Source organism: Curcuma longa, chromosome 2, assembly GCF_044706935.1.
Source record: "Curcuma longa cultivar G26 ecotype Majalengka, Jawa Barat chromosome 2, ITB_CL_G26_1.1, whole genome shotgun sequence".
NCBI lineage: Eukaryota > Viridiplantae > Streptophyta > Magnoliopsida > Zingiberales > Zingiberaceae > Curcuma > Curcuma longa.
This window is the reverse complement of record NC_133862.1, coordinates 10,939,496-11,214,779: the sequence shown is the minus strand read 5'-3', so window position 1 is coordinate 11,214,779 and position 275,284 is coordinate 10,939,496. Positions and strand designations below refer to the sequence as shown.

The 275,284-nt window shown below is 39.6% G+C and overlaps 40 protein-coding genes, 1 non-coding gene and 5 pseudogenes across 57 annotated transcripts in view; 24 read left to right on the top strand and 22 right to left on the bottom strand.

Annotated features, from left to right (window-relative positions):
• LOC141822332 (lachrymatory-factor synthase-like) overlaps positions 1 to 571 on the top strand; it is a 597-nt gene extending 26 nt beyond the window's left edge. The window contains exon 1 of the mRNA XM_074709774.1: positions 1 to 571. This exon is cut by the window's left edge and continues 26 nt beyond it. Coding sequence (XP_074565875.1) covers positions 1 to 517 — 517 coding nt within the window. The 3' untranslated portion in view covers positions 518 to 571.
• Positions 572 to 1,325: 754 nt separating this feature from the next.
• Positions 1,326 to 5,451, bottom strand: LOC141821758 (protein phosphatase 1 regulatory inhibitor subunit PPP1R7 homolog). 3 transcript variants are annotated; one of them, XR_012601217.1, is made up of 8 exons: positions 5,097 to 5,451; positions 4,173 to 4,403; positions 3,851 to 3,997; positions 3,640 to 3,782; positions 3,456 to 3,570; positions 1,751 to 1,871; positions 1,597 to 1,638; positions 1,326 to 1,523 (listed from the first exon to the last, which is right to left on the bottom strand). XR_012601217.1 is itself a non-coding variant. In XM_074709115.1 (7 exons), exons 1-6 carry the CDS (start codon positions 5,415 to 5,417, stop codon positions 1,791 to 1,793), a joined length of 1,038 nt encoding a protein of 345 aa, XP_074565216.1. In that variant the 5' UTR covers positions 5,418 to 5,451; the 3' UTR covers positions 1,326 to 1,638; positions 1,751 to 1,790. The 3 variants fall into 3 exon arrangements, 1 of the variants encoding a protein (XP_074565216.1); XR_012601218.1 differs by having other exon boundaries at positions 1,611 to 1,638; XM_074709115.1 differs by having other exon boundaries at positions 1,326 to 1,638.
• A 1,158-nt stretch (positions 5,452 to 6,609) lies between these two features.
• Positions 6,610 to 7,960, bottom strand: LOC141821331 (ethylene-responsive transcription factor ERF039-like). 3 transcript variants are annotated; one of them, XM_074708743.1, is made up of 2 exons: positions 7,611 to 7,960; positions 6,610 to 7,507 (listed from the first exon to the last, which is right to left on the bottom strand). In XM_074708743.1, exon 2 carries the CDS (start codon positions 7,450 to 7,452, stop codon positions 6,772 to 6,774), a length of 681 nt encoding a protein of 226 aa, XP_074564844.1. In that variant the 5' UTR covers positions 7,453 to 7,507; positions 7,611 to 7,960; the 3' UTR covers positions 6,610 to 6,771. The 3 variants fall into 3 exon arrangements, with proteins under 3 accessions (XP_074564844.1, XP_074564845.1, XP_074564846.1); XM_074708744.1 differs by having other exon boundaries at positions 7,625 to 7,960; XM_074708745.1 differs by having other exon boundaries at positions 7,650 to 7,960.
• A 2,856-nt stretch (positions 7,961 to 10,816) lies between these two features.
• LOC141821923 (mannan endo-1,4-beta-mannosidase 2-like) lies at positions 10,817 to 17,816 on the bottom strand. Its single transcript, XM_074709308.1, has 5 exons — positions 17,379 to 17,816; positions 16,995 to 17,192; positions 12,744 to 12,866; positions 11,644 to 11,858; positions 10,817 to 11,465 (listed from the first exon to the last, which is right to left on the bottom strand). Exons 1-5 carry the CDS (start codon positions 17,793 to 17,795, stop codon positions 11,072 to 11,074), a joined length of 1,347 nt encoding a protein of 448 aa, XP_074565409.1. The 5' UTR covers positions 17,796 to 17,816; the 3' UTR covers positions 10,817 to 11,071.
• A 2,575-nt stretch (positions 17,817 to 20,391) lies between these two features.
• Positions 20,392 to 22,963, top strand: LOC141820838 (trifunctional UDP-glucose 4,6-dehydratase/UDP-4-keto-6-deoxy-D-glucose 3,5-epimerase/UDP-4-keto-L-rhamnose-reductase RHM1-like). The gene is made up of 3 exons (XM_074708196.1): positions 20,392 to 20,457; positions 20,634 to 22,192; positions 22,273 to 22,963. The coding sequence occupies exons 2-3, from the start codon at positions 20,645 to 20,647 to the stop codon at positions 22,735 to 22,737; spliced, it is 2,013 nt and encodes a 670-aa protein (XP_074564297.1). The 5' UTR covers positions 20,392 to 20,457; positions 20,634 to 20,644; the 3' UTR covers positions 22,738 to 22,963.
• A 2,494-nt stretch (positions 22,964 to 25,457) lies between these two features.
• Positions 25,458 to 28,345, top strand: LOC141821184 (B-box zinc finger protein 22-like). The gene is made up of 3 exons (XM_074708570.1): positions 25,458 to 25,826; positions 27,030 to 27,485; positions 27,565 to 28,345. The coding sequence occupies exons 1-3, from the start codon at positions 25,617 to 25,619 to the stop codon at positions 27,847 to 27,849; spliced, it is 951 nt and encodes a 316-aa protein (XP_074564671.1). The 5' UTR covers positions 25,458 to 25,616; the 3' UTR covers positions 27,850 to 28,345.
• Positions 28,346 to 28,473: 128 nt separating this feature from the next.
• Positions 28,474 to 29,724, bottom strand: LOC141821607 (aquaporin NIP1-1-like). The gene is made up of 5 exons (XM_074708981.1): positions 29,557 to 29,724; positions 29,240 to 29,461; positions 28,960 to 29,157; positions 28,817 to 28,878; positions 28,474 to 28,690 (listed from the first exon to the last, which is right to left on the bottom strand). Exons 1-5 carry the CDS (start codon positions 29,722 to 29,724, stop codon positions 28,474 to 28,476), a joined length of 867 nt encoding a protein of 288 aa, XP_074565082.1.
• Positions 29,725 to 38,671: 8,947 nt separating this feature from the next.
• On the bottom strand, positions 38,672 to 45,504 carry LOC141821764 (uncharacterized). 3 transcript variants are annotated; one of them, XR_012601219.1, is made up of 10 exons: positions 45,267 to 45,504; positions 44,933 to 44,988; positions 44,733 to 44,857; positions 43,047 to 43,206; positions 42,456 to 42,895; positions 41,824 to 42,336; positions 41,098 to 41,179; positions 40,311 to 40,471; positions 38,977 to 39,124; positions 38,672 to 38,750 (listed from the first exon to the last, which is right to left on the bottom strand). XR_012601219.1 is itself a non-coding variant. In XM_074709122.1 (9 exons), the coding sequence occupies exons 1-8, from the start codon at positions 45,333 to 45,335 to the stop codon at positions 40,327 to 40,329; spliced, it is 1,590 nt and encodes a 529-aa protein (XP_074565223.1). In that variant the 5' UTR covers positions 45,336 to 45,504; the 3' UTR covers positions 38,887 to 39,124; positions 40,311 to 40,326. The 3 variants fall into 3 exon arrangements, 2 of the variants coding, with proteins under 2 accessions (XP_074565223.1, XP_074565224.1); XM_074709122.1 differs by lacking the exon at positions 38,672 to 38,750 and having other exon boundaries at positions 38,887 to 39,124; XM_074709123.1 differs by lacking the exons at positions 38,672 to 38,750; positions 38,977 to 39,124 and having other exon boundaries at positions 40,059 to 40,471.
• Positions 45,505 to 45,875: 371 nt separating this feature from the next.
• On the top strand, positions 45,876 to 60,539 carry LOC141820829 (putative sugar phosphate/phosphate translocator At1g06470). The gene is made up of 12 exons (XM_074708186.1): positions 45,876 to 46,578; positions 46,691 to 46,860; positions 50,960 to 51,045; positions 51,141 to 51,190; positions 54,486 to 54,553; positions 56,485 to 56,585; positions 56,744 to 56,756; positions 57,045 to 57,229; positions 57,380 to 57,466; positions 58,456 to 58,550; positions 59,332 to 59,483; positions 60,081 to 60,539. Exons 1-11 carry the CDS (start codon positions 46,133 to 46,135, stop codon positions 59,447 to 59,449), a joined length of 1,419 nt encoding a protein of 472 aa, XP_074564287.1. The 5' UTR covers positions 45,876 to 46,132; the 3' UTR covers positions 59,450 to 59,483; positions 60,081 to 60,539.
• A 1,196-nt stretch (positions 60,540 to 61,735) lies between these two features.
• On the top strand, positions 61,736 to 66,480 carry LOC141822041 (aspartate aminotransferase, mitochondrial). 2 transcript variants are annotated; one of them, XM_074709452.1, is made up of 11 exons: positions 61,736 to 62,022; positions 62,130 to 62,215; positions 62,934 to 63,140; positions 63,267 to 63,372; positions 63,797 to 63,901; positions 63,992 to 64,164; positions 64,875 to 65,034; positions 65,107 to 65,202; positions 65,994 to 66,088; positions 66,198 to 66,315; positions 66,411 to 66,480. In XM_074709452.1, the coding sequence occupies exons 1-10, from the start codon at positions 61,834 to 61,836 to the stop codon at positions 66,268 to 66,270; spliced, it is 1,290 nt and encodes a 429-aa protein (XP_074565553.1). In that variant the 5' UTR covers positions 61,736 to 61,833; the 3' UTR covers positions 66,271 to 66,315; positions 66,411 to 66,480. The 2 variants fall into 2 exon arrangements, with proteins under 2 accessions (XP_074565553.1, XP_074565552.1); XM_074709451.1 differs by having other exon boundaries at positions 66,198 to 66,480.
• A 3,122-nt stretch (positions 66,481 to 69,602) lies between these two features.
• On the top strand, positions 69,603 to 84,147 carry LOC141822044 (mitochondrial dicarboxylate/tricarboxylate transporter DTC-like). 2 transcript variants are annotated; one of them, XM_074709457.1, is made up of 7 exons: positions 69,603 to 69,838; positions 79,567 to 79,659; positions 79,946 to 80,029; positions 81,720 to 81,781; positions 82,560 to 82,921; positions 83,400 to 83,614; positions 83,717 to 84,147. In XM_074709457.1, exons 1-7 carry the CDS (start codon positions 69,779 to 69,781, stop codon positions 83,771 to 83,773), a joined length of 933 nt encoding a protein of 310 aa, XP_074565558.1. In that variant the 5' UTR covers positions 69,603 to 69,778; the 3' UTR covers positions 83,774 to 84,147. The 2 variants fall into 2 exon arrangements, with proteins under 2 accessions (XP_074565558.1, XP_074565557.1); XM_074709456.1 differs by lacking the exon at positions 69,603 to 69,838 and having other exon boundaries at positions 79,447 to 79,659.
• LOC141822045 (peroxidase 52-like) lies at positions 73,662 to 74,573 on the top strand. Its single transcript, XM_074709458.1, has one exon. It carries the CDS (start codon positions 73,667 to 73,669, stop codon positions 74,369 to 74,371), a length of 705 nt encoding a protein of 234 aa, XP_074565559.1. The 5' UTR covers positions 73,662 to 73,666; the 3' UTR covers positions 74,372 to 74,573.
• Positions 76,206 to 77,651, top strand: LOC141822043 (peroxidase P7-like). The gene is made up of 3 exons (XM_074709455.1): positions 76,206 to 76,449; positions 76,550 to 76,741; positions 76,822 to 77,651. The coding sequence occupies exons 1-3, from the start codon at positions 76,246 to 76,248 to the stop codon at positions 77,374 to 77,376; spliced, it is 951 nt and encodes a 316-aa protein (XP_074565556.1). The 5' UTR covers positions 76,206 to 76,245; the 3' UTR covers positions 77,377 to 77,651.
• A 1,318-nt stretch (positions 84,148 to 85,465) lies between the features above and the next one.
• LOC141822040 (CBL-interacting serine/threonine-protein kinase 12-like) lies at positions 85,466 to 87,246 on the top strand. Its single transcript, XM_074709450.1, has one exon. The coding sequence runs from the start codon at positions 85,553 to 85,555 to the stop codon at positions 87,032 to 87,034; it is 1,482 nt and encodes a 493-aa protein (XP_074565551.1). The 5' UTR covers positions 85,466 to 85,552; the 3' UTR covers positions 87,035 to 87,246.
• A 4,736-nt stretch (positions 87,247 to 91,982) lies between these two features.
• On the top strand, positions 91,983 to 93,360 carry LOC141822042 (uncharacterized). The gene is made up of 5 exons (XM_074709454.1): positions 91,983 to 92,316; positions 92,396 to 92,472; positions 92,554 to 92,614; positions 92,680 to 92,872; positions 92,949 to 93,360. Exons 1-5 carry the CDS (start codon positions 91,983 to 91,985, stop codon positions 93,298 to 93,300), a joined length of 1,017 nt encoding a protein of 338 aa, XP_074565555.1. The 3' UTR covers positions 93,301 to 93,360.
• Positions 93,361 to 93,626: 266 nt separating this feature from the next.
• On the top strand, positions 93,627 to 95,423 carry LOC141821606 (peptide-N4-(N-acetyl-beta-glucosaminyl)asparagine amidase A-like). The gene has a single exon (XM_074708980.1). It carries the CDS (start codon positions 93,627 to 93,629, stop codon positions 95,421 to 95,423), a length of 1,797 nt encoding a protein of 598 aa, XP_074565081.1.
• A 2,111-nt stretch (positions 95,424 to 97,534) lies between these two features.
• Positions 97,535 to 98,900, bottom strand: LOC141821867 (uncharacterized). Its single transcript, XM_074709242.1, has one exon. It carries the CDS (start codon positions 98,773 to 98,775, stop codon positions 97,804 to 97,806), a length of 972 nt encoding a protein of 323 aa, XP_074565343.1. The 5' UTR covers positions 98,776 to 98,900; the 3' UTR covers positions 97,535 to 97,803.
• A 230-nt stretch (positions 98,901 to 99,130) lies between these two features.
• On the top strand, positions 99,131 to 104,380 carry LOC141817443 (phosphoenolpyruvate carboxylase 2-like). The gene is made up of 10 exons (XM_074705089.1): positions 99,131 to 99,423; positions 99,571 to 99,962; positions 100,033 to 100,117; positions 100,226 to 100,448; positions 100,540 to 100,643; positions 101,356 to 101,443; positions 101,952 to 102,106; positions 102,210 to 103,208; positions 103,468 to 103,854; positions 103,950 to 104,380. Exons 1-10 carry the CDS (start codon positions 99,253 to 99,255, stop codon positions 104,241 to 104,243), a joined length of 2,898 nt encoding a protein of 965 aa, XP_074561190.1. The 5' UTR covers positions 99,131 to 99,252; the 3' UTR covers positions 104,244 to 104,380.
• Positions 104,381 to 105,478: 1,098 nt separating this feature from the next.
• LOC141821053 (protein SEEDLING PLASTID DEVELOPMENT 1) lies at positions 105,479 to 113,030 on the top strand. Its single transcript, XM_074708415.1, has 9 exons — positions 105,479 to 105,895; positions 105,964 to 106,178; positions 106,750 to 106,900; positions 107,665 to 107,856; positions 108,737 to 108,899; positions 109,099 to 109,343; positions 111,223 to 111,399; positions 112,355 to 112,468; positions 112,580 to 113,030. Exons 1-9 carry the CDS (start codon positions 105,479 to 105,481, stop codon positions 112,877 to 112,879), a joined length of 1,974 nt encoding a protein of 657 aa, XP_074564516.1. The 3' UTR covers positions 112,880 to 113,030.
• A 348-nt stretch (positions 113,031 to 113,378) lies between these two features.
• On the bottom strand, positions 113,379 to 116,941 carry LOC141821842 (protein ABCI7, chloroplastic). Of its 2 annotated transcripts, none has more exons than XM_074709213.1 (3): positions 116,005 to 116,941; positions 114,005 to 114,264; positions 113,379 to 113,909 (listed from the first exon to the last, which is right to left on the bottom strand). In XM_074709213.1, the coding sequence occupies exons 1-3, from the start codon at positions 116,917 to 116,919 to the stop codon at positions 113,606 to 113,608; spliced, it is 1,479 nt and encodes a 492-aa protein (XP_074565314.1). In that variant the 5' UTR covers positions 116,920 to 116,941; the 3' UTR covers positions 113,379 to 113,605. The 2 variants fall into 2 exon arrangements, with proteins under 2 accessions (XP_074565314.1, XP_074565315.1); XM_074709214.1 differs by having other exon boundaries at positions 113,727 to 113,899.
• Positions 116,942 to 117,891: 950 nt separating this feature from the next.
• LOC141815789 (pentatricopeptide repeat-containing protein At3g49170, chloroplastic) lies at positions 117,892 to 120,465 on the top strand. The gene has a single exon (XM_074703675.1). The coding sequence runs from the start codon at positions 117,892 to 117,894 to the stop codon at positions 120,463 to 120,465; it is 2,574 nt and encodes an 857-aa protein (XP_074559776.1).
• A 2,091-nt stretch (positions 120,466 to 122,556) lies between these two features.
• On the bottom strand, positions 122,557 to 130,382 carry LOC141820557 (cyclic nucleotide-gated ion channel 1-like). Its single transcript, XM_074707890.1, has 7 exons — positions 130,281 to 130,382; positions 128,163 to 128,691; positions 127,415 to 127,627; positions 126,285 to 126,565; positions 125,139 to 125,250; positions 123,415 to 123,651; positions 122,557 to 123,250 (listed from the first exon to the last, which is right to left on the bottom strand). Exons 1-7 carry the CDS (start codon positions 130,307 to 130,309, stop codon positions 122,564 to 122,566), a joined length of 2,088 nt encoding a protein of 695 aa, XP_074563991.1. The 5' UTR covers positions 130,310 to 130,382; the 3' UTR covers positions 122,557 to 122,563.
• Positions 130,383 to 132,295: 1,913 nt separating this feature from the next.
• Positions 132,296 to 134,832, bottom strand: LOC141822231 (high mobility group B protein 13-like). 3 transcript variants are annotated; one of them, XM_074709669.1, is made up of 11 exons: positions 134,434 to 134,832; positions 134,211 to 134,348; positions 133,897 to 134,139; positions 133,781 to 133,809; positions 133,590 to 133,695; positions 133,438 to 133,503; positions 133,291 to 133,356; positions 133,119 to 133,223; positions 132,932 to 133,032; positions 132,780 to 132,864; positions 132,296 to 132,690 (listed from the first exon to the last, which is right to left on the bottom strand). In XM_074709669.1, the coding sequence occupies exons 1-11, from the start codon at positions 134,830 to 134,832 to the stop codon at positions 132,565 to 132,567; spliced, it is 1,464 nt and encodes a 487-aa protein (XP_074565770.1). In that variant the 3' UTR covers positions 132,296 to 132,564. The 3 variants fall into 3 exon arrangements, with proteins under 3 accessions (XP_074565770.1, XP_074565771.1, XP_074565772.1); XM_074709670.1 differs by having other exon boundaries at positions 132,932 to 133,023; XM_074709671.1 differs by having other exon boundaries at positions 132,932 to 133,002.
• Positions 134,833 to 135,239: 407 nt separating this feature from the next.
• LOC141821605 (uncharacterized) lies at positions 135,240 to 137,841 on the bottom strand (annotated as a pseudogene).
• A 1,059-nt stretch (positions 137,842 to 138,900) lies between these two features.
• LOC141821997 (uncharacterized protein At5g41620-like) lies at positions 138,901 to 142,556 on the bottom strand. 2 transcript variants are annotated; one of them, XM_074709406.1, is made up of 3 exons: positions 141,937 to 142,556; positions 140,648 to 140,767; positions 138,901 to 140,371 (listed from the first exon to the last, which is right to left on the bottom strand). In XM_074709406.1, exons 1-3 carry the CDS (start codon positions 142,300 to 142,302, stop codon positions 138,905 to 138,907), a joined length of 1,953 nt encoding a protein of 650 aa, XP_074565507.1. In that variant the 5' UTR covers positions 142,303 to 142,556; the 3' UTR covers positions 138,901 to 138,904. The 2 variants fall into 2 exon arrangements, with proteins under 2 accessions (XP_074565507.1, XP_074565508.1); XM_074709407.1 differs by having other exon boundaries at positions 138,901 to 140,368.
• Positions 142,557 to 144,600: 2,044 nt separating this feature from the next.
• Positions 144,601 to 147,639, bottom strand: LOC141822228 (F-box/kelch-repeat protein At3g61590-like; annotated as a pseudogene).
• A 3,105-nt stretch (positions 147,640 to 150,744) lies between these two features.
• On the bottom strand, positions 150,745 to 153,192 carry LOC141822305 (protein BUNDLE SHEATH DEFECTIVE 2, chloroplastic-like). 2 transcript variants are annotated; one of them, XR_012601247.1, is made up of 5 exons: positions 152,999 to 153,192; positions 152,828 to 152,906; positions 151,381 to 151,477; positions 151,111 to 151,185; positions 150,745 to 151,026 (listed from the first exon to the last, which is right to left on the bottom strand). XR_012601247.1 is itself a non-coding variant. In XM_074709748.1 (4 exons), the coding sequence occupies exons 1-4, from the start codon at positions 153,146 to 153,148 to the stop codon at positions 150,957 to 150,959; spliced, it is 396 nt and encodes a 131-aa protein (XP_074565849.1). In that variant the 5' UTR covers positions 153,149 to 153,192; the 3' UTR covers positions 150,745 to 150,956. The 2 variants fall into 2 exon arrangements, 1 of the variants encoding a protein (XP_074565849.1); XM_074709748.1 differs by lacking the exon at positions 151,111 to 151,185.
• Positions 153,193 to 153,371: 179 nt separating this feature from the next.
• On the bottom strand, positions 153,372 to 155,775 carry LOC141822485 (uncharacterized; annotated as a pseudogene).
• A 1,019-nt stretch (positions 155,776 to 156,794) lies between these two features.
• On the bottom strand, positions 156,795 to 160,118 carry LOC141822313 (uncharacterized). Its single transcript, XM_074709757.1, has 2 exons — positions 157,520 to 160,118; positions 156,795 to 157,445 (listed from the first exon to the last, which is right to left on the bottom strand). The coding sequence occupies exons 1-2, from the start codon at positions 160,116 to 160,118 to the stop codon at positions 157,057 to 157,059; spliced, it is 2,988 nt and encodes a 995-aa protein (XP_074565858.1). The 3' UTR covers positions 156,795 to 157,056.
• A 5,435-nt stretch (positions 160,119 to 165,553) lies between these two features.
• Positions 165,554 to 168,025, bottom strand: LOC141821604 (uncharacterized). The gene is made up of 3 exons (XM_074708979.1): positions 167,861 to 168,025; positions 167,433 to 167,758; positions 165,554 to 165,998 (listed from the first exon to the last, which is right to left on the bottom strand). Exons 1-3 carry the CDS (start codon positions 168,023 to 168,025, stop codon positions 165,554 to 165,556), a joined length of 936 nt encoding a protein of 311 aa, XP_074565080.1.
• Positions 168,026 to 168,418: 393 nt separating this feature from the next.
• LOC141815406 (CASP-like protein 1C1) lies at positions 168,419 to 169,200 on the bottom strand (annotated as a pseudogene).
• A 2,070-nt stretch (positions 169,201 to 171,270) lies between these two features.
• Positions 171,271 to 175,089, bottom strand: LOC141822450 (auxin response factor 9-like). The gene is given in 15 exon segments (XM_074709899.1): positions 171,271 to 171,616; positions 171,753 to 171,937; positions 172,052 to 172,644; positions 172,751 to 172,888; positions 172,891 to 172,915; positions 172,999 to 173,071; positions 173,164 to 173,277; positions 173,416 to 173,580; positions 173,663 to 173,753; positions 173,869 to 173,953; positions 174,040 to 174,189; positions 174,322 to 174,378; positions 174,483 to 174,578; positions 174,724 to 174,830; positions 174,912 to 175,089. Coding segments are annotated over 15 exon segments (2,052 nt in total). The 5' UTR covers positions 174,949 to 175,089; the 3' UTR covers positions 171,271 to 171,480.
• Positions 175,090 to 180,644: 5,555 nt separating this feature from the next.
• On the bottom strand, positions 180,645 to 203,250 carry LOC141817245 (protein REDUCED CHLOROPLAST COVERAGE 1-like). The gene is given in 25 exon segments (XM_074704927.1): positions 180,645 to 180,904; positions 182,367 to 184,902; positions 185,790 to 185,880; positions 186,605 to 186,717; positions 186,830 to 186,961; positions 188,911 to 189,094; positions 193,155 to 193,288; positions 195,403 to 195,509; positions 195,612 to 195,711; positions 195,792 to 195,884; positions 195,958 to 196,023; positions 196,025 to 196,276; positions 196,376 to 196,477; positions 196,581 to 196,643; positions 198,261 to 198,801; positions 198,903 to 199,060; positions 199,172 to 199,696; positions 200,223 to 200,264; positions 200,485 to 200,616; positions 200,698 to 200,765; positions 200,853 to 201,206; positions 201,903 to 201,975; positions 202,331 to 202,423; positions 202,722 to 202,786; positions 202,875 to 203,250. Coding segments are annotated over 24 exon segments (5,865 nt in total). The 5' UTR covers positions 202,936 to 203,250; the 3' UTR covers positions 180,645 to 180,904; positions 182,367 to 182,586.
• A 10,918-nt stretch (positions 203,251 to 214,168) lies between these two features.
• Positions 214,169 to 217,251, top strand: LOC141822133 (uncharacterized; annotated as a pseudogene).
• A 533-nt stretch (positions 217,252 to 217,784) lies between these two features.
• On the top strand, positions 217,785 to 226,014 carry LOC141821927 (double-stranded RNA-binding protein 8-like). 2 transcript variants are annotated; one of them, XM_074709313.1, is made up of 5 exons: positions 217,785 to 218,078; positions 221,227 to 221,322; positions 222,761 to 223,020; positions 224,989 to 225,202; positions 225,376 to 226,014. In XM_074709313.1, the coding sequence occupies exons 1-5, from the start codon at positions 218,021 to 218,023 to the stop codon at positions 225,675 to 225,677; spliced, it is 930 nt and encodes a 309-aa protein (XP_074565414.1). In that variant the 5' UTR covers positions 217,785 to 218,020; the 3' UTR covers positions 225,678 to 226,014. The 2 variants fall into 2 exon arrangements, with proteins under 2 accessions (XP_074565414.1, XP_074565415.1); XM_074709314.1 differs by having other exon boundaries at positions 218,006 to 218,082.
• A 34-nt stretch (positions 226,015 to 226,048) lies between these two features.
• LOC141821603 (uncharacterized) lies at positions 226,049 to 227,236 on the bottom strand. Its single transcript, XM_074708977.1, has one exon. It carries the CDS (start codon positions 227,234 to 227,236, stop codon positions 226,049 to 226,051), a length of 1,188 nt encoding a protein of 395 aa, XP_074565078.1.
• A 2,649-nt stretch (positions 227,237 to 229,885) lies between these two features.
• Positions 229,886 to 230,672, bottom strand: LOC141822184 (uncharacterized). The gene has a single exon (XM_074709611.1). The coding sequence runs from the start codon at positions 230,639 to 230,641 to the stop codon at positions 230,087 to 230,089; it is 555 nt and encodes a 184-aa protein (XP_074565712.1). The 5' UTR covers positions 230,642 to 230,672; the 3' UTR covers positions 229,886 to 230,086.
• A 507-nt stretch (positions 230,673 to 231,179) lies between these two features.
• LOC141821332 (uncharacterized) lies at positions 231,180 to 235,057 on the top strand. Its single transcript, XM_074708746.1, has 6 exons — positions 231,180 to 231,500; positions 231,606 to 231,694; positions 231,777 to 232,055; positions 232,157 to 232,318; positions 234,395 to 234,484; positions 234,581 to 235,057. The coding sequence occupies exons 1-6, from the start codon at positions 231,211 to 231,213 to the stop codon at positions 234,772 to 234,774; spliced, it is 1,104 nt and encodes a 367-aa protein (XP_074564847.1). The 5' UTR covers positions 231,180 to 231,210; the 3' UTR covers positions 234,775 to 235,057.
• A 399-nt stretch (positions 235,058 to 235,456) lies between these two features.
• Positions 235,457 to 235,556, top strand: LOC141822545 (U6 spliceosomal RNA). The gene has a single exon (XR_012601280.1). It is a non-coding gene; the product is annotated as a U6 spliceosomal RNA (small nuclear RNA).
• Positions 235,557 to 236,070: 514 nt separating this feature from the next.
• On the top strand, positions 236,071 to 236,805 carry LOC141822169 (protein MKS1-like). The gene has a single exon (XM_074709600.1). The coding sequence runs from the start codon at positions 236,193 to 236,195 to the stop codon at positions 236,799 to 236,801; it is 609 nt and encodes a 202-aa protein (XP_074565701.1). The 5' UTR covers positions 236,071 to 236,192; the 3' UTR covers positions 236,802 to 236,805.
• Positions 236,806 to 238,133: 1,328 nt separating this feature from the next.
• Positions 238,134 to 249,145, bottom strand: LOC141821040 (PH, RCC1 and FYVE domains-containing protein 1-like). Of its 2 annotated transcripts, XM_074708394.1 has the most exons (9): positions 248,916 to 249,145; positions 244,559 to 244,645; positions 244,312 to 244,401; positions 244,087 to 244,173; positions 243,876 to 243,995; positions 240,952 to 243,051; positions 240,735 to 240,881; positions 238,705 to 239,228; positions 238,134 to 238,526 (listed from the first exon to the last, which is right to left on the bottom strand). In XM_074708394.1, exons 1-9 carry the CDS (start codon positions 248,940 to 248,942, stop codon positions 238,391 to 238,393), a joined length of 3,318 nt encoding a protein of 1,105 aa, XP_074564495.1. In that variant the 5' UTR covers positions 248,943 to 249,145; the 3' UTR covers positions 238,134 to 238,390. The 2 variants fall into 2 exon arrangements, with proteins under 2 accessions (XP_074564495.1, XP_074564496.1); XM_074708395.1 differs by lacking the exons at positions 244,087 to 244,173; positions 244,312 to 244,401; positions 244,559 to 244,645; positions 248,916 to 249,145 and having other exon boundaries at positions 243,782 to 243,923.
• A 4,612-nt stretch (positions 249,146 to 253,757) lies between these two features.
• LOC141822139 (WAT1-related protein At1g09380-like) lies at positions 253,758 to 256,943 on the top strand. Its single transcript, XM_074709571.1, has 7 exons — positions 253,758 to 253,975; positions 254,279 to 254,341; positions 255,365 to 255,481; positions 255,831 to 256,083; positions 256,162 to 256,320; positions 256,482 to 256,633; positions 256,696 to 256,943. The coding sequence occupies exons 1-7, from the start codon at positions 253,758 to 253,760 to the stop codon at positions 256,871 to 256,873; spliced, it is 1,140 nt and encodes a 379-aa protein (XP_074565672.1). The 3' UTR covers positions 256,874 to 256,943.
• A 1,932-nt stretch (positions 256,944 to 258,875) lies between these two features.
• LOC141822138 (putative mediator of RNA polymerase II transcription subunit 26c) lies at positions 258,876 to 261,521 on the top strand. Of its 2 annotated transcripts, none has more exons than XM_074709570.1 (9): positions 258,876 to 259,587; positions 259,672 to 259,740; positions 259,838 to 259,920; positions 260,017 to 260,090; positions 260,209 to 260,264; positions 260,359 to 260,392; positions 260,488 to 260,615; positions 260,704 to 260,797; positions 260,891 to 261,521. In XM_074709570.1, exons 1-9 carry the CDS (start codon positions 259,129 to 259,131, stop codon positions 260,986 to 260,988), a joined length of 1,095 nt encoding a protein of 364 aa, XP_074565671.1. In that variant the 5' UTR covers positions 258,876 to 259,128; the 3' UTR covers positions 260,989 to 261,521. The 2 variants fall into 2 exon arrangements, with proteins under 2 accessions (XP_074565671.1, XP_074565670.1); XM_074709569.1 differs by having other exon boundaries at positions 260,485 to 260,615.
• Positions 261,522 to 263,155: 1,634 nt separating this feature from the next.
• Positions 263,156 to 265,689, top strand: LOC141821396 (uncharacterized). Its single transcript, XM_074708823.1, has 2 exons — positions 263,156 to 264,546; positions 265,374 to 265,689. The coding sequence occupies exon 1, from the start codon at positions 263,232 to 263,234 to the stop codon at positions 264,537 to 264,539; it is 1,308 nt and encodes a 435-aa protein (XP_074564924.1). The 5' UTR covers positions 263,156 to 263,231; the 3' UTR covers positions 264,540 to 264,546; positions 265,374 to 265,689.
• Positions 265,690 to 266,847: 1,158 nt separating this feature from the next.
• On the top strand, positions 266,848 to 267,392 carry LOC141821602 (subtilisin-like protease SBT3.14). The gene is made up of 3 exons (XM_074708976.1): positions 266,848 to 267,050; positions 267,159 to 267,256; positions 267,331 to 267,392. The coding sequence occupies exons 1-3, from the start codon at positions 266,848 to 266,850 to the stop codon at positions 267,390 to 267,392; spliced, it is 363 nt and encodes a 120-aa protein (XP_074565077.1).
• Positions 267,393 to 272,530: 5,138 nt separating this feature from the next.
• LOC141816363 (mannose-specific lectin 1-like) lies at positions 272,531 to 274,670 on the top strand. The gene is made up of 2 exons (XM_074704155.1): positions 272,531 to 273,124; positions 274,230 to 274,670. Exons 1-2 carry the CDS (start codon positions 272,589 to 272,591, stop codon positions 274,492 to 274,494), a joined length of 801 nt encoding a protein of 266 aa, XP_074560256.1. The 5' UTR covers positions 272,531 to 272,588; the 3' UTR covers positions 274,495 to 274,670.
• The last annotated feature ends 614 nt before the right edge of the window (positions 274,671 to 275,284 follow it).

Genomic DNA, 275,284 nt, shown 5'->3' with positions numbered 1-275,284 from the left:
GAAGGCGTGGCAGGGTAAAGCCACAGCCACACTCCCCCACACCACCGCCGACGCCGCCTGGTCCCTCCTCTCCACCTTCTCCACCTTCCACCGGTGGCTTCCCTCCGTCCACACCTGCCGCCTCATCGCCGGCACCGACGGCCAGCCCGGCTGCGTCCGCTACTGCGCCAGCGCCCCCGCGGACGACGGCAAGCAGCTCCTCTGGGCCAACGAGGAGCTGCTCCACGTCGACGCCGGCGGCCGGAGCTACCGCTACAGGGTGGCCGACAACAACATGGGGTTGGAGAGGTACGAGGCGACGCTGAGCGCGGTGCCGCTGCCGGACGGCGAAGGCGGCGCGGGATCATGCCAGCTCGAGTGGCGGTACGAGTCCGACCCGGTCCAGGGTTGGACCGAGGAGGGCTTCGCCGCCTACTTGCAGGCCGGCGTCGCCGCCATGGCGGAGCGAGTGGAGGAAGCCTTGCGCGCTCCGCCGCCGTCCATGGAAAAGTGCGACGCCGTCGATGTAGCAAATTGACTTAATTAATTTTGCGTGTCGTGAATTTAGTGGAAGCGAATAAATTCCATGGAATTAATTGGGCGTTGCTGTCTGATTCTTCTGGTATCACTTTCATGCACGCAATGCAACGCATCAGATTCTTAGTTTTCAAAGACTATTCAATTCATTTTAAAATTAAGTCGAAATATTAGCAAAGGGAGACATTCGTCTATATTCGTAGGGAGATGAAATGATGTTTAGGATTCATATAGGTGAATCATTTATTTTATTTTGCTCTTAATTTTTGTTTTTAAAAAAAAAAATAAACTAGAAATTCCCAAGCAGTAAGCGAAGCCATCGTTAGATCCACTGTAGCTCTTGTAGCAGAAGATGCTCTTCAGGAACACCTCCCGCCATGTGTGGCGTTGTTCTACGTTCTTGAGAATTTATTTTTGTTTTGTTTAATCAGTACGCTCGTTGGGATTCGGGACATCTGACCAGAGCAATCTAGATAAGATCGAGTCGAGTCAATCTGTCCATTTTTAAATAGGGATAAGATCTGAGAGCTTACTTAAAACTTAAGGATACAAACTCACATTTAGTGGATCAGTTCGAAATTTCTAGATTAAGGCACACGAGAAGAACACAAAAGCGACTAATGGATGAAGAACACATGAGAAGATCAAGGCACACGATCGACAAGTTGAGAACGATAGCAATGAGCCAGGAAATGACAAGCAGACAAAGGTGGAACATGTCTCTTACGACAGACAGACAGACAGACATCGCGTGCCTAAGTACCACTGTATCCATTCTCAAACATCCCCACAAGTGAGTGTAATATCTGTTTGTTTTTAAAATTGTGGAGCTAATTGTAATTATGGGAAAATTATAGTTACAGCTAACAATAAACGTAAATTATTGTTCTTACCTCTTCTTATTCACAAGCCAAATAATTAACATAAAACAGTCTGGAGAGAACAAAATTCTAAACCTTAAAGATACAGTCACAGCGAATGGAGGAGAAGCCTGACTTCTTATGTTCCTGTGGTGCCATGATGATAAGATACAAGAACATAAATATGCGATGGCATATATATATATATAAAGAAACTCACAGGGAAAGGTGTACCAAAAGGCATAGAACACTTGAGTCCGACCTGTACGAGGAGTGTAGAAAGGTTAATTGTTGACTGTAAGAACATGATACGTCGCCAATTCAGCACGAGTTAGCAAAAAAAGAATTAAGAAAACTTCAAGCAGAATTCTCACATGGTAATTAATCATTCAGCAAGGAGTGAGACTCGATCTCTCACATCAGAATGTCGGAATCGATCTGCTGGACATTTGGAAAAATCTGCCTCAAAGTACTAGTGTAATTTGGCAAGCTTGCCTGAAAAATATCATAAAATATATATTTGTCAATCAATTCAACTAGATTTATTCGGCTAAAGAATCTAAGTTGATCATCCACAAAACTGAGCAGATTTGCCAACCAGTTCCAGTCACCTAATGCACAGTTAGAAGATGTTTATATCAAGATGATGCGTGTAAGTCATTCCTATAGTGAAGTTGCGACGAAAGTCCAGTCTTGTTCCACTGTTGAAGTGGTCCTTCATAATTTTTCAATTAATTTAATACCAAATCTAACCTTAATGTCACTTTAAATCTAGCTGTTTTTTCTTTTCTTTTCTTGATTTGATAGTGGAAAGGCTTTCACAAGTGAGCCCACCCAAAGTTAAAAGTGTTGTTCTTCTTTCTCACATAGAGAAGGGTCTCTCTCATATAGAGAAGGAATTTCACACAAAAATTGAAAGTGGACGCCACTTTTAGAAACTCGATTCTAAAACAAAGGAAATAGACAAGCAATTAGGAAAATGCATTGATTCTCATTAATTGACTACTCAAAAGAAATTTAACTGCCAAATAATTCAAATTAGTCTTATTCTACATTTATAAAGCTTAATAGAGGAACAACATCCACATAGACAACCCTGAATATTTGGGCAACACTTCAACGTAGCTGCTTTCTGCAGCTACTCACGAGTTTTTCCTCGTAATATCAATCTTTGATGTTACGTGAATACAGAAAAGAGATTCCGAGAACATTGAAACATCAAATTGTGATTTTATCAATTAAGTTGATACAGAAATAAAACAGAAGCACACATGAAAAATGCTACAATTTAAAACTACACAAATCCACCAAAATCAACTAACTTGACAGAGTAATGACAGGTTAATATAGGAGAAATCAAGGACATGTGAAATACTTGAGGCATTAAATTTAACAAAGGTTCTGTGGGAGCTATGCTAGCACACTGTGTGCTTAAGCAACAAAATTTACCTTGAAAGAAAAATACTAATAACTGGCAAACAGTGTTGCAATTCAAGCAAGTGCAAACGCTAAGCACATCTATGATATTTCCAAGAACTAAAATTGAAGAAGGATCCTGAATAAGTTATATAGCAAATTTTTATTAAATTTCCTAGAGGCTTCCATGTTTAATGCTGATACCAAAACAATAGTTCCACAAGAAAAAAAAATCATCTTGAAACTTTAACTAATGAAATCACTGGAGTTGAGATTACTTCGGCAGAAAAAGAAGGGAGATGAAAAGACAAAAAAAAAAATTGTACATGGAGTCTGAATCACTAAGGTATTGAGTCATCTCCCCTTCCCTCCCCCTATCCCAACCCTCTTTCTCTCAAGCAAACCCAGCCTACAATTATGTTATCGAGCCAAGTCAGATCTCATGAGGTCAGTCATGAAACCACAGTGCTTAATCACATTTGATTATGCAACAATCTGAAGCAAACACTGTATATTAAGTAATTAAATCTAATATGAAACCTGAAATGGCACAAAATTTAAGACATCAAGAGATGGATGTATAACTACACTTGTAGAAATGAATAAGTTCAATGAACATCTAAAGTAAAAAAACAAGTGAAATTGTAAAAGGAAGAAACATACACATGGATTGCGCTCAAGGTAAATGGTTGTAAGCTTCTCCCTTGAACCTGAGACAGCAAGATCTATGCCTTCTAGAGAAGTTATTTGGTTATCATTCAGCCACAGGTCTTCTAACCTGCAAGGTACATGGAGAATGAATTAGACAAAAGATAATGAACCAAAGGGATAATAAGTACCTTTATACCTTGTCAACTTTTCAATGTCACCAATTGCAGTAAGTTTATTAGATGAAATGTCAAGTACATGAAGGTTTTCTAAGGTGGATAGACCTTCCATCTTCTGTATACCATTATGACTCAAATACAGTTCTTCAAGAGCGATGCATTCCTGAAAATATGTAGAATTGATTAGCCATCTCCAAAACATAATGGAATGTAAACTAGAACATACTTCACCTGGAACCCTATCGTGGATGTCAAACGGTTGCTCTGTAAACTTAATTTTCTGATAGATTTCAGCCCGCACAAGTTGACTGTCTTAATACGATTTCGTCCCAGCCATAACTCTTGTAAGTTTGTCAATGTCTGCAAGTTCTCCATTTCCTTCACAAAGGCAGAAAAGTCATGAACTAAAACTCAATAGGATTACTAATGTCTTGGATTAACAAAAATATTAGTTTATTGCTAACAAATTGATGACTAATTCTAACACAGTTTATGAGATTGCCGGATTCTTGATTAGGAAATTGTGTTTAAATTACTAAGGTATGATACTCACCCTTAATCTATTTGAACCAAGTTCAAGGATCTGCAATAAATGGAAGTGTTCAAGTTCCTCCATCTTGTTAATTTCATTCTTTGAAACATAAAGCTCCTTCAACGTACTTGAAATCTTTGATAAGCCATTTAAGGAAGTTATCTCATTGAAAGAGACATCAAAAACCAGAAGGTTCTTGAAAATGCTAGCGTCAGGTATTTTTCTCAGCCTGTTGTCCCGGAATACCAATTCCTGCAAAATAAAACAAATACCAGAAATGATTTCCTTCAGTTTTATAAAAGAGCATAGTGAAATAGGTCGTCCTCTATTCACAAAATTTAAAAAAAAAAGCATTTAGAGAATGAACAATAATACTTGAGCATAGTATTTGACTTTCTAACAAAATACATATTAATAATTAAAGTTACCCATTTTATCAGAGTATGTTGCGTTCCCAATGAAAGCCTATATGTTTCATGTCCAATCAAATTCAGAAAAAATCCGCCTTCCCTAGTTGAAGCTCCTAGTTTTTAATTGATTGATATATTGATTGTACAAATGCAAATATAAGAAAATAATGTTAAGGTGCTCTGCATATGGACCATTGGAGATCCGCAAGCTTCTTTAATGAAGGCATTATTATAACTATGAGGTTCCTTCCTCACAACCTGATTTTCCTATCACCAAAATCAAATTTTATTTTCCTTGTCCTCATTTTATTTGTTATGGTAAAAAAAAACTTCTTTTGACGTCTCTTTCAGCTCAAATAGAAATAAAAGAAACCATTTCTATCGACCGCAGTTTAAATTTGGAACGACTAGGAACTTATCACTATATTTTAAAATCAGATTGCTTTTATTAAGAATGAGGTAGAGGTACAAAGCACAGGCATTTTGGTTTAGGAGCTGCTATTATTAAGAACAAGAAGGTGGAAGGAGCTTTTACAATCAAGCCAGCTATGGCGTTCCAGCGTGAGATTGGCTCGACGCCCTCATCGTCGAAGAGATTCTGCCGAAGCGAGAGCTTCTGCAGCCGCGAGAGGCGGCCGATCCTCTCATCCAGCTTGGAGAGCCTGTTCGCAGTAAGATCCAACTCGACGAGGTCCTCGGGAATCTCGATTTCGCTCAGGTCGTGGAGCTGGAAGCTCGTGAGATCGAGACAGCGCGCCTGCGAATCCAACTCCTCCTCTTCCCCCTCCGCCGCCCGCCCTCCTTCCCCTCGGATCCCGAGGGCTCCGTCGTGCTCTCCCAGGCGTTGCTCCTCCATCACTTCGTCGAGAGGGCAGAGAGCCACAGATCAAAAGCCCTAGAATTTGAAAAGAAAAAGAGGGCAAAATTAACAGAGAATATATATAGTCTGGAGGTTTCCAAAAGTGGGTGAAATCTACGACGACGAATCAGCAGTCACATGAGCGCCGAGTTCCGCACCCAAAGCTCCGGTTCAAACCACATCAACATCTAGTCAAACCCAACTAAATTTCATGATATTCAAACTTCTTTAATAAAATAATTTAAAATAAATCAAATTATTAAAATAATTATTTAAATTTGACTTAAACTTGAGTCTAATTTCAACTTGACTTGAAATTCATCTCTTAATTCAAATTTATTTTATTATTTAAACTTTTTATATTTTAAATTTTTTTATTGATGAATATTAACAAGTTGATTATAAATATATTTAAATTTATTAATTTAATTGATTTTATATGTATTACCAAGTCAATATCAATCTTATTCACGAGCATTGGATTCATCTATTAATTAGTGCAATTAATGCTAACTTTAGTCAGAAAGGACATTAAATTCATTTATTAAGATGATAATATAACAATTAATATAATTGACACGAGTTAGATACCAAACAATTGTAATCTTTTTATTATAATTATTCTCAAATAAATAAAAAATAAATAAAGCTGTGGTTGAGTCATGAGTGCTAACAATATCAAACAACTCGATGAAAGTGGCAAAACAAGAAAAGGACACAACAACCTCTCGTAAACCATGCAAAATCCTTAATCCTAATTAAATCCATTTTATTATTTTCCTATTAGAAGTTAGAACAACAAACGTGCAACTCTACACTTCACTAAACAAATAAACAATTGTGAAATAAAATGAAAAGATTGGCCTTTTCCATTAGCTTTATGTTTGCATATATTTCATTTTATAAATCTTTTCTAGGTTAAAAACTAAAAATATATAATTTTTTAATTCAGATATTCAATTCTTCCTGTCTATTACTTTTGAAGGTGCTCAATTTAATTTTATAAAAAAATTTTATCAGTCATCAAAGTAAATCAGTAAATCAAAAGACACGAATAACACATTAGTTTGCAATCAATATTTTAGAATTATCTTTTTTATTAGAGAAAATTAGTCTATGATGTATCTTGATAATTGAGAATAGACCAACACAATTGATTTCATTGTTTTGCACAAATCAAATACAACATTTCATTATTTTTGATGATTTTCTAAAGCAATGTACAAAATGCATTTTCCACGAGAAAAATACATGAAAACACGCACAAAAAAAAAAAAAAAAAGAGAATGTAAATTAAAATGAGGGTTTTGAGCCCCTTTGCAAAATTAGGGTTGTGAGAGGGATTTAAGGTTTAGCAGTCCCATAAAAGAGTTCCGAACCCGGTCGAGTCGCTAGCGTTCGAAGGCGCCCAGATCTCGTCCGGTCCGAAACCGAACCCGGTCTCCGCCCACGGCAACCACCACTCCGCCGGCGCCGTGTCGTGGTACAGGAACTCGCTCTCTGAGTCGGCCGAGTCGAGGAGGCACTCGCTCAGCCGCGGCAATTCCACGATCTCGCCGAGCTCTTCGGAGGCGTTCGGGTCCTCGGGTGACTCGGGAAGAGGAGCAGGGATCATGGCCGCGGCCTTGGCGGCCGCCACCTGGACGTCGCGCGGGGAGAGGGTGGCCGGGCGGGGGAGCGAGGCGGCGAGGTCGGGGAAGTTAAGCACCGCGGCAGCGCCCTTGATGCTCAGAGCCGCCACGTCGTGCGCCCTCGCAGCCATCTCCGCCGTCTGGAACGTCCCCAGCCAGATGCGTGACTTCTTCCTTGGCTCACGGATCTCCGACACCCACTTCCCCCACGCCCGCATCCGGACGCCGCGATACGAAGGGTGCTTGCTCCCGTCACGCCCCCGCTTCCTGCCTCCGCCGCCACTACTCATCGCCGCCCCGGCGGAGCTGGCGGCCGTCTGGTTCGAAGGCGAGGAGAGGGAAGAGGAGGAAATCGAGTTGGCGCTGCTCTCCGGCTCAGAGGACACTAGAGCGTCTGCCATTACTGTCAAAATCTGGCCTTTAGGGTCGGAACCCGTGCGATGTCCTTCTCGGGCACTGTTGGTGCAAAAAAGCAAGCTTTTTTATGGCGTTTTCTAGTTGTCCCCGTGAGACAGGAAGCAGAGAACAGTAAAAATAGCGCAGCGGAGAGAGAGCGAACTTCTGGTTACAAACCCAGAAACTTGTGTGATTCAGTTACTTGCTTCGGAAGAAGAGGATTCGCCATTGACACTGGAGGCTTGAGTGCACCGTCGAGCAAGCAAGTAGCTTGAACGAGAAGAAGATGATTCAACCATCAATTTACAATTAGCATCGCCATGGGAGCAAACTCTTGGGGCATGGGAATAGGAGGAGGAGAGGTGCGAGGAGATCAGGGAAGGGAGGGGTTTAGTAGACAGATGATAGGGAAACGTGATTTCTTAAAGCGACCTTCCACCATTCTCTCTTTCTTTTCTCATCATTTGGCAATCCCACACTCACTTTCTCCTCCATGCTCACATTAATTACCACCCAAATTATTTGCTTCCCCAATCATGCAGCTAGGCAGCTAGCAAGCAAGCTAGCTAGATCATTCCCCCCTCTCCGTGTCTGAAGCTTACGATCGAGAGCTCCCAACAGAGATCTAGGCGACAGGCTAGCTGATGATTTTTTTTATTTTCAGCAAGGAATGTACGATAATTGTCCTTCTCACAATCATCTTCACGAAGGTTTGGTGGGCATGCATGGCGTGTAAGGGATCGAGAAAGGAAGGAAAAAGAGGCAACTACTGAGGTCACTGTATTCTGTAAATTTTACACCGCATTAAAGTAATCCGTGCCACCTAAAAGAAGTTTTTTTTTAAAGAACACAAAAAAACGAGGATCGAGAAACGTGTTAGATTTGTTTCCTTTCCTCTCGACAGACTTGCAATGGTGTTGCTGTAATGGTTGTACAACAATAAAGGTGTTGTCCTTGGTCAGAAATATTCTTTGTCCTGTATCGTAGAGGTGTTAGATGGGCCGCCCGTCCGGCCCGACATGGCATAATTTGGGCCAATTGTGTGCAGTGTGGATAGTAAGCTCTCTCACCCCTTTCAATGTTGGACTACATCTTGAGCACCAAACTTTTCTTCGAATCTAATTCCTTAGCTTCTTTCCTCGAAGAGTAGTGCTTAAGGTCTCATGCTTCTTTCCTTGAAGAATTTTGCAAACTCTTAATTCCCATGGTAAGGTTGAGTATATCTCTTTGGATGTTTAAAAATCAAACTCGTGCCTACCCTCTAATGTTGAAAATAGTGCTTCACACTTGAATAATGCCATTCAGCTTTGTTGCACATCATTCATGGAGTGAATGAAAGTCAGAAGTTTGTACGATGGCAGATCAACATTTATCATCAACAGTAAACTCATTAAGTTCTTTTGAGGGGATTCATCATGCATGTGGCACAGGCATAGTTCTATAATCAATTATATAAGCTTGCTTATTAAAGGTACAAGAAGTTGACTTGTAAGATGACTCTCTACGATAATTTTTGAAACTTTATCCTGCACATTGTCATGCCCTGAAAGTGTCATTTTCTACATACACTTGGTGACGATATGATAAAAGAACCAATACAATAAAAGAGACATAATATCAAGAATCATTCATATTTTATTAGACAGAATAATAAAAAAGAAGTTCATACATCCATTTATTAGAGCATCTGCAACGCTCCGTTAATGGAGTGTTAATAACACCCAAGGGGTGTTAATGAACAATGTGGAGGGGTGTTATAACACCCCTCCACATGAACACGTTCAAGACATTGAATGCATTCATGTGGCAGTGGGGTGGGCCAGCCACATGCTTTTTTTTATTTTTTTTATTTTTTAATTATTAACATTACGTGTTATAATGAGTGAGCATTGCGGATGCTCTTATATCTCATGGACAATCATCTATACATATAAAAACGATATATAAATACCATCACGCTAAAGTAAACAAACAAAAATTTGCACGTCAAGGTCTCTGAACAATTCTAAGGAAAACTGAACCAAGGTAGTATCAAACCTGTGCCCGCAAAATTGAAAGTCAAAGAATGTAGACAGTTAACCAATAGCTAAGTGGATAATCAAAAAATATATGCATAAATTTAATATATATATATATATATATATATATATATATTATATATCATTATTTTCCGTTATTATTATCTGAAATCAGATAACATTTTTAAGTATGAATTTTATATCTCAATTCATTTATATCATTAATTATAATAACTTTTCAATCATGATTATTTAATCAATTTCCTCTACGTTCAATTCCCTCTACAGAAGTTATTGCCTCCCACTAGTCTTAGATACGATTGTCCATGGGCGGCCACTTGAGGGAGGATTCATGTGCATGCACTTGACGTCGTCAAGATTTTGGTAGGTGGCATGGATGCCGACCGAGTCATTAATTGGCAGGTGAGACGTCGAAATATGAGAGTAACTATCCTCATGTCCCTACTTCCTAGCCTGTACGGCACTTGTCTTCTTCTGCATTTATACCCATCGATATTTCTTTCTTTCTACAATAACTTTTTTTTTTTCTTTTTTGATGTAAATGGGTACAGCCTAGCCAGTACAGAGTAGCCCTTGACACTTGGCACGACAGTAACGTGCAGGCAGTACTGCTTTGTCGTAGCTAGATGAATGAATATACAGGTGAAGCATACCTTGATGTTTCCTTCCTTCCTCAAGATCCAACTAACCTGGGGCCTTGTTTTCAATGAAAACGAGACCCACCCGGAAGAACAGAGGTAGAAGACTCCATGGGGAACTTAAACAATTGGAAAAGTAGTGAATGGCTCTGTTTCTTACACTATTCGCGAGGGAGAGTGTTCCATTCTCCTTCCTTTTCTTTTGTCCAACAAAATAAACGAGGACAAGATTGATGGTCTTGGGATTGAAGATTCAGAGGAAATGCAAAAAATAACTCTAGCTTAATCATTGCTGCGACAAGAGCTTCTGTTTGCGACATCGACATTGTACTGTGAGATTGAAGGGATTCTTGTGGAGATAATGTAATTTGAGAATTGGATACCATTCTTGTGGGATAAATGGGCAAATTGCTGCACTTGTGTTTAGGAACATACATCTTCTTCCCTATAATGAGAACAGTCTTAACACAAGTCCCTTTGTGAAATTGTTTCTCATTGTTTTCATGCCAATGGAGTTTCTAATGCTCTTTAGGGAATCATGACTGTGATCTTGTCTATCATGACTGCAAATTGTCTTAAGTTTACTGCAAATTTTCTAATCACTGATCGTCCAAAATCATCCAGTAAGACATGCTCACTGTCTTCTACGAAGGATAGTGTAGAATGACAAAATAGTAGCCAATGTCTGAGTTTACAACAGATCTCTCTACATCATATGCTAAGCACAAAGAGAAGTCGATACAAAATACAACAGCTATCTTATTTATTTCCGTCTTTGTAATCCAGCAGCACTATCACCAACAAAACATCCAGTATCAAGAATCCTATCCTTAAAATTAACAGTGATTGAGTTTGCTTTTATTTAGTTTGAAATATCCAAATAATGGTAGCAGAAAGAGTTGTTCTGGCTTGTAATAAGACGAGATGGAAAAAAAAATCCATTGGCTTTAGCATATCGTGGGACTTCTGTCAGATGAATCCTTTCTGAGTCTCAATGACATTAACCTACAGGACTGCTCCTTCAACAAACTATCAACCGAAGGTGTCAGCCCTGGAATGATCCCATAATCATCACTATATTCTTCCATTCCCGGAACCAATAATTGCCATATCATGGCCCCTGCTCCAGCTCCATTTTTCTTTGCAGACTCGTAGATTTTGTCAAAGATGGATCTGTAAAAGGTAACCCTTTGAGAGTTTTCAAAATCCTTTGATTTTTTGGAGAGGCCAAACTCAGTGAACATGACTGGTCTATGCAGTTCCCGATCACCATCTTCAATGTGTGATGTCACCCATTTAGAAATATAATTGGTTTTCTCAGTAAAATTTGCTTTCAACAACCTACAAAGAGCAAAAAACTTCCTTCTAAGGCTCTATCAAATTAGATACAAAAGATATGTCCGTTATGCAAGCTCTTCATGCTTGATAATTAGCTATGGGAAATCTTTTCATTTTCCGTTCATGAACAATTTAGTTTAGTTTTCTAGAAGAACTACAAACAAGAGCATGCACTAAGTACCATTGATCAGGATATACATGCACAGAAGCAAAGTCGACATGGGAGATTTTGGAGTTGCTTAGGAAGTCAGATCCCAGAGTGCCATACCACTTCCCTGGATTGATACTTTGCTTCTCTTGTGAACTTACCGGTCCATAGAACCCCTCAAGTCCAATAGTCAAGAGGTGATTATGGTCAATTGATTTCACAAATTCAGACATGTCTTCAAACCACTCCTGCATTCATTTCCGTTAAAGTTACCAACTCAGAGCTTAAATGCTTGAATTAAGCAAAACTAACACTTGCAAAATTATGACAGGAAATATGTTGAGAATTGCTTAGTGGTGAAAATTTTGTTTGGCCGGTCACAGACAATAGTGGCATTTGTCATCTGCATAGTAATTAGTTTAACCTGATTACGGAACATTTATCTAAGTATGCAAAAAAAATGCAAACACCAAGACTACACATTTAATATGCAGATAAGGGTTGACATGACATGACATGATCTCCTGACTTTGTCATGTATGTGACTACCTGACCATATAGATGTGATTGCCGTATAGAAGCTGAAAGTCAACCCATCTAAAATTAAATAATTCATCTGAAATTCTACCCTTCAAAAACTCAATAATTCATCTGAAATCCTATAGAAATGAATCGACTACTTGTGGTCAGAAACAAAATCATACTTACAGATATTTCCAACTTATATGTATACACAGTGCCAACTGCAATAATAACCGTACCACGTTTGAGAAACTTTCTCATTTATCATAATTTTTTTGTCTGGCATTGCTGATCCTTCATTTCTTTCAAGGCAGATTAAATTGATGGCTAACTTGCCTTTAATTTTTGAGCTTAGGAATGACGAATAGATACAAATCTATATGAAAATATTAGGCATTAACTGAAGACAGCCCCAAGATTCAATAGCAAACTTTTATGAATATTATAAGTTCTTTTAGCATTGAATAACTGAGCATTACAAATCCATATTTATAAACATTTTCTTTATAGGGTGTATATTTTTTTTTCTTTCAGAAAATAAACCTTTTCACTATTCCTTTGTTATATATTGCATAAGACTGAATAAAATTCATATATATCACAGGACATACTTGGAGAGTGTCACCAGAAGAATCAGATGCACATTGTGGTTCATTCATCAATTCCCAAGCAAAGATTGTGGGATCATCTCTGTACTCTATTCCTGTTAAATGGTTCTTCCTTCTCAATATGGTCTGTAGATAAGGCATATCAGATCATAGAATCAGAAACATCACTCTGAACAACACATTTCATAGGAAAACTTTAGAACAAAATAATAAAATATATCCTTTCTCCATATATTCTTGCCCATTTAGCACTTAAGCCTAGCTCAACCAAGCTTTTGATTAAAACTTTGTAGGTGAAAGTAATCACATTAAACTTTGGTGATGCAAATTCAAGGTCAATATGAGGGATCAAAGACAAGGAACAAGGAACGAAGAAGAAAAAAAATAGAATTCATTGTTATCGTTCTAGCTGAATTGGCTTGCATATATAAATTATTTACTTGGATTTATGGTATAAAATCTCATAATTATAGTAACAACAATTATGGTATACAAACTAATTATGCTAACAGCTATGGTAGCACTGAATATGAAAGATATGGTATACCCTTATTGATTGGAATCAATTGTGAATTTGATTCCTAACTGCTACTTTGCATATTGCTAACGTTATACCTTACAAATCCAACAAAAGATGAGAAAAGTGGAGATTGGTTGTCAATAGGCTAAACATATGGTTTGGTAAAGATATCATCATGTGTGAAATATAGGGAACAAATAGTTGCTGATTCATCACATGTCCCTGAACAAAGTGAAATCAATTTCCACATGTTTTATGCTGGCATGAAAGACTAAATTTGCAGCAAGGTATGCCACTAACATTGTCACACCAAATTTAGGTGCAATAATGGAGGGCAAATGTAGCTCAAAGAGAAGAGATTGAAGCCGAATGACTTCAAATGTTGTCTTGGCAATAATTTTATGTTCATCTTCAATATTGGATCAAGACATGGTAGGTTGTTTTTTAGAGTGTCATGATAGATTTTGTTCAAGAAATATAGCAAACACATACTGGAATGTTAGTCATCAAAAGAACCACCCTAATTCTCCATCACTATAAGCACATATATCACTTACTAGTGACAATATGATAGGAGACCATGAAAAATAGTGTCTTTAAGGTGATGAATAATTCTTTTAACATTGACCAATGGGTGCATGCATAAACCAACAAGCACAGTTGATGACGAAAGCAAGATTAGGTTGTGTAATTATGATATATTGTAGGGCTCCAACAATACTTTGATAGGCTTGAGGATTAGTCACAGTAGTAGAAAATGTAGAGAAATGATACTTACACTAGTTTGTGTGAGACATAATGTGCGCCATCCATTTTTTTAAAACTCTTTTAAGAAGCCCAGAAATATGTTTACTTTAAGAGAGAAATATCCTTTTTAAATGCAAAGGGAGCTCAATGCCAAAAAGAAATCAAGACCTGCCGAAGTCCTGAATAAGAAATTTCATGGTTAAGAGACATAGTAGAGTGTTGATGCCTTCATTATCATTGTCACTTATTAGAATGCCATTTATATACATAAGAACATATATTGTAGAGCTAGTGCTACTCCTATAGAAGAGAGAAGAATCAGTCTTAAAAATAAAAGCATGCTCGAGTAGCTTGTTGAAGGGCATATATGGATTTCTTAAGTTGGCATACACGTGTTGATGATGAAGGGGGTAACATTTCCCTCCTCAATTAGAGTGAAGAGATCCCCAATCAGAGTGAAGAGAGTATTTTGCAACCAAAATAGCATCCAACATGTGTTTGGGAACATGATGAGTTGCTCCATAATCTAGGTACCATCATGTAGTCGAGAACACTGGTGGTGTCATATAATGAGTAATCATAGTAGAGAGTACTCCAAAGTACATTGTAGAGTGTAGTCTATTGCCTCGAGGAGGAGGTTAAAGTTTGAGGTAGTGATGCAAAACCACCAATAAATTTGAGTTAAATCTCTTATAACATTCATTAGGCAAAGTGTCCAGTGGTGAAATAGGACTAATGTCTTGGACCTCGTCGTCACCCTTGACCTCTTCCACCTTTATTGCTTTGATCGCCTTTTATTGGGATTGCTTCAGAAGTCTTGCTACTCACATGTACTGAAGGAAGAAGAGAGTTTGGAGTCCACTAAAATTTAAGTTGTAAAAGGTGTTCATGAGAGGACAACATACCATAAAGTGATCCATTGATGTGAATGCATAATAGCCAACAGTCCTGCCTGATTGTATATTCATTAATGAAACTATTGCCACATTCCACGGAATGTAGTTGCATTTGGAGGTGTTGGATGCAGGCTTGAAAATGAGATGTAAAGGATTGAGCAAGGGTCCCCCAGACTCAACCATAACCATCAAGCCTAACAACCAAGTATAGGTTTGGTGAGTGTCAAGATTAGGCACGTTGAAACTAGTTGATCTTTTTTAGCCCAATCGTTATAGGATGAATCATCAGCTTGCAAAGTTTGATGGAACATGTAGTTCTGATAGCGCAAAGGATGGTGGTCGAGGCTTCCATCATGCAAAGGAGGCCGGTTGGGACTTCAATTGTGTGGAGGAGGACATTAGAACTTCGGTCACGTAGAGGAGGCGGTCGTCGATTGTAATTGCTAGAAGAGGGCAATCAACAGTTGGTTGTGGTGAGTGTCAAGATTAGTTGATCCTTCTTTACTGAAACATCATAGGTTGAATCATCTGCTTGTAAGATAAGATGGAAGATGCAGCTTTAATCATGTGGAGGACAATGGTCACGGCTGCCATCGCACAAAGGAGGCCAACTAGGGCTTAAGTTGCATGGAAGACAGTCATAACTTTGGTTAAGCAAAGAATGCAGCCATCAATTGTGCCTTCCAGAGAGGGTGACCAACAATTAGTTGCAGTCAAATGAAGAAGGTTGGTCATGGCTTCATTCACACACAGGAGTGTCAACTGTTGTTGGCTATAACTGATCTCAATGGCTCAATCTCTCTAATACCATGAGTGAACAAAGACAAAGAATGAAGAAGAGAATGAGAATAATATTCTTTGTTATTGTTGTAGCCAAATAGGCCTATATATACAAATTGTTTAAGCATATTTATTTATGATATACAATCTCATAATTACGGTAATAACAACTAAGTATACAATCTCATAATTATGGTAACAGTAAGGTGGCACTAAATTCAAATTAATTGGAATCAATTGTGAATTTGATTCCTAAATACTACTAATGCTACTAATGTTTGCCCCCGGGGCATAGTTGAGTTGGTTACGATGGAGCAGACTTGCTGAAGTAGGCAAGGGTCGAATCTCGACGAAGCCGAGGCAATGCCCTCCCCCGTCGTGGCCAACTGCAGCTTCTCGATTTACCTCCTCATAGATGATTGTGGAGCCGACCGTGTGGTGCCGCTGGAGTAGCGAATTCCACCTTTTACTGAAGAGGATCCACGTGACAAGTCCTTACCCAGTCAACAGGGAGTCCGAGTGGCATGCTCTAGGACTTGGTCAATGTAGGGATTATGTGGCAGCATCCGACCCCCCGAACCCGTTCAACTTCGAAGCCGATCCGGCTTGTTGACTTGTCAAGCAACCGACCTCTAGACCTGCTGACCTCCTGGCTTGGTGATTTCCGAAATCGCCGAGATGTCGACCTTCCGAGTTCCCGGCATGTGGCGGTTACTAACATTAAAGGACATAGTGGTTACTGTAATTTAAGGACATGACAGTTACAACGACACCCTTTAATGACCCTTTAACAAACCTTTAATGCCCCTTTAATAAGGAGAGTCTCTTGGGCATCTCTCTATAAAGGTAAGGGGAACAAAGGAAGAGGGGGAGCATTGATACTATCCTATATGCTCTACTATTTCATTTACTTTACTACATTTCTTATCCTTTTCTCCACTATGTTTTACTCTCGACAGGAATCACCATGCTACAGGAAGAAATCTAGGAGAAGGCCTCAACGTCATCATTATTGGATGCCGGAAGACCACATCATCGTGGTGGGATTTCCAGACCGGAACAACTACTTTGCATATTGTTGTCATTACAATCTCCACCCCACCAAAAATTTGTTAATTTAGTACCAAGATTTGTAGTATGAGACAAGATAAAATTGTATCACTGAACCTATATTTTCAAATAAATAATAAAAAAGATTGCTCCGAGTGAGGAAAATCCATTTATTTCGAAGGGAAAAATATACAAACATCATGTTTCTGCTGATATACAAACTTGCTACTCTTATGGACTAATCGAGGGAAAAGTTATTACCTTCAAGTAAATCTTGAAGTACTTTCGGATTGTGGGATCAAAGAAGAAAGAGTCATTTGAAGAACTCAGCCCGATTCCTTCGTCCCATGCCCATTTTACATATTGTGTTTTTCCACCGTAATGCTGCAAATTGTTCACCAAGCTAAGAAGCAACCTGATTCCATGTCTTCTTGCTTCCACAATTACCCAATCCAATGCCTGCCACAAACAAAATTTTAACAAAATAAAAATGCTATCTTCCTATCAATCAGAACTGTGAGAAAAAAGAAAGACCTGATTCCTTATTCTTGGAACATGGTGATAGTACACAACAAAAGACACTTCCTAGCTCCAAACCCCTAACAACAGAAAGCAAGGAGCATAAAGCAATATATGATTTGATACCCTGAAGACGCGCTCATCGAAGATGCCAAGGGAAACCTGCAGTGCGTGGTAGGTTCCGTCATTGAACGCCCATGTCCTGCAGACCGTCATCCCCATCTTTGCGCCGATCTGGAACATCTCCGTAACCCTCGACTTGCTGAACTCCTCCGCCGCTTGGTCCAGCATCCAATACGAATTCCAGCCATTGACGTAGAACGCCCTCCCATCCACCACGAACTGGGTTCCATTCCTCTCCACAAAGCTCATCTCCGCAAGTCCCGGAGAAGGCTTGAAGTCCCCAAAGGAGAGGTAGACGAAGGCCACAAAGAAGGCGACTCCAACAAGGGGATAAGTTAGGACACTCCCTGATCTCATCCTGGTGAGGCCCGGGAAATTCTTAAGCCAGCCGCCGACGCCGCCCTGCCTCCTGGGGCTCATCGTCGCAGCTGGTGGAGCAACCGTCGCAGGGATCGAGCTCTGCGAGTGCAGGATGAAGAAAAAGACATACTACTAAAAAATTATATATATATATATATATATATTTATTTATTTTAAAAAATTGTCCGCGATTTTTCTTGTCTATATTATATAATAAAATCTAAATTTTTTAGAGAAAATGCTCGGAAATATGGAAAATTAAAGAAGAAAATTAAAAATTAAGAAAAAAAACAAACTGTTTCCGTTGTCGAGTTGCAAAGATCCGTCACTCTAATAGTTTCATAATTCATCTCATGATTATATATATATAAAAATAAATTAAAAAATTATAATTGATCATAATAAAAAAATTATAAATTATTTATGTGCCAACGAATATTGTTGGTGGTTGTTCTTTCTTACCAAATAAAACCGAAATATTAATAATAGTTGATATACTGAATAAAGTGGTTGGTGAAAGGTAGTAGGAATCTTTAATTCACCCAATCATTTATAGTGCGATTTGGTTTGGCAAGTGAGCTGACGCAGTCTTTGCTCATCCAAATTTAATGGGCGAAGTTGGGAGTTTTTAGTGCGTTTGGTGTTACGGCATCAAATTCCATCTAACTATACAAACTTTGAATACAATCAAACTCAAGGAACCATCCTTGTCCATCGAAAAATAAGACTTGCAACAATCTACTTCCACAAAAAAAGTAGAATTCGCCATCTCAACATCCCCACACGGTTGGTCCCACGATCATCTTTGAGGAGGTAAATTGAGAAACTATAATTGACCACGACGGAGAAGGGTATCATCTTGACTTCACCGAGATTCGAACTCTTGCCCACTTTTGTAACTTTCTCCGTCATAACCAATTCAGTTATGCCTCGGGGACAGACTTACAACAATCTAGCATCATGCCTAGGTAGTCTAGTGAAGCGAATTGTGATAACCAATGTGGGCGTAAGTTGTTGACAAACTAGGTTCGTGCATGATAATTGATATGAGGGAGAGGAGAATCTACCCATGATTAAATTAAGTCAAAGTCAAGCTGAGTTGGAGGTCAAAATGATGAGAGGACTTAAGCTTCTCAACACTTACAACCAACCAAGTGGATTCAATACTTGCTCTAGCCTCTTTGAAGGTCCCAATAAGGAAATCATGGCTTTTTATTTCACCCGCACAAAGCCGATCTCTCAATGTCGAACGGAGATGCTACTGTTTGCTTTTGCGACGTGACTGAGTGGGGAGACCGAGCTATAAATTGGGCTACGCTCGTTTGGATCCGATTGTTTGTTTGGCACAGCCCACAATAAAAATAAGGTTGTGTCGTATCAAACTCAACTGGCCCATGGGCGAGGTCTAAATTAGATCTGCTCACGGGTCGGATTCGATTATTGTTTATAGATATAATATTTGTTAAAAAGAATTTCGTTGTCAGAATTCGAATCGAAGATAATGCACTCACACGAAGTGAACTCCAATCCCTCGACGAACTCAGCCAACTCGAGATCAGCCTAGCCCGCCTCTCATTCTTGAATCGATTTTGAATCGTGACGGATTAGACCTTGTACTGGAGTCGTTGGGCCTGACCCTCAATCATGCGAAATTGGAAAGTGTCCATCACACGCTATTTGTCTGCATTAATTGTTCGACGGCCTGGCGAACCATCCTCGTGCGACGAAGCCAACTACCAAGTATACCACCTACCAAAGCATGGGCACGTAGGACGCCACGTCGTCCTCGCAACGAAACCTACCCCCATCCCACTCCCACGTCGGCCCTAATTATCAGAAGTACATTCCATCATTATCAGAATAAAAAATTAAAACAGAATTTTTTACTATATTTTTTATTTTTAAAATAATCTTATTTGATTTTTTTATCAATTTTATTAAAATTACTTATTACAATATTATAAAAGCCATCTAATTTCATCTGCCGTATTATAATAAATTTAAAATTAATGTTTTTTAATAAATAAAGTAGAAATATATTAGTGCGCCTATATGTACCTACTTAGACAAACTGATTTTGGAAGGAAAAATATAAAGAAATTAAATAGAATTAAGTTATTTCTCATCTCAATTTGGTTTTTACAAATAGATTATTTTATTTTATTTTCCCATTTTACTTCTAGCCATAAATTTGAATGTACACATATTAACTTAAATTTTAATCTTTTCCATATGGCATTACTAAGTTTATCCTTCCTCAAAGTAGTAATATAATAATTTTAATTTATAATATTACCATTTCAATTTTGCGCAAATCTAATTACGATTTATTAATATGAGAAAAAACAAATAAAATGTTATCAAATAATGAATTTGATTAATTTTAATAATATTTTATTATGCAGATATTTTTGGAATAAAAAAAAGTTCATGTATTGTTAAAAAAGGGAATCGCCTCTTATACGATTTCACATCGCGGCATAAAATATATGGACTCGTGAATCAATATAAAAATTTGGTTTAATTGTTACGGTATTTAAATTATGATTTTATATGGATAAATAAGTCAAGTTTTTGGCGATGAGCTGTCAGTGTGGTCCTGCGGATCTGATCCCCTATTTAATCCCCGACGCATCGACGGAACCTCAACGACGCCGTCGCCGCCATCTAACGCTCCGCCCTCTCCGTCCGCCGCACCGCCCTTTCAAGCCCTAGGCTCCAGGCAAGCTCTCTCTTCTCGTCTCCCCTTCTTCGGTTTCCTTTTCTTCCCCCCCCTCACCTGCATTGGCCACAGATCTGACGGATCGCTGGCGATCGGCTTCGCGACGTTTTTGTGAATTTCCTCTTGTACTGCAAGCTTCGGATTACGTTGTTGAACGGATTTGTCGCTGTTTACAGGATAGACGAGCATGGCGAGCTACACGCCAAGGAACATCCTCATCACTGGGGCCGCCGGCTTCATCGCCTCCCATGTCGCCAACCGCCTGGTCCGGAACTATCCGCACTACAAGGTGGTGGTCCTTGACAAGCTCGACTACTGCTCCAACCTCAACAACCTCAACCCCTCCCGTGCCTCCCCCAACTTCAAGTTCGTTAAGGGCGACATCGCCAGCGCCGACCTCGTCCAGTTCCTCCTCGTCACCGAGTCCATCGACACCATCATGCACTTCGCCGCGCAGACGCACGTCGACAACTCCTTCGGAAACTCCTTCGAGTTCACCAAGAACAACATCTACGGCACCCACGTCCTGCTCGAAGCCTGCAAGGTTACTGGCCAGGTCCGCCGCTTCATCCACGTCAGCACGGACGAGGTCTACGGCGAGACCGACGAGGACGCGGTGGTCGGAAACCACGAAGCGTCGCAGCTGCTGCCCACGAACCCCTACTCCGCCACCAAGGCCGGCGCGGAGATGCTCGTGATGGCCTACGGCCGCTCTTACGGCCTCCCCGTCATCACCACGCGCGGCAACAACGTCTACGGGCCCAACCAGTTCCCGGAGAAGCTGATCCCCAAATTCATTCTCCTCGCGATGAGGGGTCAACCACTCCCCATCCACGGTGACGGGTCCAATGTGAGAAGCTATCTCTACTGCGAGGACGTCGCTGAGGCCTTCGAAGTAGTCCTCCACCGCGGCGAGATCGGCCATATCTACAACATCGGCACCAAGAAGGAGCGCAGGGTAGTCGATGTGGCCAGGGACATCTGCGGGCTCTTCAATTTGAACCCCGATTCCCACATTAAGTTCGTGGACAACCGGCCCTTCAACGACCAGAGGTACTTCCTCGACGACCAGAAGCTGAAGAACTTGGGCTGGTGCGAACGGACGACATGGGAGGATGGGCTGCGGAAGACGATGGAGTGGTACACCAGCAACCCCCAGTGGTGGGGTGATGTCTCCGGCGCATTGGTGCCGCATCCCCGGATGCTGATGATCCCCGGAATCATCGGGCACGAAGCCTCCAAGGACAAGAATTCGCAAACTAGCATCAATTTTAATCAAACAGGAATGCTGGTCCCTGCTCCCAAGAACACTAAACCTTCTCTCAAGTTTCTGATATATGGTAGAACAGGGTGGATCGGTGGCTTGCTCGGGAAGATTTGTGAGAAGAAGGGCATACCTTTCGAGTACGGAAAGGGCCGTCTTCAAGAGCGCTCGCAGATTGAATTCGACATCCAGGCGGTGAAGCCAACACACGTTCTTAATGCTGCAGGCGTGACTGGCAGGCCCAATGTTGACTGGTGTGAGTCTCACAAGACGGAGACGATCCGCACCAATGTGGTGGGCACTCTTACTCTTGCAGATGTCTGCAGGGAGCATGGCTTGTTGTTGCTGAATTATGCTACTGGATGTATCTTTGAGTATGATGGTGCACATCCAGAAGGGTCAGGCATTGGTTTCAAGGAGGAAGACAAGCCAAATTTTACTGGCTCATTCTACTCGAAGACTAAAGCTATGGTAATAAAGATATTAGGGGGGGTGCTCAAACAAAATCATTTCCTAGTTGATTTTTGATCTTTTCATTTCTTGCAATGCAGGTCGAAGAACTTCTCAAGGAGTATGACAATGTGTGCACGCTAAGGGTTCGAATGCCGATCTCATCAGACCTCAAGAACCCTCGGAACTTCATCACCAAGATTGCCCGTTACAACAAAGTGGTGAACATTCCCAACAGCATGACCATCTTGGATGAGCTTTTGCCAATTTCTATTGAGATGGCCAAAAGGAACTGTCGAGGAATTTGGAACTTCACAAACCCTGGTGTGGTCAGTCACAATGAAATTCTGGAGATGTACAAGGAGTACATTGACCCCAGCTTTGAGTGGGTTAACTTTACCTTGGAAGAGCAGGCCAAGGTGATTGTGGCACCCCGGAGCAACAACGAGATGGATGCTTCAAAGCTGAAGAAAGAGTTTCCCGAGCTACTCTCTGTTAAGGAATCACTCATCAAGTATGTCTTTGAGCCAAATAGCAAGGCCCCTGTTGGTGGAGAAGCCAAGTGAAACTTATTTTCCAGTGGCACCATCGAATTCAAATGTCGATCCTTGTTCTTGGTATACACGCTGTCAGGCAATCTCTTGTGATCGTAATAAGTATTGTAATTTTCATATGTTGGCCGGTTGAATTACAAACATGTTTGTCATTTACCTAGCCACAACAGACAGTCTCTATGATTAGGACATTGATATTCTCTAATATTTTAATGCTGTTATGCTTGTCCTGTTTGTTTCTTTTTATCCAGAAATCATTGTGCGTTCTTGAACAACGCAGTTCTATACCTTCATATTTTATGACCTCGTGGGGAAAAAACACATTATATCAGTCTTCAAGTCTATCCTTTTCTGAGGGAGGAGAAAAGGTAATTAAAAAATGCATTTCAATGATTCATGTGTAATTTTATAATTATTGTTTATACTGTGTATGTTGCATTTGTTGATATAAAAAACAAGGACACTAATAGTTATTGAATATTTTATCTGAGTGTGATTGCTTCTAGCATCCTTTTAATCTTTTCTTTTATGCAGATCAGTGGAGGTTCAGCGCATCCATATTAGAATATTGATTTGGAGAAGGAAGATCAACAAGATACTCTTATGAAAAGCTTTTGTGAGGTGAGGCAGACTCTTCATGTGATACACATTTAAAATAATATGTGTTTGAGTTGCAAGAGTGTAAATATAGTTCCACATTTAAAGTACATAAAAAAGATTATGGGGTTAAAAGGATAGAAAATATCTCCATTAGAATGAAGCCTTTTGGGGGAGCCAAAGAACAAAGTCATGAGGGTTTAGGCTCAAAGTGGACAATATCATGTCATTGTGAAGATATTTTGATTCTATCGGTTTTAACAAGTGGTATCAGAGCGAGACCGCTCTTCACCGGACTAACCGCCGGATGAGTCATGATCCAGATCTAACCATGTGGTTTGAACCTTAAATAAAGAAGGTGGGTGCTCTCGTGTCCGAATCAAGAGGACCAGACACAAGATGAGCCATGATCCAGATCTAACCATGTGGTTTGAACCTTAAACAAAGAAAGTGGGTGCTCTCGTGTCCGAATCAAGAGGACCAGACACAAGATGAAAAATCCTAGTAGGTCGGATGGACCAAGGGGCAAAAGTCCCAGACACCAGGTGAAAAGTTCTAGTAGGTCGGATGGACCAAGGGACAAAAAGTCCTAGTTGCGACTAGGTGGGAAGCCCTAGTAGGTCGGATGGACCAAGGGACAAAAAGTCCTAGTTGCGATTAGGTGGGAAGTCCTAGTAGGTCGGGTGGACCAAGGGACAAAAAGTCCTAATTGCAACTAAGTGGGAAGTCCTAATAGGTTTTAGGGGGTCTGTGGTCCTTTGTTTTAGGGGGGATTGTTGGGTTGCAAGGATAGGTTTTCCTTTTACATCCTTAGTTGCAGGTGGACCAAGGGACAAAAAATCCTAGTTGCGACTAGGTGGGAAGTCCTAGTAGGTTTTAGGGGGTCTGTGGTCCTTTGTTTTAGGGGGGATTGTTGGGTTGCAAGGATGCAAACATAGTCTCACATCTAAAGTACATGAAAAAAGATCATGAGATTAAAAGGATGGAAAGTATCTCCATTGGAATAAGGTCTTTTGGGGATGTGGTCCTTTGTTTTAGGGGGATTGTTGGGTTGCAAGGATGCAAACATAGTCTCACATCTAAAGTACATGAAAAAAGATCATGAAATTAAAAGGATGGAAAGTATCTCCATTGGAATAAGGTCTTTTGGGAGAAGCCTAAGAATAAAGCTATGATGATTTAGATTCAAAGTGGACAATATCATGTCATTGTGAAGATATTTTGATTTCATCGGTTCTAACAATATGCTTGTCATGCAACTGCTGTGATTAACATTTTAAGATTAGTAAGTTTTATATTTATATTCATATTATCAGGAAACAAAATATGATTGTGAATCAATGCTGAATGTAAGCTGTTACTTGAGCCCAAGTTGAGTCATCATCGCAATCCAATATTGTACTTGATACAGTGCTTATGAGTGGTAGAAACAAAAAAGAAAAATAAAACATATATCTTTGATCGTGACACACATGAAATGTGCCATTGCAGACTACAGTGACAATTCAAGACCAACTTGATCTTGTTGAAATCCATAAAGTCGTTCTCATTCTAACTCAAGTCACGAACCTTAACTGATTTGATCCCTACATAAGCTATCAAGATACCAATGCAATCAAATGTACTCGAAACAAATTCTAAAAATTAAAAAAATAAATTTTATAGATTACAATATTATTAACATGCGGACAGAGACCATTCCACGCTTCAGATCATCTCAGACACACGATCACGGACGGTGGGTCCGCCGTCGTCCCCACAGACCTTACTCGTGTGGCCGCCTTACGGATCCGCTCCAAACGCGCTTGCAATGAGAGCTCGATGAGGCGCGTTTAGAGCCTTCAGACACGGGAGATCTTGCACGCGAATTCTTCACATGCCACAGCACGAGATCCTTTCTATACATTGCTGTCGGATCCAGGTCCCTCACCGGCGACCTGCTACCCGGCGGGAAGCCACGTCATCCGTGACGTGGTCCCTGCTTCGGCTCCTCCGCAAGCACACGTCGAAGTCGGTGGTGGTCCCGCTTTTACCGTCTTCTCCGCCAATGGGAGCCTGCGGAGGAGGATAGCTATTGCAGTCGCGCGGTGTAACGCAACGGCTCCGAGGGGCGATTTTTGTGGCCGCCGAAGTGGGAGTGCGAGCGCGACCGTCTTCGTCGTTGCTCCACAAATCCCTAAAAGCAAATTTGAGAGCATCGAATTCTTGATGCGCTTTTCTTTGTTATCCTCGATCTTGGTCCATCTTTTTTCTTGTTCGAAAGCTCTCGTTGATTGATTGGCGGGAGGGGAGAGATGAAGATCCAGTGTAATGCGTGCGGGGCGGCGGAGGCGGTGGTGCTCTGCTGCGCGGACGAGGCAGCGCTTTGCTGGGCCTGCGATGAGAGGGTGCACGCGGCCAACAAGCTCGCAGGGAAGCACCAGAGGGTGCCGCTGCTCTCCGATGGGGCTGGTGGAGGCGGCAGTTCTTCCTCTCGCGGTGTTCCCAAGTGCGACATCTGCCAGGTACGAGTGTCGATCTACTTTACCTAATCGTTCTTTTTTGAGCTTTTCTGGGGAGTTATAGTCGAGTTTCGATATCTCTGTTTTTATTCTCTTCCTGCTCTGTGGTTGATCAATGAAATATCTCTTTTATTTGCTTCAGTATGTAGTTCAAGCCTCTAATTAGCTACCGGAGTTGAATCTCTACTTTTCTAGTGGAACTTTTGCAAATATATGACGCATGAAAAGTATTGCTGAGATGATAAGTGATTCAGACTAGATAAGGTTGAAGGTAAGAACAGTAACATCACTTAGTAGAATTCACCATCTTAATCCACACACTTACAAAACCAAATCCCATGTCTCCAAAATGCAGAATAACCTCCACTATAAGCACGTTATGAAGTTTTCATCTTCCTTAACAGAACAACACGCTTAAAGAAAAAAGGCAAGACTAGTCTAATATACAGAAGCCTACATTCTCAAAAAGAATCGAAGTCTAATATATATGTATAATATGGGAGAAAAGGTAAAATTGATGCAACCCTAATTGCTACGTGTAAAACAAAATTAACACGGGTTTTATTAGACACTTGGGCAATTGCGTGCCTATTGTGCCCAACATGTAGTCATATCCAACAATTTTCACTCTCCATCTGAAACTCCAAGGCAAATACTTTAGAATGGTTTTGCTTCTCATAGCATGCTCCACCACTGCACTTGGTAAAGTCAGTCTGATCCACATACTTGAATCCACCTTGGTCGAGCTTGCATGCAACTAATTCAATCAATGCCTCTATTCTATTATGGAGGGAGGTCCTCTAGATCTATCCACCCACAAATAAATGAGAAATTTGTTATTGCCAATCTAATGGGATGTGCTGTGCCATATGATTACTCTGCATGTGCTCATTATTTCATGTTGTCGTGGGGATGTCTCTAGATGATACAGACTCTTTTGTAACCTTGTCATGTTGAGTTGCATGTCACTCTCAAAACATTAGAAACCGATCTGTAATGTTGTTGTTACATGGACTTGTCATGTTGATATTTAACAGGCTTGTAATTTTGCAAGATAATCTAGTTAGCATGCTTTTTTTTCAACTAAAAAAAATTTCTGGTTTTTTTTGTTTTGCTATAACTTTCTTTCTGCTGTTTGTGTCTCTATTCATTCTTCCTTTTCTCTTTGAAGTCCAAACACTTCGAACTAAGCTTATTTCTTTGCAGGAAGCTTCTGGTTACTTCTTTTGCTTGGAAGATCGTGCTTTGCTTTGTAGGAAATGTGATGTCGCTATACACAGGACAAACCCATATGTGTCTGCTCACCAGAGATTTTTACTAACAGGGGTGCGAGTGGGCCTTGACCCTGCTGAACCAGCTGCTCCTCTCGCTGACCCACAATTTCATGTTTCAGGAAGGCCTGTCAGATCACAATCCAAACAATTGCCCAGTGTAGGATCACAATCCAAACAATTGCCCAGCAATAGTAATCCTGTGGTCTCCCATGACACTAATGGGGTATTATCTAGCCAAATGCCCAAGGATGGAGGTGTAGTGGCAAATAAGGCCCCAGTCACAGGATTCAATATGCCTGGCAGTATATTGGATTGGCCTTTAGATGAGTTCTTTAGCTTCCCAGAGTTTAACCAAGCTTTTGGTTTCACTGAGCATAATTCTTCGAAGGTAGGCCTTGTAAAAGGGCATATAGAATTTTTTTCAGAGTTTACTTGTGTGATGATTAATAATATCATTTGTTTGACAGGCTGACAGTGGAAAGATTGGAAGCTCTGAAGGATCATCACTTCATCTCACCACTGACGATGATGTAGATGCTAGCGAATGCTTGGGGCAGCTGGTTCCTGAGTATCCATGGAGAGTTCCAGAAATTCCTTCTCCACCAACTGCATCCGGACTCAGCTGGCAAAGAACCCGCCATTATCCTGCTGCATCTGATACTGTTTTTGTACCCGACATATGCTCTTCCCATAATCCTACCTATCTCACTCCATCAATAACTCAAAAGCGCAGTCAACGTCGGCAGGGATAATGAGTCTGAGAGGTGACTCAAAAAAGTATGGAACCAGCTTAGTAATGTAAGAATGCATATTGCGAAGATATATAACTTAATCTGGCAGTTATGTTATTTCATGTTGTATCTAAGTCATCAACTGCATTGGTCATGTTTGCTCCGCATTCGCATTTCCTCATGTCAGTTCAATAGGCTGAAGGAGTTCCAGCAATTACCGATCTATGATTCTGGTATTTCCAGAAGCCTAATATATGTTTTGGATAATGAACTTGCAGCAGAGAATTAGCCCACCCTACCTCTAGTTCTGGTTTCATGGTCTGTCATCATTTGTTCAAAGGTAGTTTATTACACATGAGACATTAGAGTTGCCAAATAGATCGATCAGCAATTTGTTGCTCTTATGTATATCTTCCAGTGTTTCATGTGAAGATAGCTAAAGGCATGTTTGACCTTATATTGTATATAGTATGCAAATGACACAGCTCATTTATAACATAGATCATTTTTGACATCATTGACACGATACGAACGCATATCAAAAGCCAGTTTTAATTAACTGTGATGTTATTAGTCATGCCTTAGAAATTGCACCATTCAGCTATCAAACCACATAGAAATTGCACTTGTTCTTGTAGCATGGAGTCAAGGGGAGTTGTTCCTTGAGCTCTTGAGGAAAGATCCACTCTTGGTGATCTCTCGAAGTGGCTTGTTGGTGAACCGGATGAGGTTGTATGCCCATGCCCCTGCTATAGTTCCACAAACTGGTCCGACGATGTAGATCCAGATCCCCGGCCAGTGGTTCGCCACCAGTGCTGGCCCCAAGGTCCTCGCCGGATTCATGGATGCCCCTGATATAGGCCTGTGAAGTGCAAAGGTTTGTCTGAGGTTAGTAAATTGAATAGATTGTTTCATGTATTTTGACAACTTGAGATACAAGTTATATTTGAATATTCCATGAGTTGGTTAATTAATTAGCATTCCATACCCGGAAATGAAAACGTTCAGTAAGATAGTGGCACCAACAGCAAGCCCTGCTAATTCTCCAATCTGAACACAAGAAATGACAAATATCATTTTGGAACGAGAAGTAGTTGACGAATTCATCAACATGATAATATGATTCATTACTGCTCTGTTGTCAGTAGCCACACTGGAGATGACAAACATCAGATAGAATGAGGTGATGAACTCGATGACGAGAGACTGCACGGCGGAGCCTGTGGGTGTCGTTCCCGGGAAGTGTTCGAGTCTGCCCCCAAACATCAAACGCAGTGTTCCACTGGCAAGGGTTGCAGCGAGAAGCTGAGCAAACACGTAAGACGGCACCTGCGACGATAGAAGAAGTGAGATAGTCGACCTTGATATATATCTATGCGTGTGGTGTGTGCATGCTCAAAGTAGGAGAGACCTGCTTCCATGGGAACCTCCGGCATGAAGCAAAGGCAATGGTGACGGCAGGATTCAGATGGGCGCCGGAGATGTGGCCGACGGAGTAGATCATGACCGTGACGGCGAGTCCCCACACGACGCATACGCCAGGGAATGTGATCATTCCCTTGCTCAAGTTGACGGTGACCGAAGCACAGCCGGCGAAAATGAGGAAGTAGGTGCCGAAAATTTCAGCAAGAACCTGTAAGAATTGATGACATGCAGAAAGATCAAAAAGAACACGATTTTTACAAACCGCAATATGGTCAAACAGAAGCATGGAGAAAGCATCATCACCTTCTGCACGAAGGGAACAGATAAGTTAATGCCACAGCCTCTGTCAGAGGAGCTCCCATATCCCTGCTCAGGAGTAATGACGACACTCTCCTCTCTCCCATTGATAACACCACCTCCCTCTTCCATGAATCTCTCTTGCCTTCCACCGTCCTCCCCTTGCTTTGCCATCTCTCTCTCTGTCTCTCTCTCAGGTGTTGCAGAAGACTGATCTGTGAAACTCTCCTTAATAATTTCATTGATGCATCATGAGTTGACTCCTTTCTAATTCTAGTTTTGAGAAATTCTTTTAATGCATTTCAAAAGACTCTCCTTGCACTCATCAAACACAAGCAAAAGTGTTCGACTGATAGTCAATTAAATAATTTCGGTTACAAATATTTAATTATAATTTCAAAAAATAATTATGGATAAATTTAGAAAATATTAAGATCCGTGCAATAGTGTCTTTTAGCAAGAACATAAAGTCTTCATGATTATTAAATATTTTTGATTAAAAGTATTTGACAACCTGACTTAAAATAACTTAAAATTTGAAAAAAAAAATAGAAATAGACTCAACAAATAATAAAATTATAGGGTACAACAATCAATTAAATATTATTTTAATCAAATGCTAATTAAAAACTAAATTAATTATATAAGTAGAGTACTTATGCAATTGCTAATTAAGTAATTTCCGAGACTACTAATTATTTTAAAATAAATTTAATTTCTAATTATCTAAGAGTTTATAATCAAATTATTAATTAATTAATTATCAATTAAATAGGAGATAAATTAATCATTTAATTAATTTTAAATTTAAAATGTACCTATCTTTTCAAAATATTATTAAAGGTAAAACTGATAATTAAATAGTAATGAAATATTGCATGGATTAATTTATTTTAGTGCTTTAATTATTCAAGTTAATTAATTAATTAATAATTAATGAGGGTTTAATTTATTAATTTAATGGATTAAGTGAAGTTATGTATAGAAGTTGATTAAATTATATAAATTTAATTATTTGAAATAATTAGTAATTAAATAATCAATCTATTTCTAATTAATAATCAAGTAGCTAGAATAACATCCAATTGATTATTAAGGTTACCAAAAGTGTTGTTGCAAGCCTTTTCTTTTATTGTTTTCTTTTTAATGTTTATTTTTAAAATTTATTTTAATTAAATAATTTTGAATTCGACAAATCTAATCTATATCAACTTGAGATTATTGGCTAATTGCACTTCTAATTAATTTTTTTTCAATTTTTTTTGTCTATCCTATTAATTAATTTTTTCATAGGAGGTGAACATTGCTCTTGTTTAACTCAATTAATGTTTTGCTTGGATGGGATGAGAGAAGGTCCATTAACGAAGAGGAAGGGAGGAGAAGGAAGGAAAAAAGAAGAGAACTAAAATATTTATATTGTTTCTTTTATTTGAAAGAGGTGGAAGGTTTATTAATGTAACATGTATTACTTTTTTTTAAGAGGAAAGGAATGAAAATGAAGATTAAATATATAAAGTTAAAAAAATACTTTTACTTTTTGAAAAAGACAATTTCAGGTAGAGGACGAATATGAAATGTCTTAAAATAAATAACACATGTTCTTTGGATAAGTCTCTATTTTTGGAGGAGAAGAAAAAGAAGATTAGAGTTATCTGTCTTTGTTCTCTAAAATCTTATCCTTGAAGAGATGTACGACAAGGGGTGGCATCGACATCGTAGAGTACGAGCGGTTAGACATTGGACAGTGACAACGCACATTGTGTGAGAAACGACGACGCAAAAATAAGATATCTAAATAGATAAATTAATTTTAGAATTAATATTTTAAAATAAAGATAAAATTAAATAAAATATTTTTGATTTTTTTTCCTTTCTTATATCTTAAATTGGAGTGTAAAAAATTCTAATAATTCATGAACATGCAAGAATAAAACTTACCCTTCTCTTTCATTCCCTTTTCTAACTTACTCTATCCTAAATAAGTGTCAAATTCTCCTTCTCCTTCTTTATCCTTCTCTCCCCTTCTCTTACCTCCTCTGAAACAATTAAAGCGTAAAAGGGAGGAATATAAATTGCAGATGAATTCTATTGTCATGGGAGAGCCATATCAGTTCGTAGGAAAACTCTGATTGAGCTGCTCTTCCACCATTAACAAAAGGAAAGGCCCGATAGACAAATCCAAAGGAAAAACGTCTACCTTTAGAATTAATTAATAAGATTAGCATATGAACACGAATTAACATATGCATCGATCCCAGAAGTGGTAGCAACAGAACTGAACTGAAAGTGAAGTTAACTCATGCATGCATTCTACCTCTTCTTTTGACTGCCAGCTCTACTCCTCAGTCAGCAAATTAAAAACAGTAGATTTGATTCTGCCAATATTTCTTATGTCTACACCTGCCATCTCCCCTTGCCTGGGAACACAAAAAAAAAGCTAATGGATGACTGTCCTTCAGTTTCCAAGTGATCAGTAGTAGCTCATTGGGTCAAACAGATCATATATATAATATTCAGTTGGTAGGTGAACTGATCCGAAAGCTAAATTTATACAGACAGACAGACAGACATCTTCAGCATGCGGAAAGGCTTCATAGACACAGTGGGAGACAATCTCCTGTGCCCTGTTCTAGAATGTTAAAACGTCAAAATACTTTATGATTTCCAGCCATACGTACGTGTTTCGTAGATATATGAATATTTTATGTTTCATGGAAAATTCAGTAGCTTCGTTGTTATTTACTCCTCGATTTGGGCTTGTATCTGCATGAAAATGGGCTAGCCCACTTTGGTCGTCATGCCCCTTGTATTCATATTTTCATTTTTTTCTTATGTGTGTTAAATAATTAATTTTTGAAAAATCTTGTGTTTGCAAGATTTAAATATGTAAAATGATATTATTCCGGTCAAATATCGTGGATGATTAAATCATCGATCAAACGTACACACTTTTTGAAAATAAAACAAAAACACTTAAAATGTATTCAAAAAGAAAGTTAGACTAACGCAGAATGAATCCTGACAAGCCTCTAAATCTAAGCGAGGCAGAACCTTAATAAACTTTATCATTTTCACTCACAATAAAAAAAATCTCATTTTCAATTTGGTATATATACAAGAGGATATATAATTCAATGTGAATTTAAAAAATCAAAGATCCCAAAAAAACTCACTTTGTTTACATATATATATAAACTCTAAAAATACCTAAATATATGAAAATATTCCTTATCAATAATAATTTCCAATTTTACATGTAGATATAATATTGTTTTAAGTAACTAATTTTCTCACGTATTCAGAAAGTACAAAAATAACTTTTGCTGTTCTTTTTTGACTTGCATTTTCCATGTGTGTGTTTGCTATACCTTGTTAATGATTTTTCTGGCCAAATTGTTACATATTTTAGCACTAACAAAATGCAAAACCATGCATGTTCCAAATTGTTACACACCTGATCTATACTTCAATATTACTTAATTTTTAGCACTAGAACACTAAGAACTATACGTCATGGGAGCGAGTTTATTAAAACATATATATATATATATTTGCCTAAATTTTGCCTAAATTTGCCTAAATTTGTTCAGTTCCATTATTCAATGTATCCCATCGGAAGCAAATTAACGCACGATCGATCGATCGATCGATCAGCAATCTGATGGGTTCGAAAGCACTGGGAGGAAGTGAAGGAAGGCGAGCGACAGATTCGGTTCATGAAGATGCCAGGAAACAAGATCCATGCCGACGGAGATCTCCCTTTGACTTTTTGTCAGAACTTTTTGAAAGAAATGAACATGTGTTGCAATATCCATTAAGTGTACACGCCGATCGGCCTCGCTGCCACGCTTCCTTGTCTCGCTTGTCCACTCAGGAAGGACAAGCAAAGCCTCCACCTTCCACTATAAGAACGCCCACTCCCCCTTCCTTTGCTTCCTCACAATTCACAAACCCAATCGATCGATCGGTTTCTTCCGCGCGCCATGGACTCCCTCAGCAACGCACCCATCGCTCGCACTCTGCTCGTCGTCCTTCTGCTCTCCTCTGCGCCATTTCTGCACGCGAGAAAGCTCCTCGATGAGCCGCAGGGGAGTGGTGCTGGAACCGTGGGAGCTGCTTCGGTCTTGAGCATGCTCCCCAGGGCCAGTTTCGCTCCATCTGCTCCGGGAGACGGCGGCAATGGAGTGGGCAGATCCAGCTTGCACCGCGGAGACAGCGAGAGGTTGCTGGAATCTGTGCCCAGCCCGGGGATCGGCCATTAACTTGCTTATACGAAGCTTTTTTTGTTCGCATTACAGGCACAGATGGTGGTTCCTGCACCAGTTAAATAAATATATTAGCATTATATATATTTCTTATTGCCTTCGATCGTTATGTGTATGTACTTTGATATATATATATGATCAATCAGATGCAAGCACATGAAAGACTAACAAACTTGCCTTCGTCCTCTCTCTCTCTCTCTCTCGCTATATATATATATATATATATTAATCCTACACACGTAGGGCTTGAAGCCTGGGCGTTGGATGGATGAGCAAATCCAACCTTTGACTCCTCCACTAAGGTTCCTATAGTGCACAGTGTGCACTCGTACACTCATGGATAAGCATTTCAAGAATATATCACAACGTACGTTGTCATCTGCTCATCACCTCCGATCCTTCAACTAATGTCAACCTTTTAATTATCTTCTAGTTTATTTATATATGTCCACTCACTGGAACTTAGTCATGTGGCTCGTGCTCCTGAAAGGATCGGATCACCTAGGCATGCAGGAAGGCAGGCGAGAACCTGGACACCTCAGCTACATATATATATATGCATCCCTTTTTCTTCCAACGGCAACCTTTTAATATATTAATCCTCCAACTAATTAAGGTCCATAACACACTGAACTCACAACTTTCTTCATTGAATATATTATATATATCCTAAAGAGTACTTGGCCATTAGCTTTTCTTTACGTGTGGATAGCAGGGGATCGAATATTCGAATAGAGCCTCCTTGTCGTTCTTTCTTGATCAGATTAGAATAAGGAGGAGGACTTTAGTGGATATATCTAATTATTTTCAACATTAAGTCCTTTTTTACTTTCTCAAACTTAAATTCGCAGTTATCGTGATGCACCATAAGTTTCTTTGAAAAGGAAGGATCGCGAAGCCGGACAATACCTTTCTTCATCATGGTCAATTGTAATTTCTCGCTTTACCTCCTCACAGATGGTCATGAGACCGACTGTGTGGAGCCGCTGGGCTGACGAATTTCACTTTTTTTACAGAAGAAAAGGAAGGTTCTCAATATAAATAAGTTGTGATCAGTAGAAGTAGAAGTGCATAAATGTTAAACCCCTAGCTAACTTGAAAGTTTGGCTGGGCATAAGGATTGAGGTGTTGCTCATTAATTTGTTCCGGTCTATTGGGTATGTGCACAAGGTATGTTAAGCAACGAGACTTGCGGCAGTGCACGAAGGCTGCCCAAACACAAGTCATGCAGGAGGTAGACTTAGCAATCATACAAGTAGGGCATGTCAAGCAATGACAAGGGTTGTGGTAGCGCACGAGGTTTGTCCAGCACGTTGAACATACTAGATTCGAGCATTCAATCAAGCAAGCTTATAGGAAATGCGAGCGATGGCAAGTGGACTACCATGTAACCATCAAAGGTAGTTGGCAAAACTACCATCTAACTATCAAAGGTCGTTGGCAAAATTACAATGTAACTATCATGTAACCACTAATGTAACCGCTATCTATGTATTATAAACAGGTAAGGTTAAGCATTGGCAAGAAAAAAAACATATCATAAGAAATTTGTGAACGACTATGTAATGTAATGTTCCACTTGTAATCCTTTATTAATTATTATTATGAATAATAGAGGTTAGGAAAGTATCCTATATTCAAGAAAGACATTAACTTGTGCCTTAGTGTTGCATTTGTGGACTGAATCAAGTGCGAAATTTCAACATTCACATGACGATCAATTTTCTACTTCACTTCAAAGCTTCCCTTTTAATTTATAGAAGGTGGGGAAGATAAAAGAAGAAGGTGTCGTTTGATTCTGGCTGGAGAACAGACAAGTACTGCAGTCTTTCAGAGATCATATATACAATTCCACTGTTGGAAATATACTTGTTTTTTTCAGAAAACAAAAACAAAAACATTGTGCTCGAGTTGGCGTCATCATTCTTGTTGCCAAACCAAATCGTCATCATCCCCATCGATTAAGTCTGCCGTCGCTTTCCGTGGCACTCCGTGCTCATCGACGCGACGCGCGACTCCACCATGTTGGCTTCCATCAAGCTGATCATCTCCGCGTCGCCCACCACCTGCTCGCCCAAATGTCTCACCAAACATCGCATTAAATCCAAGCCGCACCACCGCCCCTCGATGACTCGACCGCCACTGCCCCGGCGAAGTACCCAAACACGCCACCCCTGCAGCCAAAAGAACCGACCACACCTCTCGCCATTTCAAACCCCTCCTCAATAATCCTCATCCCCATTGATATCTTTTATGTTGCACCTCGATGTCCCATAATTCCTACTCCTTGTTGATAAGGAATTTTCAGACCGAGCCCTGATATTTAGTTACTTTTTGAAGACACTTCAACAATTCAAGTTTGTAATGAAACTTGAGGTGTTTTTAAAATGGTTAAACTTCGAGATGTCTTTTAGAAAGTTTAAATCTACGGCCATTTAATGGCGTCCGACAATGATGATTGGAGGCCACAACCGGGGGACAAAAGCGGCGCCATGTCGGACGACAGATAATTATTTAGATTTGACAAACTACAAACAAACACACACACACACAAAAGAAGAAGATAAATGAATCGAGAAAGAAAGTTTGTGCAGGAATTGGGTGTTGGCTCAAGGCTCTGACTCTGCAACAAGAACAGTTCGCGAGTTTCTTTACACGACTGCGGTTTGATCTGAGTTCTGTGCAAGGGACAAGCGTGTCTGCCCAAAGGATCGAGTGTGGTGAAAAGGGTTATTAACGAATCTTTAGTAAAATGAGATTGTTGGTCATGTAGCAGATCTTAAGTGACTGAATTGTAGCTCAGCATAATCGATCTTACATAGTTGAGAAATGTAGTTCTTCATTTCACTGATACTATTCAGAGTTTTAAATTTTCTTGTTTTACTCATCACACAGTAAGATCTTAAACATTTCTCAGCACAACGGTTTCTAGTTTACGAGGATTTGAACCCTCACATCACATATCAGCAGAGAGATTTCTGGATTTAATTAATTCTCGTTGGCATTTAAGAAAATCACGATCGACGAACTGATCGAAGCAATGGCGGCTGAAGAATGCATTGGTTGTTCAAAACTCAATGTATACACCGATCGAACGACAAAACTCTGCCCCAAGCAGAGACGACGACACAGGAAGGCATGCACATTCTTGTTTTTTATTTTATTGGAGGCGGCCGATCGATGATATTGATTAGCCAGCTGCTTCCGGTGGCTTGGCCTTCACAGGTACAGCAGATGGCGGCGCGGCGCGCTGTGGCCTCTGTTGCTGGGGCCCGACGGCGGGACGCGCTTATTCCTGACGAACACATGGAAGGCGTCGGCCGCCGCCTCGGCCACGATTAGCGGCTGAGCGTGCAGCTGCGGAGTAGCTTCTTGGGGCGAGAGGGAGGCAGCCGAGCGCGGGCGGGTGGAGGACACGTCCGAGGTGCCTAGGAGGAGGAAGAGGAGGAGGAACGCCTCCAGCTTAAGGCGGAGGTCCGGGGAGTGACGAAGGAAGATGGCGGCCATGTCATGACCGTGTCTGTGATATCATGGACGTAGCCGGTGCTGTGAAAGAGGTTTAAATACAAGGAAGGGAGGGAGTCGAGAGTGGTGAATATCAAAGACGATCCTTTGCTTTTGCCATTGCCAACAGAAAACAGTGTTTTAATTTGTTAACTATTTATATATATTATATTAGCATCAGCATGGCATCACGTATGATTCCAGCGTTTCTTCTAATGGAATGGCACAAATCTTTCTCAAGATTCATGTATAAATTTTAATGTGTATATATAAATTGATTTATGTACGATTTAAGGAATTTTTAATGTAGTATAATCTTTTTAAAGCAAAATTAAAATTTAATCACTTTATGAGGTTTATCGACTTCTATTGGAAATGCGGCATCGCTTTTGACATTTTATCATGTCATGTCAGTGAAGTACATGCGCGGAAGCGACAAAGAGTCGTCGTGTTTTTATCAAAATAAAATTAATATGTAAATTTATTTGCTTTTGTATCTTTATTTCTCGAGAAATAAAGTATTCCACAAATGATATCAAAGTATTCTTCTTATTTCTTAACATATAGTGGTCAATTATAATTTCTTAATTTACTTTTACATAAATAATTGTAAGATCAATCGTGTAAGATCATTAAAATAATGAATTCTACCTTTTTACTAAAGAAGAGATAAATATTGAACTAATCATTCTTGCCAAATAAGAGTGACGACTCTAATGCTCATCAGTCAGCAAAAGCATGTCTTGTCGACTGAATTAGTTGAGGTGTTTGTTGCCCGAAGACCTGCTTGACATCCCGTGCTTAAAAATATAATTAAAAGTTAAAAGTGCTAATCTGATGCACCAAACCACTCAAGTTTAGCCAAACTTCCCCTCACAATTCTCTTATGCTTCTTCTTGTTCATGCATGTGTTGCGATCACTTGCATTCTATTCTATTCAACTTGATAAGTTCTGCCCTTGCAAAGGTAGATGAAGAGGTAAACAGATAGGCTAAAGTCACTATCATACTGATGCTAAAGTAAAACTAAATGGCCAGGAGCAAGAAAGTATGATTAATCTACAGTTGATTAAGATAAGTCTATTTGACTTTGTGATCTGGTTGGAAATGGCAAGAAGAAACCACCATCATCATCATTTTCCATCCGAAACTCCCCTCCTACCTTTCCATGCCTCACTTGTCAATCGCATGAACTGATAAGAGCTGTGGAATTAGAGGGTTAGTGAGGCAGGCAACGTGGACAGGTAAAAGTTTTTCACGTTTGTAACCAAGCGTGTGGGAATTTCTTTGCTCTTCCTTCTCGATTGTGCCACCTTTGCTTCATTGTAAATGTTGCGTCAAAAGGAAATTCTGAATACCTTATCATGACTCAGCTATTGATGGAACAGCAAGTCGCCTTTCTTTCTGCACCAAAATTGATGTCGACTTCCTCCTTTCGACAGGCAAAACAAGTGAGATGGATGTTAAGCAATAGCCAGTATTTCAGGCCAAGCGTGCTACAACAGGACTTAAATTCCAATTTCTTGAAACAGAATCAATTTCCAAAATCAGTACTGCTAGGTAATAAAAGAAGCTGTGCTTTAACTAAATCACAACTGCTAGGTAATGAAAGAAGCTGCTGTATAAGCTATTCCAAAATCTAGATTTGCGTATCATACCATCGTTTTACAAGTGAACCGCAATTGGGGATCCAACTCTCTACACAATCAAGTGCTACAAAGTTTTTGGTAACATGATGAAACTTGCCTTCCCAAATTCATCAAAGATGAAGATGAACTTTTCATACTGCTTTTGTTGGAACAATTCCTGTAATATAAGAAACTGCAATCTTCAATCTGCATTTCTAGCACTTGAGTACCAAAATATGCAAGAGATTAATCGTCAGTGTAAAGATAATCTAGGACATGGGTATAAGCTTTCCTGGATCCTTCAATTTCCTTCTTTGTGTTTTGATAATATAATTCAAAAGCAAAAATGCAATTGAAATCACCTAACATGATATCCTATCAGCAGCAAGGATAAAAAGCTGCATGGTAAAAAATAAATGAACTTTCCCACTTCATTCACATCACAGCGTCGTGTTGATGCTGGATACCAAAAATTCAATGATGTGAAAACATTACTTTGACTTAGAGCATACCAACTATTTACTGAAAATAAGATTGTCAGAACAAAAATATTCATGTTTATAAATGGTTATGTTTACCAGAGTTGGGACTATTAAGTACCTTACAGATGGTTAAGTTCCATGTGGATTATTAGTGTTTCAACAAACTTATAGAGGACATTATTAAGAATTTCAGACCAGCACACTATTTAAATAAATTATAGTATAGATCATTAGTTGATTTAAGTTGCATTTTCTATATAACAATAGCATATTCATTCATGAAAAAGATAACTGTGTGCATGTCACTCATTTGTATTTTATATCGGATAAAATTTCATATTGACTCCTTTTTATACAAAACTTCCCTCAAGATTTGCAATCATTTTGGGGTTGCTCTCTCATCTAGGTGAAGTGGTCAACTAAAATAAATATCATATTGAAAATGGAAAATCTGTCAAAATTTTAAGCAGATAAAACTCTAAACACAAACAGTAGTTGTGTGAATCGACATTACCAAAAAAATTGGATCGTCCACTCTGATGAAGAGCAACATTAATAGAACTACAAATACAAGTTATGCTATTCTGACATTAGGAAAAAATGGATCATGCACTCTTATGAAGAGCATACTGAAAGCAAGATTTAGACAATGAGTATTATTTTTTAAAAGGGTTAGGCTAAGTGACTCTTTGCCAAAAATGCATAGGCAACAGCCTAAGCCACTTTTTAAAACAATGGTTATGCCTACAATAACAGAAATTTTTCACTTGAACTACAATAGGCACGTAGCTTTCTATCCACCAATGCTGCCACCATACTAGGATACGTGAGCAAATACCAATCACATCCACAAAGGACATCAGAGTTTGCTGAAATACTCACCTAAAAAAGGATGGACCTAAACCCTCTTGAAGAATGACAGAATATTTCCTTGCTTAGCATCTTTCGGACCGCCTTTCCCAGATTTCTTGCTGGCATTTTTGCCCCCAGGATGAGTTGGACCAACCTTTCCTGGTGCCTGTGCTTTGTTAACCACAGGTGGTCTGCATAAAAAAACCATTATTTTATTATTAAGCCAACTCCAGATGAAGAGGAACTAATATACCAAAAGTAAAATATTAAGAATAACAGCTAAATCAGCACAATGAAAATTAAATAGGCCTTATTACTTCCCCATGCTCGCCTATAATGAACAGATGAGGAAGAACATTACTAACAGTGTCCAACCTCAAAGAAAATATTAGAGAAGTTTCAACAAAAAAATGTTGTAAGATAATGCATAGGTTGCTCAAACTCTTTTTCCATACTCGTACCTCTTTAGTTTGTGTCAACATGGGAGTGGCTTGTGTATATGCCAAGTCCAAGTAACAAAGGTTATAACCAACATAAACAAAATAAGATAATAAACAATTCAGTTATATCTAACAAATCTTAAAACAATCATCCAAATCCAAACCAATGAGATTATTCATGCCGGGAAAGAAGACCAGCATCACCAGCTTAAGTGCTCTTTAAGACATACAATCTTACATCAACGTTTTCTTCTTATAGGTCATGCATGATAAAATAATCAAGGTTGCTTGATCCTAATTTGATAGGAAACACTTTCCTTCTGAATGAAGCTAAAAACACAGATGTAGGAACCAAAAATAAAGGGTTAATGAGCTACCTGTTTGCAGCATCACCTGTGGATATATCCTTGTCTGATTTTTTATTATCTAGAGTTTCTCCCTCCCAAACAACCTCAGTGACTGTATCATTGTTGACAAGCATCAGAATTAGAAAACGACCACGTTGCAGAAATGCAGAAGTAGAAGAAATAATCAGAAAACTAATGAAAAATTATAATCACATCTTCATGACATTTTATAGAATGAACGAAGACTGAACCATATAAACAATTGTTTTACAAAACAAGTGATTGGTAAGTAATGCACAATTTAACGAAAAATTGTAATATTGATAAGGAACAGAACTGGAAAATAAGAAAACCTCATCTCCCAGCTGTTCACTAGAAAAAGCCTTCATTCCAAAAATTAGATCAGCACTGCAGTCTGTAGTACGTTTTACTTGAAATCATTGCCGAAACTAATGGCTAATATAACCTAAGTGAACAACTTTGTAATCATCGTCCAGTTTAATGATAAAGTTCAAATGTCTTTCTGTAGCATGTGGCTTATCAGTCTGTCTTAGTATCTTTCTGGATGAATGAACCTTTAATCACATTGTTGCATTTTCCAGAACCAAAATAGGATCCAGCGCCTATGACTTTCCAAGGAACATTAATTTTGCATTCTATGTTTAAATACTAGCACAACTAAACTATTCTACCTCTGCCATCTAGCAAACATTTTACAAACAAGTCAAAATAAAGAAGCAAAAATTGGTAGGATACCTTCTCTCCCTCGATCATCAATTCGAGTTTTAAGCACTTTTCTTCTTTTGGGCGAACTGGAAGGGGACTGAAGGGGCTCATCCTTCTTATTACAGTCAGCTTCTTCTTGAATATGGCAATTGATCTTTGGTTTTAAGGAAATTCCTCCTGCAGTTATGCTTCCACTTTTATCATCATTTGATAATGGCAAAGGTTCTTTCTTTTCCATGATGTCTTGTGTGTCCTTCAATACCTCCCCCTTCAGCTCTTCAGTGTTTGATTTTCTTGCCTCCAAAACGCTCCTGTTTGTAGGAAAGGAACCTGCAACATGCTTGCTTTTAGGTAGATCTGGAGGTGCAAGACTAACAACATTTTCATCTTCATCATCATCATCATCTGAGGTATCTAAAACAACCCTTCTCTTTCGTCCACTTGATCCATTTGTGTCTCGCCTGAAAATTGTTGTATTGGCCTCATCTTCACTGCTAGCAGCATCCAGGGCTTCTTGTGCACAAATTTGAGCTTCAGCAGTAGCTAATTGCATTGAAGAAATGGAAAAACGAGATTGAAACATGAACATGCAATTATAAACTAGATTGGAAGTCTAAATAGAAATAGACTAACAAAAAACATAAAAGGAATTCAACACATACCAGCGGCATTAGGGGCATTAATGGTGATTTCAGTAGCAGCAGCAGCAGCAGCAGCAGCAGTCTTTGATTTTGTTGAAGCATTGGTCCACAGACTAGCAAGTGATCCAGTAGTCCCTGATGAACCCTTCTCATTTTGACATTTATTTTTGCTAGACTTACCACCATGAATAGCCTCTTTAACAATATCAGGCTCAGTAGCCTTGGTGGATGCATCTAGCGTAGTTATCTCATTTTGACCACTTGACACTGTAGCAGCCTGCATTACATTTCTAATACTGGACTTCTCAGACATACCATGTTGGGGAGGTTGAACAGACTGGACTTTCATAAAACTGGTAGTTTTCGACTCTCCCATACCATTCTTGGGCCGTGGTGCAGCAGCAGCAACATAATTTCTGTCAATGGTGCGTTTGACAGCCTGGTTTGAAATGGCACTGAACCTACAAAGAAGAAATTGCACCAAGGATGTGGATGACAAAGTGCAATATTACATACATATATAGATGGGTAAGCCTATAGAAAATACATGAAATCACAAAGCAAGCATAACAAATACACATCTACAAAAGCAGACAAAAAAGATTGCCCTACCTGTTGTCTCTCAAGCAGTTCTCTTCAGTTGAGGGCTGACTAAAGAGTTCTTCTGACTGCACAAATTCAGCATTCCATATAACTGCGAGATCATTAGGAATGCATGCTTGGACACTGTACATCTGAACTGAGTAATTATCTTCAAATATATGTTTCATGTCTGCATCAAATGAAAAACTTCCTCTTAGAATGACTTGACATCATCAATCAGATAAAAAATACTAGCAATAGACACTATAAAAGCAGAAAATCAGTATTAATGTAATGATTGTTTGATTTTTTTCATCATATGCTTAGAAAATTATTTATCTTCTTACTAAAAATAATGCTATCAAGTTGTTGAAGAGAGCTTGCTCATTGTTTTCCTAGGTAAATATCATTTAAATTAAGATAATACCAATATCTTTTTCAACAATTCTATTCTTTGGATACTATAAATGTGATATTTATGATGTGAAAAGAATTTATCTTAGACATCAGAAAGTAAAAGAGATTTGTCTTCTAAGGAAAGAGAAAACATTTTTTAGAGCTCCAAAGTTAAAATTAGCTGCCAACAAAAAATGTACAAGAAACATAATAAGCAAATATCATACATAAGATGCCTAAATGATTTATTCCTTTCTTATTGGTCCCATTTGTTATTATCGACAATCACTTTCTTCAAATAACCTTATATTGATAAAATTGATGAACAGCCACACTTAGAGAACATTAGATATTTATGAAGAATATAGGTAAAAGAAATGACTCAAAAAAGGCTAACCTAGATATCACTTATTTGTCTTGACATAGAAAAGGCAACCTATCCAATTGTATCCAACTGTATAGGATACAAGGTTCATCTCCAGACTGACTGAGTCTAAGGATAGTGCACATCAAAATTTCAGAAATAGAACAAAAGTGACAAAAACACATGAGTTGAAAATTCATGGTATCACTGGAAAAACTGAATACAAATAAATAAATATAAGACAATTTGTTTTATGCAGCCTTATCAATTTAGACATTCTATTTGAAAGTTCAATAATGCTAAAGCAATGCTAATTGTTTAGTCTCAGATGACCAATGAAATAACCTGACAATGATGATCAGTTATGATAAGATGTTAATAAGAATACACTTATAAATTACTCAAACTAAAGAACAAAGTAATGTAGCATACCACATACAGATATTTTATCAAAGAGATAAACCTTAAATGGATATCCCTATTTTATCATTGATATTTGTTATTTGACCCTTTAAGTTTCATTTCATATACATAAGAAATTTGCAAATGTTCTACTACAATCAATATTCACTTGTTAATCATTTGCACAAACATGAAATGTATACTTGTAAGTAGATAATCAATTTTCATGTTCATGGAAAATATAGATATTTTAAGTATTTAATAATTTGTTATATATTCTAAAACATATTATTAGCAAAAGACTTTCAAGGGGTAAACAAATAAGCCCTTACAAATGTTATACATCTCAACGAATGGAATAATTTTATCCAAAGAGAAATTTCTCATGAAGTGGCTGCATATTTGAAAAGAAGACAAAAAATAATTAAATAATGTAAAAGAAACAAGGCTATGCATTAAGTTTTCATATAAAAAACTATCATAAACAGGCATGCAAGAAACCGTTATAGATGCAACAAAGAAGAATAAAACATACAACATATATAATAAGTAACCTTGCAGTTTATTCTTTGAAGCTAGTTTTACACAATAGGTTTGAGGGTCATTCTTCGACCATCCAGACACTGTGTATATCACCTCCAACTCATCACAATGCTTTTCCACAAACTCTTGAAGCAACCTAAACGAATCTAACACGGTCAGTTAACTATATCATAACAAGGCCCTACCAATATTACATTAGTGAATCAAATACCTCTTTGCATCATTTGATGACACCGAGAAGTTGCGACTAAGCCACTTGTAGGAAACCTGAGAAACCATGATGAATCAAAAGTTACAACGAAGTCGTCAGATTTTTCATCCATCAAAGGACCAGTATTTCCATTTTATTTGTAAAATGCAAGTGAGGTGACAAGCCAGGAAAAAGAGAATAATTAACACAAAACACTGGAAAAAAAAATCGTGCTCCATTTATTAACGATTCAGAGAGATGCAACGGGCCTCTTCGTATCGCGTGTGCATTAAATCAAGACACCGCCACGATAAGAAGAAAAACAGAAAGTGCTGCAGTTTGCTCATCGAATTACCACTTGAAGCTTGTCGAGGACGAGCGCCTGGACCTGTGGGAAGAGATCTAGGGTTCCGGCAGCCGTCATCGCGTTCGGGCAACGAAAGCCCTAAACTGAGACCTAGGATGTAGGACGCGGTCACCAAAGGGAGACGAAGACGAAATTCCCGCGCCGAGGGCTCCGTTTCCCGCCTTTCCTACGCCAAATGGATACGGGAGAGATGCTTAATGGAATTGTACCTGTTTTGGTAGGGACGAACAATCTCGGAAACCGTTCCTTTTTTTAGTAATCGGTGATATAGTTTTAGCATATTACTCGGTCATACGGTTTAATCGAAGTTAGTATGTCTTTGAAGACAATCATAAAACAAAACATTTATTTTCAAAAAAAAAGAATTAATTATTACGAAGCCAATTTAAAAGGATGTATTAATCAATTTTAAAATTAGTGAACTGATTTATTTTTCACGAATGAAATTTAATTTACCTATTTATATTTTTTATCATATTTTTATATTATTATATATATTTTATACATTTTGACCAGACAATTCTAAACGACACTTCAACAAACGCGTCAAGGAAACGAGCATCTCCCCGTCGACGCTGCCTTCTTATTTCCCTCTCCTCGTCGCGATCGCGACGCCCAAACGGAACCAACGTTGTCGTCACGCCTCCTCTTCTTCTTCCGATCCGAGTCTTCCTCGCCCCTCGAAGATTGCTGGATCCAGATCCAGCCTCGCCTCCCCTCGAACAATTCTTCCTCTTCGACTCCTCATGACCGATCTCATCGGCGCCGTTTCATGCCCGCCCCCGATTTCCTGGATCCGAGGAGTTTCGAAGGGGAGCGGAATGCTGGTCTGATCCGAGATCGAGCGATCCAGGATGGGCGGTAGCGGTCATGTGATGGAGAGGGTGGCCGAAGCAGGCGGTGCGAAGGTGGATGGGGGGCAGAGCGGGAACGAGGAGCGGGCCCCCAGCTCTTCGGTAGAGGGATCGTGTGATGACGGCGCATCGGAAGAGGCAGAGGATGTTGCTGTGCCGTTGATAATATCTGGGGAGGGGTTGGACAGAGACTCCGTGGGCCAGCCGTTGAGGCAGGTATCTCCTTACGTTCGCCAGAGGAGCGCTGTTATTGATGTGGTGGAGGGGTTCGCCAATGGCAAAAGGTACGTTCCTTTCGACGTGCAGAATGGACTCCATGCCAGCCAGTCGATGCTGAAGCTCGAAGAATTAGAAAGGGCGGCAGAGAGCTCTGTTTCCACGCTCGTTGTGTTAAAGACATTGTTTTATATCTCGGTCTGGTATACGTTCAGTACTTGCCTGACATTGTAAGTTTCTAGGCGCTTCAATTTATTCTCTCTCTTAATTCTTGACATAACTTATTTCGACCGCTAATTATCGTTTGTTCTTTTCTCTCTCTCTCTTTTCCTGATGGTATAGATACAATAAGACACTTTTAGGGGATAAATTAGGGAAATTTCCAGCGCCGTTATTGATGAATACCTTTCATTTCACACTGCAAGCTGTTTTATCGAAGATCGTTGTGTGCATACAGTCCAGGGGAGGTGATGTCGGAGCTACAATGACATGGAAGGATTACTTCAGCAAAGGTAACTGTTTTTACAGTAGTCTCTTATTCGTATTTTAATTTGCAACTGAAGCAGTATTTATGCCCACTGCCGTCATATATGCAAGCAACCATCTTAAGAACTTCAATCTAGAATATGACGTGTCAATGATTTTGTGGGTTAACATGGAATTTAAGGGTGCAATCTGACTTAGAATATGCATCCAGATATGTATACTTCAAAAGGCCAGTTCCTTGATAACATTTTTAGTGTTCTAAGGGTGTTGCCAGGTTCTTTTTTATTGAGGAGCAAAGTATAATTAATGTTATGTTACTCAATGATTTGGATCTATATTGAAAATCTCTCATGTGAGACGTCTTTTATTTGGCCAAAAAAACCCGTGCAGAATTTCAAAACATGGGGAAAATTTGACATACGTAATTTGTGGTTCCTTCTATGTGAACGAACATAGAAAAATCATAAAAATTGTTGGTAATAGTTCTATTCCAGCAGCTTAAATTTAAAATGAGTAAACTTGCCAGTAAATATAGGATTTTGATGAAGACCGGAAAGTTGTTGGTTGCCACTACCTGATTTCCTCCCTACGACAGATCATTTTGACTACCTGAGTAGCCTGGATTTCTTGTAATGATGGTTGTTATTGGTTTTACATCTTAATCTCATCCTTCATACTGAGGGAAAAAATGGTCTTAGGAGAAAGTGATATTTGTCAATGTCCTAGATACCCCCCAAATTTGGAGTCAGACATCATTCTGTGCCAGGATATTCAGCAAATTGGTCAGCATAACAAGAATGGTGCAAGACCACTGCTTCTTGATAAATACCCTACTCTTAAATCATCATGAACAAAATCTGTTTTAGTACTAAACGCCCCTTGTTGTGGAACTGGTAATTGAAATGTTTACAGGAGGCAAGTGAATCAAGGTTGGATCACTAGTTTCCTAGAAATAAACAAACTCACAATGGATTATAAAGGTTAATCTCATAATTTGTTTCTTATCACTCACAGGATTTTGAGGCTGATAATGATAATGTAGGGATGGCATCTAGAGCAGAAATATGGATTGAATATCTTCACCATTTAATTAATTTTTCATCAGATCATGCCAATTGACAATGTGGAAATGAAGGCTTGAGAAATGTAAACCATGGTACTAATCAATCCATTGTTGTGAACAATTTATTAAAGCAAGATTATAAGGTATAGTTGAAATAACAACAATTTCCTCTTTAATAAGTTATATTTGTTGGGTCTTTTTCAAACAAAAAAGGAAGTTGAACTTTGATGTCTCGTGGAAGAAAATAATTGATATGGAGGCAAAATTATTGATGTTGAGCTCATTCTAATACTGCCTTTTAGTATCTGTACTACCAAAATACCATTGATAGGGAAATTTTTGAATCCACTGCCTTAAACCACCCTTTGTAAATCAAACTAGTGAGCCTACAATGTAAAAAATTACCCTCACCTTGAAATCAAGTGGTAGAGTCTTCGTCTTCCATAATAGAATCAATGCACCTATTGTTTTACGTGCATATGAAAACAATCTCCTCAAAACAAGCTGACAAATACAAGCACATAACAAATAATCTCTCATATCCTTTGTGGTCTACATGTAACCCAAAGTATCGTCAAGATTCTAGCACAGTTCCCATGGTGAAACCTTGTAGTCTCTCTCTTGAATAGCCCTCACCCATAGAATTTTGAGAAAATCCTCAAACAAGTTTTTTGTAATGCGGACCTACCGTGCTGGGCAGCGTGATACCCAATCATGTTACTAACCAACAAAATGAGTTACTATATGGAATATAATGTGGCCATCAACTACTTATATGGAAATGAAATTTATTAACCATTTGCGCTGATTGGAATGACGGAAAGCTCTAACTAGTGCATTTAAAGGGCAGTTATGAACAAGCTTTCAAATATTTAGGTGGATGCGAAGATGGAATGTTATGGTTCTAGTGACATTCTCAGTTAACACTTAGAATTGACTAAAGTTCGTGCCCCTAAAAAAGAACAACTCGATATTCATTTACAAAATAAATTTGACCGGATTCATGTATTTTTGGATTTGTAGTTAAAAAAAAGTTGGAACAAGGCACCAAAAGTTGATTAGTCTAGTGGTAAGCGAGCTAAAAGAGAGCTTTCCGACTGAGGTCAAGGTTTGAATCCATATAACGACACTATTGGAGAGGTTTAACCATGTTGCTCTCACCCCAAATGGAGATTATTTCAAATCCAATGTGGTTGACACTTTGGGGTAAAAGACCAAAAAAATATTGGAAAAAAGCCACATAAAGTTGATTGTAAAATTCTAGGTGTGCTTAGGTTTATTGCTATTGTTAGTGAACAAGGTAAATAGGAGAAATATTTAAAGTAGGCAAAGTGAGATATAAAAGTGACAATTTAAAATACTTGACAGACAACCACATGATGCTTATAACAACAACAATAACAACCAAGCCTTATCTCACTAGATGAGGTCAACTATATGGATCCTTTTATGCCATTAGATTTTATCCCTTACTATATCATCATCTATATTTAAATAAATTTCATCATATTTTGTTATTGCTAACCAAGTCTTTCTTGGTCTTTCTCTTCCTCATTTAATGTGTATATTTGTCATAGTTTCACATCGCTTAACTGGAATATTTTTTAGCTGTCTAAGTACATGTCTGTACCATCTTAAACATATTTTTTTGAGTTTTCCATGCAACTCCGACTTTCTCTCTAATATTCTCAATTCTTATCCTGTCCATCCTTGTATGTCTGCACATCCACGTTAATATTCTCATCTCTACGACTCTTATCTTCTGCTCATATGCTCGAGTCATAGCCCAACATTCACCTTAACCACAGGATGCTTATAACAACAAACATATTTTCCTTTTATGTCTATAAGGAATATATAATTCTTCTCTTGTAGTAACTGCCACCATGACATTTGGGAAAGGTTAATCAATTAAATACTGTTATGCTCCAAATTAACTGAGTCAAGACTACTATTAACATGGTGTGAGATCAAGTATGCATAATGTGTATGCACATAATTGGTTAAAAGTTACAACCATGTTTTGTTGTCAAATTATACAGTATACTATGATATTATAAATTGTTAAAATGTAGTTGTTCAAATAAAATTTGATGTTTCTCTTGACCCATGTCAGTGACTTACAAGGCCTTTGATGTTTGAAGTGAAGCTTAAGATTTTTAACCTCCTTTTTTGTTTGTTTGATTCAATTGAACGCCATTCTTTCCTTTCTCTGTTATATATTTGATTGGGACAGCTGATGTGTTTAAAGTGAGATTCAAGTCAAAGGAGATTAAGATCAAGCTGAGAATTCTAGGCTTAGAGGTAGGTGAGGTTTCTGGATGTGGCCACTGAGCTTGGCCTGGGTGCTCTTCTTCTTGCTGAACTGCTATGCTAAGGAATAATGTAGAAGTGTTGGTTCTCTAGTCCAAAACTTTAAACCCTTTGGCAGTTCATGGGATAGGTATTAATAGTATTTGAAGCAGTGTACATTACCTGATTAGGCAGGCTAGCTGGCAGATGTGAAGCTGCATGCACCTTGGCATATGTTAGTAGTTTATTATTAGCCTCAATTCACATGTCAAGCTCATAGTCATTTTCTGACTCTTGAGTAGGACCCTTTATCATTTTTGATTTCCCTACCTGGTCATCTTATGTCCACATCAGCTAATGCAACTTAAATTCCTGTTATATCATTGATAATAGTACTTTATATATGCATCCAGGAGAAGACATGTCTATATATTTTCATCCAACTTTGCATTTATGTAAATTATTATTATTATTATTATTATTTTGAAATTTTATGATTTAACTTTCGCTTCCTTGCAATATTGATATTCACTATCAGTGTAACCCAGTTACTACAGTTTTAATAGTTGTGTATGATATTCGTAACTTCACATTACAAGAATATTATAACCTAAGCTACAACTAGATCTTTTATTTGGCCCATCAGACACTTGGCTTTATAGAATATGTTATGTATTACCTTGTATGTTTGAAGGGGCACAATTCATACATGTTTTCCCAGTAATTCCATGCACTAAACCACACAGGCACTAACTCCTTTTTTTTTGCAGTTGTGCCAACAGCTCTTGGAACTGCTCTGGACATAAACTTGAGCAATGTTTCTCTTGTTTTCATATCAGTGACATTTGCTACAATGGTTTGTAGCTTTTAGTAGAAACTAGTTACTTCTTGGTTTTTCATACAGGCAACATGACCATCTGACTTTTTGCCTTTATTTGTCATTTCATGCAGTGTAAATCTGCCTCTCCAATATTTCTTCTCCTTTTTGCTTTTGCATTTAGGTAATTTTTTGTATTGTCACAATAGTTTGATTTTTTATGTCCCTTTCTCCTATTCTTTTATTAACAATGGTGCATATGAAATGCATTTTCTTGAAAAAGAATCTTAATATTAGTTTCTAACAATCTATGACTTCCTAGTTAAGAAACCAAAGTTTTTTGTCAAGTTAAATAATGAACCATTAATTTAGTCCAAAAAGCAAAATGGAAGTGAATTTACAGGGTACACGCATATGAGGTATTAGTTCTCAAATTACTCCAAAGGTTAATTACTCTCCTGGTAACCAACAACGCTCCCGAATGAGTAAGAAATAATATATGTAAAAAAAGGAAAGAACATCTAGATAACAAATCTTAGGCTTTTTCTCTGGGTGACTTTGTTTCCAATGATCAAATTTTGAGTCTTTTGGCAGATTCAGCAAATCATTATGCAACTTTCTATTCCAGTCCTAAAAGTTCAACTCAATATCTTGTATAGGACTCTAAGCTCCAAATATTTCTTGTTAGAAATTATTTTTAAACTAGAGAGCATGGACAGCCAAAATTAAGTATTAAATGTTGTTAGCAAGCATGGTAAGCCAGTTTCTGATTTAAACCTTATGGATCTTAGAATCCTGCTCTCCAAATTTATAAACACCATGTATTCAGCAACATTGAGGTACAATTCACTTTAGCCAACATCTCATATTATATTCGATGGTGAATCTGACTCCAAAGCGAGGAGCTTTTTGAGAGGTCGCATATCTTGGATTGATCACCTCCCACCCTTATCGAGTTAGCCCCTTATTGGTCCACCAACTTTAGTTAGTTTATGCTTGAACCATACATACATTGCGGTGACCCCAACACTTATCATGACCAACCCCTAACTTAAAGTACTTATGGCCAAGTTACTAATGTACCACTCAGGGATGGAGCCAAGATTTTCATATTGAAGGGGCGAAAAATGTGTGTTTACCCCCCCCCCCCCCCCCCCTCCGTTCACCCCCTATTTTTGATATTGAGAGGGTGAAAATGTGTGTTTATGTTAAGGGAGGGGGCGGCCGTGTCGTCGTCCCTCATTTGCCCCTATTTCTATATTCCTACACCTCTTGCACTACAAAATTAAGAAGAGGAGGGGGGGGGGGGGGGGGGGGGGGGGGGGGGGGGGGGGCTCCGTCCCTAATACCACTCATTTAAGTTTATAAAACTTCTTTATGAACCTGCAATTCACCGGGTGGGACTAAATTAGGGTGTTCACAATGGTTGTTAGTTAAGGCTTCACATCTCTATCAAGGTCCAAGTTCCAACTTATCACAAAATCATCCTAATCAGTTTCATATAAGGCCTAATGGTGGTTGCAACATGACACATTTCAATTGTCTCATAGGGGTTATGATAGTTTGTATTAGTGGCTAATCCTAGACATAGTGAAGTGTCAGAGAAGGTTGCTTACAAGATGGTGTAACAACCATTTGGCTTCGCATACCTATTGATTATCATTGACTATGTGTTAGATTTGAGCCTTAACAAGATCCATTCCTTGAGTAGGGAAGATTTTTGACATCCTAGGTTTGTCTTAATGGTTAGTCGTGGGCTAATAAAGAAACCATATATGCTTAGATGAGTGAGTTGCTATTAACCTAGGCTCAAACATTTTGGCTAGTGATTGGTTTGATAGGCCAATGGGTTAATTTTCTCATCTAAATGGGGCATGACAAAAATAGCCAAAACAATTTATATATTAAGAAAGATAAGAATTGGGTTGTGATCTTATAGGCCTATGATTTGGGTCCATGTTCTCTCATTATTACTAAGTTGGACCTTGATCCTGACAACCTTCACTTGATGGAAAATGCTTTCACTGTAAAAGTTTCAAAACTTATCATTCATTGCTTTAATCATATGAAAGTCCATTTTAACTCTTTAAGTAAAAGAATCCCTTTTTTGCTCCACCTTGTAGAAATTGCTACTTGCATTTTGACTATCATTTGAAATTAGTACTAATATTTCAGATATATATGTATAAATGTCAATACAATTTTTAAAAAATATATTAACTGTAACATCTTGCAATCCTATCATTGTATGATTCAAAATCATGAACACCTCGTTGTTCCCTATGTACAATCTCAATCTTCACAACCTTGCTAGTAGGTTTAGATAGACAAACACTTTTTGATAATTATATTAATCTCCATTTTACATAGATTTTTTCAATCTTATTGTACTTTGTCTCTTGTCAGTAGCGTATATGTCAAACAATATCTAATATATGTTGGCAATATGTACTACGAAGGGTTTTGTGTATATGTAGTCATCAAGTGGTTACATTATATTTTGGGTGCTGCTAATTTTCTCTCATTTTAATCTGCTGAGTCTACACATAACCAATTTCATTGTTTCAATCTCCACTTTATTGGATAACATAAACAATTTAGCATGTATATAGTGATTTCTTACCAACAATGATTTCGTCTGCCATGATAATTTATTTCTCTGGTTAAATTGCATATAAATTGTTGCTTACCAATTATCTCTCTTTTAGATTGTTGCTTATAAATTGCTTTGAGCCATTATTATATTATATGAATTAGTCTACTGTTTCTTTCATTTCACTCTCTTATCTCCTTGTACATACTTTATAGGTTATGGTGTGTAATCTTCCTCCTTTCTTTCTTTAATAAAATAGAAAAAATTTACTTGCTCATAGAATCAAATTGCCTCTGGCAACATTGCTCAGAAAATTACATTTCAAATATTTATTCATGCATAAGATCCTGCCATTCCTTTTCAATAATTGACTGCAATCAGTAGACAAGTGGTCTGCAATGCCACCATTTTTAGTGAGTGCATTAACTATGGTGATGTTTTCAAGGTATTAGGTACACAAGCACCATCAGCAGATAAGAAGAAAAACATTATGATTAGCATTGAAAAAAAGATAGAAGTTGTATCAGCTGCCTTTTTTTTATTGTTTCCTCATTAATTATTTGTTTCGTAGTGAAACCTAACATTAAACTAAGTATTAACTTTTATGCTACTATGTCTCACTATATTATTGTTTCTGTGAACTGATACTAATACTCTGTAATCTACTACTTAATGTTATACTCCTTAATGTTTTACATTGACGGGTTATTAGGATTTTATTTGCTTAATGCCATGGCTCAGTGTTTTCGTCTAGTCTAGTCGAGCAGCAAGGCTTCCTGGTTTTCATTAACCTATAAAAAGAAAGCATTTATGCCCCTTTATCACTTTCTTCTCCACATGCTCGATATGCTTCTAAATATTAATTATTATTATTTTTTTACTTTAGGTTGGAGACTCCTAGTATAAAGCTTCTGTTAATCATAATAATCATATCCTTTGGAATTCTGTTAACAGGTATGATTAAAATTAATTTATATAACTATCATTTTTTCAAAAGTTTCTTTTAACTGCATCAATGGGAAGACATTATGTAACCATGAGGTCTATGCCAAAACATGATAATTACAAAGCATTCTTCTACCTCGGAAGAACATTTCTTAAATTGTTATGTTAATAGCCCTGTGAAATTGCCTAGTTTGGTCAGAATTTGCCTAATGGATCACCTTATTGAAGTAAAGAGTGCAAACTATCCAAATAATTATGTAAAACACAAGAAGATATTTTCAAACTAACCAATGATTAATTTCTTAGGTCAAAACTGTTAATTCATAAGCTCCGATGAACATCTACAGTTAAGCATCTGAGAATTAGCAGCTAGGACTAATGCTGACATGTTATTAGCAGCTGCTTTTTAGTTTGGAAAGTTCTCCATCTGCAGAATGCAACACCATGTTATGCTGAATATACTTCATAAACATTTAAAAGTAATCTAATTAGAAAAAATTTTAGTCAATTTCAACTCATTTATTCCTTCCCTCTGTTGTTGCGATCAAAAGGATAACTTCTGGAAAGGTTTTTAATTTCTGTAATGCAACAGCATTCATGTTTCAGCTGCAGTTTTTTTATTGAAATTAAATCATTGGTCATGTTATTGGAAGTGACTCTAGGGATTGTATTTTTGGAATGTTGATTTGGATAATTTTAAGATCTTACAGTTATATAGTTTCAGCTTCAAGACCAGATACAGGAATATAGCACAGAATTATATTCTTTTTCTTTGACGTACAATTGATTGACTACTTTAAAATGTTTGCTTTCTTTAAATGCTGATTTCAAAAGACATTGCCATTGTTTTTCTTTTTCTCCAAGTTCACCAAAGGTAGCAATGACAATTTGCTAAGTCAACGTTAATCATTTTGACATTTTTCTTGCAAAAATCACAATTATATGAATATTCCAAAAATGGTAATTAAGTGGTTTGCTATTCTTCGGTTTTATTTGCTGAAGGATTGCCTGAAAATTTATGCTGCATAATAGAAATTTCATACTGTCAGTCTACATGGATGGTTGATGTTTTCTCTGAAACTCTTGATACTAAATATATTCACATCAAATCTTGTCATATCAAAGTTTGATATGTTGGATAGAAGGAATGTTCAGGAACGGGACATTTAATTGTTGTTGAACTAATAATATTCTCTAGATTTGAAACAGGTTACACACTAGGTTACTGCCCCAAAATGTCTAGAAATTAAATCTACATAAAAAGAATGAGTGTTAGGTCATGGAAGTTTGTTAACCTTGTTTCTCAATATGAGGCTAGGGCTAAGGTTAAGTATTTTTCTGTCAGTTTATCTAGCATGAACACCTAACCAGTATTTCAAGGAAGCTAAGTGGCCCTGGATTGTTGATGTCCACTACATTCTTCCTAAGATAACTCCAAACAACGCATGCCAACTTCATATGATGAGTCCCAAATACATGCTTCATGAAATCTTCATCCCTGCTTTTATCACTAATTGTAAATCCATTGTTCCATTGATCCTAAATGCTCCAACTGATTCAAGAACTCCATTGCAGAACTATCTATCTTGTCCTGTGTCTCTCAAGCAACCTTCCATCCAAGGTTGAAAATATTTTTCATTTTGCAGATTTAACCTTGTTTGGCTGGATACTTGGATTATTTTTTGGGCTTGCAAAACCTGAGAATTTTCTATGATGGAGTTACTTAAGCCAATCATCCGACAAGCTTCAGATCTATTTTTTCATGCCATAGCATTTCCTTTATTTTTATATTTATAAGGATGGTAGGTTGTCCCTTCCATCCCTGTTTGCTCGTTGGGTGGTTGCTAATCTAGTTGCTACACAATATAATGTAAAAAATTATATTTTCAGTTAATATCCTTGAGCTCTATGATGTGATTAACTAGTATAATTGCCATCAGTTGCCAAGGAGACTGAGTTTCAGTTCTGGGGATTTATATTTGTTATGTTTGCTGCTGTTATGAGTGGCTTTCGCTGGTCCATGACTCAAATTCTTTTGCAGGTTAGTACATATTTGACTCTGAAGTATCTCAGTTTTTTCATTTATATTGTTTTGTAGTTGTTAATAATTTTAATTCCACAAGTTAGATGCAATTTCTTTTTCATTGTTCTAATATGTATCACTTTTTTTTTCATGTCAATTCTCAACTAATCATGAAGAAAGAATCCTACGGTAAGTTGTCTGTCCCACCTCTTTTACTGGCCTTCCAAGAATTAACTACTAGAACAATGCAAAATGCAACTACCATAACATAGTAACTTGCTATCTGTCCTGGTTTATTGAGACACAAACACCACTGTTTGGCTCCTTGTTCATCACATCAGAGTATCAGACTGTTGATTGTGATGATTGTCTTTTTAGACATGTTAGTGGCAATGCTATGTGGTGATAGAGTTGTTATATTGGAAAAAGTTTGCTTAGACTAACAAAGTTTCATATTGTTGTTTTGATTTGACTTAGGCTTAAAGAATCCAATTACTTTGATGAGTTATGTTACTCCTGCTATGGCAGTAGTAACTTTAATACTCTCCCTCATGATGGATCCCTGGCATGATTTTGACACAAATGTTTACTTTGATAACTCATGGCATGTTTTCTGGAGCTGTGTCTTGATGCTTACTGGAGGAGCATTGGCATTTTTTATGGTATGTGATGGCAGATGAGTTAATATTTCTTGCTTAACCAGAATATCTCTTATTGTTGTTACGTCTTTTCTCAGCTATGATTCATGTATCTGCTCTCACATATACATTTTACAAACTAAGTTAAGGACATTTAAACTTTGTAAATTTCAGGTATTGACTGAATATATTCTCATTTCAGCAACCAGTGCTGTAACTGTATCCATAGCTGGCGTTGTGAAGGAAGCTGTTACTATTGTGGTGAGGACTTTATATTCTTTTTTGTTAAATTGATCAAGTTTGTGATTCACTTTGGTATATTACCATATTCTTTTCTTTATTTTTTTTCTAATTACAATTTGGAATTTATTAATTTTTCTTCTTATCTCCCCTTTGGTGTAGACTCAAAGATTAATAAATATTGTCAAATTGTCCATTATGCTAATCTTCATAAAATAACTTGTGAGAAGTATGAATAACAGTAGCAAATATTATTTGACTGGGTTCTCATTTGAAATATCTTTTAGAATGTGAACTCATAGAATACAAATGTTGAATGAGCCCAAGTTATTGTCCTGTATATAATGTTCGTACCATTTTTTTGTCTTTTTTCTCTGAGTCAAAGTGACATAATGATCAGCAATTTCTGAAACCCAGCTACTAATCCAGCCTGTGTACAACTTATTTCTACAAGAAAGTTGGATAAAGAAATGAATCATGCTTTTCCCAGATTAAAAAAGATGTAGTTAATGCAACCAATGATTGAAAGTTGCTATGTGCTGATCATGTGTCAAATAGAAGAATTGTATCTCATTTTTTATGCTTATTACAGTCTCTGTTCATGTATCTGGCTATTTTAAAGTAATCATCGAGAATAGTCCTGGAAGTCATCCTGCTTGCAAAAACTCATTCCAAAGTTTCAGTCAACAAAGACATATTTCTTCAATACCTTGAAATTTAATCCAAAAATTCATGTCGTTAAGAAGTTTGTTAATTTCTATATTTAGTTACTCAAGTGCCTATATCTCTCAGGCATTTATCCTTGGTTTTGAGGCTTTCTTTGCTAGTTAATGTTTTCATGATTTCATCTGTTCCTTTAACTCACTAAAACTTTTTTATTGTAGTACTTTTGAAGCAGATTCTCATTTGAGTTTTTTACATAATGTTTTAGCTTTTCTGACTTTATACTAGTAATGTGAGTGTTTGCAAAAGAATTTAGATTTATTTATTTGATTGTGTTGACCATCCAGGTTGCAGTGTTTTACTTTCATGACCAGTTTACTTTGTTAAAGGGAGTTGGACTTCTTATAATCATTGTCGGTGTCAGTTTATTCAACTGGTACAAGTAAGTCATCTTGTTTATAGTCGATGGAAACTTTGATCTCTGTTTATCTCTTGCTTATTTTAGTCCATGAAGCTTACTGCAAATCTAAAAGTCATTATGATCATTAGCTGGAAGCTTAGTTTCTTTAGCATCATTCTTGTCCACCAAAACTCAACTTCATCAAGTAATTTGACTACAATCATACCCTGGTCTTTCAATGGCGAGTGGCAATTCAAAATGGTTGATTCAGGAAAGTTCTTATGGAAGCTCATTTTAACACTTGCCGCGGACTTTAGAAATTAGTCGTAATGCCAATGTGTGATGGTTGCCATCTGTAATCTGGGTATATCTAGGAGTAAATTGAAGGATATAACCCTAGGGAAAAACAATGGATAGATAGAGACAGATGTTCCTGCTTAAGGTAGAAAATCTCATGTTAAAAAATATTAATGTTAAATTTGGTTGTCAAATCAAGAAAATAAACATTATAATCAAATTTTGATTGTAATGTCAACTTAGTTACAGGTCAGCAGAAAGCTAATTCTGTTATGTTTGCTGAAGTGATTTGAAACATCTACTACATGTAATTCCTTTACCGAAAGGGTTTAACAAATACTAAATGAACCATATGGTTCCTCCCATTTCATGTTTCCTAAAAGAACCTACCAAAGTCACGTAATGTACTCATCCAGTGACTGCAGTCTTATTAAGACATCATTGCAGTCTTAGGTTGGCATCCTGGCTCGTCACATTTTAATTTATGATGATCAAGAATTAATCTATGACTACTGTCGTTTCTCAGATATGAAAAAATGAATGGTCAGCTGAGAGAAAATGAAGATGTTGTTTCTTCAAGTCCTAATGGAGCAGCAAAATATGTCATCCTTGATGACATGGAACTTCCATACGATGAAACTTGATTCGCAACACCTGATGCACCCATATTTTAAGCAGGTGAGATACTACTACACAAACCGAACTCAGCAACCTTTAATGCTGCATATCTTTATTTCCTTGCTAATTCTATAGCCAAAGTTATTATTTCTTATTTATGCCTTTTGTTCCTTGGTTTCAAATGTAACAAGTTTTCTCTGCCATTCCTTACAAAATGTTCTACCTATTCAAAGGTAGAACCTTGTCCCTTTTTTTTCTTGAGAAAGAAATGTACCAAGGCAATAACTATATTGGAAAGTAGTAAATCCAGATCATGAGTTCATCACCTATATTAAACATGAACGTGGTTAGGTTAAATTGTCTGAATTATCTACTTTACCAGAGTTAATTTTGTGCTCGGTAATTGTAATATGAGATTGCCATCCATCTTACAAGTGATACATATCTAGGACTTGGAACTCTAGTGCATTTGTTGACAAACTGTTGGCCGTGATCCACATATCCATTTAAACTAAATACACATTCATAATTGTAACTTATCACTTGACTTCCAGCCAAGGTTCATTTTTCACTTGACGATTTAAGCGATGGTTAACTGTTTTAATCTACTTTTGGGCTGTTAATTGTGATACTTATACATTAAGTTGGTGTATGCAGAGGAAGCATCAGTGCTTTTCCAAATTCTTTCAGAAATACTCGTCTGCAATTTTGTTGGTTGCTATTTTGATTCTTTTACACCACGGCTGAAGTTTTCCTAGAAAATGAATGGGAAATTCATGCTATTGTTTGGCTTGCATTGTTCATTTTGATCCTACATACAAATCATGGACTTTGTTCGTCAAACTGTGAAGATTCATAGATTTCAATCAGGCGGAAAGGAAGTTCATGAAACATCATCTGACAATTCAAAATGAAAGATGCCTTTGCCGGTTTTTCCATCATAGTGTGTGGTTAATGTTGTAAATGATCCAGTTTCTCATGGTAGATTCATTTGCTCAATTTTGTATTTATGGAATCCATCAATTCATCCTACAAGATCAGCCTTTTCTTCCTTTTCTAATGGACAAAAACACGAGCATTTATACCAGTTTGGTCTGTAATTTTCTTTCAACGGAAGCAAGGATGTGCAGAAGATGATTCTTTTTAGCTTGATTTATACTCTTTTTCCAAATGGCTTGTATTTTATTGATGCGAATATTTTATATGTATCCTGCCATTACCATCTTGGTCCACGTATATATATTGTCTGAAATGTTTATCTTTTGTCCCGGGTATAACTGAGTTGATTACGATGGAATAGATTTACAGAAGAGGACAAGGGTTCGAAGTCGAGCAATATTTTCCTCCGTCGTGATTAATTGTAGTTTCTCGATTTACCTTTTCATAAATAATCGTGGAGTTGATCGTAGCCGATCATGTGGGGTCGTTGGAAATGATGAATTTCACCTTTTGTAGAAAAATATTTACCTTTCCAATTAAAACATTCATATTTTAATATTAATAATTTGTATTACCTTTGATTCTATTAATTGCATTTATCCTATTTGATGTCCATTTAATCTTAACTAGTTATCCATAATGACACTGTTAACTAAATTTATTTAGGATTTTAGACTGGTGATTGTTTTTATCACAGGACGCATGCTTATAAATAATGTTAGAAAGTTTAATTCAAAACATTTTAAGATAATTTATTTTAGTTTTGAAATTTATTTATTTTTAAATATCAGCTAGAGTTTTAAAACTTAAAAGCATCAAAATACCTCTCAAAAGTTTAAAATTATTACCAAATTTACAGTTTGAATTTTTTTTTTTTAAAAATATTGGGAAATTACCTTTCCAAAGAAAGCACTAAAGATCGAAATGGAAACTTTCCCAATTTTCTAATATGACTGGATTATTTTATTAGGATCAAATCATTTTTTAATTAAAAGAACGGTTGATTGCATAGGAAGTCTTTCGAGTAGCTTACAGAACCGTTAATCAGGTTCTCTCTTTTGATCTCACCCGTTCAAACCCACCGAAGGAACTTCCCCTTGCAGTTATATCTTCCCAGAACTCACCTTCCAATCGGAACCGCATCCCGTAAATTTCTCCCACCTGTTTCCGTCGCTCGTCTTTACCGTGACTGGAATGTTGTGGGACCCGACTTGTCCGTTCCTTTTAAACCAACGAAAGAGCGGGTACGGCTCGGAGGAAGCGAAAACTGTCTCTTTTGTAACGAAGGACAATTCGGTAATAATGGAAAAGCAGAGACTGTGGACGCTTTAATTGAAGAAGCGAGAGGAAATAGGGAGATCCCGACACGCTTTTCTCTCCGCCGCAGTCGCGCCGTGATTCTTCTTCGTTCCGCCTTCTTCGCCGATTTCCGCCGCCTCCGTAGTGAGAAGCGAGTGAGATATCTTTTCCCATGGCCGCGATCGGGCGTGGGATTTTGAGTAGGGGGATCGTCAGCTTGCCGGCGGTTGGATCGGGGTCAGCCGCTCGATCCATGGCCTCCTGGTTTGGCCACGTCGAGCCTGCGGCCAAGGACCCGATCCTTGGTGTCACCGAGGCCTTCCTCGCCGATCCTAGTCCCGACAAAGTTAATGTTGGAGTGGTATGTTTCTTCTCCTTGCTTACGCAACTTCGATCCTTTTTATGCAAGGCGAGGATTTCCGGTCTGATGGATTAAGAAGTCGAATACTTTTGCTGTTTGGTTATTAGGGAGCTTATCGTGACGACAACGGGAAGCCGGTGGTTCTTGAATGCGTCAGAGAAGCAGAACGTAGGATCGCAGGATACCTTAACATGTAATGTTCTTTTCCTTATCGTGCTTTGCTTTCTTACCTTGTGTTATCTCTAATAGCCATATTCTAACCTTTCGCATTTCTCAACTTGGATCGTTTCGTGCGTACCTTACCGTTTCTAAAAGTTTACCTTTTTTTCCTTTTTGGCTTCGTTTTCCATCTATTCTTCTTTTGTAACGATAGATTTGATTTCAGCAGCAAACTTATCAAAATGTTTCTCTCAGCAACTTGATGCGGTCCAAGGGAATCCGCTCCTTACTTTTCTTTTTCTGTCTCCTAACTTTAGTTGGTTTAGTTGCATGCCACTATCTCATGGAAATTGAGCTAGTGGAGGCTCTGGTATTTGCTTTTTGGCGGCCCGTATCCACTTAACGACGGTATACAGTTGCATTTTCCTTGGCTACAAGTCTGTGGTAATCACAACTTTGTTCAATGATCATTGTTTGTCTCACGAAATGGCTGTTTCATGCAAATCTTTTGAGTGAAACAAAGCTCTACTTGAAATGCAAATCATCTAACTGGAGTTAGATTAGTTGGATATCTTTTTTATAGCACGAAACTGCACATATATTCATACATTCTGATACTCTAAAAGATAGTATGCATATTTAATTGTAGGGTTGATGAAACATTTTAAGTTGCTTCCTCAAGAAATCATCATGGCCCAAGGTCATTCTTTTATTTTTTAATCTAGGCGGTAATGATGTTTAGTTAATTGTAGGGAGTATCTTCCCATGGGAGGAAGCATTAAGATGATTGAGGAATCACTGAAGCTTGCTTATGGGGATGATTCTGAGTTCATAAAAGACAAAAGAATTGCGGCTGTTCAGGCTCTTTCTGGAACAGGTGCATGTAGGCTTTTTGCTGACTTCCAGAAGCGTTTCCTACCAGACTCACAGATTTATATACCGATACCAACTTGGGCTAAGTGAGTTTTCCCTTTTTTTCAATTTTTTGATGTTCTGTATTTTTTTCATTTGAATTTTTAATGTGGTTGCAAAGATGTGTCATTTGTTTGCACTATCTTCTCAGAATCATGTTCATTATTTTGCAGCCACCATAATATATGGAGAGATGCTAATGTTCCACAAAGGACTTTCCGTTATTACCACCCAGATACAAGAGGACTTGACTTTGCATCTATGATGGATGATATCAAGGTGGCTAGTTAATTCTGAATGGCTTGGAAAATGGCATGATAAATCATAGTTCTAAATACTACAAGAGATTACACTTTTATAGATTTAGGTTTGGAAAAAAAATTGGTGACATTATATTAAGAGTTCTACAAGAAGTTGATTACTGAAGATGTAATTGAATTTACAATCAATTCTTTAAACCCCATCTCATGTTCTTCTCTTTATTATTTTTTGTTCCATATTTGTTAAAATTGTTTTTATTGTGCTTCATGAATTTTTTATAGCAATCTGTATCAAGATACTATGTATCTTCTGTCTGTCGATCATCTGATAATGCTAAATGAGCTGCCAATCTGTCTGAACACCATTATGTGGGTAACTTGAATGATGTGAATACATTTAATGTTAGATTATATTCTGACATTTTATTGGTTAATTGTGTCAGAATGCTCCAAATGGTTCATTCTTCTTGCTTCATGCATGCGCTCATAATCCAACAGGAGTGGACCCTTCTGAGGAGCAGTGGAGAGAGATATCTTATCAGTTTAAGGTATTTGCTACTGTTTTTCTTTGGTGGTCGGTAACAACATTATACAATTTGTTTAATGTCTTGATTAAATTTTTATCTATATTTTTATAGGTTAAGAAGCACTTCCCATTTTTCGACATGGCATATCAAGGTTTTGCTAGTGGTGATCCAGAGAGAGATGCCAAACCAATTCGAATTTTCCTTGAAGATGGACACCAGATTGGTTGTGCTCAATCATATGCAAAAAATATGGGACTCTATGGACAAAGGGCTGGATGCCTTAGGTATTGAGTTTTTTTTCTAAAAAAAAATATTAGATAAATACGTTATCATGAAAATAGGAACAGAAAGTTGCTTCTAGCCCATGCAAATCCAAAGACAATTCTGTGCCAGTTTTTTTTTTTTGTACAGTAGAGGAGAATATATTATTTTGAATTTCAATAGGTTCTAATCAGCTTACTTGGTACCTATACTGTTCAAAATGAATTTTCCTGTGTAACTTGAACATAAAACATACAGTATAAATGAGCATGCAATGTACAAACATACGGTATAACTGGGCATGCAATGTACCACTCTTTTGCAAATAAGTTGGTTGTTTGATCTTATGGACTGGATGCTGCACTTTATCATGATCTTCTAGCTCTATATGCTACATGGATAAGTTGTTCTTCTGATAATGAATAAATCCCACCTCTCCATCAATTGGGAAAACAAATGCAATGAAACAATAACTATTTCTATTACAAATATGTTGATTCATTTTTCACTGTGTTGTTTACTTGAGTTAGAGGTCTACTCGGCACTCCTTCCTTTATGTGCCTGTTTTTATGGATCTATGCCTCTCCAAGAGTTTGTTTTTTTATGTGTGTGCGCGTGCAAAACCTTCATCAGAGAGGAAGGAAACCTATTCAAAATGGGATCAAAATTCACTATTCTTTTCCCTTGATCAATTTTGGTTTAATTTATTAAGTTGATTTCATGTTTTCAATAGTATCCTTTGTGAAGATGAGTTGCAAGCAGTAGCTGTGAAGAGCCAGTTGCAACAGATAGCTAGGCCCATGTATAGCAACCCTCCAGTTCACGGTGCGCTAATTGTTTCAACAATACTAGGTGATCCAGAGCTAAAATCTCTATGGCTGAAGGAGGTTAAGGTGATTGGACAACCAACCTTAGCTTCTTCTTCATTTTGCAATTCCTTGATATTAATGTTCTGGCTCTTGCAGGGTATGGCTGACCGCATCATTGGAATGCGAAGTGCACTTCGAGAAAGTCTTGAGAAGTTGGGTTCACCTTTGTCTTGGGAGCACATAACAAATCAGGTAAATCACAACTTTCATTGGTTTGCACCAAGCTTACTATGATAGTAATGCATTTTCGAGTCTATGCTATTGGATTAGGCTGGGAGAGGAAGAAAATCCTACAGTTTTCCATCGTTAGGTCAAAAATTTCTTGTATAAAGGTATTTTACAATCCATAGGTTGAGAATGAAAGGGAAAATGACCACAAAACCCTTGTGATTGAAAACACCCATTCTAGAAGTTTCCTATGAATGTCTAAAAAGGAAATCCAAAGTTTATCTTTAAACTTTTAGAATAAACCAAGGTTCTTGTTCTGAGTCATGGTTTCGGTCCTAGCTAGAACAAGATATATCGTTAGTGCAGATGGCATGCTGAGGTGGCATTGATTAGCACTGATATGACAATATAGGAAGAGAAGGAAGAAATCACTATCGCGGTGAAGTGATTTCGAATCTTGGATGATTGATTTCGTCTTAACACCATGAGCTAGGGTTCCATTAATGCCTCATTTCTCATTAAACATCTTGAAGATGTCTCAAGTCGTGCCAGGCTGGTTAAGGCTATATCTTTATGATTCATTTGTTGCTCGATGATCACACTTTAACATTTAAGGTACATTAATAGGTAATGGAAGATCCTGCTTCAGCTAACCAAAACATTTTAATTCATTGATAAAATGTATGGATGTGACACACATACTGTCTCTGCCAATTCTTCCCTTTTCTGGTCACATGCTAATTCCTTCTTCGAAAACTCCATCAGTTGTCCAATTTCTAATAAATTTTATTCGGTACATGTTGTTCTGGAATTAGATCGGGATGTTCTGCTACAGTGGTATGACACCTGAACAAGTGGATCGCTTGACCAATGAATTCCACATATATATGACACGCAATGGTCGAATCAGGTATAACTTGCTTTCTATCTGATCTCCCTTGAGGAAATGTTTTCATTCGTATAGCATTCTGAACGTTTTTTTTTTGGGTATGATTGGTTGATCTCGCTGGAATCTACAGTTTGGCTGGCGTCACGTCGGGCAACGTTGGCTACTTGGCAAATGCCATCCATGAGGTCACAAAATCCTCGTAAACTCAATTTTGCCGCATTTGAAACAAAGCTTCACCAAATAAAGAGGTTTCAGAAAGAAACTCTCTTTTTTGACATTCCAGTTTGTCGAATATTTAACTGGAGAGTAATTTGATTTCTCCTGTTTTTCAAACATGTACCAGTTCATGCCTTTTTGACTTCAGATGAATCGCAAATCGACTGACTGTGGTACTAAGTTTCACCTCACAATCATTGTCAAACCCGTGAGTTTCATTTATTGTGGTAAAGGTTTCGCCCCTTCTCAGGAGTTGGATTGTGGAAACTAATTTGACAACTAATTGGTGCATCGATGCTTCTTGTGTGAAACTTATTTTTATATTAATTGCACCATAAATATTCTTGGGGTTGAGCTTTTTTGTATGTTTTTTTTGGTCCTTCTAAAATTTTCTTTTGGAGAATTATGTTAGCAGTCAAATTTTATTTTGCTAAAATATGAGAAAGGAATGTAAAAATGAGAGAGAAATTTTGGAAGATGCTTAACAAATTAAATGAGATATGCATGCAATGAGATATGCATGCTTAATGTCAAATTTAAATCTAATTGAATATATCATCATTTATATTCAAATATTTTTAAAAATTTTATTATTATTAAATAATTTTTTTATCTTATTTTTTTCGCACAAATAGAATGGTGGTGTGAGAAGATCAAATTATACTATTTGAAAACAGTGTTTAAATAAAGAGAAACAATTAAGGAAAAAGAAGAAGAGAGAACATTGTGCACGTTATTGTGTGTATGTGATAATGTGAATATAGATCGAAGTGGCACCATGTGCAATGTTGGCTTTGATGGAACGTTTGTAGTTGACGGCGGAAACAAAGTAGGTGCGCGGCCTCTCAATTCTCAATTCCTTTTAAGTACTCTTTTAACTCTTTAATCTCTTAAAAGAGAGGGAGAAAAGTAAACAGAAATAAAATTAGTTTGAAAAAAAAGAAAGAAAGAATAATTAGACAATTTATAATGTCACAAGTATTCTCTCTAGAACTAGAATTTTATTTCATATGCAACCAAGATACATAAGAGTATTGTTTTACTTTGTCCATGCATGCACAATGGTGCGATCCCAGAGCCAAAGTTATGAAATCAATTAGCAAGTCTGTCTGGCTAAAGAGCCATAGAGGAAATGGTTAGTGACCAAGGAAGACAAGCTGCATGAGCATCACAATTCAATTCTCAAGTATATTATTATATATAGTTTCATGCATGTGTTTGAATAAGACGCGATTAATGAGTGTGCATTGTTCTCATGTGGACAGGCCAGATGGGATTATAATTCTTCATGACTAATCCGAGTATTAATTGCTAGTTCGATCCAATTCTGAAAAATAATATATATATATATATATATATATATATACTTATCTTTTGTGAAAGTACTTAATTTTATTGGCGAATAGAAAATTAAGCATCGATCCCTTCACAGGGAAATTAAGTCATGGAAATAAACAGGGCATGCAGCAAGCAAATTAAGCAGCAGCTGGCACAATTAAGCTTGCTGCTTAATCAATCGCAACTTTTGTCACATCTGCCTGCACATGCAAACGATGAGAAATTAAGAGAATCGATCGATCGAAATGGATGGCAGCTGTTTGTCGCCGCAGTCAATCAGCTGGACGACGTATTCTGTGCTAAGATATGATTGTGAATGTTATATTAAAGAATTAATGCATTAGACTACTTAATAGGGTAGAGATTCAATTCATTGATAGGGTTGGTTATTTCAATGAAAGTTAGGCATCTTCAATAGTTGGAGTTCTAAATGAGTTTTATTTTTTAATTTTTAATGTCACATGAAATATATAAAAATTTATTATTCTATCCGTAATTAAAAATTTTCATTGTTAAATAATTATTGCAAAGGAAGAGAGAGGATTACAACTTTTACTTCTTTAGAAGCTTTTTATTTTCCCAAAGATTCTAATTAATGCTTCGTCGAACAAGTTAGGATATAGAGACTGAGCAATTCAATTTCAGGTATTTTATATACGGAGAGAAAGGTAAAATAAATACTTCTAGCTATCGCATTACTTTAGTTCCAGTCCCTCCGGCTAGTTACTCAACCAATTTTAAAATTTAAAAAAACAATTAAATCGAATAACATCAATTTGATGTTGCTAGATCGATGTTTATTTTTTTTTAAAAAAAAACATAGTCGACTGTGAACATCAATTGAATTCTGTTTATTCAATTTTCATGATATATAAATTTAATTGATTTATTTGATTTTTGATTAACCGACACACATGTACGCAGCACAGCACACAGCTTGCATCAGCCGCAGAGCCTTTACTAAAAAAAATAATAAATCTCATTTAATCTCACTATCTCTTAGGATGATCGATCCGACCTCATAAAAGTTTTCTATTGGCCACCAGGCTAAATTGGAAAGTACACGCAGCGGTCAATCCAGACGCCCAACATCCTTTGATTGCGCTCTCCATTTAGAGGAAAATTTTTATAAATACGTTGTAGTTGAGAATCGAACCGTGAGTATTTGAGTAACAACTTGAATATCCTACCGTGGTACCATGCGTCCATGCCCCGGGGACGCGGAGCCTCTACTAAAGGTAAAGGTAAAGGTGTCCATCCGCTCCACGCAAGTGTAGATTCTCGGACTCTACAACTCATGCCCTATCTCTTTTCACGGGCCATGCGGCTAACAAATCAATTATATACACACACAAACACACACTCCATGCGTGCCCATGCTCAATGCGCCCTCCCCTCAAAACAGAGACATGCATCTATCTATATTAAGTGAAAATTTAATTAGTTCACTGTGAATTAATAATCAAGCTCATCACGTTCCTAGCTTTCCCCACTCACTCACTCGCTGCATTCATCATGTTTCACTTATTATCGATCGGTCGAACATAGTGACAGCTCCCTGGCACCTACCGATCGATTGGCGGATGGCGACAACGATCCAATCTCAAGCTGCCCGGCTGTGATAATTAAGCATAAAGCAGCACACACTCTTCTTTTGTAAAATGTGGAATCTGTCACTTTAACGGTCGTACATGGTCGACCTCACGATTATCTATAAAGAGATAAATCAAGAAATTACAATTAATCACACCTAACTTCGTTAGGATTCGAACACGTACTGTTACGGTTGCTAAACTCCATTGATCAAGAAACAAGCTAAGTGCCCATCCATCGAGCTAGGTGGTGGTCCTGCTTAATTAATTAGCTAGTTTGGTTGCGTCAAAACGTCGAACACGTTGCGAATCAAACAAAGCCGACGCCGAATGAGCATAAACTTTCACGCACTGCTCATTAACTGGAGCGAGCGACGACACGGGCAACAGTCGTCATTTCCCTACCAGTCCTCTCTGCTAGCTGTATTATAACATGCCCCGGCCTTTATTTTTTTTCTTTATTTAAAAAAGAATTGAATATATATAGGGAGAGGACCAGAGCATGCTAATTAACGATCGAGCGAGCTCTGATTGCTTCGCTACTGTTAATTGACGATCGATCGATATGGCGGCGTCGTCCTCGGAGCTGCGACAACGGCGGGCAGCGATCGCCGCCTCCGTGGCGGTGGCTCTAATTTGCCTGGCGGCTGGCGCCGCCCGAGCGCAGCTGTCGCCGGGGTTCTACTCGACGACGTGCCCCACCGCGGAGAGCATCGTGCGGTCGGCGATGGCGCAGGCGGTGAGCCAGGACCCGCGCATGGGCGCCTCCATGATCCGCCTCTTCTTCCACGACTGCTTTGTCAACGTAAGTTAATTATATATCTGATTAATTAATTCATTTCATCATTTTCTTCAACTTCTTCTTCAATTCACCATCGAGTTCCAGTTTATAATTGAATTAATTGCTCGATATTTCCTAGTTCGATAGAACGCTATAGCTCCCCTTTACACGATGGATGAACCATTTCCAGCTGCCAATGAGTTCGGCACGCTGTTTCAAGCTCTTGGAACTGTTTTCCTTTAATGATTTGACATTGACATATATCACGGGATCTAGCTGACGAACAGCCACGATTAATTAATTATCCTCTTTTAATTAATTATTTCCAGCTTGTTCCTTGCTAATTAAGGGATCGAATGTTAATGATGACAGGCAGGCCTACAAATAAAATATGTAGTTGGGACACTCTGTTTTTTCTGGAGTGGGGATAAAAGCAGGGCACTGGCCGTAGTGATGGACGACTCTACGTTAAAGTGGATTGATTAACGTCTTAATTATTTGTTTGCATGATGGAGACTGCCACCCATCTGCCTTCCGCTTTAGTTTAAAAACCCATTTGCAACCAACAAGATTTTGATGAGCATTACGAGGAACCAAAGACCATGTACCATTACTAATGAGAGCATTGTACTCTGAAGTCATGGCATCTCGCCAAGCAGGATCTTTACTGGCACCAGAATAGTTGGTCGGCTCAGAATAATCAGCAGTGACAAGAAGAGCACGAGGACGAAGAGACCCTGTCTTGGCACGAGTGACCATGGGATGTAAAGAGCAAGCAGGGGCCCTAAGCAGACTCGTGTCAGGCTGTGCCGGCGGAGACTCCGAGGAGGATGGAACATCAATAGGAGGTGTTGTATCCCTGATGATAGTGGGCGGGTTATTGGGCAGCGGCGATGAGCAATCATCGGCAGGAGACCCGAAGCCAACAGAGGTACCCAATATGGCTAGGGGAGGGGATGTAGATGATGATGGAGCATGGAGAGAAGCGGAGTCCCTGTGATTAAGAAAAGGAAAAGAAGTCTCATCAAAAACCACATGGCGAGAGATAAATATCCTCCTCGTAGGGATATGTAAACAACGATAGCCCTTGTGAGATAAACTATATCCTAGGAAAACACACTTGATGGATCGGAAAGATAGTTTATGACGATTATATGGGCGGGTAAGAGGAAAGCAACTGCACCCAAAAATTTTAAGAGATCCATAATCTGGAGATCGCTGAAAGAACAACTCAAAAGGAGAACAATAATTCAGTGTCGCAGAGGGAAGCCGATTGATCAAATAAACCGCAGTAAGAAAGGCTTCATCCCAGTAGAGTAAGGGCATAGAAGCGTGGGCTAGCATAGCAAGGCCTGTCTCAGTGATATGACGGATTTTGCGTTCGGCAATACCATTTTGTTCACTTGTGTAAGGGCACGACAAGCGATGTTGAATACCTTGTAGTTCAGGAAGATTGTAAATCGAGCGAAATTCTCCTCCCCAATCAGTCTGTATAGCTTTAATTGACTTATTAAATTGATTCTCAACAAGAGCACGGAATCGGAGAAAGGTTGAGAGAACCTCAGATTTGCTTTTAAGAGGATAAATCCAAGTATAGCGGCTAAAATCATCCACAAAATGCACAAAATAGCGATATCCATGTATAGAGAATTCCGGAGATGGCCCCCAAACATCAGAATGTAATAGATCAAGAGGTTCTTTTGAACGAGACTGAGACAACGAAAATGGTAGTTTATGAGCCTTACCAAATTGACATGCATCACAAAAGGAAACAGTCTTATTGCCTAAAATAGGTAAACCATAATGAGAGATAAGTCGAGCAACTGTAGCAGATGCCGGATGCCCCAGACGATGATGCCATGTGCTAGCAGAAGAGCGCTCGGTAAGATAAGCAGACCGCTCGGTAGATGGTGCACCGGTCTGGGCTAGACGATAGAGACCATCTTTAAGGGTACCGCGAAGTAGTTCCACCTTCGAAGCCTGATCCTTTATAACACAATAAGTCGGATGGAATTCAAAAAAGACGTTATTGTCAGCCGTAAAACGAGCAACACTGAGTAGATTTTTAGTAATGGCAGGCACATGTAATATATTTCGAAGTTGCAATAATTTGGCAGGACTAAGAATAGATGAGTCACCAATATTCGATACGGGAAGAGTCGTACCATTGCCAACAATAATTTGCATAGTACCTTGATAAGGAGAGTGTACTTGGAGATTCTCTAAATCCGCTGTAAGATGATCGGTGGCGCCTGAATCGGGATACCACGCAGGATCAGAAACTGTTGCAGGTTCGGCTATCAAGGCTGATGGTGGTGGAGGAGAATTAAAGTTTTGGTCGAAACGACGTCGACATGATGATGCAGAATGACCTCCACCGTTGCAGATCTGACACTTTTGTGAAGTACGACAGTTAGCAGCGATATGACCAAATCTATCACATAATTGACACCTGGGTCGTTTATTTCCGTTTCGGCCACCGCGGTAAGCACGACCCCCGCGTTGCTGATTATGGGTCGGAAGCTCGTGGGTGGTTATAAGAGAAGCTGGATTCGGGTTCTCCGAATATGAGGTTTGATACTGACCCAGCGAAGAAGTATAGTATGGTCTGTGAGGGTTGTGAGCCCCCACAGTGTTCGTAGGAGAGAGTCTACCAGCAGAGGAACCCCTGAAGTAGCGTTTGTCTGGAACGACGCCTCTGGGTGATCCGAGAGATAGATACGCCATGGGAGATGGCTCGGTGCCGTGCAACTGCTCCAGTCGTTGCTCATGAGTAAGTAGCATGCCGGTTAACTCTTCTATACTTACGCCTTCTCTCTTGGTTGTTATAGCAACCACCATAGATTCATACTCGGGTCCGAGTCCCCCGAGAATATAGAGCACCAGATCAGTCTCTGGAACTCGATGTCCAGCACCTATGAGATCGTCCGAAATTGACTTCATCTTTTGCAGATATTCGGTCATGGATAGTCCACTTTTCTTCATCGTCTGTAGTTGGAGTCGGAGTTGCATGAGACGTGCACCAGATTGTGAGGCCACCATTTTCTCCAATGATGCCCACAAGCGTCTTGAGGTGGTGCAGGAGGGGCCGACAACTTGAGCCAAGACTTCCTCCGACAGTGTTGAAAGAAGCCAACTGAGGAGACGTTGGTCTTGCTGCTCCCAAATTTCATATTCGGGATTAGTTTTGGTCTCTTCTACAGTACCGTCTTCCTTCCGAGTTACTATCGTCTCGGCTGGAATTGTAGACTCGCCAGAAACAAATTGGATTAGACAATGACCTTTTAGCACAGGTAGTACCTGGGATTTCCAGAGGGTGTAGTTCCTCTGGTTTAGTTTTGTTGATATTTGGGTAGCGAACGACGTCATAGTAGGTGTTGACAGAATTCCGGCCATAGGATCGTTGGAGTTTTCCTTGCGCTCTGATACCAAGTTGAAGAAAAATAAGTAGAGATGAATGAATAATATTCTCGCACACCATTTCTTTATTCAATATGAAAATATATACATTGTACAACAATTGTATATAGAAATAAAAAATAATAAATGAAATTATTACATTCCTTGCTAAGAGGTTTTCTTCGTGATCAAGTTTTATCAGAATAGGATATTCTTTATATCAAGAATCTCTAAGATCTTGAGGAATAATTATTTCCTTAACACACGCCGACGATGGTCGGCGAGAAGAATTGTGCCGGGAACGCAAATTCTCTTCGCGGATACGAAGTCGTCGATGCCATCAAATCCAGCGTGGAGGCGGCGTGCCGCGGCACCGTCTCCTGCGCCGACATCGTGGCGCTGGCCGCTCGCGACGCAGTTAGTCTGCTGGGTGGGCCGTGGTGGCAGGTGCTGCTGGGTCGGCTCGACGGCCGGACGGCGAGCATGGAGGCGGCGAACGCTAACCTCCCGCCCGCGTCCGACAACATCGACGCCCTCGTGGCGAAGTTCGCGGCGAAGGGGCTGGACCTGCGCGACCTGACGGCGCTCTCCGGAGCGCACACTGTGGGGCTGGCCAAGTGCAGCAGCTTCCGGCAGCACGTGCACAACGACGCCAACGTGGACCCGGCGTTCGCCATGTTCCGGAGGCGCATCTGCCCGGCCTCCGGCGGCGACTCCAACCTCGCGGCCCTGGACACCACCAGCCCCAACCGGTTCGACGTCAGCTTCTACCGCGACCTCATGGCCCGCCGCGTGCTTCTGCACTCCGACCAGGAGCTGTTCAACGGAGGGCCGGCCGACGACCTCGTGCGCCTCTACAGCACCAACGGCGGGGCGTTCGACCGGGACTTCTCGGCGGCCATGGTCAAGCTCGGAAACATCCCGCCATTAGCGGGGAGCGCAGGGGAGGTCAGATTGAATTGCCGGAGAGCGAATTGAGGCCGTCCATCGGTCGACGGACGTACAGAATTGTTCCATTTCTTTATATATTATAACTCTCTGTCAACTGAAGTGCAACCATTGTTGTTAATTATTTATTTACCTGTAGTAAATCAATTTACAGATCTAAGATTTGGTCGATGAGAAATTGTTAATTATTCACCTGTAGCAACAATAAACGGGTCTTAAATAGAAAATAAAATACTCTTTGTTTCAGTTGGATGTCGTGGACAGTTAAGTCATCAGTCAAGGGCATGCCACCTCAACCATCGTCGACTCCGTTAGTGCAAGGACTTGCAAAAAGAAAATGAGCGGATTAACTGAGTGCCGAGGATTTCCGACAGACCACTTTGATGTTCAAGTCAACAAAGGGATCGAAGAAGAAGAATAATAAGAAGTGAAGTAGCAAGAGTTCACATAGAGTTTCTTATACCTAAGGGGGAGCTTATATACTCACTCAAAAGAACATTCTGGCTGACCCGAGGCAGATTGGTGTTGTATCTGAGAAGACAGATCCTGTGAGCTACTGATAAATGAGCTGATAGGATAGCATTTGGGGAATCAAATATCTCTCTTAACCACCCTATCACTTGACTGTATGGATTATTCTTGCCTTTTAGTCATAGATAAACAAAAAGGGGATCTAGGGAACCAGGTCTGACAACTTAGTAACCGCCCTGATCCTTTAGCAGTGTTCATGCGTTTGGTTGTCTTCTAGTGCTGGAGGTGGCCGAGTGGGGTTAGACTCGAGCCAGAATCGAGTAGGGAATCCGAGTTTGCTAGGGTTGAGAGATCAAGACTGAGGGCCCAAGCTGACGACCGAGTGGGCGAGCAAGATGAAGCAAGTGGCTGAGCTGACTAAGTGGATGAGGATGAAGCAGAGTGGGTGAGCTAACCGAACTGACTGAATGACCGAGGAGATGAAACAAAGTAGATGAGCTAACTAAGATCAGGGATGAGTGACCAAGGGGATGAAGGCGGAGAATGTCATGACCCAGTCAAAGGTGATTTAATTATTGATTTTTTAACATAATGTCAGATTGATTCTAAGTGATCGAGGATGATTCTTCAACAGTGTTCAAGTATTGGAGGTGGCCGAGTGGGGTTAGACTGACCAGAATGAATGATCGGGTTGAATTAACTGAAGGCGGACCGAATGTCATGACAATTGGACCAGTCAAAAAGTGATTTAATTATTGATTGGCCGAGCTGACTTAACATGCCATGTCAGATTGATTCTTGATTTTTTTTTACCACGTAGGACCATTCAAACCCGCCACATCACTCTTCATTAATAATTCCTTCCATTTTAATCCACCGCCTTACGATTTGCATTCGTCAACGGAAGCATGGGCGAAGCTGCTTCCTGAGCACCACCAATTATGATGTTGCCAGAGAAGGTGCAGGAGTCCCCCACGTTTTGCATTCCATGCTGGTATCCTTCTGTAGGGCACTCGACAACACAAACAACAATTAACTAGCTCACAATCACGCATACAAAAATACCATTTGGATCTTGGAGGAGTTCAATAATTGGATACGAGTTCAGTCAAAGAAGATAAGAGAATTATGGCCAGTATCAATCTTCCTCCGCATGCCCGCCCTCTGATTTAGACCGACTGGAAACATGAAATCCAAGGTGCAAGTTCGAATGAGATATCCAGCTTTCTGCAACATTGATTTCGACAGCCAAGCAATGTGTGAGTTTACGCGTATGCGAGAGCACAAGTCAATGAAGGCGACGCGCCATCGCTCTACGACTTTGATCGCAGTACTGGAGATTATATATACATCTGGAGCAAGTGAGATTGATGCATTCATCGATCCACTCCTCATCGCCGCTCCTACGTACTCGTACTGAGATTGCTTGATCCATGGACTCCTTCATGCTCGCTCTTCTCTCAGCTGCGCTTCTGCTCTGCAGCGCAGCGCAGGCGCAGCTCTCGTCGTCGTTCTACTCCCGCACTTGCCCGTCCTTGCAGCGCATCGTCCAGTCGACCATGGCGCAAGCAGTCAACATGGAGCCTCGCATGGCCGCATCCATCCTCCGGCTCTTCTTCCACGACTGCTTTGTCAATGTACGCCAATTGGTCGATGTGCATTCCTCCCTCTGTTACTTCTCTGTTTTTTCTTCTTCTTCTTCTTCCATGAATGTAGTTAATGGTGACGGATTTGCAGGGCTGCGACGCATCGATATTGTTGGACGACACGGCGACGTTCACCGGCGAGAAGAATGCTTTCCCTAATATCAACTCTGCCCGTGGCTACGAGGTCATCGACGCCATCAAATCCAACGTCGAAGCCGCTTGCCCCCAAACTGTTTCCTGCGCCGACATCCTCGCGCTCGCCGCTCGCGACGGCGTTTCCTTGGTAAATAGATTGCCAGTCGCCCTTTCAATTCAACCGAGTTGATTCCCGGAGCCAAGGAACTAATTTGGATAGAAATGCAGGTCGGTGGACCAAATTGGAAAGTTTCACTCGGCCGCCGGGATGCCACAACGGCGAGCCAGAGCGACGCCAACAGCAACCTCCCGGGACCCTCCTCCAGCCTCTCTCAGCTCGTCGCTTCGTTCGCGGCGAAAGGCCTCAGCGCCCGCGACATGACCGCGCTCTCCGGCGCCCACACCATCGGCCGAGCGCAGTGCGCCAACTTCCGCTCCCACATCTACGACGACGCCAACATCGACCCCGGCTTCGCCGCCGCTCGCCGCCGGGAATGCCCCTCAGCCGGCGGCGACGGTAACTTGGCCCCGTTCGACTTGCAGACGCCGGACCGGTTCGATAATAGCTACTACCAGAACCTAGTGGCGAAGCGGGGGCTGCTGCACTCCGACCAGCAGCTGTTCAACAACGGGACGCAGGACAAGTTGGTGCGGCGGTACAGCGTCAACGGCAAGGCATTTGCTAAGGACTTCGCGTCGGCCATGATGAGGATGGGAGCCATCAGCCCTCTCACCGGAGCCAGCGGGGAGATCAGACTGAACTGCAGAGTGGTGAACAAGTAGCGTTCCTTCTTGCGGAGTTGCGGTAGATTTCATCAGTGATAGGCTGTTTGTTCATTCTTTTACACTGTGAAGAAAATATTGTTCTTTATTCTTTCAATAAAAAAGAAGAAGAAGAAGAATGTTTGAAATGTTTATTTAAAAGAAGAAAAAAACTGATCAGAAAGTTTCATTACCGTGATATACAGCTCAGTTCCTTTAGTATTTTTTAAAGCTCTGTCTTCTGTTCGGCATGTGAACTTTTCGTCAAGTCAATACTGGATGGCATGGTTGCTAGATATCAAGATCTCTCTTATTGATAATAAAGCTCTCCTCACAATCTTCATGTGCATCCCAAAGTTTTTTCTTCAAGGCTTTGCAGTAATTCACCATGGGAAAATTCTCATAATCCCCCAAAAATTGGGGGGAAAAGAATTTTCTAACTTTTTAAGCCAAAAATCGAGTTAAATATTGGAATATTAATTGGCGTCAAGTTGAACCAAAACCTCTTTCCCTCAACATTTACTTCTTCAAGGTAGCATTCGTGATCCTCTCCGGCATCATGTGATCTACATCCCAACTTCATATAGATTGAACCCTCGTGCAAATGATATAATCTAATGGGCTATTCGATCGTAGAAAGATATCCTCTAAATTACTAATAGATAACAAGCACATCTAAGTTTTTGCCATGATCTTATCAATGATCCCTCCGATATTTAAGTGACATTTTAAAAAAGGAATGATAAATCCTAGACTTAATCTCTGAAAATGAGATGCAGTAGAATGAATCAGTATGTTGAGAGGAAAGAACTTACCCTTTCTTCTGGTTACCTATATGAATAAGATTTTATTTAATTTTTATTTTAATATTATTGTTCCGGTTGAGATCACTTCGTGGATCCGTCACCAGCCACATAGTACCAAGGTAGAAGAAGATGAGCTCCGGGACCTATGAGTACCAACGCAATGAGAAGGAAGATCAGGAGCGTCCCTGACTAGACCACTCCGATTTTTAAATCAATCACTCAAGAGAAAAAGGAGAAACCACTAGAAAGAAATGGATTGTAAATTATAGAATTGCGTACATGTGTATGCAATATTATGAGATTATATAGACGGAGAGGGAAGATAATTATACCAGCTTGTTAATTAAGTTAATTAATGAGGATATCTATGCAGTGAGATTTTATCAGAGAGAACGTCTTTTGTTAATTAAGGAGAATATTGCGCAGTAGATTTTGTCAGAGGAGCCGTCTTGCTAGGGTATAGAAAATATCTTGTTGCGATCATCTGCGATCATTACGGATGGAATGCCCCCTCATTGTCATAGCTCCGCATCATTAGATTGTCATGTCTTATAACTTTTTGGCGATGGTGATGTGATTGTCTGACAGATTTGATTTGATTGTAGTCGTCTAAGAGATTTGGCAGATTAAAAGAGAAGGATCAGATACGGCTTGAGTGTAGAAGTAACGGGCTTAGGCAGATTGTGGCCGTCAAATAAGATGGGTTAGGGCAAGTGGCCGAGTAGATGAGTGAGTGATCGAATAGGGATTTTGAGTGAATCGAACGTGTCCGATTAAGTCCAGTCAACCAGTCAAGCCAATCGTGACGATTGTGTCCGGACAAATTACCTTCCTTCTGTCCTACGTGTCCCGACTTTATGGGCTAGATCATAGTACCCATAACAATCATCATCTCTTACAAAAGCAGATGTAAACTGAAACAATAAACATGTTTCAGCTGAGTGGAATCGAGGATGAATACATAATGGCAGAGGAGATGAACAGGGCAGATGAAGTAGAGCTCCCTGACTTCGATGCCTCCTTCAAATTGCTTCATCCATCACAAGTTCACAACCTTCCGTTGGAATCTCATGGTTCCTCTTCCGTCCACGTGGCCGGATTCCTAATCCGGAGCACACAAGTTCGAATGGTCTTCTGGTTTGATTTCTAGCCACGTAGCTGGATTCCGGGACCAGCCTAGTTGCCGTCGATTCGACCAGTGGCCCACGCCAACATTATGCGACGCAAGGTGGCCATCCGATAAAAATTGTGCGAGCGAATGCGAACCAAAACTTTCGAGATTTATTAAAAAAATAAAATCTGAATTTCGGCCTCGCGCTTCCTGCTCTCTCGTCTATACCTCGTCGCCCCATCTCTCGCGACGATCTCTCGAGCGGTGATGGCGGAGGGGAAGCCCACTAGTCAGACCGGAGCCTGGAGCACCGTCAAGCCCTTCGCCAATGGCGGTCTCTCCGGCATGCTTGCCACCTGCGTCATCCAGCCCATCGATATGGTCAAGGTAAGTCGCGTATCTCCGTTCTCGTTTTCGCGTCGCTTTGCATTTTGTCAATTTTGTGTCCACCATTTCGAGCTAACGCATCTCGATGGGGGAGTTCTAAATCATAGAGGTTCCTCATAAGGTTCAGTTGATTGGGATCCTAACGTTGATGTTTCTCATGCAAATTCTAGTGATAGAAAGTTGACCTAATTGATAGATTTAGGCGTGAAACATTAGTGTATCTGAGATGTATGCGGCGTTAGTCTCGAAGATCCGGATTATTCATTCAACTTTGTATGGGTTGCAGGTGAGGATCCAGCTTGGCCAGGGGTCGGCTGCTCAAGTGACGAAGAATATGCTCGCCAACGAAGGCTTCGGTTCGTTTTACAAGGTTGGCCTCGCGGGATCCGTTTTCTGTTTCTTCGCTCCTTGTCCTTTATTCTAGCAAGTTGCTATGCATGGTTGCATAGTAATAATTGTGGCTAATTTTTCTGAAATTTCGCGTTTATTTTAGTACCTAACGTAAGTGCAGTTAGGGAAGTGATAGACACTACCTTGGAAAGGAAATCCTCCAGATCTTGCTCGCTCACTACTAGACCAAACAACTGTTGATAAACACAATACCATATTGAAATCTAGTGTCTGTTCCGTATTGAAATTATAGTCTCTAGTCAGAAAAGTTCAGTTTTGCTACTGTATGTCCATACTCAACAATAAGGATACTTCAAAGTGATCCAAAATCAATTCAACTGAGTTTTAATCATATACACCTCTTTTACTTAACTTGTTTACCTCCAATATAAGTCTATAGTAATTGAATTAAAATTTTAAAGCTACAAATTACAAGAGCATAACTGGCATCTTTATTAATAAATATACCTTACTAATAGCACAGTGAGTGTGATAAAAGTATTAGTCCCTATGACATTCCAGTGAAATGAACCCTATAATTTCCCAAACATAAATTAGATAATATAAAAAAAATATTTTTTCCACGTCATAAATATATCTCGGTTAACGACTTGAATTGGAACAAACAATAGTATATGATATGGGTATGTTTTTCAACTAAATTTTCACTCTCTTTATTGTTGTTAGTGCTCTGAACTTCTTCTTGTGTAGGAGTATAATTGATGTGATGTTCATGTTCGTGAAATGACACGCCAAGTAATGGATTTGATTTGGACACTTTGATGTGGTTGACAAAATATTTAAGTTAGGTTTATCCTGCTTCTTGTATGCGCATCGAGTGTGCAAGGGCTTGGCAAGCTACACATGGAGCTTTGGAAGCTTGTGATTCAATGAGATCGAGTTGTCTTGATGGGCCCCATTTCAACAAGAGAACCTTTTGACAGTCAGGTTTTAGGCTACCCATCCAACCAATTTGCAGTAAACCTGGTGAGAAATGCAAGGCCAAGAGGGTTGGTTGAACTGGGAGGGTATTCTAGGGATAAGTGAGCAGATACATTATTTATCCTCTTTAAGGGTATAATTTGGGACATTTCCCATAAAAGATTTGACTAATGGAAAGAAACAATATTAAGCGCCTGACAGACCTAGCAAATAATATCTTCTGTGCTATTTAACCCCTTCAATTGTAGATAAAAAGTGCCATTCAAAAAAATATACAAAATTTCTTGACAAACTGAGAATTTGAGTATATCACTACCATAATATCTCAGAATTGTTGATTTGTTATAACTGAGATTCAAGTTTGATTTTTTTTATGGCTTAATTTATACATCAGATGATTCAATTGTTTACTTACTATGCTGATTACCATATTCCTCTGATTCATTAGCAAAATCCTGCTTTCTCTGAAAAAGAAGTTCTGTGTTTGGCAGTAAGCATGTCCAACATAATGTAGTTCTTCAACCTACCATAGCTCTTCAACTTCCCATCTATCTTTTTTCCCTACAAATCCTCCAGCAGGGTTATTTTAATATGCCATAGATATCTTGTTTGTAGTTTAAGAAACTTACCTAATATCTTCCTCCCTGCACTATGACTTTACTTTTTGGATCCACATTTTCATGGTTTGGATATCTGTGTTATATCGCCGATGTATTGTTCTGAAACAGGGACTATCAGCTGGTTTACTTAGGCAGGCTACTTATACAACTGCGAGATTGGGTTCTTTTAGGTACTTATTTTTCCTTTTCTGAATTTTTAATTGAGAATATGATCCGCATACATTCTAGAACTTTGTCTGAGATTTTGGCATTTTATCAAAGTTTGGAGGATTATCCTTGTTGACACTTTGTATTCTTGAATAGATGCTTCTTCTTAGGATGCTATAATTAAGTTGAATTTATTCCTCCCAATTTGTTTGTACTTGTCTTTCTTAGATGATTAAGCAGAATTATCTAGGTTGAGTTTCGAATAAGTGACCCTGCAACACTAGTCTGCATTTTCTGATTACAATGCTGGTGTTTATTTTGTATGAGTTAAAAGCTTAGTTGTTTGTGTAGGCTTTGTAAGGAAAAAAAAGAGAAATAATTTAACGTCACTATTCAGATTTGACTTTCACAATGGCTATCTGAAAAAAAGTGAGACCCTGGAATATTATGATGGGAAGATTCTGATTGCAAGTTGGCATTGCAAATGGGTATTATTTACAATGCTTGATAAGTTTTGCTTGAGTAATCTTTTATGCCTTTTTATGGATTCAGAGAGAAGTTTGTGTTGCATCGTACTAAATCTTTATTGAGTTGAATTTCTTGGTTCTATCAATTTTGCCTCAAATATGTTTGTAATCAGTGGCACAATAATCTTGCGGCTGTGCTTGTTTGAGAATTTGTTGCCATTGCTTTTTTCAAACTTGAATATATAGAAGTGTTCACTAACGTGATGAAGTTTGGTAAAGAACGCTTTAGTTGTTCATTTTATTGACAACTAGTGATCCTTGACGTTTTGCTTAGAGTGTTGACAAACAAAGCTGTTGAGGCTAATGATGGCAAACCACTGCCTTTGCTTCAGAAAGCTGCTATTGGTCTTACAGCTGGAGCAATTGGAGCATGTGTTGGAAGCCCAGCAGATTTGGCACTCATCAGGATGCAAGCCGATGCGACTTTGCCTGCAGCTCAGAGAAGAAACTACAAAAATGCTTTCCATGCTCTCTACCGTATCATTGCTGATGAGGGGGTTCTGGCTTTGTGGAAAGGTGCAGGTCCTACAGTAGTAAGAGCAATGTCACTCAATATGGGTATGCTTGCATCGTATGATCAGAGTGTTGAGCTGTTCAGGGATTCCCTTGGATTTGGTGAAGTTAGCACTGTGCTTGGTAAGGTGCTAGATGGTATTGATGTCTATGCAATTGTTTGATTATTTCTTTCTGTGACTTTAAAATTGGACTGGGAAGGGAACCGAAGGTCCTGCTGGTTGCTGATTCTGATTTCATGGCCGAAACAGTCCAAAAATCTGGTTCAATTAGGTGGCCTCTACTAATAGAATTGGACTGATCTGACCTCCGTTCCCGTTTTAGCATTTGAACTGGCCACTCCACTTCATTTTAGCTATTCCATTATAGTATCTTGTTCTGGTGAATATATGGGTAACCGTACTGTTTTTGAATAAAAAAAAAGATTTTAGTTCTCCAACGAGTCATTGTGAGCTTGACTTTGACTTTAGGTTGGTGCTCCGGCCCTATGTATTTCAGCTTCCTAGTATACCGCACCAGACATGCTTTTTCATAATGCTTGCAGAAAAGTGTTTTAATATTTTTAATGATGATTAGTTTGTTATTTTTTGTGCATATTCAGGAGCAAGTGCTGTTTCAGGGTTCTTTGCATCTGCTTGTAGTTTACCTTTTGACTACGTGAAAACACAAATACAGAAGATGCAGCCCGATGCCAATGGGAAGTACCCCTACACAGGATCTTTGGACTGTGCGATGAAGACCTTAAAATCTGGCGGCCCTTCAAAATTTTACACTGGATTTCCCGTCTACTGTGTCAGAATTGCTCCACATGTCATGGTAAATAAAGCTTTGACGCTCCAGTAAAAGTCAATTGCAGTTGTTTTGTAACTCCATTTGGCTTATCTGTGTTTAACTCTTCAACAATGGGATGCTTTGCAGATGACGTGGATATTCCTGAATCAAATTCAGAAGGTTGAAAAGTCGCTGGGCTTATAGAATATAGTTAGTGGATTCGTGCAACTTAATTTACCTGTTTTCCTATAATATGATATCTATTGAAGTCAATTGTCTAGTTTTGGAACTAGGACAACCTTCCATTTGCATTCTCAATTTGCAAAGATGTGATAATCCAGTCCTATTGTTTTCCAGGAGTATCCATATGATTTTTACTCGATGCTTGAGTGATAGCCAGTACACGTCAATCTGGCCTTTTCGCATTTGGTTTAGTTGGATCTTAGCATACTTTTACAGTCATCAATGTTATGACTTTGTTTCGCTTTGAATCTCTAAAGATCATAATGATGGAACGCATATTTGCAGCATGGACAAGTAGCTTTCTAGTGTAGCTTGGCTTCGGGGGATTGTTTTATGGGTTGGGTTATCTGAATCAAGTAGAAGTGGGTTGTCTGAAACAAATTCAGATTATTTGATTTTGGACGGTAAGAAATACATATTTGGATTTGCAATTATATTCTATGAAATAGGTTGGTTGATATCTCAAGTAATATTGCATTAATCATATTTTGTGTTGCCATTAATCTATCATGTTCGGTTTCTACAAGTTCAATTTTATGATCTGGAACATTTTGATCGAAAGTTAATGGAGAATCGACTCGACTTGATCCTACATACATAATACATTTTGCCTATGCTTTGAAATGTATTGTGCGCTTTGGCGGTGGGTGGTGTTTGTAGTTATAGTGCTCTTGAAACTTTATCAGAAAGTGAAATCGTTTTATTATTTATACTATTAATTTTTACAATTATGCTTATTTAATTAGTTGCAGTATTGATTCAAGGTGACTGCAACACTTCAACTCAAGGAATAAGGTCGTGACATTTGTTCTATAATGATACACTATATCGCCCACCAAACAATAATGGGGTCATCTCACCTGAAGGAGCGATCATGCCATGGCTTTTTGTCTCAGCGTGATGTCTAAGGTATGGAAATTTTAACGTTGCATTTTTTGGTGTGTGTCCAATTCAACAATATCATAGTCACAGACCTTGTGAATACCTCATCGAATCTTCAAAGTTGTGGACCCTCTTGCAACCATAAAAACTCCACTAACAATCACCAGTTTGCGTCTTTCCTACATTTATTTGACCAAGCGTATGGCCAGTGATAACTTATAGCTGCTTCTTCACTTCATCAACACTCCTTCCTTTCCCTCCCCATGTTTAGGCCTTATCTCATAGAAAATACACAGCTTATGTTCTTCCTGCAGCCCTTCATATGAATTCGGTATCGTTTTCCTTTTTGACCATTCTTTAGATTGACTTGCATTCCATCAAGCGATACTTCTTGCTGCATGAAAGGGAATGCTGGATGAGCCATGCTTCTCCTGGAACCTTGGAGAACCTCACCGACACCCTGCCTGTTGACTGAGGGTAAGTTTTTTTTAAACATCAAATATTCAATTTGAATTGATTAATTTATGAAATATTCATTTAATTTTATAAATTTTTTTATCGATTATTAAAATAATTTATTATAAATAATTTTACACAGACGTCGTGCTGCTACACCCGAGATTAAACACGCGTTTGTTCGAATTTATTATAAGTAATTTTATATCAAAAATAATACGTGAATGATATCACGCATATGAATTTTCTGGGTGACGATGGTAAATTGCATATTCATCCCTTGAAATGCAAGAAATTTGAGATCAGGACGCCACGCGCACCGATGGGTGGACGAGACGAAATAGCCACCACCCGTTCGTCTCCTCTAAATGCCTGACACTCGACGACAACGGAACAGAAAGAATGGCCGGTGAAAGTAGTAGTAGCGGAAGCAGAAGCGGCGGCAGCAACGGAGGAAACCATGGAGGCGGCGGCAGGGGGCGGGCGCTGCTGCTGGGGCGGTATGAGGTGGGGCGGCTGCTGGGCCACGGCGCGTTCGCGAAGGTGTACCACGCGCGGCACGCGGAAACGGGCGAGAGCGTGGCGATCAAGGTGCTCGACAAGGAGAAGATCCTGCAGAGCGGGCTGGCGGCGCACACCAAGCGGGAGATCGCCATCCTCCGCCGCGTGCGCCACCCCAACATCGTCCACCTCCACGAGGTGATGGCCACCAAGTCGAAGATATACTTCGTCATGGAGCTGGTCCGCGGCGGCGAGCTCTTCGCCCGGGTCGCCAAGGGCCGCCTACCGGAGCCCGCGGCCCGCCGATACTTCCAGCAACTCGTCTCGGCTGTGGCCTTCTGCCACGCCCGCGGCGTCTACCACCGCGACCTCAAACCTGAGAATCTCCTCCTCGACGACCGCGGCGATCTCAAGGTCTCCGACTTCGGGCTTTCCGCTGTCTCCGATCAGATGCGGCAGGACGGCCTCTTTCACACCTTCTGCGGCACGCCGGCGTACGTGGCGCCGGAGGTACTCGCCCGCAAGGGCTACGACGGCGCCAAGGCCGACATCTGGTCCTGCGGCGTCATCCTCTTCGTGCTCATGGCCGGCTACCTCCCCTTCCACGACCACAATCTGATGCTCATGTACCGCAAGATCCAAAAGGGCGAGTTCCGCTCCCCCCGCTGGTTCTCCGCCGACCTCCTTCGCCTCCTCTCCCGCCTCCTCGACACCAATCCCGCCACCCGCATCACCATCCCCGAGATCATGGACAATCGATGGTTCAAAAAGGGCTTCCGCCAGGTCAGATTCTACCTCGAGGACGACAAGTTCCACAGCCTCGACGACGTCGCCCCAACCCAATCCCCTCCGCCGCCGCCGTCCTCGGACGACTCCGAGTCCGATTCCGACTCCAATTTCTCCCCCTCCGCTTCCTCCTCCTCCTCCAATTGGAGCCGTCGGCAGGGCCTGGGGCGGCTCCCTCGGCCCGCGAGCCTAAACGCCTTCGACATCATCTCCTTCTCGCCGGGGTTCGACATCTCGGGGCTGTTCGAGGAGCAGGGCGAGGAGGCCCGTTTCGTGTCCGGTCAACCCGTCGACAGGATCATATCCAAACTGGAAGAGATCGCAAAAGTGGTCAGCTTCACAGTGCGGAAAAAGGACTGCCAGGTGAGCCTGGAAGGTACCAAGGAGGGAGAGAAGGGGCCGCTCACGATCGCCGCCGAAATCTTCGAGCTCACGCCGTCGCTGGTGATGGTGGAGGTGAAGAAGAAAGCCGGCGACAAGGGGGAGTACGAGGAGTTCTGCAACAGGGAGCTCAAGCCCGGTCTACAGAATCTGGTGTACGACGAGTTGGCGACGGCGGCGGCGGCCGCCACCAATCTGCCATCGGACACCGAGTAGGTGCAGGCCTCGAGTCGATCAGATGCCGCCTCGTTTACTCCTCGATCACGACGATCATCTTGTTGTGTGCTCTGTAACAAACGCCCGTGCTAATTGAACACGGAGATTGCACTCTCCATCATCATCATTTCCCTTTCCCATCAAACATTTCAACATGAAGAAATTACTGCAATTTGGAACGATCGAGTTCCGAACTTTTAGAACAGGCAAAATTCTTTCATTCAATCCATCGCTCTGTATGCATAATCATGCAGTTAATCGAAGACTATACAATACATGGTCACTGTGTGCAGGTCTACGGCTGCTGTAAAAGGAAAAGGAGAACTTTCTTTTGAGGATGACAGTGACTGGCAGGGTTGTGATTAGTTCACATAGTATTTTGGAAAAGATAAAGAGACACTCAACCTTTGGACAATAATTTAAATAAAAGATGAAATCTATTATCATAATCATCACTTCTTTTGTTAAAAGTGGAATCTATCACCTTAGCGGTCTCATACGGTCAGTTCTATGATCATCTGTGAAGAGGTAAATCGAGAAACTACAGTTGATCACAATGCAGGAGGATATTGTCTGACTTTGTCAGGATTCGAACTTTTGTCTTCTTCTGTAAGTCTGTGAAGAGGTAAATTAAAAAATTACAATTGACAATGATAAAGGAGGATATTATTTCAATTTTGTCAAGATTTAATTTTTATCTACTTTAATAATTTTATTTTATCATAATCAACTTAATTATATCTCCAAAGCAATCTTGGACAATAGCATCACACTGCTTGCTTGCTTGCTTAATAATGCTTCTCTTCTTCCAAGTAAAAAGCCACCGAAAGTTCAGTAACCATCAAAGTGCAATAATTGGCCGTCAGTCAGTGAAGAGTGAAGATGATGCTTGGAAAAAGGTACTAGAAATTCTCAACACCATTAATTAATGATCAACAAAGTGATTTATTAGTTCTCTTTTGATCGTCCCTCCACATTCGACAATGTCTGGTGCATTTGCTTTGTTGGAATTAATACAATAAGGAGGACAAGTTAATTTGGTTGCTCCTACTAATTTTGGATTCAAACTCTTAATTTTTAGTTAAAGGTCTTTCAAGCGACTGTTAATCTGATGCTCCTCATGTATGAAAACACTTTGTTCCTGTGGAATAAACTAAAACAGATAGTTTAATTCTATCAGAAACATCTTGAGTTGCTCGAATAGATTCAAATGTTGAAGGTTCTTATTATATGCTCATTATTCAACTCAAGGAATTATGTGAGTCTGGTGACCTACTTGCCTAACTCGCATCATCCAATCAAACCGACTCGAAACTGCTCCAGTTGACTTATCACTTATAAGTTCTTAATTATCTCTATTAATTATGCTTGAAATTGAGTTGGATGATCAGTAATGTGGATGTGATTATTTCTTGGCCTACAATTTGCCTTCTCCTTTTCATTTTGTGCTACACGTGATCATGCATGCTATTAGTGACATGGTCAACCTTTCTTAATAGGAAACTTTATCTCCTTCAAATAAAACAAAGAAAAAAAAGAAAAAAAATGTTAAATTTCAACTAAACAGCAAGTGAAAGCATATTCATTTTGGCCTGTTCCACTGGTGCAAGAAACATAAGGAAGAAAACAAACTAAGCTCCTTGACTAAGTTGCCTACTGCCAATTGCTATGCATATTATCCAAGCTCCCAGTAGTTGGAGTTGGTGAGTGACAATAATAATAATAATAATAATAATAATAACGTGAAGAGATAACAGGGACCGCGTGACAGGTTTAGAGTTCGATCAATGTGGATCTCGATTAGTTTAAGATGAACTCAAGTTCAATCGGATCAGCTCTTTCGAGTTCAATTCCAGTCAATCAGGCTTAGAACATGGTCAATACTCGAGTTAAATCAACCAACTCATGACCAAATGCAGGTTAAGCTAGGCAACTCATGGCCGAGTTCAACCCGTCAGTTCAAGTCACATCCAAGTCAAGTCCAATCAACCAAAGCTCGGGCATGACACGGTAGTTATAATAGTGCAAAGGGGCATGATCGTTACAATAGCGCCAGTTATAGAAAGGTCACGATCTTTGATGAAGAAGATAAAGATGTATGCCTTTTGGGAATTCTAGCCACCTCTTCACTTCCTATATAATATAATGGTAGCAGCATTGAGAGGTACATTATGATATTGGTAGTTATAATTTTTACTTTGTTATTATCATCTATCTCCTCCAGATTTAACTTGAACTCCAAGATTACAGACCTTGACTTCCCTTCTAATTTTTATTTCAGTCCTATAAGTCGATGTTGCTAGGGCCTTCACCGAAGTCCTTACATAGCTCGGCTTGACAATTGCCTACCTGACAAAAACCAACTCGACAAGAGCCAACTCCGACAGAAGCCAACTTGACACACATCCCAACCTATCAAAAATGGACTGCAAATACATAAGAAGTCAATCCAAATCTCAGGGATTAATAATAATCGAGGATTAACAAAGTTATGCTTCTTTTGCTAATGAAAACAATATGGACAAGTAAGAAAACGAGAATAGATAATTAAACGACTGATTTGATCTTTTATGACTCTATGAATAAACAAATAGACAACGCCTTGTTTTTTTTTGGTTAAATAATTAAGTCGAAGAACATTCGTCCTTTCTTAGCTTGTTAGTTTATTTTTCTCGTGTGCAATTATCTTTCTTTGTTTTTAAGATAAATAATTGTCCTTTTCTGTGAGTGTATGTATATATTTATGATTCTTTTAATTCACTTTATTATTGTCAATAAGGCTTAGCTTCTACCAAACCACAAGTATCCATTGAAGAATCTAATGGACATGCATCATATATATCAATAATATCATGGACCATGAGCTAGGTTGAGTGTTATATGTAAACACACCTAACCAACCAACTCCTTCGATCTACACATTGAATTTCGAATGTGCATATTACGACTTCGTAATCATTCGTAAATCGATCAATGGCTCAACTACTACTTTATCTAATTCCACCATTACCAACTCGATGAAAGAGCAATGGCCAAGTCGAGGTCACTAGCTAGCTAGCCTTGTAAATGCACTCAAAGACAATTATATATAACATTATGAGGATCGACTTAATTATCGTGTTGACTCTAAAGTTAATGTTCTCATTAAGGATTTATAAAAATATTTATTCATTATTCAAAATCCAGGTAAAGTAATTATAAATCCGGGCTCAAAAAATAAAGCTAAAATGGATAAATAAATTTGATTTTTATTACGTGTGTCTGTGAATCCTAATTAATTAATATCCGTGACACTTTTGTGCATTTAAGAATATTTTTATATGTTTTAGGAAAAAACTTAGTTTGCTTTTTGATAAATTATTGTTAATTAGTTTATAGCAATTAATTTTCAACGTAACACATTACATCACGTTGCATAGTGGTTCGACTATTTTAATTTGAACATATGCAATTCATTAAAAGATATATAAAAGAAAGAAAGAATTTATTAATTTTGAATAATTTTCCAATATAAAATTCGAATTCCATCTTTATCTTTTTATCACTTTACTGTACCTCGATGGCAAAGTTTTCTTCATTATTGATTGTCGATTCTCTTTTTAATTAATTTAACAACTGTACTTACTGACAAAACCTCACAACTTAATGCATGCAATCTTACTAAAAGTCAAATTGTAATTAATTAGATATGATCCAACCAATGGATCTACGACTCCATCAACTAAAAGTCAAAATTTAATTAATTAGATATGATGACCTTGTAGATGCCTTTCACATGCGTAAAAAAATATAATAAGAGCCATTTATCCTCTTTAATTAGTATTTTCAATTCGAATTAGATCGATAGGCTTCTTGATCTTTTCTTCTTCACTACAAGTACAAATTCCCCTACCAAATATTTTAATTGATAATTGACCAACAAGTACAAGTTTGACACACTAATACTATCAAATGTTAAATTATTTGATAAAAAAAATAAAGAAATCACACTCACAATTAATAATATTTGTAAAATAAACAGAATAGTTCTTAGTTGCTTACAATAATAAAGTATAAACTCAAATGTGAATGTCAAACTCGCCTAACCAATTAGTAGGTATTAGTCTTATCATTTACACTACAAAGGACGAGTAATCAAATTACAATGTTATATACCCTGAGTGCCTTAAAATACATGACTTGTGCACGACATCAGATTTGGAGCTCCCAAAAATCTTTCGAATGTCCGATAATATCATTTAAAATTATTTATTTCTGTGTTGAATTGTTATCTGGTATTTTTTATCAGACACACCCGATGAGCAATTATATTTTTTTATTAAATTTTTTTACTTAATACTATAATTTAATTCCTAAATTTTAAAAAAATCTTAAATAACTTAATTATAAATAAAAAAATTTTAAAATAATACTATATATACTATTTGGAGTGTCTTATTTTAAGGCGCACATAGTATCAATACCTTATATATATATATATATAGCCACAAATACATGTGATAAATTAACTCAATAATAATTTTCAATTCTTATATATATATATATATATATATATATTGCAAACGCTCCACAGAATGTTTGAAATAATATTGGGAAAAATGTTCTTCACAGTGGCACGAGTGTCAACGCCCTTGTGCGTCCTTTTCCTCACATGAACAGAAGAGCCTTTAATTTCGGAGAGCTGTTGACTGACCCTTCTCTTCCCTCACCAGCTCCAGCCATCGTACAATTCAACCTTTAATGTCCGTCGCCTACTATTCCTTTTGATTAATTCTCCCCTCGAGCAACGCCGACACCGATCGAGTATAAAACAGAGAGATTCATTCTTCTAATTCCATACGCCATCGTTGTTCTTTATTGCCTATGTACATCTAGTCTTCTTCGTCGATTGATTACTGAATGGCTGTGTAGCGATCGAGGAGGGGAGGAGGAGGGAGACATCAGAGATATGGAGGAAGAAAAGGAGAAGGACAGAGAGGCGGTGGATTTGGACGACGACGACGACGACGACAAGGCCAAGAGCCAAAAGAGACCTCGTGAGGCTTTTGATCTCAACGAGGATGTCCGTGGCGACGAGGAGGAGGAGGAGGATGACGGAGGCAAAGGTGGAGGAGAGTCTGGCGACAACAGCGGTACTAGTAGCAGCGACAAAAGAGAAGGGAGCAGCGAGAGAGGCACGAAGGTGAGGCAGTACGTGCGGTCCAAGCTGCCGAGGTTGCGGTGGACGCCGGATCTCCACCTCGCCTTCGTCCACGCCGTCGACAGACTCGGCGGCCAAGAGAGTAAGCGCAAACCCATCCTCGATTATGCTAGTTCTGATATATAGAGGATCAGCTAGGATTAGTTACTGCCGATTTGCAGGAGCCACTCCAAAGTTGGTGCTTCAGCTGATGAACGCGAGGGGGCTAAGCATTGCTCACGTAAAGAGCCACCTACAGGTACTTAACAAAAACAAATTAGTTGCATATATCGCATGATAATTAACTTTTTGATCTGCCGTTTACTTCGTTGTCGATCAGATGTATCGGAGTAAGAAGCTGGATGGCTTAGGTCGAGAGAAGTCGTCGACCATTTCTTCAGGTTTAGCTCTCAGACTAGCTCCTTGATTAATTAAGAGATCATGAATTGAAACTCTTGGCATGCAGTCATGCAGCCCATGGATCTGCTTCTGAGAACACAAGGTCGTCGTCTCCATGAGATGTTCTCCCCACGAACCAGCTCATTGCCTCCCTCGGGATTCCACAACCGGAGCATCTTCTCGTCGTGGTCGAGCATTCATCAAAGTAATCGTCGCAATATTTGCGACGTTCTTCATCGACCACAGGACCAGTTACAAGGGTTAATTATATATATTTGCTCTCATCAAAAAAATATATAATCATCATCTTCTACAACTGTTTGTTACTTGTAACAGAAAGCAAGAATGCCAATACTGTCGGACTGATAATGATATGATGATCAGTAATTCAAGAGATTGGGAGAAAAGGGTTGTTCCCACCGGCATCACTTCGTTCTCCAATAGTTCGACGGCGGGGTGGCGGCCGAGCTTGAAGCTGAAGAAGGAGCAGGAAGACGAAGATGCTGCTAGTTTGCTGTCGCTTTCGCTGGCCCCCTCGAGTGCTTCATTGATGATCGGTGGGCAGGTAAAGGTAGCAGAGGGGAAAGGCGGCCATGATCAGGCCGTGAAGTTGTTAGGGAAAGATAGGACGAGCGACAAGGCCGCTTTGGGGCTGAGTACTTTGGATCTGACCATGTCGATTAATTAGGCATCGATCGGAGTGAGATCTATCAAGTACTGGCTTCAAGGTCTTACAAGATAATTATAACTAGGCTGATTAGTCGTGAGTCGATCTCAGCCAGTTTATTTGTTTGTTTGTTTTTAAAAAAATATATATATATAATAATTAATGATATATAATTTTTAATTTTGAAAATTAGCTATCGAGAATATTCTTGATCGTGTCCGGACCCTTGCAAATAAAAATAATTACGATGATTCCAAAACTGGAGATCCTTCAATTAATTCGTCCCAAAAATAGAATATGATTAGGTTTGATTCCTCCAGCAAGGGCGGAGATTCTTACGCTTCCCGATGGCCACCGCCGCCGCCTCTCCTCTGCTCCTCGTGCTCCTCCTCCTCCTCGCATTCCACGTCAACATCTCTGCCGCCCGCCTCCACAGAGCGAAGCTCAGCGCCGCGGATGAGGAGCTCTCTCTGGCGGCGCTGCCGCCCTTCGCCCCCACCACCTTCTTCGAGGTCGCGAAGCCCGTCCCCCTCCCTCCCGCCTCAGCCCCGGCCTGCTCCGCCCTCCTCCTCCAACACGTCTTCGGATACACCTTCGGCCAGCCTCCCGTCACCGCCGCCTACCGACCTCCTTGCGCCCGCCTCCGTCGCGGCCGCTCCCCTTCCCACGTCGTCCTCCAATGGTCCGCCTCCTCGCAGGGCCGCCAATTCGACCGGATCTTCGGCGTGTGGCTCGGCGGCGTCGAGCTCCTACGCGGCTGCACCGCCGAGCCCCGTCCCAATGGCATTGTCTGGACCGTCCGCAAGGACGTCACCCGCTACGCCGCCCTCTTCGCCCGCCCGCAAACCCTCGCGGTCTACCTCGCCAATATAGTCGACGACACCTACACCGGCGTCTACCACGTCAATGTCTCCCTCCATTTCTACTTCGATCGCTCGCACGGCCGCCGCCGCGCCGCCGACTACCAGGTTCCCAGTTTCTCCGCCCCGGCAGATCTGGTTCTCCCTCTCTCCCGGAGCCTCCCGCTGAACGACGGGCTGTGGTTCTTGATCCAGAACTCAACGGACGTCCAATCGACAAAGCTCGCCATCCCGGCGAACACCTACCGAGCAGTCCTCGAGGCGTACGTATCCTTCCACTCCGCAGATGAGTTCTGGTACACCAATCCCCCCAACGTCTACCTGTCCGAGAACAATATCACCGATCTCCCAGGAAACGGGCCATTCAGGGAGGTGCTGGCCAGCCTAGACGGCGAGGTCGTCGGTGCCATCTGGCCGTTCACCGTGATCCACACTGGCGGAGTCAACCCTCTACTGTGGAGACCCATTTCCAGCATCGGATCTTTCGATCTCCCCTCTTACGACATCGAGATCACCCCGTTCTTGGGGAAGGTCTTGGACGGGAAGCTCCATGAGTACGGCTTCGGAGTAACTGATGCTCTAAACGTCTGGTTCATCGATGCCAATTTGCATCTCTGGTTGGACGGCGAGAGCTCACGTACCTCTGGAAGCTTGATCGCATACGAAGCACCAAGCTATGCTCCATCGCTGTACGCCCAGTTCGAGGGACTCGACGGGGAGTTCAAGACCAGCGCAAGCAGGTACATTTCATCAACCGGATGGGTGAACTCTTCTTTCGGGAAGATCACCACCCATTTCTTCCAAAGACTTGAATTTGATAACTTGATGATCTTCTCCGGGAACGGAAGCAACCAAATGATCAACCAGACTATAGATTTCGAGTGTGGCACCTACACCAAGCATCCATCTTCTGTCTTGTACTCTGAACATGTTCTTCGAACCTTTCCGCTCTATCTGTACGCGGGGACTACTGATCGAGTGAATGATACTTTCACTCAGGTAGCGAATTTATCTGTAGGGTTTGATGAGAACAGGCTCTCAGGAGAGAAATCTGAGTTTGCATACAGCTCCTTGAAGAATTTGCTGACTGCAAGCGGTTACATGAAGGTGAAAGGGAACTTGGTGCAGAGTGGCCTAGGCAGCACTGAACAAGTGTATACGTATGAGAGCACAGATGGTTGCTACTTTAGGAATGTGAGCAGCAGTAATTACACAATTCTATATGACAATTCAGATGAATCTTGCACTAAGAGCCTGCCATTAGGCATAGAGTACCATAACTGAAATCATTCTGTTCCCGTATAGCAAGGAAATGTTAAAGCTTGTTTATTCGTTCACCATTCAATAAAAAGTACCTTCTAAGCTTCATATTATTCCATCTATATGGTTTACAATAGCATCAACAAGAATCTGCTTTAGTTAATCAGTTTCTCTTCCAAGGCGTGGGAAGCGAGATTGTCCCATTTCCTTTGTTTTCATGATTATATGTTCACTCTGCTAAATTCACTAAATCACTGGAGAGAACTTTTCTCCAATTTATTAAACGCATATTCTTACGTTAAAATAGATGACAGGAAGAATATAGAGCTGAGAGCTAGGATGGTGGTGTTATTGGTATAAAGTTGTTGGCCATGATCATTGTGAGTAGTTGAGGATTAACCAAATAAAGAAAAGTAGGTTAGACAAAGTTAAGTTCAATCACGGTGATAAGCCATCTATGATCTTAAGCTAAAGGAGTTCCACCAAGACAATTTTGATATCGACAAACCTAATCTTATGAAAAAGAAATCCTCTTAAAACTCATTTGTTCATATTATTGTTGATTTTCAATGATTTCCCAACTATTTGGAGTTGATCATATGGCCCTTATCCCTCTATTGCACTCTAAGCCAAGTAATATCCACATTAATGACTAAAAGTTTTCTTGTATCTTCAACCACAATGACTTCTACTCTAATCAATTAAACTCCTCTAACTACACTATAGAATTTATTGTCTCCTTTAAACAAGTCTATATTATCTTGACCTATTCAACATCATAATGCCATTAACAAACTAATAAAGCACAAAACAACAATGCCACAAATAACATAATCATTCATGAAAATGAGTTAAGTCTATGAGCAAGTGGGAGCTACTAAACTACCAAAGAGTAAATACATATTGTTAGATTAATATCCCCAAGTCAAAAATATCCCCAAACATTATCAAGTTTCATATATCCAAAGGAACAAAACAGAGTTGTATGCTTCGATTGATAATATTACATATGTTGTTGAGCCTAATATTGCACATTTGTGCTAACTTTGTTGCTTTGCTCAGTTTAGTTGGTAATTGAATAGGCAATGCTAGACATTTGTAGTTCGTTGCAATTCTTGATAGTCATATATTATAAATTAGATCACACTTATTGAAGGTCAACTATAGTTCATTGACCCTAGGTGGGACAGGACAACACAGTATTAGAGTTCAAGGTTTAAAATGTGTCAAAGCACATTCAATCATCTTGTTTACTAAGATGGAACTGAAACAAAAAAGGTAAAAGTTATATTTATTAAAGATTCAAACTTCTTTTTCCTCCGTTCGGCCAATTTGGGCACAATAAAATAAAGGAATTGAAGGGAATTAAACTTCTTCCCGCTCTCCTCTTCCATCCAAGTAAATGGAAGAAATCAATAAATTCCTTTTAATTTCCATCCTATTTTTTATTTTTATTCATCTAAACATATTATAGGTGTTGTCGCAACTCAATAGGTAAGTTTGCGACCTCTCTATCTGTCTATTTATCTCTAGGTATAACATTTACTTCTATGTAATCTTTGATACCCAGAGACAATGAAATGATCAACTTTGCAACACTATAGAGTTGGTGTGTGTTCATGTATAAAGTGCAATATTACTCATTCTACTTCATGTATGATCTCAATCATTAACCTTAAAGAAGAAGAATAAGTTCATGGTAACAAAAGCATGGGAAGGGATCAACATTGGAAACATTGCTAGAACAACACTCAAGATGCAGAAGCAAACAGGCCGGGTATAACTGAAATTGCTCTGAAATAAAGTTATCATTTTGTATGCTTCTACAAAAAGTTGTTAACAAGTTCATTAAGACAAAATTCAAACTAATAAAAGCCAAAACAAGTTATCATGTAGCTTGAACTTTGAAGTATACATGATTTTTGGTTAGACTAAACACTAAGTTGGCACCTTAATTTCATTTCAAGCATCTTATTGGGTGCTGTAAATCCACAAAATACTACTATGCAATGGCTTAATTTCTCAGTAGCATATGGAACATCATGTAGTGATTGCAGCATGATTTCTAAAATTAGACACTCTATGGAGGAAAAAATACTCAAATTCAGATAGAAATTGGGATACTCATAAACAGATTGGCTGGGATTCAATTGAGTGATCTGAATATGAAACAGTGCATACATATCTATCCCATTACAATTCAAAAACCAAATTTTCGTTTGAATTCAGGCTATGCTATCTATAATTTAATTATCCTTCGACATTATTATAAATTAAGATTAACATACCCACGAAGATCTGGTTTTGGTTGGTAATGAGCTCTTCTTCATCCCTTCATCATTTCAGATGAATATGATGATCTTCGGCATAATCCCTAACAAAGGACAAAAAATTGACAAAACCTTCATGGCATAGCTCTGGGGTCAGTCCCATGCTGCCAGACATAGACGAGTTCGTCCCACCCAGTGCTCGCGATCAGGCCCTCTACAAGTACACTCATATCTACCCCGACGGCAAATTCAGTGTGGTGGTCGTACCTTGCAATGAGGGCATCCTCCACTCTGTAATCCCACATGCACACGGTCATGTCATAGGAGCAGGAAAGCAGGACGCTTTCTCTGTGAGGGGAGAAGCGGACGCGGCGGACTGCATAGCCGTGGCCAGCAAGGTTAGCCAGGGGCTTTCCAGGTGCTCGGATGTCCCAGACGCGGATGAACTTGTCTACGGAGGCAGTGGCGAGGCAGCACTCGTTGTACTTATTCCAGTCACAGGAGAGGATCTCATGTTCGTGGGCTGGGAGGACAAGTGTGGAGGTCGGATCGCGGACGTCCCAGACGCGGGCAGTGCGGTCGCCGGAGGCGGAGGCAAAGACGTCTCCGTGGCGGGGGCTCCACGAGACGGCGTAGACGCAGTAGGAGTGCTCGCGGAAGGTGCGGAGGCTGGCGGGCCGGTCGAGGGTCCAAAGCTTGATCGAATCGTCCCAGGAGGCGGAGAGGAAGGAATCGCGGCGGACTGGATTCCAGTCCACGGCGTGGGCCTCGCGCGAGTGCTCTCGGAGGGAGCGCACGGGATTCGCAGAGGGAGGCAAGGAGACGTCCCAGAGCTTGAGGGAGCCGTCGGCGACGGCGGCAACAGCGAGGGAGTCGTGTGACTCGGACCAGCAGCAGTCGTAGACGCCGTCGGCGGTGTCGAAGGCTGCAAGCTCGGCCATGGAAGGCGCGCCAGGTGCGGGGGCGGAGGGGAGAAGGTCGAGGACGTGGAGGCGGCCGTTTCCGAGGATGCCGAAGTTTTGGGAGGTGGCGACGAGAAGGCGGCCCTCGTGGAAGGGGCTGAACCGGACGGAGTAGCCGCTGAAGGGCGTCTTGAACCGCGGCATCGTCGATCTTCGCCTGGAATTCCCTCTACTGCCGACGACAGAGAAGAAAGATCGGAGCAGGCGAGGTGAAGGTCGATTTAGGGCAGGCAGTGCCTGCTTCGACAATAATCTAAATTGTGGAGGAGAAAAGAGGAAAAAAGGAATGGGAAATAATATTTTTTTCTTTATTTATTAAGCTTGTTTAAATTTATATAATAAAAATAAACTCAAATATAAAGTCGACTATCATGAAATTATGTGTTAACTGAACAATTTTAGAATTAATAAATATAATAAAAGTTTTAAAATACATACTTTACATGGCATAAATCTAAATTTCATGCCTTTCAAAGTAGATACCAAAGCATCTCTCTCTCATCCGAATCTATTGGATCTCCTTTCTACTTTCAGTATATGCACAATTAGCACAAATTGAATTGCGTTTCTAATTGATCTTCTTCCTGAGACTGGAATTGCAGTGCGATCTCTGGGAGGGCAATGGCACAGAATACACTCGAGAGGCGTCCATCGTCTATCGATGCGCAACTGAGGCTTCTGGCGCCGGCGAAGGTCTCCGAGGACGACAAGTTGGTGGAATACGATGCGCTTCTCGTGGATCGCTTTCTCGACATCCTCCAAAGCTTGCACGGAGAAGAGCTCAGGGAAACGGTACACAATAAAATTAAATAGAATAATCTTCTACTTTTTTTTAAAGATCAGATTAAATGATTCAATATTGTTTGAAGAAGACAAGTATTAGATCCATATATCTCTGTCCAACCCTCAAAAGTTGGTGATTTTGGATTCACTTTGCAGGTCCAAGAGTGCTATGAGATCTCTGCCAAGTACGAAGGGACTGGCGACATTAACAAGCTGGATGAGCTGGGGAATGTGCTGATGGGCCTGAACCCCGGAGACTCTATCCTGGTCGCCGGATCTTTCTCCCACATGCTCAACCTGGGCAATCTGGCTGAGGAGGTTCAGATCGCACATCGCAGGAGGAACAAGCTGAAAAAGGGAGACTTCGTTGATGAGAGCAATGCAACTACGGAGTCTGACATCGAAGAGACGCTTAAAAGGTTAGTCAAGGAGTTGCACAAATCACCCGAACAGGTCTTTGATGCTTTGAAGAACCAAACTGTCGATCTCGTTTTAACTGCGCACCCAACCCAGTCAATTCGAAGATCGCTACTGCAGAAGCATGCCAGGTTATTCATTGGCTTTCACAGTTCTGAAGTATCGTTATCTCTTCTCTGATTCTTGAAAATATTTCTTCAGGATTAGGAATTGCTTGACGCAGCTCACAGCAAAGGACATTACCTCTGATGACCAACACGAGCTTGATGAAGCTCTCCAGAGAGAGGTAACTTGTTGAGTCTCTCCTATTTAGCGTGTCTAGGTGCAACTGGTTGTACATAGACGTCCTTATGCAAGCTCGTAGATGCTAAACACTTGTGTTTTTCATTTGCAGATTCAAGCTGCGTTTCGGACTGATGAAATTCGTCGAACGCAGCCGACTCCTCAGGATGAGATGCGTGCAGGAATGAGCTACTTCCACGAAACAATTTGGAAAGGTGTGCCGAAATTCTTACGGCGCGTTGACACTGCTCTGAAGAACATTGGAATAAAAGAACGTGTTCCTTACAATGCTCCACTCATTCAATTCTCCTCCTGGATGGGTGGGGATCGTGATGGTAAGATAAGCCAATTTTGGCCAAGGAGAACCATTGCTGGTGTACTGATGCATCATCGTTTTTCTGCTGATGCATTGTTTGTATTGTGTAGGTAATCCTAGAGTCACGCCGGACGCCACAAGAGATGTATGCTTGTTGGCTCGCATGATAGCGGCGACCTTGTACTACTCTCAGATAGAAGATTTGATGTTTGAAGTACCAAGAACCTTCAAATCTGTTGGAGCTCTCTCTACCTTTCAGCTTACTTTAACTTTTTTCTTCTTTTGACTCTCAATTTATACTCCACATTGTACTACATTGTTGTTGGATGCAAGTAGAATAAAATTGAAGCGTGAAATATGAAGAAAAACTTCAGAAACTGAGAGTTTTAAATTTTGTAAAAATTAAGACTAAAATGAAGTGAGGGAAACTATTTATTTTCCTGACAAGCAAAATGGTGAAGACATGTTCACCTATAATATATTAAGTTTCAAAAGTTCTGCTAGAAAATTAATGTTCTAATCCCTACAAGTTAAATTAGCTAGTCGAGTTAGAGATAACCTGTATGGCCGTATAGAGTTGGTGAACCTACAAACACCATCTATTGAACAAACTGTGGAAGAGTATTACATGGTCCTTGAATGTGGATTCATTGTCTGCCTTCTAAAGCATAAGAAGGCACACAATGAGTTTTGGTGCCTTCTAATGTTAAATAGAAAAGTATGGGTTGATCTCGCAAGAATGTTACAGAAACTAGTAGTCTTTATTTGATGCATGATACTTAGTTCAGTACTAGTAACTTATAATCATTAGTTGATATTCTTGTTATAATCATTAGTTGATATTCTTGTTATAAGTGGAGATAGACTATTTAATAGCTTCACATAGAGTACTTAATACTTTGTATGACTATTTTGGTGATTTGCAGTTATCAATGTGGCGCTGCACGGATGAACTTCGCATTCGGGCAAATGTTCTTCATCGGTCAACAAGGAAAGATGCCAAGCACTACATAGGTATATTGAACAACTTTTGTAATATTGTTGAACTTTTTTTTATTACTGTCTTGTTCTAATTGATTGCTTTGTAGGCCAGTTCCTCTGGTTTCATGAAGTGGTTGCTACATTGAATTGTATAATACTATCTGATCAGATTGTTCTTTCTTTATCTTTTCTCAGTACAAGATGCTACAAAAGTTAAACACATTTGCTCTCAAGTGCTTGTTTATCCTTCCATCCAGCACACTTATTCTTTTTAGCTGTTTCATTTAAACCTCTAGAGAACCCTTTTCTTTGTATTCCATATCCTTGTCCATTTTGACTGTCCAGTCATTTGCTTTGATCATAAACTTTTAAATGTTATAGATAGTCTATCATTTGCATTTGAGTAACCTTCTTATTACATGACTGTGCTTAGCCTATGATTCATTACTGCTTCTGTTTAACTATGTTTCATAAGATCATACAGTCTGTTCATTAGGATGGATCTAATTGTTGTTTCTGGTCATGGTCTTCCTGGATGCAGAGTTCTGGAAACAGATTCCTCCAAATGAGCCATATCGTGTTATACTTGGCGTTGTGAGAGACAAGCTGTATAATACACGGGAACATTCCAGGCAATTGCTGGCAAATGGAACCTCAGATATATCTGAGGAACTGATTTTCACAAATGTTGAGCAGGTAATTATGATTCTTTTTTATTTAAAAAAAATTATGTTTTGAGAATTGTTGTCTTTGGCTGCATGTATATAATTAGAACATGCTGATTATCATTTCTTTGCAGCTTCTGGAACCCCTTGAGCTGTGTTATAGGTCACTCTGCTCTTGTGGTGATAGACCAATCGCCGATGGAAGCCTTCTTGACTTCCTGCGCCAAGTTTCTACCTTTGGCCTTTCTCTTGTGAGACTTGATATCAGGCAAGAATCTGATAGGCATACTGACGTTCTTGATTCCATCACAAATCATCTTGGAATTGGATCGTACCGGGATTGGTCAGAAGAAAAGCGTCAAGAGTGGTTGTTACATGAACTTAGAGGCAAGCGTCCTCTGTTTGGTCCTGACCTCCCACAGACCGAGGAGACTGCTGAAGTTTTACAGACATTCCATGTCCTGGCAGAGCTTCCTTCTGATAGTTTTGGCGCCTATATCATTTCAATGGCAACTGCTCCGTCAGATGTGCTCGCAGTGGAACTCTTGCAGCGCGAGTGCCATGTGAAGGAACCACTAAGAGTTGTGCCGCTGTTTGAAAAGCTTCAAGATCTTGATGCAGCTCCTGCTGCTGTAGCGCGCTTGTTCTCAATAGATTGGTACATGAACAGGATTAATGGCAAGCAAGAAGTCATGATCGGTTACTCTGATTCAGGAAAGGATGCCGGCCGACTCTCGGCGGCTTGGCAGTTATATAAAGCACAAGAGGAACTCGTGAAGGTCGCCAAGCAATACGGTGTGAAATTAACAATGTTTCATGGACGAGGTGGGACTGTTGGGAGAGGAGGCGGCCCGACTCATCTTGCTATCTTGTCTCAGCCACCGGAAACCATCCAAGGATCGTTTCGCGTGACAATCCAAGGGGAAGTAATTGAACAGTCATTTGGCGAGGAGAACTTATGCTTCAGAACGCTTCAACGTTTTACGGCGGCTACTCTTGAGCATGGTATGCACCCTCCTGTTTCACCTAAACCAGAATGGCGTGCACTGATGGATGAGATGGCTATAGTGGCCACAGAAGAGTATCGCTCAATAGTTTTCAAGGAACCACGTTTTGTGGAATATTTTCGACTAGTAAGTATTCTCCTCGAGTTTTGCTGCTGAGAACATTTTTGACCAGATTGTTGGCTTGTTTCTTTGAGTTTCTGGATAATATAGTGTTCATTTGATCCTAACTGTTTGAATCCCTTGTTTGATTCTATGCAATCCTATATCTCTAGTAACACTGACTAGTGATTCCCTTGTTCGACAATGCTAACCCCAGTTGATTCATTCATATTACATAAGAGAAGTTCTTGTTGTCCTTGAGATGTTTTTCTTTATAAATTCACAGGCCACACCTGAAACAGAGTATGGCAGAATGAACATAGGTAGTCGGCCGTCGAAGCGGAAGCCTAGTGGGGGAATAGAATCTCTTCGTGCAATTCCATGGATTTTTGCTTGGACGCAGACAAGGTTTCACCTCCCTGTATGGCTTGGCTTTGGTGCAGCTTTCAAGCACGTACTACAGAAGGATATCAGAAACCTTCAGACGCTCAAGGAGATGTACAAGGAGTGGCCCTTCTTTAGGGTCACAATAGACTTGGTTGAGATGGTCTTTGCCAAGGGAGATCCAGGAATAGCTGCTATCTATGATAAATTGCTTGTTTCCAAGGAGTTACTGCCATTTGGCGATCGACTAAGGGCTAATTATGAAGAAACAAAAGGTCTTCTCCTTCAGGTGAGCTCTATACTGTCGTCTGTTTGTTTACAATGAGCAAGTAAAAGACGATCCATATAATTTTTTTGCACAATTTGTTCCTGATTGGCGTGTAGGTTGCTGGCCACAGGGATCTCCTCGAAGGCGATCCTTACTTGAAGCAACGATTACGGCTGCGCCACGCTTACATTACGACTCTAAATGTTTGCCAAGCATGTACGTTGAAGAGGATGAGGGATCCCAACTTCAATGTAAACGTGAAGCCCCATATACAGAGGAATATCGATCACTGCAGTCCGGCAGCAGATTTGGTGAAGCTGAATCCAACCAGTGAGTATGCCCCTGGACTGGAAGACACTCTCATATTAACGATGAAGGGGATTGCTGCAGGCATCAGGAACACTGGCTAGACTCATTCACTGCTCATTTCTAGCGTGCATGACTTTATTTTCTTGGAGAATTCTCCACTAAGTAGAACTATTTGTTACCAGAGATTAGCTGCGGCCAAACGTAGCCTACCAAATTTTCTGGTATGATTGAAGTTTATTTCTGTAATAAATTTGACTGTTCTTGTGCAAAGTATGCATAATCCAATTGGAAGCCACCCACCATTAGCAACATCACTGATGCCCTCGAACATGGCCAGCCACTGAAACCATATCTTCAATCCGAAAGCGAACACGTCCTCTTAATCTGCTTCCTTAGTGTGATGGCACCTCATGCAGATCGTCAATGCCGCACTCCCTTGTTTATTCTATGCATCGTCCATGCGCGCTTTCCTGTCCCTGTTCGGCTGTACCCTTTTTCCCTTTTCCCTTCATGTGCTCGCTCCACTCTCCGTTCCTGTTTTTTATATTCTTTTTGTTTAAGATTTCAGCTTGTTCTCTTCTTCGTGCATGCCATGCTATATAATAAGCCCGCTCATGCACCGCTGCTGCCACACAGGAAGCTTCCATGTCTACTGAACGTTGCGACGACCTGGGCCTCATGGACGACGCGCTGCTGGCAGAGATGCTGGAGTCGTCGTCTTGCTTCGACGACGAGGTGGCGGACGACGGCCGGCTCGGCGGCGTGATTAGGTCTCTGGAAGCGGAGATCCTCGGCCGGCCCGTCGTCGCCTCGTCGTCCGACGATTTGATGGTCACGGACGACGGGAAATCCACCACCTGGCAGGACGACGGCCGTTTGGTGCAGGAGGACTTCGTATTGTGGGCCTCTGATGATTGTGAGAGCTCGGTGGGGTGGAGCATGGAGGATCCGCTGTTTGATTGTGCGGAAGAGATGGACGCGGTGTGTGACCTGGGCTGGCGTTACGCGCCGCCGGCCGTCGGAGGAGCTCAAGGAGAGTCTGCTGTTTTTAACTGCGGGGAAGCGGATCAAGTGTTTGATCGTTTGTGGCTGTGAACATTAATTGACTATGGATTTCAACGTGCTTATTTTAGGCATAATACGATGTGCGTCAAACTCCAGCTTTTAAAAAATAAAATTACATTTTAATCATATTTTTTTTAAATTGTAAATTTAAATTTTTTTGCTGCTTTAAAACTTTTGGTGACTATGGTGAAATAAATTAAAATTCGAGAGGTTAAATGAAAAATTCCCTTATCTCTCCTGTTACCGCCCAACTGACGCATCGAACCGTCCGATGCTGCTGCTGCCCCAATCTCCGCGCGTATCCTCCGCCACTGCCCGGACCCTCGATGGCATCTCCCTCCGCCCGTTCTCCGCACCACCCTTCTCCCTCCGCCTCCGCCCGCCGTCGCTGCTGCCGTTTCCGGGTGCCCTCTCTCTGCTGCCCCGCCGCCTTCGCTTGCTGACGTCGATCTCCTCGTTGCCCTGCGGCGATGCCGTTGACGACAGCTTCGACGAGGAGCTTCGCCGCCTTTTGGTCCTCCTCCCACTGGAGATGCGGCGGAGAGTGGTGGCCCATCCGGAGCTTCGGCATCTGGTTGAGATCGTCATGGACCTTGGCAGGAGGCCTATCGCCCGCTTCCCCTCAGGCGATTTCTTCCTCGCCGACCACCCTACATCCTCTCAGGATCTCCACCACGCCATTTCCCAGGTCAGTTTCCATTCCACAACAGCAGGATTTTTAGGAATCGGTGTAATAGGAATGCTTCCATGTGTCAGGTGGGTGCCTTTGCCTCCGATAATCGGGCGGGCATCAGTAGGACATTGCATCGGATTAGCGCCATCAGGAACCGGAAGGGAGACATTATTGGGCTTACTTGCCGGGTCGGCCGAGCAGTTGCAGGAAGTGCTAATCTATTACGGGATTTGGTGAAGGATGGAGGTTCACTATTGCTTATCGGCCCCCCAGGAGTTGGTAAAACCACAATCATCAGGTTTTGCCCTTTCGGTTTCTGTTTCTAAATTATATGCAACCTTTATTCCTTGTAATTCTAGAGTTCATGCTATATACACCGGGCATATCGTCAAATGCTGATTTTATGAGACCAAACAATAACCATAATTAGAATAATCTATAGATGCTCAATATTTTCTTTAAGCATCTTTCGCATGCCACATGATTTTTACTGATGAAATTCTTCTATTTCAGTAAAAATTGCTTGCTGTTGACAACTGATACAAAACGTAAAGGTTTCTCAACTGTAATTGTCTTATATTTTGTGTGCTAATGTAATTTGTACTGATCCTTCTATTTTTCAACTAGTGATATTTGTCCTACATGAAGTTGGTGATTGGATCCATATTTTACATCCAATTAATTAGGATTTGAAGCCTCTTGGTTTTGCATTGTTTTAAGGATATCTTGAAGTTCAAAATCTTATTTAAGTTGGCAAATTATCATGCTATTTTGGTTTCTATTTTTTTGTAAAAAATATATGTTTCTTCATCTATTCTCTTGTGGATTTTTTTAACCATTGGAATGATATTTATTGTTCAATTCAATAGAGAAATAGCAAGGATGCTTGCAGATGATTATAAGAAGCGAGTCATGATTGTTGACACCTCCAATGAGATAGGTGGGGACGGTGACATTCCTCATGCTGGGATAGGTGGTGCTCGTAGATTGCAAGTACCAGACCCTAACATGCAACATAAGGTCTATAAACATCTCTTAATCTTATCGTATGTTTGTCTATAATTGAATTGTCTGTTAGACTTGCTCCTACTGTCAGCATAGGTATATGGATGTACACATTTTTTTTCCCTAATATTTTTGTTGTATAAATTCTTTTATATATTCAATCCAATTTACTTAACAGATTTAATAAAAGATGCAGAGTTTTTTCCTCTAACTTCACTATAGTTTCTTTCATGCCTTTTATGTTCGAATATGCTGCATTTTTCTGATTTGTCTTTAACCTTCTACCTAATGTTGAGAGGTGATAAAAATGAAAAAGGAAAATCAGTCACAAACAGTCAGTATTTGAAAAATTGATTTTCTTGCAGTTGCCATCAATGGGCTTGTTGCTTAAAAGCTACTGTAGCAATCTAATAGATCACATAGGATAATTGGTATTTGGCTTCATTGATAGTGATTGATACTAGAGAGGATAACTAGTTCCATCAGAGAAATGAGAATTAATATTTTTCTTGGCTGTGCATCCTATCAGTCCATTAGGAACTAGTTGTCAGGAATCAAGAGGTCACAAACTTGAGTTGTCAGGAATCAATGCCTAAATTTGGAGGATTTGAAACTTCTTTATGGAGTAAGATCTGTAACTAATTTTTTGATTCTCAGTTTCTTTCCTCTTATTTCTCTCCTAGTTAAACCAGAAAACAAACTGTAGCATGTAAAATTGTAAATGCAAGCTTAAGGATTTTATTCATAGTTATTCATTAGTCTATTTCCATGTCAACCAGGTATTGATTGAAGCAGTGGAGAATCATATGCCACAAGTTATTGTGATTGATGAAATTGGAACTAAACTTGAAGCAATAGCTGCTAGCACCATCGCTCAACGTGGCATCCAGCTTGTTGCCACTGCCCATGGAGTAACGATAGAGAATTTGATAATGAATCCTTCCTTAGAGATGCTTGTGGGAGGAATACAAGTACGTGTTATAAATTAATTATGTTTGTATTTCTTAACAAAAGTTACCAAGAAATATAAAGACCGTATTTTCACATTACATGATTGCTTTGCTAAAGCTCCAGAGTAAAGCACCAAAGATTGATTAAAAAAAAAAAAGGCAGCCCGGTCACGAAACGGGGTAATTGAATACCTATGTTTATTTGAACCCGTTTAACATGGCTTACCGTTGCGCCAGGCTTCCCTTCAAAGCACCAAAGATTGATTATCGTCCTAAGAAATATGTCATGCACGTGAAATTTGTTGGCATCATATAATTTAGCAATATATTGTTTACCTGGTATATTAACACATTTTGGGCTCTCAAGTAGTCACATGTTTGGTAGTCTGTCTCTAAGCCTCATCGCCTTACGCGTTTGGTGATACACTTCTTTTCCAAGTGATTGTGAACATTTTCTACGTGCATATTGAGATTAAAATAATAAATATACTTAAATGCCATTAAGAGCACTTCGATTCAAAGAATTATTTATCTTTCTTCTGCTGGTTAAGCCTTGAAGGCAGAAATAACAAACGTGATACTGGAACTTCTTACATAAGTTCCTCTCCCAAAATGGAAGATTTATGAAGATCACCTGTAAACAAAAAACTACTCTCGATTTGGCAATGCCTTAATTAAATTTATGACATAGTAACAGTTGACGCATCAAATTTGCATAATTCTATTAATGTAGATATGATAGCAAATTATGTTTCACTTCATCAGAATGCTATTTGCTACTGTTTTCCTCTCCTTTTTAGACACACACACACACACACATAAACTATAACTGAATTAAAATAAGTTATTTTTAATAGGCTTACTATAAGACTAATTTGTTATAGTGATGATTGTCCGTAAGAGTGTTACACTAGGTGACGAAGAAGCAAGCAGAAGAGGTGTCCAAAAGACTGTTCTGGAGCGCAAAGGACCCCCAACATTTTCATGTGCTGCAGAGATTGTCTCAAAGATTGAAGTACGAGTACATCGTAGTCTAGAAGCCACAGTGGATGCACTTCTTGCAGGTTATTAAGCTTTATGTTTTCATCCAACTAGGCCTTATAAGACAGTATAATTCTTTGTGCAGTTCGAGCCTATTTCTCTTTTACTATGCTTTGAAAGTTGACAAGGCAGCAGCAAGGGGCTGATTTGCTTTTATCCTTACTCCTTAAGATGAAAATTCCTGTCTGACATTCCATAATAATTTAATTTGTTTTATCATAGGCCGGCCTCCAACTTTTGATATCCGCAGGATGGACACAGAAGACTTCACAGCTGAAACACTTCTTTCTGAGACAAAACATTTCTGTGATATTTCCTCTCAGAAGGAAGATGAAACCAAAGATGAAAATAATCTCGTAATTCCTTGTGAAGAGTTTAGCAGTGATGCATCTAGTGTTGAGTTAAAGAAAAAGCAGATAGATATATATCATGAAGTTGAAAGAGATTTCCGGCTCTTCATTTATGGGGTAAGCTGTATTATATAGATGAACACCCTAATATATTTATTTGTCTGCCTGGATTATTTGCTTTTTGCTATACTAAAAAGACTTTCTTAGATGCCTGTTTTGACTGGCTGCGGTTACATTTATCAAGTAGGAAGAACATTGGATGACATCAGTCATTTGTAAGATATTTCCTTATGTTCCATGTTCTCAAATAAACTTCATAGTCCCTGACTTTTGATTTAACTAGTCTAACTTGTGTTTGAGCAGTTAAGAAATTATAACCATCTTGTTAGTTGTCCTAATTTTTTAGCATCTCTTTTTGTTTACATCATTTGACCCAAATACAGAAGTCAACGCATGCATATTTTCTGCAACGTGTTTCATCATATTTCCATCCCATTTATAGGTTGTCTGGAGTGAGTCCCCTTCTCATGGCTAGAAAATTACTATGATTCAGAACAATTTCATCAGCATGACCCTTGTGACGGTCAAGGAATTTATGCTTCAAAAATGCTAGTTAACATTCAAAGCACCTCCCTACTTGGCATCACAAAATAACAAGAGCAACCATAGCAAGTAAAGGGCCAACATTCCATACACGATTTATTACAATGAAAACAAAGAACATAGAAGTTTAATAGTAAAAAATTAGTCGTAATTTTTTGACAATAACACAATGGAAAATTTTAACCCTAGAAATCGTCATGTCATAATTTTTTACTCGATTAAACTTGATTAGTCAACAGATGTGGTATCGTGAATCACTTCATGTGAACTGTATCAGTCTGATTTGAACTGAATTCTACTAATCCTTTGCCTATTGCGATCCAGACGTGTGGTTTAAATCATTTTTCTACTGAATCAAATTATATCAAATTGGACAATTTGACTCACGAATGTCCAATTATGATAACCATGTGATATGATATCCTGGCACAGAATGATACTTTAAGACTTAAAAAGAATAACCAATTTACCTATAATAATAGCTGTGAAGAATCCAAAATGGCAGGAGTAGTCTAAATGAGATGCAAGTGCACTGCAACACAAACACATGCACATGTAGTACATATGCTAATCTAGTAATTCTGGTTGGGACAGGATTTCATTTGCTTGGTAACTGTTTATGGGCATGGAAAACTGCAGATGAGATGAAAATAGCATTTTGTACAAGAGTAACCCACTTATAATTTTTGAAAAACATTAAAATAATTGTTAGATCTAATTCACGTAAATGTATTTGTTAATGTCATGCTGTCACAGAATTTAGTTCATTCTATCAAGTAAAACAGTTCCATAGGAGATATCCTAGATGATGTTTATATTTATATATTTGTTGAATAGTAATGCCACGCCATGATTGTGGAGGAAGTGATGTAGTGAATTATAGTTTTGTGCTTTAGGATAAATCATTTAGATTTGCAACTTAGCTGTTGTGCTCAATAATAGCTGTTCACTTGAACATTGTAAGCCCATACACAATATTGTTTCTATGCACACGAACATTGTAAGCCAAACTCACAACATTAACAAATTCTTTCAGCTGATAACTAAATTCGGCATGGGGGCAAACCTATTGTTTCAAATACCTCAGTGTTTTGGTCGTATGTGCTAGGTGTCAATATTTTAGAGAGTACAATCTACTCAGCTAAACACCAGTCATTGAATCTATGCTTCATATATCTTAGAGATGATGAACCAAACAGTAAAACAGTGTACCTAATAAACCTGCAGCTTTTTTTGTTGATTACCTGAATATAGGGTATAATTGAGCTTATAGATTCTAAAGTTGCAGCTTTTGTTGATTCCCAGTTCAGGTTTTGGTAATCAATTATCTGTATTTTCTGTTCTAGTTTCCAAAAATCCAGTTCAGTTTTGGCTTACTAGTCAGTGTTTGTAGATCACGGAGGCAAGTGTTATGGAAGCAATTAAGCATTTGGGGATAGATGAAATGATTAAGATTACTGATAATATAAGCGAAGCTGATGCATTTATTGCCTGGCATGCCAAACTTAAAAGGAACTCTCATATTCAAGCAGTTGCAAAGTCAAGTGGCATTCCTGTCTTTGTCACAAAGGTAGATGCAATATTTTTGTCACAAAGCTCTAAGTCCTTATCTTTTTACACTAATCATGGATGAATTTACTGGACATATTCAAGATACCGTACCATGGTGCATGTTGTTTGCAGATGATATTGTATTGGTAGATGAGACACGTGAGGGAGTAAGTGCTAAATTAGAATTTTGACGAGAAACACTAGAAGAGAAAGGTTTTAGGCTTAGTAGAGTAAAGACAGAATATATGGAATTTAAGTTTAGCAATATTGAACGTAGTGAGACAAGTATTAAAATAGGAGATGATGAGTTGTCTGAAACTGAGAGTTTTAAATATTTAGGATTATTTTTGCAAGCCGATGGAGGGATTGAGAGAGATGTCTTACATAGAATACAAACAGGATGGTTGAAGTGGAGGAGAGCATCAGGTGTTTTATGTGATCGTAAAGTGCCTCTAAAACTTAAAGGAAAGTTCTATAAAACGGCAATTAGACCTGCCATGTTATATGGCGCTGAATGTTGGGCTATGACTCGAGCACATGAGCAAAAGATGAGAGTTGCGGAGATGAGGATGTTAAGATGGATGTGTGGACATACGAAGATGGACAGAATAAGAAATGAGAGCATTAGAGAGAAAGTTGGAGTTGCATCTATTGAGGGAAAGCTCCGTGAGACACGTTTAAGGTGGTACGGACATGTACTTAGACGACCGATAAATGCTCCAGTTAGGCGGTGTGAAACTATAACAAATACGCATATCAAACGAGGGCGAGGTAGACCAAAAAAGACTTGGTTAGCAACAATAAAACAAGATAAAATTTATTTAAATATAAATGATGATATAATAGGAGATAGAGCTCAATGGCGTAAAAGGATCCATATAGCCGACCCCACTTAGTGGGATAAGGCTTGATTGTTGTTGTTGTTGTTGTATTGCCAGTTATGCTAGTTTCTCATGGATATTTCTTTTTTGTAGTCAACCTCTTTGGCACAGCTCACTAAGGCTATTCGTGCTCTTGTAAATGAACACGCTAATCTCTTAACAACAGAGAAGGAATCAAGTTCATCAGAGATGGTTGATGCATTAGAGGTATGTGCTTTGAGATTTCTATCGTCTCTCTTCCAAAGACACTCTCTTTTTCTTTTTAGCAAATATATTTACACTAGAATTTGAAACAAATATCCGCTAGTTCTCTTTCAGGAAGCAAGATTAGCTATTGAAAAAATTGTGATTCCTCAAGATAAGTCTGTACAGCTTCTCCCGAGGCCACCGCACATCATTTCAGGTCAGATAGGCCTAATAAAGAAGTACAAACTCAAATGGGAGACGGTGGGCGAGCATCCTACGGTTTATCTGCGAATCCTTCCCCTTCAGTCTGGCATTGGAGGCAAACATGTTGATGCAAATGGTGGTACTTCTGAGCTTGAGGATTTGGACAACTTTGATAGCATAGATACTTCACAACATGGGATAGTTAGATTGCCTCTCCTATCCGAATAAATTCCCTTGCGAGTTGTTTATACCTTAGTGCAGAGTGCAGCATAGGAGTATGTCATCAGGCATGATAAAACAAATTAAAATAGGAATCCTACACCTTTCATAACCGAGAGGATTCCTTTATACTCATCTCAAGTGTTTCTCATGACATGTTCCCTTCTCTGACATGTTTTGGCAGCTGTCTTTAAGACATTTTTATTAACGTCTTGAATTACAAGGCATTTGTATAAAATGCTAGAATTGATGAAGATTTGTCAATGGTAAACGCCTTCACATTTAAAACGTTTATATAGGACCCCAAAATAATTTGACAATTACTTTTATGTTAACAATGTAATAGCTTTAAATTTTAAGGTGTTTATAATCCCTTAGCATAATTGAAGGCATTCAGTCAGCATTGCAACCTAATCATGTTGGTTCAATCAAACTATGCCTACAATGGTCATTGTTTCACGCTACTTCGGCTTAAAAAAAGTGCAATAGATTATTTAAGTTTGAGAGTAATCCTTTAAATAAAGATAATACCACAGTGATTTTGCATTCTTCTAGTCTGCAAATTATTCTGCATAGTTAACACAAATGCTCAAAAAAAAAGGGGACTACATACATTTTAATCACTAGGAAAATTCGCAAACTGATCGCCAACTAGCAAATGTAGTCTGTATCATTCATCAAAGTTTGAAAATTGGAGTGGAGCTGAGACAGTTCGATCCATCAAATCATCGGGGGTCATTGAGTCGATAACAAATGCTTTAATTGATAACTTACACTCTTTTTGATAGGCTCAAATGGAATACGTGATATCACCTCCGCTCCAAAGGAGAACACAAGAGCATCTCTTGCTGTTTTGGGGTCGATACCGCGTGCCTGGAAATAGAAGAGCTGGTCTTCTTCGAGGTCACTGATAGCAGCTCCATGGGAGCACTTGACGTCGTCGGCAACAATTTGTAAGTTGGGTTTGACATTGGCTGTCGCATGGGGTGCCAACAAAAGTGTTCTTGTCAATTGTCCAGCATCAGTTTGCTGTGCAAATCTGGAAAACACTAAACCAGGTCAGATCATAAAAGAGGGAAAGTTAATAAGTAATTCAAATGATGCATTATCTGATTCCATGGTGAAGCTGAATACCTATTGACCCTGATGTTACCATCGAATACAGCTTGGCCTGAGGAATGAGACACAATGCACTTGTGAAGCTGGCGTGAATACCCTCGAGGGTGATCTAAGATTAATCTGCTATGCAAATCTTGTGTCTGGTCGTTCCGAGATACATGAAATGCTGCTAGCTCACTTACAGTATCAGGGCCTAATTGCTGAATATGGAGATTATGTCTACTCAGTCTTCCACCTGTACTAACCTCAATAAGCTCGTAAATACTTGATGCTTCCTGAAAATTAAGGTACTAAAAAGTTATTGAAACCCATGTTTGCAGAACGAGTCATCTTTCATTAAAACAGGCAGCCTTAGGAATCTAAAAGCTCCAAGTTAAAAAAACTAATTCTTTACAATTTGTAACTTCTGAACAACCATATCACCTTAGGAATCTAAAAGCTCCAAGTTAAAAAAACTAATTCTTTACAATTTGTAACTTCTGAACAACCATATCATCGCTTGTTTTGTACTCTTCTTGTCATGTTTGCCACATATCAGAATTTAGAAGTTGTGCAAGAAAATTAATCAAGTATTATACAATGTGCCAATAATACTCGTAAAGTTGTACGACACTTGAAACTGCATCTTGCTTACATACCGAATGAAAGCCAGAACATATTGAAAAAACAATATCACAGACATGGTGGTCTTATTTGTATCCTAGATTGACAAAAAATTGTATGGCAATTGTATCCTAGTTCATTACAGCAAAATATCGTACATGTATTGGTTTCCTCATTTGTATATACAAATGGAAAACTATAAAAATACAACTTTCAATAAGCTTCATATTGTGTTTAAAAAACATGTCATCACTAAATTCTCAACTGCAGCAATGTTTACTCTATGAAAACATGATATGCGATATCAACATTGTAGTTTGGATAAGTCAATAATTCTTGGAGGCATCCTGCTGTCCTGGTACCAATGTTGTATGACATTAGTGACTAGGCAACCAAATTTCCACTATTTAGACTATAGTTAAATAAAAGTGATTTTTTTAAGTGATAAGTTTGCCTAACCATGCAAAAGACAAAAGCAGCTATTGGACATTGTTTCAACATTTAACCATGAGAAACCTAGAAGAAACCCCCAACATTATAGATGCTTGGAAACATTCCGATTCAGATGACAACAATAATAAGCTTTGTTTAACACTTTGCACTTTCAAATTACATTCTCCACAGTGATGTATGCTATTATCAAAATTTCACAAGACAACAAACTAAAAATTTATATTAAATAACTATGGATGCTGCCTCATCCAACTTCAATTTGAATGTTGAGACCAACATCTCAATTTCACAACACCTATCACTTAAATAATACTTCATTTTTTGAGGGGAGAGAGACAGACTCCCTGAAAGTGAGTTTCATTCATTTTAATTGAATCACTCAATTATAACATCTGCAATTTTCTTTTTCAAAGTAGAAGGCACTGTATCAAGAACTGGGACATCCACATATGAATTGTTTGTGTAAAGGCTTTGTATCCCGGTGAATTAAATCTGCTTTAATTTTTTGCAGAAACAGGAAACATCCAACATGTAACTTGATAAAAAAAAGGTAATACTTGCTGTTACTCAATAGAGAACAAGACCTTCTATCTTTATTTTGAATGATGTAGATAAATCAAGCTACCAAGTCTCATGGTAACCTGTCAAAATTAGCTTAGACAAATCTAGAACATTATCCTGCAGCTTCCTCTTCAACTAACACTTCTACCATCTTGTGAAAGGTCAAGCTATGCTAGTTGGAGTATAGCCCTATAATACCAAAAGAGGAGTGAACTACAATAAGGAACGATTAAGGAATGTCATTCATTCGATTTCCCTGACCACCTTAATTTCTCCCCTTCACTTCACAGAAGGATAAGAACAAAGTAGATGAACTGTAATCATAATGCAAAATTCATGAACAGAAACGAAAACAAGCTGTTACAAACCCTAAGAACCTAAGGATTGACAGAATTCACCTGACGAGTGGATGTCCACTTGATGTGAGCAGCATTTGCCGACTGCTTCTGTAAATAAGAATGCACGACCTTGGCACCCTCTCCGATCGAAATTTCCATCACGGAGTTGGCCCAGTAACACCTCTCTGCATTCTCTTCAATCCCCAAGTGCTCCTCCACAATTACAACCTCCGCCCCCTTCTCAGCCACAACCAATACCCTCGGGTTCGACACAGGAAGACACTCGGACCCAACGTCGGCCCCCTCGGAGTAGCATAACCGCACGTGAATCGGCTCATCCACCACCCGAACGCCGGCGGGCACGAAGATGACAGCCAGATCAGGAGCGCCGACACCGTTCAAGTCCCAGAAGAGGTCCCCGTCAGCAAAACCTCCGGTAAGGACTGATACGACCCGGTCGAGCGTGGGTCCTGGTGGAATGGCCGACACGCTGCCGACGAAGACGCCGGTGGGTAGGGCGTCGAGGCGGGAAATAGAGGGAGCGACGCGACCATCGACTACAGCAAGGAGGTGGGGAGAGGGGGAATCGAGAGGGGCTTCGATGGGAAGGGCGGTTGGGGAGGAAGCGGGGAGGAGGAGGGAGCTCTTGAGGAACGCGAGATTGGTGAAGCGGAAGGGCTCGTCTTTGTTGGAGGGCCAGCGCTTGGAGAGCAAGGACTGGGAAGAGCAGTCGCGAAGCTTCTGGAGAGGGGGAGGAGAAGCGGCAGCGGCAGCGGAGGAGAGGGAGTCCTCCAGCTTTTCGGCGATCTCGAGGACAAAGGGGTCGGAGAGGGCAGCACGGACGGGGGCGAGGCTGCGGGATGCCCGGGCGAGCGGAAGGGCGAGGGACGCGGCTCCCGGGCGGCGGAGAGGGCGGAAAGAGAGAGGGGGCGGCGCGGAGGCGGCGACGGGGGCGGCAGAGGAGCAGCAGGTCATGGTCGGCCGTCGAACAGGAACGCTAATGGCAACTGAATTCGCACGGCACAGATGACGGTCGTCGCCGATCTTTAAGGAAGAAGGCAATAATATATTTTATTTTAAAAAAATATTTTTGTTTAACCTACTTTATTGACTAATTGACTAAAAATGATTCTAATTAAGTATAAATAATTTTAGTCTATGGATTCAAATACTTTTAATCGAAATTGTTTCATTAATATTTAAAAAATAAAATAGAATGACTCCCATCGACAGTATTTTAAAAATAATTATTTTGTCCCGGGGCAATCGTGCAATAGTAGGACATCTGGATTGTGATCCAGGGATCCGCGATTCGATTCCCAGCTACGGCTTCCCGATTTACCCGGGTGGTCGGTGGAAAACTTCCATGGGACCGGGACGGCCACTCCCAGTGATTGAGTCCAGGTGGGAAACTTCCGTGGGATCGGGCCGACTTCCCGATTTACCCTGGTGGTCTGTGGGAAACTTCCGTGGGATCGGACCGGCCACTCCCAGGGATTGAGTCCAGGTGGGAAACTTCCGTAGGATCGGGTCGGCTTCCCGATTTACCCTGGTGGTATGTGGGAAACTTTCGTGGGACCGGACCGGAAACTTACGTGGGACCGGACCGGCTACTCCCAGGGATTGAGTCCAGGTGGGAAACTTCCGTGGGATCAGACCGGCCGCCACTCCCAGAGATTGAGTCCAGGTGGGAAACTTCCGTGGGATCGGACCGGCTGCCACTCCCAGGGATTGAGTCCAGGTGGGAAACTTCCGTGGGATCGGACCGACCACCACTCTCAGGGATTGAGTCCAGGTGGGAAACTTCTGTGGGATCGGACCGACCACCCGAGGAATTGAGTCCATGAGACTGACTAGGATTTATTTTTTTTTTAATAATTTTTTTTAATAAAAATTATGTTTTTTCCCAATACGGTAGCCAGTAGCTTGCTTGGTTGGATGGGCGCGATGTTCGCCGCAGCTCACCTCGCTGCCAGATTTCTTCCTCCGAATCCTTCCGTCCGCCCTCCTCGCCACCGCAATCCCACCGCCACAGGCGTCTCTTTCCGCCGGATTTCCACGAGGAATCCCTCACTTGAGGCCCTCAAGCACCGCCTTATCCGCCTCGCCGACTCCGGCCGCATCGACGATGCGCTCTCCACCCTGGACCTCATGGCCGACCGCGGCATCCCCGCCGACCTCGTCTCCTACTCTGTCCTCCTCAGGTCCTGCATCCGCTCCCGGGACCTTCGCCGCGGCCGCCTCGTCCAACGCCGCCTCCTCGAGTCAGGCCTCCAGTTCGACTCTGTCGTCACCAATTCCCTCATCTCCCTCTACTCCAAATGCGGGGAGTGGGAGGCCGCCCTTTCCATATTCGAAGAAATGGGGAGCAGAAGAGACGTCGTGTCGTGGACTGCACTCATCTCTTATGCTGCTCAAAATGGCATGCAAGGGAGAGCCATCACCATGTTCTGCCAAATGCTCGAAACTGGAATCATCCCCAACGAATTCAGCTTCTGCAGCGTGATTCAAGCTTGCTCTAAGTCAGAATACCAGCGGATTGGAAGGGCAATTCTAAGTTTTGTGGTAAAGATGGGATTTTTCTGGTGGGACGCATCGGTTGGTTGCGCTTTGATAGACATGTTCGCTGAGAATGATGACTTGTTATCCGCCCGCAAGGTGTTTGATGGAATACTTGAAAGGAACGCTGTCGTCTGGACTCTAATGATATCCAGGAATGGACAGCACGGGCGTGGTAGAGATGCACTTGACTTGTACCTGGAAATGCTTCTTAGCGATTTCGAGCCTGATCGTTTCACGCTAAGCAGCGTCATTTCTGCATGCAGTGACTTGGTGTCTTTGGAATTTGGACGGCAAATGCATTCTCAAGCCATAAGGTCAGGATTGGCTTATGATGCTTGTGTTGGTTGCACCCTTGTAGACATGTATGCAAAATGCTCATTGATGGATGACTCCAGGAAAGTGTTTGATCGAATGGCTGAACACAGTGTCATGTCATGGACCACAATGATCTCAGGCTATGCTCAGAGTAGCATGCATGACGAAAAGGCAATTGAGCTTTTTATCAATATGATTATGGGAAGTGTTCGACCAAATCATTTCACTTATTCCAGCATCCTCAAGGCCTGTGCAAATCTTTCAGATTTGCGGGTGGGGCAACAAATACACGCCCGAGTCATCAAATCAGGTCTAGCATTTGTAAATTTTGTAGGAAACTCTTTGGTGAGCATGTATGCACGATTCGGACGGATGGAAGAGGCCATTAAAGCTTTCGATTCGTTGTATGAGAAAAATGTGGTTTCCTATAATGCAATGGCAGATGGATGTGCTAAGAATTATAACTATGAACAAGCAACTGAGGTACTCTATCAGATTCAGATTATGGATATGGGTGCCAATGCATTTACCTTCGCGAGCCTGCTGAGCGCAGCGGCAAGTATCGGAATGCTGAGCAAGGGCCAACAGCTCCATGCCCAGTTATTAAAAGCAGGACTTGGGTCAGACTTGGGCATTGGTAATTCTCTGATATCTATGTACTCAAGATGTGGTAGTATAGATGATGCTTGCCAAGCTTTTGGCGAGATGAATGATCATAATGTGATTTCATGGACCGCCATGATAACTGGCTTTGCTAAACAAGGGGATGCGGATCAAGCCCTTAAATTATATCAGAATATGGTGTCTGCAGGTGTCAAGCCAAATGCAATAACCTATGTTGCTGTTTTGTCTGCTTGTAGTCATGCAGGTTTGGTTGAACAAGGATGGGAACACTTCCATGCAATGCAAAAGGAACACAGGGTTGCTCCGACGATGGAGCACTATGCCTGCATGGTTGATCTGCTCGGTCGATCAGGCCTTTTGGAGGATGCTTTTAAGTTCATTAATTCCATGCCCTTAAGAGCTGATGTCTTGGTGTGGAGGACACTGCTTGGTGGTTGTAGCGTGCATGGGGACATCAAATTGGGAGAAATTGCTGCCAAAAGAATCTTGGAGTTGGCTCCAGAGGACCCATCAGCCTATGTCTTGCTCTCTAATATGTATGCTGAGGTAGGTAGATGGGAGGATGTAGCGACCGTTAGGCATGCTATGAAGGAGAGAAATCTTAACAAAGAAGCTGGATTGAGCTGGATAGAAGTAGAGAACATCATTCATAAGTTTCATGTGGGAGATACTAGTCATCCACAAGCTCAGAAAATCTATGCCAAGTTGGGCGAATTGTTTGCTAGAATCAAGGAAATGGGTTATGTGCCAAACACCAACTTTGTTCTTCATGACATAGAGGACCACCTGAAGGAACAATACCTACTTCAGCACAGCGAGAAGATAGCAGTTGCTTTTGGTCTCATAAACACATCAGGTCCCAAGCCGATTCGGGTATTCAAGAACCTTCGTGTTTGTGGAGACTGTCACAATGCAATCAAATGCATATCAAAAGCCACTGGAAGAGATGTTATCTTGAGGGATTCTAACCGTTTTCATCGTATTAGGAATGGGGAGTGTTCCTGCAGTGACTACTGGTGAGATTTACAAATGTTATCTGCTCAGAGTTGTGTTTAAGTGAATCAGCATTCAGATGGCTGGAATTCCTCGAGACAATGAAGTGTTCGAATTTAGATGGATTGGAGTATTGAAGTACCAAGTATTATTCAATATAAATTGATGAGTGCATGTAACTCACATTGATTTTGCTGTTAGAAGCTGAAAGATATTACTCTGCCATGCGGGTGAGAAGTTGGAGAAAAATGATGCATAAGTTTCATACCCAATTCCATGTTTTTGTAGTGATGGACAAGATGTCTGGAATTTGGCAATTGGTTTGTCTTAGTATCACACTTGTTTGATTTATCCACAGGGAAACAGTGGAAAATTTGATTTCCTGTGGACAAGAAATGATTTATAATGTCATCTCCAGTGGAACAACTTGGCAGAGGTAAAGGATGTGATGATATCTAAAGACAACAATTCTCACAGTAACCACCATCTATAAGTGATTGGTATTACCTGCAAAGGCAACCTTGCAGCGATCGCTAGGCATTTTGCAGCCGAACAGTTTAGCTATCTCATCTGAGGTTTTGGGATGCTCCCCAGTGACATGTTAAATTGGCAGAGACGTTTTCTTCACTTGGAGCAAGACTGATCAATTCACGTCCTACCTCAATCTGCGGATGTTGTTCATGGAAGTGTGACAAAGAAGCCTCTGGCAAAGGCCAACAATCCCTCAAATCTAACATACCAAGTGCCTTTGGAGGCATAAAATAAAGTGTGTTCTTAGGCTCAAATCATGGGACAGCAAAGGGAAAATATAGTGTGTTCTTTAAGGCTGTCAAAGGATTTTTGCACTTCATTCTTTCTTCGATAAACAGGCATTCCATTAGATAGACATCAATGAGAAAAAAGCACTAGAAAAAACTTTAGTGCTCAAAATTGTCAATAGGAATTTGCACTTCTTCTCTAATTTGCTTTCTGATGCAAACAGGCAATCCATTAGACATATGCATGAGGAACTGCAAGAAGTATGGGCATTAGAAAGATCACCACGTATGGATGTGTGGTATTGAGCAGCAAGCTTAACTAGATCAATGAGCAAGAACCTGCAAACTAAAAAAAATTACATGATATACTAGAAGAGATAGAGGTGATTCACTGGAGTATACTAAGAAAGCAATGAGTTATTTTTTCCTTAATAACTGAATGCTGAATTGATCAAACTTAACAGGGCAGGTCCAGAAGAAAAAATCCAGAATTTCTTGGATATACATACACATTCAACATAACATATTTACATTCTTGATATGGAATGGGCACTGGTACAAACTAGAAACATTATGCCAACTGTGGCATGGCTAACTTCTATATTCAAAATGTATGTGGAAATGCTATACTTATATACTTGCAAGTGGGTATAAATTGACTGTATCCATATTTTTTGTGCTAGATTTATCTAAACATAGTTGCGACAAATAAACAAAACAATTTGTATTAAAAAATGACAAAACCGAATGTCGAATACTATGTTTCAGCTGATCCCTTAGTTAACTCAGTTGCATTAAAAAAACTCAACAGAATTGTGTGTAGCTTTTTAGCTTCTTTTTTTTAGGATCAATAATATCATTAACATCCATTATTTCCGGAATCGTGTGAATTGCGACAAAAAAATTCTCTTGATGATTTCTTCTTTACTTCTTTTGGGTCTGATTTGCTCCTTTTGCTTTAAGGATGAATATCTGTCTATATTTTCAATGTTCAGTTGTCGCATGCAAGTTATTATTGGATGGCATACAAAGAATTTAACTAAAGATCTTTCATGGAGTTCCTTTCAATTTACAGGATGGAGCAACACAACTTTATTTACAAGTCTTCACTGTGAGACCAAGAGGATAACTCTACATGCCAGAATACAGAGTACTTAGATGATGAATAATGGCTACTGAATTTCTTAATAATTCAGTAAGATTTTGGACTCTTAATAATTCAGTAAGATTTCTTAATAATTCAGTAAGAATTAGTTCATCGATACCTTGTTGTCAAAGCGTATTAGTTTAGGCTGGTAAAAGATATCAATTCCACCAATAATCACAACTAGAATAAGAATGTATATTTGTACGCCGCAGGATTGGTTCTATTCAGCGGAAAAATCAGGCTCTGCTGGCTTCTGCAATAACATCAATGTGCCGCTAGCCTTGTTGCTCTTGTGCCGCCTCAAGTTACGCAGAACATTGGTCGCAAACCTCGAAGCGTACAGCGCAGCACCAAGGCTCGGAGAAGCAGCAACATCACTAGCCACCATTGCAGCATGGAGATTACTTTCCTCTTTCTCATGCAAAGCATCTTCGAGCTTCTTTTTCGTGTACCTCCGCCATGCTGCCTGTATAAAGCACGCTGCCCATGTCCTCCATTGCTGCGAATGGAATCGGAACGTGTGCTGCAGCTGCTTGCTGTGCAGCCTTCTGAACTGGGACGCGACGAACTTGAGATCGTCGGCCATGAGAGCGAAGGCTTCCACTTCGGACAGGGTTTTGACTGTTCTCGTGGAGATTGGGAGGCTGGTCACGGCGGTTGGATCCAGGGCCCAAGTCAGGAGCTCCTCGCCACAGAAGTCTCCTGCCGTGAGATAATCTGAATTGAAAAAACCGGTCCTTCCGCCGTCGGTGGTGGTGCTTTCTAGCTTCCCTCGCATGATGAACAGCATTTCGTTCACTGGGTCTCCTTCGCGGCAGATGCAGCTGGACTCGGTGTATAGAATGGGTTGCAGACGGTCGGACATGGCGTCCATGAGTTGATCATCCATTTTCTCAAACATAGGAACCTGCATGGAGGATGAGTGTCATTTGGTAAGGAAACTCCTTAAATTAAAACCATTATTTTTCAGTAAGCAATAGTGGATATATCAGAATGAAAGGCTTTCAACATGCGCGTCAACTGTCAAATTCAATTTGAGAAGTAAACTAGAAAGAAAGTTCAAATTTATACCCGCTTGAGAAGTGATAAGCAAAGGTGGCGCTTTATATCCCTTCGAAGGTCTTTGGGAAGGTTTTGAAGAAGGTGCTTCTCATCTACTCCTCTTGTTTCTTGCCATTTATACTGCTCATAGCGGCGTATTCGCTCCTTCAGGCTTTCAGGAAGCAACCTATGAGACATCCATCGCTCTGCATCTCTCCTTTTGATTCTCATTTCTTCTACCCTCACTGCAGCTGATTGTAGATATGTCTGCGATGTACAAAAGTTGCTGTGGATGCAATTTACGATATATTTTGTAATGAACTGAAAATAAATGGAGAATTTCTTTATTCCTTGGACAATTTGTTATCAATCGCCACACCACTAATCCTATTAAATAGATATAAGGTGACTAATGTGACTCTGAGATAGACGACTTTTGGGGATATGCGAAAATATTGACTATTTGGTTATATGTCTTGCACTACTCAAGTTGTATCACCTTTCATATGAAATCAAATAAAAGCAAACATCAACATGCTTACTCAATTAATGATAAATTGGATTCTTTTTGTTAATGTTATTACTGACTTAATGTGAACAAAATGATATTGTTTTTTGTTGTGCATAGTTGGTTTCTTGGAGGAACTTTCTCAACCAGCTGGTAGGCAATCCCACCACGTATTCTGCCTTACAAGCAGAAGGGCAACAATTTGCTACTTCTCTGATATAGAAAATAAAGCCAATTGTACTCTTTCGATTAGATTTTCATCCCAATTTCTTTCCAAATAGCTAACAAGTCAAATTTTATTAGGACATGAGTGCAATAATCATGATACTTTGGCGTAACTTTTATTTCAAACTTGATTCCTCCATAAAAATGACTCACTATGCACTGCTATATAAGTATTAGGACATGTTAAGTCGATAAAACATGTACAAATTGTGCTGCATAAAACTTAAGCTCTTCACTAACAAGGCAGAAAAATAATATTAAACTGAAAGAATGCCAAATAAATGAGATCCTAGCTCACCTTATTAGCTCAAAATAATATCTAATTGTCTAAGAAAAATCCTATTTTATCTCTAAAATTAAAACTTGTAAAGGGATTAATTCCTCTTAAAACTATAAGAAACTTTTTAACAACCCCTAGAAATTAAAATCTTACAGAACTTTTAAACTCTAAAATTTAAAATGAAATTTCTAAATTGATCCCTAACTTTTGAACTGTCATTCACCCTTACCAAGGAGAACTTGACGTAAGTTGTAGTGGCTTCTTAGATCTAAAATTTGACTCATGGAAAAAAACTACTTGTATGTTTGCTAAGAACATGCATTTTATATTTTGTATTTGGATGGTGAATTAATGAGAGACATTCTTGGTTATAGCTTGTGAGATGTTGAGTGTAGATGCACTAGGAGGTTCCCTAGCGCTTTTGTAGTACAATCTTTTGACCAACACAAGGATCATGTCAATGGAATTGTCCCACCACGAATGTCGTGGTTCCCATGAATGTGTCCGCCTCTCCCACTAAGCACCATACAAATAATAAAATTCCTATCATAATATGACATAAAACAACACCAAACTCTGTAGATGGTTTAGAAAAAGGATTAGAACTTTGGAAAGTTTCAGCATGTATTTTCAAAAGTTGATCCTCATATCTTATGTGGTATAAGGAAGAACTCTCTTGCTATTAAGAAAACAGAATGAAAATCCAAAGCTTAAGAAGCATTGAGAAGTAGAATATCATACCTGCATATTGCCAATTAGAAGTGCAAAAAGAACTAAACCAGAGATGGAAACAAAAACTGCAAACATAGTCTCCCATATGAAAGTGCTTGTTTGAAGGTTTTGTCCAAGAGAACTGCAAAAATATGAAATCTTAGCCGCAAGAAACATTATTGGATGAAAAATCATGTTGATGAAGCCCCTAAAAGAGGAAATTATATATTACACAATTTACAACTATTGAAGAGAGAATTGGCATATGCTAAATTGTTCATTTAAGTGAAGAGCAACTGGGTGGAAACACAAAACATGTAACCGTGTATGCATATACATTTTCCCTGACCCAACCATTTATAGAACAATTGATTCCGTCAATCGTAACCAAGTTGAGTCATAACATTTTGCACAAACAAATGAAACTTGTAAAGGAATAATGAATAATTACTCATGTAGTACAATATGAATGATGCAGATCATTTTTGGTGTTGCTAAGGAAAACTGGAAGAAAAGGAGAAATAAAAACCTGTCAACTATTGTTAGGTTTTGCATAGTTAAAAGAAAGATAATTATACAAATCATTAATGCTTTGTGGTCTTTTGAGCTGATCACCTCCTGAGGAGCAAATAAAAGAGAGACAGAGAGAGAGAGAGAGAGAGAGACAAACGAATTTACATGGTAAAACAATGAATTACCTTGGCCCATGACCACAACGTGCCCTCTATAAAATTTAAATACTAATACAAATAATGCAGGTAGTTCATTAGTGGAATAAGATCCACAAAATGACCCAAAGTTTGAGACTTATAGCTTATTGTAGTAGTTGACTGTAGTAATTCAAGTAGCTAATGGCAGCTAAAATCTAGATTCAATTAGGGAATAAACAACAGATGCAAAGTAGGAGCTAGATCCCAGGTGCAACAGCACATGAATCTGCATATTGTATAGAATCAGGTTCTACATTTCCCCTCAGCTTTGTACCAGTCGAGAGAATAAAAACTATTGAACTGTCAAGAGGAATAATTTCAAATAATCATCAAAATCAATCATTAAAGATAAAGCATGGAGTAACATAGTTATTCTCAGTCACCTGAACTAAACAACAGTTGCCAGTTAAACAAAAGAGAGGAAATATCAAGGATGCATTTCAAAGTTCTGCATTGATGTAATTACCTTAGATTTTGGAGCCCCCACCAAAAGCAATAAAGAAACTTCTCCAGGAACTTTTTTGATTGAACAACATTTTGAAGAGCAGGTAGATAAATTCCAAAGTCAAATTCAGTTGCATTTTCTGGAGTTATAGGGCAAAGAGTTTCTAAGAAACTATTTTTCTGGCTGTTTGCTTGTCCACATACTAAAAAGTCAGTCATGCAATCAGACTGTAGTGCACAAGCTTTTCTCCAACAGGTGTTTTCACGTTCTATAGAAAGTAAGTACCATAAAGCTCCCAATATCTACAAGAAAAGGAAGGTTTCACATTAGGAAAAGTTAAGTTCTTTCAAGTACAATGAATATATATATCTTTGGCAAGTTATTTCTGTCATATGAAATAAGCTTTTTTATTAAAAAAAATTATCTTATTTAAAAGAAGAATGGTTGGACATACAACATTTAGGAAAGTGTAGCTCCTTCTTAAGTTCTTCAACTACTGAGAACAGACTCTTCAGGTGAATGAAATTAGCTCAACTAATATTTGTAAAATATGAAGAATATAATAGGTTAATAGGCTAGTGGTATAGCAGATTTAGTCCCACATTGATTGTTATATTATTTAATTTTTTAAAAGGGCTTAGTTGTAATTTCCAAAAATACTTTTCTACAAAACAAAAACCCAAACCTATTTCTTCTCCCTCCTATGTGTTCCTCAACTTTCACCCTAACAGTAAATCTCAAACCTTTCCCAACCCGCACTGCCACTGCCGTCGTCGCCCGTGGCATTATCATAGCCCCATGACATTAAATTACTTACTGAGATGTATGCACAGTACCGATGGAGTTTATTCAAATGTATACATTTAGTTAGTTTAGTTAGCTATTGTTTATATTTTTGCTCCAATACGATCGCAATTCTTGTGTGGCGAGCAAAACTAGCTTCATGACAACTCATGTGGGACGTAACACCGATACTTCTAGATTTAAGATTTTATGGCATCTTATATATACACACCTATACATGGTTATCTCATTAGAATGCAGTAAGAAAACTTAGGGACTAAGTTCAAAGATCTAGCTAAGACTAGCACAAATTCAGAATCAACATGCAGCCAAAAAAAAAAAAAAGAAGGCACATTGTATACACTCACATGACTTGCAAGCATGTAAAGTAAAAGGTTAAATGCAGCTCCAGCCCATGCTGTTTCAGCGATTATGCCAGAGGACCTTGTAACTTCAAGATACAATGGTATGATCCGAATAAGTCTTGGGAAATACTGAAATATGACTATGTATACTAGTGCATTCTTTGCATTCAAAAGTGCTGATCCTTCAAGTTTGGGCACTATAATCAGAATAACAATCTGTGTAGGAAAAAAATGTAATTATTGTATCATTGTCAAAGAAATGAGACTTTGTGAATATCTATTTACCTTGATAAAATTAGAATACAAGAATTGAAAAAGGAAACTTTTGGATGTGCCCTACACTTTGATGTAGTTGCAAGTCATATGAACTATAGAAAGTTGAACCATTTGTAGAAGGACACTCATTTTCAATTGATTGCTCCATCAGATTTCAAATTTTCCCACAAGTTCTAGGAGCCCCTTGACAAGCGTGGACACACTAGAGATGGCTTAAGGTATTTTGACTACTTAGGAGAGTCATATACTAAGAACAAGTTACTGTTGCATATACCTTGAATATAGTTCTAAAACTATTGTTACATTTTAAAGTTACCTACATATTTAAAAGAAAAATTACAGTCTAGTAACTAAATATTTGATATTACAGGTATTCCATGATATGACTAGTCCAAGACATTTAAAATAATCAAAAACATTCATAGTTTAACTAATGTATAACATGTACTAGTTAATAGTACCTCAAGTGCAATACCTGCGGAAGTGGGAGAACAGCAAGAATGTCAATTATGAAATATGATGATAAATATCTGCTGGCTATTGCTGATAAATCCTCAATCAAAACTCCCCTTCCAAATACCCTAGATGAAGGAGCAACGAAACCAGTACGAAATTGGAAAATTATATGGACTGCATAGAAGATATCTGTGAAAAAACGCAGTATGCTTGCAGCAATTTCCAGATTATTTTGCAAATAAAGGCAATTATTGTCACCATCAATGACTGGAATGTAGAAAAACAAGGGATCCACAGAAACAGCAAGTATACAGGATATAACAAATATTTTATTCCACCTCTGAAGAAATGGTCCTTGAGGATCTAGAACTTTACTTTTAGACTTTGGTTCTCGTTTAGATGATTCTGTTAAAAACTGAAAAAGCTTTCTTATCCAATCAATAGCTCTTTGAAAATTCAGGTTTATGTAGCTAAAACTACTTCTATTCTTTCTTCCTAAAAAAGCCTTCTCTGAGTCCACAGATAGCTCTGAACTCCAGTCCTGAAACCTGGTTACAACGAAGAGATGACAATAAGATTGCTGATAAGAGTTCCATAGAAAAATTCCTACTGCATAACTAAATAAGTTCTTTCTAACAATTTGACTGAAAGAAGGTAAATTGGCAATTAGAGATTAAAACCAGATAAAGCATTAAAATGAATGGAAAAAGATCAATTACAATTTCAAGATTCATATTCCTCATAAAAACACCTTTGAGTGTCAAGAAAAACTTGCAAGCATAAGATGTAGACCAGATTTACTCTCAATGTCACTTACAATTTGCTTATGTGGCACACTGCATGACCTTTCTGAAACTCCCTAAAGTATTAGTCTGCATCAATAATGCAACCATAAATAATGCACTTGATCTGTTTTTTTTATTTAAAAGACCATGGACATTTAACTTTGGTGATGCCAATTGGATGAAAAAACAAAAATTGAATGATCTAATATTTTGCTTACATGTGTGACTCATGCAAGAGTTCTTTGGCCTATGGATGATGATGCAAAGCCAACCATGAGATAATTCATAAAGCTAAGAATAGAGCCAAAATCAAATTGCAAAGAACTTCAATGATATTGAGATTAAATATCAACATAAGTTGGGAGATTATTCATGGACCTCTACATGCAATACCTCTATCTTAATATTCGGAGTGATCTTTAAAAATGCTACTTTGTTAATTTTTGTAGTCATATATTAGGAATTTTTTTATTCAAGACATAAATTTAACTTTCAGGTTTAAGCTACTTTAAATTTCAAACTTTCCAGTTTCAAAATGATTAAAATTTTAATCTAGATGTGGAAGTTAATCAATTTCCACAAGTCCATAAAATCAATTTCAACGATATGTATGTCGATCGATATTGATCAATACTTGAAATCATATTCATGTGAATTATTTTGTGAACCAATTAAGTGGATAAAATCACATTTCCTTTTTTGCTTCCCACTATTAACTCCAACTAACAAAAGCACTTATAAACTTGAGATTATGTAGATGAAAAATGCTCCAGTTTAAGTGGTCTAACATAAGCCTCATAAAGGAAATTAATTAACCTTCCTCATCTGTGTGAAAAAATCAAAACCTCAATATCTTTAGCTTCTTGTTGTTGTAAAAGATCCATGGCCTAATTTGGAGTCTAGATCATGCATTGCTCCAAGCCTAGCAATTGGTAACTCCACGATACTCATTTTCATCAAACTAATGTCATTCATTCAGTAACCAATTTCTACTTGAGCACATTCACCATGTCTAAATTAGATCTATTTTGGCATGATTTTGGTCCATGTTTGTTGGGACCATGTTATCCAAATGGATTAACCAACAATGCAGGATCAACGTAGAATCTTGACACTTCTTTATTGCTTAAAAACTGAGGTCCAAGGAACTAGTGACAAATTTCACAAATGTCCTAAGAATTGGAAGTAGAGTGTGAGCACTAAGCTCTTAATTGCTTTGAAGTCTACCAACCTTGTAAAAAGAAAAATTATATTTATATAAGCACTACTAATAGTGACATATTTAGATGCTCAAAAAGGAAAGTTACCACATGTAGATTAAGATTGGCATTGCAAATCAAATAATAGCTTACCTCATGTATTTATCCTCCAAATGATCCATGATCTCAGCTTGATTATCATGCAGCAGGAGATTGAAATATAAGCTTGCGTATATCAATAAGTATCGCCTTATAGCTTAGTCCCCGACAAATACCTACCAACCATGAAAATAAAGACAAATCATAGAAATTTCATAAACGACTTAAAAGTTTTGTCGTGTCTATGTAAAAGCAAGACAATAAAACAGGCAAACATCACTATTTGCAGTTAGAAAATGTCTCATGTATAAGCAAATGGTGCACTGGTGCAGTACTAAGATTGAGAACTTAAGTAGTCGAGCATGACTTTTGAAATTTTTCCGCATTTAATTTTGACAAAGAAACCAGACGGGAACAATTCGAAAGCTGGGGAAAAGGAACGAGATCGAAACCCTTCGCCAACTCAACCTTCACACAACTGCTACAATCATCACAAAGCCAAGATCGCAAGATCGAACCAACATCCAAACAAAGTGCACGACCAAGAAGGAGACCAAATCTGATCCAAACGAAGAGGAACACCTCGCATACCTCCAGGTCCGCGATGAAGAAGACGGCTCCCCTCCAGGTTGGAGATCGAACTTCTCAGTTTCCGCCATTTTTAAAATCTCCGAAACAGTTGTCACACATAAAACAGGCAGCCCGTCCCGACTGCGAGTCCACTACACGACGACTAGGCTCTTTAGGGATCCCCTCCAATTACAATTCTAATGATATTCTTCCTGCCGACTGTCACCCGTCGATCCGCGATGTAACAACCTCTTTGGAGCATCTCGTCCTTCCAAAATCATCTCGTCAATGTGGCTGGTTGGTTAGCATCCAGTCATGATTATTTTCAATTGAATCCATCAAAATCTTGATATTATTAGAATCGGTTGAGCAATATTGTTGATGCCTTTTGTTCATTTCTCCTCGTTATCATCTTTGTTTTCATCGAGAAAGATTAATATATTCATATGTTTCGATGAAGTTTACGTCGGGTTGTCGTTTAAGGGCCTAGCAACTTGATTTTGTATTTAATTGGTGTGATTTTGGAATATTGCAGCCAGTTGGTCCAGGGAGGGCTGATGATCTTGAAAAGATTCGATTGTGCAGGCTGTCATCTTAATAGAAAAAAGACAAATCTTGGATAAGAAAATATTTATATGAAATCTCCTGATGTTTGCTCACCATTTGGGGGAATGCGAGGTGAAAGTTCTCTTTTTTGGTGGTTTGGATCGATGGCGATTTCAGATTCAATGAAGATTTAAAATTTTAGCGTCACTCCCTTACCTTGCGGGAAGACGGTCTGTTCTCCTTTCTTATGCTTAAAGGTAGCGTATCCAGCGGGAAAGATCCCGCCTTTGCGACAGATTCCCCCTTTTCCCCACTTTTCACGGCAATCTGGCAGTGTAGTTCGTCGTCCCTCTTAGATGATATGCTTTTCCGGCTTCAGAAGTTGCGTGGTCCGGGCCAGAAATCTGATCGAGCTGTCCTCCAGTGTCGAGTTGCATTTCCAGGGGCGGTGGAGGGATATTGAAGCGAAACCACGGTTGCATTCTGACTGGAACCGCTGCAAGTCGAAGACAAGCTTGAAGATGATGGTCGACTACAGCACTTCTGCAGGGCCTCAAAGGACGTAGAGCAAGCATGGAGGACTTCTATGATGCAAAACTGGCTAGTATCAATGAGCAAACTGTTAGTCTCTTTTGGGGTATTCGATGGTTTGATATTTTCTGCTATCCTCTGTAGCTTAATGTATGATTTTCCATGGCTTCCAAATTATATTTTTTATAAATGCCATGCGTGTAGGTAATGGTGGATCGCGTGCTGCTGAATATTTGAAGGAACACTTATTTGAAAACCTCATGAAACATCCACAGTTCATGACAGATACAAAACTGGTTATTAGTAGGTTTATGGTTCAATCTGATACTATATATAAAAAAATGATTGATTTTGCATTCCTTCATGTTTCGAGCACTCTACAGGTGAAGCGTACCAGAAAACTGACTCAGATTTCTTAGAAACTGGAAGAAACACTTTCTCAGATGATGGTTCTACAGCTTCAACAGCAATTTCTCTAGAATTACACTGCACAGCAGTTCCACTGCAAAATGAAGCCTCCTCAATCGAAAATGCCATAGTATTCATTGAACAAGGAAGCTTCAATCAAAATGAAGCATGAAAACGTCAGTGCAGTACAAGAATCTAGGGCCTAATCAGTTGTTATAAACCCATAAGTTGCAAATGTTCAATAAAGCCAATTGAACCAATCAAAAGTAGTCTAGTCCGATCTTCACTCTTTTGGAGTAGTCTTGTTGTCCATCGAAGCCTTGTTGTATTCTTCTAGTTCTTTTTTGTATGCATTGAGGCCTTCTGCGGCTTTGTCATTCCATGTCTTCTTCTCGCCTTCACTCATTTCCTGTAGGAAAACCATGGATGGAATCTCAATAAACACCAATTCACCTTCTTGTGTGCTTAGGGACTTAGACACTGATGAAAAGGAAATACCTTCCACTTCACCGAAATCATAGCATTCAAGGTAGTATTTGGAATGCCTGGTCTTTCCTCCATGAGTTGTTTCCTTGCTTCCTTGCTGCAATAGCAATTCTATGAATTTACTTCACTTGAAGGGCTTGCAAAGATTATCATTAGATGCACACCTAAAGAGAAGAAAAGAAGAGGGTGGTCTCTTCGGCCTATTGGGATCAGCAACTTGTTCTTCCTTCTCTTTCTTTTTCCTGATACGATTTTGCTTAGTTTCCTGTCTCAGATATCAATAGAATTACTTCCCCATTGGAATTTTTTAAACGAGAAATAAAGTGTGAAAAATGATAGAAACCAATTAACCTTGATCATGTTATCTGTTTTCTCCTTCTTCCTAAGCAGCTGAAGGGCTTCCTGCTTCAAGACTTTAATGTGCTCCTCCTCTTCCTTGGCTATAGTAGCAGCCTCCTGATTGGGACACTGAATCAGTATCTTTTGGATGAATTGACGGTTAATCTCAACCTGAGTTTCATACCTCAGTCTTCTTTTGCTTGTAGATTTCCATTTCCTGGTTGTAGTTTTCCTTCAGCTTCTTAGCAATCTGAGGGAATGCGTGACTTGTGCATAAACAAAGAAATTATTCAAATTTGAAAACACAGACAATAGAAATTTCTAATTGCACCTCCTCATAGGGAGCTTTCTGTTCTTCCGTCATGTTCTTCCACTCCTCCCCTGCTATTTTAGAAATCTGAGGTAGATGCACACCGTGGTATTAACAATAAGCTTGCTAAGAATTGCAACAACATGTTGGGTTTGTTTTATTTAACTAGTTACTTCAAGGATGGTCTTCTTTTCTTGTAGCAGAGTTTCGCGGCGTTCCTTTGAGAACAAGAAGAAAGCTGACATCGGCTGCTTTGGCTTCAAAGGATCCTTCTCTTTCCTACAAAGAAAATAACATCATATCAGTCGGAAATTGTGAGGCAAAAATTTGATCTTGTGCGGAAGATATCAAGCAGATTACTTACCTTACTTTCTTGCCCTCTTTTTCAACTTCCTGTTTACGTAATTGAACAACCGTAATAAGCACAGAACAGAACATCTTTATGAACGAGAAAAGCTGGATTTATGTTCAACTATTCACCTGTTGAAACTGCAAATATTGTTCCAGCAACTCCATGGCGGTCTTCTGCATCTGCTCTTCTTCAAGAAGCTTCAGTGCCTCTTTCTCCCGTTTATCTTGCTTGACGACTTCCAGGTAAGCCTCTTTCTCCTGCTGGTACTTGTCTTCATAGGGCTTCTTTTCTTCTGCGCTCAATGCCTTCCATTTCGTTCCAAGCACGTTGGAAACCTCCTTAAAGTCAGCACCAGGGTTCTCTTTCTTCACCTACAAAGGGATCAAAAAAGCAATTCTATTACAGGTTATTGAAATAAAAAATATATTCTTTGTTATCTTACATCGTTCCACTGATCTTTGCACCACGAGACATATGCGGGGCATGGTTTCCTCTTCTCGGTGCCCTTTTTGCCTTTGTTCTTCTTCTTCTCGTCCTTATCTTCCTCCTTCCCTCTTAGAGACTTAATAAGAGGAAAGCTCTGTGAAAATCAACAAGACCACATGATCCATATAAAATCGAGCAAATCTAAGTTTTTTCAAAGGAAACAAAAAACAGAACTTCACCATTGTGGGTTTGAACTCCTTCAACTTTTGCATCTTCTTAAGCTCCTCCTGCAGCTTTTCGTGCTCCTTGCCACGGTTCTCGATCTCCTCATCCTTCTGCTTCAGCAGCTCGTCGCGCTGCTTCAGGAGCTCCTCCGTCTTCTCTTTCTCGAGCTGGAGCTGCTGGAGCCTGCCCTGCAGCTGGAGCAACTCGTCTTCGAACGAATTCTTCCCCGCTGACGAAGACTTGGACTTCTCTTTCTTGGCGTTCTTGGGCGATACAAGGGCAGAGACGCCTTCGCCGACCTCCTTTCTAACTCCGGAACCCGGAGAGGACGATTCAGAGATGTTGACCTCGCTGGAAGACAAGTCCTTCAGCGCCTTTCGGCCCCTGCCCTTCTTTTGAACCACCGCCGCCATGGCTCGATCGGAGGAGAAGGGAGAGAAATGGGATTAGGGTGGAGAATGAAGACGGCGAGGAAGTGGATCGGGGGGCTTTATGTAGCAGACGGGAATAACGGTCGTATTTTTCAAATTTTGAAATCGAGCATTGAACTCTTACCGTTAAAATAATAATTATCATTAATTTTTGTTATAAAAAAAATAAAAAGGATAAATATTTAAACTGTGATCTTAGACTCTTCAACTAAGCAGAAGAAATAACCTTTCTCAATTTTAATATAAAAAATTTAAAAGATAATCTTGAAAATATATCAAGGAAACCTGTCATAACATAAATTTATTAGAAAAAAAAAACAGAAAAAGAAAAAGAAAAAGAAAATCCTTTTACAATGAACTAAACAAACAAGCTCATACTTCTTCTTCTGTAACTGAAACATCTGCAGCATTATCTTCATTCTCTCAACTCTCTCAGAAACATGTAAAATATATTAGCTCCAATTCAAAAGTATCTAAATTTAGGAATGTTATCGAAAGAAATGCAGCTATCAGGAAGAATTGATGCCATCAGTTGAATATTAATCAACAAACTGAGTTGTATGGGGGTGTATCAGTAAGTAACTTGTTAGATGATTCGTGCATGATCTCATTGCAGGTGACAACGTAGAAGTTCTAAAGGCAAAGGCACCATCATAGTGCTGGTTATGCAAACAAATCATATGGCATAAGATGAGTTTACCAGTGATCACCGATCTTTAATGTACCAAAAGCTCTTCTTGAGGTTAGCAAGGAACTCAATCTTACTTGTTCAGACCCCATCTATCTATCAGTTGCTTGATCAGGCAGTGAGCTTCCAAGGCATTCATGAATTGGTAGACTTGGCACATGTGAAATATTCTGAAGTTCAAAGGGAATATCTTACATTATCTGGACTGTCGGCATGCTCAAAGGTAGCAGAAGTTGAAGATATCCTTTTCATGTTCTTCAAACTAACCGTTCATATGTAAGGGCTATAGTCAGCAGCATCATTGTCGTTGGACGAAACAGGCGATGCAGATGCTACATTTCTACTTCCATCACAATGAACAGAAATGAGTTTGGAGCAAGCACCACATCTCAGTTTATTCATTTTCTTGTTCAGCAGCAAAGATTTGCCAGGTAGCTCCAGAAGTTCAAAGCAATAGTTACATATCATAAAAGGGGCACCACCAGCAAAGGAATGGCACAAACGTTCAGCGTGCTTGCCGAACAAGGCCCTCCGATGTACCTGAGGCTCGAGTGAAGTAGAAGGAACACTTCTCAATTTTGAATTATAACTTCTAGACTTCAAGATCAAGGGAGAAGCAAAATGAGGTGATTCACTGTTATTTGTAAAATATGAGCCCTGAAACTGATAGCCCAATGTTGTTGGTGCTGGTCTCTTGCAACTCCTGTCATTGCCATGAAGACACAGACAGGCAGGTCGATGGTAGAATCTATTTGGATTACGAAAGTTAGCGGCGGAATTATGATCAAATCGTCCATTGAATTTATCTGCTGATCTCGGTGAGCAACTATTGACCAATAGATCCCCATACCCAGACATGCTGCTCTGAGAAGGCACATTAGGAAAAGAAGCTAGCTTGCTTGCATTGCGCTCCGATTCTCTTGAAGTCCGACTAGAAAGATTTCGGTTAAGCGGAAATGAAGCACCTGGAAATGTATTGGCATGGACATGATGGGTGTGGGAACTGGAGGAAGCCGTTGATCTATCAACCATGACACTCATCTTTTGCTTGTTTGTGACTTCACATGTGTTTTGCAACTGATTTCTTAATTCATCAAGCATTCTCAAAAGCTCCATTCGAATTGGTGCAAGGTTCTGTTTCTTGTCAAAATCAAGGTCGGCAAATGCACCTCTTGGATTCTGATGGTAGTTAGATGGGCCTTCATCAAGATAGCTAGCAAGTTGAACACCTTTTCCGAAAGCTCTAGGATTCCAATCATTCTTGGCATCTCGGACTACTGCTTGCTGAGCATAGAAAGATTTATCGACCAATTGTTCGGTTTCCCTTCCCTCATGTGAAGTTGTCTCAACTATTGCTTTCCCACGTTTACAAGTATCATCAACTGGTAGCGTCGGTTGATACAGACAATCACGACGATAGCACTCTGTTTCAGATTTTTCGGCCTGATCATCAACCTTCAAGCAGTTCTTGTTCCTCGAAGTAATGTTATCTTCACTTTCACTTACAATAGAAAGGGATGTTTCCTCTTGTCTCCCAGTCTCATCTGGATTAGTACCGAGATCGGGCTCCAAGCTTGCATCTGAAACCATAGCTTTGTTATCTGAAGTTCTCTTCGAGGTCTCTGGGTATTTGACCTCAATTCCAGCAAGTTTATTGGACGAAGGCTCTAACCTGAGAGATGATCCTTTTGCTGTATCAACAAGAAAAAGACACAAGATCCGACACACTTCAAATCATCATGGGATGTTTACAACAAACCACTGGATTTTGCTGAGATCGACCAAATCACATAGCAAGATTATAATTTCAACGAATAGATCAGGATAAGAACAAATGAGTTAATTTTTTTTTCCCTACACTTCACGCTTATCGATCGAAACCACAGATACTACACGCAGAGATAAGAAAGAAGACATGAAGAAGCTGAAGAATCACCTTGAAGAGTAACGCCACAGCCACCGCAGCGATGGAGCGAGATATCAGCGAGCTCCGGAAGAAGGTTCTGGCAATTTAGGCAAACCCTTACGCCATCCAGATTAACGCCAAGCGCCCACCTCCTACATATCCCCACCAAAATTCCAACTTTCTACTCTTGCATCGCCAAAAAGGACTCGGTTTCACATCACGCGGACGTGATTGAGCACCGAACTAAGAGGGCGATGGGATTTCCCTGCGGAACCGCGCCCCTCAAGTCAACGGCAGAAGGAGATCCAAACCGGCCCTTTCTCGGAAACCGGAAAGGCGATTCCTCTTCTGCTGACTCTCCACTCAACTCCCGCCGAGACCGCGCTCTCTTCGCCATGAGAGACAGTAGGTAGATCGAGAAAGAGGCGTTGATTCGAAAGGAATGCAGGGAGCGAAGAAAGGCGGGGTTTTGGAGCACCGATCCTTTTGACATTTCTAATCTTCGGGGTGTATCTTTTTACAAAAAACTATTTGAATTTTTATTTATTACTTTTGGGATTTGCACGCGGAATTCTCGATCTTTCAATAATTCCATGACCGTTTGCCGTTCGCTAGAATAGAGATTCAATCATTTCTAGCATAATTGAGTTGGTTATGATAAAGTAGACTTGTAAAAAAGGACAAAAGTTCGAATCTCGACGAAGTCGAGCAATACCTTCCTCCGTCGTGATCAATTATAATTTCTCGATTTATCTCCACATAAATGGTCATGAGACCAATCGTGTGGGATCGCTGGGTGGTGGATTCTACCTTTTGTAGAAGAGATCAATCAAAGGAGATATTTGACAATATCAAAACTTTGGGAAGTCTTTTATAAATGTGAGAATGATGGACTTGGTCTATGATACGTGTATGAATGGAAAGAAATGCGAGACTGCGGTCTGATGAGAAAGCTCCGTTGACTTCAAAGTCAAAGTCAAATGATGTGAACTTCATCGATAAATTGTTTTCTCAAGTCAATCAACTAAATGAGCGTTCCATTTGCTTATATTTTATGCTTGACTGAGCCTTCGTTGCTTATTGATAGGATAAGATAAGATCTGTATAACATGATGGCAGAAAAAAAATAATTTGATATTTAATTGATTGATTGAGAATTTATTCTGATTAATTATCTTTCAACTGGAACTGTTACCAACAACAAAAGATGATTGCCACATTGTTGAAATAAGAATTTAGTCCTTAATTATTGCTTTATTTATAGCTTCTGAACCAAGCTAGTCTTTCTACATTTTAGCAACTTCATTACACAACTTAAGAAAACAAAAACTCAAGTCCTTTTGCCAACTGAAAATATACAGAGAAATTTCCAAAATTGATGCCACAGCGAAACAAACCAGGTTTCTGCAATCTAAAATACTTCATGAACCAACATGATGTCACTAGAGATGTGATCCTGTTCATTGTCTGGTTGCACCGATATTAGAGGAACCTGTTGAAGCTTTTAGACGAACCTGATGTCCCTCTAACCGTGCTTCGAGCAATCTTGCCTTCAGAGTATTAGCGTTTACACCTGCTAAGTTCAGTGAAGAACTAGACGTACTGAACTGGCAAGATTTGTGTTGATCGATAATATGTTTACCAGTCGACATGGAATCATTTTGGATCTCTCCTCTATCAGACTTCTCATGAATTTCATGAGCTTTCAGGTTGTCCAATCCAAACTCGTTATCTGGCAGTGATTTCATATCTTGTGAAGCTACTTGAGCTTTATTTGCTCCCAGCTTATTTGTATCTGTTCCTTCAGAATCAACACTTTTGTCTGGAAGGTTTACTCGTCTTCCATTTAAATGCTGTGTTTGGCTCCCACAGAATTCAGTTTCTTTCCACAAATCGTTGTTCTTTCTCTTATCAGAAGATCCTATCTTTTCCACGTAAGAATTTAATTGCCTAGAAGAAACTAACTTTTCTGTGATAATTGGAACATTCTGATGTGGAAGACCAATGCTGTTTAATTCAAAGCACTGCAAATCACTTTCAACAGAATTGTCATCTTCCTTGACATTGTCGTCATCCTCTGCATCTTGAGGTGCACTAGTAGTTCCATTCAAGTGCACAGACTCAAGCGATTGCCGTCGGACATTGATCTCTCGCTTTCCATCTTGTTCAAACATATTTCCATTATTTATCTCATCCGACCTATTAGCTTGAATAAAGGCTTGAATTTCACTTCCTAATCTGTCTGTAACCATGGATTTATTAGACAGATCTCCTTGAGCTTCAGCAATCTTCATTTGCTCCCTCTCATCCAGCCATGCTTCTGCAATATGAAGTACCAAGCGGTCAACTTTGTGATCACAAACTTTTAGGGACTTTTGCTTCAACAGCCTCACTTCATGTTCGTAATCACTGATTCCCTTAGCAAAAGCATCACAGAGTTCTTCAAGAAGAATATTTGTCTTGCTTACTTTTTCTAAATCTCTTGCAACATTCATACAAGCTGCTTTTGCTTGAGATAACTCTCTACCAAGTTTTCTGTGTAGACTCTCAGAGCGTCTTCTCAGCCGTCTCTCATCTTCAAGCTCCTCCTTTATTGACTGCACTGCTGCTTGGATCTTTTGATGCTCTTTGTTCCTCCTAATTATGTTAGCCTCATTAATTTGATCCACCAAGCGATTCATTTCATTGTGAAATGCATGCTGCTCCTGCATCAGTTCCTTAATCCGTGCCTGTGCATGTTCCAACTCCATTTTCAGTGCTTTCACTAGTGCTGCACTGGATTCCTGCTGTTCTTCCAGGCTCCAGATGTGATTGAATACTTTTAAAACTTCTGTTGATCTCTTCACTCTAAAGCCTGCATCTCCTAGCTTACCCTTGTGATCGACAGCACTGACAGGATTAATGGCTCGTCCAAAAGAAGAAATCTGCTATGTTCAACACCATGACAGAAAATGGAAGTGTCAAAAAATATTCTGCTAGACACATGGATCTTACTAGAAATATCAAACAATGCATTTGCCATATCGCCAACAGAGTTGTTTGATAAGAAGACATTCCATTGTGTACAAATTGCAAATACTAGTGTATTCACTTGCATTAACTCAAATCGTAAGAGTTGGAATGGTTCCATGCAATGACCACAACAAAAAGCAGCCGCAATGGTGTTAACCAGAGTATAACTAATAAAATGAAACAAGCATTACCTGCGATCGGCTCGTATAACTTGCAGGAGAATCAAGCTCAAGGATTTGACTGTTTTTGTCATTCAGATCATGATGGTTACGTAATGAAGTTTCACCATGCTTTCTCAAACTGCCTTCATCCTGAGGCCGGCACAAAAAGAAAAACAAAAATGATAAAGTAACTTAGGACCTGCTCAGGATAGCAAAATTTTTTATTTTTTCCAATAAAAATGAAAATTTTTTCATTTTTTTAAGAACCAAAAATCTGTTTGGCATACCTCAACACAAAAAGTTTTGTAGGTAATAAAATTTTATTTAGAAAAAAAATGTGTCTGATTTGATATATTTTAATTGTAAAAGTAATACTTGTGATCCACTTTAGCATTGTGAAAATATGTCCAGAAAATATAATAAATTAGGCTAATACTCAAACGACTAGCAGATTATCAACATAATCAGGTAGCGAAAGTTATTAGTCCCTCCACTCTAGTTGACTTACAAGTAAGAATTCCATGAACTGTGAAACGAGAACTAGAAAACAAATACGAAGCTGCAGAAGGAAACATGTACAAGATGCTAGCTCTTTTTTTCTTTTTCAAGACAAACCACATGTGCTAATTGTGAGATTAAAGAATGGGGATCCATTTGGAAAAAAAAAAAACTAGATACATAATCCATGATCAGCTCTAATACTTCTCACTCAGAGAAAACATACGAGTCAAGCAATGAATATGTGTTTATCTACAATAATGAAAGCCCAATGTGCACTCTTCCCTCTATCCTTGTATCTAATCGATGAAGATATCCATGATACCATTCCGACACTCATATGTTTTTCAAGTATTTATGAAACTATTCCATATTCAATCCCATCTTGTATAAAATTATGCCTAATGGAAGTTAAGATTGCAAATCTTGTTAGAAGAGTATTAGGTGACCTCAATATATGTTCATAAAATTAACCCTAAACTGAATGATCACCAAGTGCCAAGTTTTCATGTAGCAGATTATCGTTTTCAAGAGCTTACTATCCATTTCTCCATCCTTTATCAGGAATCAAAAAAAAAAAAAAACAGATGTTTGAAATGTTTAACATGGTTTTTGTTAACTGAGTGATGTTCTTGTAATGTGGCTTCTTTAGTGAGAAATGGATGCCGTGCCAAATGCAATTTATCCGTGAAGGATTGTCTAAGAACCCACTTTTTGCGAGCAAAAACAAAATGAACATAACATAAATAGTAACATTGTAAGAGATCAGATCCCGGGAAAAAGCAGCTAATAGAACATAAAGCTAAGAACTCGATTCTTACCCAATCCTCCTGCCGGCGAGAAGAAGACGGATCAGGGCCGTCCCTGAGCGCCTTCCCATTGCGACGCTGGTGTGCGATCCTGGAGCATGGACGATCGGCCGAGGGCATCGGCGGCGGATCTTGGATTTCCCAAAGGCCAGCGCCGAGCTTGCGAGCGGATATCGACCTTCGGTACACCTCGGTCATGCCGGGGTCCGACGAGTCCGCCTCCTCCAATTTCCAGGAAGGCGGCGGAGTGCAAAGGCCGCCCCCTCTGCGCACGGAGACGGCCCTCCTAAGCTTCACGCCCAAAGGGGCCTCTTTTCCACCGCTTCCCACGCCGTCATCAATTGCCGCTGCTGGTGCTGCCGCTTTGTCCCCTCCCATCGGGCCTCCTGAAATCACTCGTTCCTCCTTTGCTTTAGAAAACGGTGAATCATTTTCTCTGCCTCAGGTGCCCTCCCTGCCATCCTTTGAGGTCTCTCCACTTCCTACACTAGAACCGCGTAGTAGGCTTGCTGATTCCAGTGCGAGATAGCTTGTTTTCCTCGGTGGGACGGTAAGATTTGATCTCTTTTCCTCGCCGAAAAGGACTGGAAATTTGCAGGATCAAACATCTCCTTTCTCACGGGAAAGGGAAAACCAGGACATTCCATTCCGGAATACCGGAAAGCCACCGCATTCAGTATCAATTAGTACATGCATCTACTAGAAATTTCCAGTTTTTACTAGAAAATAAATGAAAATTAGTTTTTTTTTTCATGACTTTGTGAAGGATTTTCAGTGTTAAAAACCTCCTCTATTTGGTCTTATAAATCATATCTCAAATTAATCCTTTTAAATTCAATTATATAATTTAATTTCAGAGTGTAGAAATTATCTACAATGATGGCTTGAAAACCTCATTGTGATCATTGAAATAGATTTTCCAATTTTATATGATATGCAATAGAGAAGTCTTCAATAATTTATATATGATTTTCCAAAACTTGAAAAAAAAAACAAAAGTCTTTTGAGCACATATTTCTTACTTTGCCAAATTTTAGTGTGTTAGCTGCAAGTCATATTTGTCATCTGTATCATCTATCAAATACATCAAAGGAAGTAGAATAACTACTTAATACATCCACGAACACCCAATGTTGCCTCCACATATATAATTGAGCCGATACTTAGATTGTCGGATGGAATCTTCGAAGAAATAATCTTTTAGAGAATAAAATTCTTCACACTTGAAAAGGCAACTCGGGCATTATGATTTATCTTCATTCAAATCGTTATGGGATCGACATTAAGGGACACTTGAAAATGTTATCATCTTTTATCACATCAAAACATCCCATGTCGCCCTCGAGGGCATGGTATGATGTTAGGCCTATCAATGATAAACCAAACATCTATAGTTCAAGACTCAACTGTAATGAATTTATGAAGATTTTTCATCAAATTGATAGCGGATCCGAGAACTCTAACTGTTAGGTTAAACCGTTATCTGCTCTTGCCCTTCTCTGATTTACCCTAATAATTAGTGGGATGCTTTTATAGACTTGGACCAAGCACCCCATGTCAAACAGTCATGAATACTAATTTATTTCCCTAATGAAAGAACCTTTCAACAAAGATAGAATCCGTCATCTCAACAGCCTCACATGATCGTTCCCATAACCATATGTAAAGAGCTAAATCGAAAAGCTGGTTGGCAATTACGGAGGAAGATATTGCCTCGACTTCGTCGAGATTCGAGTTTTGTCAACTTCAACAAGTCTGCTCTGCAGTAATCAACTTAACTATGCCCCGGGACACTAATGAAAGAACTCAAAACACCCTTATGCAAGTAAATGTACCAAGAAATGGCACCGAAAAATCCAACAATTTCATGTATAGATTGTCGTGAAGTATCAAAGGAAATCGGCTAAGAACAAAATAATACGTAGATGATTATCACGTTGGGCAACTAGATCCTGAGTCCTCTTTAAACTTACTAATCCAAACTAGATACAACAAGTTATGTTTTAGCATAATTATATATATGTCCCTTTGGTTTCCTCTCCTGTACTGGTTATCTTTCTTTCTTTCTTCTAAAGCGCATTTGCTTAATCCCTCTACTACTTGGCCAATGTCTATATGTGTTGTTAGACCTTCAAAACATGTGTACATGTATTGGACAACAAAATAAAGTTCAAAGTTCTTTCTAGTGGAGGAAAAGTATCAAATGCCCCTCCTAACTATGACCATGTACAAGGGATAGCAGATGAACACCAATGGAATCAGAATATTTTATAAGAAATAATAATTCACTCAAATACATTTCATAAGATAAAAAAGGGAAAAGCTTCATTTCACTTCTATTAAATAATAACTTTACAAGACAGCATTGAATTTAAGGAATAATGCCACAATTAAAAATTTTATGGCTGCTTTTATTTGGAATATTATCATCAGTACAACCTAACAAAGAGACAAAGCATATACTGTGGAATCCTAGAAGATGCATAGGTGGTGCCCTAATCATGCCCTACTTGATAATCAAAACATCCCCCCAAGAGCATACTATAATATTTCTTCCACTTGATAGGTTTCGCTTCTTGATTGGATGAAGGTTCTACGTTGGCTTTATCATATATTGAGTTAATAACAAGGCTTTAAACCAGAAGTAAATACCTCCAAAACATCTTTAAACAGGTGTAAAATGGACAGGAAAAGACAATCCTCAAGTGATCCATTGCTACCACAAAACCGACCATCTCACCACAAAGAAAAATAAAAATTCTTACCCAGTGAGTCAGTAAAGAGCAGGAGCAGCTGCCATGGCAACTCAAAGCTAGCAGTAAAACCATGCTTCTTTTCTTTTGATGGATGGCAATGGCACACTGAGGACACTGGTTGTCAGAGCAGCACTGTGAGAAGGCCCCAGTCACTGGTAGCTACTTCCAAAAAGGGTCAACCGTTGGTTTAAGTTGGTCCAGTTTCCAGTCACAAGGATAAACACACAGGGTTCCTCATCATGTTGCCACTTTTTTGCGGCCCTCTCCCACTACAAGCTTTGCAGGCTTGCTCAAGTTTGAGTGCAGCTTGTCTGTTCTTGCTCAAACTGTTCTTGCTCAAACTGTGATTGTTACTTGAGTGGTCCAGAAAATGAATCTAGCCGCTCATCAGTGCAAACGACCAAAAATGCTACAAGTGGTTTAAGGGATTCATTATTGTCTCTTTCAGCTACAACCAAAGCATTGATGAGCATTCAAGAAAATGGCCAATGCTTATTTATTTATTCACAGTAGTCTGATCAATGAAAGGCAACTTGTTCATGAACAAACAGGTTAACTCAAGATTCTAAAATTAAAATGTTCAACTCAGGAAAAGAAACATGCAAATTCTAGACGAATTTCGTTCGCAATTTGTACATGGTCATATTTTTTAAGAGATACCAAGCACTAATCAACTGTTACTCGTACACTAAGAAACCAAGTAATTTGTTGTAGAAAAAGAACCTATTAATATGCCAGTGAGATGTCAAGCATATGAAGGATAGCTCAAACATGCATCAGTTGATCCCTTGCCTTGTTTGATGGATAGATATTGTTGAGGTTGTAAAGGATTTCCCCTTAAATTAAGGAGATGTAAATGAGTTCATAAAAACCTGTACATACATCTCTTCCACATGCTGCGTGGATATAGCTTTGTCTTTTTTCCTTCTTTGAAGCAAGCTCTTGTGATGAGAAGATTCACCTGTCATATCTTCTCTGGAGTAAACCTATCTAGACCACGAGGTGTGTTCTAGTACCACATGATCAGAGATTTATCTTCCACAAGATCAACAAAAAATCTTTAAATATAGCTCATTTACCATTAGGCAAGTAACTATTGGTGTTAAGTGCCATATTTTGAGAGGTAATTGTTTCTCTAAAAAAATGTCATTTTGCCATCCCTTCAACTATATTTCCTTCTATTTAGATATTGAATTTTCTGATTAAACCATGCCTTGTTAAATCCGTTCATCCATTGATGGATCATAAAGTCAAACACAAAGTATAATGTGTGTCTAAAACTGGATAAGACAAGTTGGACATGTTTCAATGATCCTTGCCAAGGATGATTTCTCTCGAGAAACTGCACTTCTTCCTCCTAGCAGCCAACGAAATTTTCTTTCTTGACCACAAAAAGAAAGAAAAATGAAAATAGAACTATAGCAACTCTTTTGTTGAGTTGTAAAGCCAAAACGCAAAGCAAATTGCAGGAGAGTTCAGGAAGCGACCTCAAGCCTGGGTTCGAAGCAGAACCCAGTAAAGAGTTGCAGCGGGAAGCGCTTTATCACCGGGCTCTTAGCCGACCACTTCCACAACTTCTGGCTCATGTCGTACGTCAGCAGCGCCGGCGACCCGAAGCTCTGTATGTAGATGAGGTCTCCGGTGCCGCTGCTCGCGAAGACGTCGTCGAACTCGCCGAACCCCTGGAAGAACTTCTGCGGCATTCGGGCCACCTCCCGCCATTCCTTGTTCTCCAGCAGCTCCCAAATTCCAATCCCCTTGATGATTCCAGGCCGGTCGGGCTTCCCCGATCCCGCCGACCATCACCAGTTTGCCTCCCTGGTTCATCAATCGTCCGCAGGTGAGCGAGCAGGGCACCGGGATCACCATCTGCATTAGACTCGTTCGGGAAGACGGCCGGCCGGCGAGGTCGTATATAACCAGGCAATGGCGCTGCTCCATGTTCCGGAGCACGCCGGTGGAGTAGATCAAGTAGTAGAGAACGCCGTCGCAGATGACGCACTCGTCGCTGCCTCTCCACCCGACGAGAACCTGGGCGAAGGGCGTGGTCCACGATCGCGTCGCCGACTCGTAGACGTGGATGGAGAAGTCCCACTGGTAGTAGTCCTGCGGCACCTGCTTGCAGTTGGCGACGGCTACCGTATAACCATGGGTGCACTGGTCGACCGACACGGCGAGCGCACTGTAGTCAGGGGATCTCCCGCCGGGGGCATCGCGCAGCCGCTTCCAGTCGCGCGTGATGGGGTTGCAGACGAAGACGCGGTTACGGTCCTCGCTGTCCATGGCACAGACCAGGCCCCCGGACGAGGACGTCAGCCAGTTGCTCTGCTCGATGCAGGGGAAGTCGAAACTGTACCACTTGCGGAGGCTCGGGTCGTAGGCGTACCCCGAGACGGCGTCGCCGCCGCAGTTGAACATGAAGTACCACGGTTTCTGCGGCGACATTTTGGTCCACGACCACCGGCCGGAGTGCACCGACTCGTACCACCGCTTGCAAACAAAGCTCGATCGGATGATGCTGGCTATGGGCAAGAAGGAAAGCACCTTCTCAAGGAGATCATCGGGCAAGATGGCATCCAACGAGATCAATGCGTGTTCATCCTCCTCGTGGTTGCCGCCGTCTCCATTCCCATTCATCGGATTGAACCTGGCACCCTCACGCTGGAAGTACGCGATGGGATGACTCTTCTGCCACGAAACCACACCGTCCATGAGGAAGATGAGATCCAAACAAGCACCTGGACCAACCCAAACAGGAAATCATCGAACAGCCTTCAAATTTCTAAATCCCGAGAAAACTTTTCGACGAACAAGCAAAAGGGGGAAAACAGACCTAGATCGAAAACCAGTCACATTATCGAATCACCGAATCGCAATCAATGCAACGCCAGATTCATCCGATCCACGCTCGAATCATCACGACAAAAAGAAAAAAAAGCAACAACGAAACATCAATCGAAAGCAAGAACAAAACCTAAAACACAGCCTTCTTTCCCCGGATCTTTCAATTTTTTCTCCGATTCGACGGCGGATTCAAAGAAGAGGACTTCTTCATCTACCCCTTCGGCCACCACAGTGGCATGGAAAGGGGCAAATCAACCAATGAACACCACTCTGTGAGGACGATCAAGACCGACGAAGGGGAGAAACATAGAAAGAAAAAAAGATTAAACACAGGAAGCGTCGAAGAAGCACGGTCTGTGCTAATGTCCTATCACGGGAAGCGGTATATATAGAAAACCCAAACCCCAACTTTCCTTGAAATCCCATGTGTCAACAAACTCGCCTTCCAAACGCCACAAGGATTGCTTATTATCCGCCTCTCTCTCTCTCTCTCTCTCTCTCTCTCTCTTATTTTCCTTCTTTTGTTTTATACAAAAAGGGTCAGCAAGGTGAGGAGTCGCCTCAAACAAACGCGGCTGGATTGGATGAGATCTGTGTTAACTTAAGTAGTACTAGCAAACGAAGATAGGGTTAATATAGTGATTAATTATAGTTTTTTAATTTATTTTATTATAAATGTCATAGATGATCATAAGATCGATCGTGTAAAATCGTTGGTGATCCTTCTGAGAGGGGTAATAGTGTTCAATGATGACATGGACGATGAATAAAAAAATGTGATACGAAAAATAGATAAAAAAAACTTCATTCAAAGGGTCTTGATTCCTCTCTTTGTTAGCTTCAACATCATTTTTTCACCGACCTCACTTCTGAGGTCGGCACGTTCCATAAACATATATGTCGAGCTCTTCCTAACCTCAATCGACATACATAGAGCTCTTATTGTAATCATATGTTGATGTTATGACTTAGTCTCGGCATCCTATGCGATCTCATGGCTTGGTCCCAGTCACACGCGCCAACCTCATAACCTGGTCCTGATCTCACGAGCTGACCTCATGACTTGGTCCTAGTAGCACACCATAAACTCAGTCATACGCTCCGGACAGCTCAGCCATACATATGAGAGTTCGGTCACACACTTAGTTCAACTTGACTACATGTATAGGAGAGTTCAGTCACTCGTTCAGATCAACTTGGGCATACATAGGAGAGCTCAAACGCATACTTAGTTCGGTTCGGTGATTCATATAAGCTCGGACAATGCCTGCACCACCCGGCCACTCATACAGATCGATCACACATCTTCTGACCTCAAGCATCAGGTCAGACGTCAACGGACAATTATGCTGACTCCTTCGTCAGACTTATCAACTCATCCAAAAGGATAAGGATAGAGATCGAGTCCCCAGACTTGTTCCCCGACAATCCTCGTCGTTGAATGAAAATAATCAACACTGCTGAGTCATTAGATGTATGGAAACTGTCAGAGATCGATCCGTTGATAGTGCCGTCATAGTCAATCACAAGCGGTGAGATCCGAAGATCACGTCCCCACTACTTCTATATAAACCCCAGGTATGAAAGAAAACCATTTTGAATTCTCTACACATATCACCACTTCTATTTTTTCCGTCTGTTCGTTCAGTTCTTTCTTCCTCAGGTCCTTCTCGTCAGCGGATTAACGAAGGTTGATGTGTCATTTTATTGACTGGTGGCTTAACTGTCATCGGCATCGAACCGAAACAGCTAAATAATGGATTCCACTTTTTGTTGAAAAATTATGCCTACCTAGCTCATCTAATGTTGAAAGGGTGGTTTGGTTATATCATAGTTTGCAGAATCGTGACTCAAATTGTGCAATTGACGACCGAAATGGCCACAAGGCAGCTCTTATGATGTGTATGTTCACTGCAATGCAATGCAATCTCGTCGTGTCCTCTCAAACTTAAAAGGTAAATGATTCAGACTCCTCTTTTGAGCCATGCTCGTGCTGAAATTAACCGGAGTGGTGGGGGTGGGTCGGAGCTGAAATCGACAAACAAGGCTGATAAACTCACTTTCTAGTTAATGGCTCAAGCAAGGAGTTCCACAATCTTTTCCCTCTCTTTCTTATTCGAGCAGCACCAGATCAGAGTCAGATTGTGGCCATGCCAACAACTCTTCCACCACTCACGACGCTAAAGCTCCTGGATTTGGTGGAAGCGTAGCAGAGCTTTTGATTGGCTCAGGCCTGGCCTGGCCCTCCCAAATGCCATGCACACTGTGCACTACAGAGAGCTCACCATCTCAGTGATGGCAACACCACCAAGACCAACTGCACGCAGCGTGCCCTTTTACAGTGTCATAGATTTGGCACGTTCCTGTAAGAATCAGATCCCAGTCACTGGTTCGACCCCAGGACAATGGCTTTCGTTCGTATACTTGTCCACATCAGACTGCAATAGCATGGCAGCAATGGCTTCCAGCGAGCAGAGCAAAAACCAAAAAAAGGGCACTGAAAACGTTCAGAGAGATGTCTAGGTTCGAGACTACAACCAGAAAGGAATGGCGTAGTAAATGATGGCAGGGTTGACGATGGCAAGTATTGTCAAAACCATGATACGGTGATGATGTGAGATTGGTATCATCAAATCACAGCTTGAAGAAATGGTGGTTAAGCAAGCTGGCACAAAGAAATGGTGGTTGGGGATTTCGATACCGAGAAGAAGAAGGGTGTTCTTCAGATTGACTTACCAGAATGTATAGTCGAGTCATCATAACATTCACCTTTAAAAAAAAATAATAAGAGGCACTTGAACCACCACGAACTTTGTACTTTTGTTGGGTTCATTTCACGTCAGTGATTCAGAATGTCGTGGAGAATAAAGCATGAGAGCGATGGTTAGATCCACTGTCTCGAGCTGTTCGCCCACTTCTTGCCCATTAAACTAGATCATCTTTTTCATGCTATTTTTTTTTAGCATGCATCCAACAATGAAATGGTGCGATGTCTTTTGAACCAAAGCATCTGGAAAGTATTTCTCTATTTAAAATGAGAGTGTTCAAGCTTTCTAATAAATGGTGCTAAAGTGGTCTTAAATTCTAAGACTTCATAGTGGTGTAAACTTTGAGCCTTTACTTCGGTTGAAAGATGTGCAAATGTTTATTCCATACGAAATGATTCGATCACATTCTTGTGGAAGTGCATTTGCAATTGGTAAAATCAAGAATAAGGTCAGGTTTGCTAATGAGATATACTGATGCATGTCAATGAGATACTACAAAGTTCAAAATTGTCTGTTGCTCACGCTAATGCACAGTGCACAGGTAATTGCTGTATTAACATTTGGATGATCAGTGCTTAAAGAACAATTGCATGAACTTGAGCTTCAAAATACTATGTAAAACAGTCGATAGAAGAATAGATTTTTGATGAAGGATTTGAGGATCTTAAGTGTTCATAAAGCCACCCAGAAAGCCAGCACCGTTGCAGTTTCCGCATAGAATCTCCTTCTTACCTCTGCATCAGCAATAAAACCACTGATAAATACAGCTCTTTAGCTCAATCCTACTACTGGGTACGTATTGCTCGTAATTGGAAAACCTCATTGTAGAAATGTAGACAAACACGGAAGACAAAGACTTCGAGTTTCAACATCGAAACAACTAACAGCTGGACCTGAGATCAAATATTCAGAATACAAAGATAGATGAAGCTTATGAGGAAGATGACCCAAGGCAAAGTGCATGCTTATTCTTCATAATGCTATTGAAGAGTCAAGCTGTTCCTCAATATTTCAACTAAAATAGGCGACTGTTCCTTGGAAACAATAATAAGGAAACTTCTAGTATATTAATCGATACTATATGCTACCTGCAAAGCCAGCACAGTCCTCCAGCTTTAAATCGGCCATTGAAGTGATCGACAGAATTTACACCAGTGCCTTCGCAACTCGAGCACAATTTTGCACCTGTTATTCCAACGAGATGTCAGCGATTTGGAATTTACAAGATTCAGATATTTGTAATCTAACCTAAGGATTGTCTTATGATCTTAAGAGAGAACAATTCTCTCTATGCATGGAAAATAAATGAGGAAGTAAAATAACGAAAACCTAATGATTCAGGAAATGCTTGTTCAAAGTGTTTTGAACTTCTGTGCAAATCAAACAGGGAAAAGAGTTGTCATTCTTGCAAAACCAGAGATCTTTTGATCCTATCATATTCAAATTTTCCAATACTGTTTCCTGAATTAGACAAAAAAAAAACAGATCCACATTCTCAAAGTAGTATATCATGCTTTCAAAGAAAAACAAATGCATCATGTTGAATTACAGTTTTGTGCCAAGCTATGCACTTTGACATCCAAGAAACGTCTACCACTCTGGATCTGAGTCTCACAGACAATGATGCAAGTAATGAGATGTGCAATAACAGTGACCAGAAAACTTTCCAAATTGTTGAAGTAGTAACATTATGGGAAATGCATCTTCCGTCTGAAATTAGAAGAAGCAGTAAATAAAAAATTCGGGATTGGAGTTATGTTTTAAGGATTCCTTGGAAACCATGAGAACAAAGAATTAATTATATAATAATAAATGCACTTATACCCCTCTGATTGCAAGCATAATAAATATGAACTACGAATATTAAGATTTCTTTCTAATATCAAATGTGTATTGTTTCCAACCAGAATTGGACGTAAACAAACTCGAACTTAACTGGACTCAAACTAAGCATAACAGGAAAATCCATTCAATATGGAAGTTCAACTCTAGGATCAAGGAAAAACAAGAGGAAATAATGTATTTGGCTAAACATGAACAAATAAACTCATAAAGACATGAAACAACTAGCTTAGCATTATAACCGTGAATAAACAGCAACCAAAACTAAATATATACTTTGTTGGACAATCCAAAACGTGTTTTTTATCATGCCTAGTGTGTTAAAGATTTAGATAATATGTCCGAGTTTTTTGAGTTAGTTCGAGTTTTTAGGTAACTGAATCTTTCCGAGTTTTTAGGTAACCGAGTCTGTTATTTTATTTGTTCATGTTGAGATGGTCTATTGTAAAAGCCTATTTATATGCTTGTTTGGCTTGTCTTTTGAATAATAAGAAGTAGGCTTTTCTCTTCATATATTCTCTGTTCTCTATCCCCAAACTGCTGCAGCAGTTCGGTATCGGGGCGTATCATAGTGCGTTCATCAAATAATCAAATGCTAGCATGTATCCGTTTCGAATAGGAAAGCAAAGAGACTGAGGGTTTCCAAAGACAAAGAAGAAGAAAAAAAAACGGAATCCAGGAAATGACGCTCACCGTTCCCATCGCACTCCGCACAAAAGAGGCTATTCGCTTTCGGGCCCTTCTTAGTATCAGCCGTATCGTTCTCCGTGGCCTACTTAATCAGAAACTTGAAGAATTAGAATCGAGAGAACAAGCAGTACAAGTTCGAAACTAGGGCCGCCAAATCCAACGACAGAGGCTCACCTTGGCCCTGAGAGATCGAAATTGAGATTTTCCACAAGAGAAGATGGAACCTGGGTAGGACTTCGGATGAAGATTACAAGAGGAAAGAGAAGGCTTGGGCGGTGGATTAGCAGATCTCACGACGCCGGTCAAGCACACTACGGTCGCCATGAGAAGAATGGGGAGTTCACGGGAGGAGATCAGAATTTGGGCACTTATCGCAACCGGCGACATTACTTGACGGATTTACCCTCGCGCATAATATAAATGGTGCGGCTATATTAAAAACACATGTGCTCGATTTAGTTTAGCAATTATCTATATTTATAATTGGATAATTGGAATAGTCGTCGTAAGAAATTTCTTCGTGTTCTTTTGCATCATCCATTCCAACCCTGATTGCCATTGTTATCGTGCAAGCTACGTAGCAGCAACAATACAAAGAAGGTGATCGATATTACAAGCAGGAGAGGCCTCGTCTAACAGCTGGACGATCAGCTCAGAATCCGATTCCGGTGGCCCCAATTGGCCGATGCCGGTCCTTCCAAAAGCAAGCATCCGGTGTTAGTTTCGCCGACGACCTCGTCGGCTCCGACTTGCACCGTGTCAGCGCCAATGGGCCATACACCGAAGGTGGTACCGGCGTCAGCGCTGCACCGGCGTTGCCCCTCGACTTCTCCTCTGCCTCTGGCGCAGTGGGCGGCGCTGGTTGAGGAGGCGGCGGAGGCGGATGAGGTATCACCGGGATCGAAGTGACAGGTTCCTTATTCTCTACCTCATCTTTGGCATTGTTGCTGCTAGCGCTGGCGGTAGTCATGGCGACGGCAGCGGAGGCTTTGGAAGGATGCCGAGGATGGTAATTCGGGTGGTGAAGCCGCCATTGTAGGAAGTCGTTGCTGCAAACCCATGTTTCCTTAGATACCTCCATTGATAACTTTGGCTCATACATCATTAGGAGAAGGCAGTCGGGCAACCTCGCGCTCTTCTTCTCGGTCTCTTTCTTCTCTCCAGCTTCTCCAGCTTCCAGTTCAACTAGCCGTTCCTCTCTGTCTTGATCAATTACTTCGCCCAAGTCTTCTTTTTCCATGCACGGAGAATTTCGAGCCACTACCTTGTTGACTTTTTCTTCTTTAATCGCGTTATCTTGCTCAACTTCTGCTTTCTCTAGTCTTAGATCGTCCTTCTCGATGCAGAAGTTCCATTTCCCCTTCGCTTCGACGGAGAAACTTGCTCTGCTTGCTTCCTTGCCACTGCCGAAGCTCGACCGCCCTACCTCCCTGACAGTGGAGAAGCTATGCCGCCGCCTGCCCCGCTCTCTTGAGCCCGACCTGCGCCTCCTTCCTGCATCCTTCGATCTTGAAGAATGTCTGTTTGATCTCCTCTCTTCCTTCTCCGTTGTGGATGAATAACTACTGCGATCTCTTTCCTTTATCATCTTCCTTTTCTTCTACTTTCTTATCCTCCAAAGGAGCCTTCTTGTCCATCACTTCCAAATCTGCTCGCTCTTCATCTGCAGAAGCTTCTTGCCCATCCTGGGATCTTAATAGATCCTCATCCTTACTTGGATTCAATTCATCGGGAATGAGCTGCTGCATCGTCTCTTCTTTTGCTATCAAAATCGCCCCTTGGTCGCTGATTTGTATTCCTTCATCTTCATTAGATTTCTGCTCCTCTTTAGCAACTTCAAAATCCCTCTTTTCTCCCTCTAATTTCCCATACACACCGTCTTCCTCCTCTTCCCCATCTCCCTCGTCCACGCTCACCTGTATCACCGGCGACTCGCAGAACCGGCTCGCCAGTGCAGCCATCCGCACAGGATCTGATCGGCATCTCATCAGAAGCAGAGCATTCTTGGGAGGAATGCAAATGCTAACTCTAGCTTCCTCCTCTTCTTTATGCTGCCCTTTTTCTAATACCATCACCACCTCTTCGCTCTTCTCCAGCTGCAGCTCCAAATCTTCTCCGTCCACACTCTCTTTGACTAGCATTGCCCCCTTCCTTTCCTTTCGATCATCGACCACCACTTTTACCATCTCCCTTCTCTTCCCGTCGTTGCTGTCCGGAACTACCATTAACCACCTCGCCAACACCGCACCGCAAGAATTTGACCTCTTTTCGCCTTCCTTCCCTTCACCGGATCGCGAAGGGATACACATGGATCTTCCGCCGCAGGGGAAGAAGCAATTGAACTCCGACCCGATAGCCCGCAGCGCCTCGCATATGCTCTCCGGCAGCTGGTAAGCCCACCTCTGGTTCCTTCTCGGCAGGCACTCTAACATCCCGCCGATCCCCTCCGTCCGCCGGAAGCTCGCTTCTCCCCTCATAGACCGCGACCTCAATGCGACACCCTTGCCCTTGGCCGCCGCTGCCGCTGCGGCGGCAGCAGCTGCCTTCTTCTTCTTGCTCTTGACGCGGACCTGGCCGATGCAGGTGACCTTGGGCGAGGAAGGCTCGGCTGCCTCAAAGGCGACGCCTTTCCGCCTCCCGCCGCCCACTGCGGGGAACATCGGGGACTGGCCGCCCTTGACGCTGCCTCTGCTGCGGAGGCGGCGGCTGAGGGAGGACGAGAGCGACTGTCCCGCCGAGGCGGCGCGACTGCGGCCGGGGCTGAGGATGGACTTAGAGGAGGGCGCGCGCATGGCGGCGGCGGCGGAAGCCGACGACGACGCAGCCTCGGAGGGCCGGGAGCTAAAGCAGAATAAAAGATCCCGGCCGCGTATTCGTCTGTCGGAACGGAGATGCTCTGCTCCGCCTGCGGAGCAACAAGCCTTCTTCTCCCGCCTCATCCACGCAATTAATTCATTACTCAAGGAAGGCAAACAGAAGAGACGAGCCAGCCTCGTCCTCCTCGGGACTTGAGATCGCGTCGACGCTCTAGATGAATAAAAAAACACGTACCAGGAAAAAGCGATTAACCAAATCTAGCGCTTGCCAGCACAGAGACCAGCAGTCATGGCGGAGACGACAGCAACAGCGCGACGCCTCAGAGTCACTTTTATTACGAAATTAACACTAGAGAACAAGCCTTTCATAGATTCGCTGCAGATTCTGTCTGCATCGCATGACGTCGGGCAACGGCAACCCTGAATTATTTAATCGATGAAAGCTCAAGATGTCACGGCAGCAGTGGAGCGGAGCCTCTGACCCAACCACCGATCGCTGAGGCTGCTAAATCGAAAAATACTTGGACCACTGATAATAATTAATCGAAGAACATGCACACTGTTCGTTTGATGAAATGTGGCAGCATGTAGGGTTGTGTTGGCTTGGAAGGAAGGAAGGAAGAAGCTGATTCAAGTATCAAAACCAAGCTTGGAGGTGGGTAATAAAGAAAGCACAGCACATGGTGTAGTTGCAGTTGCAATGTGTTTAACCTGCGCTGCTCATGGATGTTATGGTCCTCCACTGTACGGCACAGCCACAACCACAACCATAACCATTGCAGGGTACAGCAACTCCCTGCTCAACGCACGTGAGCTTCGAGTTCTTTGTGGCAGAGGCATTTAAAAAACAGAAACACTGACCTAGCCTACCTAGCCTGCCCTGCTACCTTGTTCATCGCTCAGCCATTACTGAGTGCCTGACTCTCAGATCACTGCTTAAGTTTTAACAATATTTATCTATAGTAAAAAAAGGTTTACTAATTTACGCCTGCATTACTGTTTGATAAAATTTGTTGTACTTGACCAGGAAGACGATGACTCCTGCGCCTTCATGGCCGCCATTAAATTTAAACCAGCGCCTGCAACTGCAAGGCACCGGTAATAATGCAACGTAGGAGTAAATGCAAGGTAGAAAAGACATCTCCGGATGATTTTGACACTGCGATCACGAGCAGCACGATGGAATTTAAAATTGAACAGAAGCAAACGAAACAGCAGATGGAGCTTGGCCTTCGAACGAATGCAGTCCATTGTCCGTCCAACGTTCGACAACAGAAATTACAGATTGGCATTCACTGGTTTCATGTTTCAGTCATCACAATTATGATTTCCCAGTCGCAATTCGCAAATGGCCAGATGCCATCAGAGCAAGAAGAAACAGCCAAACAGGCCTGTGATCACAAGCAGATTTCCGCTTTATACATTACTTCCGAAGTCGAAATTATCTTCGGAGTAATAAGGCGAAAGTTTACCGTCCTTGTCGTTCTTGTGTTTGACTTCTGGACTAACTTCTCGCAGCATCTTGACGACCCTTCTCATGGAGGGGCGGTTGATCGGGAGAGAACTGGTGCAGAGGAGGCCAATGCTGAGGACCTTGCCGATCTCCTCTTTGTGAGACGCGTCGAGCTTTGGATCCATAACGAACTCCACTCCCTTCTGGTCGACGCTGCTGGATACCCACCTCACCAAGTCCTTTTCTCCAAGCTCGGGATCAACTGGGAGTTTGCCAGTCACTAGTTCGAGAATGACCACGCCGAAGCTGTATATGTCGCTCTTCTCGTTAACTCGAAGTGTGTAAGCATACTCTGCAGTAGAAATTATCATCAGCATTATCAAAGATAACGTCGAACGGAATCATAGAATCAAGGGATAACCAAACCTGGAGCGATATATCCACAAGAGCCAGCAATCATGGACATAGATTTTGGGCCCTTCCCGATCATCTCCACAGCTTTGGCAACCCCGAAGTCTGCAACTTTCGCTCCATATTCTCCATCCAAAAGGATGTTGTTGGATTTCACGTCTCTGTGCACGATCGGGGGCATGCAGTCGTGGTGGAGATAAGCAAGCCCCTCTGCTGCATCGAGCGCTATCTTATACCTCATCGTCCAGTCCAAAAGCCCTCCTTTGCTGCTGTGCAGCAAGTCTCCTAAGCTCCCATTAGGCATGTACTCGTAAACCAGAAGCTTGCAGTCTCTTTGGCGGCAGCAGCACCAGAGCTTGACGATGTTCTTATGCCGGATCTTCCCCAGGGTGGCAACCTCTGCCTCGAAGCCGTCGTCGTCGGATTGCTTTGCGTTCTCAACGTCCTTTGAAGATCCCCACAGCTTCTTCACTGCAACAGTCTCTCCGTCGCTGAGGATTGCCTTGTAAACTTTCCCTGAACCCCCACGGCCAATCACGTTATCCTCGTCGAGGCAATCCAAGATCTCAAACTCACTGAATCCTAGTTTGTGGAATGAAGTCAGTGTCCATTTGGACTTCTCCATCACCTGCTTCTCCTTGTGGTACTTGTGATATCGCCATGAGAACCAAGAGACTCCGACGACAAAGATCAACGAAGCAGTAATGAAGATGGAGCGAAGCAACCACATGGAGCTATGATGATACCTTCTGCCATGCGAAACAGGGCATAGCCCAGATATGTCCTTACAGAGTCCAGGGTTTCCGAGGAAGCTGTCCCGGTAGGCCTCCCTGGCGAAAAGAGGGGGGAGAGCGCCGGAGAGGTCGTTGTTCGATAAGTTTAATTCATTGAGCTTCAAGTTCTGCAATTGGATGGGAACCTCTCCCGTGAGGTGATTACCGGAGAGGTCAAGGTAGTTGAGCACCGGGAGGTTGCCAAGCTCTGGAGGTATCCCGCCAGCGAAGGCATTGTCGGCGAGATTCAGTTCGCTGAGCTTCCTCCACGACTGGACCCCTCGAAGTAGCTCGCCGGAGAGGAGGTTGTGGTGTAGGTCGAACTGCCCAAGCTCTTCGAGATTCCCAAGGGACGCCGGTAGCGGACCGGAGAGACGGTTGTTGGAGGCAGAAAACTCATATAATTTTGAGAGCGCTCCGATTTCCGCCGGGATGCTGCCGGTGAACTGGTTGTCGTCGAGGACGATCTTGGAGAGATTCGCTCCGTTTGCAATGATCGGAGAGATCCCACCGGAAAATGCGTTGCCACTGAGCTCGAGCAGCCAGAGGTGCGGCAAGCCCCAGAATCCGGAAGGGACTTTGCCGGATAGCAGGTTGTTCCTAAGGCGGACGCGGGAGAGGGTTCGGCACCGGCTCAGACCAACCGGGAGGCCACCGGAGAACATGTTGTCGATCAAGAGCAGCTGCTCGAGCACCCCGCGGTCGCAGATGCTGGGAGGGATCTCGCCAGAGAGCAAGTTGTCCGACAGATCGAGGAGAGTGAGCGGCGAATTCTTTCCCAACTCCGGCGGGAGCGAGCCGTTGAGCCGGTTGGCGAAAAGCCGCACTTCGACAAGGCTGGTGGACAGCGCGACGGCCGAGGGGACGCCGCCGGTGAGGTGGTTCGCGTAGATATGGAGGCTCTCGAGCCGAGGGCCATCGAATAGGTCATCCGGAAGCGGCCCCTCGAGTCGATTCATCGACGCATCGAAACGGATCAGAGAATCGAGATTGCCAAACCCTAGCGGGAGCGGGCCGGAGAGCGAGTTGTTGTAGAGCTCGATCTGGACGGCATTGGAGAGGTTGGCGAACGTCGCCGGGATGCGGCCGGAAAGCGCGTTGTTGGATAGGTCGAGGTCTAGGAGCTTGGAGAGCCGGCCGAGGGAGCGCGGGATTTCGCCGACGAGGCCGCACCCAGCAAGCCAAAGCACCTCCAGCGAGGCGAGGTCGGATAGGGAGGAAGGTATGCGACCGGGAGCAAAGGGATTGTAAGAGAGGTTAAGCTGGCGGAGGGTGGTGAGGTTGCCGAGGAAATCCGGTACACCGCCGGTGAGGAGATTGGCAACGAGCGACAAAGACTCGATCCGTCGAAACCGCCCAAACGACGGCGGAATTTCACCGGAGAAGTTGTTGCCGCTGACGTCGAGGTAAGCGAGCGCCGGCAGGTCGGCGAGCGCGTCGGGGAGGCGGCCGACGAGGAGGTTCTGGGAGAGGTCGAGGTGGGAGAGCGCAGCACAGGCGGCGAGGGCGGCGTCGGGGAGAGAGGAGTTGATGTAGTTGAAGGAGAGGGAGAGGAACGCGAGGTCAGGGAGGCGGCAGAGGGCCGACGGGAAGGGCCCGACGAGGCTGAGGTTGCTGAGGTCCACGACGGCCACCGTGCCGCCGGAGCAACCGACGCCGGTCCAGTTACAAGGGGTCTCATCGCCGGCGCCGGCCTCCCAGTTAGAGAGGGCGTTGGAGGGGTCTTCGAGCCCTCTTTTGGCCTCCAAAAGCACGCTGCCTTGGTGGTTCAAGCCATAGGAGAACCAGCAGAACTGCAACAAAACAGCAGCAGCCGCAGCAGCAGCAGTGGCAACTGCCATGGCCAGGAATCAGACTTGTTCGCTTCACAAATTCTCAACGAAGGAAGTCAAAGCAGAGGCAGCTTCCTGCACTTGCTCCTCTCCTCCCATTTCAACACCGATCAGAGATGGAAAGGAAGAGGAAACAGAGGAAGGAGGTGTTGCATGAAGGGCGTGGCAGCACTGAGCTCATGCACGAGGAGTGGGAGAAATGGAAAGGGGCTGTGTGTTTTTAAAGCCGTCGCTCGCTGCTGCAACAGGGACAGAGTGGTTTGGGAACATAACAGTGGTGCATCGAGGGATCTGTCACTCAACAGCCATTTGGAACAGCGTGTGTGTGCCGTGTCAATGCAGGTCTCCTGTAGATCTTCTCAAATAAGGTATGCATTTTTGTGTTTGTTTTAGTAGATTTCTTGCAGGGCATTATAATGTTTTTTCATGCTTCAGATGGAAAGTCAGGGAACGGTCAGAATGATGGGCAATAATAAAATCAAATCAAATCGAAAGTACGTACTAAATTAAATAAATAAATATATATATATTATATGATCGTTTTTAAAAAAATAAAATTAAAGAAAACTTATTTTTTATTCCGAAAATAACGCTTAATCCAATATTATTTTAACAGTGATTTATCATGAATTTTTTATTTTTAATAATATTATAATTATTATGATTAATTATTATAAAATATAATATGACGGCGTCTTGTTAGTCTTAAGTGACAGTGACAATCAAGAGATAGATTGATATGTCGAGTTTAAAATCAATAGTTAAACACAGAATAAATCATCTAAAAACTTGATCACTTGGTCATTCGACCATTCGGTCACTTGACAACTCGGTCTTTCAGCCACTCGATCTTTCGTCCACTTGATCATTTGGTCTTTCGATTACTTTGTCTTTCAACTTCTCGATCACACAGTCTCTCGACTATTCTATCTCTCGGCCTTTTGGCTACTGAGTCACTCGGCTACAATGTCTCTCGACCACTCGGTCTCTTGATCTCTTGACTATTATGTCACTCGGTCTCGACTTCTCGATCTTTCGACCACTCGACTTCTCGATCGCTCGGTCTCTCAACCACTCTGTCTCTTGACTTCTCAGCCACTTGGTTTCTCAATCATTCTATCTTTCAGCCTCTAGGCCACTCAATCTCTCGGCCACTCTATCTTTCAGCCTCTCAGCCACTCGGTCTCTCAACTACTATATCTCTCAACCTCTCGACCATTCGATCACTCAGCTACTTTATCTCTCGGCTACTTGGCCTCCTAGCATTGGACATCATCTTCACTTGATTTTGGAGGACATAAAAGAGTGCGGTTACGAGGTTGTCAGATCCAACCCCCCCTCGGACACCCTCATGTCAGCACAAAATGCCAAAAGGAAGCAAAGATATTCAATAGTTGTTACAGAATAACCGAGGCGGTTACGAGAATATCAAACCTAACCCCATCAGACACCCTTGTGTCAGCATAAATGTCAAAAGGAAATAGGAATATTCAGTAGTTGTCGCAGAATAGGACAAGGGTTCGCCAGCTATTCAATAGTTTCTGTGACAACTATTCAGCATATTCGAACTCTTGCCCTCTTTTACAAGTCTGCTGCATCGTAACCGACTCAGCTATGTCTCGAGGGCTTAAGAAATAACTTCTACACATTATAACTGTTGCTGAATAATTGCTACAATAACATATATTTTCAAAATAAAATTACTAATGGTTTGTAAAATTTGAAGCGTCTATTGATTTTTGCCACAGAACAGTTGTCACCATGACCAGCTATGTCTCCCGCAACATCTGTGATTCTTTGAATCTACTATTGGATTATCCCAAACTATGCCCTTCTTTTATGAAGCTGTTCTTCTTCATGGACTGGTTGGATTCCTCTGTGACCTTCGTAGTAGACAAACTATGTGACCACAACATGGTAGGCTCCATCAAGGCTCTTGATTTTTAAAAGCACAAATTGTCCAAGGACCTACAATATTTGCTTCGACAAACCTCACTGAAACCTAAACCCTAATTGTTTCTTCTTGTGTTTATGTTATGTACTTTCCCCCTCCTTTGCTACCTATCTCTCTTGCCATTGGATCTTAGCCACCACCTAGTAAAATTCTCCTAGTCTATTTCTTATTTGCATTGATTGACCACCTAGTCTATGATCGTTCAGCGACAAGAAGTTTAGTTAAGCATGTTCAATCAATCGTGTAGAAAAATTTGAGCAGTAGTAAATCATGACAGACAGGGATGAAAAGAAAGATGACAGGAAGCAATTAGACTACGACCTTAATTAACTGCTGTCTGCTACTTCAAAGCTCTACCGTATCTGCCAAATTGTTACGGCACTGTGGAAGCATGCTGCAACGGGCACTGTTCGTAACAGGAGCTAGACTGCTAGACTACAACTAGACACATGAATTTTTTACCTTCCTCTGCCGAAGAGATCAAATATTGAACTAAAGCAGAAAAGAGGCGGGACGTCCTCGTTTTCAAGGAAGCCTGTCGCTCTGTGTATATTTTAACATTGAGATCCAGTAAAAGCAGTCACTATTAAATTTCTTCAAAGGTGTTCCATCTCATGGAGGGCTGCAGAGCATAGGCCAGGCTATGAGCTGGGCATCGAAAATGATGAAAACAGAGAGAGAGAGAGTTCAGAAACAAGTCGTTGGCGGAGGAGCGAGTTTTGCGGGAAGGGAAGGCCTGTGCCATCTGCCAGCTTCGACATCTGTGGCCTAACATTTACTGTTGTCTCAGTTGGGTGCGGAAGGGATGGGACGTCTCACCAACTGCGTCTCCGTGCTGTCTCATTTTCAACGTGAATAAATGCGTTGTTGAAGATGAAGCAGAGAAGAACTATTATATTATATTATCAGTGAAAAAGGCGTGCCCCTGGCCTTCGTCCTGCTTCTTCGACGATCGACGGTCTTTCTCTAAAGAGTGTTTTACATGTTCTGAACAAATTTCGATTGCTGGACAGAGCATTGATGGGACTCAATCGAGTGCCACCACCTGAAGGGAAGGGGAATGAATATCCATGTGTCTTGCAGCTGTAGGCTCTCTTCACTTTTTGCATTAAAATGGGCCAACTTTCATCGATTGAGAAAGCAATTCATTTCATGTTATCTGTATTTCTTCATGCTCTAATGATCACCATCATGAGAAATGAAAGCTTTGCTTCATCACTCCATCTTTGAATTATTCAAGTAATTGAGCTAGATATCATTGCAATTTGAAAGAGATGTGGAAAGTGGGGAAGAGTTCCCACAAGTGTTTGAGCAACTCATGGAAGTATGATGGCAAGTTCCCTTTTATTGGTGTTTGCTCAAAATCATGCCTTGCCTTTTGATCTTTGCCATTGGGAAACTAAGGACCATGGCCGAGGCATGATGAGCGCGACATGAGAGGGTCGGACCCATCGACATTTTATATTGCTATCGATCTAGTAAATCCTTCTTTAGGTTAGTTTGGGAGGAAGGAAAGGGTATAAATATCACAAAAGCATGTGATAAGAGATTCAAAGTTGTGATATGGGATCCCACATGAAGAGTTGTTTGGAGAAAAACAAAGGGCCTTTTGGAATGTCCCCTAAAGTGTGGAATGGATGTGTACTTAATAAGAATAAAAGGCACAACAAACTTTGTGAAGAAACCTAATCATTTATGATTCCCCAATGGACTTGCACAAGGTGAGCAAGCATCACCCATTTGGATAAAAGACATGATGGCACCACTGAAATAGTTCATCATAGCAAAGAGCAAAGTTCACTTTCCTTCATGGTGGGTTTTTGTGACTTTGTGTACTTTGTTTTACTTTAATGGTTTTATCTTCTCTTGAGGTTTTAAAGTTAATATAGGGCTTAAACGATACCAAGTTTGGACAATAGAACTCTTTGTGGTGTGCTTGGTTAATTAAATGGATGCAAAATGTAGGATCAATATAGATGATCCAATAGCCCTAAGGGTTGTGCGATGGTAAGAAGTGAGACTTTTTTTTAGATAATGAAAGTTCAAATCTCACTAGGGTACATTATACCCAAGGAGTTGAAAAACTTATGATGTTAGCTCATTTATCATGATCCATCTGCACTTTTCGATTTACTTGGTAGTCGGTGGAAACTTTTATAGAGTCGAACTGGTCACTTTTATTGATATATATATATATATATATATAAAGTAAACAATAAAATAATATAAATTCTACTCTAATCTACATATAATTTTAGAAACTAATTAATTTAAAATAGAAGTATAGATAAAACATGATAATTTTAGTAAAAGAGTATATATAATAGTTTCGGCTAAAAATGTGATATTATTATTTTTTCAAATTTTTAATCTCAATATAATCAATTTGAAGTCTGTTCATTTATGCTCACAAAGTTATCAAATGATTTAGAAAATGGCAAACAAAACTACTATATATATATGATCATTTCCTATTTAAATTTTAATTTAAATATACAAATGCATTCTAAAATGCCATCAGAATGCACCTATACTTTTAAAAAATCAAACAACTAAATATTTATATAATAGTTTAGAAGGTTCTAAGTATGTATATAAGTTCTGAGTTCAGTTGCATCTTATCCATGATCCTAAATTCCAATCCAACTGACATATATAACATAATGCTTAGAAATTGTTTTAGATATTGTTATTGCAATTCAAGCTATTGTATCAGAAGATTAATACAATGAGTTGCTGCATCTCTACATTTCCTATTAGCATGAAGTGGAGAAAATTAGTCTTTCTTATATATAAAAAGAATTATTTGTAGATCTATGAATTAGTTGAACTACAGGCTTTTGCTTCAATAGGACTTGGTTTACTTGTACCAAAGCAACTGAATGCCCTTTTTGGTTAGTAATTGTAGCAATTTCTATGGATCATCTGCAGCAGATAAAAGCTGCCTGAGCAGCAGAGACCCTTGGACTTGGAAGAGTTCATGGAGTTCAAGGTCTGGCATATAATTTGTGCCAGTTAACAGCAGAAATCCTTCCAGGCTAATTAATTTTCTGTTACTGCAAATAATTTCTTGTTTAGAAGCTTCAGAAAGAGCATCAGATTGCTTGTGGAGGTTTCAAACTGTGGGATTGTTTTTCACTGATCTGCCTATGTCTTTAAATGCAAAGTGATTTTTTTTTTTTGGGTTCTATTTTCTGCTTGGTTATTCATTATAATAGCTTCGGCTGATCAGTAGTTTACTTACTCGAGCTGATAATTCAGACTGCTTAGCATCTCCATGTTTTTTGCATTCCATATTAATGAAGTGATTCAGTTCGATTCTCCATGTTATTTGCCATTCCATATTAATGGCAAATGGCAAATGCATTATCTAAATCCTTGCAAGACTTGACGATATAGACGGTAATAACAAAAGAAGGCTTTATGTACTAACGATAATAACACGTATGAGCTTTTCCCTGTACAATATTCATGGCGCTAGACTTGAAGCTCAAGCTAATGGAGCTAATAGCTTCTTGATCCCAACCTTCTGCTCTTCTGTAAGCCTCGTCGGGAACTTGATATCAAATTTGATGCGAAGATTTCCTTTCCTTGATGGGTCTCTGGATATCGGCATTCCTTCTCCGGGCACCACCTCCTCGTAGCCAGGATGAATGACCTTGTCTATGGGAATAGTAAGGCTTCGACCATCAAGTGTAGTCAAATGAGCGGTGTAACTGGTCAGGGCTTCCGCCAAAGAGATCTTTTGTGTTGCAATCAGATCATTGCCTTCCCTGCTGAATAGAGGATGACGCTTCTCGTTGATAATGAAGATGATGTCTGCAGGAATTACATTAGGTGATTCATTTCCTTTTTCTGGGAACGTTATTTTTGTGCCCTTTTTCCAGCCTGGTTTAACATCAATTGTTAGAATTTCTTCCACAGACGTTGTTTTCCTGTGAAACATTGCACACGAGAGAGTTTTAACAGAATGATCCAAACTGATTGAATAAACTCAATACCACTCTAGAAGACAAGTTATCTCATGCCTACAAAGCAAATACCAGCCAAAAGTTGAATGCATAGTTAGTGATAAGTCAAAGCATACCGTACTAAAGTCTGAATGTGGTTCATTCCAACTAATGCCTAAACTAGAGAAGCTTGGCAGAGGGAGATTTTGGGATTCAAATCAAGAAACAAAGTTTTCACATCCATCTGCTGTTTGATCTGCCCAATTTGGGCATCTCAATAATAAATGATATCTTTTTCATTCCTTGAATCTTCCATCCTCCTTGTTCCATGTTCCATCCACCAAAGAAAAAGAATAAAGGATCAAAGATTTAAAAATTCATCTATTCCCTAATCCATCCATCATGTTATAAACCAAAGTAACCAAACCATTAGTTCCTATTGCGTTTGACAAATCTTTGTTCCTAGGAGAGTAGCCAAGCTCAAATTCTTCAACTAAAAATCTTTTCTTAACATAGATACACAACAACTGTGACCAAAAATTGCTTTTGTTACTAGCACCTATCTCTAATTGCAACTGCATTTATTGACACAGTTGATTGGTTCAAAGAAATATTGTCGAACCTGCCACCTAGCAAGGTGTTAATCAGAACACACACAATTAATTATAATTAACACAATAAGCGGAAAGCGCAGTAGATACAGTATAGAGTTTGCTGATTATCTCACAAAATCATACTAATCTTTTCCCCTCCCAATGCCATAGTTAAAAAGGTCACAACCCTAAAAAGTGCAATATCCTCATGGTAGCATAATGCTATATAATGTCTTTTTTATTCTAATATGTCAAAGAAGATTAGAAATGGGAGGGACAAAAACACTCAGAAGCATTGTGCCATATCTTCAAATCAAGGGGCAAAACTAGGATAAAGCCCCCCTTCACTATGCATCTGGTGAATGAGGGATCCAAATGACAACACATGGTTATCCCGGTATACACAGTTATGAAAGCTGGGTGCCACAGACCGTCATGGTTATCCTTAGTAGTTAGTATCAGGCAACACTATATACAGACAAAAATTGCAGGCTTGATATTGACCAAAGAACCATATTGCTACAAACTAACTTTTTCATAAGTGGGTGGGAAACAATTCTTCCTAACCTTACCAGTTGGATCCACTTTTGCAAAGAACCTACCACTGACTGAATCTTCTTTCCCTCGTCCATATAAATATATATATAAAAACAAACAAAACTAGCACTCTATGCAGAAACAACTCTTTTTCAGAAGAGAATGTGGAAAAATTTTCACCTTAGCAATGCAAATTGCAGCAATTCGACAAAACAAGACACTGACTAAGTACATGAGGATAACACAAATGATTTGGATCTTGTTGAGAAAGAGAAGAGCAGAATCTTACCCACTTACATCCAGAATTTGTCTCAAAATTCTCCTCTTTTTGGTGGTTCCTTTGTACAACTCCTCCAGGCTGCACGGCAGCCTTTTCTCAATGGGGCTTGCCTTCCGCGGTTGCGATGCACCCTCTCCAGCCCCACCAAAGGAAGATCCAGCCCTGGCGATGAATTCCGCAAAAGGGTTGAACCTAAACGAGGTCGGTCCATCTCCACCGCTGGAGAAAAAGGTGGCGCCTCCAGGCCCACCGGCGCCAGGCGGCGGGACCTGACCCATGAGCCTCTCGTCGCCGTACTGGTCGTAGACAGCGCGCTTTCGCGGATCGCTCAGGACCTATAACAGACAAACAAAAGGGTAAAAAAGAATAATGAGATCTTGATCAAGAAGAAAGGGAATTTACAAAAAAAATTCTACGATGGCGGCTCCAGTTCGTACCTCATAAGCTTCCGACATCTGTTTGAACTTGGCTTCCGCTTCCTTCTTGTCATTAGGGTTCTTGTCGGGGTGCCACTTCATGGCGAGCTTGCGATAGGCTTTCTTGAGATCGTCGTCCTTAGCGCCCTTGTCCACCCCGAGGATCTTGTAGTAATCCACCCCCATCCCTCCGGCCGCCGCCTCTGCTCTCCTACCGCTCTAGCCTGTATAATCAGTATAACCACAATTGCTTCTTCTGCTGCTGCTGCTGTACCTTCCTCTCTTGTCCTCGCGACGAGGAGTGTACTCGCTGCCCCTCCGCTTCGTTCCCCTCGATTCTTCCACCGTATCGTTCTCTCCTCCCTCTTTCGCAATCGCAGCAGGAAGTGGATCGATTTTAGCTTCTCCCCCTCTCGTTAATTCTGCGGGACGAAGACGAAGAATCTAGCAAGCAAGCAAGCAAGCAACGCCGCGCCAAGATTGCGAAAGAGATCCAATTCCCGCGAAGCCCGTCGATATTTCGAGTAACATTCGCGAACCGTTGTTAAAATTGGGCCCACAACTAGATTTGGGCCCGATTTATCAACCCACAACATTCTATTTTTGGAAATACAATCTAAAGCAACGACGATCTACGCAACACATCAAAAGAGAACTCAAGGAAAGCTTCGACAAAACGAATCTTGAAAGCAGATCATCACTACAAGATTTCTGCAGTGCAACTAAAAGTGCTGATGTGAATGCCATGGAGCACGATCAGAAGGAAGGCAGCAACACCAACCAAGCCACAGATCATCGCTCCCATGACATGATCGCAGAAGCTCGCCACTTGGTCGCATATAGGCAGCCATCCTGCATGAGAGTTGCCTTTCTTCCCTAGCTCTGCCATGGCTCCTGCTGCTGCAACGGCAGCCGTCAGCAGCATCGCCAAAATCTACACGAGTGCAGACAGTCAGACACGAAGCCTGCAGTAGGTCAAGGTGAGGATGGAGATTCTCCCACTTACCACATCAGGCACGATGACCAACCTCGACAGCAAGCTCGTTGAAGGTACGCAAGCTGAAACCGAGCTGTAGACGAAAGCTATTGCATTTGCTATGACAAAGAACCTACACACCACACAGTTTGTTGAGAGATTTTTACACGGTTTAAGGATGAGTAGAGACATGTAGGCTGCTTACCTGAGGGCAGGAGTGTGCTGGAACTTGGCTTCCAAGGTTATGCCAAACACCATGGTTGACTCATGGCTCGTCGCCATGACGATGACTGCGCAAAGAGTGGATGCTGCAGCTGAGCAGCCTCAGAAGAGGAGACAAAACTCTCAAAGCCTTGGCCATTTTGGTGAGGGTGTGTGTTGCAGTGTTGATACTGAACTTGGCACTTTAATAAGCAGAGCTGGTGGGGGGTAGCTTGGGGGGTTAAACTAGAGTTTGTTGGTAATCTACTGCTGTTCTTGATTGAAAATTCTCACCTGTGTCCATCTCATTCATGTACAATATAATTATCTTGTATTTATTTCTAGATGGTTGTGTTTATGCAAATTAAGGACATAACAGAATGAAATTGCTGAGCAAGAAATGAGGAAGAAGTTGCATGTGTTTGAGGGATTTCTGAAGTGACTTTCTCAAGAAAAAAAGACACACTGGCATGAGAAATCCAGTGAGAAAGACTTTGAAGATAAACAATATGCTATAAAAACAATATCCAATAGATCTCTTACAAGAAGTTGGAAAGCATAATCTATAAGCATCTACCAACAGAAAATAATGACTTTGAAGATGGATGTGAACTTAACTCGAGTATTAGGAAGTCAAAGATTGTTGGGATAATGTTTCCTCGATTGAGAATGATTTCGTACAAGATTAAAAAAAAATATCAAGCTATAAAGATTTAGTACCAAGTTGCAATTCTCGAGTGCTGGTGGTAGTCTCTTCCCACTACAAGACCACTAAATTATTACAACTGTTGTTCATTCACACTCCAAGAAATTGACAATTCCCTACGACTAAATCTCTTGCAAATGATAAAATCATCATTGCTAATGACAATTCAAGTGTGTGCCAGTCCTATTCCAGTTTCACTCTTTGGCTCCATCTTTAAAACATTGTCCAAGGATGTTGTATACTGATACAATTTCCACACACTTTCGTAGGAATAGTTGACTTGGTTGGGTAGGTAGCCATGCAAGTTCTGTGCTTCACATCTCTCTCACGTATCATCATCTGTTAGATATCAACTTGATAAAGGTAAATAGTGGATGACAGAAATCATCTTTGACTTTGGAATTCGATTGGCATTCCTAATCCCCATGACAACCTCATGAGAATGATCTCTTCTGCCACACCTAACTTCAACCCAAAAGTCAACCAATCCAACTAGTCTGTGTTTGTCAAACTGAGGATCATTGTTCAAGTTCTTTCCTGTTTAAGACCTTATGCTTTCCGCTTTAACTATCTTATAATCTTCCTGCTTGATACAATCAAGTTTCTGACCAGAACTTGAGCTAGAACTTGGAGATTCCTGATGAACAAGAAAGAACTGAAAAAAAAAAAGTGGAACAGAGTTGACTTTAGAGATTTGAGGGGGTTAATGGGTATCATTGTCAACGAAAAGCTTAGTGGCTTTGTCAAATTTTACCTTCCAAGTCTGCCTTCCTCCTCTATAAAAGGAGAGCCCTTATCTCCAACCTTCTTCTCATCAAATCCACTGAACAAGAACTCGAGCCTCGAGTTAACTCACAATGCTGAAAGGAGTCACAGGCCTGCTCATCCTCCTCATCCTCATCTTCACACCATCCATGGCTACTCAAGAGGAGATTAAGCACATAGATTTGGCAAAGAAGGTATAGTCAATGCTGTGCTTAGTAACTGATAACTCATGCTGCTTAACTAATCCTTGGTGTTTAATTGTATCAGATGCCATCAAGGAAGCTCTTGGTGGATTTACAGGATTATGAGACAGGGCCCAACCCTAAGCATGATCCAAGGAAGGGGAAGCCTGGGATTGGAGGAAAGAAGACTTGATTCATTGGCATGCTCCCTTGCCGTATCTTAATTAAATATTACTTCAATATGTACTCAATCAGTTTAAGTACACTTAAGAATTTTTTAAATAATGCTCCTCAACATGGTGCATCATCTAGTTGCTTATTAGTAGCTTTGTATGGTTCTAACAATAAAGGCTCTGTCATTCACTAATTGCTCTTGGATGGAAATAGTTGATCTTGTATAAAAAGAAGTCTCTCTTAGATGGATCTTAGTGCTTCAGCCATACACTAAAAGTTATTTGTTGATACTGCCCTTGATCCTAATCATTCTGATGGAATTCCAAGGAAAATGATTAAAACCTTGAAAGAACAGCACTAGCTATAAATGATACACAAGAAATATTCATACCATATATTTACAAGTTGAGAACATCAACTTGCAGAATCAGGAAATCAAGCAACTCCAAACAATAGTTTAAACACATTAGAAATATATTGTCTTTCGTACTTTTAACTTCTGAACTCTACAATCTTGATAAGATAGAGATATATGATACTAAAAGTAGTTCTCGGCATTGAGTGCAGCATTTCATGTCTGCAATTTATTTCTACAAGTGCATTGGTGAGTAAACGAATGATGTTAGTACCCATCCCTTCAGTTCAGGATCCCTGTTCCCTCAAAAAAGATTTCTTCATCATCCACTGCTGAAATACGACCGCCGATAGGCTTAATTTTCTTCACCTCTTCAGTAGGGTAGATGTAAATCTTCCTGACCATTTTGCAGAATTCCCTGTGTAATTCACACAAGATGGTGTTAGATAAACCCAACAAACTAACACCAAGCCAATAGTATATACATGTGTAGCTACAAAAAGAAAAGAATTGACATGTTAAAAGAAGTAGATAACAAGATTTGCGGGAAATACATCCAAGGGTCATCGCCAACTAGCATCATATCACCCTCATCATCAGTGAAGACAACTTCCCATTTATTCTGGTGAAGTTCCCCTTTGATATTGAACATTTCTTCCAGCTCTGTTATCAGTTGATTGTATCCTTCTAGTATTGTCAGATCCACAGCTCGGCCTACTGCAATGCCTTGCATATGAACCTATTCACCATACAAATTCAAGAGAAAAAAAATCATGTGTACCTTATTATAGAAACTTAACAAGTGTTTTCAAACATGTCAATTCTAAATAACTTCGGCTGAGGAAGTATTCACCTTGATACGGCTTCTAGCTAGACAATTTTGTCGACCATGGATCTCCTTTGAATCATCTTGTGGGTATTGCTTTTGATCTTTTGAAATTTTGGAAAGCCCCAACTTACGTTTGGAGTCTTCCAAAGGAGTTAGCTTTGCAGAATGATGCTCAAGAAGCACACTGTTTTTGCTGAAAGGATATGTCACTGCTACCTTGGAGTCTGCTATGCTGTTTGAGTGATTAGACAAATCGATCCCAAATAAGCGGTAATTGGCAGTACTGCCTTCAGGTTTGTTCGGGTACTCCATGACATTTCCTAACTTAAGGGCAGGCTCAGTCACACACTTGGTCTCCTCACATGTTTCTTGGGATAGTTTGAGTGAAGTTAGTGAGGAACCTGAGCTCTTAGCAGGAGATTGGGCTTCCTTCAACCAACCATCAAACATTAAAGAGTCCTGTGAACTTGTCATGCAAATGATATTGTTTCTCTTGCATCCTTTTTTAATAGATAGCCAAGTTTCTTGAGTTTCGTCAAGTTCTGAACCTCTTCTAATTAATGCAGCTAAATCTTGTAGCTCAGTCAGTCCTGAGTACCCGAATGATGCATTAGATTCTGCATGAAGAAATAACTGAAAATAAGGGAGTAATAGATGGAAGGAATAAGTTGAGAAAAGTATATTTACTCACAGTAAAATAAAAGTAAATTAATCTTTACGTACCAAAGGCTAAGATATCATTAATATCACTAGGCTGCCTTGATCTTTTGTCCTTGGCAATCACCGGCAGTGGGACATTTTCAGCAGGTATAGAGGCATTGAAAGGCTCAATTTCCCAAGGAGAAACTCTATTACGTCGATCAAATTAGTTGCCTCATCCCATTGAACCTAAATATATATATATACATTATAGATAAAAGAATTCAAATGATGCAAAATAACTCAGCATAGTTAGAGTAAATGAAACCAACCTTCAAGGATCTCCATTTAGAATCTTTCCACTGAGAAGAAAGATCTTCAAACCCAATAATGGTCCCAGAAAACCTTGAGGTTAAAAATTATAACCATCAGAGAGATGACAAACAACTACTTAAATACATCTGAAGATGAAAAAGGTATTTTCTCGTGTGAGTTACCTTTTTTCAGGAACATCTTCACCCTCAAATTTCATCTTAAATCTAGTCCCCAGCTTGTATCCAACTTTAAATGCTTCTAAGTATTTGTTGGCATTTACAATATATTGACATGTCCTGATGTATGAACCACAATCAGCGCAATAGTTAAGAAAGAAAATGATGGAATTTCTCCATTCATCAGAACAACCTAAAGTGAAGAAGGAAGAGAAAGTGACATGTTTAATTGAGCATAGATGAATGTTTGTTTCTAACCTTGGCTTGTAGTAGACAGTAAAGAGAGTATGAGTTGTAAAAGCATGTGAGGCAGTTGCAAGAACACCAAGATGCATGCTCTGGCTGGATATGACTGAGGCCGGAATTGTTGTCTGTTTCCTAGCAAGGCGTCTTACCCCCACACGCAGCTCTCCATTCTCCCCTCTGATGAAAAAACACAAAACCACAACATTGGAGACCCTTGGAATTCTCCATAAGCGAATTGTGGAAGCACCTGTAATAATACCGTAAGAAAATAAATGCATCTCCAGCGACTAATCTCTTAGATGTGACAAAGGTACTCCATCCAGTGGTGAGCAAGTGCCTCCGTGGTTGACCTGCATAGATCAAGTGAAACAACATATGAAAGGTTATGGCCATCAAGAAATTGATGGAAACTAGTGATTTCAAAACAGAAATAGAGTGCTTCAGAAGAAGTTAGATACTTTTTACCTCTGAAGATGTGCTTGAATCTCCATTCAAAGTTGTGAAGATCCTTAGCCACGAGTTCCTGAGTTGGAATCTGTTGCGACATGTCCTACCGTGGGAAGAGAATCTCACAATCAGCAAAATGATCATTCAAATCCCTTAAACAGGATAAGGCATAAAAGATATGGAACTCACAAGTGGAGGAAGGCATTCAGTGGCATGCCTTCTAAGAACAGAGAATCCACCATGAGTGCTAGTGTCTGAGGCTGTCAAAATCTTACAGAAAGAGTACACTTTGGGTCTTGCTTCCACAGAACATTCATTAGGACTTGGAGCTTCATGTTGCTACCATAGCCCCATCAAAAGTTTTTGGTCGTTAAAATTGAATAGATGTGATTAACTTGCGCTTGATAATCTAAATAACCCAAAGTGAGAAGAAAAACAAAGAAAAAGTCAAGAACTAATTCGAGGTCTTACATCCACTTCTGGGAGAAGAACTACTTGAGCAAACACTTCATTCGTTTCAGGATCGGCCTAGCATGTATGGTAATTGTGGAGTAGCAAGAACAGAAACTTTCATAAGTACAAGAAAAGAAAAACCATTGTGACTAAAGCAATAGTAGAGAGATAGAACTCACTTTCAATCGAACATCAACAACGCTGCAGAGAATCTTTGAAGGGAGATTGAAGAGAGGAATCTGTTGAGTCAACTCTTGATTCATCGATGCTTCCAACTATAGTTGCATCCATGCAGGCAAACACGACACCATCAAGAAAACAATCATCTTTTTTAGAAGGGAAGGGGGGAGGGAAGAGAGAAAAAAAATAGTTCTATTTCCTTTTCCTTTTGCAGCTTTTCTACGGTGTTCGTGTGTTCACCTGTTCCATATGGCCCTGTGGAAAATAGAAGACCTTCTCCTTGGACTTCGGCACGTCCACCAGAGGCCCGGCGCAAGCCCTCCACAGCTCCTCATAGAGTGGATCCCCTGCATAGAAGCCTTAGCAAGAGCATCCCCCGATTAAAAACAAGCCAGCGAGAAACACAAACAAGGCCCAAAAGGAGGCACCTTTCTCGCTCTCGCGCCCTTCCTCCGTCGCCGCCATAAAGAAGGCGCCGCCTTTTCTCCACCAGCAGCAGCACAAGCAGCACGGCCGGTGACGATCCCAATTTCCTCCTTTCTCCTACTCGAGGTCCTATTGCAGGAGCAGCAGCAACGGCAGATATCTTATTGTTACCCAACCCATTAAAGCAGCGGCGCCACCACATTCGCCAAAACAACGCCTCCTTTATTAAGCATAAAAAATTCATTTTTAACTCCTCGCTCATCACTCTCGCCCTCCCACCATTGCTCTTCTATCTTCTTCCCTCTAGTCTACTTTGGTCCCACGCTTGGCACACTTTTGGAGTCAGCTTTGTACTGGCCAGTGACGCTTCAGAACTGGGAACATAACAAAGAGAGCAGCTTGCACTTCCTCCTCACTCCCCTTTCCTTTCGCCTCCCAGGCACCACAATGTTTAGTTTACATTATACCAAAACTTGTACACAGCTACGCATCGGGTTCTCTGACGCACCCAATAACAAACAGGCGGTAGGCGGTGGGCGGGTGGGACTTCGGAGGTCAAAGTCATGAGTCGACAGGCAATCACGAGGAAGAGAAGGAAGAAGGGAACGATAAAAAAAAAACAAAAGGGACAACTCCTCCTTCTACTCCCCGCCTCTCACGTCGCCTTCGTTGACGGCGTCGCCATCGCATCGCCCCCCGCCGGCGGGCGCCCTTCTGATGAATCCAAACACTTCGCCCCCGGAGGAGTATAATGACGATCCTGCCACTAAATCCGACGGCCGTCGTTCCGCCACGTATCGCTGTTTTGCGTTATTCCACCAATTGAAATTTTAATGAATAAAAAGGCTAAAATTGAATATTTTCTTAAATTATTTATAGATAAAAAATAATAGAAATTAATCTTCTTCTTAAATCAATGTCCTTTACTTCGTTAAGGGACATGTTAATCAAGTGTTAAGGGGAACATTAATCAAAATAAAATCTCCTTCTTTTGTGAAAAACGAATATTATATGAAACAAGACATGCATGATTGGTTTGCTAAAAAGTTGCCATAAACAAGAATTAATGTAATGTCACTATCAATGTTTGTTTGTAATTAGTGGAACATTAGTTTTAAGTTAGTGGGGGTAATTAACAATTATGAACATGGCATGTCATATCACACATGATTAGGAAGTAGAGTTGTTGATCAAACACTTTGTTAGCAACTTGGGAGCAAGATGATTCAACTTGGTGGTGGATTCATGTACAAACACTATTTAATTAATTTTTTATAGTATTTTTTTAGGTGAATCCCTATGTTTTATATTTTGTTTCATTGATAGCATTGCTTTTGCATATTTAAAATTGAAACATACATCTTTAATTTTAGTAAAAAAAAATTATATATATATATATAGTGAATTAAAATGAAAAATTTATAGGATGATTATATTTCTTTTTCTGTAAAAAGGTGGAATCCGCCACCTTCAGCGGTCCCACAGCGGTTGGCCCCACGATCATCTGTAAGGAGATAAATCGAGAAACTACAGTTGGTCACGACGCACCCGACCCTATTTTCGTGTTGCCTGGAATTTCACCAGGAATTCAAACCCTTGTCCTCTTCTGCAACTCTATCGGCGTCGTAACCAACTCAACTATACCCCGTCGCACACAGATCACGGATGCGCAGCGTTATATTTCTTTCATATTATCAAAGTGGCTTAGCTTGTGATTGAAAAAAAATGCAAAGTAACATCCACTTGCTTTCCAATGAGAAATCAAATTTAGGGCCTCAGTGCTTTGTAACACAAAGAGCACCAAATTTCTTGCTCAATTGTTAATTTTTATTATATGTGCATATAATATTTAAAACTATATATGAGTTAATTATGACGTCATTAAATATGTAATTGAGGTGGATTGGGGGAATCTAGTGGTGACGGTATTGTCGGACAACTAACGGTATCCGACAAAGCATAATCATATTCTAATAATTTGGTTTCCAAATGCATTGCATGTGTGCACACGCACTACAAAGATATCTTGGAAGTGATTGGTCAGACTCCTTGTGGGGCCCAATAACCTAGTCTAGAATATAGTGTATGGATTATGATATTGGGGGGAAAATGGAGTTTGCTTAGCTTGCCATGCATACAATATGATTGTGTTGTGGTTGCTATCTTTTGTCACACTTGTAAATGATGTTTGATTGGTGAAGCTTTAATTGAGTATATCTTTCTGTAAGCATGCGCATTAAGCTTTAGCTGAATAAAGTCAATTAAGGACATTTTTATCTATTTGGAATGAAAATTTTAGAATATTGATTGTTAGAAAAAAGAGTTGTTCTCATTTTTGAATTTATCTGATTGACGAATCAAGGAAAAGTAGTCCACCTCTATGACTAGTTGAGCCCAAGACCCACGGTCACATGGCAGCAATCTTACCGTTGCGCCAAAGCTACCCGGGACATAGCCCTATTTGGAATGAAAAAGCTTAAATTTACGGTAGAAAAAGAGTTTTTTTTTTGAATTTATCTGATGGACGAAATCAAGGAAAGTAGTCTACACCTCTATGACTAGTTGAGCCCAAGACCCACCTACTTGGATTATTTTAAAAAAAAAAACAAAACTGAAAAAGTCATGAGATAATGAACTCATCACCTTTCCAATATTTGCAATAATATTGGAGAATCAAACACAATTGTCAGATACACAATCTCTTGTAGATTTTGTCGCAAGCATCTAATAAACTGGATCCTTCAAACCATCAATCCTCTAATCAGCTCTCTGTAATATAGGAACACAACTTTGCAGTTCAGAGTTTGACTGTACATCCCAGCTGTACCAAGGACTGTTTCCTGCATTTGATTGGATTCCTAACCTCAAATCTTAAGGAAGGGCTTATCAATGCTGATTTGTGAAGATTTGGAAGGTCTCAGAACTAAACTCAGCATGCTGTGAAGCCTTTCCAATTCCATTGAGTGGATTGGTTGTTTGTAAAGAGTTTGAGTTCACAGAATGATGAATCTGTCCTTGGTCAAGTTGAAGAGATGAATCACCTTCCTCGTGGCTTGTATACTAGAATCATTCAGGGAACCGAGAACTCTGCAAGCTTCATTCTTCTTAGGCCTCAATTCTGTTTTCCTCATTCTATCAAGAAGCTCTTCGGCCTTCCATGGCTGTTTTGCTTCGCCATAACCCCCATATAAGAGTTTCAAAAGGTCTTTATGTTGGGGGAAACACCAGAGTTGCACATCATTGAGAAGGCCTTCATTGCATTTTCCATATCTGCTGCACTGCACCAGCCACTGATGATTGTTGTGAAGGTCACAACATTTGTCTTGATGCCCAGTTCATTCATAGCCACGAGAAGGGGCCTCCGCTTTAGCAGGTTCCTTTGCCCGAATGTAACCTTCGGCGAGAATGCTATATACTTGTGCATCTGGTTTGATACCTGCTTCCACCATCTTACTCAGCAGCTCCATGCATCTGGTCATTAGTCCCATTGCACTCCATGCATTCAGCTGGTGGTTGTATGTGACAATATCTGGCTTGATCCCAATTTCAAGTAGAATTTATAATTAACTGCCTCAGCTGAGATATTGCCAAGTAAAAGAAAGTCATCAAACTAATTACTCACTTCATCAACTCCAGCCATATCTTGGACATCTATGAATCCTTTGATTAAAGAATTGAAGACTACGACATTTGGACAAATACCAAAAAAATGCTTCATTATGTATTTAAAAAACTTCAACTGCAGCAAAAAGTTTAAAATCACTTCCACCCTACAAGATTGTTTCACATGCATTATCTGTTAGAAAATAGCAAAGAGCCAAAGAGTCATCATAGTTCAGCACATTGATGAAGAAAGATGGAACAGGAAGTTCATCAAACTATACAAGATGAATACTACTGAATTTCTTGAGGAAGACAAGAAATGATAGTCATTTCTTCTTAAAATGGTAAATTGAGTTTTTAAAAGCAATCAATAACTGCATAACATTAAAGATAACAGCACACTAGTGAAATTTGTATCTTGTCTCAAGGTGGCCGATCAGCCTTTATTCATTTAACTCTCTTATCCACAACAAAACCACAATAGGGCTAATAATGGAGAGAAGGGCTGAAACGCCAAGGTGACCGAAACACAAAGGTGGAGCAAAGAAGAATGGAATAAGTAATTTATCAAATCCAAACACTGAAGGCAAAATGGAACCATTAAGACCGAAAGAACACATCTCCAAATTAAATTTTGCAACGAATGCAGAAATCTATCGAAAGATCAAATAGCCACTTACGATTCTGAAGCAATCACCGTCAGACCAGGGCCTGAACACGATGCGCCGCCGGACTCCTTGTGTGATCGCCGACGCGAGCTTGGTCTTCACGACGATGTGCGGAGAAGCAGCGTCGGGACAAACTGCGTCTCGAAGATTTCAATAATATCAAAATACCCCTATTTTTATTTTGTTTTAAATGAGCCCCTTCAATTTGAAATAACATAAAATAAAATCAAAAATCATTAATGCCCCCAAAAATTTGGAAAACCGTCTAAATTTTTGTTAGTATCAAAATATCTATTATATTTTTTTAATTTGATTTTAAAATGCTCTCTCTTGGTGAACTAACTAAGAGAAAGTATTAAACGTATTCAAAAATTAGAGGACGAATTTTGAAAGTGAAAAGGAAGAGTTAAATATCAAAATAAAATGAACAAAGAAAAAAAAACTACAACAATTTTTTTTTATATCAAATTATAAATTATAAAATACCTATATAAGTTTTTTTTTAAAACTGGATTAAAATTCAAGACAGTCCTATTTTAAATTCGGTATTTGATCGCACCCTACTCTGTCTTTTCTTTAACATTATTGTCACCTCAAAATCAACATCTTTTCACTTGTCATGGTTACTCCAATTCTAGCCATAGTCATCTTTATCACTCAAAATAATTTTGGATATTAATTTATCATACATATACCCTTATTGAAAACAAATTTTCAAAAATCAAGGTTAAATCCAAATGTAGGTATATTTATTGGTAGAACAAGAGACCACTATCTGGACCAACAATTGCGTATGTTGATAACCATAAGTACCTACCAAACCAAGCTTATTAGTTGAACTCATGCAGCTCCATTCGTGCTATAGATATGGCTTTCATCAATTGATGATGATGGTTCAATTTCTATTAATACAAACAAAATGCAAAGAGAGATAACTGCACAACCAATACAATCAAAATGAAAACCGTCATTCTAGCGATCCCACACGATCGGTCTTACGATCTTCTATAAAGAAGTAAATCGAAAAGTTATAATTAATCACTACGGAAAGGATATTAATTCAACTTCACCGAGATTCGACCTTTGCCCACTGCAATAAATCTGTCCCCCAATAACTAATTCAACTATGCCCCAAAAACAGTAACTACACAACCAAGATTGTGTACAAGGTGAATTGACATATCATCGTAATAATACGAGCATTGATACAATATGCCTGCAAGATATGCATATCAGATACGATTGTTTCACTCTATTCTTCAATGATGGAATGCTTCTCCTTACTAGTGTGTGTGAAGTTATGATACTAATAAAAGATGGGTGGTAAAGAAACAGCTGATCATGGTGATAATGGAAGGTGTAGAGTTGTTAATATGTGGATAAGGTTTTTTGTTGTTGTTGTTGTTGTTTGCTTGGTTCATCAACCGTATTTATCCCAATTAGTTAAGATCAACTACCTGAATCTTGACCCTCAACAAGCAAAAGCCTGGATTATTAATAATATTAAATATCAAACAGGCATTTATTAGTACATTGACTAATGAAATTGAAACATAAACAAGTTCCAGCTCAATAAAAATAGTATTCTGAAGATCTACCTAACAATAAACAGTAGACCTTCAAGAGTAGCAGTACATGGATGGAAGCACAAGTATTCCTTGTTGTATCTCATCATTGTCTTGTTTGACTTCGTTGCCGGTGCATGAGGAAAATTTCAGCATCCCCTGTAGATTTCATGTAGATAAAACTTTCCAAAATATTCTAAATGTTCTTCTGTGCCAAGTAATCAAAGAAAAGAGCTCCAAAAAACTAGCAAAAGAGTAAAATAAAACAAAGTAACTACTCAAGTAAATGTTGAGTGAGTTCTCTTTGAAAGCTACTAACTAGAATTGTAGTCTTGCAGAACCAAACGAGCATGCTCCCATTGTGTTTACACTGGTTAATTAATAAGGAACATCTCTTTCGTTTAATTAGCTCCCTGACCGTTGTGCTTTACCATCTAATGTACATAATTTCCCATCCCGATGCTACTACTAGCCCACCTTACCTGAAAATGTGATTCTCCTTTTGTTTAATATTTTTTAGGTAAGCCTTTGCCTTCGGTTCCCACTATAACAATTTAAACACTACCATGAAGGGCAGCAGAATCTTACCAAAAATCAAATAATAAAAACGTTTTTTTAATCAGCATTACATTTTTAATAACTTAGCACTAAAATCTTGGACAGTTTGCAGTGTCATAATCTACAGGTGACTAAGATGAACAACTACCTTAGCACCGTGAAACACCAAGCACATTGAAAGTATGACAAGAAAAGATTTCTTATGTTCATAAAATTTGAAAATGAAATCAAGTTCCTATAGCCGACACTAGAAGACAAGCAGGTATAAACACAACTTCGTTGAATGCAAAATACTTGTAAAAGAAAAGGTTCAAACGTAGTTGACTTAAGTTTCATGCCACATCTTGACACATACCATTGTTGGGATATTGAGAATGTATATTAATTGATGGAAATGACTATAATTTTGATATTAAGTTTACAGAAATTTGACTTGGATATTACAAGAACAAAATTAAACTTTGTATCTTTCAACTAGATAACCAAAGTAAAACAAATGACCAGAATTAGAAAACAATATGATAATTTTTAAGAAATCATTAGCATTTCCACTAGGCAAGCTTGTAAACTAGCCCAACATGTCAGACAGCCAGACAATTATTAATATTAACCACGAGTCAAGAAATAGCAAGAGGCTTCTGAACCATGAGGCAAGCCATAATTTGTGGTTATCTCATTCAGTAAAATAAGGTGAAACTGTCTTTATACGATTGACCAACCAAAGTTTGACCTTGATAGTGAAATAGTATGCAAAACAATTGTGTACAGATGCTTTTAACTAATTGCCAAGTTGACTGAAGTTTGGACAACTTACAACATACAGAACCTAGGTGTATGCAGCTCCTGAAAGAACTAGCAGGCTACTCCTAGTTAAGATAAAATCTAAATTTCTGAATCTTGGTCAGTCTTGTGCCGAATAGAATAGTGAACTAGTGTGATCACCATTGGTTTCTAAATATCAAAGAGATGTGTTGCTTTGTGGTTAAAGTAAATGCAATGGAACAAAAACTCATTATAACTGTTTTGACAATTAAGATGAGTAACATCATTAACAGATAATTACCTGCCTCAGACAACGAGATCATACATCCCTTCTTATCCCAATATCTCATCTACCAAAATTTGGTTCATCTTTTTTTATTAAAAGGCAGTGCCAGAAGAATTCCAATAAAACTGTCAGATCACATAGTCAAATAATCTCAAGTTGTTGTGGATTGAAGAATAAGAAATCCTTTTCAACCACTTGGCAACTGAAATCATGATGGGTTTTCTTTCTTGTGTGACTAACTGGCATTAACATTCTTGCTGGAAGACATGATTTCTGGTTTTGCCATGTTACTTACTCTTACTACTCTGCTACAAATAACTTTGAATGATTGTGATTCATAAGGTCTATTGAACAGACTTATAGGCAGTCTTAATGTCTGTCTACGTCGGCGTCGACCTTTGATGTATAAGCTAAGCCTCCCCTGGTTCTCATTCTTTCTACTACTTCCGTTGGCATCCGTTGAGGCATCATGTTGTGTGTCTTCTCTTAGATCTGTTCCAGAATTCAGTGGATCAGTAATTGTATCACTTACCTGTGATTCTTCCAATTCATGTTTCTCTAACCAGCTTACTTCCAATGGCTTGCTAGCCTCTACTACTTCGATAACTTCATCATTCGCTGCAGTTCTTTTTCCATTTTCATTATTGCTGTCTGACTGACAATTTGTGCTAACACCAGTGCTTATATCAGATGTTATCGCTGGTGCCAATATGGGTTTGGCAATAGGATTCAGAACAGGTGGCAAACAAATATCTACTGGATGGCTTCCAGACCATACAGATCCTGGTACAAACTCAGGTGCATTTTGACCAACGTTGCACTGCCATGGATAACAATCTCCATGAAACATGTTGCATTTCATACCAAAAGTGGAATTGGGAACGACTGGAGGTTGGGTGTATGGTGGATACATTAGTGGGAAAGTATGAAGGATGTTAAGAGGTCTAGGAGAAGAAGGATAAAGAAGATGAGGTGAGCTGCATATGGGAGACCTTGGTGAGATCATGGCTGCCTGTGTAGCATGAAGGCTAGTACTCAAAGGCCATGGGGTAACCGCAGGAATAGCACCACTAGGAGGAAGACCAATACTTACAGGAACGGGACTAAGTACAGGGGCAGGAGATGGATTAAATGGCATAGCAAAGGCAGACAGCTTTTTGGAGGGGATTTCTGTCCCGTCATTGATACTAATCGGTGATTGGACTATTGAATCAGCGGTACAAACTTTCTCAGAGGTGTCATTGTCAACATTTTTGAGATCTTGCTGGACACTAGAGTCTGAAGTGATTTGAGCAATGCTACAGGAGGCTTCCTCACTATTTCCTTCACTTTCAGCAATGACAAGGCACTCTAATGTTTCCACAGATGCATTTCTAGGTGAATTAGGACTGCAATTGGCATTTCCTTGAACTTCTTGAATCTCATGATCAAGTACAGTACTCTCAATGTTATTATTTATCGGCAATCTTCCACTAGATGCCACCTCTAATCCAGAAGATAAAGGTTCTACAGGACTATCCATATCACAGTTTTTATTTCTTCCTTCTTCCTTCTCAACTTCAACTTTTCTAACTGAGTCTAGAACCTCTTCCTTAACCAAGTCCTCTTGGTCCATGCTAGATATCTCAGGTAACTTATAAGAATTTTCATGTCCCACAAATGAAACTGAATCCTTAACTTCTGGTACAGTGCTTCCAACAAAACTCTCCTGCGTTGATGACATATCATCCAGAGATTTCCAACTCTGAATCTTGGCAATGGTTCCTGGAGGTGCCAATGCTACATCTTTGTATGATGGAGAGTTACACAGCCCAAGGACTTGATTGTAAGGCTCAGGGATACTATTTTCCTGGTTATCATTGTCTACAGGGAATGACTGAGAATCTATGACTGCCATTTTTTCAGAAGCACTCCTAGGTTTACTTGAGTTCTCCTGATTGGTGGATGAAGGCAATGTCTTGACCCTGTAAGTAACAGCTCTGTATACCTTCCGACTAAATTTGATTCCTGGTGACTGAACTTTCTTGCTAACATCCTCATTGATGTTTCCAGGAACCACAGTTCTTTTTCTTAGCAAGTAATACCCTTTGCTCAAATAAGAGGATTGTTTCCTCGATTGCACCATCTCGTTAGGAACACTATTCATTTGGTGATTGTAGGACCTCCTAATATTTGTATACTGATGCTTGATTTTTATTCGCTGGAATGAACCTCCAGTGGACCTTGGTCTTTGAACAGATTGCCAACCATTTTCTACCTCTGTATTTGCCTCGCTGACACCTTCACTAATTGAATTGAGATTCTGCTCTTCTGTCTCCACAAATTGTTGAGAACCTGCTAACTGTTTTCTGCTAACTTCTTCACATTTAGACTGTTGAGAAATTGCTAAATGTTTTTCAATAACAGCTTGTTCATGGCCTGTATCAATGATTTCATTATCAGGAATGTCAGTGCCATCTTTCACCAGTTTCACATCATCTGCAAGATTTTGGTTTTGTTGTTTGGATGATGAATCAGCAACATTCAAATTCTGAGAAGATAGCACTTTGACCTGAGTAGGTAGAAAATTGAGTTGCTAGGACTCGGAAACAAATTATAAATGAGCTAAATTTCTTTTAACTCTTAAATTTCAAGAAATATAAATCCAAGGTAAATTGGTCTTTTACCATAAAAAAATTGACAATGCCCATCAAACATGTTCAACAAATATAACCAAAGTTTGAAAATATTCTGGAATAAAGAACTAAAAGTAAGCATCTGACTAAAATGAATGATATATTTATGATACCTTATTCTAAGAGCACTCATAAGAATTTTTTAGGATTCCAAGGTGACTTTCAGTGAAATTTAACCAATAATTTTACAAAGGTTTGAGGGTATTCTAGAGTACAAAAAATAAAATAAGCATCTGCCCAAAATGAATGATATAATTACAACACCTTATAAATCTAAGAACACCCATAAACTGGAATTTTGTAGGACACAAACGTTAAACATTAAGAAAAATCAAGAGTGGCTAAATATAAGATTTTCTCAAGAATTATGTTTGGAAAAAATCAACATAAGTATACAAGTACAACACAAGGAACCTTTGTTATTCAGACAAAGGAATATCAAAGTGTTAAGAGCTAATTATACTCCTAAGTTGGACTTCCAGACTATGGACAAAATGTTCTAAAGCACAAGGTACTATGCAACATGCTCATGTTCTTGATTTGATGCTCATAAGCAAGGCAGGCATGGTGAAGGATATGTATGCCCAAGTAATCAATAGATAGATGAATGTGAACACCAAACAAACATCAACATATTGAATCCACTATTACATCAAGCCAATATAGTTTTAGCAACATCATTTAAAGTCATGCAGGTGACTAAGCATTATCATAATGACTGTTCTTTATTGACGAATGAGAACAAGATGACTTGTCAACAGACCTTCCACCCCAGATTTTTTCTTTTCAGTAACTCAGCCTCCTTTGCTTTATCATCTTGATTGGGGTCGATATAATCAAGAAGATCAGACACACTGCAAGCAGAATAGACACTAGTGATGATTTCATCATATTTTCTTGGGGGAGAAACAATCAAAGACATTCTTTGTTGGATTAAAAACAGTGCATTTATCTCAGGGAGAACCTCTATTTTATCTGAAACATAATTGGGTCACTCCCTGCCTGGTTCTTTTATCAAAAAAGTACCTCTTTGCTACTTAATTCCTCTTCTATAGAATTAGATGGTTTCTCAAAAGAATTATATATAGTTTAACAAATGTCCAAACAGCTTCAGATAATCAAATTCACCAAAATAATTTATATATTAGCTAGGAGTTACAAGATATCAATACTGAAAATAGTTTACCTTGGTTTAGTTTTTAGTTGAATGTGACAATCAAATGTTTTCATTAAACCACTAATTTGTCTTTCCTTCAAAGGTAAGACTAACCATTTTATCGATCACATGGATATTGAATGTAAGTTGACAGAATTTTGCTGTAGACCTTTTAAGAAATTATGGAATTTCTGAAAAATAACTAATTTTTGCATAAAAGGAATAAGGTAAAAGACAGTGTGCTATTTTGATTTTAAAAAAACAAATGCATCTCATGTGATAAATGCCTAAATATTAATTCAAGATAAACACATGCTATACTACAAAGGACTTTCATTGGCAGTGCATTCATATCTGAGAATGTTCATGCTCAATGACTGCCATGGAGTATGTTGGAATAATTATTTCAATTGTTGTAATACCTTAGGTGACCTTTGCTGGCAATAGATGCATCCAGCTTCCGCATACCACTCCGAGCAGCTTCTTGCTGCTCAATAGCCTTTGACTCAAAGTACTCAAGCCAGGCAGCAGCATCCTACGAAATCAAATGACAGTTTCACAGACAAGAGATTGATGCCGTAAAAAATTTAAAAAGGTAGAAGAAATAAGCTTTACAAGGTATCACCACATATAGACACATAAATTACCTGAGTACGCAAGTCATCTGGACCAAGCTTTGCTCTAAGTATTTGCAGTGTTGTTTGCTCATGTTGAACACTCAAAGGATATGCTTCCATTAAGGACAGTGCAATAGCTATAGCATGGTAACTTGCCGCAGTCTGATAAATGATGTAAAAGCAAAACTTGTTATATTGAGCAATGATAATAGAATTTAAATTAATCAAGAGACTTGAGGAGAAAGGTAGCAGTTATGATCAACCAAATCTAACTTCTGTTCAAACATATGAACTGGAAAGTGAATTTGGTCGCTTGCAGTTCTTTTGAAAGGCCTTCATAGTACTGGTACATAATGCAAAAACACTATTAAAATGGAGGCCCCCACCAACTTGCCCAATTCAGGCAATCGTGCTTTACACCATCCACATTTCAGGATAAGGATAGGATGGACAAGTAGAAACAGCAATCTAGGTGAAGCTGGGCAATGTTACAAGAACAGCATAGAATTTTACATCTTGTCTTGCCCAGCCAATTTTTGCCTAATACTTTTATTTTCAGCCACTGTCACGCAGATGAGCAATCACCCAAATAGGGGCCCTTGTAATGGGGATGCCTAAACAAGTCACTATATCATAAATTCGTAAATAAGGCCCACCATCTCATTAAACTCAAATACCCTCTACTTTTGGAAATGTCTTGATTTCTTTGAATCAAGTAAATAGCTTGAGTGACAGGAAAAATAATCCAAAAACAAAATAAATGTCTCTTTAATTTTATGAGTAAAATTTATTTTTCAAAAATTTTAAATTATAAAATTCATCAATTTTGATCAGTCAAGCTGTCCAAACAGCTTAAATGACTAAAAATATTCAAAATATACAAAAATAGAAAGGAAAATACCCATTTAATTATATATAAAAACCTATTTTAAATTTGTAAAAATAAAAAATTAATTAATTTCAATTAATGAAGTTGTTCTGTGAAAGTACCTGACTGATTGACTAACTGAAATAATTAAATTTTTCAAAGAAAAAATTTTAAAAATAATAATACCTATTTTGATTTAATTGACATTCAACTTTAAAAAATAAATTGAATTGATATTTATCCTTTTTCAAAAAAGAAAGTTATAATTTAGTTTTTCAAATTTCAACCAATTTATTTGTTTCAACCAACAGCATAACGAAATAAATTGATTAATTTTGGCCATTCTTGATTTATAAAATATTTATGAATTATTTTAGTCCATTTATTTTATTTTATTCAGTGAATCCCTCTTCATTTTTTTCTAAAAAAAATCTAATTTTAAAAAATAATAAGGCAAATATATATATATATATATATATATATATATATTATATATTTTTTTTTTGTTTGTTACAGGCATTTATTTTTAAAGACAAAAAAATAATTGATTTAGTTAATTTCAATCAATCAAGCTATTTTGCCCAAACAACTTGATTGATTGAAATTCATTGAATTTTATATATTTAATTATTTGTAAAAAAAACTTTTAAAATCAAATAGACATATGCTTCCTATTTTAAAAGAAAATATCAAACTTTTTCAGTCAATCAAGTTGTTTTGCCCAAACAGCCTGATTCAAAAAAGTCATTTTCAAATCGAAGAGTATTTTAGTCCAAAGATATGAGAGGGGCTTTATTTTGACATTTTTGGAACATAGGGGTCCTCTCTTTCAGCATTTCCCCATTACCAGGGGCCCTACCTATTTAGGTAATTGCTTCAATTCCATATAGTTTTCATTACCCATGAAGCATGGACAGAGAAGAGAATTTTGTGCCTTAAGATGAAGCTACCCTTCTAGGGTTGGCGGAGAACAGAACTCAAGTTCTATTCCCGCTATCATCGCTAGGCACTGGAATATGGAGTAAAATTAAATGCAAGAAAAGCAGCCTAACCTGAACCTATGAACCGTATGGACTTTATTAACACCAGATGAATAGTACATTGTGCAAGTCATGCCAGCTGGAAATATTTACTAATTATTTGTGGGATTTATTGCATCAACCAAATGTTTTAAAACCATAAGTGCAGACAAATTATTTAAAAATTACAAGAAAAAAGAGACAAATGAAAAACAAGAACAAACCTGAATGTGGTCAGGACCAAGTAACTTCTGATTACATTTCAAAGCTTTATGAAGATATCTAAGTGCCACATGCACATTTCCCAGGCCTTCCTCCATCATAGCCACATTAATATATGTAGCAGCTGTGTTTGGATGAGATGGTCCACAAGTAAGATGCAAAAGATACAACGCGCGCTTCACATACCTGAACATTAAACAAAATTATGTATAGAAGATGGTAAGCAACATGTACTGGAAGCATGGTCACCGTACATTCTACACCTATTAAAATCTACTAGCTAGTATAAGTTATAACAGAGTATCTTAAAAACCACTGACTTTTTTGCATGTCAATCCTAGTGCTTGCATTTATGTGGAGCTAACCAAAAGGTGGTTATTCATTTAGCTATTATTTCTGTTAACAAAGGAAATATATACAAACAGTAAAAAGCATCAGAAACATATCTAATGTTGGAACCTCAAATATTAACTTCTATGTTCTTTCAGTAAACAAATTGTAAGTCGTATATTGTAAACATTGAAATCTACTGCTAGTAGCTAGTATAAGATACAACAAAGTATCTTAAAAAACAATCATTTTTTGGTGCATCAATTTTAATGCTTGCATTGACATTGAGATAACTAAAAGGTGGCTATTCATTTATCTACTATGTCCATTAATAAAGGAAATACATTCAGACAGTGAAAAGCCTCAGAAACATATTGAATGTTGGAACCTCAAATATTAACTTCTAGATTCTTTCAGTAAAAAAAATACAACTTTGTTAGGATGCATAAAACATCATTCATCATCAAATTACAACTTTGTCAGAATGGCAAAGTACTGATAAGAATTTAAGTCAGGTCATAGTGACAAACTTCAAGCATTCTGACAACCATGGCAGACAACAGACCTACGTATGACATCCAATTTTATGACCATGGGAGAATAAGACTGTGTTTACTTGAGTAAAGGGAGAGGATAGGATGGGAGAGAGGAGGTGAGGAGGGTAGTGAAGGTAAAGAAATCCATCAATGATGTTTATTTGGGACAAAAAAGTAGGTAAAAGAAAATTGATGAAAATATCTTCACCAATTGTTCATACCTCGAGCTTCCCTATTGGAATCCAAGCCATCATTGCTTACTCTCGAGCCCATGTCAACCTCTGGCTTGCCATCCACACCCTGATCAAGCACCAGCAATAACACCCAAGCCACTACTTGTTAATGACCTCCTACCTCATCAACCTCCCCGGATCACGCCCCAAGGCATCAAATAATGTACCAAAACATAGACTTGAACATTCAAGACAAACACTTCCCCCTCTTCATAGTTATTATAACTAGACCAAACTAGCACTTCGACCAGAAGAAATCAAAACCAAGTCTCCTGTTGAATGGGTTCCATTCACAGATCAGAGTTAAGAAAAACCAGCCAAAAACTGGTTCAATGGCTGATTGTTTGAAAACCGGAAAAAAAAAACAGGTTCTTAAAAAATCGGCCATGTTTGGTCATTGGTCTAAATGAGCATGTCGGAGTGAAAAATAAAGAATATGAGAGGATGCATGAGGGTTATGTGTTTGGAACAAGAAATAAAGAAGGAAAAACTATATTAGATCTTGCGATAGCATATAACCTTATACTAGCTAATACGTTTTTTAAGAAAAGAGAAGAACACTTGGTCACGTTCAAAAGTGAGAATGATAAATCGCAAATTGACTTTCTTATGCTTAGGAAGAAGGATAGAAAGATTTGTAAAAATTGCAAGGTTATCCCTAGAGAAAACTTAACTATCCAACATAGGTTAATAGTATTGGATATACACCTCCAGCATAATATCAATAGAAGGAAATATACACATGAATCATAGAATTAAGTGGTGGAAGTTAAAGGATGAGAAGCAAAACATATTTAAGGAGAAGGTAGGAGTATAAGTATTAGGTGAAATATACAATAACTCTAATACGACATGGGAAAAGATGGTATTAAAGTTGAAAATAATAACCGAGTGTACTCGGTAAGTCAAAGGAGCATGCACCACCAAGTAAGAAATCTTGGTAGTGGAATGAGAAAGTACAAGTGATGTAACGGATAATTATTGAATCCGTTGATTTGCGCACAAATAATGGAAACAATCTTCTACAATCTATTGATTTGAAGAATACTAAGAGATAGACAACCAAAGTCGATGTTTGGAAAGAAGCGGCGCGGCTGCAAATTCTTATTGATAAAAAACTATCTCAAAAATAACTAAATAAATAATTTAAATAGACTCAAACCCTAACCTTATGAATGACGAAAATAACCCTAAAATTCTAACTCGATAAAATACTAAAAAAAATTAAAATTGCTTTTGTTCCCCCATCATTCTCCCCAAGGTGGAGAAAATTCGCCCTCGAATTGTTGGTCATATCATCATCAGAAGCATTGCTAGAAGTGTCAAGTGGTAGCCCAGAAGGAAGATCCTCTAGCATTAACTCGGCGACATCTAGCAGCTGCTGCGCTTCTGCGGATAAATCGAAGTCAATTGAAAGCATCATGCTTCTATTAGTGGTGCTCCTAGCAAATGTTTCTTAGAGGCGGATTGACTCATGTAAGAAGTGTTGGGTTATAAGGGTGCAAACATAGTCCTATATTTAAAACACATGGAAAAGATCAGGGTTTAAAAGGATAGAAGATATCTCCATTTGGTATGAGGCATTTTGGGGAGAGCCCAAGAACAAAGTCATGAGGGCTTAGGCCCAAAGTGGACAATATCATGACATTGTGGAGATATTTTGATTTCATCGGTACTAACAAGTGAATTAAGAGGACCAGACACCAAGCAGAAAGTCCTAATTGCGGCTAGGCAGGAAGTCCTAATAGGTCGGGTGGACCGAGGGGCAAGAAGTCCTAGTAGGTCGGGTGGACCGAGGGGCAGAAAGTCCTGGTAGGTCGAGGATTCAGACATCAAACGGTGGCTTTCTGTTTGAGAGGGGCTGTGGTCTTTTGTTTGAGGGGGGATTGTTGGGTTGCAAGAGTACAAACATAGTCCCACATCTAAAACACATGGAAAAGATCATAGGTTTAAAAAGATGGAAGATATCTCCATTTAATATGAGGCCTTTTGGGGAGAGCCCAAGAACAAAGTCATGAGGGCTTAGGCCCAAAATGGACAATATCATGATATTGTGGAGATATTTTGATTCCATCAGTACTAACATTATCTAGTTCGATTAATTTCTATGAGTTTTTGTTGTAATTAATAATTTAATATCTCATGACTTTTTGTTGTAATTTAATTTATTTTACTAGGTCATCATGTGTAGTTTGTAGTTTGAATGCAAGTTATACATTTAGTTTTGCTATCAAATAGTTTGATCATTTATTTTGAGACATGATTGAAGATTTATTTTCAATTGTCACCAACTTTTATTTGAGTAGAAGAATATATTGTTTTGTTGAAATTTACAGTTAGGCAATGGATCTAGGTCAGCTTAACTAATGGGCTCGGTCAGGTCAATATTCGGGTTGACAATGGATTGACTGGTTGATCCACTAGTTCAACCACTAAACTAGTGACCCAGAACTCATCCAGTTTGATCAAATGGTTCAATATTTATAACTATGCCCCTCATTGTAGTAAAGATGTAGTTTCCTCTTGGTTCTTTAAACAATATGACGTGTACAAATTCTGTGGATCTACATTCTTCTAGGTTTTTTAGGGCAATATATGCCGATATCAAATTTTTTACTCTATAGATATAATCACTCTGCCCAAATCAAGGGATTTTTGTATCATAAATCATTTTTTGCCATAGTAGAAAACTACAAGTATTACACGTTCGATAGTTTCTAATGTACTCTTCAATATTGTACTTGCTAGTGTGCTTCTTTCCAACACAAAGAAAAGAAAGAGTTCTTCCTGGCAGTGCCAATGTCAAGTTGTCAGCAACATTTTACCAATGCATTATCCTAGTTTACTGACAAATGTTTGTACTTGTGTGTCATTTCATGAAGATAACCTTGTTCGAAAGTTTCAACAAAAACGACTGAAATTTTTGTCTCCCTCTGTTCTGAAGCTGAACTGAGCTTAAGAAGTATTTACTCAATTCTGATAGACAACACAGATATGATGTGTCACGAGATAAGATAACAGTGGTTAAAGCACCCATTGTAGTTTAAGAAGCCATACAGATGTCTACCATAGATACGGAGAGGAGCTTGGGCATTACAAAGAAAGCAAAAATCCATAAAGTGTGAAACAGATATCACTGGAACTTACTTTAGTGCCAATTCAGTGTGTTGAAGTCGGTAATAAAATACAGCTAAATCGCCATAGCTCTTCATTGTGTCCGGATGATCCAATCCAAGATCCCTCTCATTAATATCCAATGCCTTCTGCTGATATGTTGTAGCCTAAATGTTGCAAAAACTCAGTTGACTCCCATTAAAAATATGAGAACAAGTTGTAAAGTCTCAAAATCAAGGCATCAATGATCACCATGTACATCTGAGTGATAAAAAAAATCATAACAGCGATGGCCAAAAAACAGAGACATAATATTCATTTTTGAAGCAGAAAAAAGTTGATTGAACGTTTTGTGTTGTCTCTTGATCAAGATATGTAAATTCGTACCCATTCAATGTGCAATTGAACCACTCTATATGACATATGTCCTATGATCTTGCATTTGTGGCCTATATTTACCTATATTTAATTTTAATTAATAAATACATAATTGTACAACAGTATGAATAATGAAATATTTTACATAATTCAAATAAAAGATAATTTTACCTCTACCATTTAACATATGGAATTATTCAAAGTAATTAATGTAAAAGAAAATTCAGATCCATCACAAAACATATCAATCAACTTACAGATCCATATAGGAGAAAATTTTCTATCTGCCTTAAGATAAGAAAATGCATATAACCTATCTAATGCTTTAGGAAAACATAGTTGCATAATGAAACCAATTTGAGACTAAAAAATTCCACAAGATCATGTATAAGAAAGAATATATCTAACAAAATATTATCATTACACTGAACAAAATATAATCATTAAATTTCTCATCATCACAAACCTTGTTCCTCATTATTTCTCATAACATTAGTACTAAAGGCCAGTTTGATTAAATCAGAATTCATTTCCATGTATTTGACTTGATTAACTTGATCAACTCAACCACATAAGAGCATGTGTATTGGCTCAACTAGACAACATATTGGTCTGCATGCTGCATAATCAACAGTGTTACTTATAGAGTGCCTTTCCAATTTGAATTTTGAACCATATATAAGGTACCTTAGATAATGATGATGACCTTCAGTCTATATGGTTATGCAGACGGTGAGTGCTTAAAGGCTCCCAATGTCAGCTTTGAGAAAGCTGGTGAAACAGCTGAGTTCTCTACTTAGAAGTTGGTGTACTTCAAAGAAAATACAATGAGTCCTACTCATATAAATGCAATGTTCAAATTGAATAATGATCTATCTAAACTTTTTTTCCATTCATAATACCCTAGTACCTTCTATGTTGCATGTAGATAATCGTAAGAGTTAACACCCAGGAGGGAAGCCCAATGCAACCTATTCCAAGGCACTTAGGTGGGTAACCTACTGGTACTTTGGCCATGCCCGAGTTGATTTCAATAATTAACCAAGAGCAAATCCTGCTCTCTCAGATGGCAAAGAGAGGTGAAAACTCTTGCACTCTCAACCACCCCTCAAGTGGACCAGAGCAGTAACCTAATCACTCGATCCACATGCTATAGGTCAATCATGTAGGTGGCATTCATACCAATGTTAGGGCCTAAGATGGAAGTCCAATCTAACCGAAAATGCTGAGGCACTTAGTAGAGAGCCTCCTGGCACTTGTGCATCACCAAGCGAAGTGCAGTTAACCATATGGGACTAAGAATGAGTGCAGCTTACGCTATTAACCAGGGTGGAGCTAGCAGTGGACCCTACAATCTCAATGCCAACCAAACATACAAACAGCTATGAAGACCATATTTAGCACCAGATGCATGTGTTGTTGTGATTGAACAGAACATTTATTGACAATACCAAATCAATAATCAATTTTCATTGCATAAATATGAATTCATGTCCAGCATTTCTGGGAAGGATGATACCTTGGGCGCTTTTCAATATAATACATAATCTAATAATTGGCATTATTTTTTATGAGAATATTCAATCTCTTGATGGATTACAATAGACATGTGCTTAGATCAGGAAATATAGCTCCCAAAAAAAACTGCACTGTAATCTGCTTCATCAAGCAGATGAATCACACAAATACACTCAAGAATTTTCTCATGCTTAGTGAGAAGGGCAGAGTAATGCTGGTGAGGAAAATTATAAACCACATACAAAATAGATATTAGGTGTTAGTGTTAGATTGGTTGTAGATCAAAAATCTTAATAAATAGTCACAAGTATGAAGCACCAAAAAACTAGACACTTAAATTCCATGAAAGATGGCATTAAGTTGCACACAGAAAATGAAAATCCACCTGATTAAAATCCCCAGTGTGGTATAGGACTACAGCTAAAAGACTGTATGCGCCAGCAGTCATTCGGTGATGAGGGCCACAAACTGCAATTAGTTTTGCCAGAGCCTGCATCCAAATACACTTGCTAGCATGAGAAAATGATACAAAAAGGACTTTGTTTAGCAGGAAATACATAAATGTGTGTGTGTATATATATATATATAAACCCTTTGTCCCATAATTGACAGCATCTTCAAGTTTTCCCTTGTCAAGGGCTGCTTTTGAAGATTCCAGTAGTTGTCGCCCATCTGCAGACGAGCATGCAACTTGCTGCAGAAGATATGAAAGAAATTAAGGCCCATCATTGCATGGAACAATTTTCAGCTGTTAATCAATTTTTTTTGTTTCACCTTGTGAACAGGAACAAGGCTGATGATGTCCAACTTATCAAATGGGAAAGGTGAATCCATATCAAAATCTCTGGGTGCCAGTTCAATCCCCACCTAAGAAGAGTGAAAGTAAGATCAAAAGGAAAATATCATGCACAAGTTCTACAAAGACAAAAATGATAACCACCTTATGGCATATCCCCCTCAAGATGGCATACTTTCTTATATCCTGATAATTTGAGATTGTAAGTTCGCCAATCATATCGCTTCTTCAAGAATAGTGTGAGCCATGCCCAGACCAGGGAATGCACATGGACAGAATGATGTGAAATTTCAGCATCAGGAACCCCAAGGAGCAAGTTAAGAGTTGCAGCAAGTGATATAGACAAATCTCTGGTTTCATAAACAGCAGCAATGACAGCCTGTACAATATGCTTAAAAGCTCTTACTATCATCTCATGCATGCAGAGTGATTGAACATGAGATAGCTTATCTGAAAGCTTGACCTGAACAATAAACATAATAAAAACACAATTTAGCCATATTAGTGCTGAAATTAAAATGTAGGTATATTGAATCTCCTAAAATCTATATGGCTAACTTACAACTTGACCAAGCGAATGCATTCGTAGACCTCTTGTGTGCATGAAATCAGTCAGAGTGCGACCATCAACAGGGGAAAGTTCTAGCGACCCAAAGTCCGAAACCTTTACTTGATACCGAGGCAATTCATACTCGTTAAAGTCATCAAACCACCAAAAATGGAAGCATGAAACAAATGCAAAATAAAGCAATCTTATATGAACCTACCAACTTGGGGAGTGCAACTTCATTGTAATATCTCATTGCCATCTCAGTTAATTCCTGTAGAGACTGATGATGAAAAAAGAGTTAGTTATGCACTACACAAAATTGGTAATTCTCAAATGATTGAAACAAAATCTATGCCGTGTGCGATAGATGGAAAAAGGTACGATGTTGGATTTTTTTTTCCTTCTTTCTTTTTATCCCTGTAGCATTCTGCCTAGAAAACTTATTCTGGAATATTGGAGAAAAGTGTACCCAAATATTCAATTGTTAATAGCGACAAAAGCAAGAGATTGTAGTTATCTATTCATCTAAGAATTTGCTGTCAGTACTTCACATCATCTCTTGTGATCTGAAAGAAAATTAGTCTCTTGTGATCTGAAGAACACACAAGATACAATAAGAAAATTATGACCTAGACTTGAATCCTAAATTATTCAGAACAAGAAAATGGAAAGATTGAACAAATTCACAAAATAAAACGTCAACATAATGCCTGACCTTACAAAGGTTAATACCAGAGTTATAAATATCCTAATCTTATTGGTATCCAGTAAATTAAAGTTGTCTTAGCTGCTTAGTTTACTAATATACATTGATCATAGATACAACTGCAAATCTTTTGTTTGTGTCAGTAAATTTTAGTCTTGACTTCAGGCTAACAAGGGGATTGGAATATTCCTAGTTCAGCAATCTAGATTTCAACCTGCGCAGATATCTTTCCCATCTCTGTTCTTCAAATGAGTTTACTTTTTAGATACAGTAAACATCAACATTGTCCTCTCAAAGTAACCACCTGATTCAGGTTAACCAATTTGCAATTTTCAGTGGATGAGGAGTAATTATCAAGTAGCAAGTCACAAAAGTTCTACTACATGGTAGTCAGATAGTTTAAAAAACAATGCCCATAAGCATACAAATTGTTGCTTGTTGCAGCCAATAAGACTCTAATTTCCATTGGTCAAAGGATAAGTCATAACCCAAAATCAGAACCTTAAAAGGATAGAAATTGTCTCTAACCACTAAAACTGGCCTGTTATTTAAATGTTAAATAAGCAGACATTTGACTGAATAATATTTTATCTTAACTTCGGCATAACTAAATTTAAGATTAAAAAAACAATTCATTCATGTACGATCAGATAAAATCTAAATACAGATACTTTAATCATATCCATGCTCCTATAATAAAATAATCAGACTGAGTTGGCATGTGATGCCATGCTCATGAACATGTGAAAATACATACTTGTAAAATAAGATCAAAAGCCAGAATAAGAATATAGAAATTCAATGCCAAAGATTCTGCTATGATAAAAAATTGATTCTAGAGGTATTTCTGATCTTGAATATTTTGATTAAAGGAATAAAAAATCGAGGTTATCATTGATTAATGAATAAGATTTTGAATTGTGTGCATGACAAACTTCCAGTTCAGATTATTTTCACTTAACTTCTGCATGAGAATCCAAATGGAAATGCAATGGAGAAGAAAGAGCATCTCATTAATGACATAACATGAAAATCATGTAGGATGATGTAAAGAAGCATTCTTGTCTCAATATTGCAAAAAAATTTCTCAAAATTCTGCTGCAACTTTGTTATCTAGAGTTGATAATTTCTGAAGTTCTTAATTTAGAAGACATTAAATAAGCCACCCTAAATCATCTATCCTCTAAGTACCTTCATTTCGAGTCCAACATTAGATTCTTTCAACCGTGTATATGCTGGTTCAGGTAGCAAATCTTTAAGCATGGAAGCTTTCTCAGCTTCTCTGCTTTCCTTCTGATATTCATCAAATGGCATGACCACATTTTGCTTCCCATCAAGGGTCTTAGTAGTTAAATTTTTGTCAGCAGTTGAAGTTTTCTCATCATCAAAATGGGGTTTCTTTGAGGGTCTTTTGAGGATTTTAAAAGACTTCCCAAGGCCTTCCACTTTTATCTCATTTTTACTCTTTTCTCCGGTTTGTTTTTCACTTTTTCCACTTTCTTGTTTCTTGTCCTTCTCACTATTATTCTGATCCTGCAAATGTTGAATCCAACAAGCTCCCAGTTCCCATCTCATGAAGGCATTGCTTCCAATTTTCTCTTCCTCAAGCTTAACTAGACTCTCTTTCAGTAATTTCTCCACAAACATTTGTGCTGCAAAGAGTTCCTCATGTTTTGAGATTTGATCCCTTTTCTCTCGTGATGTATGGCTCTTATGAAGAAGCATTCTGAGACTGAAACGATAGATAATAGTTTCACCATACTAGGCATGTAAATATATTTAACAACATGGGTTCAAAACAAGAAACAAATACATCTATATACCAACAAGAACCTGTTAATGTTCAAAGCATTTGCACCACCATTTGGTTGATCCTTGATTTCAACACCTTGCAAAGGTAAATTCACTTCACTTTCCTCATGGTAATTGACTTTCACAATAGCAATGTAACCACAGTATCGCACAGTAACAACCCCTAAAGTGGAAATATCCTGCAGTTGAAACCCACAAATTTGTTCGTTGACAAAAAAACTTATCAATAAGAGAAATAGATAACGACATAGTTGCCATAAGATTTATTAACAACATACAGGTTCTCTTACATGAGTTGTTGTATTCTCATTGGCAGTGATTCCTTTTAGCAAGTTCCTCTGGATAAGATTCTGGGCATCAATTCCAGTAGCTTTACTCCCATCAATCTTTGTCTCCATTTTACAGCTTGCATCCAAAGCATCTTTGGTGACAGTGATGCTAAAATCTCCGACTGTCTCAAGGTGCAGTATTTTATCCTCCCCTGGTGAAAGTTTGTCTTGATTTTTCTCGATAAGTTGCTTCACTGTTGCAACAGCTCTTAATATTGCAATATCTACAAATAAGCTATGTAGCAAGAATGCTCTCCTGTCACGTATTTGTCTCTCTTCTGTTGTCTTACAAGGCATGGACTTAAGAAAAAGGAATTCATTTACCCAAGGCATACTATCACTCTCAGCATCCCAGGCACATCCACCTCCATTCCCTCCCCATGCTTCATCCTCAGTGGGTAGGGATGGAAATATTGATGGCAACTGAGCAGCAACTGGGGGTACAAGCCATGTGTTTGCACGAAAACCATATGGAAGATTTCCAAACTGAAAGTGAGATGATAGAGCAACTCAAGAATAACAAAACTAAATCCATGGAAAAAAGAGGTATTGTAAACTGTAAGATTCACACACATAATAAACAAACCCCATATGTGCTAAAGTTTTAATATTGCAAGTATAATATAAAATGAGGGCATGCCAAATTCTAAAGTGTTGCAAAGAGTAATCAGACACATTGCAGTTACAGGGGAAAAAATAGATAGAACTACTGGTCAGAATTAGAAGCTCCCAAACAAAATTATGTTTGAAAACCTGGCTGGTTTACTTATTTGATCAAGATGCTCATGGAAAAGTATTTTCGATCATAAATGAATAGTATACAATGGTCAAACTGCAGGTCATGAATTTAATCATACAACAAATTGATATGAAGAGCATAAAGAATGATTTAGGGAGAAGTATAAGTAATAAAATAATAATGTATCACTAAAGCCAAAGAAAGGGGAACCACAGATTTGAAGCCACACACGCACACACACAATGAATCTAACAGGATAGAAAATAAACCAACCTTATTACGTTTTATGAAGGCTTTCATAAGGTCCTCATAAGCCTGTAAGAATGCACCAGGAGGATGAAGTCCATGTTAGAAATTAAAACAACGAACGAGGCATAATTCACTATATGTCCAAAATTATCAAAATCAAATGTTCTAACATTGTTTTGAGAGAAAATGCTCCAGCATTGTTATTTCAACTAATTGCTAGTGATGATTAAAGTAGAAAAACAATTGTTAAAGATGCAAATAAACTGGGAAGAGACGAAAGCCTGACACTGTCAAATGCTCTACTGAGATGTCTCAGGAGATCGACAAGATTGTGGCAAAGCACACGATGCTTCCCGAGACTGTAAAATCCCCTAGCACAAGCCTCGATGATCACAAGCTTCCCGTTACATAGCTTCACCTGACCGAATAACCCAATAACGAACTCAACATGGATCAAATAATTCGCGACAGAGAAGAAGTCAGAGAGAAAAATACGTACTTCGAGGAAGAAGAGATGATCGTCGGATGGACATTCATCCTTCCGAAGACTAGTCGTTCGTCTTATAACTGCAAAATAGGGGTCAACCATAAAAGGAAAACAAAAAGGAAAAAATGTTTGATTCTTAAATCAAGTGGGGGAGAGACTGGACTGACACTGGACGGGAGGGGTGAGATTGGCAAGCGAGAAGAACTCATAGAAGGCTCCCAGACGAGGGCAAGCGCCACTAATCTCCGCCTCCAGATCATCCGACGAATCCTTGGCCGGCGGCGAGGATGACGGAGGCTTCGGTTGCCCCTGGCACTGATGATCCGTAGGGGTCTTCCGGTTTCCAGCAGAACCGGCGCCTCGGACGCTTTTCTTTCCATCCTTTTCGGTGGCGGACGGTGCATCACTGGACGACGGCAACGAGGACGGGGACGGCGGAGGCGGTCCAAAGCAGGTTGTGGAGGAGAGAAGGTCGAGAAGCCGCCGCACGTGCTCAACGGCACGCCCTTCGTCGTAGTCCTCTGCCCATTTTATTACCACAATGAGATTGACTTGCAGTTAACGAAAATAACAAATTTATTAATTAGCTATTAAGATTCTTTTAAAGTTTTATATTTTTTTAACTAAAATTTCTAACCTTTTCGAATTCCATGTCTTTTTAAAATGATTTTTTTTTTAAAAAAAAACATAACACTTCGATACAATAAATGCAATCTGAATTTTTCTTTTCCTCAATTTATTACTTCTTTATTTCTTAAATACTAAAATCATTTAATTATTTCTTAAATTAATTTATATCATTGTTTATTTCTTAAATATTTGATCTTAACGGTAGTAAATTGAAGTTCTAGTGCTTACTGTTTCATTTTTTTAGGATTATTTATTAATGACCTTAAAATAATTTAAATTATCCTCAGAAGATTATTGAGAAGTTCTTTTCGATGTATTTTTTTACTTTAAATATTCTATTGAAATTTAAAATAAATTTGCTAGTCGTGAGGAAAAATAGATTTGGACATTTTTGCAATAAAAAGGCAACTTTATTATAAATATCAATTAAAATACTCATGTTCTTTGCGTTTATATTTTATACATGTTTAATTTTTTGGCTAAAATTCCTAGCGAAAAGAGACAATTATATATAATAATATTAATTGATTTTTTCAACCTTTCAATTTGGTAAATAATCGTTTCTTGAACACTGATATTTTAATTACCTTCAACTAATGCGAGAGTGCATGGTTTGAGTGCTATGACATCCACCGAGTCATTCAGCTTTGCTCCTTTAACCTGAAAAATAATTAATCAATATAATAGGCACTTGTTATATTTAAAACAGATTTTTAAAAAAAAAATTGTGAAATGATTATCTTATATTTATAATTTGTCCATATTTGCATAAAATATATATTATTTTAGTGATATTGTTTGTGATATGTATATATAATGCTTGTTCAACTTTGGCACTCCTTCTGTCAAACAAATTTTATCGACCATTCAAATTTCAATAATGCTAATTATAGTTATATTCTCAAATACGGTACCTATATACTTCCAATTAATGAAACAAAGAAATATGAAAAACAAGAAAAAAAATATATTAATTTATGTGCTATGTGATTTTCAAAAAATTGTTTTTAATTACCTCGTGGGACAAGGAATAATTGGTGATATTGCAAGTGACGGTGTTGACGCAGAGCATCCGCCGCACGTCGATGATTCTATCAGTTGATATTCCCTGCAGCAAACGATTTACAAGGGATAATTATATAGATTTGTCTGCATATGTAGAATATAATTGATATTAATTTTGTCGTTTAATTTGATAGCTGAGTAACAATGAATTATTGTCGATCGAACTCTAATAAAAGAGCAGCATTGATGAAACTGTCAAGTGTTCATTTAATTTCATCCTTTCGCAATCCAGAATTAATGAGTGTTCTTGACTGATCATAAGCCATAAATAGAAATACCTGGAATCAAATTTCAAATTCGAAAACGGAGCAGAGAGAACAAGATCAGAGCAATGGAAAAACCTTCAAGACGACGTGAGACGACTCATCTGGAAGATTCACCCGGACGTCCAAAGCCAGAGGAAGAACTGATGGCCAGCGCTATTGGTCATTGAAAAACGAAATCCAAGGAACAAAGAAAACAATTAAGGAGAAATGGAGCGAGCGTTTGCTTACCTTTCTCATCCTTCTTCTTCCGCTCGCCCTTGCCCTTTCCTCGGCCGCCCCTGGGCGCCATCAGCACCGATCGACACCGCCGCTAGCTCCACTCGCTGCTCCCACTTATCTAGCTAGGAATCGCGCACGGTGGCCAATTATTTCGCATAGATTAGTTAATCTTCTCGCACGAGCACTAGTGAGCTGGATTTCCAATCAGCGAATGGGGGGACGGCGCCGGTCTCGAGTGGAATTAATTAACAAATACTCCATTAGGTGAAGAACTCGGCAACACTAACCAACAGCGAAGAGAATCCTCCGATAGCTAGAGCTCTCGATATGGAATCTAAGCTCCTGGGGGAGGAGAGCAAACCGCCATTAACGAAGCAGCGGAAGGCAGAGGAAGAGGCGAACGGATAGCAGCAGGAAGGGAGGAGGAACGAGGATAGCGAGAGAGAGGGTGATAAGGGAGGAAGGGCGGAGATTTAACGGTCAGATGTAACGTTGCATCATACCTATTCTCACTCTGCGGCTGCTACCCGAGATGTACACACGCATTTCCGCAAGGTTGGTCCCGTCGTCCCGACGTCCAGATGGTCGGGTATGATTGCGCATGGGTACAGCATTTCTTGGGCTGAGTTACAGCCGTTGGATGGTTGAAGGAGGGTGGAGGATGGAAGCGTGAACAAGCAGTGGGATCTGCGGCTAGCTGTTTGTTGCAACTGCTGGGGGGGCGAGGGCGAGGGCGACCGCGAGGAAAGCCGTTTGTTTGGTAGACAGATTTGGATTAGAGGCTTGGAGGTTATCCATTTCTAGGAGAGGATAATGAGAGTGGATGCTTAGAGTTAATGGGTGTCATTTAATTATGTATTAATATAGGTATGTAGCCTCCCACGGGATTATTGATATAGGTGTACCTAAGTGGGTGTTTATCACAACGAGTCTTGGGATCAATTTTCAACGGTATAAAATGCTTCGTTTGATGTCTGACCTTGTTGACTATGATTCGTTACCCTAGTAATTTTATATGATTAGTCCCACGATCATATGTGAGGAGGTAATTCAAGAAACTACGATTGGCCACTACGGAGACGGCATTATCTCGATTTTGCAAAAATTCAATCTTTGTCCACTTCAATAAGTCTGTCCCATAATAACTAACTCAATCATACTCCGAGGATAACTTCATCTTTTACCACAATAAAGACTAGGTAATCATAAATGTAATGTAAGGCTTGGGTATACTTTAAAAACTGAAAACCGATCACTCTCGGATTTAGGGCATTCATAATGCAAGCTTTTTTGGAAAAAAAATCTTTTTTCTAAAATCATGTAAAAAATTTATCACTATTGGAAGGACGGATTTTTTTTTTCTTTTTGAAACCTGATTTCAATATTTGCAATTTAGGGTTTTTCTTGAGGTTGTGGGTCCGTCGTTAAAAAAATGTATTATTTAATGAATACCATTCTACAAAAAAACATACCGGAGGTTAATTTTACAATAAACAAATATAATATACAAAAAGATATTATAATTAACTAATAGGATCTATCAGACTATTTTTATTAAGAACTTTATGTGCTTGCAAGACTCTAAGAAAAAGATGTTAAAGTAAAGACAATAAATTACAACAAAGGACCTTGAAAAATATTATTTGAGGTGCTCCAATCTCGTTGGACAATGACCAGAGATTAAGAACAATTTTGGTAAAAAATAACTTGAAGGGTATTATGTATACGTGCATTATTTTATAAAATATGATTATTGAGAAAGAGAGAAGATGATAATTAATTAATCAAATGATAAACAAGATCTTTCGACACAAATATTTTAATATTTTATCCAAGAGTTTTAATAATACATTAAAAAAAATTATAAACTACATGATAGTCAAGTACATCATCAACTTTAAATTGACTTGGTTGAACACTTTTGAATACATTAATTACGACGTATGGTGCTCATGAAAGATTAATTTTTATAAATTATTTATAATAATTAATTCATTATTTAATGTTGTACTTCTTCTTTTTAAATTTATAATTTTTAAATAATATTTTTTAACAAATTATTAATTTCAATAAAAAATATATATTCGGTATGCATAAAATATAAAAATATATATTAAATACACATCATTAAATATAAATGAAGATATGTGATATAAATAATTGTGGATTTTTTAAAAAATATATAAATTGTTAAGTATGAGATTCCTAAAAAATTATAGGGAGAATTTTTTTACAGTGGATAAAAATTAGAATTTTTTTTCCCTTTTTTGATATGGTCATGCGTGACACTTGAAAAACATATTTAAAAAATCATTTTTCAAGTTAAATTTTTTTATTATTTCAATTATATCTTCTTCTACAAAAGATAAAATTTGGCGTCCTAACAGTTTTACACGGTCAATCTTATGATTTTTCAAATGTATCTTTAGGGCTATAGAATTAAATTATCTTGAATCATGTTAACTTATTGAAACAGACAATTATTAGAGATAAAGAAAGTCTAGCATTGCAAATTAAAACAAGTTAAACTAATGTTTAACCCTAATTGGGTTGCATATAAGCTGAGCTGTAGTCGACATAGCCCCCGGGAGTTAAGTTGGTTACGATGTAGAATTGGGCAAGGGTTCGAATCTTGGCGAAGCCAGGCAATACCCTCTTGCGTCGTGACCAATTCCAGTTTCTCGATTTACCTCCTCACATATGGTCGTGGGGTTGAGATCGTGTGGGACCGCTACAGTTTCTCGATTTACCGACCGTGTGAAAGAGCCGAATTCCACCTTTTGCAAAAGAGTCGATTACGTCGGAAAAGGAAAAAAAATTAGATTTACGGATCCACAACAACAACAAAATCAAGATTTAAGTTGCAAGGTCGGAGATGGCGTCAGTTGCACACCCCTCGATAACATTATCAGCGCCGCCGCTAGATTCGCTTCCCTACTGTTCCCGCACAAACACGACGGCGACGTCGCCGCCTCGCCGCCGCCCACGTCATCCTCCACCGCTTCCTCATCCTCTTCGTGCTCCACCAACGCAACCCCTAGTCCGGCGCCGGAGCGGAACACGAGCACGTCGATCAACTGCCCCGCCCGGAACTGGTTCTCGTTCACCACGCGCAAGTAGTCGCGTCCCATGATGCGGTACACCTTGGCGGAGCTCACGAACCGGAGCGTGAGCTCGTACTCCCGCCCGAGCCTGTCAAGCGCCCTCACCGGCAGCCCGGCGTCCGCCATCGCCTGGGCTAGCTCCTCCGCCTGCATCGCGGCCTCGAGCACGGTCCGGTTGAGGAGGTTCTTGGGCAGCAGCAGGCGGTGCTGCCCGCGGTCGACGTCGCTGCTCGTGATCCTCTTCCGCAAGGCGCAGACGGCGAATTTGGCGCCCACTCCCGCTAGCTTCGCGCGCAGGCCGCGGGTGCGCGGCGACGCGAATGGACTCTGGCAAAGTTTACCGTCGCCGCCGGCGGAGCAGGAACAGGGAGGGACACCCGTTTCGCCTCTCCTATCGGCGGCGGCGGCGGTCGCATCCGGCTCTTGAGGCAGCGGAGCCCTGACGCGTTTCGGCTTCTTCTTTCTCTGGCTGCTCTCCGGCGGTGATTCTTCTTCTTGGGAACTCCTCTTGCAGACCGAATACGCCGAGGTCGACGCCATGATCACGGCGCGCGAGAGAACGCATATCACATTTCTGAGAGGAACAGTTATTTAAATAAATAGGAATTAAATTTGTTTCGATAATTTTGGAAATTTATGTTTAATTCGTCAAGAGAATAAGTAAAAAAGAAAATTATATAAATTTCTATAAAAATTAATTACGAAGCTTTCTTTAAAATTTCATAACTAATTAGTTGATGAACTATCAGTTGATATCGGATTTAACGTATACGATGACGTCAATTTTCATTAATGTTCCATAAAAAAACTCTTTTGAAGACTAAAAAAAAAAATTCTTTCTAATTATAATGCCATTTAAACAATGTTTGTTTAAAAGACTCTATAGCTTTCAAATTTATCTGTGCAGTTGGAAATTAATTAACTAATAAAACTCAATACAAATATAAATAATTATTATATATTTAACTTTTTAAGTAAAAAATCAAAATTTAATTTGTAGCTAGTTTAATAATATTAATAATGAAGAAAATTGTATACATTATTAATTTCGTCCAACTTAATTTGTAGTTATATATTCAGAGCATCATCTCAAATATACATAAACAATGCTTTGTGTTAGGCTGATATAAAATATAATTGATAAAAATCAAAAGAGTCTCTTTTATGTTTGTAATGGAATCATCAAGCATTTTGATTTTTTAATCAAAAGGTCACCTCACATTTATGTAGAATTATCCAACTATCTTTCACTATAATATTTTCATTGTCAATCAGCTCTCTCATATATTTTTTGTTTATTCTTGAACTGAGAACGTGAAACTGTAATTGTGAATATTAGGTAAGCTTTGAAAAGTCATAACTTTTGTTTCAAGTTGAACTATGAGATACACAATATATTAAATTAAAACTCGTTCAAAGATCTATATTTACCTAGCGTAATCCATAATGGTCCAATTTTACACTAAAAAAATATTGTTTAAAAATTTTTCAAATGCTCCATAAATTTTAATCCTTTTTATTTAAGATTATTTTTCATATTGTAGTAGCTATTATTTCGTAGTTGTTACATCTACAAATTATAATCGTTATAGTTGTAGTAGCTATGATACCATAATTGTTATAACATGTGTAGCAATTTTATAATTGTTACAACGTGTTCGATTAATTCCTGATTAAGATAGAAGATATAGGTAGGATAATAACGAAAATAATATTGAAAGATAGTTGAGTCGTGACGATGGACATGTCATCAATTCTCTTTTAGGAAGACCTTTAGCAGCAATCAATCTAATGGCCTAATTAATGATTAAGCACTTTTTTTTTTGGTTTAACCATCATCGGCGGAGCCTTATGCCCAGTTTACTTGGAGGTGCAGAAAGGGAAACTGAGGAAAGTTTTCCTTTGCATGCATGCATCCACTGTTTACTTTTTTTAATTTTTATGAGAGGAGAGAAAACTAATCCATCTGTTGATGAGTTTTCTGCCAAATTGGTTCCTTCCAAATCGGGCGGAAAGCAAAAGATGGAAATAAAAATGACATAAATGTCCTCTGTCTCTCTCTTCCGGGCTCTCGCTTCGTCCTGCTCCAAATCGGGCGGAGCACAGCAGATATCCGATCCACTATGCGCGAGGGATTAGTTTCGGACTTGAGGAGGCGGAGGGCGGCGTGAGACTTCTGTTTGTTAGCTGGTGAGCACGGCGGAAGGATCGGAAGGGTTGAGGATAGACGACGCCGAAGAAGAGGAGAAGGCGCGAAGGTGCAGTTGGCGCCGGAGCTGGCTGCGAACTAAGGCGGCGACTGCCATGGCGACCCCAGAGAGAGAGAGAGAGGATGTCCTCTGTCTCTCTCTTTCGGGCCGTGCGCAAGTGGAGAATCGGACGAAGCGAGAGTCCGGAAGAGCCCTTTGCAGCAGCGTCGACCACCCGCCGCCGGCTTCGCAGAAGCTCTGGTCGCCGACGCCCTTTGCAGCAGCGTCGACCACCCGCCGCGGCTTCGCAGAAGCTCTGGTCGCCGACGCCCTTTGCAGAGGGTGGCTTCGACGCGAGGAAGAAGAAGGTGGCTTCGACGCGAGGAAGAAGACCACCCGCCGCCGACGTCTTATTCCGTGTCAGCGCCGCTATTCAGAGGGTGGCTTCGACGCGAGGAAGAAGAATTAAGAGGAGGTATTCTTTATGGGGATTATGGATAGGGATATTTTAGACAATAAAGATAAATTTTATTTTCCTTCCTTACTTGAGGTAAACAAAACAATTATAGGATGGATTTTATTCACCTTCCATTCCTTTTTCCTAGGTTTGTGTCATCCCTAGGTTTATGTCATCCCTCCATCATCCACTCCTCCAAGTAAACTAAGCGTTAGTTTTTTTTTTTGGGGGGGGGGGGGGGGGGGGGGGGGGGGTTCAATAATCAATTGGCGGTTTAGTAAATTAAGATTAAATCAGTCCAAACATGCTTTTCCTTTACCAATTTAACGTTCTTATTTCTGTTCAGGTTGGTCTACAAAACAACTTGTTAAAGAGGCTCATAACAATATCGAGAAAACTAAAAAAAGATTACAAAATAGCGTTTATATTCTTGTCCAAAAGCCACGAACCTAGACTGCAACTGAGTTAACAACAAATTAAAGCTACTCAGTTTGTGGTACTATTTTAACGAATGCATTAATTTACAACAAATAGAGATCTAAGTGATGCAGTTTATCATACAATATTAATGAATGCGTTACTCTACAACAAATAGGAAACAAAAACAGCATTGGATCACGATGGCACAAGTTTACTAGCTATCATGAAGCAGACTTAAGAAACCTAGAGGTTATTTGACTACAAGGAACCTTGAATTAGCTATCAATGACTTGAAATCCAAGAACAGTAAACACTTTCTTTTAAAAAAATAGCCAGAAATCTCCCATCCCGCAAGAAGACTTAGCAATGTTGTTGTTGCCCTCCTATCATGCAAAATCAAAAACCATACTCGTAACCATAGTCTTCATCTCCATAGTCTTCGTCTCCATAGTCATCGTCTTCATCGCCATAGTCAAAGTCTTCATCATCTCTATCTCCCTTGTAATCATCATAACTACTATCATAATTATCATTCTCTGATGCTCCTAGCCCATCGCCATCCTTATTATCTGGATCATCTGCATGATCATCCTTCTTATCGGGAGTTTCATAAGGATCACCATCATCTGATTCAACTTTTTGCTTTTTCGCACTGTCTTGTTCAGACTGTTGAAAGACATAATCAATATAATTAAATGCAATCTAAAAGAGAGTGAAAGCAGATGTAGAATTTATTTCAAGATGATGTTCAAATGATAGAATTTTATATGATGTCGTCAATATGGAATTATCTATACAAGCCCTAAAATCATCACGAGAATTCCAAAAAGCTCAAGTTGCCAAGCAGTCAATAGATAAACCGGCAATGACAACTAACTTGCATACAAAACCACTTAATTTAGCTAAAAATATGAACTCTGATTGTTGACCAAAGTCATCATATTCTCTTGACTTTTTTTAGAGCACACTTGCATAAAATTTACACATTTGCCGTGTGGAAAATTAATATGATTGAACGAAAGCTAGAAGCACCTAAATGAAAAGCTTCGCAATATTTTCATCTTAGGTAATTCTATAATACAATATTACAAAATTGCAAAACAATCAAAGTTTTCAACCTAAGCTGCATAACATTACCAGTGCAATCATAGATTTGAATAAGAAACATATTACAAAAGCAAACTGAAAATTTTCATTGATTCAATCGCTTTAAATAATTGTAGCATAGATGAAAGTATGACTCGCATTAAATATAAAGGAAGAGGAAGTAGAAAGTACAATGAACAGAGTTTCCAATGCTTCGGAACTGATTTTTGAGTTGAAAATCTGAAACAAAACATTAGACTGATTATCAAAATATTGAAATTATTAACATCCATGATTAATTTGTCTCTTGATGGGCATTTAATATCATAAGTGCATGTAATAACAAAATCATCCATACCTTTCTCTTAAGCATCTGACATGTTGCTTCAAGAGGAGTCTGTGCAGAGTCATATTTTTAACTTCTTCAGCAAGTCTTTGTTTCCTTTCCTGCAACCAAGATAGCATGATAGCAAGACAAAAATAAACTGTACAAAAAAGGGAAAAACAAACAATCTGACATAAAATATATTTTGAATCAAAATTTGGTAAAATATTTTCAAGATTTTTATCGTGCAAGAAGAAATTAATAGTGGACAAATTTGGGGAATACACAGACCAATGGATGTACATACAAAACATGCAAAACATGGATGTAGAAAAGAGAGGATAGAGAAAGAAGTTGGCAGGGAGAGGGCAAAGAAATTGATCCCCCTTTGTGTTTCCTTAAAGAAAAGCAAATCAGAACAGCAATCTTTTTATCATTTCCTAATGTTTTCTTTGAGAAGGAACATACCCCAGCATCATCAATGACAGAAAAAGAAAAATGATCGCTCCTATCATCTGTTGAGTCTGCAAAACCAGTTTGTTCACTGAAAGTTGATGGGCCAATCGACTCATGCCCTGCAGAATCTTTCAAAAAGGAGAGAAAAATAACTAAGATAAACTACTATAGTGACCAGAAACAAAAAAGAACTACCAACTAGCTCGATAAACATTCAAAATAAAAAAGTGTATGGGTTTTCCATCGTACCAACACTTCCAGGTTCCTTTGATTCCTTTGATGCTTTTCCTTCAATATGGTCGACATATGGAGTCATATTAACATCACAGCTTTCTTCATTCTGTAATAGCCCATCGCGCACACATTTAGTTACCAAACATCTTCCAATGTCAATGTAGGAGCTAAGCTGATTCTTGGGATTTAGTGGTGATTATAGGCTCTATTAATGCATTTACCAAATTTTGGAACAAGGATAAAAAAAGATAGAAAAATAATAGAATAAGGTGGATATCCCAATATTACTCTAGGAAGTAGAATATACGAGAAGCTCCTTAAACTATCAAGCTTTCAGGAAAAGTAATGTATTAATCATAGGTCTCACTAGTATTGGTGCTAATATTAGCTGACGTGCCCTAACATGCAATACCATATATACAAGCTGCTAAAGACCAAAGTAGGGACATACATATGAAGTCCAACTATATAGTGGAAGAAACTGAAAACATCACTGCATTTACACTTTTAAAACCAGCAAAGCAAACAAAGATATCCTTTTCCCCAAAATTTAATGGATATTTCTAACAATTGGTTCAAGGCTCAATATTGTAAATATAAAGAGGTCATATTAAAAAGGTATAAACTAATCTTCAGTAATTAGATGGTAGGCTTATGAAATGTATGTAAATTGCCTACTACATACATAAATTATAGGGTACGTTGATACTTGTGTTGCGACTCATATTGCCCTCACTACAGAGGCAAATATGATTAGCAAGGATGTCCCTCAGCTTTGTTCCATGTTTTGTCTTGTCATCCATGGATTAGTGTCTTGTATATATAATAAGACCTAGCATTGCCCTATCTAGTGCTTGGAATAGTTGATTAAATAGCAATGGTGTTGTTGAGAGGAGAAGACACAGTGAGGACTAGATTCTTGTGTTGATACTAGGCATAGCATAGTCCGATAGGCCCATGATGACCAAGCTATTTTACAACTCCACTATAAAAACTTGGGTTGATTTGGTGAAAGAATTCATCTATTTTTATCAAATGTAATGACTAAATTCTTTCTGGTGTTGATATGTACATGTTTGTTGTTTTGCTGCAAAGACAATTATGGACAGTGGAAAGAACTTATTGGAGTTTTTAGGGTTGGTGAGCTAGATTGAGTTAATATTTTTTGGTTGTTTTACATTTATTTTGAAAATTTAATGATACAAATGAGAAATCCACCCACCCACTCCATCTCCCTAAGTAAATAAGATGATGGATAATCTTTTCAAAATCCATTCTTATTATCCATGCTCTTATTAGCATCCACCACTCTCTCATCCATCCTCCCAATTACTCAGGCCCAACATTTGTGTGACTAATTTAATATGCATCTTCAGCAATTTGTGATTTCTTTATAATTATTCCTTTTTTATATGACAATTTCCTTTTAACTAAACTATCTAATAATAGTATATCCATAAATTCAGTCACCAATATTTAAAAAATGTAATAAAAACTCAAAAAAGTTACATTTTTGTATATTGTGCGTTACTGTTGGAGTTTGAGATAAATCAAACAACCATACTTTTATACGTTCTCTGTTCACTCATACCCCTATGTCTCAAACTAATGTTCTAGCTGATAAATCAAACTAATGTTCTAACATATATTAAATAAAATTAATTAATAAATATCGGATTAATCTTAACTTATTTGACTCTTCTTTTACTATCATAATCAAACACCATATTGATCAACATCTATCACATCGATCAAACTCTACCATATTAGTCAAATATCAAAACTCTTTAATTCGAGTCAAATTAAACTTAGTCAATCTTAATTCAAGGTTAATTGCACTAATAGAACCAAGCTCAAGTCAAATTTGAACCAAACTCAAGTACTCTAATGCATAGATCCTGAAGTATATTGAACTTGTGCATGGTAAACATTGGTCACAAGCAAAATTTCATGTTCCTTCTCATGGCCCTAGAGTTGTAGTTCAACATCCATAACATCTCATCATTTGCAAGTATTTAGCTCTCAGTAAGTAACTCATGCAGCATTAATTCAAGAACAATGAAATGACACAAGTTAGCGAATAGATTGGTAGCTTTTGGTTCTCATAAATGGGTTTCACATGATGTACCATCCATACCTCTCCATGCAGAGGATCCTTGTGATCGATCGAAGTTTTGGCATCTATTCACATGCAAAGGTATTTTGCCTCTGAGAAATCCCCCCTCCAACCTCATCTCAAGACCCAAAGTTCTTACCCTTTCCAGAATTCTATTGAAACACTGTGCAATCGAACACCTTCCTGGAAACTTCAAGGTATCAGGTCAGAACCCTCTAATGGTCCATGAGAAATCATCGTGTTCATCATGTCGTTGTTTCCCTCTGATATGGTCGACTCACAATCAAGGCATTGTTACTGTATGAACAGACATGATTAGAGAGTAGTAGTCAATCAAGCACAGGGCTTTGTTCCTTTGCACGTATTTATGACGAGTAGGTGGTGGACAACATGCGCATTTATAGCTAGAGACAAAATTAAAGTCTCATCGTCACATGGCCTCCATGCTCGTTCCAACCCTAGCCATGGAACAATCCAAGGAAGGCCACGGTAATTTTTAGTGTTCTCTTTTCAGATTTGTTCATTTGAATGTGATTTGTTCGAGGGCTGTTTGGCCTATCACAATAGATTTGGCTTCTTCCGTTCTCCGCCAAATTGGTCCTTTTCAGATGGGTAAGTTTCCAGATCTCGACAGGAGCCAGAAGAAAATGAACCTGAGAAAATGAAGCAGTGCCAGAGGCAGCAATCAAGAAGCTAACCAGCTCATGCACTATGACCATAAAAATATCAGCTTCCTCACAGATCTGGAGACTGGAGTGCCTCGGAGCACCAGAGAAATGGAAGCACTTGACCTAAACCTGCCTCCGTTGTAATCTGAAGGTACATTTTTGTTGCCCCGTTTATTTTCTTGCTATTGCTGCTAAAGATCTTTTCCCTAAATCAGGTTCAGATTTTAAGTTTCAGTATTTATGTTGAAGCTGATGTTTCTAAGGGCGAATTGTTAAAACTTGGGGGAAATTGATCTAGGTACATTGTTTCTCTTTCATGAGAAGAAACTTTGACTGTGGTGTTAGATTTGGTGTTTTTGCCTCTGATTCTGCCAAAGTCTGTTTATTGTTCATAAAATATGCATCAAGGCAGTCTGAAATCGGCTGTTCGCAGATCCTTAACCAGGTCGCTTTTATTTCCCTCTGATGATGATCATGAAACAGTCCAGCCTAGGGCAAATGGGAAGGCCAAACAGCAGCTCGCGGAGGCAGAAATCCAACTTCTGAGAAGGGTAAAGAAGAAGAAGAAGAAAAAAAGGCCTTGGCTTACAGAAACAGCAGTGACTTCCAGCTTATGCATGTGTCAAGAGAAGCTCAGAAACTGACACAGATGATTGATTCATGGTCAATGGCTAGACATGTTGCGGGTAGATCAGAATTTTTTGCAGAAGATCTTCTTAGAGGTGCTATAGGTCTGCAGGAGTCACTGGACATTCTTAAAAAGCTTCAGGATGCATCAAAGAAGATGCCCCAACCGAGTAATAATCTGAAAGAAGAAGTTGTCAACAAGAGAGGCACGGAAATGCCACCGCAAGAGTTGAGTTCTGAAGGATTCAGAGTCAGTGATTACCGAAGAAGGTACCATGAACCACAACCTTCATCTGATGACTTTTCAAGGAATTGCATGGAAGAGCTGAAACAAGTCATAAAAGAAAGTCTTTACAAAGAGAATATACTGTTTGATGATGATAAGAACTCCTCTAGTAGATCAATACGATGTGGTACGGTCGATAGTTTGGAGGATAAGTGCCTAAACACTGAACTACATTATTCATCCGGGCAACCAAAGAAAGCTAGATCTTCAAATCTAGTTGCTAAGCTTATGGGTTTGGAAGAAGCCCCCTCAAAAACTATTCAACCTATCAGCAAAGAAGAAAAGGATTTTGTCAGCTTACCGAGGCCTAGGTTCGATATAGAGATGCCTAAAACAAGGAAGTCACATTTTCTTGTGCAGAGTAATGCTCAAGACGATAACGGACCAGATGACTTCATCGAAACTAAGCATCTCAAAGGGCTTTTGAAACGAAGCCAGATTGGAGGAAAAGGACTAGAACCAACTGTTTTTGGTACTAAAGAACTAGAGCAGTGTCGGAGAAACCTACAAAGGGTTGATCAGCTGCCACCAATTGTGATAATGAAGCCTCTGCATTTGCACTATCAGGATTCCAGTGTGCAGAATGAACTTCCTGAGAAGGCCTTGATGCAAGAAAGGATCCAAGAAATTAAATTGGGTCAAGAGAACAATAGATTGGATTATCGTAAACATATTTTAGCTGAGAAACAAGAACGGAAAGAATTTAAGCATACGGAGAAGGATGTTGCTGAAACATTGCCCTATTATGTTACTCCCTCCTCTGTATACAGCAAACAGCAAAAGAAAAAGGCGATTGCTACCCAAAGCTGAACAATGAGGAGAAGAAACCATCAAGATTAAATGTGAAGCAGCAAGAAGATAAGGGAGTTCAATCAACAAGGATAAAAATGCTTAATCCTAAGACTTCCACAGTGCAACCAAAGCATAATGGGGAACCACAACATCCAGATTTGAGGTCTCATTACAGAGCCATAGCAAAGGCAATCACTGATTCTTCAAGAGAAAAGACTAAGTCAGAAGTAAAAGCAACTAGGAGAGCTGCCATTACCATTTCTGCAGTATGTCTCCACCTTTGAGTTTCATTTGTTCATTTATCATTTACTGCGATATTCAAAAAGGTATCCAAGTCAATCTGAACTAAGTTATTGAATACTTTTATGACAAGAGATCCATTAATGATATTAATAGACCTAAACAAAAGATGTCTTGGCATATGGTCCTGATTTAAGCTATTGTTTCATCGCATTATAATTTCTAATTCTCCAAATAATGAATCATCTATTTAGTTATTCTTAATCGAGTATCATTATTTTTTTTCCAGATCGAGGACAAAAAATGCTATGACAATGACACGGCAATTAAATATTGCATTGAAGTGAATGATGCTCCAAAATCAGTGGGTGGTTCCAACGGCAGCAAACTCGTTGAGCAGATGAAGAAAGTGAACAACTCTGCGAATTCAGGTAGGCATAATGATTCTATATTCTGATTCATCTAGAAATTTGAGAAGACAATCTTGATTTCCTCATATTGACTAATGAGCTTAACCGTCTATAAGAACACATGCAATTTGTACAAAACTGTAAGGTGATATGTTTCTGTTGTCTGCAGACAACCTGAATAAAAACCATAAAATAATTGGTCAAGCTATGCTGAGGACCAACCAGGATGAACGAATGTTTAAATTCACAGAAGTCGTCCAGCTGCCTGATTACAAGAAAGTTGGAGTAGAATCTTCAATAGGAGACGATCTCAAGAGTGCTCTTCTCAGCAGTCAATCATTTCTTTGTTGTGTAAAATTTTTATTCAGTGTCGATGCTGCTAGATCCATCAACCATCTGAAACAAAGCATAAATAGAAAAGTGGACCTACCTAAGCTATACCTCGACATTTCAGAGGAGCTAATGGCACGAAAATACAACCAGTTGAAGTATACAATTCATCCCCTGCTGCAAGACCAACCATGGGGGAGGATAACATACTTGTCCATTGACAAATTGGTGGAGGAAGTTAGTAACGGGATCAACGAATTGACAAGTTTCAATGATATCAATGGTGTCGATGCTGGTGAAGGTAGTCTCCACATTAGATTGGAGAGAGAGCTAATGCCGAGAAATACTGTCTTAAATTCTGCATGGGACATCGGATGGGAGTGGTGGATATGCTTGGAAGAGGCTGACAAAGTTGTCGATGAAGTTAGCAAGCAAATATTCTCTCGGCTGGTTGAGGAGGCTGCATTGGAGTGGACACGAGACTGTGCCAAGTGAACTCTCTTTTTCTTTTTCACATAATATCTAGTCGTTGTTATTATTATGAAGATTGATGTATTAATTGTACAGGGCAAATCAAGTGTTATATAGAACTTGTCCTTTTTGTCATTGAACAATTTTTTTTTCTGTTTTACGGTCACTTTTTTTTTTTTTTTTATCTTTCAGGTCCTCAAAAATTCAGTAGCTTTTACAACAATTCTATTCCTGTTTCTTTCTAATAAGAAAAAGGATAAAATTTGACAGACTTGTTGAAGTAGACAAGAATTAAATCTCAATAAAGTCGAGATAATATCCTCTTTTATTGTGGTCAATTATAGCTTATCGATTTATCTCTTTATAAATGATCGTGAAGTCGATCGTATAGAATCGTTGGATGATAAATTTTAATTTTCGCTGTGCTTTATGATTTTTAATGCATATATCATATTGAAAAGTAATAAATATTTTATATTTGACATTGTCTATTAATTATGTGAGGGCAAAGTTTTCCCTATGAATTTTGCCATTTAAAAAAATTAAATTAAATAGTAGTAATCATCTATCTTTTTGGCTATTTAGAGGTAAATTGGTAGGTTCGATTATTGGCGCACCGCATCGAACCGAACCGAACCGGTTTGATTATTGGTTCAAATAAACTAGGGCACCCACGGCTCAGTCCGAGTACCCGACGCGCCAGTTGCTTTCGTTGCGGAGCCCGGCGAGCTCCGGCTTCCTCTGCGATTGCTACGAGCAGCGCCGAGAAGCCTTGCTCGGTTGCTCCTCGGTTGCGTAAGCGAGCGACTCTTGGTTAGGCCCTTCTACCTAGCGGAGTGTGAGCGACATCTTCTCCGGCCAGCAGCGCGCCATGGCGAGAAGACCTCTCGTCCGAGCGCACGGTCAGGGGGATAAGTCTGCGCGTGAACTCGAGCATCCATTGGATGCATTCTACCTATAGCCACCCGAGCGACAGCCTCCTCCCGACGTTTTCCTCTCCATGTCGGTAATCCCAAAGCATTTTATTTCTGTTGATGCATGGTTTAGAGTATCTTTATTGAGTAAATAGGGCTTTTGTTAGGGTTTCGAAGTGTCTGGCTTAATAGATTTCTTGACAGTGTAGTGGTGTGATCTGAACTTTCCTTCTCTCATCAGGTGCGTTCGTGTTTTTTGCTTGTTGTATTGGGCAGGATTTGCATGGAGTTCTAGTTCTCCGTTTGTCAGTTGTCGTACTGAATTTTTTATAGCTGACTGTTGATCGTGTCGTGCTTAATTTAAATAATGATACAGTAGAGTCGGTTTGGTGAGTTGACGTTGTGTAAGTGGGTCTAAATCGACAAGTAGAATGCTACTGGAGCAGGCTGTGGTTCAGGTCAATAAATGTTGAAGGTGGTCTCTTGATTAGAGCATGTGTTGATTGCACGGGTTTTATATCCATTAAACGTGGATGATGTATCTGTGGCAATCAATTTAGTTGGGTGGTAATTGTGGATTAAAGAACTAGTTGGGTTGTGGCAGGTGGAACAAAGGACAGTTGGTTCGAGTAAGATCAGAGTTAGGGGTGATTAATCTAATCTGGTTTGATGTTGCTTCCAGTTAGTTGGAATTGGGAGTTGGGTTGTGGCTGGTGGATCATTGGTGGATAAGGTTGGAGTTGTCTTAATTGAGTTATTTTGTTATTCTGTTGGATAATTTTAAGATTTTAGGTGGCTTAGAGTTGACTACATATTGAAGTTGCTGAGACATGTGAGTTATTGTTGTCGAAACCAATGATTACTTCTAGTCGTAGATAAATGTTGCTAAGGTTTGGTCTTGACATATTGGAATATGCAGAGAAACTGATTTATCTACTTGATTTGCTTCTGCATCTTTTTTTTTTTTCTGTTATCTCCTTGTTTGGATTTCTTGTTGATTGTCAATGACTTGCACACGATGAATCACACTGGATAATGAGATGTGAAATATCATATGGTTGTATTTGGTGTTTTATTAGTTATATTTGCAAATTTTCTTCCTCTTTAATAGTTTGTGGTGTTATACAGGTTTTTTGCTATTGTGTTTTATATGATTGTATTTTATGGATATTAGGGGTTATGTTGTACATAAGATAATCACTAAAAAAAGCAAATATTGGAAAAATAATAATAATTAGATATAGAATCATCTAGCTATGTTGTTAGTTTTAGCCCAAGGTGTCATCAGACATGACTGTAGTTGAAATCAAAAAGTAATAGTGTTGCATTGAAATCGAGGAGTTGATTAGCCATGTGATAGTAATAATGTTGTTCTTAAAATTCTTTTGCTTGGTTTAGATACGTATAGGTGCATCTCTTATGTGTTGAATGACTATGGTTATAGAGCCTGATTGATAGTGGTGGCTGCTAGCTAATAGGCCCATTAACAATGGAGATGACAATGACAAGAACAACGATAATGCCATCAAAATTCTCTTGCTCTACTTCATTCTAATCTTGCTCCTTGGCCGTGATAAGTGTTTATCACGTCACGATTTCCAATTGGAATGTAGATTCAAAGGACTTCAATCATTGTTGGGAGTATAAGTGTAAAGTAAATATGTAAAATTTTAACAAAAGGAATAATGTGGTCCCAAGATTCCTTCATAGGATCATCAATTTCATGAGATATCAAACTCTTAGGCCAGGCTTCCTACAAAGGAAGGAAATACAAAGGCAGGAAACAACTCGGGAAAGAAAGGTAAAAAATTTTAGGAAAAGAATTGTGAATTTTTTTCATTTATCTCTTTCAAGGGGGAAGGAAAGAGGGAGGGATAATTTTAAAATTTTATTTTCCAAAAACATAAAACAATTAATCAAAAATAGATTTGAGAAGAAAAAAATTGTTTTTTTTTAAGTTTGGATTTGAGCTCTATGCAGGTGAAAGAGAATTGCCCACCAAAATTGGTTGAAAGCAATATAGAGAAAAAATAGGAAAAAATTTCTCTTGTTTTTTTTCTTCTTCAAACACAGTCACATGAATAGGTTCAAACAACTAACTAATTACTGTTGTTGAGACAGCAACAATAGTGAAAGTGATATCTAGTGGTGAGGAGGGGCATTTCTAGTCACAATAGGAACAGAGAAGAGAGGACTAATCATGGGTGGCTCTGATTCAAGCTGGCAGTAGAAGATTGCAGAATTATGTCATGCTAGAAAGCCAAATTAGATTTCACTGAGACTTGTTTTACCAAAATACTTAAAATATGCTTCTAATGTACACTATCCTACTATCATAAATATCTGAAAATGTTGCTGTGTCAGAAGTGAGGTGTAGTGAAGTATGCAGTTGAGAATGAAAAGCCAATAAATATCTCCATGGCACAGAATTATATTTTGAACAAAATATATCTATGTCAGGTCAGGCCGGACATGATCAACCTATCTACCCATTTAATTAAACATGTTGTAAATGAGTCAACATTTATAAATGAGCCCTATGTAGGTTACAGATTATGACATCCATATAAATAAATCAGGATTGGGTTGATACTAAAAGGGCACAGCCCATTTATGACCCATCACCTCAGGTTATAAAGAATGAAATGTTTACCAAAGTTAAGTTTTGATGAAGGGGAGCCTTGTCGCAATGGTAAAGTTGTTGTTGTATGACCTAGAGGTCACAGATTTGAGTTTCGGAAACAGTTTCTTACAAAGCAGGGTAAAGCTGCGTACAATATACTCTTCCTCGGGACCATACATTGGTGGGAGCTTCATACACCGGGTTGTCTTTTTAAGTTTTGATCTTTTTTTTTGTGGGCATGCCCCATGTAAGGGTATTTTCATCATTTTAACTTGAACAAAATTGACTTGGTCAAAGATGGTCTTGCTCCTAAAGAACTAGTTTTCGAGTCTGATGTCACCAATATGTGGCAAATTGAATGTCACCGTGACTCGATCAAAATTTTGAGCTAGCAAAATATTAAGACAATATTTTAAACGATAATTTTAAGATAAGTTTGAAATTCTGAAATGCTACTTTTTTGGGATTTTTAATTTCATATTCGAATTTTTTTAATTCTAAGATTTTATTCTGGATGTTTAAAAAATATTTTCTGAAGAAAGATGAAAATATTTGATTTAGATGTTATCTAGATTGATCTCAGGAGCTTATAATCCTTTTTGCATGAACATAGGCACGCCACATATGGATTTTGAAGGGGTGACGCTGACAGAAGATGCCGATAAAATTAGTGATCGAACAATTGAAAAGAGTCCTGAGAATGCAAAAGGTAAAATAAACTTTAAGAAGATGCACTCTTTCAACTCTTCTTGGGCTCTTGTTATTTTTTTCTTGTTCTATTTCATTTTGCTTCTTGAATGCAACATCCATACATTTTTTCCCTTTTCTTGATAACCCTACTATAACTGAATCTGATTGTTGTAAATGTTAGAAAAGATGTGTCAACTTTTCTCCATAGATAAACTTAACATCTTTGTATGACTGTACTAAACCTTGCTTTAAAATATTGATTCAATACTGGCTGATATATGTTTGCACTGGTGTCAATCAGTTTCAGTTCAAAACAATCAGTTGGTGCTGTGCTGGTTGGTCCAAATTATGTGTTACCACCAAAAAGTGATGCTGCAATGCTATTCTTAGTTGCAAGTCTAACTTGGTGTCTGAATTGAATATTAAATTGAAATAACATTTGGATTGTTTCCTCGCTAAAGTAGTTTATACAGGTTAATTTGGCGTAAAGCTTGTGATTCTAACTATGCATCCTTCTACCTTGGAATTCTAAAACATAGCATGCTGAATTGCAATCACTAGGATAGCCTATTTTTTATTTTATTGTGACTAGACCCATTATTAATTTAATGCCTTCTCCTTCTCTAACAATTCCATGGCACATTACTGTGAAGGCCTTTCTTTCTTCGAATGTTACAGGTTTTCTTCAACTTTGTTATTCAAAGCCATTGACAAACTTTGTAAATCCTTATCTTCTCATTTAAACTGTAAAATCTAGAGTTTTGATTTATTTGGTTTGTATTTTGCTGGACTACACATTCTGGAGTTGAGCTCCTTGGTGAGCTCACTAGAATTGTAGTGACTCTACATTGAAGGGGTATTGCTCTTGACATTGGAGTGCGTTTTGACATTCATTTCAAAAGAGAAACTAAAGGAATAGTTTAGCTTTATAGACGAGACATTGTTGCATTTAAGAGACTTCTAATATCTTGGAGCTATTATTTATCATGAAGTGATTGAGGAAGGTATTCACAAGTGTAAAAATTGTGTGCATAGTCGAGAGGAATGTTTTCTTGTGTGATCCTCCGTCAGGCTAAAAAGAAAAAAAAATTGTTAGAATGTGGTACTGCTATATATTCTTTTCAAGGGTTAGAATTTGGGACAATGAATAAGGAAGTTAATTTGGAAAGCATGAGAATGCTGAGATAAATATTTTGTTGTATGTGAAAAATTAAAGGAAGCATATTAAGATGGTATAACATGCTTATAAACAGAATAGGTTTCATAGTTACAAAAGTTGAACCAATTGAAAGGTAAAGGGGTACCAAGAAAATCTGTGTCTAAATGAGTTTAGGGCTCAATGATTATACAAGCTCCTTCTTGTGATAGTTGGTACACAACTTTTAGTGTTATTCTCTTATACTGTTAATTGATAGCGCTTTATTTGTATGCTGATTTTTTATTGATCCTGTTTTCAGGGGTACAAAGCTGCTATGTTTTCAAGAGTCGTTTGCAAGAGTATGCACAAAAAGTAGGCATTCCTACACCTGTTTATCAGACTCTCAAGGAAGGTCCTTCGCATGAACCTGTCTTCAAGTCAACTGTTATTGTTAATGATGTTAGATATGATTCTCTCCCTGGTTTTTTCAATCGCAAAGCTGCAGAACAGTCTGCTGCTGAGATTGCACTATTGGAGTTTCACAAGTCAGGCCTCATGACAGAAAACATGCCCACAGTTGTACGCCCCCTGACACTATTTAAGGATTTTCAAAGATTATGATTCTAGATTTAGTAGTAATTGCTACTACATTGCTTGAATATATTTCTTCCAACTCTTGGTCTGTATGTTATCATATACATGCACAAAAAAAAAACAATACTTTTGGTTTCTTAGTTAAAATCTTGGACAATTTGGAAAATTTAGAATATAAATAAGGTACATTTTTTAACAAGAAACAAAACAAGTCACCATAAAGATAGCAATGGACAAAAACATAGCAAAAATGAAAAAGACATCCGCTTAACATAACAACAAAGAACAAGAAATTCATATTAAGTAGAATTAATGTAGGGGAAACAAAAATATAACAAGGCAACTAATAAACTAGATCAAGGTTTAAAATCTCGATCCGTGCCGAGGTTTCGGTCTTGGATTGGAATGATACAGTTTCAGTACTATATCGTATTGTGCCGATATAGTTTTAATATTTTTTTAAATATAAAATATATTAATTAAAAATAAAAATTTAATCTAAATATTTAAAAAACAAAATAAATTTTTTAATATATATATTAAATTAATGAGATAATTTTATTTGGGTTTAATTAAGTCGATTTAAATTACTCCAATTATAGTTTGGAGTTGATTGGAATTATTAACGAATCTTATTTAATTAAAAGCTAAGTTTAACCTTTTCCCTTCTCCTTCTTGTTCTCTTGCCCCTTCACGTGTTCCTCTTCTTCTTCTGTTTGCGAATTCCTGTTCTTCTCCTTCCTGTTCACGCCGCTAGTGATGACAGTAGGGCTGGAGTAACGTGTCCTCGGCGGTCGCAAGGCTTCTTGTTCTTCTCCTTCTTATTTGCGTTGCTAGCAACAACCGTGGGGCCCAAGTGACGTGTCCTCGGCGGTCTCGAAGCTAGCATGAGGTGTCCTCAGCAATCGCGAGGCCTGCAGGAGGCATCCTCGGTCTTTCCTGTTTGCGCATTCCTCTTCTCCTTCCTTTTTGAGTGTTCATGCTCTTCTCCTTCCTGTTCGCGCCGCTAGCGACAACTGTGGGACCAGTGCGAGGCGTCCTCAACGACTGCAAGACCCACAGGAGGTGTACTCAGCGACAATGGTACCTCAAGTGTGTTGGTGCCGGTGTTGGTTTTGGTTGGTAGGTTGAACGAAATATTTCACTCGTACCGAACATGACATGAGATTTTAAACCTTGGACTAGATAGTGAAGCAGGATAGGAGAGACAAATCAAATGAATCAAAACAGCAGCAGTACAATCAAAGGAGAAAAATGAATGAGTGAAAAATGAAATAAGAACTATAAAATCGGAAAAATAAAAACCTTGCTTTTGGCTTTGTAGCACAAGCCTTTGGAAATTTTGTAAAATTTATAGCAGTAAGATATATTTTCAAAGAAGTGGAAATAGCCATTGTGATGATGCAATAGACAAGAACATAGTAAAACAGAAAGATATTAGCAGATTTTTAATAACAAAGAACAAGCCAAAAGTAATGAAGTAGAGTTCACTTCTGAGACAACAGAAGAAACCAGATGAAGCAGCAGGATCGGTGAGACAGATCAAAAATAGTAGCAGTGGAAAAATATAATGAAGGAAAAATCTTTGACTGAGATAATGAAGATTTTCCTGACTACTTTCATCTTACTCCTTGACAGAAAATATAATAGTTTTATATGCTTGACAACTTAATTGAAGCTAATCACGGCCACCAATGCAATGAGATCTCTAAGTCCTAGAAACCATACACCTTTGATCAGCTCTACCTATTTAATCTAACATGGTATCACCAATATGTTATGCCGTATCGTCTTTCAGCAGTATTGCATTGTTTTTGGTTGATGAAGGGAACCTGCATTCTTATAGCTTTGCTGGGACCATTGTTGTCATCTATAGTTACTTTCCTCACTGTTGAATGAACTTCAAACTTTATGCTGCTTACTGATCTTGTGTGTATGATATTGTGCCCTCAGCATGAGACTGGCCTCTGCAAAAATTTGCTCCAGGAGTATGCCCAGAAAATGAACTATGCAATCCCATCTTATATCTGCACCAAAAGTTCCTCTGGAGCAATGCCATTTATATGTACCGTTGAGATTGGGGGAATTCAATATATAGGAGCTGCAGCTAGAACAAAAAAGGAAGCTGAGATAAAAGCTGCGAGGACTGCTCTTTTGGCCATACAAAGTAGGTTGAACTTGTCTTTAATTCATAGAATGTACGGGTGATAGAAAAACAATTAGTTTTAAACCAGAAAATTCTATTTAGTTTATGCCCTCTGATTTCTCTTCAACCAACATTTCAGTTGCATCAAACAGTCAAGGGATGCACCTTTTTTTTACTGACTCCTTTTTGTACAGGTCAGTCTAAGGCAGGTATTGTCGGTGCTTGCCAGTACACTGTTCTTCCTGGCAAACGGAAAATTAAGGAACTAAAGGCGGAAACTGAAGTAATGAAAAAGATCAAATCTAAGAAGGCTAGTTTCAGGAAGAAATGGTCCAAAAAGAGGTTACCTCGAAGCAAAGATGGCCATTATGCCGAGTCTCACAAAGATGAACCTCAGAGACAGCAAGATGAACCTGGAACAGCGCTGTTAGAAGACACGCCAATTATTGCCAGTAGTGAGGTGCACATTCAGGAGGTGGCTAATCATGATTCTTGAACTCGTGGTTTGTACAAAATTAAAATATTTTACTTATAAACTCTGAGATCTTGCATCCTGATAAGCTTGGTATTGCTAAACAGATGAATGCAGATGTAAAATTCAAAGCCCGCGTAGAGCTGCACTTGTAAATTTAGTTTAGTTGTGGTTATAGAAACCGGCAGTCTAGTTCAGAGTCAAAAAGAATCATAGATTAGTTGTCAGTGTTATGAGTTTCTGTGGGACTAGCTAGGATCTCTCTTTAGTGAAACACTATTCTCTCTTTTTCTGATATTGAACAAATGGATTTGGAGTCCCACAATTATCAATATATTTGGTAGCGGTAACTCGAGAGTTATTTGTTGGTTGACTTTGCCATAAGGAGTATGCTATTAGCAGTAAGTTTTCTGGTAATGTACTTCCACCTGTTCCTCTTCCTCTACAACTTTCAGTTTTGACGTCCCTTGCCTCGAGATTTTATTTATTGATTCAGCACTATACTCTTCTCCCTCCTTCGACATCCTTCTAGCCCCACCATCGATCTCCTCTACCTCCACCTGATCTTCTTCCTCCTCTATGTTCAGAACCTGGAATCTGTTCCCCTGCTCTTGTTCATGTGTTTTTTCCTGTTCTTGCGCCTTTGAGTTCCCCTTCTTCACCGTCCATATTTGTGTCTCTCCTCCATTCTTCTTTTGCACCTCCTCTCTAGGCTCTACGGTGGTATTGACTGTCCCCTTATCATTTCCTGCAGCATACTTTCGGTTCAATCTGACCCTTAGGTCTTCCCCTCCTCTTGCACCATCTTCCTTTCCCGCTTTCCTTTGTGGTTTCGGTCTATTACCATTAGCATAACACTCCTCCTCCGTGTGGCCTAAGTGACAGCATTGCTTGCAGTAGTTTGGCACCCTCTCATACACCACCTTTTGCAACCTTTTCTCTTCCCCTATACCAATCCAGAATTCCTCAATCCTCGGCTTCAGGAGATCTATTTCCACACAAACCAGGGCCATTGTCAATCTTGAGCAGTCCGCTGTCGCCTCATCAATCTTTATTGGAGTTCCCACTATCTTGGCCGCTGAGAACAAGCCCTTTTTGTTAAACATATGAATTGGCAGATCCGGAAACTGTATCCACACCGGGACGACTGACGACTCCACCGTGTAAGAGAAGTTTGGAGTCCACTTGAAAATCCTGAGTGAGACTCCTCCAATGTACCATATCCCCCTTGTCCATATTCTAGCCATGTCCTCACTTGTAGATAGGTGCATGAAGATGTACCCTGAGCGTAGGAACCGAATGTTGTAGAATCCAGATAGTCCCAGATTGCGGAAAGCTTGAAGCACCTCCTGTGGTTTGGGTCTCAGACCCGAAAATTTCCCAACCAAAGCAAACCTATACGGCTCCGCCATGCTTGCCACCTCCTCCTCCGTATAGAAGATTCCTGGTTTGTCATTGTAGATCGTAGCTTGTTTGAAATCCTCACCTACGTCTTCGAGATTCTTCTTGGATGCTCGGGGCGAAGCGGGTTGAAGGACTGCCGCGTAGGAAACAGATCGAGCACGTCTTGTTTCAGCAGCCATCGTGCGAGGGTTCCCTTGTGTCGGGGCAGTCACGGACAAAGGGGGAAACTACAGGGCGTCCGCTGCCGGTGGAACAGGGCCACCTGCGGCCATTACCGCTGGCGGAACAGGAGTCGCGACCAGCGCCACCGCCGCCACCTGCGAGTTCTAGTCACAATCGGCTACCAGAACAGTCGTCGGAGCTTGAACAGCAGCAACGCCGCCTGAGGATCGCCCAAAAACAGAGCCTCCTGAGAAACGACAGACAGATCTTCACGCCCGCAGCACCCCTGGCGGCCAAAGTCGTTGGCGGCGCTTGCAAGGCCTCTAGCGCCGCTCTGGAAAAGCGTGTGGCTGCCTGAGCTCCACAGCACCGCCCGCGTTGTAGTAGATCCCTCCCGACGTGCAGCGCCGCGCGCGGTCCACTCGCGACGGGCAGCACCACGTGCGTAGCTTTCCCGGTGGGCAGAGCCTCTGCTGAAGCCCGCAAGCCTTCTACCTCCGCGCTGGAAGACTGGCGGCGGCCGGCGCCGCTGCAAAAAACGCCCAAAGGGGCTGGAATCGCCTGGAAATCGCCCAGAGAGGAGGCGGCGGCAGTTTTTTGGTTTTTGGTTTAGGGTTTAGGGTTTAAGGTTTAGGTTTAGGGTTTAGGGTTTAGGGTTTAGGGTTTAGGGTTTAGGGTTTAGGGTTTAGGGTTTAGGGTTTTTAGGGTTTAGGGTTTAGGGTTTAGGGTTTTGGATTTTAGGGTTTAGGGTTTAGGGTTTAGGGTTTAGGGTTTAGGGTTTAGGGTTTAGGGTTTAGGGTTTAGGGTTTAGGGTTTAGGGTTTAGGGTTTAGGGTTTAGGGTTTAGGGTTTAGGGTTTAGGGTTTAGGGTTTTAGGGTTTAGGGTTTAGGGTTTAGGGTTTAGGGTTTAGGGTTTAGGGTTTAGGGTTTAGGGTTTAGGGTTTAGGGTTTAGGGTTTAGGGTTTTAGGGTTTAGGGTTTAGGGTTTAGGGTTTAGGGTTTAGGGTTTAGGGTTTAGGGTTTAGGGTTTAGGGTTTAGGGTTTAGGGTTTAGGGTTTAGGGTTTAGGGTTTAGGGTTTTAGGGTTTAGGGTTTAGGGTTTAGGGTTTAGGGTTTAGGGTTTTAGGGTTTAGGGTTTAGGTTTTAGGGTTTAGGGTTTTAGGGTTTAGGGTTTAGGGTTTAGGGTTTAGGGTTTAGGGTTTAGGGTTTTAGGGTTTTAGGGTTTAGGGTTTAGGGTTTAGGGTTTAGGGTTTAGGGTTTAGGGTTTAGGGTTTAGGGTTTAGGGTTTAGGGTTTAGGGTTTAGGGTTTTAGGGTTTAGGGTTTAGGGTTTAGGGTTTTAGGGTTTAGGGTTTAGGGTTTAGGGTTTAGGGTTTAGGGTTTAGGGTTTAGGGTTTAGGGTTTAGGGTTTAGGGTTTAGGGTTTAGGGTTTAGGGTTTAGGGTTTAGGGTTTTAGGGTTTAGGGTTTAGGGTTTAGGGTTTAGGGTTTAGGGTTTTAGGGTTTAGGGTTTAGGGTTTAGGGTTTAGGGTTTAGGGTTTAGGGTTTAGGGTTTTAGGGTTTAGGGTTTAGGGTTTTAGGGTTTAGGGTTTAGGGTTTTAGGGTTTTAGGGTTTAGGGTTTAGGGTTTAGGGTTTAGGGTTTAGGGTTTAGGGTTTAGGGTTTAGGGTTTAGGGTTTAGGGTTTAGGGTTTAGGGTTTAGGGTTTAGGGTTTTAGGGTTTAGGGTTTAGGGTTTAGGGTTTAGGGTTTAGGGTTTAGGGTTTAGGGGGTTTAGGGTTTAGGGTTTAGGGTTTAGGGTTTAGGGTTTAGGGTTTAGGGTTTAGGGTTTAGGGTTTAGGGTTTAGGGTTTAGGGTTTAGGGTTTAGGGTTTTAGGGTTTAGGGTTTAGGGTTTTAGGGTTTAGGGTTTAGGGTTTAGGGTTTAGGGTTTAGGGTTTAGGGTTTAGGGTTTTAGGGTTTAGGGTTTAGGGTTTAGGGTTTAGGGTTTAGGGTTTAGGGTTTAGGGTTTAGGGTTTAGGGTTTTAGGGTTTAGGTTTAGGGTTTTAGGGTTTAGGGTTTAGGGTTTTAGGGTTTAGGGTTTAGGGTTTAGGGTTTAGGGTTTAGGATTTAGGGTTTAGGGTTTAGGGTTTAGGGTTTTAGGGTTTAGGGTTTAGGGTTTAGGGTTTTAGGGTTTAGGGTTTAGGGTTTAGGGTTTAGGGTTTAGGGTTTATATGTATTGACAAGGTGGGAAAATATCTTTATGACAACCAGGACAAAATCTACTAGATTTAGATTTGTTTGTCAGCTAACAGTTATTTAGTCTATTTAATCTTCCTCCCCGAGTTAAGAACTTAAGGTAGAATAATTACAGATTTCAGGTAATTTTTATTGGATGTAAGAACTTTAAATTGAATTTTGAACTTGAAACACAACTACAAGTTCTTCATTGTGCATGAGATGAAAAATGAATTCGTGTCTCAAGTTCACTCGAAGAATATTAACTAGACGTCTAAATGAATGTAATGGAAATGCCTTTCCAAACCTTTGACAATCATAAACATGTTTTCCTCTCAGAAACCGATTGCTTAGGATCCGGTACTTGTCTTAAAATGCTGCCACAGGTTGGTGACTGACATCCCAGAAAGATCCAATGCAACTTATGGTGAGTGAGGAAAGTGATGCTAAGAGGAACGAACTTTGAGTGATAATCAAACAATTATCAATATCATTCACAATACTTGCAACTAATACAAAATAATCAAACAATAATCAATCTCTGCCAAGAGGATAGTTCCCCTGCTCTCTCACAATCTGCCAAAGGAAGAACTTAATCTGATCTGCAGTAAGAACTCAAACAACACAAACATGTTTCAGAATTAATTCACAAGAACTGAGAATCAAGGCTGCCAGTTGCTAGTGCATTCCTGCTGATGCGTTTTGGCAGTGCTGCTCATCGTGCCGTTGCCTCCTTGGTCTGTATAGGCGTAGTACCTCAACACGAAGGCCATCGCCATGACCACCCACTCCATGCAGAATATGAGCACGCACAGGGCTCCCACCATCCTCAGAATAACCACCCCGTCCTCCTCCCGCACGTACGACTTCAGCCCGTCCACCAGGAAGTCGGCGGTCCGGGTGAACACGAGCACCGCCACCGCTCCCTGGAGGATGGCCGCCAGCACGGTGGCGACCATGTGGGCGCCGTACCAGCGAGCGGAGGGGCCCCCGGCGGCCGCGCACCCGGACACGGCCGCGGCGATGGTGAGGGCGTGGAGGAGCACGAGGAGGAGGCCGCAGGCGGAGGGGATGAGGCGGAGGGAGAGGGTGAGGAAGACGCAGCTGGAGGCGGCGCCGAGGAGGACGTAGTTGGACAGGAGGAAGGCCTTGTGCGCGCGACGGTGGGCCGGGGAACAGGCGGCCGGCGGCGGGGATGCGATCGACATCATTCCCATGGTTTGCTATCGTGAGCTCGATCAAGAGAGAGAGAGAGAGAGAGCGCGTGTGTTTGAGATGAGCGAAGGGGAGTCGTATTTAAAAGCAGAGGAGGGAGCGGAGATGGGAATTCGACCGTTGGGAAGAGTTAACGGCTACACATGCTTTTTTGTCTTTTAGTCCTTCAATTTTGAATAATGTTCCGTTGAAACTACAAATGACTGACTTTATATTATTTATTTATTTTTCAAAATCACACTGAATTATATGGCTCTGATTGAAACTTCCTATAAAATTTCGATTATCAAGAGTGTATTTTTATAAATTTCCTATAAAATTTCATGATAATTATAAAAAACGTATAACTAGTGAGCAAAAAGAGAGACTAATAATAATTAAAGAAAATAATTAACAATATTAAATTTGTTATATACAGTTACTGTATAGTCACTCTTCTCATTGGGCCCAACAAACTAGTCGGCCACTAGAAGGCCCAATAATACAGCCCATTATTGCAGCTATAAAAGTTGGCCCGTGTCTTTTTCTACCGTGCAGGATACGCGTCTCCAAGCGGAAGGGAAGCAGCGACATGGAGGCTGGCGGCAGTGGCGGCGGAGACGGGTGGAGCGAGGCGGTGGAGGACTTGGTGGACCGAGGGGAAATCGAGGGGGCGATCTCTGTTCTTGAGTCCGTCGTCTCGAGGTTGCAATCTGCGGAACCCTCGTATCCGTCCGGCGACCTCCGGCTCGCCACCGCTCTCGAGGATCTCGCCGAATTACACTCCTCCCGTGGATTCTCCCTCAAGGCCGACGAGATCCGGTCCCGCGCTCTGGCCATTCGCACTCGCGGCTCCATCGCGCCTTTGACTTCGAGATCAGAGTAAGCGACGATATCGATGTGGTATAATTAAGGGGATTGGTTATTGAATTGGTACTCGTAAATCACTTCTTTTATTTGGGACCTTGTGTCTGTGGTTTATCGAAGGGAGTCTGGGTCGGCGAGTGAGAAGGTTTCACTGCAAGAGGAAATTAGGGTTTCGGCGTCTCGTGGCGATCATGAAGACGAGGAAGATGGTGCCTTTACTGCTTATTTTTTATAATTCGAACCATTCTTGGAGTTATAATTGATAACGGAAACTCTTGTGGTGCACCGCAGATTGGGAAGCAATTGCAGACCGCGGCTACCCCGACGAATCTTTTCTATCTTCAAATACTAGGAGCGATGGGAAATCAAGCCCGCCAAAAGTTGATGCTGAGGTACATATTACTCCAAAGCGGCGTGGAAGGGGGTCATTCATGTACGAAAAGAGTTACTTGTACAGTGAACAGTTGGATTCAGCGACAGCAACTGATGACCTCTCTAAGTCAGATGTTTCTCTGCTGATTAAGGATCGTGAGCATCGTGTTGAAGATGATGCGAGCTTGGTTACGAACTGTGAGTATTCTCAGCTTTAATTTGCCTGTTTAGGTATATTGGAATTCACCTTTAGCTGAAAAGTGAAATCTTGAATGTAACATCTTGACTCATGTTCTCAGTTGGATATGGTACTGGCCATGTCCTTGTGCTATACGACTTTCCACCTAGCACCCGGACAATAGAATTAGAGAAATTGTTTGAGAAGTTTAAAGATGATGGTGTTGCTATCCGATGGGTCAACGATACTGTTGCGCTTGCAGTGTTCCGAACTCCAACACTCGGTATGTTTGTACAACGCACCTCTTTCTTTCTGTTGCTCATTAGGAACTTTTTCCTTTTATATAGTATGAAAATTTGCTTATAGCCCGAACAGTTAATTATGAGTTGTAGAATTATGGCAGCCCTCGCATATAAGAAACTTTCTTTCTATCATGAATGGATATTTTTTACAGTTTTAATTGAAGAGATGGATGTTGGATGAGTTGTTTAGTTATTCATGGCATGAAAAAGGTTTGACATCTTTCTAATGTTTCTTTTATGCTTAGCCTTTTACTATATTGAAAATTAGGAAAGTTGACATTTGTTATTATCAAGCATTGTGTGCATCCTGATTAATCAGAGCTCTATAACATACAATAAGTGGACAAGATTCAAAACCAGATGTGGGTTTGCATCGTCTTTTTTTTTATGTTTGGCAAGTTATTTGATCAAAGGGATTATTTGGATTCTTTGGCTATTATCTATGTGATGACAACATTATAGTTTTGGCTTTAAAAGAAGGAACTCTTTAAAGCTTTGACTAAGTACTCTGGAGCTACTGTTATTTTTAGTTCTGTTAATTTTATTTCCTTTACTATTAATTGGAAAGACAACAATATTGGAGCTATTGTTGTTAGACTGATATTGGAACATCAAAACATGATTGCTCATATAGCAAACATAACTGTGTTTCATAAAATCGTAGCCTAATTCAGATCCTACTTGGCATTTGGAATATTTAGGTTTGCTTGGATTGAAAGATTGCAATATCTTATGGTCTAGATCACAATCTTAACTGCCATGGATTGCAATCTTGACTACCATGATGATAGCTAATGTGGACTTGACGACTAATAAGGATTGAGGGAAAAAATCTTATCAAATCAATACACAAAATGACAAAGGGTGAAATCAATAATGACTTAGAAGTCATGTTATGTCTAAGTCATCAACATATGTCAATAATTCTTATAGATCAAAAGCAGTTGGTTAGAAAATTTCCTATCGAACCATTTCATTTCAAATGGAATGAAAGGGCTAATAACTTGTGGATTGTAGAAGATATTAATCTACATATTTTTGTTATGAATCACTGTCAACATACTTCATCAATACTACTATGCTTTTAAAATAAATATTATATTATATCATATATTTTTTAATATAAAAAATATATTGAATAATGTTATTTTAGTATATTTTATAATTTTTATTTTAAACTTTACGAATCACAGTTTGATATAATTTACAAATAAAAAATTTACCCAAAAAATTCACAATAGAAACCTTGATTTAACGACCTTGATGATTGGGATCAACTCATTATGACTAGTAAAAGAAAGTTCATAAATGAAAGATGACCTGGATTTGACCTCAGAGATTGGCTGAAGTGTTGGTGAGGTTACGAGTTGATGCACTAATATGTATCTGCTGGTTATTTGTTGTAGTAGTTCTTCTTACATAAAGCATTTATATTTTTCTCACATGTATGTGGAAGTATCAATTCTATTCATTGATGATGTGACAATCAATTCAAAGTAATGAAATATTTACAGCTGTCAATAAATAACAGGTTTCTTAGGCCTTCAGAAATAGCATTCTTGATCACATTGGTGTTTTAAAGTGATAACTGGGAGTAAGAATAGATGGAAGGTGTAAAGAAAAAAAAAGTTATTTACTAGATAGTCATCCATCCTATCTTCATTGATGGTTCAGTTATGACCTAAATTGTGCCCTGCTTTCCCTAGTAATAATAATATACCTTCTCTGATTGATTCCAAAGAGGAAGCAAATGGTTTAGTAATGTTAAATGGTTCAGTAATATTCTCCTATATTTTTAATGCATTATGGGAATGGACGATGTATATCTAATTATTTTTCAGAGTGTTAAGAGTCACTCTCTCATTGTTTCAATGTGCTCGTTATCTTTTTTCCTACAAGATAAGGTTTTGGACCACAGGTACTATCCAATTAGGTGTAGTAAAGTAGGCTTCTCTTCTGATCAAACTAGTTGTAGATCAGTTCTTGGTCTTAATTGGATGGTTTTGTTTGCAATTGTTTACTCTAATAGATCCTTGATACATTGTCTCTATTTGCAGCACGCGACGCTCATAGCAAGATTCCTTTTCCATTCAAAGTTCGTTTTCTGCAGGAGGATGATAGTCTAGGGGATCAGATTTCCGCCAAAGGTATTATTATTTTCCTCTCTCTCTCTCTCTGTTTGTCTCTCTCATGCTTTTGGTGTGATTTTTGTTGGTTTGTAATTAAATATTGCAATCTTACAGATTTGGAACCTCCATATCCAAGGCCTAAGACTTCTGCACGAACAGCCCAAAGGTTGATTGCTCAGGTGATGGGAATAAAACCTTCCACAGAGTTTGGGCCCAACGACCTAAGAAAACAGGAGGAAGCAAGAAAAAATCGCATTGTTGCTCGAAAATCTTTGCGCGATGATGCCTGGGGTTCTGATGATCCATAACAAGTCATTCCGTCTACTTGGGTTGCTTGTTCTCGCAATCAAAAGCCATTCTTAGTTTGCAATCTGACCCAGTGATTTGTAATTAGCTGGTGATTTGTTTGCTTGGATGTGGTGGCCTGGGCTTCTCACGGTTACTTGTTCCGAGAAGCCGGAAGATAATCGTTTGGTTTCTGAAGCTGGAAATGCCGAGTGCAACAATGTGACAGTTAGCTTTAAAACGCTTGTAAATTGCTTTTGGAATTCTTTGTAAAAAGGATTTAAAGTTCAGATAATTCTTATTTCATCCCGTTTTGTTTGACCACGTTGACTGTTTGTGGATATGCAGCACCAGTAGCTTTAATATGCATCCCTCTCCTCGGAGAGGTTAATTGTTGGAGTTTATGGAGCCATGAACTAAGGGAGAGAATGAATGAACCTTATGAAACACTTTCTATTTCTTCAACAAAAGTTGAAATCCGCTATTTCAGCGGTTTTACATGATCAGTTCTCATGATCATATATGAAGAGGTAAATTGAGAAATTGTAGTTGATTACAACGGAAGAGGACATTGTTTCATTTCGTCGAAACCATGTCTTGCCTACTTCAGCAAGTCTGTCTCTGTCATAATCAACTCAACTATGTTCCGGAGACTGTAAAACGCCTTGTGTATATCTTATGATTAAGGGTGGCGGTAAGATATAAATATTAAGACATCCGATAAAATTGGAACAATACAGAAAAGATTAATATGACCCCTTGTGCAAGGATAACACGTATAAATCGAGAAATGGTTTAAAATTTTTGCCTCGAGGGTATAGTTGAAGTGATTACTACATGACAGATTTGTTACAGTATTCAAGATACTTATTTCGCTTCAGGTAATGTTATTTCAATGATAACTCAACTTTCTGATTTTCTTCCTACAAATAATCATGAAATCGATCGTTGATATAAATTTCATCTTTTATCTATAATGATGAAGGGTGGCTGAAAGATATAAATATTAATGCCAAATATTACAATTTTATCCACAATTTTAAGTCTATAGTTGGAAGTTAAAATATGACTTCAACAATTTAAAACTAAAGCATATGAACAAGAAAAACAAGTAAACAAAACACGAGGAAAAGCTGTTCCACGTGCTTATATAAAGCTTGGTGGAGCTGTAACCATCATGCCTCTCAGTATTGACTTGACTGCAATATTTTTTTATAAAAAATAACTCTATTATCTTAAATTATCATTTTATTTATTGATAGTGTATATTTTATTTAATTTTTTAAAGAGTTTTTTTTTTAAAAAAAAATTCACACGTATAGGCTTCTATTTTCCACAAAACTTCCTCCTTTCCTTTTCCTCCATGAAAATAAAAATAACCGCATAATTGCAGTTTCCACTCATCCGCCGCTTCTCTTCGATCGTTCGCCGCCTGGAATCGATGGATCCCTCCGGCTTCCGCCCGTCGCCGCGGCAGGAGATACAGCTCAAAGGCCCCCGGCCGTCGGCTCTCAGCCTCAAGGTCAGCAAGGATTCCCATACCATCAGGAAGCCCCCCGCCGCCGCCGCCGCCGAGCCGAGCCGTGACCCGATCATCATCTACTCTGTCTCCCCGAAGATCATCCACGTCGAGCCGGGGGAGTTCATGACGCTGGTGCAGAGGCTGACCGGTCCGGGCTCCGCCGCGCTGCCGTCGCCCGGTGCCGGCGCCGGCGCGCTCTCCCCCGCAGCGCGCATCGCCTCCTTCGAGAAAGCCTCCCCGCGCGCGTCCGCCTTCGTGGATCTGGAGTCGGCTTGCGGGCCGGCGCTGAGCCGGCAGGGCGCCTTCCAGGGGATCCTGTCGCCTGTGCCCGCGGATCTCTCGCCGATACCGCCCAACCTCTTCTCGCCCTCGTCGTTCGACCTCAGCTTCTCCCCGGAATCGAGTCCGGCTTTCGCCGGCAACTTCCTCAGTAGCCCTAGCAACAATTTCCTCTCCACACCTACCGTTCCTTCCCCCGGAACCTTCTGGGAACTCCTACACCAGTTCCCCGATTTGATCGAGAAATAATTTTTTTTAAAAAAAAATCAAATCAAAATCAAAATTTTCCCACCTGGAATCGGAGGAGGAGGAAATCGAGAAGGAAGCTGCTGCTGCTGCTGGATATTGGAATCATTCACGGAATTGGAGGCAACATCTCTTCCATTGGCCCCGCATCCATATTTCTTTGTCCATGGATTTTTGGAAATTGCTTTTCCTTTTCCTTCTTTCTTTTTTGACAAGATTTTCTTCAGATTGTAAATTCTTGTGTGTATATATATTTGAAAGCATTTTAGAAAAAAATATATATATTTAAGATTTTTCAATGTCTGTATATTTCCATAAAATGATTCAGGTAAAGCAAAATTATTTTTGTTAAAAATAAATAAATAAAGGTAGTAGATGAAACTAAATGGATAAGTGTCCGGTTTACACATATATGAGCATGATTGAATTGTTCCGTGACATAATTGAATTGATTACAACGGAATAAAATTATTGAAGTGGTTAGGAGTCGAATCTCGATGAAGCTAAGATAATACCCTCTTTCATCGTGGCCAATGCAGTTTCTTGATTTACCTCCTCATAGATGATCGTGTGACTGATCATATGGCGTCGTTAGGATGGCAGATTCCACCGTTGTTGAAGAGTTAGTTATTACAGGACAGACTTACTGAAATAAGTAAAAATAAAATCTCGACGAAGCCCTGACAATTCTCTCCTCCATAGTTATCAACTACAGTTTCTCGATTTACATCCTCACAGATGATCATGAGACCGACCATGTAAAACCATTGAGATGACGAATTTCAACTTTTTATTGGTGAAGGATTAATTAAGGTAGGCTAGATGAGACGGGACTATGAGTTAGAGTGGACTAATTAGGTCGGTCAAGTTGATCAGGCCTAGTAGACCAATCAAACCTAGCGAGCAAGTCGGTCAACTAGATTACATTTATTAAACTGGTCAAATACAATGTGCCAAACCAGTCGAGCAGACCATGTGAATCCAATGTATTAAGCATGTCGAGCTCAACAAATTAAAAAAATAATAATAACCATATAAATCAAATTAATTTTAGAAATAAACAAATCAAATAGTTGAACATTAATTCTAACATTTTATTAATTATACTATTTTATGGTCACAGAAAATGATTATTTTCTCTGCTTTTTTTTTCCATTTTGTTGTCACACAAGCTAGCTCATTCATCGATATTAAAAGTATATAATATCAACATTTACAAATTCCATATCAAAGTTTCTGCATCTTAAGAAGAACAAATGATTTTGTCAACTTGAAGCATCATTAAGAAAAGAGCATTCTACATTCTAAGAAGAAATTTATCTCTAGGAAAAAAAAAGCTGCCTCCTACTGTTATCATATCTGAGATAGTATACACACACTACATTACAGTAGGTAATGGTCAGATCAAGATGCCAATCTAGACGAAAACATTTGAATATGTATTTATTGCATGGCCATCAATAGGAGCAGATCATAGAACCAGAAGTTTCACTGTAATCGAGTGAAGCTGAAAAGGGCACCTGGAACTTTTGCTCCTTTGCTTTTGGACAATCAAACTGACATGTACAACCAGCAGGTGCGCAAGTATCTTCTTATGATCTATGTGCAGAATGAGTTGATACTGCTGGTGATGCCCTGTCCGATCCACGAACGTTGTATCTTTCATAGACCTTTTCGCGGTTTTCCGACCACCAGGCTTCTGCCTGATGCTCCCCAAATTTTCTCCGACTGCAAAAGTGTGCATCCTCAAGTTTCTAAAAACAATTGTTGCATGCACAAACACCAGCACTAATGGGAAATTGAAATACAAGAAGACTGGGAATCCAACTATATGATTTAACATTATGCTACTAATCACAAGAAGAAAAAGGAAACTGAATGAACAAGGTTCAGAAGAATATCCAACCTGAACCGGACTCTCTTCAAATCTCGAGTTCCATCATGAAGGGATAAGAGAGTTATATATACACCAGGTTCAAACTGCTCAATCCATTCAGCCTCAACTTGATTACTTGATGAAGTGGGATTTTGGGACTTACACACCTTATCAAAATTTTGAGGAGATTCACTTTCTTTGCCATCCACATCAATTTTACTGATGGGTGATGATCTCTCTGCGTCACTGTCGCGTTGTCGTGCACTGAAGTCTTGCTCCATTTCATTAGAACTCACTGGCTTAACGTTTTGTAAATTTGTACTCAGCTGGTTAGATTCACAGCTGTCTGTTAATGAACAGTTCTGATTTGAGTTTCTATTGGCAATAACTCCAATACAATCAGGAGAATTGATCGGATCGCTTGTTGGGTGATAATCTCCATTTGGAACGGCAAGAAGACCAGGAGATAAGCCCACCCCGTTCGCCAAATCTAAGTGTCTTGCTGCATCATTTTTGTAGAACCCTTGAGGAAATATCTCGGCCATGTCTTTAAGCTGCAAGACGTAGATCATATAAGTCCAGATAAAGCATGCGCTTGGAATGAACCAAATTAAAAATGTCAAGAAAATAAAGGAAGCAGGTCCAAGACACAAATGAAGCCTACAAAGTCAACAAAATTGACTAAATGCAAGCCTATAGCACCAAGTTTCTACTACGTGATACTGTTCTTATAAATAAATTTTATGATTTCAGTGCGATAATTCAGAACAAAGAAATGTAGAAAGAATACTCTCTAGTCCTGGAATTTTTCTAGCATAGACTAGGGAGACAAATGAACTAGGCTCCACCAGGAAAGATTAATATATCTAACCATCAAATATAGGGATAAGGAATTGATAAGCAAAACTTATTTGACTCCTATATCTACTGGCCACAAAGTAACTTTTGCTAGCAAAAAACATCCCTAACTTGATCAATAATTAACATGCTCAATAATATATAGGATTTCCACATGGATGGCATAGTATCTAAGATCAGTCAATAGTTAAAAAACTATCTGCTCACAAATCTAACATTTTTTCCCCCTTTTGCAGAATTATTTTCCGTTTGATAGCTAAACTAACATGCAAAGTTCATCAAGTCAAATGTAATTGGATTGCATTCTTCTCTTTTTCAGATCATGTCATGAGAAAGTCTCCTGCTCCATGAACAAGAAACTTTTTGTATCAATCGTTTTGGAAGCATATAAGATAAAAAGTGAGCATGACACACGTTTGGTAACCACTAAATTTAATCAATGGCCACATGAAAGAATTAATGCAGCATGAACTGTGCGAAAAAGTGTAAATTCTTGTCCTCGTACAGCCTTTGGTGAGACATGTGCTATAGAATTCCAAAAAGGATTGAAGCCCCATTTGGTTAATTGACCCCTTAAAGGACTGATCTAGACATTGTCAACTTGAAATTCAGTTATGAGCTCATTTCACCTCAACAAGAATCCTTAAAACACAAAAAAAAAAAAACTATGGATATTTTTTTCCCATATCCACTACAATCTATTATTGTTTATTGCTGGGTCATTCTAGTATCTGATGTCATTTGTAGGGCTGAAAACAGAATGTCATTTGTAGGGCTGAAAACAGAATACGACTGTTAAAGAGACAAGTCAAATCAAAGACTGATGTATAGTATGATGTCTTGCACAATAGCAATGTAGTAGTTCCTTGGATCTAACAATATATCTAATTGCCATATACCCATTTTGTATTTTATCTAGGGCAAAATTTGCTAATGTTTAGTTAATGTGTACATAAAGAATGGACTATTTAGGACACCAACAGGGTTTCGCCAAAGCTCCAGCACATTCAATATTGACCCCAAATATCACAAATAACAGGCAATATAAACAGAAAAGACAAAGAAGACCTAAATTTTCGCAGCAGATATATAGGCGCTGGCCTAGCAAATTTTCTGCTTTTTACAAGTAGCAAGAGACCTGAATCAAAATGTCAATTCTAATTATGTTAATACAAGCAGTGAAGACAGCCAACCGAAACAACCTGTGCTGTTAGGGATTTAATAACTTCTTTTGCAGCTTTTGATTTTGCAGATTCCTCAGCAGCCACTCTCATGGCCTCTTGAGCTTTCTTGACCAATTTTTGCAATTCATGTTCTTGAAGTTCACATTGCTGTCTAAGGTTTTCAACCTAATGCAGATACAGGTTAAGGCAGACTGCCAATGCAAAATAAAGTATCCAATAGAGAAGGGGAAATTACCTGGGCACGCAATTTCTGAACTTCTTGGGTCAAGAGTTCATTTGTTTTCCTTAAATTATCTGTAGAATTTTTTAAGAAAGAAACTCCAGATGTTGTGGGTACTGGTGTTGCTGAACGTGGAGGACTACATTTCCTAGAAAAGGGTGAAACTGCTCTTGAATGATTTACAGATTGAACCATGGATGTGCAAAATGCTCTAGGAGCTGCTCGTTGCAGATCATTGCCACCATCAAAAGGAAAATCTTTCATCTGCATGAGTGAGCTAACTTGAGGAGCTCCAATCAAGGAGAAAGAATCATGTTTCTTCCCGAATCTGGCTGCTTTAATATCCAGATTCTTTATAAGATCCAAGTTAGTTGGTAACATAGACTTAGTTGATTTTGTCTCTACTTTTTCAAACCTGTCTTTGCTTTCGCCTGACAAGCGAGGCAAGCCATTTCTTTTGTTGTTTACTCCACCAAATTCCAATACATTGTTCAATTTCACATAGCAGGAATCACAAACTCGATAAGGTTTTGCAGGATTAGGAGACAAGGCTGCTCTTAAGGCCTTCCTTGAACTACATGAGTGGCAATGAACAAGACCACAATGGTAGCAATTATGTCGCTTACGGGTGAAGCCAAATGTTTGTCTACATGATGAGCATAGCGACTGCTCAGAACCCGATACCCACTTATGCTGGCATATGGCAGCAGTGAAGTTAGCACCACAGGCAATATATTTCACAGCTCTGTCTTTTAAAGCTTCGACAAGGTTAGGTACTTTCCTATCTTCAAGGTCTCCATGACCCAATCTCCCATTAGCACCTTTTCCCCATGTATAAACCTCACCTCTAATTGTTAGGATTGCAACATGGTATGAACCGCAAGCAACTTCGACCACAGATTCACCAACAAGATTATCTTCAACCAGGCATGGAAGCTTTCCATCAGATTGTGGATTTCCAAGCTGACCATAAACACTACTTCCCATTGCAAAAACTTGTCCAGAAGTTGTCAAGCCAACCGTGAGACTATGACCGCAGGCTAGCTTGTGAAAAGTATGGTCAATCAGTGAAGCAACACATGTAGGTTCAAGTCGTGGTTCCTTATCACCATGCCCGAGGCGATATTTGTCCCCATCACCCCAGGTGAACAATTTTCCAGATGGCGCACTGTCATTGGGTTGAGCTACTATAACCTCTACTATAGCAGCTGTGTGCCATACACTGCATGCAACTGCAATGGTTTTCAAACCTCTTAAGGATTCTACCTCCTTTGGGTGTGCAACACTTACTCTGTTTCCATGACCTAAAACACCAAATGTTCCATCACCAAAAGTGAATAACTTCCCCATTGAAGTTATCAAGGCCGTGTTCCAAGTGCCACAACTAACATATGCAACTTGAATACCATCCAGTGGCCCAGAAACTCTTTTTGGTATCCAGTGACTGACATCAGTACCATGTCCAAGAAGACCAACATTGTGAGTGCCATCACCCCAAGTAAACAGTTCACCTGAAGAAGTTACAGCGCAAGTGTGGAACTCCCCACAAGCAACCATATCTGCATTACTTAGTGCTAAAGATTCAATAAGACGAGGGTGAGTGACATTATCTCCAACTCCATGGCCAAGTCTCCCTCCAGATTCTTCACCCCATGTGAATACTTCTCCATGTTTTGTGACAAGAGCAGCATGTCGAACACCGCAAGCCACATGGTGAACATCTAAAACTAAATTTGATTCTAAGGGCTTAGGTAAAAGTAAATCAGTTCTTCCACTGGATAAATAGATACCTCTATCAGTGCCAGTTCTTGTAGAAATTTCACATGTAACCTCACCCCACACATAAACATCACCTAAAGTATCACAGTCATCTTGCGCAGAACCATGACTAGACGTACTGGGTGCACTAGAAACACTCACTCTAATAATATCAGAAGAGACACCTTTTACAAGCATATTTGCAACATCTGATCTTTCTGAGCGTACAAAACTTTCAGAAGAGATTGCTGGTGAAGTTCTAACACTAAAATTCATGTCCGGAGAACTACTATCTGAAACAGAGCCAATTGAACTCACACTGGGGCTATTTGATATGAGATTCAGATCCCTGGCATCCTGTAACATTATCCAGATTATCATGTATTAACACCCATGATCTCATGCAATCCAAAAAGAACACTGAAATAGTTTCCCATCCTAAGAAAATATGCAAAACAAGTGGGGTACAATCAAAGTAAATGCCAAAAGTCCCAAGTTCAATCATGGCATAATCAAGAAAACCTTCAAGCAGCAATATAGTCAACCCCATTAAGCCTAGCCAACATAGCATAAATCCTTACTAAGAATCCAGACCTAAGGGTTCAAAGTTTAATTTCTCTAATTGTATCTTTGCATCAAAATTGATATATCATATTAGGAACGCCCACCAAAAATAAGAAATGAATAAACCAGTTATTTGGACATTTTTCAGCTCTGTAGCAAACTAACATGCAAACATTCTGTGGCTACTTACACCATGGTTTCTAGGATAACTATAGGCAATGCAACATTAAGTTGAAGAGTTCAGCAAGTTATTGTAGCCATATGACTCCAATGTCCAAGCACAACAAGATGAATATCTTGTTAGATTGGAACATCAAAGCAAGTCAATCACAAATGTAGCTGACCAGACACTTCTAATCCACAAGCTATAAGTGTGTCCAAACTCTTTGTTAAAGATATTAATTGCATAAAAGAATGGTGAAAAAACAGTAACAAAACCCCAAATCAACTTCAGGAGACTATATAATCATGCAACAAGTTGCTTGTTGAAGTTATCCTTCTTAAAATCATACAAGTAGATAACCTGCATCCTGAAGGCTGAAGTTAGTCGAGGGACGTCATTGGAAAGAACAACTTTAAATAGTAATTAACGGATTTGTGAGAGGTGTTTCATTTACTTCAAAATACAGTCCGCCGTTACTCCATCCATCAATTTTTGGCCGTTCACCTTGACAGCAACAAATCAGTGCCTTGAGGCCTGCAAACCACACCTCTGTCTCAAATCTGTCTTTGCATATCTAAATATAATCCACAACATAGAAGTGAAGGATCAGATTTAATTAAAACATGAGAAATATCAGACAGCAGCAACAACTTGGTTAGACTTACCAGATCAAGAGACCTTGTACCATTGTCATATATGAGTGAAAAGGAGAGGTTGTCCTTCTCTGAGCATACATGCCGTCTAAAAACAGGCTGGAGAAAAGATTAATCATAATCAGATTCATATAGGTATGAAGCATCGAATAATAAATTGCCAAATAGAAGCCAAAATACTTTTTTTTATTCCTTAGTAGCAACCTCTCCCTGAGATTACAGAATTGAGAGACTTACAGTTCTTTGACCACGGACTATTTCCAAAACAGATGTTAGCTTCAAACTTTTTTCTTCACCATTTGATAACCAAATTAATGATGATTTGTCCTGTGAACAACAATAAAATGGATATATCAAACCAAATATAATGAAGATATCAAACAAGGTGTACTCATGTTTACAGACCAAACCAAAAACATGTGCACTGTGGAAAATCAATAAATTCAAATGTTCTCTGATAAAAGATATTAGGAAGCAAACTTACAGCAGACAGTCTAAATAGATAGAATTTTGGTTTCCCTTTTTGACCATACTTCAGCAAATGAGTGCCTCTCTTCAATGCAGAAATTGCCTTTGAGTAGCACAAAGGAGATTAAAATATATATAAGGATAAAATGCATAAATATAGCAGGGAAAGCATTTTGGAATTGTTAAATAACTTAAATTGAGCAACCAAATTTGGAGAAATCACAAAGGATGTTTTAACAAATGGTTAATGTGGCCACATATTCAACTTAACGTTCCTATGCAGTGTTAGTAAAGATCAAGCTGTTAAAAATAGATTTTTATATAATTAACACTCCTACTTCATGTGTGGGTGGAGTATTTAATTTGATTGGATCTAACCTACCAACACATGAATCAATTAGTTTTTTTTTTTTTACACAGATGGAATTCAAATGTCTGACCTCCTTCTCTAATACCATGTTAAGGTTGATTGGATAGCCACTATTCCTGAAACTTAAATTGTTAGGAAAGAGGCTGTCACATGTGTGTCCGTTGTATAAGCGGCCAGGCAGCATGCCAATGGAAGCATCAGGCTGCCAGGCCAACAATGTTACTGATGTCTAGCGTTGTGATGTGGAGGCGCTGTGGCGTGGAGCGTAGTGGGGGCTTGCATGTCGCATGTAGCAAGAAGGTCAATAACCTAGTCATGATGTCAATCTGTGAGGTGAAGATAAGTCGGCAGGTCCATTCGGGCTACTCTCACTTAGTCCACTCGAGACGAAAGGCTCGCCCATTCGGGCTACCCTCATTCGATCTACCTGAAATGAGAGGCTCGCCCATTCGGGCTACCCTCCCTCGGTCTACCTGAGATGAGAAGCTCGTCCGCTCACCTCAACCGACTCTATGCCCTCACTACAATATGCTCACCACTACTAGCCCAACATTCTTAATCAGTCAGCCCGGCCCCGTCGATGGGACCCCTCTGATTAATATATCAGATCTCTGACTCGAACCCACCCTCCCCAATGGTCAACAATACGCGAGACCTCACATTGATTATCATAACATGTGGAACAACAAGACCTCTATAGCATGACCCCACATGATCTTCTACACTATAGGACATGGGTGACTTAATTCAAAAACATGAAGATGAAACATTTGCCTTGATGTGATGGGATGCTCCATTAAAGAAATGATAAGGTACGATTATAGATGATACTAAAGGAGTTTTCGGCTGCGGACAAAGGTATGCGCACAAACCATCATCTCTCCTTGGATTCTCTGGCATACATATTATTTTTCTTCTCTACTCCAACATCGGAAGGTTGACTTGAGCGTTGGAGTAGCCAGGCCAGGACACCCCTAGCTTTCATTCTAACCCGCTGCCTTTCTCAAGTTTTGCAGCCTATTCGGTCGTTCAAGATTTCCCTTGGTGTTCCGTGATTGCGTCAACAAAGAAGGCAGTAAAGAAGGCAGCTCATCGATGGCTCATCATCTGGCGATCTCAGGCAGGAGCAAATGACAATTACCTTTCATGAGTTATCCAACTTGGGAACCATGGGGTGATCTATACAACAACAACAACAACAACCAAGCCTTATCCCACTAAGTGGGGTCGGCTATATGGATCCTTTTACGCCATTGAGCTATATCTCCTATTATATTATCATTTATATTTAAATAAATTTTATCTTGTTTTATTGTTGCTAACCAAGTCTTTTTTGGTCTACCTCGTCCTCGTTTGATATGCGTATTTGTCATAGTTTCACACCGCCTAACTGGAGCATTTATCGGTCGTCTAAGTGCATGTCCGTACCACCTTAAACGTGTCTCACGGAGTTTTTCCTCAATAGATGCAACTCCAACTTTCTCTCTAATGCTCTCATTTCTTATTCTGTCCATCTTCGTATGTCCACATATCCATCTTAACATCCTCATCTCCGCAACTCTCATCTTTTGCTCATGTGCTCGAGTCATAGCCCAACATTCAGCGCCATATAACATGGCAGGTCTAACTGCCATTTTATAGAACTTTCCTTTAAGTTTTAGAGGCACTTTACGATCACATAAAACACATGATGCTCTCCTCCACTTCAACCATCCTGTTTGTATTCTATGTAAGACATCTCTCTCAATCCCTCCATCGGCTTGCAAAAATGATCCTAAATATTTAAAACTCTCAGTTCCAGACAACTCATCATCTCCTATTTTAATACTTGTCTCATTACGTTCAATATTGCTAGACTTAAATTCCATATATTCTGTCTTTACTCTACTAAGCCTAAAACCTTTCTCTTCTAGTGTTTCTCGCCAAAATTCTAATTTAGCATTTACTCCTTCACGTGTCTCATCTACCAATACAATATCATCTACAAACAACATGCACCATGGTACGGTATCTTGAATGTGTCCAGTAAGTTCATCCATGATTAGTGTAAAAAGATAAGGACTTAGAGCTGACCCTTGATGTAACCCTATCTTTATTGGAAATGCTTCAGTTAATCCGCCTGAAGTATTCACTCTAGTCATTACTTCCTCATACATATCCTTAATCAGGTCAATATATACTACGCTAACACCCCTCTTTTCTAGAATCCTCCATATAATTTCCCTTGGGACCCTATCATAAGCTTTTTCTAAATCAACAAATATCATATGTAGATCTTGCTTTTGCTCCCGATACTTTTCAATTAGTTGCCTGAGAAGATTTATAGCTTCTATTGTCGACCTACCAGGCATAAACCCAAATTGATTTTCGGTGAACATAGTCTCTTTCCTTAATCGTTTTTCTATTACTCTTTTCCAAAGTTTCATGGTATGACTCATTAATTTAATGCCCCTATAATTTGCACAATTTTGTACGTCCCCCTTATTCTTATATAAGGGAATTAGAGTACTTACTCTCTATTGATCTGGCATTTTCTTTGTTTTCAATATCATGTTAAATAATTTTATAAGTCATTCAATACCTTATTTCCCTAGGCACTTCCATACCTCTATCGGGATATCATCTGGTCCAACGGCTTTTCCATTTTTCATTTCGTTTAAAGCTTGTTCTACTTCTGAAATTTGAATTCTACGGTAAAAATTTAAATTTCTATACTCATTTGACCTGCTTAAGTTACCTAAGTTAAGTTGATCACCTACACCTTCATTAAAAAGTTGATAAAAATACCTCTTCCACCGCTCTTTTATTTCTCCATCATTTACTAATACCCTATTGCATTCATCTTTAATACATCTTATTTGGCTAATATCTTTTGTCTTCCTCTCTCTCACTTTAGCTATTTTATAAATATCTTTTTCTCCTTTTGTATCCAATTTTCAATATAACTGCTCAAAAATTGTATTTTTAGCTTCATTCACTGCTTTTTTAGCCTCTTTCTTAGCTAATGTATATTTTTTTAAATTTTTTCATTCTTGCAAATATATAATTTCTTATAGGCTATTCGTTTTTCCTTCACTTTTTCTTGTACTTTCTCATTCCACCACCAAGATTCTTTACTTGGCGGTACATGCCCCTTTGACTCGCCGAGTATACTCTTGACTATTATTTTCAACTTTGATATCATTTTATCCCATGTCGTAGTAGGGTCACCGTATACTTCACCTAATACTTGTCCTTCTACCTTCTCCTTAAATATGTTTTGTTTCTCATCCTTCAACTTCCACCACTTAATTCTAGGAGTAGTGGATATTTTCTTTTTATGGATATTATGCTTAAGACGTATATCCAATACTACTAACCTATGTTGAATAGTTAAACTTTCTCCAGTAATGACCTTACAATCTTTACAAATCTTTCTATCCCTCTTCCTAACCATAAGAAAGTCAAATTGCGATTTATTATTCCCGCTTTTAAATGTGATCAAGTATTCTTCTTATCGCAAAATACAGTATAGTTTTACTTTTCTCATTTCTTGTTCCAAACCCATAATCCCCATGCACCCTCTCATATTCCTCATTTTTCACTCCAACGTGTCCATTTAGATCTATATGCAAGTTTATTGACCACTGACAAAAAATGCATATGGCATTAGTCTTCTTCCATCTCATAAAATTTAAGTCTCACCCTCAAACGATCAAGACTTCCTATAACTTATATAATAACCACCAAACCATTAACTCAAATAACCAAAATTTTGAACTAAATAGCTAAAATGTAACAGCCGTAATCTTTGAGTAAAAATTTTCAGACCTACAGCATCCAAGCACAAAATGAGAGAAAAAAAGCATTGAAAGAAACATATGAAAAGAAGGAAAAAGCAAGTAACTAGTGAAGATTCATCAAGGAAGCTGCTTCAAAACACGATAACATCTAAACGCCTCATAGGCAACCCCGAAAGGCAATTTTTTACACAAATGAAGTACAAAAAATGAGAATCACCGACCTTCTCAACATCCGCGAAGCCTGCCATTCCATCTGCAGACAACTACACTGCGCCACCGGCAAGGATCGCGCTTCGTCATAGATGCCAGATCTTCCCTCGGACTCTCATCAATCTCAGCCAATCCTCCACGAGAAACCCTAGCACAGGTTCGTTCTCCCAAACCAACCTGACCAAGGAACTCCGCGAGCGCTTACAAGGTGGGAGCTTCCAAGTTGCACACTTCGCCCCGAGTCCACACCGCTGCCTTGCCGAACAAGCGAGGGCGGTTCCCGGACCGCGGCGTGACGGTTTCGCGAGCGGCCCTAGGCAACCGAGAAACCGCCGACGGGTGTAGGGGGAGCGACGCGACGGAGAAGACAGCGACCCGCGGCGGCGGAACGCCAGACTCGAGCTCGCTTCCGAGGTAGGAAAAAGGTGAGTCAGAGCAGGAGAGTGTAAAATTCTGGTGACGAATGAATTTTCAAAAACAAAAATCATTAAAAAAAGGAAAAGCGGTGTGGTCACCGGAGGTCAAGTAAAGAGACATGCACGGAAATTAGCCTGGTGCCGGGAGAGTACGCGTCGGGAGAAGCACCCACGTGGGCGGAACACTGTAAGGCATGCGTTCCCGAGGAAGCGCAGTACACGTTGCATCATCTCGTCGCCACAAATCCGACGTGTTCGCTCTCTGATGCGTTCTCTCGGCGGCCCCCACGAGGGAACTGGGGAGGAACGGTACACGCTCCAGGAGCTCATGGCCAAGTTTGTTTAATACAAATTACAAAGTAAACGAGCCCGAAACCTGAAACTCGAGCTTTCTTCGAGCAGGTGATCTTATATGGCAAAGAAACCACAAATCCGACGTGTTCGCTCGCTGATGCGTTCGAACCTTGGAGATGTTGAGCTTGTTTGCTCGAGTGAAGAAGCCAGAATGATGATAGTAGGGGCCTGGTGGATTTCCATTGTCACTCGGGATTTCCAATCTAAGCCACGAAAACAATCAGTAATTCAAACGTGCAGAAGTGTAAGCCGTTGGAAATGTGAACGAAAATAAGGAATTACGAATGGAGGGAAATGATCCTCATATGAAGGAGTTAGTCTCACATTGATAATTGAGGGGTAATTTGGTTGGTTTATAATGTATCATAAATATTAATGTTGTGAACATATACATCGGGAAAAACTCTCTTTCACGCGTAGGTACATAGGGGATGCAAATTCAGGGTCTGTATTGTACTAACCGCAAGACGACTTGTGTGTAGGTCACACTCGAATGTACGATCGGTTAGGGCATAATTTGTCCAAGCGGATCAACCAATATTTTACCATCCCGTTTTATTTTTTATAACGTATAAATTAATAGTGGCTGCGGTGAAACGGATGAATTAATTACCTGGCATTGAAACGACCGAGTGTTATTATAGACGTTTCGAATCAAGTCATTAATCCATTAAGTATACCATTAATTGGAGATTAATAAGAGATATGTTACAAAGTTATAAAAGAGGAAGCGATGTGAGGAAAAAAAAAAGCATCGTTTTTTTTCTCTATCCCTGCTTCCCTTTTCTCTGCTTCCCTTTTCTCTGCTTCCCCTCTCCGGTAATAACCTTTGGGTGTAATCAGTTAGTTGGGAACGATCTGTGCTTAATTGTTTTATCGGTCTTGTCGTTGTATCCTGGAAAATAGTCATCCATCACCTTCAAAAACACTTAAGTGGGGGTGAATCTGTTTTAAGGGCACTATAGAAACCACAGGCCTCGACACCGACTAGTGCTCTGGATCGTCTGAGTACTGCTGAGCACTTCTCCAACTCTGCCGAGTAACGCCGAGTACTTTTCTTCCTTGTCCAAGTACTGCTTCGACTCGGCCCAGTACAACTCCAATTTGTCCGAGTACCGCCTAGTACTCTTCTGCTTCATCCGAGCATCGCCGAGTTCTACACCAACTCGATCAAGTACCGCCGAGTGCTCTTCTACCTCGTCCGAGCATCTCCGAGTACTGCACCAACTCGGCCGAGTACCACTGAGTACTACTCCGCCTCATCCGAGTACCGTTGAGCACTACTCCACATCGTCCGAGTACCGCCAAGTACTGCTCCGCCTCATCTGAGTATCGCAGGGTACTGCTCCGACTTGTCCGAGTAGCACCGCGTACAAGTACTGCACTATACTGCTCGAGCATAGAAACCCGAACACGCCCCGAGTCTGAGTCATTCCGATGTCGCAGAAAGAGCTATTGGAAGTCATTGTTGCAGATCTCCCCTCAGAAGGAAGCCAAATTATACAACATAAGCTGTGTTAAACGAGAGGTTGCTTCTTGATACGACGGATCCTTATTGATCTTATATGGCAAAGAGAGTCAATAACCAGTCTGACATGGCAAGTCAAGAGGTCCACAATCAAAGCCACATTTGACTGGTGTAACCGCAATAGCATTCGATCCGACCTCCATTATTCATACTGGCTTCAACTTCACTCGGTCTGCCTCAAAGGTTTCTCAGCCGGCTCGGTCACTAGGCCTTGCTCTCGGCCAGTCCGTCCTCGACAGACTCGACCACTCAGATAGTCCAACCTCGCCACGCTCCCGACCAGTCTGACCTCACTACACTCTCAATCGTCTTGATCACTCAACCATACTCTCGATCGTCTTGTCCACTCGGTCACGCCACTTGGCCACCCGATATTTTTTTCAGCCTCAGTTGGCTCGGCCGCTCAGTCTCGTTCTCAACCTTGATCAGCTTGACCACTCGGTCATACTCTCAACCGTTTCAGCAACTCCACCTTGTTCTTGGGCACCACTCGGTCATGCTCCCAACTATCTCGCTCTCTATGCTGTCTGGAAACTTGGAGACGAGAAATAGGAAACGCGGAAACGGGAAACGGCAATAGTTGAAGTTTTCAGATTTTGGAAACGACGAAGACCTCATCAAATCGTCACGAAGGGGTGCCACGAAGGGGCAACGACGCTGATGGACGCCGGCGGGGTGTTCGCGCTGGTGGATTTACTGAGGAGGGAGCCACTAGAAGGGGCGGGCAAGGAGGACTACATGGCAGCGCTATACTTTATGAGCCAGAGGGGCTTGCGTTTTCGGGGCCTGGCGAAGGCGGTAGGGCGAAGGGGTGCCACGAAGGGGTATGAAGGGGCAGTGGCGCTGATGGACACCGACGAGGTGTTCGCGCTGGCGGATTTACTGAGGAGGGAGCCACTGGAAGGGGCGGACAAGGAGCCTAGCGAACAAGGAGCAGAGGGGCTTGCGTTTCCAGGGCCTAGCGAAGGCGGTAGGGGTGGAATTCAGCGTTTCCACTAATGGAAACGTTTCCCAGCGTTTCGAAAACGGGGATGTCAGCGTTCTCGCCGTTTCCAGACAGCGGAGCTCGCTCTCACTCGACCTCAGCCAGTCCGACCTCTTCAGTCACTTGGCCTCATTCAGCTTCAGCTAGTCCGACCTCAATCGCTCTCAACCGTCTGACTTACTCGGTCTCTTGGTCTCTACAAGCTCGGCCACTCTGCTTGACTCCAACTCAGCCCCTCTCAGTCATCTCCAGCATTAGAAGACAACCAACCGTGCGAACTCTTTGCTGATTTAAACATCGGAGGGGTTTATCGGGAATCTTCGACACTCAATTAATCCGTTCGTTCAACTTCTTTTCTCAGGTCTTTCAATCAGCAGAGTCGACGACGATTGAAATTACATATTTTTAATTGGTGGCTTAACCGTCCATCACATCTAACCGGAACACCTCTATTTGGAGTGTCTGAGCCTACATCTCAAGTTCACTTGTGCATCCGGAACACCTCTATTTGGAGTGTCTGAGCCTACATCTCAAGTTCACTTGTGTATCTAATTTTCCTTTCCTTCGAGCGAGCTGCAGATTGCCTATTTGCAAGAATCCTATTGCACAAACCAACAAAGAAACAACTTGCAGATGAAACTATTCAAAGTTCTCAAAAAACAACTACGATGTGGAAGTTTTCTTTGAAGATAGATGGGATTTAGCTGTCGGAAAGTATACTTCTTTGCGCGCTTGGGATCGATTAGGGCCAGCTCCGCGAGCTTATCTGCCGGCATCGCTTTATTGGCGAACTCCGGTTGCAGAAACTCGGAACCCTCCCCGAACGGCGAGTTCGCTCCATCCATTGACCCGATCCGCTGGCGGCCTCCTCTCCTCTCCGCCTCCCCGCCGCCCTCGTCCATAGCCTGAAACAGAACCCCCTCCAAGAACGCAGCGTCGACCGACAAACTCCTGAGGTGGGCTCCCGGCACTGGCCTACCCACAGTTGCGGGCGGGTCCGGGGTCGTGGGTGATACCGTCGGGCAGGAGGGCGAAGGTCTCGGTTATCGGGGAGGGGAATCTTCCCGAACCGAGGGGTCGTCGGAGAGAGCAGGCCGGAGGAGTCCATCGGGCGTAGGGGGGACGGCGCCGGGAGAATTATACGTATTAATTAATTAATAATTAATCAATATTTTTTTTATTATATTATTATTTTTAATAATCGAAAGTAAGAGAAGGAATAAAAATAATTTCGACACGGGAGATAATGATTTTTAAAAAAAATTTAACCGTTGAAATTATTAATAATTATTATTTAATATTTGTTATTTTCGAAATATTATAAATAAATATTTTCTTTATTTTGTAATTAGATTGGACGATTAAAATTAAAGATCGATCACAAATCCGGTGAGCAGAGTGTCCCAGCAATTACACTTCCCTCACCCTGAAAAACTTACGCAAGATCACACCCGCCCCTCCGTTGGCTAGTCTAGAAATGTGAGTAAAACACGCCTCGTCTTCGGCGATCCCTCTTTTCCTCTGTGTATATAAACGGATCGCTTGCCTCGATCGAACTCTGCGATTGTGCATGTGTTTGGCCATGGGAAGTGGAACCGGAGATTGGAGTAAGGTTGCGCGAGGATTGATGCCGCCGGCGGCAATGGTGCTGGTGCAGGTGGTGTTCGCCGGAGTGAACTTGCTGTACAAGCTGGCCTTGAACGATGGCATGGACGTGATGGTCCTCGTCGCCTACCGCTACATTTTCGCCGCCGCTTTCACTACGCCTCTCGCCTTCTTCATCGAAAGGTGTGTTTATTGAAGCCATTACTCTTCTTTTTCATTTCGATCCCATCGATGAGTGTGGTTTTGGTTCTTGATGTTTTTTTTTCCCGTTCTTTGATTTCGAATCTGTGTTTTTGCATTTAAACTTTGTTTTTTCCCGATCCTCATTTATGCACTAATATGCAAAGGAAATTGTTGTTCCGGTTTTTTAGATCTGTGCCTTTGGATTCTTGTTCTGTTTTGTTTAATTTCCTTGCTTTTTTCGTTTTTGCCTGGAAAAAAAAGAAGTATTATAGTGAGCAAGGGCATGTTGTGATTGCATTGCAGGAAGCAGAGGCCAAAGTTAACAGGGAAGGTACTTGGGCTGGCTTTTCTATGTGGATTATTCGGGTGAGACTTGCATATCTCACAAGTTCCCTGTGACATCCACAAGAAACATTTGGTTTGTAGTGGTGACTTTCTTATATAGTTACTTTCTTAGATGTGCATGCATGCCCCGTTTAATGTCTCCGTCAATTTAAATGAACACTAGTTACTTTCCAGAGAGGCATTGAGTTTTATAAACAAATGACTTAATTGCTAAGTATTAATAAGTATATGTCTAATTTAGATTTCCTTTTTGATCAAAACGATCGTTTAAAATAAATTTCTCTGTAATACTTCCAATTGGCCTTTGGATTGTTCGGTAATGTGCATAGATGCATGATATGGATCTTAACTACAGTAGGTGTAGAGTGTGGTCAAACTGTTTCTAACGTGGAAATGGTAAATTTGTGTTTCTGTCTGCATATTGTCTATTTCTACGTAGTATCTTGATTGATTTGCTCTTGTAGAAGTTCTAACAATATGTTTATTTATTTTTTAGAATGAATTCTTTTATGATATATGCAAGCGAGGTCCATTTGTGTAGGTGTTTTTTGAATTCAGGATCTTGACAATAACTTCCAAAGTTTAACAAGTAAATAATTAAAAAGATGCAGCTACCTGATGATTCTGTACTATTGGACTATCCCTTTAATGATTTTGTTGGCTCTACACAGTAACTAGTTTTTCTCCACAAATGTATCACACGTCCAACTTCTTCAGGATAGGATTCAATTATCTCATTTTTCCCCCATAAAAATAAGCTTCTTGGACATGTAGTGATTTATTTTTTTTGGTGTTAGGTGATCTTTGAAGAGAGCTTCATAGTGATAAAACTAGTTTGCATATTTATAGTCCACTTTTTTGCACGTGATGAACAGAATTGGTCATATGACTCCTGTGTGAACTTTTTGAAGTGTCTTGGTCCATATGACTTGTGTGTGAACTTTTTGAAGCGACTCTGTTCTTTCATTTAAAAGCGTTTGCCTTCAAAGCATTCTGATTTGGCTATTCATGCATGTTTTTTTTGTGTTCTTTGTGAATCTGCAGGGCGGGTCTTGCGCAAAATCTCTATGTTTCTAGTATGCGACTTACTTCAGTTACTTTCGTTTCTGCAATGAGCAATCTGGTTCCTGCAATGACTTTTGTTTTGGCTATCTCATTCAGGTTGAAATTTTAACTTCTTAAATAATTAGGTAGTTCTTGCAGCTAAAATTAATGCTATACCGAACCCTATGTGTTATTGGCGTGAATTAAATAATTTCAGACTGTTATATGCTTTAGGAAGACTAATCAGGGCAAGCATTGAACTAATGCATATTTGGAAGAAAACTTGGTTAAGAACAAATGGTATGAACTCTTAGATTCCAGTATTTATTTTCTTAGAGAATGAAACATAACTGAGTTAAAATCTACTTTCATATGACAGTCATTTGTCTGAAGGATATATTAACTATTTTTTAAAATGATATCATGAAAAGTTTGCTAACTTATGTGCAAGCTTTGGAAAATGCAGAATTGAGAAGCTTGGAATAAGAACAAATTACGGACAGGCAAAGATCATAGGAACGCTGTTGGGATTGTCTGGTGCAATGCTTCTCACCTTTTACAAGGGAGTAGATATAAACCTCTGGTCTTCAAAGATAAACCTTCTTAAGGCAACGGATGATGGAGGTCATGGCTCGATACCTTCACATCCTAATGATATCCTCGGATCGTTCTTGGCGGTATCCAGTTGTTTGTGTTATGCACTCTGGTTGATTATTCAGGTGATCTTAATCTGACGATCCCCATTCACATTAGGAACAATCTAATTTTGTTTGCAATTCAATGCTTATTAATTATAGGCGAAATTAACTCAACTACACCCTTGCCATTGCTCCAATACTGCATTGGTGTGCTTGATGGGGGCTATTCTATCTAGCATTTTAGCCCTTTGTTTCCAGAGGCACAAGATCCAGTGGAGACTTGGGTTCGACATTAGGCTTCTCACTGCCGCCTATTCTGTAAGTTTGGCTTCCATCTTTCAGTCTTTTAGAATAACACTTCATTAACTGGAATTGTGTTCCATAAGCTTTTTACAATTTGATCTAGAATTATGATCAAGTCGTACACTCCAGTAGAAATAGTAAATTTCTCTTATTCCTTTATTAATTTCTCCTGGCAGGGCATATTGGCTACTGGGATGGCCTTCACACTATTGGGATGGTGCATCATGAAGAAAGGTCCTGTGTATGCCTCTGTTTTCAATCCTTTATCGCTTGTGCTCGTCGCCATTTTGAGCTCATTTCTACTGAGTGAGCAGTTATATTTGGGATGGTAAGCTCATTTTTTTCTCAAAAGAAAAGGTGAACGACATTAATCCTTGTAATTTGCTGCAGTCTGCTAGGATCAGGGTTGATTGTGCTTGGACTCTACATGGTTCTGTGGGGAAAAGGAATAGAAGAATCTAAATTTGGTGAGCAATCAGTTGAAGAAGCAGTTGCCGATGGGGAGCCTATGGAGGTGGTAGCAGTTCGAGAAACTGGTACTCATCTTCCCTCCTGCAATTATAAATGATGCTGAACTAAACCATAAGAAAGAGGAGGAAGACAAGCCATGAGATTCCCTTTATTTCAGGTTAAAATTCATCGATTTTAAATAAACTTGTACGAGTAGTGAACTACTACAGCAGTGTAGAAAATCATAAAGCTTAGCAGTTTTCTTAATGGCGGAGCAGTCTCCTGTATCGGTTAGTTGTATTAATAGAATGAAATCATAGGCTCAAGGAAGGAGCTAGCAATGGACTCATGAAATATGTTTTATGAGCTTCTTCATGCACCAGTCGTCTGTCTATAGGTTCGACCACAATTTTAGCTATATCTCCTCCTTGTGAAGAGAAGATTTTCAGCTACTGGATGAAGACTAACCTTGCCCCCTCCTGCTACTTCAAAACTTTCTTATGCTAGGAACAATGAAAAGCTGGAATTGAAGAGTCGTAGTGAAAGAAGAACTTTTGGAGGAAATTCACAGAGCTCATTAAATTTATTTTATTGTCATGGTATGGTATTCTTTTCAGGACAAAATTGAATAGAAGGTCCATCATTTCTATTTTTGTCAGATGAGCATTTCAATTCTGTTAAAATCAAATGAGTGCTTCATGTGATCTGAAATGTCTAAAATGTTATTAGTTTGATAATTTTATATTATTTTGATTTTATTAATAAACTTAGTTAAAATAATATTTAATTAAAATAAATAATTTGATAATTTTATATATATTAAATTTATTTGATCATGATCGTATTATCTTGAAGTTCATATGTCACTTTTATAATGTATATAAGTTAATTATTAATTTTTACGATGATAATTTTATATCATTTTAATTATATTTAAAATATGATTAAAAGGAAGATTTCATGATATTTATTATTTTTTAAGTAAACATAATATAATTATGATTAACCAGTAACTGTTATAACAGATTAAGATAAAGATAATTCTAAAAAATACACCCAGTAGCCAGTTAAAAGTTAACCAGAAACTGTTATCACAGATTAAGATAAAGATAATTCCAACTATTCATATTGGTAGGAATTGACTTTAATTGAAAATAAAAAGTTTCTCTAACTTTAATTGGTTTAATCGGAAAGTGAGACGTTTTGCCCTACTTTCTGACTTATTTAAAAGTATCTTATATCGAAATACCTAACTGACGCCGTTACTTTATGCATGCACGTGACACGTGAAGAGGGAGGATCACACACATCGTATTATATGTTTTTATTTTCTTAAAAATCAATGGACATATTAACAAATGATTGATTGATTGATAATAATAAACATGTAATTTTAAATCGAATAACTGTTTTAACAAATTAAGCGCGCTTTTATAACACAGCGTCGCTATAAATTTTTAAATGATAAAAATATTCATATTTTAGTTTTTTCTACCAAAAATGACAAATATTTATTTAAATTGTACACCGTACTAAATTTGTTAAAAAAAATTATGCTATATATTTAATAGATACCAAATCGATTAGACCGGTTCCGACCGTACTTGATGATTTGGTCAACGGCCTAACTGCATCAGGCCGCGGGTTCGAGTCGAGTCGACCCGGAATATTCGCCCATCGCTCGAAGTGTTCATCCTCGGGCTGCGTCACACCACGTGATCGAAACGGTGCCATCTCCCCCGTCACCCGCCATTATCCTTAACGAATAACAAACAGCAAGCACGATTGGCTTAGCTCCGTCGGACCCGCCATTGGGCCCAGTACCCTGACCAATCACAGGACAGGTAAAAAATCCGTGTAACTACGCGCTTTATCGGAACTAATTCTGAACCCCTACTCGCCACCCAGACACAAACGACGGTACGACAACAGAATTCCCTATTTTCCCGTTTGACTGACCTACGGCCCCACCTGCCATGTGATTGGTGGAAAGGCAGGCGCCGTCGGTGGGGCCCGGTGTGGGCCTGCAGAAGCGTCCAATCGCATGGAAGTTGGGGTGGGAAGAATGAGGAATTAAAAAATGGTTTCATTCTCGACGAGAAAAAAAAGAAGCAAGCAGCAAATCGGCTGTAGAGGCTTCTCGGAGTTCTTCGCTTCTTCCTCTCCTTCCTCTGCTACTCGACGTCGAATCGACCACTCGCGTCTGCCGAATCGCGATTCTCGTGCGAGCTCCATTAGATTTGGGAGGTTTCGAGTGTCGGGAGGCTTAGAGTTCGGCGAATTGCTCGTCCGCCGAATGCTGTTGATTCGCGAATCGGTGTGAAAAGGACGGATTGGTGGAATCGAATTGTTGCGCGGAATCGGGCTGTGGCGATGGAGGAAGATGGCCTGCGGAGGTTGATGCGTAGCGCCAGCGTGGATCTGTGGTCCTTGATCGACGCCGCCATCTCCGTCGCCGCGGCGGAGCACGGGGAGGAGCTACGCGCGAGGAGGGATGGGATCGTGCAGAGGCTCTACGCCGCCGATGGACGGTGCGGGAACTGTGGAGGATCCTCCGGCGCCCGCAGCGGCAGCCCCGTGGCGGCGAAGCGGGAGGAGGTGAAGGGGAGAAGCAGTCCGTGGGAGAAGAGGATAGCGACCGGGGAGGGGACGTCCGCCACGCCGTCGCCGGAATCGATGAATAACGCGGCCGGGGTGGAGGAGGAGGAGGAGGAAGAAGAAGAAGAAGAAGAAGAACAAGAGGAAGATGTTCCTAGGAGTTACGGCCATTCGATTGAGGAAGTAAAGAAGAAAATCCTGGCCATCAAACAGTTTTTGGATGATACCGATCAGGTATGCTCCCTTGCTAACTTCGAAATTTCCATCTCTGAATCGATTAAAATTTTTCTTGGGATTAACTGCTGGTTGCTGGAACAGCCGGAGGATTCCTTGGTTTGCTTGCTGCAGAATCTAGCTGACATGGATATCACATTCAAAACTCTCAAAGTGGCGTATTCGTCCCAATACATTTCTTTTTGTTAAAGTTCACCTCATTTTCCTAAGACAATTCAACCCAAAGCTCTCAGTTCTAATTTCTGTGCAGGAAACGGACATCGGAAGATATGTGAATAATCACCGGAAGCATCCTTCCAATGAAGTCCGGCAATTGGTGAAGCAACTCGTTAGGTGATGCTGTATTCACGATGAACAACAAAAGAAATACATACTTTGTTTTTGGTGTAAAAGAAGCATCGGATTCTCATCTTTGTTTTTGAATCACAGGAAGTGGAAAGACCTCGTGGACGAGTGGGCGAAATCCAATTCCGGAAACGGCACTGCTTCGCCGGCAATCATCAGTAAACTTCTAATCCTATCCAAAACCAATCAAGAACAATGGGAAAATGGAGGAAAAAAATGTTCTTTATTCATATGATGATCTAAATGCATCTAATTGATAAATCATTTGGATCGCAGCCAATGGAGACTCGCCGCTACAGATACATGGAAGGAGCTCTCAAAATGGCACCCAAGTACAAAGCGTCAAGTTTCCTCTAATCACTTGGAGTTGCCTACTTATTTTGTTGGAATTTTGGTTGGTAAACTTTTTTTGTATGCTGATTGCAGATGCCAGAGTTTGGAAATTCGCCTAATCCACACGGTTAGTGCCTCAAACAGAAAAAAATTAGTTTTTTTGTCCTTTTTTTTCCCTTTTACGGTGATTCTTATCATACGATCGACTTTGGTTTGAAGCAGTCGGTTACTTGAGCACTGAGAGGAACAGTTCAGAACCGATAGAGCCAAAGGCCAGAAAACCCACCCATAATCCAGCGAGAAGCAATGGCAGTTCCACCCGCCCACCACCATCCTCTGCTTCTCTAGCTGTAAAGAGACCATCAGCCTTTTGTCTTCCCTTTTTAATTCTCAAGGCAAATTTATTCCTGTAATCCGTGTCATTCTCGTTTCTACCAGAAGGCAAAGGAAAAGAAGGACAACTCCCCGGACGCAGAGAGGCTTGCATCGGCCAGGAAAAGACTTCACGATAACTATCTCGAAGCACAGAATGGTACTGCTGTCTGTTCTTCCTCATCTGTTCATCTGTTCTAATGCCGTCGGTTCTGATGTCTAGAGTTACTTTGTTGTTTAAATTGCTTGGTAGCCAAAAAGCAACGAACGATTCAGGTGATGGACATCCACGAGATACCGAAGCCCAAGAACTCCTTCGTCCGAAAAGGCGTGTCCCATGGGAGACACTGAGGAGGATCACTGTAACACAGCACGACTTCTACCGTCTGTTTGTTGTAGACCTGGTTTCTTATTTTTCTCGACTCTTCTTATTTCTGAACTCCCCAACCACCCAATTGGTCCTCTTCAAGCTTTTCTTCTGTGCATAGAGCAACCTAAAATGGTTGCACTTGCTTTTCTACAAGAAAGAAAGCACAACTTTTTCCATGAAAGAACTCATCTTCTTTGTTTTTTCCTTCTGAAATACTTTTGGAATTAGAATGTGTAGTGGCTGTAGCTGTGGTAGAATCTATGATCTTGTTCAGAAGCCAGTGGTGTGGTGGTGCACAGACACAAAAGTGGGGTTGCACTGTCAATTCTTATCATGCTCGAAGTGAAGGCTGGATCCAATGGTGTTGTCTGTTCATAAATATGCCTCTTGAAAAAAGTAACCTGCAAGTGGTTGATTCCCTGAACACCTGGTTCCAGCTACACACAGATTTTGGAATAGCTGATAATTCTGGTTGTTCCTCAGTTCAGTTTAATGGAACGAAGTCCTTTTCATCTGTGTTGAATTGTTTATCTGAATCCAACCAACCATATTTGCTTTAGTGCCTCATTTACATCAATTCTTAGCATTTAAGTTCAATCTTTAAAGCTCAATTTCTTTTTATTTTGGCAGGCTTAACAAATTACATGAATTTAGTTTTTTGAGTCGTTGAAAAAAACATAAAGATCATTTATTTCCAAGTCTTATCCGATCTCTGGGATTATTTTCTCTTCAGGATAATTTTAATATATTTCCCAGTCGGTGTTGTCGGGCGTTTGAAAATGACCCCAATTACTCTGCATTAATATTCTTCATGATTAAACTTTTTGTGCTACATCCAGACCACCCAAACAAATATATGATATATTCAAAAATTCATAAATGTAAATTTTTGTCTTTTAACGTCATTTGCATGAAGATCGACAGAGGTAGAATAAGAACGGATTCCGAATAGTTATGGGCTGACGAACTCTGATTGGGTACGAAAAAGTTCTCGTTGCTTCTAATTCAGCTACATTAAATTTCCACACCGATTACAAAATATTTGACACTGTCTATTTTTACAGGCTGGCGGTTACGGTGAGACGTCACTTCTGGAGCCCACCACGTTGTTGTTCTTGACAATTCACAGGGTGTGAGTGTGATATAATAATAATAAAATTTTAATAAAGGTGAATATTTAAAAGTTAATTTTTAATTATGTATTATACGAATGACTTAAATAACACTCAACGTGGCTAAAATGAAGCTACGAAACATGAGCACAGAGGTGTAGAGATTTAGATGGGGAGAGTTCTAGTTATTGCCATTTGTGTTCATTAAGGGGCCTTCACGCCACTGCTGCCGCCGATTGACCCTATTACCGGCACTGCCCATTTCACTCACCGGCATCCTCAGCCACCTTGCAAATCGCCGGCAATCCAAGCTGAAGTTGTTGTCGCCGCGCCTGACGAAGACACGAAGAAGACAGAGGCGCGATCGGGACCCAACGAAGGCAGACTTATCGAGTTGGTTTAAGATCAAGATCAACAACCCATTAACCCTAAAACCTATTAACCAGTAACCCTAAGGGTAATCAAAGGTTCAACTTGTCCCATTAAGGGGCATTATGTGCTTGTTAAGCAAGTACCATATCAGTTTTGGACTAAACATTATGTTAAATTGAGTTATGAAAAAGGTCGAATTACGACGCAGCAGACTTGATAAACTTCGAATCTTGACGAAGCCAAGTAAGACTATGACCAATTGCAGTTTCTTAATTTATCTATTTACAGATGGTAATTATAATTTTTTAATTTAAATCCTTAATTCGATAAAATAAGATAGGACCTTTTTTCGTATTGTAACTTTTTAATAATTGTAGGATTGATCCTGTAATCTTTAGATAATAGATTTTATTTTTTTATTGAAGAGTTATGAAAAAGAAAGACTTTGTTGTAATTATGCAAATTTGGTGTCGAGTGATTTTTGTTATGACTTTTTTTTTTTTTTTACTTTTAAAACGTTTTCAAAGACTTTCCCTTTTTTTCAAAGAATAAAAATGTATTAAAATAAAGAAAACATATGTAAGTCAACCATACAGTACTGGTCAAAGGTCCTGCAATTACACTGTTCACGCGCGGCGCACGTGATGCAGATCGATCCCTAAAGATCAACGAAGCCTTCCGTTTTTTCACCGACGAGGAGAACGGAAGTCAGCCAGATCGCTCGCCGCCAGGAGTCTCCGATGCCGACCGCCGGCTCCCCCTCCTTCTCTTCCGCCACAAGTACTTCGATTGCAGTCGACCTGACCGACAACTCGTTGTCCAACACTGGCGGCAGCGCTGGCGGCGCCGCCGGATCGAACGCGATGCAGTCGTGGTGGGAGTCCATCTCCAAAGCACGCTCCCGGATCCTTGAACTGGTGTCTCTCCTGCACTTGCCGGATCTCGCCGCGCTGGCCGACTCTGACCGCCCCGCGCGCTCCCTCCTCGATTCTCCCGTCGCATACGCCGCGCTCTCCGCTGCCCTATCCGCCCCCTCCTCGGGATCCGGCGACGACCCGCTCTGCCAGTGGCTCTATGATACCTTCCAGTCATCTGACCCCGATCTCCGCCTCGTCGCCCTCTCCTTCGTACCTCTGCTCGCCGGCCTCTACCTCTCCCGCGTTGTCTCCTCCTCTTCCTCCAATTCGCCTTCCTTGTCCGGTTTCGAGGCCGTCCTCCTCGCGCTATATGCCACAGAGGTAAAAGCCCGCGGTGGAAAGCCCCTTCTTGTTTCCATTCCCGACCTCTCCCTCCCCTCCCTCCCCTCCCTCTACCACACACCCCGTCCCTCCGGCCGTCAGTCCACATCCGCGCAGCCAAAGCCTCCCCCCGTTGGCATCCTATCTCCTCCTCTAGAACCCCAGATTGCCGTAAAGTCCACCAAGCGTGCGTGCATTGTCGCAGTGGCACTCGATTCCTATTACAAAAAAATATCCTCTATGCCCAGCCGCTCAAAGATCGATTTTTGTGAGTTCGTTGCTGGATGGGCCGGCCAGGATTGCCCCTGCCGCTTTGAGCTCGATGATGGCGACTTGAAGCCGCCGTTGAGCTGTTCCTCATCCCTGTCATCCTCCTCCTCCTCCCAGATTAGAATTCTCGCCGAGGGTGACGGAGAAATAGGAGGCGCCGTGGACTATATGCGGAGACTAAATATCAAGGATAGCCACAATGGATTGGAGGAGGAAGAGGACAATATTCATAGTAGAGGTTCTAGAGTTCCTCTCCCTTGGGAGCTTTTGCAGCCGGTGCTGAGGATCTTGGGGCACTGTCTTCTTGCACCTCTCAATTCTCAGGAGGTGAGGGATGCAGCATCCGTCGCAGTGCGCTGTGTATATGCTCGGGCGTCGCATGATTTGTTGGCGCAGGCTATTTTGGCTTCCCGGAGCTTGATTCAGCTGAATAATTCTGCAAGAAAAGTGGCAAAACCAGAATCTTCCCAGGGCAATTCTTCAAAACCCAACACACCAAGCAAGCCAAAGAAGCCAGAAGTGTTCCTGGTCTCAAAATGATCAATCAGTAAGTACTATACAGAGTGTATAATACCACAAAGTTATGTTGTCATTTCAAGACAAACTTCATATCATCATATCTGAGATTGTTGATTGTGATGACGCAAGTGAGCACAGCAAGTACAGGACTTGTTTTCCCCCCTATATTTTGTGATCATGAGTATGTGCATTAGAACAATTTATCAATTCTATATTATGTTGTTGATGAGTCTAAAATCTATTAGCTCTCTTTGACATTCTAGCATGCACACTATACTTGGATCATATGATTGACTAGGTCTACAGTCTTTTATACTCTAGAGCTATTGATAGATTTAGCTTTAGTTGCTGAATTTCCAGCGTCTAATAATGATTTGTATCTTGGTTATCATGTAGCATATATTCAGTAGTTTCAGATATTCTTCTTTCTCATAGAGTTCTTTTTACAGTGTATTCATCATTCCGAATTTAAACTAGCAAAGTTATGATTTCGATATTTATAATACTGCTGGTATGTGAAAATTTGTAACCAATAGCTCATGAACTTGGTTATTGACATCCAACTAATCATGGATCATTTGTAGCCTACTACCCCAAAGAATAATCTCATTTTTGCATTTATGTTTGTCAATTAGAGGCTAGTTTTTTAGTTGATAGTATAGTAGAAATCCAATTTAGGAATCTTTGGAAGCAATACTTAATCCTGGCTGATGTGTATATCGAAAAGATCTTTTTACTGAATTCATATCAACACATAACAGCACATATAATGCACTAATTGCTCATGCTAGAGATATATGAAGTTCCTATCAGTTTCCTGTAATGAAATACTTCATTGGCTGGTCTGTGTTTTAGGTTCTTGCAGTGATGGATTTCCTGCTCCCTCTGCTAACTTGGAACGACCATTATTTGGTATAAAACTTACACTTATTTAGTCTCCAAACTTGTAATCTTCTTCTTGGTTGTATGGATCTGCTGCAGCAACTTTGGGCCGAAGGAATTTCTCAGTAGTGTTTCTTTGGATTATTTGACATTCAGATTTATGAACTTCAATCAGGTGTAAAATGTGTGTGTTTTTTTTTAGTTTGAACTTTCCACTGGTGCAAATTGTTGTATCTGTAAACCATTTAGTATTTGATGAAAACACTTTCCATTGATTGATGCAATCAAAATTACAGTGCTTTATACAGAATCTATACAAAGATTTGTAGTGAGAATTGAATCGGATAAGAATTGAAGTGAAAATTGAATCGGATAAGAATCCAATTTACCTATCAATATCACCATTTATAGAAATGGGTATCCAAGTACGAGATAATGTTTGAATATATGTGATCACATACTAAAACAAGTGAAATCTATCTGTACAATATCATTATTCGATCTGCATGAATTGGACTACAAATGGAATATCAAATTTAGTTGATGGTGGGCAAATATAAGTAGAATAAATGAGTTATTTATCCATTTATTTTAAGAAACAGACAATTACTTCGATTTAGGGCTTCGTCGAGAGCTTATGGTAGAGCCGTCAATTTGAGTTAGGTCTATCGAATTGATCCACCCCATCGAACAATTTAAGTTAGTTGAGTTGAAATTTTATCAACCCATTTTAAGGTGGTTTAGATGGGTTAACTCGCCTAGGTCCGCGACTCGCGTGAGTTAGCTCGTGACCCGTGTGGGTTGGCCCACGGATTGAGAAAAATTATTTTTTTATTCAAAATTTAAAATTAAAGGAGAAAATTCAATGAATTAGTAGACTTGACTCGTCTAAACTACAATCCAAGTTTAAAATTTTCAACTTGACCCGTTTAAACTATAATTCAAACTTAAAATTTTTTTTATTTTCTATATTTCTTATTTTTTGATAGGCCCGCGGGTTAGCCCGCCTAACCCGTGACCCGTTTTAAATTGGATTGGATTAGAAATTTTTCAACTCATCTAGTTGGTGGGCCGGCTCATCCTGCTCTATCGTATGATGAGTTTCTGACGGATTGATCTGTCCCGTTATAATTGGCCCGTTTAACAACTCTATCCGTGTGATCTCTGTGGGTCCCATTTCTAAAAGTCGGACGCTCGCTCGCTCCGGCAGTGGTCACCAGTTCGCCGCCACCAGCGACATTCCTCTTTCGTCGGAGAACTGAAACTTTCATGAAGTTATCAATTGGAAAACGCCCCGTGTATATACTTTAATCGATGCTGCACAATTAAATGCCCATTTAAGTTACAAAATGCAACTATTCGCTTCAACGCCTCCGATCCCAGACGAAAGAACGGTATAAATTTGAGCAGCTGATCAACAAGGAAAAACCAAGAAACAAAAAAGGAAATGGAGAGAAATCTTGTTGTGCTCTTCGTCCTCTTCCTCTCTTTCTCGGCTTCTTCTTGCTCAGCTTATTTCTCCGGCGATGGCGAAGATCTGACTGTAGCGCCGATCGGGGGAGCTAGAGTCTACATTGTGACTGTGAAATGGCACAAGGGTCTGGAAACAGAGCAATTTGCCATTAGAACTCTGACCTCTGTTCTGGGCAGGTATGCCTTATTCTAAACAAAGAATAAATAGTCTGTCTCAAACTCATCGTCAAGACTAAAATAGTGAAGTTCTTTTAGATTTTTAATCTTGAATTTGTTTACGAGCAGTGAGGTAGCTGCTAAAAAGGCCTTGGTGTACGTCTACGACTATGCGTTCCCTGGTTTTGCTGCAAAACTCACTCCTATTGAGGCTTTCAAACTGAAGGGTAAGTAACAAAAGATCCTTATTAAAATTTTATTTATTTTCTAATTTATGATTTGTTGTTATTTAATACTGCAGAGCAACCTGGAATTCTTCGAGTCATCCCTGATACCATATATAAGTTGATGATGATGTATTAATCTCAATTTTCAAATAAGAGTTTTTTTTTCTTTTGGAATAAAATAATTTGTGTGATAAATATGAATAATTCATAGTTTCCTTTTCTTTGGGTTTGCCTTTTTATTATGATAAATTTGAATTTAAAAACTGTTAAAGGAACCAAGCTCGTATATAAAATTTGGTTAGGATTTATTTTACAAAATTATATTTAGTATATAAAAATATGATGTGTATTATAAATTTTATACTTTTTATACCATAATATTGAGAAAAGTTATATATTTCATTTATTAAATCGTAATAATTGTACTCAATAAAAAGATAAAATTTTTAATAAATAAACGTGAATAATTAGAAAAATAAACTAATAGTTATAATCGAGTTCAATATAATTCTACATTGGATCTCAATGTTAAATGGATAAAACATTAGACATTTTTAATTTTTTAGAGTTTTAGCCTTTATTTTTTTAAATAAATTAGCCAACCATGTGGAATATGTCACTGTCACTTTAATTTTAATAAATTTATTTTTTTTGGTGTGAAAGATAATCCAATGTACAAGAGTGGTTGTGTTTTCACATGTTTTTACTATACTGACATTTAAACAACATGCACTTATATATTACTACCTTAATCACAATCGTCAATTTTCAATAATGTTTTTTTGTCTTTCGTTAATATTTCTGTAACTTTATCAATATGAACGGTTAGAGAGATGAGTGAGCCCCATTTCCAATAGAACCTAAACTTTTTATCTATTTTAATAAATTTAAATTTTTTTTGTAATCATATGAATTATATATATTTTAATTAACAATTTATACTGATACAGATCCATTTTAATTACTCAGACCTTGCTACTGTTTTTTTTTCCATTAATAAATTAAATTTAACACTGTTTTTTGAGAAAATTTAATTACCTCCTTCTCATCGATGTCTATAAATAGATGGGAGATAATCCAATGTTGTTATCAGTGATATCTAATGGCTTCCCTCGTCAACTAGTTAACCGTCATGCAACTGCAGCATCAATGTATGCAGACCGACGGCAACTTAACTGTCGCGCCAACATCCCAGTATTTCCTGCAGCGCGACGGCCACGTCGTCATCTACGCCGACCCTATATTTACAGTCCCTGAGGTTGAACCCAAGAACAGGAAGATGGTGGCCACGGTGACTAATAATCTTTCTCTATGTAAAACCAAGGAGTCTAACATATATTAGCCTCATAAAATTAATGATGTTCAATCTCATCAATTCATCGACTAGGAAATACAATCATACATACATAATTACATATATATGTAGAGATACTCAATAATTGTGATCCAATTATAATTTCTCTCATACTATGTATTGTATTGTGGACATTAGTAATTGAGTTTAAAGTCAAATCAAATATATAAAGAATGCACACTCAAATAGTAATTTTATTTATCCAATAAATAATATAATATCTAAGATGATTGTCTTAGGACATCTCTGAAATAGTGAAACATTAAGTATCTTTAAGATATTTAAGGCTGATGTAAAAAAATAATGTGAAAAATAAATTAATATCATGAGAACCAATAGAGGTGGAGAATACTATGGTAGATACATTGAGAGTGGACAAATACATGGCCCATTTGCGAAGTTTCTTCAAGAAAATGATATTGTTGCCTAATACACCATACCTAGTTAACTGGACCAGAATGGTGTGATTGAGAGAAGAAATTGAACTTTAATGGACACGGTTAAAAATATATGTAATAACTCCAAACTTCTTAAATCATTATGAACTGAAGCTCTTAAAACGTCAGTATATATATATATATATAAATCAAGTTCCAAACAAGGTTGTTTCAAAGATGTCATTTGAGTTGTAGAAAAATTAAAAATCGAGTTTTCAACATATATGCATTTAGGGATATCCATCTAAAGTAAGAGTTTATAGTTAGGACCTTGCGAGCTAGAAGGGGGGGGGGGGGGGGGGGGTTGAATAGCTCAACTCACTCAGATTAGATCTATGTCGATGAAAACTTCTTGCTACCCAACCACTCAACGAACACAATGCTAACTCGAACGATTTACTTGGTATCTGCCTCCTTGAGGCGACTAATCCAAGGATCCACACTCAGCTCACCACTTCCACTATATCTTCTCCTCCTCAGACAAATCACGAAGGTGGAGAAACCCTCTTATAACAAAATTACAGTTGTACAATAACAATCAAAAATCACAAAGAAGAAGAAGAGAGGTTTTACAATGATCTTGATGGATTTGCTTCTTCTTCTTCTAGAAATTGCTCCAAGTTGTATAGTTGAACACCAGATGGTTTCTTCAGCACTGTAGCAAGAAGACTTGAAGCAAAATTACATAAGCAGTGCCCATCAACGACTAACTCTTACTATTTAAACAGGTTCAGCTTCTTGAGATCAGTCGATTGATTTTCTAATATATACCAGTCAATTGATTTAGTCAGCGACAAATAACGACCTCTGAACCTTCTAAAATCATGTCTAATTTTGTCAAATTTCAAATGTCAGTCAGCTAATTTTATTCATCAATCGACTGTTATGGATAAATCGAGTCACTAGTCGAATCGATTCTCTTCTGTTTGCTTCTGAAACAGAATCAGTCAACTGATGTGAAGAATCAGTCGAGTCGATTCTATTCTGTTTGCTTCCAAAATAAAATCAGTTGACTAATGTAAAGAATCAGTCGAGTCAATTCATAATTAGTCGACTGATGTAAAGAATCAGTCGAGTCGCTTCTATTCTGTTTGCTTTCGAAACAGTGTCGGCCGACTGATATGAAGAATCAGTCGAGTCGATTCTATTTTGTTTCCTTCCGAAACAAAATCAATTGACTAATGTGAAGAATCAGTTGAGTCAATTCTAAAATTCATTCCACTGACATGAATATCAATCGACTGAAATTTTGAGTCTGGCTAAAAACTTAGTATAAGTCGACTGATATTTTCTTCAATCGATTGACATCAATATTAGTCGACTGGATATTACAATTAGTCGACTGATAAAAGTTTTTACTGTATTTATCTAACTTACCTTCTACGCATCTAATCTGTGATACGCTCGTTCTTTCCTCTTTTGCCAAGAGTCTGATCGTCGACCTTCTTGAACTTCATTTGCCTTACATCTAGCCTTCTGACTTGTAATAACTTTCTCTCGCCAAGAGTTTGCTTCTCGATTTTCTTGGACTTTCTTTTACCTTACATCCATTCTTCTTACCTGTAAAGATTTTCCTGCACACTTGATGCACAAGTGATATTTTTATATTGTGTTCTAAGCTTTACTGATGTCAATCATCAAAATTATAACTTATGGTATGATCATATCAACATTTATAACCTACAAGAAAATTAAAGAAACTAGACCTCAAGACTATAAGTGGGTATTTCATTAGATTATCTTGTTATGATTTGCCACCATCTTTGGATTGACTCAATGATGATAATAAGCCCTTTATAAATATTGACCTTCAAGATTCCTAAATATACACACCTTCAGGATTAATAACATCATTTAAAAAAGATGTTTGAAGTGTTTAGAAGACTCTAAAGTGTTAAACAATAATAAAGTGGTGTTCAAGGTGTTCTTCAAATATCAATAGTTGGAGGTAACAATCGTTCCTTTTTTCACATTCAATTGTCATATTTATTTAGTACAAAACATGATGTAAAAGTCTAACCTTTCAAAAGGAAGAGTAAGTAACAACATTTATAACCTACAAGAAAATTAAAGAAACTAGACCTCAAGACTATAAGTGAGTATTTCATTAGATTATCTTGTTATGATTTGCCACCATCTTTGGATTGACTCAATGATGATAATAATCCCTTTATAAATCTTGACCTTCAAGATTCCTAAATATACACACCTTCAGGATTAATAACATCATTAAAAAAAAGATGTTTGAAGTGTTTAGAAGACTCTAAAGTGTTAAACAATAACAAAGTGGTGTTCAAGGTGTTCTTCAAATATCAATAGTTGGAGGTAACAATTGTTCCTTTTTTTCACATTCAATTGTCATATTTATTTAGTACAAAACATGATGTAAAAGTCTAACCTTTCAAATGGAAGAGTAAGTAACAAAATATCATGTTAAATTTGTTTTATTATTTATTTTCTAATTTATGATTTGTTGTTATTTAATAGTACTATAGAACAACTTGGAATTCTTCCCGTCATCCCTGATACCACATACAATTTGATATTGATGTATCAATTTCAATTCTCAATTAAGAGTTTTTCTTCTATTGAAATAAAATAATTTATGTGATAAATATGAACAATTTAGAACTGTCTTTTCTCAATTCAGAATTATCTTTTCTTCAGGAATTTAAACACTATTAAAAAACAAAGCACGTATATAAAATTTGGTTAAGATTTATTTTACAAAATTTATATTTAGTATATAATAATATAATATGTATTATAAATTTTATACTTTTTATATTTTTTATACTGTAATAAAATTGAGAAAAGTTATATAATTCATTTATTAAATCATTATAAACTCTAAACAGTATTTAGGGAGGGAGCCATAGGTAATGGCGACAACCGTCCTTTTTAATTTTTTAATATAAAAGATATAGAAATATAAAAATAAAATATATGAATTTCTCTTGATATGCTCTCATATAAAAGACAACCCAATGTAACGAAGAGTCTATCTATATCGTACGTTGTGTTTTCATATGTTTTTACTATACTGACATTTAAACAACATGCACTTAAGCGTGTCGCCAATTCATTACTACCTTAATCACAATCGTCAATTTTCAATAATGTTTTTTTGTCTTTCGTTAATAACGTTTCTGTATACTTTATCAATATGAACGGTTAGAGAGATGAGTGAGCCCCATTTCCAATAGAACCTAAACTGGAGGGGCATTGATTATATTGGCTAGTTTTGTCATACTGATCTACAAATCAATGATAAATTATTTACTTTGATTATCGACGGCACAACCATGCCACTTCATATGAATTTTAATTAACAATTCTGATATATATATAGTTATTATTTAACAAGTGATCCGATGATACTGTTTTTTCCCCATTAATAAATTTAACACTGTTTTTGAGTTTTAAGTACCGTAAATTTACCTCCTCCTCATCGATCTATAAATAGATGGGAGTTGCATTATACTCTAAACAAGCAATCACTTGAGTGGAGTGATCAGTGATATCCGTACGTAGCTTAACCATGGCTTCCCTCGTCATGCTCTCTGCTGCTGTCCTCCTCGGCCTCCTCCTGCCTTTCTCCATGGCCAACAACGTTCTATATGGCGGCCACAAGCTGCTTGCCGGCGAATCCCTCACCGAAGGGGACTTTACCTTCATCATGCAGTCCGACTGCAACCTGGTGTTGTACCACAAGGACCAGGCGTTGTGGTCCTCCGGGACCAACGGCCTAGGCAGCAGGTGCTTCGCCCGCATGCAGACCGACGGCAACTTCGTCATCTTCAACGATCGCCTCAACAAAATTTGGGAGAGCGGCACCCGCCAAACGGAGGGCGAGTTCATCCTCGTCCTGCAGCGCGACGGCCACGTCGTCATCTACGGCGACCCTATATTTACCGTCCCTGAGGTTGAACCAAAGAACAGGAAGGTGGCCACGGTGACTAATAATAATATTCTCTATGCCGGCGACAAGCTGAACACTGGCGAATCCCTCACCGAAGGGGACTTCACCTTCATCATGCAGTCCGACTGCAACTTGGTGTTGTACGACAACGACAAGGACATGTGGTCAGGGGCGGATCCAGGCGAGGGCTGGAGGGGGCTGAAGCCCTTGCCAGGATCGCCACCCTCGCCAGGATCGCCACCCTCGCCAGGATCGCCAGGATAAATGGGCTAAGCGGTGGCCGGCCGGGAGGGCCGCGTTGTGGCGAAGGATGGCGTGGCCTAGGGCTGGGATGTACTTGTCGGCGTAGCTCTCGCCGATCACGAAGAAAGGGCGACGGAGGAAAGAGGGGTCGGAGCCTTGGAGGCGAGGAAGTGGAGGAGGGCGGATAGGAGCTGAGCGGCAACGACGGACTGGTTCCGGGGGATGTCGGCCGGGGAAGGGGCGACGCTGAAGCCGGCGCCGAGGGGGTTGTCGATGAAGAGTAGACCGAAGCGGCGGTTCCAGGAGTTGGACGCGAGCGCGAGGCCTTTGGACGCGAATATGCTGTCCTTCATCCTCTCCGATCTCCCCCCGCCCGAGCAGAAGCACCACCTCGAACCCTCCCCCAAAACTCCCATCTCACCAGCAAGTCTCTCCCCCCGATCCGAGAATGCAAACCCCAATGTAGCGTCACAGAAAGCTTACGGGATCTGGTGCTTGCCGACGGCCGGTGCCGGAGTATCTGGACGCCAGCCGGCACGGATCTGTCGATCTCTCTCTCTCTCTCTTCTTCTTTTTCTTCACTCCCCTTTCGCTGCTTAATCTACCTTCCCATATTTTTATACAATACCATCAATAAATGTTTGATTTATTATTATTATTATTTTATAATTTAGGTGTGCATTATCCGATAACGTTTCAATTCTAATTTTTTAAATTATTTTAAAAGTGTTTTATTATTATTATTAGGTATTTATTAAAATCGATCATGTATAAGTTGTGCGAATACCGCCTACGACATCTTAATTATTAAATAAAAAATAAAAGGGTATTTATTTATGATAATTTTCGGATGAGGATTTTTTCCTTCCGTATATTTATACATTTACGTTTTAAAAAAAATATTGATTCATCTATACTGTAGTAGAATGATATAGTTTTATAATTTTAGAGTGTTTTGGAATGATTATTATATTGTTAAAAAAATTTATTAGCCCCCGCTAAATATTATTTCTGGATCCGCCCCTGGATGTGGTCCTCTGCATCCAACGGCCTAGGCAACAACTGCGCCGCCCACTTACAGACCAACGGCGACCTCGTCATCCGCAGTGACGACGGCAACGTTGTTTGGTCGAGCAACACCAGCCAGCCGGAGGGCGAGTTCATCCTCGTCCTGCAGCGCGACGGCAAGGTCGTCATCTACAGCCGCGCTATATTTACCATCCCCAACGCTGAACCCAGAAATAGGAAGATCAGGAAGATCGCCATGGTGACTAAAAATTAGTTGGCTTCACCAGGAACCATGCATGGATCGCTAGCTAGTTATTAAATAAAACAGAATAAAATGAAGCGAGGCATAAATAATATAATTAGCTACATGCATGGTACGCACGTAGCCTCGTACGTTGTTATCTTGTATCGACTGTTAAGTTGGTGTGAATCCATCACCTTAATTATCTACTTTTGCTCTGCTTTTTTTAAAAGTTGAATTCCGTTGAAAAAAAGAAAAACAATTAATTAAATTAAAGAAATCTAATAGCTAGCACGTATAAATTGAAAAAAATAAAATTAATACAAGGTGGAATCTAATTAGCCTTCCAGCTTTGATAATATATATGTAACAATATTATTGGCTAATTAATGTTTGAGATTTTGGAGACAAGGTTTTTTAAAATTTTAGAGATCGACCATCTATAATTGAAATACAGAATAAATTAAAACAGTGGATATATAGTTATTCAAATATAATAAATAATAATTATTTATGTTCACGGAGATAGTATTCTTGCGATACAATCAAAGTCTCACATTGGAAATACATGATAAAGATTATGGATTTATAAGATAGAAAATATCTCCATTGGTATGAGATTTTTTTGGTAGAGTTCAAAAATAAAATCATGAGGACTTAAGTTTAAAATGGATAATATCATATTATTATGGATACTTTTTGATTTTAACAAATATATCAAACTTTAATTAATAAAATATTTTAGATAAGAAACATTAAAACAGTGGATATATGTAACAATTTATAGTCATCGTCATGTACAACAATCAAAGTCTCACATTGG

Coding starts and splice junctions, on each gene's coding strand:
- LOC141821396 (XM_074708823.1), top strand. CDS start 263,232: ATGCCGACCGCCGGCTCCCCCTCCTTCTCTTCCGCCACAAGTACTTCG.
- LOC141822305 (XM_074709748.1), bottom strand. CDS start 153,148: ATGGCGACCGTAGTGTGCTTGACCGGCGTCGTGAGATCTGCTAATCCA. Junction 152,907..152,998: donor TTCGATCTCTCAGGGCCAAG/GTGAGCCTCTGT, acceptor CTGATTAAGTAG/GCCACGGAGAACGATACGGC. Junction 151,478..152,827: donor TGCGGAGTGCGATGGGAACG/GTGAGCGTCATT, acceptor TTGGAATAACAG/GTGCAAAATTGTGCTCGAGT.
- LOC141822042 (XM_074709454.1), top strand. CDS start 91,983: ATGGAGGAAGAAAAGGAGAAGGACAGAGAGGCGGTGGATTTGGACGAC. Junction 92,317..92,395: donor CAGACTCGGCGGCCAAGAGA/GTAAGCGCAAAC, acceptor GCCGATTTGCAG/GAGCCACTCCAAAGTTGGTG. Junction 92,473..92,553: donor ACGTAAAGAGCCACCTACAG/GTACTTAACAAA, acceptor GTTGTCGATCAG/ATGTATCGGAGTAAGAAGCT.
- LOC141821606 (XM_074708980.1), top strand. CDS start 93,627: ATGGCCACCGCCGCCGCCTCTCCTCTGCTCCTCGTGCTCCTCCTCCTC.
- LOC141820557 (XM_074707890.1), bottom strand. CDS start 130,309: ATGGATCATTTGGAGGATAAATACATGAG. Junction 125,251..126,284: donor TGGGGGCTCCAAAATCTAAG/GTAATTACATCA, acceptor ATATTTTTGCAG/TTCTCTTGGACAAAACCTTC. Junction 123,251..123,414: donor GCTTATCACTTCTCAAGCGG/GTATAAATTTGA, acceptor TCCTCCATGCAG/GTTCCTATGTTTGAGAAAAT.
- LOC141821927 (XM_074709313.1), top strand. CDS start 218,021: ATGCATTCTACCTATAGCCACCCGAGCGACAGCCTCCTCCCGACGTTT. Junction 218,079..221,226: donor CCCGACGTTTTCCTCTCCAT/GTCGGTAATCCC, acceptor GCATGAACATAG/GCACGCCACATATGGATTTT. Junction 223,021..224,988: donor CAGAAAACATGCCCACAGTT/GTACGCCCCCTG, acceptor TTGTGCCCTCAG/CATGAGACTGGCCTCTGCAA.
- LOC141822043 (XM_074709455.1), top strand. CDS start 76,246: ATGGACTCCTTCATGCTCGCTCTTCTCTCAGCTGCGCTTCTGCTCTGC. Junction 76,450..76,549: donor TCCACGACTGCTTTGTCAAT/GTACGCCAATTG, acceptor ACGGATTTGCAG/GGCTGCGACGCATCGATATT. Junction 76,742..76,821: donor CTCGCGACGGCGTTTCCTTG/GTAAATAGATTG, acceptor ATAGAAATGCAG/GTCGGTGGACCAAATTGGAA.
- LOC141821867 (XM_074709242.1), bottom strand. CDS start 98,775: ATGCCGCGGTTCAAGACGCCCTTCAGCGGCTACTCCGTCCGGTTCAGC.
- LOC141822313 (XM_074709757.1), bottom strand. CDS start 160,118: ATGGCAGTTGCCACTGCTGCTGCTGCGGCTGCTGCTGTTTTGTTGCAG. Junction 157,446..157,519: donor TTGTGGATATATCGCTCCAG/GTTTGGTTATCC, acceptor TTTCTACTGCAG/AGTATGCTTACACACTTCGA.
- LOC141821607 (XM_074708981.1), bottom strand. CDS start 29,724: ATGGCAAAGCAAGGGGAGGACGGTGGAAGGCAAGAGAGATTCATGGAA. Junction 29,158..29,239: donor GGAGGTTCCCATGGAAGCAG/GTCTCTCCTACT, acceptor CTATCGTCGCAG/GTGCCGTCTTACGTGTTTGC. Junction 28,879..28,959: donor TGGCTACTGACAACAGAGCA/GTAATGAATCAT, acceptor TCTTGTGTTCAG/ATTGGAGAATTAGCAGGGCT.
- LOC141821603 (XM_074708977.1), bottom strand. CDS start 227,236: ATGGCTGCTGAAACAAGACGTGCTCGATCTGTTTCCTACGCGGCAGTC.
- LOC141821053 (XM_074708415.1), top strand. CDS start 105,479: ATGCTGCTGCTGCCCCAATCTCCGCGCGTATCCTCCGCCACTGCCCGG. Junction 107,857..108,736: donor TGCTTGTGGGAGGAATACAA/GTACGTGTTATA, acceptor ATTGTCCGTAAG/AGTGTTACACTAGGTGACGA. Junction 108,900..109,098: donor AGTGGATGCACTTCTTGCAG/GTTATTAAGCTT, acceptor GTTTTATCATAG/GCCGGCCTCCAACTTTTGAT.
- LOC141821184 (XM_074708570.1), top strand. CDS start 25,617: ATGAAGATCCAGTGTAATGCGTGCGGGGCGGCGGAGGCGGTGGTGCTC. Junction 25,827..27,029: donor CCAAGTGCGACATCTGCCAG/GTACGAGTGTCG, acceptor ATTTCTTTGCAG/GAAGCTTCTGGTTACTTCTT. Junction 27,486..27,564: donor CTGAGCATAATTCTTCGAAG/GTAGGCCTTGTA, acceptor TTTGTTTGACAG/GCTGACAGTGGAAAGATTGG.
- LOC141821997 (XM_074709406.1), bottom strand. CDS start 142,302: ATGGGAGGGGACAAAGCGGCAGCACCAGCAGCGGCAATTGATGACGGC. Junction 140,768..141,936: donor CTCGCCGGCAGGAGGATTGG/GTAAGAATCGAG, acceptor TGCCGGCCTCAG/GATGAAGGCAGTTTGAGAAA. Junction 140,372..140,647: donor GTTATACGAGCCGATCGCAG/GTAATGCTTGTT, acceptor TGTTGAACATAG/CAGATTTCTTCTTTTGGACG.
- LOC141821604 (XM_074708979.1), bottom strand. CDS start 168,025: ATGGGGGTGGATTACTACAAGATCCTCGGGGTGGACAAGGGCGCTAAG. Junction 167,759..167,860: donor AGATGTCGGAAGCTTATGAG/GTACGAACTGGA, acceptor TGTCTGTTATAG/GTCCTGAGCGATCCGCGAAA. Junction 165,999..167,432: donor CAAATTCTGGATGTAAGTGG/GTAAGATTCTGC, acceptor AATGTTTCACAG/GAAAACAACGTCTGTGGAAG.
- LOC141822045 (XM_074709458.1), top strand. CDS start 73,667: ATGGTCGGCGAGAAGAATTGTGCCGGGAACGCAAATTCTCTTCGCGGA.
- LOC141821923 (XM_074709308.1), bottom strand. CDS start 17,795: ATGAGCCCCAGGAGGCAGGGCGGCGTCGGCGGCTGGCTTAAGAATTTC. Junction 17,193..17,378: donor TCGATGAGCGCGTCTTCAGG/GTATCAAATCAT, acceptor TGTTTGTGGCAG/GCATTGGATTGGGTAATTGT. Junction 11,859..12,743: donor CTTCTGGTGACACTCTCCAA/GTATGTCCTGTG, acceptor AAATGAATGCAG/GAGTGGTTTGAAGACATGTC.
- LOC141822041 (XM_074709452.1), top strand. CDS start 61,834: ATGGCCGCGATCGGGCGTGGGATTTTGAGTAGGGGGATCGTCAGCTTG. Junction 63,141..63,266: donor CCGATACCAACTTGGGCTAA/GTGAGTTTTCCC, acceptor ATTATTTTGCAG/CCACCATAATATATGGAGAG. Junction 65,035..65,106: donor TATGGCTGAAGGAGGTTAAG/GTGATTGGACAA, acceptor TGGCTCTTGCAG/GGTATGGCTGACCGCATCAT.
- LOC141817443 (XM_074705089.1), top strand. CDS start 99,253: ATGGCACAGAATACACTCGAGAGGCGTCCATCGTCTATCGATGCGCAA. Junction 100,118..100,225: donor ATGAAGCTCTCCAGAGAGAG/GTAACTTGTTGA, acceptor TTTCATTTGCAG/ATTCAAGCTGCGTTTCGGAC. Junction 101,444..101,951: donor AGATGCCAAGCACTACATAG/GTATATTGAACA, acceptor TCCTGGATGCAG/AGTTCTGGAAACAGATTCCT.
- LOC141822138 (XM_074709569.1), top strand. CDS start 259,129: ATGGAGGAAGATGGCCTGCGGAGGTTGATGCGTAGCGCCAGCGTGGAT. Junction 259,741..259,837: donor TCACATTCAAAACTCTCAAA/GTGGCGTATTCG, acceptor ATTTCTGTGCAG/GAAACGGACATCGGAAGATA. Junction 260,798..260,890: donor CTATCTCGAAGCACAGAATG/GTACTGCTGTCT, acceptor ATTGCTTGGTAG/CCAAAAAGCAACGAACGATT.
- LOC141815789 (XM_074703675.1), top strand. CDS start 117,892: ATGTTCGCCGCAGCTCACCTCGCTGCCAGATTTCTTCCTCCGAATCCT.
- LOC141821842 (XM_074709213.1), bottom strand. CDS start 116,919: ATGACCTGCTGCTCCTCTGCCGCCCCCGTCGCCGCCTCCGCGCCGCCC. Junction 114,265..116,004: donor AGTGGACATCCACTCGTCAG/GTGAATTCTGTC, acceptor CTTAATTTTCAG/GAAGCATCAAGTATTTACGA. Junction 113,910..114,004: donor GGTAACATCAGGGTCAATAG/GTATTCAGCTTC, acceptor AGTGTTTTCCAG/ATTTGCACAGCAAACTGATG.
- LOC141822169 (XM_074709600.1), top strand. CDS start 236,193: ATGGATCCCTCCGGCTTCCGCCCGTCGCCGCGGCAGGAGATACAGCTC.
- LOC141822139 (XM_074709571.1), top strand. CDS start 253,758: ATGTGTTTGGCCATGGGAAGTGGAACCGGAGATTGGAGTAAGGTTGCG. Junction 253,976..254,278: donor CTCGCCTTCTTCATCGAAAG/GTGTGTTTATTG, acceptor ATTGCATTGCAG/GAAGCAGAGGCCAAAGTTAA. Junction 256,084..256,161: donor CACTCTGGTTGATTATTCAG/GTGATCTTAATC, acceptor TATTAATTATAG/GCGAAATTAACTCAACTACA.
- LOC141820829 (XM_074708186.1), top strand. CDS start 46,133: ATGGGCGGTAGCGGTCATGTGATGGAGAGGGTGGCCGAAGCAGGCGGT. Junction 46,579..46,690: donor TTCAGTACTTGCCTGACATT/GTAAGTTTCTAG, acceptor CTGATGGTATAG/ATACAATAAGACACTTTTAG. Junction 54,554..56,484: donor CTTTGGAATTCTGTTAACAG/GTATGATTAAAA, acceptor AATTGCCATCAG/TTGCCAAGGAGACTGAGTTT.
- LOC141816363 (XM_074704155.1), top strand. CDS start 272,589: ATGGCTTCCCTCGTCATGCTCTCTGCTGCTGTCCTCCTCGGCCTCCTC. Junction 273,125..274,229: donor GTGTTGTACGACAACGACAA/GGACATGTGGTC, acceptor TTATTTCTGGAT/CCGCCCCTGGATGTGGTCCT.
- LOC141821602 (XM_074708976.1), top strand. CDS start 266,848: ATGGAGAGAAATCTTGTTGTGCTCTTCGTCCTCTTCCTCTCTTTCTCG. Junction 267,051..267,158: donor CTGACCTCTGTTCTGGGCAG/GTATGCCTTATT, acceptor GTTTACGAGCAG/TGAGGTAGCTGCTAAAAAGG. Junction 267,257..267,330: donor TGAGGCTTTCAAACTGAAGG/GTAAGTAACAAA, acceptor TTAATACTGCAG/AGCAACCTGGAATTCTTCGA.
- LOC141822231 (XM_074709669.1), bottom strand. CDS start 134,832: ATGGCGGCGGTGGTTCAAAAGAAGGGCAGGGGCCGAAAGGCGCTGAAG. Junction 133,357..133,437: donor AGAAAGCTCCCTATGAGGAG/GTGCAATTAGAA, acceptor GCATTCCCTCAG/ATTGCTAAGAAGCTGAAGGA. Junction 132,865..132,931: donor TCTTCTTTTCTTCTCTTTAG/GTGTGCATCTAA, acceptor TTGCTATTGCAG/CAAGGAAGCAAGGAAACAAC.
- LOC141821764 (XM_074709122.1), bottom strand. CDS start 45,335: ATGACGGCTGCCGGAACCCTAGATCTCTTCCCACAGGTCCAGGCGCTC. Junction 44,858..44,932: donor TCATCAAATGATGCAAAGAG/GTATTTGATTCA, acceptor AGATTCGTTTAG/GTTGCTTCAAGAGTTTGTGG. Junction 41,180..41,823: donor TGATGATCGAGGGAGAGAAG/GTATCCTACCAA, acceptor ACAATGATACAG/TCACTGAGGTTGTTTGGGAG.
- LOC141821040 (XM_074708394.1), bottom strand. CDS start 248,942: ATGGCAGGCTTCGCGGATGTTGAGAAG. Junction 239,229..240,734: donor TTAAATCCCTAACAGCACAG/GTTGTTTCGGTT, acceptor TACGTCTTGCAG/CTTAAAGACATGGCCGAGAT. Junction 238,527..238,704: donor TTGAAGAGAGTCCGGTTCAG/GTTGGATATTCT, acceptor ACACTTTTGCAG/TCGGAGAAAATTTGGGGAGC.
- LOC141822044 (XM_074709457.1), top strand. CDS start 69,779: ATGGCGGCGTCGTCCTCGGAGCTGCGACAACGGCGGGCAGCGATCGCC. Junction 69,839..79,566: donor CGATCGCCGCCTCCGTGGCG/GTGGCTCTAATT, acceptor CCCACTAGTCAG/ACCGGAGCCTGGAGCACCGT. Junction 83,615..83,716: donor GAATTGCTCCACATGTCATG/GTAAATAAAGCT, acceptor GATGCTTTGCAG/ATGACGTGGATATTCCTGAA.
- LOC141821758 (XM_074709115.1), bottom strand. CDS start 5,417: ATGGAGGAGCAACGCCTGGGAGAGCACGACGGAGCCCTCGGGATCCGA. Junction 4,404..5,096: donor ACGCCATAGCTGGCTTGATT/GTAAAAGCTCCT, acceptor TTTATTTTGCAG/GAATTGGTATTCCGGGACAA. Junction 1,872..3,455: donor ACCTTGAGCGCAATCCATGT/GTATGTTTCTTC, acceptor GATATTTTTCAG/GCAAGCTTGCCAAATTACAC.
- LOC141822184 (XM_074709611.1), bottom strand. CDS start 230,641: ATGGGAATGATGTCGATCGCATCCCCGCCGCCGGCCGCCTGTTCCCCG.
- LOC141822040 (XM_074709450.1), top strand. CDS start 85,553: ATGGCCGGTGAAAGTAGTAGTAGCGGAAGCAGAAGCGGCGGCAGCAAC.
- LOC141821331 (XM_074708743.1), bottom strand. CDS start 7,452: ATGGCAGACGCTCTAGTGTCCTCTGAGCCGGAGAGCAGCGCCAACTCG.
- LOC141820838 (XM_074708196.1), top strand. CDS start 20,645: ATGGCGAGCTACACGCCAAGGAACATCCTCATCACTGGGGCCGCCGGC. Junction 22,193..22,272: donor ACTCGAAGACTAAAGCTATG/GTAATAAAGATA, acceptor CTTGCAATGCAG/GTCGAAGAACTTCTCAAGGA.
- LOC141821332 (XM_074708746.1), top strand. CDS start 231,211: ATGGAGGCTGGCGGCAGTGGCGGCGGAGACGGGTGGAGCGAGGCGGTG. Junction 232,319..234,394: donor GTTCCGAACTCCAACACTCG/GTATGTTTGTAC, acceptor CTCTATTTGCAG/CACGCGACGCTCATAGCAAG. Junction 234,485..234,580: donor GGATCAGATTTCCGCCAAAG/GTATTATTATTT, acceptor GCAATCTTACAG/ATTTGGAACCTCCATATCCA.